The 263287-nt window shown below is 37.4% G+C and overlaps 2 protein-coding genes across 2 annotated transcripts; one reads left to right on the top strand and one right to left on the bottom strand.

The window, feature by feature from the left end:
- Positions 1 to 78169: 78169 nt before the first annotated feature.
- Positions 78170 to 204819, top strand: SLC9A2 (solute carrier family 9 member A2). The gene is made up of 12 exons (XM_043997537.1): positions 78170 to 78811; positions 103736 to 104199; positions 120696 to 120946; positions 143592 to 143809; positions 154140 to 154342; positions 172920 to 173009; positions 173535 to 173605; positions 183684 to 183845; positions 189597 to 189693; positions 192024 to 192155; positions 193560 to 193650; positions 196543 to 204819. Exons 1-12 carry the CDS (start codon positions 78487 to 78489, stop codon positions 196908 to 196910), a joined length of 2472 nt encoding a protein of 823 aa, XP_043853472.1. The 5' UTR covers positions 78170 to 78486; the 3' UTR covers positions 196911 to 204819.
- A 9491-nt stretch (positions 204820 to 214310) lies between these two features.
- MFSD9 (major facilitator superfamily domain containing 9) lies at positions 214311 to 240550 on the bottom strand. The gene is made up of 6 exons (XM_043994175.1): positions 240275 to 240550; positions 234722 to 234809; positions 232581 to 232624; positions 224350 to 224479; positions 219622 to 219831; positions 214311 to 217892 (listed from the first exon to the last, which is right to left on the bottom strand). The coding sequence occupies exons 1-6, from the start codon at positions 240404 to 240406 to the stop codon at positions 217096 to 217098; spliced, it is 1401 nt and encodes a 466-aa protein (XP_043850110.1). The 5' UTR covers positions 240407 to 240550; the 3' UTR covers positions 214311 to 217095.
- Positions 240551 to 263287: the final 22737 nt, after the last annotated feature.

Genomic DNA, 263287 nt, shown 5'->3' with positions numbered 1-263287 from the left:
TTTTTAATTAGCTAATCCTTGGTGAACAGATGAGGAAGAGGCAGGGAGTGTGACCCTACCTTTAAATTAAAGTATTATGAAAATAAATTGAATGAAAATTATATGGTTGTTTGGAAGTGAGTACACTTGCTCACTGGGAGCAGCATCTCAAATTATTGGGGTATCATTTAATAAATGAAAGAGGCATGGAAACTCAGAAAGGGAAAAATTCCCAGATGCCACCTAATTCAACCCTACAATAAACCCAACAAGTAGTCTCCCAGACTTTGCTTGAAGGCTCCAATGAGGTAGTATCTATGACTCCACATGGCTGCTTATTACATTTTTGGGTCATATCAATTGTTAGAAAGCTTTTATCTTTAGAAAGATGTTTGATATTAGCATCAAACCTAGGTTTTCTTCTTTTCAACTATCACCCTTTATTCCTAATGAGGCCTTTTGGGGTTACCTCTTGCAAATAAAAGCATTTCAAATGCTTGACAACAATCCTCCTCCTCACCTGTCCTCATGTGGATTGGGCTCAAAGCCCTTTACCATTCCAGTTGCCCTTGCTCTTAAACTGTATCATCCATCCAGAACTGGAAACAACATTCCTGCTGTGGAAATCATACCTCTCCACAGTAGAGTGGAAGATTTGATTATTTCTTTTAGATGCCATGGTTGTAGTCTAATAAACCCCCAAATATTTTTCCAACAATCTAATATCTTATTGTGTCATGGATTCATTCAACTGATAGACGATTTTACATGGATTTTGATTAAATGTCACATCATTGAAAATGTCAAAGAATGATAGTTTGAGAGCTAAAAGGGAAATAAGGAAAGGGAATAAGTATTTTTCTTATTAACATTTTTTATTTATTTAGAATTTCCCCAAGTGACATGTAAAAACAAATTTTCACATTGATTTTTTAAAAGTGGGTTCCAAATTCTCTTCTTCCCTCCCTCCCCAACCCTCCTTAAGAACTCAAGCAATTCAATAAAAGTTATAGATGTGTATTTGTGCAAAACATTTCTGCCTTAGAACTAACAAAAAAATTATACTTCAATCTGTATTCAGATACCATCAGTTCTTTTTCTGTAGATGGATTGTGTTTTTCCTAAATCCTGATAGCATCCTGCTCATCATCTATTACAGCACAATAGTGTTCCATCCTAATCTCATCCCACAAATTGTTCAGCCATTCCCCAATTGATGGGCATCACCCCAATTTCAAATTCAACTTTTTAAAAAAATCTCTTTTAGTGTACCAACCTAGTAGTGGTATTGCTAGGTCAAAGAACATGCATGATTTTATAGTCCTTTGGCCATAGTTCTAAATTGCTGACAGAATGTTTGAATCAGTTTACAACTTTACCAAGAGTATATTAATGTCTCATTTTCCCTTTTTCCCCCACAACATTTGTCATTTCCCTCGGCTGTCCTATTATCCAATCCAATAGGTGTGAGGTAGTACCCAGAATTGTTTTGATCTAAATCTCTCCAATCAATAATGATTTAGAACATTTTTCATATGGCTATAGGTGGCTTTGATTATTTCATCTGAAAACTTGATGTCTTTTGATCATCTATCATTCAGGTAATGGCTCTCTTTTTAATAAATTTGACTCAGTTCTCCATGTGTTTGAGAATTAAGACCTATCAGACAAACTTGCTTCAAACCTTTTTTTTCACAGCTACTATTGCTAACTATGTTACCTTCCATCCTACTCCTTCCCCTTGATATTTACTTTATTTTCTATCTTCTTTCACCTTATTTCTCCTCAAAAGTATTTTGCTTCTCACTGCCCCTCCCTCAATCTGCCCTCCCTTCTTTCACCCCTCCCCCCTTATCACCTTCCCCTTCCCCTTTCCCACAGGGCAAGATATATTACTATACCCATTGAGTGTGTATGTTATTCCCTTTTTGAGTCAATTCTGATGAGAGTAAGGTTCACTCACTCTCCAATTCCTCCCTCATCTTCCCCTCCACTCCATAAGCTTTTTCTTGTTTCTTTTATATAAGATATTTTACGCCATTCCATCTCTCCATTTCCCTTTCTCCAAATCCATTTCTCTCATCACGTAATTTTATTTTAAAGATGTCATCATGGGGCAGCTAGGTGACACAGTGGACAAAGCACCAGCCCTGAACCCAGGAGGACCTGAGCCCAAATCTGGCCTCAGACATAAGACACCCATCAGATGCCCAACCCTGGGCAAGTCACCCAACCCCAACTGCCCCTCAAAAACAAACATACAAAAAAATCCTGATCAACAAACAATAAATACTTTACATATATCATCCCTTCATATTCAATTCACACCTGTGCCTTCTGTCTAAATATATTCCATTCAACTGTTCTAATACTAAGAAAGTTCTTATGAGTTGGAAATATCATCTTCCCATGTAAGAATATAAACAGTTTAACCTTCTGACATCCCTCATGATTTCTTTTTTCCTGTTTACCTCTTCATGCTTCTCTATGGTCGTATATTTGAAAGTCAAATTTTCTATTCAGTTCAGGACTTTTCATCACAAATGCCTGAAAGTCCTCTTTTTCATTGAAGTCCCATTTTCCCCCGTGAAAGATTATATGCAGTTTTGCTGGGTAGCTTCCTTTGCCTTCTGGAATATCATATTCATGCCCTCTGGTCCCATTAATGTAACAGCTATTAGATCTTGTGTTATCATGACTGTGGCTCAACAGTACTTGAATTGTTTCTTCCTGGCTGCTTGCAATATTTTCTCCTTGACCTAGGTGCTCTGGAATTTGGCTATAATATTGCCGGAAGTTTTCATTTTGGGATCTCTTTCAGGAAGTGATTGGTAGATTCATTCAATTCTTCTTTTACCTTCTCCTTCTAGAATATCAGGGCAATTTCCCCTGACAATTTCTTGGAAGATGATGTCTACGTTCTTTTTTTGATCATGGTTTTCAGGTAGTCCAGTAATTTTCAAATCATCTCTTCTGGATCTATTTTCCAGGTCAGTTGTTTTTCTAAATTGATATTTCACATTGTTCTCTATTTTTTCATTCATTTGGATTTCCTTTTTGTGTCTTGATTTCTCATAGTCATTAGCTTCCATTTGCTCAATCCTAATTCTTAAGCAATTATTTTCTTCAGAGAGATTTTGTGTCTCCTTTTCCATTGTTGACTTTTTTTCATGACTTTCCTGCATCATTCTCATTTCTCTTTCCATTTTTTCCTCTACCTCTTTTATTTTATCTTCAAAGTCCTTTTTAAGCACTTCTATGGCCTGAGACCAATTCATATTTTTCTTGGAATCTTTGGATGTAGGAGCTTTGACTTTGTTATCTTCTTCTGAGGGTGTATTTTGATCTTCCTTGTCATGAAAGAAACTTTCTATGGTCTGCATTTTTTTTTCTGTCTGTTCATTTTCCTAGCCTATTTCTTGACTTTTAAGTCCTTCTTAAAGTGGGGAACTGCTTCCAGGATGCACTGTCCCAAGCTTTAGGTGGCTCAAGGGGGAGAAGCACATTCTGCACTTCCCTGGCTTGTGCTCTGGTCTGTAAGTTACCTCAGGCCTGCTTGCTCTTTAACAAGGAACAGAAATCTGGTTCACTGTGGCTGCAAGCTGAGGCATGCCTGGGCCTCTCCCACACCTGGGCCACTACCACTCAAGACTGCTTCCTGGTTCCAAGCACAGGGAACACAACAGAGTTCTGCTTCAGTGCCAGCAGAGACCCCTTCTATCTCCCCCCCCACCAACTGCTCAAGCACCTTACTGGTCCATGACCTGACTTCCAGAAGTAGCCACCACTGATTCTAGTGTGACCTGCCTGGGGCTGGATCTGCGAGCAGCCTGAGGCTGGATCTACATAGTGTGGCTGAGGGGCTGGTCTCCACTCTCACCCCAGAACAACAGACCTTTATGCCAACCTTCTAATCCATCTTTGCCTGGAAAATGATCTCACCCCATCCTTTTGTGGGTTCTACTGCTCTAGGAATGGTCTGTGGTATTATTTGGAACTATTTAGAAGGATCATATGGGGAGCTCAATGACATTACTGCCTTTCCTCCACCATCTTGGCTCTGTCCCAGGAATAAGCATTTTTCAAGCACCCAGTATTTGCCAGGTACACACTGTGTTAATCACTTTCGTGGATATCTCATTTGAAAGGACCATAAAGGCCACTGAGTAAAATCCTTCTACTTTGCAGAAGGAAACTGAGGCCCACAGAAGTAAAAATTACTTTACCAGGTCACACAGCTTCTAAGGATCTGAGATAAGATTGGAATTTACATTTTCCAGTGTCTGATTCCAGTTCTCTATAACAGGTTCTCTATGTATTCACCAAATCATTAATAGAAAATTCATATAGCATAGGTCCCTGGATCATTCCACTGAAGACCTCGTTCTGAGGTAACATCAAAACATTAATAATTACTTGTTGGATTTGGTCATTCTACCAGTTCCAAATCACCACAATTGGCCTGTCATTTAGCCTACATATTTCCATCTTTTCCAAAAGAATAACAAGAAATACTTTAACAAATGTCATTAAAATCTAAGCATATTACTTTTGCAATATTCCTCTGTTTTACCAGCCTTTTAAACCTGCCAAAAAAGAAAATGTAGTTAGTCTAGAATGACTTGTCCTTGATGGAGTAATGCTGGCTCTTTGTGTTCATCACTTCCTTGTCAAGATATTTACTATCTTTTAATAACATGTTCTAGAATTTTGCCAGGAATTGAAGTCAAACTTAATGGCTTATATTTAGCAGACTGCATTCACTTCCTTTTTGATACGCCTGCCTTTTTCCAATTCTTTCTTACCTTTCTCATTCTCAGTTCCTGTTCAGAGATCATTGACAGTGATTAAGGGTTCACATCTGCTAGCTCTTTTAGGGCTGTAGGATGTTGTTTACATGGGTCAAGTGACTTGGACTCAACAGTGGTAGTTAGGTGCTCTCTCACTCTCTCCTTAATGATCTTGGATATTAACTATTAGCCATTTTGTTTTATTTTTGTCCTTTCCTGTTCAAAGATCATTCTGAGTAGAAAAAATAAATGAAAGAAGAGTGTAGCAGCTAAGCATTCATTCTTTCCACCGCTCATTATTATTGTCCCACTCTCCTTATCTAGCAGTCAGAATCCTTTGTTGATCCACTTCTTTCCCCCAAAGTAGCCAGATTCAGCCCATCCTGAGTTTGAGCACCCCTGAAACCATGACTATGGTATTGTGTTTCACTTTCTATCCATTTCCCATTTTCTACACTTGCTTCTATTTCTTGTATATATGTATATCTCTGTTTATATTTATCTATATGGAAATATTATCCATCATATATTCAATATTATAGCCAAACATTGGATAACATTTAGTATTATTTATGTTTAGTGTAATGTATAATGTTTCTTTTACTATTAATAAAATATTTGTGTGTATACATATGTATGTGTGTATCACATATATCAGTATCCTATGCATTCCTTATCCTTCTTTTTAGAGAACACCCATTTTCTCTCCTCACCAAAAGTGTTTCTCTTTAGATCTTCAGAACCTAATTCTTCATAATTTCCTATCCACTTGTACTGATTTTCTCTGTAGAATTTTAGTTCATTAGATCCATTTTGTCTTCTCTTTGTGCCATTTGAAATTTTCTTTGCAAGAATCTAGAGTGCATTGTCAAACAACTTGAGCTTTTCTCTCATTTTCTATTGCAACTTTAAGATGTGTTGGTCAGTTTATCCCCATAGTTTCCATCATTTATACCAATTGCCCCCCATCCCTGAAATAATCAATGTTTCCTTGTCAGTGAATGTGACTCAAAATGCCCTTTGTGGATAAAGTCCTTGAAAAGGTCAGCTACAATAGGAATCTCTACTTCTTTTATTCTCTTCTGTGAGAAATAATTATTAATAATTGGTATCTTGGAGGACCCAATGATCTCCTCTCTTTCCAGTCCTTTCTCCTCCCCCACTTCAAGGTTGTTAGTTCATCTGGGTCAAACCCAACCCAAGTTTGCAAAAAATCTTGGGTGGAGACAGATCCTTTTGTCTAGATTGCAGAAAGACTGATGAGATTAAACCACAACTAGATGGTACTTATTTTGCCCTGATCAGCTTAAGTATGGGTATTACATTTTTCTTCTGATGTCATTTTACCAAGAGTTTAGTGATCTGAGTCATGTATCCTTCATTTTAATATAACCCATTTCCAATCATGTCAACCAATTATATCTGAATGATGTTAACCAATTAGATTTGATTTCTATGCGATGGACCTCCTACAGTTGGAAGGATATATGAACCAAAACCCCAACCACCATGGTCTGAGAGAGATGGCCAATTGACCTCCTTTTATTAATAACCACTGATATATTAATAACAGTATTAAGTAACTTAAAAACTACATCTCTCAAAATTGTAATTGTTACACAACCTTTTATGTTGCCAAAACCAATGGCCTTTTCTCAATTATCATTCTCCTTGATCTCTCTGTAGCCTTTCACACTGCTGATCACTCTCTCCTCTTTGATTCTTCTCTCTGAGGTTTTCAGGACACTACTCTCCTGAGTTGCTTCCTACTTAGCTGATTGCTCCTTCTCAGTGCCCTCTACTAGATTCTCATCCAGGTCACACCTACTTACCATGGCTGTCCCACAGGGTTCTGTTCCCTCCTCACTTCTCCCCAATACTACTTTACTAGATTATCTCATTGAATTATCATCTCTTTGTTTATGACTCTCAAATCTACATATCCTGTCCCACCCTCTCTACTGACCTTCAATCTCCCATCTCCAATTGCCTTTCAGAAGTCTCAGACTGGACTTCCAAAAGATATTTTAAAAACACAAGTCAAAAATGGAACTTATTATCTTTCCCCCATAATGCTCTGCCCCTACCTTTGTTATTTCTGTAAAGTGCAACCATCCTACCATTCCCTCAAGCTCAAAACCTAGGACTTAGACTCTTTACTGTCTCTAATCACTCCACCCCCCATATCCAATCTGTTGCAATATCTCTTGAATATTTTTTTTCATTCTTTCCATTCACACCACCACCACTTGGTCCACCATCATCACCTCATGCTTGGAATATTGCAATAACCTGCTGGTGAGTCTGTCTCAAGTGTCTCTCCCCTCCAATTCATCCTCCATTCAGCCACCAAAATGATTTTCCTAAAGCTCCAGGTTGATCATGTCATCTCCCCATTAAATAACCTCCAGTGGCTCCCTATCACCTCCAGGATCAAATTCAAATCCCTTCATACATAGCCCTCTCCTACTGGTCCAAACTTTTTTGTTTGTTTTTGGGCAGGGCAATGAGGGTTAAATGACTTGCCCAGGGCCACACAACTAGAAAGTGTCAAGTTCTGAGGCCGGATTTGAACTCAGGTCCTCCTGAATCCAGGGCTGTGCCACCCAGCTGCCCCTCCCCCCCCCAATCTTCTTATACCTTACCCCTTACTTTGTACCAGTGACACTGGCCTAGTTGATGTTCCATAAATAAGACACTCTATCTCTTGGCTCTAGGCCTTTCCTCTATTTATTTCCCATGCCTGGAAACTCTCCCTCCTCATTTCTATCTATTGGCTTCCCTGGCTTATTTTTTAAAAGCTCCAACTAAAAGACTTTCCCATCCTCTCTTAATTCTTGGCCTCCTTTCTCATTTTTTTCCTATCTATCCTGTAGATAGCCTGTTTGTACATATTTTCTTATTGTCACCCCATTAGATTATAAGCTCCTTGAGAACGGGGATCATCTTTATTCTCTTTTTGTATTCCCAGTCTTTAGCACAGTGTTTGGAACATAGTAGGTGCTTAATAAATATTTATTGGCTGACATAATATAAAATTTCTCCTTATGATTATTCTACCTTTTGGAGAATGAAATTATTAAGACATACAAAGAAATGATCAGCTTCTCTGCTCTGGGTATAGAGTTCTATCAGAAGACTATATTACTGGAATTTTCCACTACTAAATCATACTTCTGTGTTAAACTTGTCCCAGATTTATCATCTATTTCTTCTTTCTGTCCAGGTGTTCTGAGTGTATTCTAAAGACAGTATCTCCTTATTTTTTGCCTCCATTGATCTTTAGTTAGATATTCTTCATTGGGTTTTCCCCTTCTGATTTCTGGATTTCCTCATGTGAGTATAAGGAGATTTCCCCAAAGAAACCTGAGCAAAAGCTGCTGGTCTACAGAGATATTGAAAGGGAAAGGGAAAAGCAGTCAGATTGAAAATAGACAACTTTTCTGGAATTTGAAACAGGAATATGTTAATTCCATATGAAGAAGCCAAGAAAATGAGCATGCCTCCAGGACATAGACTATATTCATACCTTTGTTCTTAGCTACTTACTTACATAAGATTCCCAAAGGAGTATGGAAGATGAAAATGGCTGAACTAAAACTAACCACCCTAAGGCAACATGTAGTGTTTTTTTTTTCTGTTTTTTTTTTCTTTTTTTAGTGAGGCAATTGGGGTTAAGTGACTTGCCCAAGGTCACACAGCTAGTAAGTGTCAAGTGTCTGAGGCCAGATTTGAACTCAGGTACTCCTGAATCCAGGGCCGGTGCTCTATCCACTGCGCCACCTAGCTGCCCCAACATGTAGTGTTGAACATGTAGTGTAGGAACAGATGAAAAGTTTCATCATGTCAAAGGAGAGGCAAACCTCATGTCCTACCTAGAGTTAACAAACTCAGAGTTGGCCTTCTAGGAAGTCAAAGAGACTTAAATCAAAGAAGCTTAAGCTGATCCTAAGCTAAGGGCCATTGACATTGGGGGGAAAAAAGAGCTTTGCAGTCTACCTGACAGAGTGACCTGTTCAAACCCTACCCATCAGTAGTTTTTGAATGGCTGTCTGGCCCAATCCAGCAGTGGCAGAACCTCATGAGAAGTAAACATGGCCATGAAATGGACCGCTTAATGCAGTTCTGGCCAATAATATAAAAAGTCATCTAAAGCACCAGCCCTGGATTCAGGAGGACCTGAGTTCAAATCCAGCCTCAGACACTTGACACTTACTGGCTGTGTGACCTTGGGCAAGTCACTTAACCCTCATTGCCCCTCCAAAAAAAAAATTAAAAAAAAATAAAATCTGAAAAAGTCATCATAGGGGGCGGCTAGGTGGTGCAGTGGATAAAGCACCGGCCCTGGATTCAGGAGTACCTGAGTTCAAATCCGGCCTCAGACACTTGACACTTACTAGCTGTGTGACCCTGGGCAAGTCACTTAACCCCCATTGCCCCACAAAAAACAAAACAAAACAAAAAGTCATCACAGTGATTTATAGTGAACTTTGCCAGCACCCTCTGGAGAAAGAAAGGACTTCTCAGATCTGTTGTTCTGGACTTGTGAGTTGCCTTAGCCACTGTATTTCCTACTTGAATGCCCCACTATCATTCTACTTTATGTTCCTGCCCACTCTTTCCCCATCTTGGATTCTGAATGTATTTGTGTGAGAGTATGTCCCTATTGTTTAAGGAAAATGTTTTATAACAACTGTTCTTACAATGCCATTTGGTTAAATACCTTGTTGTTGCTGCTTATTAATTTTTTCAGTCATGTCTGACTTTCTGTGACCCCTTTTAAGGTTTTCTTGGCAAAGATAGTGGATTGGTTTGCCATTTCCTTCTCCAGCTCATTTTATAGATGAGAAAACTGAGGCAAACAGGGTTAAGTGACTTGCCCAGGGTCATATAGCAAATAAGTATCTGAGACTGGATTTGAACTTATATCTTCCTCACTCTGGACCCAACACTCTATTCACTGTACCACCGAGTAATTATAAAAGAACTAATTGAATTTATAGATTGATGAAGGAATAGTGCACCAGTGGGGGCTCATGAGTTTATGTTTATGAGGATAGCTACTCACAGGATTACTCCTAGAAATCTGAAATAAAGGTATTTCTCTGGAGATCCAAACTGCCAATATCAGTGTGAGCTGGGGGAGTGAACCCCAAGGAGGTATTACATGGTATAGCTTCTTAATATACAGTGTTACTATTCTTCTCCCTTCCCTTTCAACTTTCCTATTTCTTTTGAATAAAGTATAGTTTTCTGGAGTCATATCAAAAACAAATTATTATTTTTGATCTCACCAAGTCTCAGTGGTAGTTATGAGGTCAAATTGTCCTAGTTGTGTTAGAATGTTCTTGCTTGTTATTCATGGTAGCAGGCTTTCGAAGACAGACCTCTACAGAAAGAGGTTTTCAGAGAGTAGCAGTGTGAGCTTTTGGGAAATATAGCCCAAATGAACATTGTTCTTTTAATTCTCATCATAGGAGAAGCTGAGACTATGTTGACCTCTGAGTCAGGTAAGCCTGTAGTAGAACAAGAAACAGGACTTAGGAGTGGTTTGACTTGAAGTTTAAGAGAGAGAAAGAAGCTTGGTACTTCATTTAAATGGAGTCAAATGAATGGGAGTAAGGAGGGGAAATGGAAATGGAATCAAGATAAGAGAGACTGAATGTTGAAGGCAGGTTGGATACATGAGTCACTGCTTCCACCTTCCAAGACCCTGAAGGGAAGCTTGCTCAAATGTTTCTCTTCAGGAGATCTAAGAATGATGGTGACACATTTTAATTACCTTTCCTATTTCCTCTTCTGCCAAGATGACAGAGATTCATTCCAGAATTCTTTTCTTCTTTAGGACTGTTCATAATTTCTGATTAATTTTCTCTTTTTATATATATATATAAAATTATAAGTTCTTTTTGGTGTGTGTTTCCTTGTTTGCAAATGGAGGGCTTAAAAAGAGAGCCAGTGAATGTCTTGTAGGATACAAAAGTAAAAGAGAGTGCAGAGCCTTGAACCTGTGTCCAATGGACCAGGCTTTATTCTGGTTGGAGGCTTGAACTAAATAAATACTTTATGTTTGTGACCTTGGACACTAAAATTTGATAAAATCTGCAAAGCAGATAAAAGTTGAATGTGGAAAACTTCCTCCCCACCCCCACCCCCCTTGCCTTAGGGATAAAACTAATAAATCACCACTGCTGGCTGGAAGGATTCTGAGTGAATAAGTGGCAGGTACCTCACATAAGTTTACTCCTCCTATTGTTTTTCTCTGAAGACTGGACTGACTCTGAGTAGTGGCTCTGATTTTTTTTATCACCCCCCCTCCCCCTCCCCTGCAAAACTAATCTTCTAAATCCTGGAATATTAGGGAATTTTCATTGACTGTCACTCTCTCTCCTATCCTCCCTTCCCTCCTGGCCCCCACTATAGTGTGATATACATACACACACACACACACACACACACACACACACACACACACATATATATATATATATATATATATATATATATATATATATATATATATATATATATATATATATATATAACATGCACATAGAGATAGCTTTAAAAGCCAGGGTTATCTGATTAAGCACATTACTGAAATGCAAGGAAGCAAATTACAGCTACCTCTCCTGCGGTCCTAATGTTCAGATTCTAGGTTCTCTGAAATCAAAGCTATGTTACCTCACAGGGTTCTTCCCACCCCTAGATGAAAGGGGCCTTCACCTCAGACAGAGAAAAGTGAAGAAAAAGGAAAGAAGCAAGAGTGAGAGGCTTTGGTTTTTAATCTTCCTTGTTTTTCAAAAACTATGTTCAGTGTCCAAGGTCACAAACATAAAACCAAAGGTGTTTTTCCACTCCTCTAAGACCTGTACACATGGACTTGTTCTCCAGTTCCTCCTTAAATTTTGTTCATGTGTGTAAGGATGGGGGGGTGGGGAGGAGCATGGGGTTATATCATACTTCTCTACATCCCCTGCCAATGTGCCCATTAACATTCCAGTTGAGAAAATTATTACTGTACCTCAAGGACTAGAATTAACTGAGACTAGAGAAAGCCTGTTCTTAACCATGCAAAAAGACATCCAAATCACAATATAGAAATACCCCTTTTACTTGACCTTTTGCTCTGGATCAGGCTATTTCTCAGAGGTACAAAACACACATCTATATGTATATAGACATGTATGTATGTATGTATATGCTTGTTACCTATGTATGTATGTGCATATGTATATGTATATGTATATGTATATGTATATGTATATGTATATGTATATGTATATTTGTTGTTGTTCTCTGTTTCAGTAGTGTCTGACTCTTTGTGACCCCATTTGGAGTTTTCTTGTCAAAGATACTGGAGTGATTTGCCATTTTCTTTTTCAGCTCATTTTACAGATGAGGGAACAGAGGCAAACCAGGTAAAATGAGTTACCCATGGTCACGAGTAAATGTTTGAGTCTGGATTTGAATTCAGGTCTTTCTGACTCCAGGTCTGGCAAACTATCAATTGTACCAACAAGCTGCCCATTGATATATGCATACAGCTATATATATACACAAACACATCTGTACTATGTATAACTAGTCCTCACAAGAACACTAAGTTAATGTTACAAATATACTTTTTAAAATTTTATAGATAAAGTAATGGACATTCAGAAGTTAAGTGACTCACTTGAGATCATAGAGCTAGTAAGTGTCTGACACAAAATTCATACTCAGATTATTCTGCCTTCAAGTCCAGGACTTTCTCCACTACATCCACTGTTGTCTTTGTATCCCTAGCTCTTAGTAGACTGCCGTACACACAATAACTGTGCTTCATAATGTTTGTTGGATTGACTTAGATGGGTGCTTCTCTCCCACCTCCCTTAAATACCTGGGATGCCAATCAGGCATTAAAAGATAATCAAATGGGGGCAGCTAGGTGGCGCAGTGGATAAAGCACCACCCTGGATTCAGGAGGACCTGAGTTCAAATCCAAGTTCAGACACTTGACACTTACTAGCTGTGTGACCCTGGGCAAGTCACTTAACCCTTATTGCCCTGCCTCCCCCCACCCCCACCCCCAAATAATTAAATGATGGTTGCAGTAGCAGAGAAGCTTCTAACATCTCAGGGATTGTCATGGTTATTACCAAGTCAATCTCATAGTGAACTGCATCTGTTAAAATGGATATAATCATGTTTGGGTCTAGTCATTTTTCTTCATATACTGAATCTCATTTTTGCCTTGAGTTTTTTGCTTCGACTAAGGAGATACCAAAAATACCTGGCATTGCTTTACAAGCTTAGAAAAAGGACAGGTGTCCCTCATCAGTAAGGACCTGGACCAGCTAAAAGGAAGGAAGCACCACAGTGCTTCATTTATTTTGTTTCTTTACAAGAATCTTTCCTGAGTAATTAATAGCAAGTGAAACTCTGACTTGTGGTTTCACTGGTATACTGTTTCCAGAGTCAAGGTTGCCCTTGTGTTTAGTGTGTTTCTTCTACTGGAAATGTTTCAGGTTGCTCCCGTGTTATCTAACTGTACTATCTTCAAAAAGGGAGCTGAAAAAGTCTTTAAAAAATCAAGTCAAAGAGACTACCTCTCAGGCTAAGCTTTTACAGGAAAAGGGGAGAATGATATACAGTACCATGAAAAAGAGGTTAGTCACAAAAGAAAGGAATGAAAAGAGAGATCCAGAATCCAGGATACTCCCATAGGGTACAGCATGCAAAGTGGGGCAGTACAAAGCCTGGCAGTTTCAATGTACCTGGGGTTTAGCAATACAGTGTGCTATTCCAGCCTACTTCCCTAGAGATGACTTTCAACTTTTGAAGTCAGACAATACAGTTGGAATTTCTGAAGTTTCACTCTACAACCACAAGGAGTTTCTTGTGGCCAAGTGATAAAAATAGCAACACAGATTCAGAGACTTTAAGGAGGTATTACAGGAATGTGTTCATCAAAGGGTGAGGATTGAGGATGATCAAATAAAGGACAAAAAGAAAAGGTTTGGGGAACATCATGGATGGGCATGTCTACCAGAATTCAGGACAGGTGTGCATGTGTATGTGTGTGTGTGTGTGTGTGTGTGTGTGTGTTTCTGTCTGTGTGTCTGTATATTGTCCCTGTCCTTCCAGTGATGTCTTTGCAATGAATCTAGGTAGGTGAAGAAACAACACAACTTTATTAAACACTTTCAGTTTTATCAAGTATTTACCTTGCTGTGGCTGTGTGAGGGAACTATTTTCTTCATATTATATCTGAAGAAACAGATTCAGTGAGATTAAAATGACTTGCCTACAATCACACAACTAGTTAGTAATGGATCTGGGATTTGAACTCAGGTTTCGCCTAATTCCATGCTTTGCTTTCTTTGTATGATATCATGCTTCTTGCTTGAGGACAGGGAGAATTCCCAGGATTAAGATTTGCTTGCCACTTAGGGTAAGTTCACTCAGCTTTCAGAAGATCATTATGTGGACATAGTTCTAAATCCCATAAAGTGATTCTATCCTAGAAACTCATCCCAATCAATGGATATGGCAAAATCAAACATTTTCAAGATGGGAGTACAATAGAAAGAACACTGGATTTGGAATCAGAAGACCTGGGTTGGATCACCAGATGGATATATTCACTGCTTGTGTAATCATGGGCAAATAACCTCTGTGAACCTCAGTCTTTTTATGTCAAAATGGGGATTCATTCAAACAGTTATTAAGCAGATACCATTGTCAGGAACAGTTCTAGTTCCTAAAGATTCAAAGACAAAGCAAAACAAAATTTTTTCCTGTACTTAAGGAACTTATATTTTTCTTGGGTAACAATCGTTGAAAGATTTACAGTCACAGAATTGTGAGAAAAGTTTTCTGTAAACTATGTGTCAATAAGTCAAGAGTTGTGATTCCTAAGGAAGTAGGGACTAAAAATAATAAAATAGTCATTTTAGATTTAATAAAAATTATAAAGTAATAAGTAGCATCTGATTACTTATTATTTAAGTCAGGCTATCAAATTTTGACTAGTGGGATCCAGTCAGTCTTTTGAGTACTTTTGTACCTCCCTCATAAAAGTGCATGTGGTCTCTCAATCCCTACAGTAGTTTAGTTACCACAGGGCAATCCTGTGTCAAATTCTAAAAAAAAGAGAGAGAGAAATCCAATCTCTATTCAGGTATACATTCTATCTAATACCTTTTTTTGGGATATTGATAATGGAATTGAAAACATTCTTATAATATTTTACTTTTTACATTTCTAGGTTTTGTTTTAAAAGCTTTCTTTTTTTGTTAAAAGTTTTTAGAAATTTAATTCTTCCCCAAATGTCTGATTTGGCTGTATATAAAAAATTATGATATGTTGTCTCATTATTTTTCTCATAAAATCATTTGTTGTTTCTATGATTTGTTGGCACAGTGGATAAGGCACCAGTCTTGGATTCAGGAGGACCTGAGTTCAAACCCAGCCTCAGACACTTACTAGTTGTGTGACCCTGGGCAAGTCACTTAACCCCTGTTGCCCTGGGGGGGGGGAAAGATTATACTGTTTAGTCTCCATTTAAAATTGAATTCTGTCTCTAAATTCCCTTTATTGATTATGGTGCATTGTGATCAGTAATGGATGTATTATAATAGTTTTGCTTTCTTGAATTTATTTATGCAGATTTTTTTAAAAGCCCTAGTACATGTTGACTTTTTATAAAAGTGCCAAGCAAAGCTAAGGAATATGCATTCTCCTTTCGTTTCCCATTGTTATTTACAGAGATTCCTTACATCTACATTTTCTAAAATTCTATTTAGATCCTTAATTCCTTTCTGGTTTACCTTATTGATAGATTTCTCTAGGTCTGAGAAGATTATATTGAGTTCCCTGTTATAAATTTTGTTATCTATTTCTTTTAGTTAGCTTTTCCTTGAAGTACTTAGATGTTGCCTTATTTGGTACAGATAAATGGAGGAAATAGTAGCATCTAGCATACAAGAATATTGTGAGCATCAATTGAAATAATATATGTAAAGCAAAATGTTATGTGAATATTATTGTTGTTCATTATCTATAACAATATTAAACATAATGTCATTTTCCTGATAATCTCCTTCAGTCATGTCTATCTTATTGTTTTGCCAGAGATTATGGTTGCTACTCTTTTTTGAGGGGGCTCATTTAAGGAATAATATATTCTGCTCTAGTCCCTCATTTTAAATTTGTGTGAATCTTTTATGTTTCAAATACGTTTTTTGTTAACAACATATTGTATTGTGCTTTCCAATTCATTCTGCTACCCTTCTTTCTTTTATGGTTTAGTTAATCACATTTGCATTTATGCTTGTAATTGTCAATTTTTTTTCATCTATCATATTCTTTCATAATTTCCCCCTTTTTTTAGCTTTAATTCCACAGTTACAGATAAACAGAATATGGGGAGAGAAGTAAGAAAGAGGATGGAATCAATACTTGTAATATGTAATTGAAATGTTTTAATCCCTTCTTCTGCCTCTTCTGTCCAGTCACTACTTAGTATACTTTCTTTCTCTTCTTTAAGTCCTGACTTTGATGATATGCATTGGTAAAGTTTGTTTTGCTTGTAACTTGCCACCCCAATTATTTGCTTGTGTAATTATTTGCTTGTGACTATTCTTTTTTTGTTGTTTTTTGTTTTTGCAGGGCAGTGAGGGTTAAGTGACTTGCCCAGGGTCACACAGCTAGTAAGTGTTAAGTGTCTGAGGCCGGATTTGAACTCAGATCCTCCTGAATCTAGGAGGGCTGGTGCTTTATTCACTGCACCACCTAGCTGCCCCCTGCTTGTGACTATTCTCTCCTTTCTTTTAAAGATCCTCTCCCCCTCCATGTCCCTTTCTACTTTCCTGTTGAACTGATGTATTTTCATTCACTGTATTTCTATACCAAACTCTCTGTGTATATATGTATTTTCAACTGTTCTTTGCCTGGCTCAGAGTGAGATTGCTGAGATCCTTATTTCCTTTACCTCTACTTTCATGTTTGTAGATTCTTTTTCAGGGATGCACCAACTCTGAGACATCATAAGTTCTTCTTTCAAAATTTTAACCTTTGTACAAATAAAACTGATATAGGAAAAATTAGAAGGAAAACAGAAAACAGGGGCCAATTTTTATGGCAAATTTCTCTGATAAAGGCCTCGGTTTTCAACTATAAAGAATTGAGTTAAATTAATTTTTTTAAAGGAGCCAGTTTCCAATTGATAGTCAAAGGATGTCAGAAAACTGACAGTTTTCAGAAGAAAAAAATCAAAGCTGTCAATAGTCACATGAAAAATGCTCTAAATCATAATTGATTAGAGAATGCAAATTAAAGCACCTCTGAAGTACAACCTCATACTTATGATATTGACTAACATGAAAGAAAAGGAAAACTACAAATGTTGGAAGGGATGTGGAAAAATTGGGACACTGATACACTATTGGTGGAGTTATAAACTAGTCCAACCTTTCTGGAGAACAATTTGGAATTATGCCCAATGGACTATAAAACTGTGCATACCCTTTGACACAGCAATTCCACTACCATGTCTGTATCCCAAAGAGATTGAAGAAAAGGGAAAAGGACCTATTTAAACAAAAACATGTATAGCAGCTCTTTTTGTGGCAGCAATGAATTGGAAATCAAGGGGATTGCCATCAACTGGGCCATAGTTGAACAAGTTATGGTATATAATTGTGATGGAATGCTATTATGCTATAAGAAATAATGAGTAGGATGGTTGAAGAAAAACCTGGGAGATTTATATGAACTGACACAAAGTTAAGTGAGCAGAACCAAGAGAACATTATATGCAGTAACAGCAATGTAAAGATGATCAACTGTGAAAGAATTGGCTTCTATGATTAAGACAATTATGACAATTCCAAAGGACTTGTGATGAAAAATGCTCCCACTTCCAGAGGGAGAACTGATGAACTCTAAATGCAGATTGAAGCATACTTTTTTTGTACTTTTTATTGTTTTATTTTGTTTGTGTTTTCTTTCGCAATGTGGCCAATATGGGAATATGTTTTTCAAGACTCCATATGTATACTTGATATAAAATTGCTTGCTTTCTCAAGGAGGAAGGGAGGGAGAGAATTTGAAATGTAAGACAATAAAAAATGATTGCTAACTTTTTTTTACATGTAGTTGGGAAATATTTAATGAAATATTTTTTTTAATCCCTCCCTCTGCTTCCTCATTTCTTTTATACTACATTCTCTTTTCCTTTTCACTTCTTTCCTTACTTAATAACAACAAAATAGAATAAAACCAGCCTCAGGCCCTGTGTATATCTCACACCACACCCTCTATGACCAATAGAGAAAATGGGATTTCTTTGCTTTGCTTTGCTTTCTTTAATTTTTAAACAAAAATAATTTTTTTTCTTTTTTATACCTTGCTCTCACCATTGGAAATAAAAGAAAAACACAACCTCTGTTACAATATGCATCAAACAAAACAAGTTCCTGAATTGGTAATGTCTCATTTTATATAGGGCATATAACCTGTGAACCCACTGCCATGAGGGGTCTTTGGCATTTGAGAGTGCCACTGACCTCCTTTATTAATGAAATACTAGCCTTATTAATAAAATTATTAATTGCACAGAAATTATGTCTCTTGAACTTTTAAAATGGTACATGGTCCTACACATTATTCCATGTTCTTTCAGGGCAAGGTCTCTCAAATTTTCCAGGAGATTTTCTACAATTAAAATAATCTTTAAAACTACCCTAGCACAAGCAGCACTGGAGGAGGAGCTTAATACAAACTTAAAATGATAAAGCAATAAAACAACAAAGATCCTTCTTAAAATAGCAGGAGGGATAAGAGATAGTTTATAAAAGTTTTCAAAGATAAGAGATAAGAGCAGTAAGAGATAGTTTATAAAAGTTTTCTAAGATAAAAACAAGTCAGCCTCCTAGGAAAGTATAAAAGTAGTTTATTAATTTCCAACAATTTAAATTTATGTCAATGCAAGTGTTGTGGAAATGACACCTTTCTAATGTAGACTGGGCTGTATTTTTAAGATAGCAGCAAAGTCACATGCTCTCTTGCTGACTAAGGCATTAAAGGTCGAACTCAAGGGACATGGAGCTAGAAGAGGTCTTGCCTCTTGTTGTTCTTCTATGAATGCTCTGTAGGCTGTTAGCTATTCTGATTTTATAGGAAGGACTGAGAAATACTTTTCAAATAATTTATTTATTAAATTAAATTATATTTTCAGGTTCAAATTCTCTCCCTCCCACCTCCCCCACCTTAACAAAATCTATTACAAGCAAAGAGTAATCACATTAGCCAGTCCCCCCTCCACTACCCAAATATGCTTCAATCTGTACTTTGGGTCTATCACTGCTTTATTTGGAAGTGGATAGCATGTTTCACTATGTTCCATTATGTTGTTCAAGGTCTTTCAGAGTTATTTATCTTCACAGTATTGTCATTATGTAAATTGTTTTCCAAGTTCTGTTCACTTTGCATCAGTTCATATAAATTTTTCCAGGTTTTCCTAAAGTCACCCCCTTCATAATTTCTTATACCATTTCTAAGATTTTTTTATTCATTTGGATTTGCTTTATTGTGTCTTGATTTATCATAAAGTCATTAGCTTCTATTTACTCTATCCTAATTTTCAGAGAACTTCTGTACTTCCTTTTCCATTTGGCCAATTGGGCTTTTCAAGCTGTTGACTTTTTTTCATGACCCTCCTGCATCACTCTCATTTCTCTTTCCATTTTTCCCTCTACCTCTTTGTCTTCAATGTCCTTTTTGAGTGCTTCCATGGTCTTGGAAGCTTTGGATGTAGGAGCTTTGACTTTTGTTATTATCTTCTTCTGAGAGTGTATTTTGATCTACCTTGTCACCAAAGAAACTTTTGATGGTCTACCTGCTTATCTTGCCTGCCTGTTTCTTGGCTTTTAACTCCTTCTTAATGTGGAGCACTGCTTCCAGGAAGCACTGTCCTGCATTCAGGGGGTCCCAGGTGGTATGATTTAGGGATGGGCTCATTTTCAGCCCAACTGGCCTGTAAGTAACCACAGGTCTACTTGCTCTTTAACCCAGAAGCAGAAATCTGATTGAAATCTGATTCTCTGTAATCACAAGCTTGGTGTGCCTGTGCCCCTCCTGCACTGGGCCTCTGCCACTCAAGTCTACTTCCTGGGCAACATACTCCACCTCTGCTCCCTCAGAGACCCCCACTATTTTCTCCCAGGCAACCACTGGTCCCCCTCATTGGTCTGTGAGCTGAGATTCAGAAGAAGGCACTGACACTGAAGATTCCAAGGCTCTAGAGGTGTGGCCTGCCTGGGGCTGAATCTGCGCTATGTGCTGAGCTCCTCTCTCACTCCAGGTATTAACAGACACCTCCTGCCAAACTTCAAAGCCATCTTTGACTGGAAGATTATCTGACTCTGTTCTTTTGTGGGTTCTGCTGCTCCAGGAGCATTTTGGAGGTATGTTGATGGATCTGTTGGGAGCTCTGAGAGTCACAGCCTTTCCTCTGCCATCTTGGCTCTGCCCCGCAAAACAGATCTTTATACAAATTGATACAGTCTCTCAAATCCTACCCCTCCAATAAATAGCCCATATGGTAAAAAAAAAAAAACAACTACCTCAAACCTTATGGTTCTTACCTTATTATCAAAATCAAGGTCTCATAGTTTCCCCAAACCTTAACAAATTTTAACATGGCTGTTTATAGCTTTATCTAATTCTGTACCTGACAAACATTATTAACAGGCCAAAGAGTTACCACTACCTTGATACATGCAAACCATATAACCTAAATGTTTCAAAATACCACAAAAGGCAGAATTCTCAAATCTTTCCAAATTACATATATATCCATTTGGCCTTATTTCTCCAAAAACTTTTACTCAATTGTTTAAGATCTAATCTGCACATAAAACAGGTTACAGAATACCTTTGTAAGGAGATGACCACAAATGGACTTACAAAAAAGTTACCAACTTTAATTGTAGTAAAGGACTAAGGATGATACTTAAGTAATTAGTTTCAAAACAGTGCATGTCAAATAAGTTGTCCATAATAAACCATGTTTGTACTATAGGACACACTCTACAGACAGGTGTTATTTTAACATTACATAATAAACTTCTCATAGATGTAACAAAAATTTTTTAAGATACTCCCTCAGGGCAGTTAGAAAAAGCACTGGCCCTAGATTCAGGAGAACCTGAGTTCAAATCTGGCCTCAGATACTTGACACTTACTAGCTGTGTGACCCTGGGTAAGTCATTTAACCCTCATTGTCCTAAAAATAATTTAAAAAAAGATACTCCCTCTATGAAAACTGGTTCCATTAAAATTCTTCAAACCAAGCTTCAAATATTTCTGATTTAGCTTTAAATATATATATGTGTGTGTGTGCATGTGTGTGTATATATAAATATACAAATATATATGTATATATGTATGTATGTATATATGTATATCATAACTTATTGAGCCATTCAGCAACTGATAGGCAACTGTTTCTAATTCTTTGTCACCATGAAAAGAACTGCTATAAAAACTTTAAAAAATACATATAAGTCCCCTTCCTATTTCTTTTGGGCATATACCTAGTAGTGGTCTTACTGAGTCAAAGGGCATATAGAATTTTTTTTTTTTTTAGATAGGCGATTGTGGTTAAGTGACTTGCCCAAGGTCACACAACTAGTAAGTGTTAAGTGTCTGAGGCCGGATTTGAACTCAGGTACTCCTGACTCCAGGGCCAGTGCTCTATCCACTGCACCACCTAGCTGCCCCTATATAGAATTTAATAGGTTTTTGAGCCTAGTTCCAGATTGCTCTCAAGAATGGCTGGATCCAACACTTCATTTTCCCTTCTTGTCAACTTTATTAATCTAATGGGTATGAGGCAATACCTCAGAATTATTTTAATTTTCATTTCTCTAATTTTTAGTGCTTTAGAATCTTTTTATATGCTTAGTAATAACTTGAATTTCTTCCTCTGAAAACTACCTATTCATATCCTTTGACCTTTTATCAATTGGAGGACTGTACTTTATTTTAACTTTGATTCTTTGAAAAAAGGCATCATGACATTGTACACAGGGAATTGAATTTGAAGCTGGGAAGACCCAACTTCAAGTCCTGTTTCAGATATATGTTGGCCAAGTGACTCTAGACTTAGCCTCTCAGTGGTCTCAGCAATTCTTTAAGATTGTGAGTGCTAATGGACTTTGGAGCAATCTCCTCAATTGGGAGTTTACTATACCAACCCTGAGACAAGTTGTATTTAAGAGAGGTATGACCACATTTAGCTATTTTAAATAAAATGATCCAGACATGTGATGGGAAACAGTGACGGTGTCAGAAGTATCATTATCTATTTGGTGAAGTTGATATGCTCCTGACCATCAAAATAGTTTTATCCCCAAAGACTTTTATAAAACATCCTTGACATCATTCCCCTACTATTTTAATAAGTCTGTTGTTTTAATGCTTTATGTTTTTTTTTTATATTTGTATTAAGCTCCTCCTTCATTGCTGCTCTTGCTAGGGATGTTTTTAAGATTATTTTTTAAAACATTTTTATTTAAAGTTATGAATTCCAAATTCTATCCCTTACTTCCTCCCCCATACACATGTAATTACATAAAATATTTCTATATTAATCATTTTGTATAAGAAGATTCAAATAGAAGAGAAAAAAATGAAAGAGAAAAAGGGAAAAATAGCATGCTTCAGTCTGTATTTAAGAAGTATTAGTAGGGTAGCTAGGTGGCACAGTGAATAGAGCACCGGCCCTGGAGTCAGGAGTACCTGAGTTCAAATCCGGCCTCAGACACTTGACACTTACTAGCTGTGTGACCCTGGGCAAGTCACTTAACTCCAACTGCCTCACACACAAAAAAAAGACTAAGAAGAAGTATTAGTTCTCGTGAAAAAAAAGTATTAGTTCTTTCTCTGGAAGTGGATAGTATGCTTCATCACTAGTCCCTTAGTATTGTCTTGGATCATTCTATTGCTAAGAATAGCTAAATAGTTCACAATAATTCATCAAACAATATTGTTATTACTGTGTACAACATTCTCCTTGTTCTGCTCACTTCACTATGCATCAGTTCATGTAAATCTTTCCAGGTTTTTCTGATATCATCCTGCTGGTCATTTCTTATAGCACAATATTATTCCATTACAATCATATACCACAGTTTGTTTAGGCATTTCCCAATTGATGAGCATCCCTTTAATTTCCAATTTTAAGATGATCTTAATTGTAGAAAATCTTGAAATTTTTAGAAACTTGGTCCTGAAAGAGTGGGTTGTGATAGGAGTGATGTACATTTTATGTAGGCTGGGTTGGTCCTTTAGGGGGCAGTGAGGCCATTTTGTTCCTTTGCTGCCTAAATAGCACTAGGGGATTGGGGATTAGAAGCTTTATATTGTTTTCTGTTTTCCTCCTAAGAATGCTTTCCAGGCTGTTTGCAATGTTGATTCTTCAGGAAGAGCTGAATAGTATTTTTAATAGAATCTTTTAAAAATGCATCCTTTTAGCTCCTAAATATCGAACTGGTTTTTAATTGTATTTTATGGCTCATAAGTGTTTATTGCATAATAAAACCTCAAACTTGACTTGTTGGACTAAGCCTCATTTAGACTTGGCCTACAATAATAGCATGCTTGCACGAACCTTTTGTGTTTACCTTTCCTTTTGTGTTGAGGAAATAAATATCTGTCTTACAAAGGATTTACATTATAAATCAAGTACCCTTCTACCTGCTCCCTTCCCCCCCCCTTTCCCCCCCCTTTGGGGAGATGATAGACATGAGTCAAACCTAAATTTTAAGTACATAGTCCCTTGGAGTTATTTGTTGGTATATAATAAGTGTAAGAAAAGAGTTCTAACATCTCTCCTTAGGGGCCAAGTTTCCTCAGAACTATATGCTTGGGTCCAGAGCAGAGATTCCTGTTGGTGGCAGGGGAGAGGATACAGTGCCCCAGAGTGTTGGACCCAGCAGCAGGTTATGAATTATAAATTTTAGATATGCAAAGTTAAAGACTAAAGTGATAATTCCAAACAACTGAAAAAAAAGACCCATGATCATCTAAAATATCTAGCTAATTGGACAAAAAAAGCTTCAATGTTCAGCTCGCTTTGTACTTAGTTTCTGTGTTTTCTGATTTCTAAAAATATTCACATGTAGCACCAATTAATTACTCTTGTTCTTGTGATGGAGGGAGAGTTCTTCCCTCTCTGCCTGTCTTTTTTTCTCTACCTGTCTCTGTCTCTGTCTTTGTACCCAAGGAACTCAGTCTCATATAGAGCAAAGAGGTTAAAAATCAACACAATGGTCTAAAAATAGAATTTTACCTGTGGAATTTTCTTCACCACTTCCCACTTTTACCAGTGTCACAGGGTGACGCACTTGACAGTAATGAGTGAAAGAGCCTAAGGAAGTGTCATATCAAGGGTGCAGACCACACTTTATTTGGTATTCAAAATCTTGTCTTTAAGTAGAAGAAAAAGAGTATGTATGGGGATTTGGGGATCTTTGTTTTGAATAAAAGTTCTGTTCCCTATCACATGTGACCTTGAAAGTCAGTCACTCAATGAATATTTATCAAGCACCTACTATGTGATAGACACTGCCCTAAGATTGGGGATAAAAAGAAATGTAAAACATAATGCCTCCTCTCAAGGAGTTCACATTCTAATGGGGGAGAAGACATGGACACAACTATGTACAAACAAGATATGTTCAAATTAAATGGGAGATAAATCAAGGCATTAGAATTAAAGGGGTTGGAGAGAGGCTTCCTCTAGGAGGTGGAGTGTTAGCTAAGACAAGAAGGAAGACAGAAGGTAAAGATGAGGAGGGAAAGCATTCTAGGTATGAGGACGGCCAGTAAAAATGCCATGTATGAGTTGAGAGATGGAGAGGCTTAAGTGAAGAACAACAAGGGGCCTTATGTTACTGAATCATAAAGTATGTGGGGATGAATAAGGTGTAAGAAGACTGGAAAAGTAGGGGGAACAGGTTATCTTGTTAGATTGTTTCAGTTGTTCCCAACTCTTTTTGACCCCAATTTGGGGGCTTTCTTGGCAAAAATACTGGAATGATTTGCCATTGCCTTCTTTAGCTCATTTTTACAAATGAGAAACTGAGGCAAACAAGGCTAAGGAACTTGCCCAAGGTCACAGGGTTAGGAAGTGTCTGAGGCTGGATTTGAACTCATGAAAAGGAGATTTCCTGATTCTAAGCCTGGTTCTCTATCCACTGTGCCACCAAGCTCCCCTGCAACAGGTTACAGAGGATTTTAAAAGCCAAACAGGATTTTATATTTGATTGTGGAGACAATTGGGAGTCAAAAGAATTTTTTTAAGTAGAGGGATGAGGTTAACATAATCAGAACTGCAACTGCCGAAGACCACTTTGGCAAGTAAGTGGACTGGTGTGGGGAGAGACTTATGGCAATCAGAACAAAAAATCAGCTATTGAAATAGTCCAGGTTTGAGGTGATGACCAGGGTGGTGGCAGTATCATATTCAAAAGATGTAAAATCCACCAGACTTGACAAAAATTGAATATGGAGAGAGAGTGAGAATAAGGAATGGAAGATGACACCTAGGTGGTGAGCCTGGAGAACTGGGAACCGGGGTTCCTCAAGGACTTCAACTAGATCATCTCTGAGGCCCTTTCTAGGTCTACATGCTATGATACTGTGATTTCTTTAAATTATTATAATTTTTGTAGCTACATTATGGAAAATGGCATCATATGACTATTACTAGTAGCATATATAGTACCTAGGAATCAGGCACTGTGCTGAGCACTTTATGTCATCTTATTTGATCTCCACAAAAACCCTGGGAGATAGGTGCTATTATGACCCTCATTTTAATGTTTGGGAAACTGAGGGAGACAGAGGTTAAGTGATTCGCCCAAGGTCACATACCTATTAACTATTTGAGACCAGATTTGAACTCAAATTTTCCTGATTCCAGGTGCAATATTTTATTTACTGTGCCTCTATTAAGAGAAGCAGCATGGAGTAGGGAATAGAAGCCAGTCTTGGATTCTAGAAGACCAAGATTCAAATCGTGTCTCTGTGATATACTAGCTGTGGGAGCATAGGCAAGTCACTTTATACTCCTCAGTGCCCTCAATCGACTCTCTGAGACTATATAAATTAATTACTGATCTGCATCTGCATTGAAAATTAGAGTTAAGACAATGCCCCCTCCCCTAAAAAAGGCTATGAACTTGCTGTGTTACCTTGGAAAAGTAATTTCTCCTTAGGGATTAAGTTTACTCATTTATAAGTGAGGATGGAAGATGTTTAAAACACCTACCTCCTAGTGTTGTAAGTCTCAAAGGAGATGCACTGAAAACATTTTCCAAATCCAAAATCACATTATTAATGACAGCTCTTATTATAGAATCATATATTTAGAACTAGGAGTCATTTTAAAGGCCCTTGAGTCCAAACCCTTCATTATGCTGGTAAGCAACTGGGGCCAAGCAGCTTGGCCAGGATTACAAAGCTAATGAGTTTATGAGGTGGGATTTGAACCCAGGTTTTATTGACTCCAGGTCATTGTATCTACTACACAATATTCCTTCTCCTTAGATAATCAATAAAGATTTTTCTAGCTGGGTAGAGTGCTGGGCCTGGAATTAGTAAAATCTGAGTTTAAATCTGGCCTTAGCAAACAACTGTATAACCCTGGGCAAGTCATTTAATCTCAATCTGCCTCAGTTTCCTCATCTACAAAACTGAAGAATAATAACACCTACTTCCTAGGGTTGTTGTGACAATACAGCAAGATGATATTTATAAAGCTCTTTGGAAATCTTAAAGCACTACATAAATGCTAGTCATTATTGTTAACTAATAGTCATTTTATCTCACTATTCTTATAATAACATTGATGATAATAATAATAGTATATTTGATCTTTTCACATTTATTTCTTTATGTTATTCCTAAATCTGCCTTTGATAAAGACAGGGCAGGTATAATTGTCATTATGCCCTTTTTACAGTTGAAGAAACTGAGGCCCAGAGAAGTTTTTGCCTTGCCTAAGTAAGCTAGTTAGTCATACAGCCTGGATTAGAAAAAGTCTTCTGACTCAGCCTCCAACTCTTTCCACTAAACTATACTGATATTTTGAAACCTTAGAGCACATGAGGTTCCACTAACAGCTGCAGACTTAACTGGTATTGGACTACATTATTTATAGCTCCAACATGTGCCTTAGCTCTAATGTGTGATTAGTAAAAGGTGTCACACATACAGAATTTTCATGCCATCAAATTGGGCCCCAAACCAGAATATACCAAGGAAGAAGACTTTTACTTGGCATAAGATTGGACAGTGAACAGAAGCATTTTTTAAACTTGGCAGTAGGGATGAAGAAAACCAAGCATTTATTCAGAAAAGGCAGTAATAGATCTTATCATAGAATGCAGTACTAAACTGAAGTAGATTAAGCTGAATCCCTGTCTGGGAAGGTTTAGCTAAAGGAGAGAAGATCAATGATAATGATGCTCTCAACAAAGGTGAGAGCACTCATACACACTCCAGTAGACTTAGAAAAGTATTTATTGTACAAATATGGAGAGTATTGGCATACTATAAGTGGCAGGTTGATTTTGACAGGCTTGAACTACATTTCTCAGCATTCATATTTGTCGACTCACCAGTTTCACTTTGAATTTCCTGAGGGTAATCAATATTCCAGGGACAAAATGGGAGGGCCATATCAGCCAGATCAGTCTCATCAATTTCCTAAAATGCTCATTTCTGCATTTTCTTCTGATGACTTTTGGCATTACTTAATTACAAAAATATTATTTCAGAAGCTTTTATTTCTTCCAAGGCACAATGCTTGTTATTTGTTGTTGCCATACCAGGCTGTGATGAGAATAATATCTACTAGCATTTCCGTACAACATGGGAGATAGGGCTTTTCCTAGAAGGATACAAAGCTGTCCCTGGAGCCTGATTGGCTCTGGCTTCCCGATCACCTAAGGACATAAAAAGTCTCAGCCATGTGGAGTCAGAACTTTTCTGACATGGTGGATTTGGGAGGACTACAAGAGTCATTAATCATATTCTGGCCTTACTAACCATATATGAACAGACACATTTCCATGATGAAAAGAGGGGCCTTCTCCACAGAAGCCAAGCCCCACTGTGTCCTTGCTGCATGTCCTCATTGTGCTAAGGCAAAGTAAAGTACCTTTTGTTAACTCTTCAGTGTCATGACTATTCCTTTTGTCCCAATAGCAAATCTGAAATGAGAGAGTGCTGGTACTCCAAGACAAATCCAACACAGGTCACCTTGCTATACTTGCTTGGGACAACTCACTAGGATCTCCCCTGGGGTGAGTAATTGGGAAATGATACTGTATGAGCCAAATTCAGTATGGGGAGAGTTAATTGGGTGGCTCGCTGTAATATTGAGGTCCAGAAAATAATGGGAGACCTCTAGGTCCAGAGTATCCTCTCTTCCAAACTGCCTTTTCTTTAGTTATTTCTCTCAGACTGATAAGAAAGGAGATTAACAGCCTCTTTTCCACAAAAAAATCAGGTTTTATTAATGGGAACAAAATTTACAACACAAGTGAAGTTAATAGAGCCAGGGACAATGAAAAAGGGGATAGAGAAAGGGAAAAATATGACCCACTTCCCAGATGGTTAGAATCTAAATCTCTAGGGTAAAAAGGCCCCCAGGTACCTCGAATAAGCTCTGCTTCCTCAGCTACTCAGAAGAGCTTGGCTTGAACAAAAACTGACTCAAACTTGCTTCTAACTCAGCTGGCCTAAAGAGCCAGCCTTGCTTCAAGAACACAAACTCACCACCACCTGTAATCTGTAGTTCCAAGGAGAATCAGCTGTGCAGTGTCTACCAGTTCAGTCCAAAGGTCTCTCTCTTCCTTTCTTCCCCATCCCTCTTGGAGTTCTCTCTTCCCTTTCCTGCCTCTCGCACAGGAAGAGAGGTTCTTAGCCATCCTGAGTCTCCAATTGGTTCAACTTACCCCCTGGGCTGTCCCCATTATAATCTGGCCAGGCCCAAACTCCTAGGTGGGGCTTAGGTACTTTATGGGATACTTTGACTCAATAAATGTTCTTTGTGTCATTCAGTGCCACCTAATATACATGAAAAATCTGATCAGAGTTCCTTTTGTTTGTTCTAGTATCTCTTCAAGTACACGCCCATCTTAGGCTTTTCAAGATTACATCTTTTCAGTCGAACCATAATGAAGCAAAGATGGGGTCATGGAAACCCCAAATCACAATTAATTCCTTACAATACATTAGTATATGACCCACTTGGGGATGATTTATATTCACCTATATTTATATAGTTACCTTACATTTACATAGTATTTTAAGGTTTGCTAAATGCTTTACATAAATTATCTTATTTCATCCTCCTATTTTGTAAGGTAGATGCTATTTTTATGTTACAGATTTAGAAACTAAAGTTCTAGGAGGTGAAGTGACTTTCCCGTGATAACACACTAAATGTCTGAAGCAAGATTTGAACTCGGGTCTTAGCTGACTCCAGGTCCAGTGTGAAGGAGCTCTTCATGCCCTGGATTCTCTATAAAGGGAAGAGGCAACCAATTTTCCCTTTAGGTATGCATCTTACAATGTCTTTCTGTTTCTCTGACTCTCTATTCCACCATCCCCATACCACTTACCAGATGATCCCATTTCTTACTCTATTTGAGAGTAATGATTTTGTCTTATTTCACCTTTATGCCTTTAGAACCAGAACTTTGTTCAATGACCCTCTAATAAACAACAGGAGAGATATAAAAGATTTCCACAAGTATTTACCACTTAGTAAAGCATCTAGTAAATAGTAGCCATTTAATAAATGCTTGTTACTTTGATGTGGCTGTGATAGAAAAGATCCAAAAGAAAGTCCAGGTTAAGTAGTAATTCCCTGGGGATGCTGATGTCTTCCAGGTGTTTCTGTTCTTTGATGACATTGTATTAATTCCTTTGGGGCAGCTAGGTGGCACAGTGGATAGAAAGCTGGGCCTAGAGTCAGGTAGATTTATTTTTCTGAGTTCAGGTAGGCTTATTTTTCTGAGTTCAAATCTGGCCTCCGACACTTACAAGCTGTGGGATCTTAAAGCAAGTCACTTCACCCCGTTTGCTGCAGTTTACTCATATGTAAAGTGAGCTGGAGAAGGAAATAGCAAACCATTCTAGTATCTCTGCCAAGAAAACCTCAAATGGTGTCACAAAGAGTTGGACACAACTGAACAACAACAAAATTAATTGCTTCAAGCCCCAAACCATTGCAGAGTCTCCTGGAAGAGATATGAAGTCACTCAAAAAAGATTGGCTTTTCCATCCTTACAAGAAAAATCAAATGTATGACAGATTTATCCAGATTTCAACATGCATCTAATTGAATACATTATAGAGTTTATCTAAGAGTATGTATATCTGAAACAGACAATGAGTTGGGCCCTGAGTTAAAAAGGAGGAAAGTGATATGAATTACTTTCATAAAACTTCAAAGCACTCTTACTAATCCTGTGCTTTCTATAACAGCAAAGGTCTGTCTTTTTAGTCAAAATCATTTTTCCACTATTACTAATAGACAAATAATAAAGCAAAACCATTATGGTTTTGCGACCATATCTGAAAGTGTATGCAACAGTTCACATGTACAGTTCCTCATCTCCATCAAAAATGTTCACTCATCTTGATTCCATCCTTTTCCATTTCTTCTGAGACATTTCTCCATTGAGCATTTCCTTTCTTTTTCATATCTCCAGTTTCCCCTCTCTACATACATATTTTTGTGTCATTCTTTCTCTCATTCTCCCCTTTCATTTTCTCCCTCTCTCTTTTCCTTTTCTTTTTCTCTCTCCTCTTTTTTCTCTCACTTTCTCTCCTTTCTTCTCTCTTTCTCTCTTTTTCTATATTCTCTTTCTCTCCTTTTTTCTCTCCTCTGTCTTGTTTTTCCCTCTCATCTCTCTCTCCTCCCCCATTCTCCCTTCTCTTGAATGATCTCAGCTCTTTTGAAATCCTAACTCTCTCTCAATGACTGGAGCTATGACTTCACTGGTAAAAGGAACTTTCAAATGAAGAAACTCCATTTACCAATGCAGCATAAAGTTGTTTGGAGGAGGGGGAGGTCAAGTGACTTGAGCAAGATCACACAACCAGTATGAGTCTGAGGGGAGGCACGAGCCCAAGTCTTCTTGGGTCTGAGTTAGTCACCTATTTCTTTCCTCTGTACCAGGCTGCATTTCATTTCAAGATCTAGTTTATTAAGCCCCACCTATCTCCTCCATGAAGCCTTCCCAGATCACTCCAGCTTCTACTTATTTTCCCATTCTCTGAACTCCTATAACACTAGTGTGGGCATTCAATCACATACTTTGTATATTATGCAGTTATTGAACTGTTTCTAGCATTACTTGATATAAACTCCTTTAGAATTGGGACTGAATCTTAATAGTTCCTCTGTCTTCCTTTCAGGGCCCACGTAGCACAGCAGTGAGCACACAGTGTAGGTGTTGAAAACTTGTGGGCGCGTATGTAATTTGTGTGTGCCCACATAATCTGTGCACTTTCTTCCCACAAAACTTCTACACAATTCTTTTATTGCTTCCTTGGAGAATTATTTCTTAAATCTTTCATTTAAAAAAAAATCCAGCTCATCGAGGTCCCCTCCTCCAGAATTGTACAGCTAAGAAGGCAGTGAGCAAACAGCTACAATGAAAAAGCCGGCAAAGCATGAAAGGAAGACAAAGGAGGACCATTAGACATCTTTGCTGAGTGTCCCATTGATTCTGGGCACAGGGCTCTAGAACACAGCTCCCACTGAGCAGGACTTCCTAGAGATACATTGTAGCCTAGTGCTTTTAGGACCTAGTACCTGGTGTTTGATCTTGTTATCATTGAGGATAAGGAATAAAAAAAATGGTTTCTTACAATAATGAGTACAGTTTCACCCTCAAAAAGAACACATCTGATAGCTCTTTTCTCTTCCATTACTCCCTTTCTTGCTTCCTTCCCTCACTCCCTCCCTCCTTCTTTCCTTGAGTCCTTGGTTTGTTGAAGCTTTATGCTTACCTTAGATTAACTTTTGTATAATAATGGGCCACTCCCTGCCTTCCACTGATCCCTCTCTCTGATCTCAAAGTACTGTGGTTGAAACCTGAAAAGAATGTGTTGGGTGAGGTTCCTTTTTGCAGCAAGGCCTCACATGTTCTTTCCAGAGCCCACCAAACAAAGCACTAGGAATCCTTGAGTGACTGTAAATTAATTCAATTGGAAGCACCATGTTGATTTGACCTTTTTTTTTTTTTCTTAAAAAAAAAATCCCATCCCTAACATGGAAAATTCAGTTCTAGAATGGAGAGGCAAAGAGGCAGGGATTAAGTAAGATCTACTTCAGATTCCCTTTATACTCACTTTTACAATGGTTTATTCTCCTGTTAATCTGGGTTACACACACACACACAAATATATTGCAACATATATACATATATGCAATATAAAGAAATCCAATCTGTAGTCAAGTACTGACAATTTTACCTTTGGAGTAGACATTATATATGTTCCTTCTTTTCTCTAACACTGCCACTACCCTGGTGCAGGCCTTTATGAACTCCCTTTAAGTTTCAACAAAAGTCTCCCTTCTACAAGAATTTTTTAATACCATCATCAACTCTTCCTTCCCCATACCAGATAAACTTACTGTCTTTCTGTCTGTGTATTATCTACACACTATTATACACAAAATATGTGTGTATATGCATGTATATTTCATTCAATTTCATTTAAATTCATTCATTCAATTTAATTTCAATTCAATTTTATTCAATAAGTGTCAAGTCATTAAATATTCAATATATTTCATTCAATAAGTGTCAAACCAAGTCATTCAATAAGTGGCAAGCACCAGGGGCAGCTAGGTGGCAGTGGATAAAGCACCTGCCCTGGTTTCAGGAGGACCTGAGTTCAAATCTAGCTTCAGACACTTGACACTTACTAGCTGTGTGACCTGGGGCAAGTCACTTAACCCTCATTGCCCTGCAAAAAAAGAAAAAAAAAGGTGTCAAGCATCAGCTATTTTCTAGATACTAATCTAATCACTAAGAATATACAAAGAAAGGCAAAAACCCAGTCTCTTACTGATATTGGCTCAGTCATATAACTTCTTGGTGCCCCAGGCATCTCCGTAAGACTATACATTGGGAGAAAGTAATGACCTGAATTGGTAGAGAAAGTTGGCTATGCCAATGAAATTATAGGCCCAGTATATATACACACATGAACATATATATCTCACATATATAATATATACATGCAATTAAATATGGAGATGAGGCAGCATAGTGCAATCAATAGATACCTGGCCTTGAAACCAAGAAGTTCAAGCTCTAGCTCTGAGGCATACTGGCTATATGTGACCCTGGGCCAATTACTTATTCTTTCAGCAATCTGGGCAGCATTGCTAGACTTGCATTGAATTCCCTCACCTGTGAGGTATATATGTTTGTGTATAAATATATGCACATATATACATAAATGTGTATACACATATATTCACAAGATTGTAATACTTCCATTGAAGTTTCCTGTGGCTCATAATGGGAAAATTGGAAGAATGATTGTAGATAAAGCAAGTCCATTCTGAGATAAAACTAGGAAGGACTCAAAATTGTCTTTGGTGCTCTTAGACTTCCTCCATCTTCACCTAATCCCCTCCTTCTCCCCCACGACATGAACAGCTAAGAAGCAATCAGAGGCACCCCTTATATTCTACTTCTTTGGTTTTCTTTTTTCCTTTTTCAATTCATCTTTAAGGATCAAGAGGGTTTTTATTCTTTGTGACTATTCCCTCCATGGTATTATTCACCCTCTTCACCCCACCTTTCTGCTCTATTGAGTTTAATGTATTTCTCTACCAAATCTATTTGTGTGTTCAATCCTGATTTATCCATTTCAGATAAGAATGAAATTCATCTGATGTTCATGTTTCCCACCTTTGCATACTCTTCTCCCATACCTCAGTAATGTTAAATCAATATCAGGCACCAGCAAGCTAACAGGAGAGATAATGTAGTATAGCAGACTTTTCTCATCCCTCATACTCCCCTAAGGAGCAGGAAGGCAAGATGGAATAGAGGAAGTAGGGTGTGCTCAGAAGTCTACATTAAAATCCCAATCCAAACAGAGAAAATGCTTCAAACCAGTAATCTTAGTTGAACTTGAGCTGAACCTAAACTAGCCATTTCAGGCTCACCTATTAACATTAGAACTTGAAAATATTTCTGCATTATCAGTGAATATGAATGTTGATCCCAGTATTGGGCTATAATTTTTTAAAAGTCAAACAGAGAAAAATGTGAAAATATATTTCTCTGGGGTTATATTATCACAATTTTCTTTTGAATAGAAGCACATATATTGGAAAAATCATATAGGCTTACATGATTATTTGTACACACTAAATATTTTTTTCTTACTAGAAATAACTGATAAATCATACTGAATTGGTTAACAGCATCTTTATTACATTTGTTTCTTTTTTTTTTTTTGTGAGGCAATTGGGGTTAAGTGACTTGCCCAGGGTCACACAGCTAGTAAGTGTTTAGTGTCTGAGGTTGGATTTGAACTCAGGTCCTCCTGACTCCGGGGCTGGTGCTCTATTCACTGCGCCACCTAGCTGCCCACATTTGTTTCTTAATCTTTATTTAAACTTGAAGTGAACCAAATTAATGTCAGCCAAATCTTCATCACAATTGAGTCATGATCTCTCTCCCTTCCCCAAGTCTATCTTTGTCTCTCTTATTCAACAAACATATCCAATTCAACAAATATTTATTGAGAATCTATTATGTTCAAGCTCTTAATTCCTCAGTCCCCTGTAACCCTATGTCCTTTTTCTTCCCTTCACTTTGCCACACACATAAATTGTCACACCCTGGAACTCATCATTCTCCACAACTGTTGCACTTAAAAAAAAAAGCCTCTGAATATAATTTTATTTCTCCTTATGTCTCATTCCTCCTAAACCCATTCTTTGCTCTCATAGTGGCCTGAGTTCTTCCATTCACCCCTTTCTACTTTTTCAGGCTATTATGACTTCTCTAATTTAACTTTCCTCCCCTCCCCATCTTGACCCTAGAGTTAATCAATTCACTTCTATGCTGTCAACATGCTCTGTAATCTTATACCCCATTTGTCCTATGTATCATCATCCCTTTCCACAACTGAGTCTTGGATTGACACCACTGTTCCTCTCCATTCTGACTCCTGAGCTGCTGAATACATAGCGTAACTGTGCTGATGAGGCACACTACCTATTATGATATCGAATTTCAACTGGGCACTCTGTATCAAGGCATTTTTTTTATTGTACTCCAAGTGATTCTTTATTTTACTCCCCACAGAAGCTATTCCAAATCTTCTCTTCCCTCTTAAAACCTGCCACACTCCCATCTTAACTGAGGACCTCAACTCTTACTTTACTGATAAAAGAACTGAAGACCATTTCAATCAATCAATCTTTATTAAGTTCTTACTATGTGCCAAGCATTGTGTTTACCACTTTTAATCATTGGGAATTCTTGTCGTTTGTCCTTCATACTCAAAGAGAGCTAGCTATAACATCAAGGTGATGGCATGATGATGGCATGATTTGCACTGAATTGGATGTAAGTGAAGGAGGGCTGTGCAAAGTCACCAACCTCACTCTCTCCTCCAGGGCCATCTGCGTCCAGTGGCAAGATATGTATCAGGACAACTGGAGATGGCCCAGGATGTTTAAGGCAATTGGGGTTAAGTGACTTGCCCAGGGTCACACAGCTGGTAAGTGTCAAGTCTGAGGTCGAATCTGAACTCAGGTCCTCCTGAATCCAGGGCTGGTGCATTATCCACTGCCACCTGGCTGTCCCCCAAAGGGGCAGATATTTAAAACAATAATTATAAGTCATTTAGCAAATATTCTATGATATATGAGGCAGCTGGGTTGTACAGTGGATAAAATGCCAGGCCTAGAGTCAGGAAGACTTATAGTACTGAGTTCAGATCTAGCCTCACACATTTACTGTGTAACACTGGGCAAGTCATTTAATCCTGTTTGCCTCAGTTTCATCATATGTAAAATGAGCAGGAGAAAGAAATGGCAAACCACTCCACTATCTTTGCCAAGAAAACTCTAATTGGGATCACAGAAAGTTGGAAACAACTGAAACAATTCAACACCACCAACTGTGCCTATTATTCGCAAGACATTACTAGGCACTGGGGATTTGAAAACAAAAAACAAAATAGACCTTGCCTTCAAGGAGCTTACATTCTACTAGAAGGATAACACATATACTTACGTAAGTAGAAAGTAATTTCAAGAGGGAGATGGTGGTCATAAATCAATAAAACACAGTGCTGAGCTCTGGAATACAAATTCAATTGATTGACATTCTCTGTGTATTTCTGTCCACACCATCCTGCTACTCCTCCTCATTACAGTTCCAGAAATGTCAAATTTCTAACAAACACACTTTCAACAATGGCTGGATAACTTTGTTGGTGATATTGTAGAAGGGATTCTTGGCTTACAGGGTGGTTCATCTTTGGCCGGTATATTAAAATAATTTCCCCAAGAAAGGTAGGAACATGCCCATTGGCCCCCAGTTCAGAGAACAAAAACAACTCCTGATGAATGACCCAAGATAACTTCCTTGCTTTAGAGCCTCTCAGGAGATGAGTCAGGCATGGCTTGGACTAAATGTCCCTTAAGGTCCTTTTCAGTACTGAGCTTCCAAGTGTCTTGAGCACATTGAAGGTAAATACCTCTTTGTAGCACTAGAATGTGAAGGGGCCTCAGAGACCATCTGAGCTCAGCCCCTTCATTCTACAGGTGAGTAATGTTCAATATCAACAGTAGGACACCAACCAAGGTCTTCTGATCCTTAAATCCAGTAGTCTTTCTACTGTACCACACTGCCTGGCATCTTCATATGATCCCCTTGGCATTCAAAGCCTGTCACAATCTTGGGCCTTCCAAACTAACCAGTCTTCTTATACCAGCAGCTAGAGAAATAGAGTTCTGGGCCTGTAGTCAGGAAAATCTGAGTCCAAATCCAGCCTCAGACACTTAATAGCTGTGTGACTTAACCTCTGTCTACCTCAGTTTTCTTAACTATAAAATGGGAGTCAATAAAAAGTAGGCAATTTGGGGATCAAATGAGATAATATTTGTAAAACCATTTAGCACAGTGCCTAGACAAAGACAGATTCATTGAACTCAGAGACTCTCATTCAATCTTCAAAGGTGACCCTATAAAACATCTCTACTTTTTAAACTAAGAAGCTCTAAACCATAAGACAAAGAATAAATAAATTCCTCAGCTTCTAAATATCTTGAATTTTCTTAGTGATACCTATTCCTCTGTTACAGCCACATTCTCATGAATATAGAAAGCTCATCTATCTGTCCGAACCAGTCATTTTTCACAAAAGGAAAGAAGCCATAAAAAATTAGTTCATGATGTTATGCTTGGAAAACTGGTTTTAATGAGAACCAAAGAGTATGTGGTAGCTGAATCTCTCTAACAAGCAGCAGCTGCTATCACTTTCAAGGGGAGGAACAAGAAACAATTTGTGTTCTAGATCAAACAAGGACAGAAAGGGAGGCAGCTTATCTCAGGTGAGCACAACAATACCAGTCAAATCAAGCTGCCTTCCTTGTCCCACCTTTGTTTGGTTATTTAATCAGGCAAGGTAGTTAACCACTCAGAAAACAACTTTCAACTATATTGACATAAAAGTCATTTCACATGAGTCCTGACTCACTGATAATTTTTGGCAAGCTTTAAAAGGCTATGCAGGATGCAAACACACCTATTTCTTAGAGCTAAGTGAAAAAAAATACATTTCTGAAGAAAAATAAGAAAAGCATCTGTTCAAAAGCAAGTCTGTTAATTTTGAACAGCCAATCTGCTCATTTCAGTCCATTTCCATGGATTGAAATTTTTTAAAATATTAAGCATTACTTTATTACTCACATAATTATAAATAATAAGACTTAATGGGGGACACTTATGAAGTTATCTTGGTTTTGGGGCTAGAGACCTAGTCTCCCCATTAGGAAGATTAGAGTCCCATTTCTTAAGACAAATTGACTGTGATTCTTGACAAATTACTTATCTTCTCAGCTCTCTCAGGCAGTTTTTTTTAAGTCTAAGGAAAGGTGATTTGCTTTGGTAAATTTTCCTAACCTCTAGGTCATTATTGTGGTCATCATCATTAGGAATTCTAATTCCCTATACAAAAAAGATAAGAGGTTTTAACCCATCTGCACCACAAAAGAAATGGAAAACAGGGTCATGAGGAAAGATGTTTACCTATAATATATATGTGTTTGTATGTGTATATACACAGGCATATATACACATGCACATCTATATATAGAAATATATCATATACATATGTTGTATTTTTATATTTTGTACTTAAATATTATACACACATATGGGAAAATAGCAAAGTATTTTTTAAAATAGTATGGGGTAGGGGGCGGCTAGGTGGCGCAGTGGATAAAGCACCGGCCCTGGATTTAGGAGTTCCTGAGTTCAAATCCGGCCTCAGACACTTGACACTTACTAGCTGTGTGACCTTGGGCAAGTCACTTAACCCCCACTGCCCCGCAAAAACAAAAAAAACAAAAAAAACAAAAAAACAAAAAAAAGTAGTATGGGGTAATAGGCAGAGCACTGACCTTGGAATCAGGAAGACCTGAGTTTGAATCCTACCTCAGACATTTATTTGCTGCATGTTCCTGGACAAATCACCTAACTTCTTTTTTTCCCCTTCATATTTAATTTCCTATATGAATTTTAATGACATTAGGGTTCTTTTTTATGTCTAAGTAATAAACATTTTTATGTATAGTTTTGGGTTCCATTTTTATCCCTCCTTCCCTCCCTCTCCTCCCCACTCCCTGAGGTGGTAAGCAATCAGATATATGTTATACATGTGCAATTGTGTAAAACATTACTATATTAGTCATTTTGTATAAGAAAACTTGATTAAAAGAAAAAAATGCAAGTGAAGAATAGCATGCTTAAGTCTGTGTTCCATCGATATCAGTTCTTTCTTTGGAGGTGGATAGTTTGTTTCATTGATAGTCCTTTGAGATTTTCTTGGATCATTGTATTGTTGAGAATAGTTAAGTCTTTTTTTTTTTTTAGAGAATAGTTAAGTCTTGAAGGCTATGCTGGCAAAAGGAAAGCTCAGATAGGATCTACAAAGTCAGTAAGGCTTCTAATAATTATAATTGATATTTCTATAACACTTCCTTAAAACAACCCTTTGAACCAGGAATTCAAGTATTATTTTCCACATATTACCAATGAGGAAATTGAGAGATAAGTGACTTGTCCATGGTCATACAGTAAGTGGATGAAGGTCAAATCATTCATTGCTTCAAGCCTGGTGACAGATCATGTCTGTTGTCTAAGGACTAGCCTAGCTAAATTGGTAGTAATCATAGCCTAACAAAGACTTCCTACTTCGGTGTGGAAGGGTTATGACCTTCCTGGTATATACACACTCAAGGATGCCCAAAGATGAAATTATAAACCTTTTGAAGTAATGATAAAATGTTTGGGAAATATTTTTTAAGTGAAGAAAGGATTATATTAACACGAATTAAAGCTAGTAAGTAAATTATATATGTGGCTATAAATATAGTATTGTAATATAATATAACATTATATTATGTAGCACTATTATTATTGTTGTTGTTATTATTATTAATTACTGATTGCCCCTATCTTGACCAGGATGGAAATTCAACTGCCACTCACCATCCCCAATCACAACCCTAAACACAGAAGCATTTTCTCCACCTGGACCATTTTGCCCCCTCTGTAGGCAAACCACGCTACTTTCCTGGGGCTTATCATACTGATTCCATGTTTAGTGCAGCCATCCAATTGGCTTTTGTCAGTTCAGAACTCCTGAACTCAAGAGATACACCACCCTTAGTCTTTCCCAGTATTAGGAATTATTGGACTGCACCAATGCCACCTCACCCAGTCTCTCTATCTTTCAAATTCACCTTGTACCATGTACAAATAAAGGCCTTAAAATGCTTCTGAAGGTGATAGTACTTACGATTCATTTTTACAAAAGTTTAAGATCTTATCTCTTCAAAGTTGGGGGCATGTTTTTCCAAAGCTTTTCCAGTACAACCCACTTTTAAAAAATTATCACGATTACCATTTTATTTGCTATTTTTAAGCAAGGAACAGTAGTCAGTACTGCAGTGCCCTCTATTGATAAAACCCAGAATTTCATTTGAAATAAAAGACCTACAAGGCAAGGAGTTCTTGTACTACTCCACAATCGAGGTTGAAATGTGAGCTACTGCAAGTCTCAAAATAGGACTGAAGAGGAAACTGCATGAGGATTAAATGACCTTCAGTCTATGCAGAAGGAGCAATGACACTGCTTGTTTCAGTCTGAGTTCACAGCTTGACACAGTTTCTATTTGTAATTTTCTTTTTGGCTTACAAATATGTTTTGTGCTTCCTTGGGATTCTGTTAGCAGCATGCTTGTCTATAAGCAGTCACTGCCTTTACTGCCACATTTCAGGACCACATAAAAAAAGTTAAATGGAACTTTTAGGTCAAGTTGGAAGCTTAGAATGGTTCTAGAAATTGTATTCTATTATCAGAACCCAGTTTATCCTATAGCACTGAATTAATCTAAGTAAGATTTAATTTTCAGGCAAAGTCAGAATAGTTTACAGTAGAGATTTGTTGGTTTTATTGTTGATGCTGCTGTTGTGTTGTGTTTTGTTTTCTTTCACCCTGGCTGGAAGTACAGTCCTGACCCTTTTACTGATTGTTTTTTTTTTTAATTAATTAATTTATTTATTTTCCCGTTACATGAAAAGATAGTTCTCAACTTTTGTTTATACAAGCTTTCCAATTTCAGATTTTTCTCCCTTCCTCCCCTCCCTCTCCCCTCCCCTAGACAGCAGGTAATCTGATATAGGTTTTATACACACACACACACACACACACACACACACACACACACACACACACACACACATATATATATACATAATAACATTAATCCTATTTCTGCATTAGTCATGTTATAAGAGAAAAATCAGAGCAATGATGAAAAACCTCAAAATAGAAAAAACAACAGCACCAAAACCAAAAGAAATAGTATGGTTCATTCAGCATCTATACTCCACAGTTTGGTGTTTTTTTTTCTTGGATTTGGAGATCCTCTTCTATCATGAGTTCCCTGGAACTCTTCTGTACCATTGCATTGGTGAGAAGAATATAGTCCATCACAGTAGATCAACACTCAATGTTGATGATACTGTGTACAATGTTCTTCTGGTTCTGCTCATCTCACTCATCACCTTTTACTGATTGTTACAACAGCTTTAACTTGCTCCATTTTTCCTGCCTGGATTGATACACTCCTCCTTAGGCAACTTGATGACCTGCCACTCCTGGAAGTTGACCATGGTGAAGCCCGACTTGGTGTGGACACCTAATAGGCTATGTTTACTGATGCTCAGAACTCTTCAACTCAAATGCTGCCTGCCTCAGGAGCATTCCTAAGGCTGGTTTTTTGTTTTTGTTTTGTTTTTTCCCTCCAAGTGTTTTGGCCTTCAGACTATTATATAAAAGGAAAGGACTTTCCCTTTGCCCTAAACCTTCTTCCATGCATCACTTAGCCTACTTGTTTCTATTTGACACCAGAATCAGCCCACAGATCACACTTTGAAAATCAATTGTTTGTAGAGGTGTCAAATTCACAGGCCAAATGTGGCTTCCAATACTCCAGAGAGAAGCTGAGACAGATAAAAATGTTATTGGGAAATGTTTAATGAAACAAATAAAAATGCCATTATATATATAATTTGTGGTTTTTAAAGTCAATTTGCAGGCCAAAGATAATGCATTTTTAAAAAATGTTGACACCATTGGTAGAAGACCCATTTATTATTTCTAATTTTGAGTTTAGCCTTTCAAAGTTCACTTATACTCTCTGGGCTATGATTTCACAGACTCCTAGACAGATCTGATTCCAGATAGGAACAAGTGCAAAACATCCCAGAAAAATAATGGTCTTCCCTATTTTCCTCATAACAAGAAGTGAGTTTTCCCCTGTTATTCTCTAGGTCAGAGGTATTAAAGACACTACCCATGAGCTGCATTGTAGCCTGCAACACACCCAAGTATGGCCTGAAACCCAATTAAAATGTAATTAGGAAATATTTAATAACATACATAAAAATACAATAAGCCAATATGCGCTTATAGGGATCCTTATATAAGGTTTACAATAGTAGCATTCACAGTAGTGCCACTATTTCTATTTGTGCTTGACATCACTGTTATAGATATCCTATGTGCATTAATGTAGTAATGACAGCCATAATAACAGTTATCTATATAGTTCATGTCCATAATGATGTAATTTTAAATTCTCTTATTTCATACTCATAGATACCTGCTGAGAGTATGAAAATGTTAGTGTAGTTATGATTCCCCTTTGACAAATGACGTAATTGAGACTTAAGAGGTGACAGTTAAGTGACTGATGCCTAAGATTATATCAGTAATATATTATAGAATTATACTGAGACTGGTATACACTAGCTACTCTCATAAGAGGGCTTGCTAAGCCCTTTTCAGGACTGCTTTCAGGATACCTTTGTTGTCCAACCGCCACCCAACTCTTAACCCTGGCTCCAAGAAGCTGTAGCATGCTCAGTGGCCACACCTGGTAACCAGGTTGAGGGTAACCTACAGGCCTCAGACTGGTTGATGAATTGGGGGGGTGGTGTCTACCTGAAGCATGTGAAGACTTTGCCTGGCAGAATGGTTGGATGAAAACAATATGTTCCAACTGCCTTGAAGGCACTGCACCTGGGCCATTGCCAGTCCTCTTGACTTTTGTTTTGCCATTGGACTTGGATGACTCTGGAAGAGAGAGTGAGACTTTGTGTAGAGTTTGAGCAACTCTACCACACTTAAATCCAATTCACTTGTAAGTTAAGACATCATCCCGGGATTTCATTAGTCCTCTTTTTTGAAAACAAAGGGCAAACAACACAGATTTAGGCCCTCTGATTCTGACTCCAGATGCAATATAGCACATGAACTTTCCTTCATATAATAATATAAAGCTGTTGCACATAAAATAGTTGTTGGACTAAAAATACTATCTGAGCAAAAACATGTCAATAACAGCAGTAAATGTTGGGTGCCAAAAGCTACTAGGTGCCAAGGACCTAGTAAGATCATAGATTTGGGGTTGGAAGAGAGCTTAGAAGTAATCTTGTCCAATCCCCTTATTTTACAGTTGAGGAAATTAAGGTACAATGAAGTTAAGTGATTTACCCAGGGTTATATAGGCTGTAAAAAGCATAGCCAGGATGCCAACACAGGACCTTTGTGTAGAGGCAGCTAGGTAATATACAGTAGACAGAGCACTGGGCTTAGAAGTTCAAACCAACCCTCGCACATTTATTATGTGACTCTGGGCAAAGGACCTAACCTCTTCCTCTGCTTCCTCAAGTATATCATCCGGATAATAATACCATCTACCTACCAGAATTCCTGGGAAGATCAATGAGATGATATTTATAAAATGACTGACATATAGCATATAGCTAATAAATGCTTGATTCTTTCATTTCTCTCACTACAAACTTAGCATTCTTTTGACTGCACCATACCCAATAAATGTTTTTTTTTGTTTTTTTTTTTTTTGCAGGCAATGGGGGTTAAGTGACTTGCCCAGGGTCACACAGCTAGTAAGTGTCAAGTGTCTGAGGCCGGATCCGAACTCAGGTACTCCTGAATCCAAGGCCGGTGCTTTAACCACTGCGCCATCTAGCTGCCCCCCCCCATAAATGTTTTAAAATGAATGAATGAATGAAAGCTCCAGAGGCATTTTAAATAAGAGTACCTGATAAAGATTTTAAAAATTAAGAAAAAATTGGAGATCTTTTTATATTTCACATTGCAGCCTTGTGATATTTCTTTCTTTGGGTCTGTATCATGTGGTCACCTCCTAGGTAAAATCTAAGAATCTCAGCTTCAGAAGCACCACTGAAGCCATTCAGTTCAATCTAAACAAGAATTTCTTCTATGACATCCAGTCTTTGCTTGAAGATCTTTCTAGAGGGGGCACACAACTTGCCAAGGCAGCCCATTCCACTTTTGGATAGTTCTAACTATTAATAACTTTCCCCACCTTGTAGCAAGCCTAAATCTGTCTAGCTGAAATTTTCTTTGGGTACTTCAAAAACTAAATGTTGCTTAATGGATTTCCAAAACAGAAGCACTTTATGCTGAATTCAACTTTGTAGCAAATAGTGTCATAATGAAGCTATAATGGACATATCTTTACACACCTGGTATAATTATATCACAAACATTTATATGAGTGCCTACTGTTTGCAATTCACCACATAAAGTAACAGGGTAAGTGCAAGAATAAACATAGTATAGCTGTGTTGTATTCAGACTCAAACCCCAAACTTCTAACTATATAAAGTCTAAGACGGTTTACTATATTCCATAATGCCTCAAAAAAATCACACAGACATGGTCTCTTCCCCAGGAGATTATAAACTAAGAGAAAAAGAAGAAAAAAAAGCTTATATACCTATACAATGTAAGGGGGAAATGAATGGCTTTCAAATGCATTTTTAGACATTAATTATTGATAAAATGTTTTTAAGTGACAGTATATAATTTTCCTAAATTGTTAGTATATATGCTTCTAATCTTATCACATCATGACAGCTATTTCAAAATTCATTTGAGCAATACTCCAATAAAAGTTTTAAACCACTCAGTGCTCCATTTTAAAAATAAATGAAAAATACCCAAGAAGAAAGTGCAATCATGTTTATAATATGATTTCTCTTCCAATCCAAATTAATAAATTTTATCATGGTAAAAGTTTGCACACAAGAGATTAACAAATGTAGCAAGTGATATGTTGGCAATATATTCTATGAATATTCCACCAAGGGCTTCCTCTGTTACTTCTTCAAGGTCTAAGGGTGACCCTTGACTCTAAAAGCCTTCAAGCGTAGGCCCAACATTAATGAGTATGTCCAATATCTTAGAATTAGCCTCATAAAGCATGGGCATACTCATCACCAGAAGACTGACTCCAAAGTAATAATTTTTTTCAACCACAGCAACTTAGGAGTGTAGGGGCCAAATTTTAATTGGGGAGTGTTAGCTAGGCAGCTCGCCACAATATTGGGGCAAGGAAGGAGACCAACAGCGTCCCTCAAAAACAGAACAGGGTTTATTAACAAGAATGAACTTAAAATCACAAGCAAGATCAGTAGAATTAAGGGAAAGGAAAAAATGGGGGAAGGAAAACAATACGACCTGAATAACACCACCTCCCAGGGATCAGCTGAGAACACACAGCTTAGTCCTGTCATTTCCCAGTTTCAAGCTAGAATGGCAAAACTCCTCCCTTCTCCTTCCCAGCAAACCCCAGCCTAACTACACACAGCCCCAACCCTATTGGCTGGCAGCCCTGACTGACAGTCACATCACTGCCTTCACTGGGCTTCCAGTCATTATAATTTTGCCAGGCCCATGTAGGTGTCAGTGAGTGGTGATGACATGAGGTGCCAGTGCCATGGTGACGGCTACAACCAGTGGGTGGAGCACTGTGCCATTGTGGAGGCAAGGTGCTGTTTTTTTTTTTCTTAATTCTAGCCAAAAGATGGGGTCATAAAAACCTCAAATAACAATTAATTCTTTACAGGAGAAAATAGAAGAGTTGAGAACTACAGTGGTAGAAGACAGAGCACTCCCAATGAAATAATAAATCTGTGAGATTTGTGAAATCCTTTTTATTACTGTGAAAAAATTTGGGAGCAAAGTCCAACGTCAATTTAGTAAGATCTTGAACATCACAAAGATAAGAAGTTATTAAAATTTTCTATTTCCATTATGTTCAATTCAATAAAGACTATGAAAATAGCTATGATTTTAAAGATTTTATTCTTGTAAATATAACATGAAACCAAAATACTTTTTAATCCATTCTATTTTTTAAAAAATCAATTCCAACTTTAAATTATTTGACAGAATTTACAAAACAAAGACAATATAATTTAACTCCCCTTTTTAAATAGTATTTCAGGGATAGAGGTAAATAGAGAGACTTTTCTTTCAAGTAGGTTTTCAATGCCAAATTTCCTAATGAAGTTATGTTGAAATAAATAAGAAATGAACAGTGCAAATAAATAACTATTATTAAGATTCCTTGTACTTGCTTTATGATAAGAACAAATAGTGTGAAAACTTCTGTTCAGTAGTAATCGAGAATAGACTACAAAAAGGTATTGATGTGGGGAAAATAGGGTAGGGGTTTGGGTAGGGGTAGGGGTAGGGGTTAGGGATGCTTGTGAATTCCTCTTTAAAGAATAACAGCCTCTTGCACACAAAAGCAATTAGAATAAGATAGTTGTTTATTTAGGGGCAAGGGAAGGGAAGGGAAACCATGAGAGAAATCACTGGACTTCTTCTCATGGAGAGAAAGGCATGGCACAGAGAGTGGCTCTGAGATACTAATCTCCTCAAGCAGGAGACAGGCAGATACTTTTATAGAGGACTGATGGGGGTGATCATGTGACTGGAAAGTTCCCTTAGTGAGGGAACCCACTGGTGGTGGCTGGGGGAATTGGGTGAGGGGTGGCTGTGGATCTCTCAAGCCATCTCTACATAAAGGCAGCAGCCACACCCAAACTTATCTCCCCAGGAGTGAGGGGGACTGGAATGAAGGGTGGAGGTCCCAAAGCTAGCTCAGTACGATCTGGTTCCACTTATCTCTTTAGGTGTGTCTGTCCTTTGGTTTAGTTTCTCAAGGAGAAGATTCCTTGATGCACTCCAGAGAACTTCTGGGGTGCTCTGGGCCCATAACAGTATGATAATCCATCAAACTTTAAAAAGATGCCATATTCTGAAGATGAAAAGCCCATCATTAAGTATCAATGTGTATGATAACCTCTGACCCTTTGTTGTCTAGTTCTAAAGGTAAACCCTTACCTTTTCCAGGCCAGTGTCTAAAGCTCTGTGATGTTTATAAAGTTTCAGAGACATAGTTTCTGGGTAATTTAATCATTTTATTAATAATGACATCATGTTTATAAATAAAAGGATGGTCATTTGGTCCTCTTAGAGTAAAGACCCCTCATGGCCTTGGGCTCACAGTTTATATGCTCTTGGAAGAATAGGTGTTCCTGAGAGTGACAATCAATTCTGATTGGTTCACAATTAATAAGAAAGTGAATATTACAATGACCAAATCTTGGTCACCTGTCTGACAAAAAGGAGAATCCACATTCTTCCAGACCTGTCTGAGCAAACACAATGAGCAGGAATGCACCCATTAGCCCAAACTTAGAATTTCTTTTGCTATCTTTGTTTAGATCTTAGCCATCCTTGCTGGGTAAGACTTTGACAGAAATTTCTCACACTGGTTGATTTCTGGATAAGGAAGTGGAAAAGGTGAAAAACCTTGGTCCTGATTCAATAATTAGTTATTAATACAAGAAAGAAATAATCATTTCTCTCAGCTCAAAAAATGTCACAGGTCCCTTATTTATAATGCAAGTATGTTATCATGATTAATCAGATGATATAGCAGTCCTAACAGTATTTGCACTTCTTTGCAACGGATGACTAACAAATACAAATGATTTTCCTAGGTTCAAATCCAGCCTGTCACTCACTACCAGTGTGACTTTAGACAAGTCACTTAACCTCCCTGGGCCTCAGTTTCCTCAAATGCAAAAGTGCTTCTGAGGCCCTTTCTAGCCTTAGGTCTATGATACTATGATGCTATTTTCCCACTCAAGTCCAGTGCTGAAGTCTTTCTATGATATGTTCTCAAAGACAACACCAGCAGAACAAATCCTATTGAGCTAAGCTTCAAGTTTAACAACATCTGACAAATAGCTTCTCTTTTGTCCAAGGATCAGTTTAACCAAGTTCAGAGAGACTTGTACCTAAGTTGACCATGGGGTAATAATTTTTGGGGGGTCCAATTCTTTTTTTTGGGGGGGTGAGGCAATTGGGGTTAAGTGATTTGCCCAGGGTCACACAACTAGTAAGTATAAAGTGTCCGAGGTCAGATTTGAATTCAGGTCCTTCTGAATCCAGGGCCAGTGCTCTATCCACTGCACCACCTAGCTGCCCCCAGGGGTCCAATTCTTAAATTCTGTTTACTAAATTAGAGAGGGTTTGTAACCTGTTGGTGTACCACCTGATGTGGTACTTGTGCTAATGATATTACAATTCCTTGAAGTGTTAAAGTTTTCTTTTTTTTAATGCTAAATTGAATAATTTAATCCTGTAATTCTTCTATTACTGATGACTGTACATACGTATATATTTGCTTTAATCAAAATTGATATTACAGTCTAGATTTTTAAAAAAAGATATAATAGTGATTACTTATGTATTCACTTTACATGATAACATTATCATTATTAGGAAATGGTCCTAACCATTTCCATGTCATAGACCTCTGTGACAGTCCCCCCCTTATAAAGTAAACTTTCCAGAGTTTCTCCACCTTGCCTCAACAGCCTCCTCACCCTGGAATTTCACTGTACTCTAGGCCTTTTCACACTACTCCTGCAACTACTTCCACTGTTTGGTCAATTCCTCCCAGAACTTCCATTTTAAGGAAAGTGACCAGGTCAGCCATTTCTCCTTGCCATTCAGGGGTCCACTCCTGACTCTTCAAAATTTCTCCATCATGCCTTCACTGCATAGGTAACTTTCTTTCTACCTTTTCCAGCTTCCACCACTAGAATTTAAACTTCTGAAGGGCAGGGATTATTTTCTCCTTTTGTTTATACTTTTATTATGAGTTATTACTTGTCTGCCTGGTAGTTGATATTTTCTTGTTGACTTTTGACTTGAAGCCAATGATGTTAGAATTTCCCATCCAGTTCATACCACTACTACCCTCTGAAATTTAGATACATTTCCCCTTAAGGAGTTCAATCCATGGATCATATGTTAGGATTTCTTATTTTAAGGAGTGGAACCAAGATGGTGGAGTAGGAGCAGGAATTCATCTAAACTCTCCTAAGTTCTCCTCTAAAGAACTTTAAAATGATGCCTCAAATTGAATTCTGGAGAAGCAGGACCAACAAAAGTTCAGGTGAAATAATTCTCCAGCCCAAAACAACTTAGGATATTGGCAAGAAAGGTCTGCCTCATGGTGGTGGTGATTTATAGCATCAGGCCTTGGAGGTGACTATAGTAGCAGTAGCTTTGGGAGCCCACCAAGAGTAAAGGAGTTGGACAATTGGTCAGAAAATAATTATAGGGAACCTTTTGCTGGCCCTGGGTTTAGGACCCTGTTGTATTGTCAATACACAGTTCCTGATTACAATCCTAGGCAGCCATGGAGGAATAGAAGCTCTGATCACAGTTAAAGGGCAGAGAAGAGTGCTTGTGGACACTCACAGGAGATTAGAGGCCCTGGTCTCCATTCTAAGGCAGAAAGGAGCACTAGTGCTTGCAACTGAAAGAGAGCAGGGTCACAGTTCCAACACCAAGAGGAACATGCTAGTGGCTAGAGAGGAACAAGATCCTTTCCTGGGTAAAAACCAGAGCACAGGCCAAGAGAACAGTGACCAAACCTTAACTTAGATCATACCACCTTGAAAGCACTGAAAGCATACAGCCCTCTAGAGCTAGCTCTGACAACATTAGCACAAAAGCCTGAAGCTTTGGATAATACCTCCCTACCCTCAGGTAAGTAGAGCTCAACTTTAACATAAAATTCAAAGTCAAAGTCAGAAGAAGACAATGATGTCAAAACAGCTTACAAGCAAAGCCTCAGAAGAAAAAAAAAATGTGAATCAGACACAAGCCCAACAAGAATCCTTGGAGAGCTCAAAAAGTCTTTTAAAAATCAAATAAGAGAGGTAGAAGGAAAAAAGGGAAAAGAAATGAGAGAAATGCAAGAAAATTATGAAAAGAAAGTTACAGCTTAGCAAAAGAGGTACAAAAAATACTGACGAAAACAACACATTAAAAACAGAATTGTCTAAATGGTAAAAGAGGTAAAAAAATCCACTGAAAAAAAGAACTTCTTAAAAAGTAGAATTGGCCATATATGAAAAAGGTACAAAATCTCACTGAAGAAAATAATTCCTTAAAAACTAGAATTGGGGAAGTAGGACCTAATGACTTCATGAGACATCAAGAAACAATCAATTAAAATCAAAAGAATGAAAAAATAGTAGAAAATGTGAAATATTTCATCAAAAAAACAACTAACCTGAAAAAATGGATCATAGAGAGATAATTTAAGAATTATTGGACTACCTGAAAGCTATTATCAGAGAAGGAGCCCAGATATCATATTTCTAGAAATTATCAAGGAAACCTGCCCTGATGTCTTAGAACCAGAGGTAAAAGGGAAATTAAAAGAATACACTGATCACTTCTTGAAACAGATCCCAAAATGAAAACCCCTAGGAATATTATAGCCACGTGCCAGAGCCCCCAGGTCAAGGAGAAAGTATTGCAAGCAGCCAGAAAGAAACTATTAAAATACTGTGGAGCCATAGTCAGGATCACCCAAGATTTAGCAGTTTCCACATTAAAGGATCAAAGGGCTTATAATATGATATTCTGGAAGGCCAAGGATCTAGGATTACAACCAAGAATAATTTACCCAGCAAAACTGGGGTGTGGGGGAATGAACATTTAATGAAATAGAGGACTTTCAAGAATTCTTAATGAAAAGACAGGAGCTGAATGGAAAAATGGACTTTAAAATACAAGACTCAAGAGAAGCATAAAAAAGTAAACATGAAAGAGAAATAAGGGATTCAATAAGGTTAAACTGTTTCAGACTATATTGTAATCAAAGTTATATCCAATACAGAGCCATGGAAACACAAATTAAAATCAATTGGAAATGATTTAATTCTAAAGAATGAGTGGGTGAAATAACAAAATAGAAATTATTTCATTAAAGAGAATGATAACAAAGAGATGGCATACAAAAATTTATGGGATGCAGCCAAAGCAATAGTTACAGGGAAATTTATATCTTTAAACATTTACATCAACAAGATAGAGAAAGAACAAATCAATGAATTGGACATGAAACAAACAAACAAACAAACTAGAAAAAGAAAAAATCAAAACCCCCCAATTAAACACCAAATTGGAAATCCTAAAAATCAAAGGGGAGATTAATAAAATTGAAAAGCAAGAAAACCATTGAGTTAATAAATAAAACTAGGAGCTGGTTTTATGAAAAAAAAAAAGGTAAAAATCAGTGGTTAATTTGATTTTTTTTAAAAAAGATGAAAACCAAATTACCATTATTAAAAAGGATAAGGGTGAATTCACCACCAAATGAGGATAAAATTAAAGCAATTAGTAGGGACTATTTTGGCTAACTATATGCTAACAAAGTAACAATTTAAGTGAAATGGATGAATATTTGCAAAAATATACACTGCTCAGATCAACAGAAGAGGAAATAAAATAGTTAAATAGTCCTATTTTAGAAATTGAACAAACCATCAATGAGCTCCTTAAGAAAAAATCTCCAGGACCAGATATATTCACAAGTGAATTCTATCAAACATTTAAAAAAAACCCATCAATTGCAATGCTACCTAAACTATTTGGCAAAATAGGCAAACAAGAAGTCTTTCTAAATTCCTTTCACAACACAAATATGGTGCTGGTAAAAGCAAAAATAGAGAAAGAAAAATATAGACCAATTTTCTGCTGAATATTGATACAAAAATTTTAAATAAAACACTAACAAGGAGATTGTAGAAATATATCACGAATATAGCACAAATTATTGTGCTAAAAGAAATGACAAACAGGCCTGGAAATGACAGAAAGGCCTGGAAAGACGTGTATCAACTGATGTATAGTGAAGTGAGCAGAACTAAGAGAATGTTGTATACACAGTGACAGCAATATTGTTTGATGAAGAACTGTGAATGACAACTATTCTCTGCAATGCAATGTTACAAGACAATCCCAAAGGACTAATGATAAAGCATACTATCCACCTCCAAAGAAAGAATTGATATTGATTGAACAAGACTGAAGCATGCTATTTTTTTTTTAAGTGAGGCAACTGGGGTTAAGTGACTTGCCCAGGGTCACACAGCTAGTTAAGTGTTAAGTGTCTGAGGCCGGATTTGAACTCAGATACTCCTGACTCCAGGGCCGGTGCTCTATCCACTGCGCCACCTAGCTGCCCCTGAAGCATGCTATTTTTCACTTTCATTTTTTCTTTTATTCAAGTTTTCTTGTACAAAATGACAAATATGGCAGTATTTTACATAATTGCACATGTATAACATAGTTCTGATTCCTTACTGCCTCAGGGTGGGGGAGGGGAAAAGGGAAGGAGGGATAAAATTTAGAACTCAAAACTTTAAATAAAGGAGTATTTACTGAGAAAAAAAATAAATATATCCACAAAGATCATACACTGTGACAAGGTGGGATTTATAGCAGGAATGCAGGACTGGTTCAATAATAGAAAAATTATAAGCATAATTTGACCATATAAATAACAAAAATCATATGATTATCTCAAGAGACACAGAAAAGGGTATTTTTTTTTTGGTGAGGCAAATGGGGTTAAGTGACTTGCCCAGGGTCACACAGCTAGTAAGTATCAAGTGTCTGAGGTCATTTTTGAATTCAGGTCCTCCTGACTCCAGGGCCAGTGCTCTATCCACTGTGCCACCTTGCTACACCAGAAAAAGTTATTTTTAAAAATAAAATACAATACTCATTCCTATTAAACTATGAAAGTAAATTAAATTAAAATACTAGTAAGCATAGGAATAAATGGTGCTTTCCTTAAAATAAGTGGCATCTATCTAACACCATCAGCAAACATTATCTATAATGGGGATAAGCCTTCCCAATAAGATCAGTAGTGAAGCAAAGATATCCAATCAATATTGTACTATTGTACATTAAGAGAAGAAAAAGAAATCAAAGGAATTAGAATAAGCAATGAGGAAACAAAGCTATCACTCTTTGCAGATGATATGATGATGGTATAAAGAATCAATAACCAAAAAAGTAGTGGACATATTTTACAATTTTAGCAAAGTTGCAGGATACAAAATAAACCTACATACATCATATATGTGTGTATAAATATGTATATATGTATGTATATATATATACATACACACAGAGATATCTCCATCTCCATCTCCATCTCTATCTCCATCTCCATCTCCATGTCCGTGTGTATAACCACAATTTACTGAGAACAGACTGATTCCCACCTACTCGCCATTCCCAGACCAATGAATTGTCTGGGGCTAACCAATCTTTGTCAATTCCAAACTCTTGATTGTTTTATGAATCTCCCCCAAACAAACTATCCCCACCCAAAGATTCCCCACCTTACAGGGTCCATTTACTTTAAGTAGTTTCTATTTAGTAGCTTCTATACTTAACTCTAGGGCAGTCTTTTGGTTCCTTTTGTTCTGTTACCCCCATATAAACCCTGTTCTCAGTCCCCATCTTTGGATATTCCTAGCATCTTGCTTTGCCATACTCTGAGTTATAGCTCCTTTGCCTCGATTAAAGACCTTATTTCTCCTATATTGATGGTTTCATTAATTTTCAGGTTAACTATACACACACACACACACACATACATACATACATACATATTCAAAATCCAGCAGCAAGAGACAGAATGAGAAATTATTTTTAAAATAACTGCAGTCGGGGGGGCAGCTAGGTGACGCAGTGGGTAAAGCACTGGCCCTGGATTCAGTAGTACCTGAGTTCAAATCTGGCCTCAGACACTTGACACCTACTAGCTGTGTGACCCTGGGCAAGTCACTTAACCCCCATTGCCCCGCAAAAATAAATAAATAAATAAATAAATAGTTGCAGTCAAGATAAAAATACTTGGGATAAAAATACCTGTCAAGACAACCCCAGGAACTATATGAATGCAATTACAAAACACTTTTCTCACAAATAAGATTAGATTTAAACAATTGGAGATCAAAGAAAAAGGGAAAGGGCCCATATATACAAAACATATATATAGTAGCTTTTTCTGTGGTAGCAAAGAGTTGGAAATTGAGGAGATTTCCATCAAATGGGGAATGACTGAACAAGCTGTGGTATATGAATGTGATGGAATACTACTGTCTTATAAGAAATGATGAGCAGGCAGATTTCAGAACAACCTGTAAAAACTTAAGTGAACTCATGCTGAGTGAAATGAGCAGAACCAGGAGAACATTGTACATAGCAACAGCAACATTGTGCCATGATCAATTGTGAATTACTTTGCTATTCACAATCCAATGATCTAAGACAACTCTTAAAGAAATGATGAAAATGCTTTATGCCTCCAGAAAAAGAACTGATGGAGTCTGAATACAGATTGAAACATACTGGTTTTTTAACTATTTTTCTTGGGGTGTTTTTTTTTGTCCGCATTTTCTTTTGCAACATGGCTAATGTGGAAATATTTTGCAAGACTACACATGCATAATCTACATCAAATTGCTTGCCTTCTCAAGGAGGAGGTATGGGGAAGAGATGGATTCTAGAACTGAACATTTTTAAAAAGGATGTTTAAATATTTAAATGTAATTGAGAAAAAGTAAAATAAAAATAAATGAATAATTAAAGAAAAATCATTTGTTTTTAAAGAGTGAACTTTTCTAGTGTATTTAACATACAGGAATGAAGGAGCCTGGTTTGGTTCCTAGCTCTGTTCATTATTATCTCTGGCAACTTCTATCCCCTGGGATTCAGTTTCTTCAATCTAAATCAGGAAAGAGCCTAGCAATTGTCTAATCTAATCTTCTCTTTTTGCAGATGAGGAACCTGAGGTCCAAGGAAGTTAGGTGCCTTGCCAAATGTCACATGGGTAGTAAACATTAGTGGTAGGACTTGAACCCAGGTTCAAAGATGGCCCACCAGTGCTGGTGTTCTTTTCCAGTGTCATTTCCTTATCTATAGTTTGAAGCTTGGAGTAGTTTCCAAGGGTTCTATGCAGTTATAGGTCTCATATCTATGATTATATTTTCTTTATGTACAATGTCCCAGAAATGTACCTGCTATCAAAAGTGAAGTCAAACTGCATATATTACTGATGATTTTTTTTTACAATGAACACATTCACAAAAGATCAAAATGTAAATACTTCAGGGCAGCTAGGTGGTACAGTGGATAGAGCACTGGCCCTGGATTTAGGAGGACCTGAGTTCAAATCTGACCTCAGACACTTAACACTTACTAGCTGTGTGATTCTGGGCAAGACACTTAACTCCAATTGCCTCACCAAAAAAAAAAAAATGTAAATACTTCAAATACAGATTTGAACAGTCTTTTCCCACAATGGCATTTCACTTTTCCCATCAAATGATTTGGAAGAATTATTGCCACTGTTTGCATAGTGGGCCAGAGTGACCAAAATCATGGACCCAGTTCCTAGGTTTTAACCGCTTATTTAATCTATAACCTGAAGGAAGTCGAATGCTTTCTGTTCACTGTGTTGTTGTGAACCAAATGACATGCAACTATTCAATCAACCAACATTGGCTAGGCCTGGCTTTTTAGCTGAGCTGTCAGAGATGATTGTGCACTGTACAAGTAGGGAAGTTCTAAACTGGAAACAGGAGTGAAGGTCATAAAATGGCCATCTGAAAATGAAGTTGAGGTTTGAAATAGAAAGATATGGAATAGCCTTGAGTGGGAATCAGCAGGACAACTAAAAGAAGCAAACAGAAGAGGATCTGGGAAATTGAGGCCAGGTAAGGATAAAAAGAAATATAAATAGGGTCAAGTGGTTGAGATATTGGGAGAAGCTGGAATGGCCAGTGATTAAGTAAACTGAGATACCTGTGCTGGTTATCTCTTCCTGCTCCTCCTCCTCTTTCTTCTTTTTCTTCTCCTCCTCCCTCCTTTTTCTCCTCCTCCTCCTGTTCTTCTTCTCTCCTCCTCCTCCTCCTCTTACTCCTCACCTTCCTATTGTGTGTTGTGATCCCCCCCCATTAGTTTGTAAGCTCTCTGAGGGGAGGAAGTTTTTTTTAATATATATTTGTTTCCACAGTGCTTAGCACAATGCCTGAAACACAGTAAATGCTTAATAAATGTTTACTGACTATCATCAACAGAGTTTGCTGTGTTCAGTGTGAATACCACATTAATTAGTAGCTTATTCTCTGCTCTTTCTTAAAGGGACAGAACTGCCAAAAGCCAAGACCTTGAAGGGACATTATAAAAGTTGCTTTAAGAGCAATGACTGTTGTATTGTATAAACATGTTCAATGAGACAGGAATGATTATGTTCAGCAAAATAATAAGCAAATATAATAATAGAACTGTAACACCCTAAAGAGAAATGTGAATTTTTATGAAATTAAAAATCTCTTGTGAAATTGATGTATTTGCAAATCTTCCCTGTTTGTAACAATTTTGAGTCTAGCCCATCCAGCCTTTCCTTTTGAGCTTAAATGATTATGAAAAAGAAAAAAAAAGATTTTTTTTACTGAAAATTAACTCGATTAATTGGAATGGTTCTGGTTTCCTGAGGATTGATCATAGAATTAAGAACCCAGTTATATCAATGATGCTTACTTTAAAATCACTTTTTCTATTCAATGTATCCAGTTTAAAAAATAATAGAGTGCTGAACTTGGAATCAAGGCAATATAGCTATGAATCAAGCTGTGAACCTAGACAAGTCACTGAGATTTTGTTTCCCCATCTGTAAAATAAAGCTAATAATCTGTCTATGTCTATCTAACTCTAAATGTGGCCTATATTATCTGATCCTGGAAGACAAACTAGTTTGGGCCTGGTTAGTGCTTGGTGGCAGTGACCTAGGAACACCAGTTGCTATAGGCTTAAGTAAAGGCAGTATTGTGTAATGGTTGGCAAGCTAGATTCTTGTCAGGGAAGAGCCAGTTTTGAGTACTAAATTTGATGTATACTACCTGCTGTCTAGGGGAGGGGGGGAGGGAAGGGAGGGAGGGAGAAAAATTTGGAATTGGAAATCTTATATAAACAAATGTTGAAAACTATTTCTACATGTAACTGGAAAATAATAAAATACTTTTATTTTTAAAAATATAATTTTTTTTAATTTAAAAAAATTTGATGTATACTGACTGTGTGACCCTGGACAAATCATCTTTTAGTGCTTCAGGAAACTTTCTCTAACACTATAAATTATAATGACGTTTATGACCCTCATGTAAGTAGAAGGAATTTTCTCATTGGAGAGTTTCCTATTTCAAGGAAATCAAATGTCCACTCTGCCTAATAGTAGCTACCTCACATGGTTGTTGTATGGGACAAAGCAGATAACATATAAAACACTTTCCAAATCTTAAAATGCCATGCAGATTTTAGCTTATGTTTCAATAATCCATGTTCAGTTGTTTGACCCCATTTTCCTTAGTGCCACTAGAATAAAATATGGACATGGTTTGGTATTTAAAGAATGGTATTAAAACAATGTTCGAAGATGAGGAAACATTGTAAAACATAAGATAATTCTAGGTATTAAAGAATAGAACCCAGATCTTGACAGAGGGCCCTATGCTCCTGGCAATCCTGGCATAATCTTGTGAAAAGATTTCTAAAGGTAGGCACTTGTCCTCTTGCTAATATCCAATAGAGAAACAGGTTTTACAGCTTTATTTGATCTCTTCAAAGAGCTGGAGAGGACTTAGGAATGGGGTTGGAAGAACTGGTTCTCATAAAGCAAGAATTAGATTGAATCCTACTTATTTTTTTCAGTGGTGCAATGAAATCCCACTGATGGAGCTGTGCATAGAATAGGTCTATTTCTTCTGTCTTCAAAATCAATATCTATTCCTGAATCAATCATGCAGTGAGCCACAACTGCTGTCATTTTGGCCAAAATATATGAATCCATCTATTTTATATACATGGATATGGCCTGAGAACCGTGAGAGTTAAATGAACTCTTCCTCATTTTCTCATGATAGCCTGATCCTGGGGCAGCTATGTGGAACAGAGGATAGAGTTCCAGGCCGGTGTCAGGAAGACTCATCTTCATGAGTTCAAATCTGGCCCTAGACACTGGGACCCTGGGTAAGTCTTTTAACTCTGTGTGGCAAAGAGTTGGACGTGACTGAAAAATGACTAGAGACAAAGCCTGTTGCTAGGATCTTTAAGAGTCATTCTCATCGGCCTATATATCCAGATTCCTCTCCAGGAGAGTCAGTGGTGGTACAGTGGCTAGAGGGTTAGCTTTCCAGCCAAGAAGGCCTGGGTTCAAATGCTGTCTCTGACATATATTAACTGTATGACTTCAGGCCTAGTGCTCTAGGTAACTCTGTAAGTTGATGAGTTGCCAAAGAGGTCCTTACCTGCCCTGGTACATAGAATTTCCTCATTCAGACATTTATTGTCAATAATATCACAGATCCAGTCCTCATTCCTTTCCTTTTGTTCAAAATCAAAATCATCTGGGATAAGGACAGTAGTAAAGAACAGTTGGATAGGTCTATGACACTGCTTCTAGTTCCATAGGATCATAAGCTTAGAGCTTGAAGGGACCAAAGAGGTCAATGGATCTAACCTCCCTCATGTACAAATGTGGAATTGAGGTCTAGAGTGGTTGTGGCATATGCAACAAGATAGTAAGTGGCATGGCAAGAATTTAAATGTTAGTCCTCTGACCCTTGATCTAATATTTTTTCTTCCACTGAAAGCAATACATAAAATGGGATTATATTTAGGTTTGAATAGATTAAAAAGGGAGCATAGATTTACATGCTGAACATCGTTATTGAACTTTTGGTATGCATGTGATATACACTGAGCGTGTATGTAACTGGAGAAGGTGATGATGTGTGGGAGAAGTAATGGGACTGCATATAGAAAGCCAATTATAGAGAAAATGTAATCCTTCTCTTTCCTAAAAAATATAAAAGGGGAAGAAAATTCATATACATATTTTATTGACCAACTAAAAAGAAAATTCAAGAAAAAAACCGAATATATTCATAGAACATAAATAAGGAAACATTGCAAAAGTACAGAGATACTGAAATATGCAGTTGGAAGGGGATGAGTTGGTGTTCATGGTAGAGCGAGTTTCCACTGGAAAAGGAAAGTGGAGGATTGAAATTATTATCCTGATAATTCAGAAAATGTGGAATCCCTAAGGAGAAATTTTTTAATATTTGACTTGAATTATCTAAATAGTGCCTCCATCTTAATAGTCATTATTGCCTGTGCAAAGTCTGGGGGATGAGGAGAACATCATTAAATGAGTGGATGTACCTGAGGAAATAGAAAGTGTTGGGATCATTTCTCTACATTTATTAGCTAATACTCAGTTCCTTAAGCAAAGCCGAACTTTGTACTCAGGTTTTAACTCATAGGAACCATGCTTCATGCCCTTGAATCATCATAGGCCTTTTTGTCTGCAATTGCCTCCACTAAATGGGGTAAATAGGATTGTGGAAGTGATAAAGAAGGTAGCAAGAAAGGTAAGCTTGTGGGTGGCTCTGTCCGTAAAAGCATTGCTCAATTTTTCATACTGAAAATGCAAACTGCCTGAGCTAGGACAAAGGATGTTTTTATCTGTATGATGCATTATGATGCTTCTTGGACACTTAGACTGGTCTGCTTTCAATTGTTTGGTTGTTCTGCAATTTCCTAGAAAATGTATATAAATTATTTGCTAAATACCTCATATTTACAGGTCAGTCAAAGAGGCAGATTAGATTTTTTATCATAATTTTCCGGTAGTCTGATTATTCTTATAATATTTCTCCTCAATCTGTTCTCCAGATTGGTTGTTTTTCAGCTGAGTTGTTTCATTTTCTCTTCTATTTTTTCATTCTTTTGGTTTGGTCTTATGATTTTTTGTTGTTTTAGGATGTCATATCTTCCCTTTCCAGAATTCTAATTTTAAGGAATTATTTTCTTCCTTAAATTTTTGGTTCTTTAGTTTAAGTCAATTGACTTTCTTTTCATAATTTTCCTGATTTTTTTCGATTACTCATTTTTTTCTAACTTTTCCGTAGGACTTTACCTTTTTAAATTCTTTCAAGAACTCTTTTTTGTGCTCGGGACTATTTGACATTTCTCATTGGGAAAGGAGTGGCTTTTTTAGCTCCATTATCTTCCTTTGAATATGAACCCAGATCTTCTCTATCCTCATAGTAACTATCTATGGTTGTGTTCTTTCTTCTTTGTTGGCTCATTTTTATTGATTTATTTTGTTGCTATTATTGTTTTATGTTTTTAGCAGTTATTTTCTGAAGTTGGCCCAACCTTAGGCTCTCCTCTCCATTTCTAAGCTATGGCTGGGATCCCCAGTCACGTTGTACTGCAAATGATCTTGCTCCCTGTAGATCCTCTTGTGACTACAAACTACAGCTGTCCTCTGCCCTGGAGCTAAACCCAGGGACTCTGCACTCCTACAGCCCACAGAATCCTTACCCTTCACTAGACCTTTCTTCCAGCAACCACAGCCCAGGCTGCTCCTCAACCCAATTGCCTCCAGGGCTTGTTTGTTGATTCTGTGGTCAGCCTGGAGGTGTTTGCACTTCACTCAGGCCAAAGGTCATCCACCTCTGGAGGTCTGGTCTTTTTGGGAATCTTCTCAAATTGTTTTAGGAGGACAATTGCTTTACCCTATGTTTATTTCTGTCACTTTGAGTTGATGTCCTATCTATGCTTTTTCTGAAGGAAATCTGGAGAGCCAAAAGTTTTCTGACCTACTCTACCATCTTTTCAAAATCCTCTCATAGCATTGATTTTTAAAAAATGCTGAGTTCCAAATTCTCTCCCTCGCTTCCCCACATCCATTTTGAGAAGGCAAGCAATATAATAACAATTATATGTATGGAATCATGGAAAATGTATAGTGGACATTTTTTATGGTGAATTACTCTTTCATACCATCAGGGGAACTATTTGGTTATAAGTGGTGTGTCAAGAACACCAAGGTTCGTGTCATAGGTTCCTTTATGAAGTATGGTGAAACCTACAGACTCCTTCTCAGAATAAAGTTTTTAAAATGTACTAATAAAATAAATAAGATTGCTAGAAAAACAATTATATTACCATAATATTTTATAAATTATTTTTTAAAGTTGATGGATTAGCCTCAGGCTAAAACCCCTTGCTCTCAAGCTTCGGTTTTCTCATCTATGAAAAGAGGAGGTTGGGCTAGATTATTTACTTCATCTCTTTCTAATCTAATATTCTCTGATCGATCTACGTGAGAGCCCATTTCTCAACTTTGAATTCAGATACTGTTTAAGATATACCTAAAATTCGAAAAGGAAGAGGGGAAAAGGTATAGCTGCTTGATGTTCGGGATTAGGATCAGTCTGTTTTATCTTCACTATTCTTTGCCACTTAATGATTTGGAACTTAAGTTGTGGTTTCAGTGAGGGTTAGGTCAAAGCATCTCAAAGGCTTCATTCTATGGTGACTCATTTGAAACCAGTTTACAGGCATGGATTTTTTAGTTCACACCCCTGAGGTTTAGAATGATGACTGTAAATTTCATCCCTGCCCCCACCATTGAAATAATTGTGTGACAGGCCCCCTAAATCAGGTGAATGGCTCTTAGGGGATTGGCATGATGAATGTCTAACTAAAAAAAGTTTTGAAAACCCTTCCAGCTAACCTTTAACTTCAGGTCATGGACATAACTCCTTATTTACTGAATAGTTAACTCCCTAACCAGCTGATTGAGTCAGAGCAAACCTGAATTGGCTGGTCGAAATCCAACACTCTCTGAATCCCACACAATGTGGGACTCAGAATTTGATGCAAGTTAATCTTCTCATATATTCAAAGGGAAAAGGTGCCCAGTATATAAACTTTGTGTGAAATTTGTGTCGCAATCAATCCATTGGTTTTCTATATCCATTTCAATAGTTTCTACTGTAACCAATAAGAAATTACTTTACACAGTCTTTAACCAAAAAGATCAGATAATTTTTATAACTTTCACAAAGCCAGATCTCTACTGTGGAAGCTGACAATTCTCTCTGAGCAATGCTAAGGTTTTTTCAGAGAGTCAAATACTGATCAATACCAAAATAATTTACCTTTAGTAGACAAATAGTATCCTAGTCCAAATAATGCATTGTTGTAAATAATTCCATTCACCAAAAATGTATGAAGTCATGTGATTATGTGCAAAATACTATGCTCACATTGATGTGAGAGATGTTGCGAAGGCAGACTTGGCAATTGAAGATAGCAACTGGATATGGGGGTGAAGGAGAGAGAAGAACAAAAAATCATAGTAATTTAAAACTGGAAGGGATTTTAGAGATCTTCTAGTCCAATTCCTCTCGCTTTACAGCCAAGGAAATTGAGGCTCAGAATGGTTAAATGGCTTGTGCTGGTCACTCAAGTAGTGAAAGGATGCTATTTGCATGCCACAGTAATAGGAAATTGAAGAAGTGGTGGTGCTATTCACTATTCATATTCTCTATTTCTTTCAACAGATATAGAATCATGCTGCCTCTCCTAAACTAGGATGCCAACCTAATGTTCAACCTAGTGTTCTCACTCTAAGTCCCTTACTTCTACAATACCAAGCTCCATCTTTTAGGATATCAATAATCCATAGGTTCATTCCTATGTATGTATACATCATTGACAGATTTTTTTCCCTGACAATACTTTTGTATTCCTGATTTAATATGTCTTGATTTGTACTTAATTCCAACTGACTGTGTTGTTGTTCAGTCATTTCAGTTGTCTCTGACTCTTCGAGATTCCATTTGGGATTATCTTGGTAAAGATAGTGGAGTGGTTTGCAATTTCTTTTTCTGACTCATTTTACAGATGAGGCAGAGTTAAGTGACTAGCCCAGGGTCACCCAGCTGATAAGTGTCTGAGGTGATATTTGAATTTCAAGTCTCATACTCTATTTACTGTGCCACTGAGCTATCCTCAATTAACTAGATAGCTATATAATTTAGAAATAAAGTTTTTGTTTCCTAATATTTAAAAAATGAATTTTAACATTATTTTATTTTGTTAAAATGATTCTCATTATGGCTGGTTTGGGGGGTCTTCTGCAAAATAATAATTATCAAGTTTTCCTGGCTTTATAATTTTGGATTTACTTAATATTTGTTTGAGAAACTTGCAATAATTCTATTAGTAATGTCATAGTCCATGACAACTTTATTAAGGAATGAGACAAAAACAACAAGAAAGGATCCATACCTACAAATATTCAGGGCAGAACAAAATCCTCAAAACAAGGTATGTGTCTGACAGTTGGGGAAGAAATAAACAAGTTGTGGTATGTAGATGTAATAGAATATTATTTTACCATCAGTATATGAAGAATTTAGAGAAACATGAGATGACTTACAATGTTAAGCAAGCAATCAAAAGAATGAATATAATGACTGTAAATAAAATCAATGCTAAAGTCAACAAAACTCAAGCCCAGAACAACAGACAATGCTGGTACCAAAATTTTAAAGCTAAAGCACAAATCCTTTGTGTTAACAAATGGTAAATTACAAAAGTGGAAATTGAAATATATTATAGATTATAATCACCTAGAGGCAGCTAGGTGGTCCAGTGGATAGAATGCTGGGCCTAGAGTCAAGAAGACCTGAGTTCAAATCTAGCCTCAGACACTTACTAGCTGTGTGCTCCTAGGCAAGTCACTTAACCTCTCTTTGCTCCAATCCACTGGAGGAAGAAATGGCAAAGCATTCCAGTATCTTTGCCAAGAAAACTGTATGGACAGTACTGGCAAGCTATGGTCCATGATGTCACAAAAAACCAGAAATGACTGAACAACAAAAACAATCATACTATCAGGATAAGTTTGCTTTTGGAGTAGAGAAAGGCAAGCTGTTCTTTGTGGAGACTTTATTTGAGTGTTTGTTGGAATACCTCCACAGTGTCAAATCTAAATATTTCAGTTTTTAGGAAGATATCTGGTTAAATCATATATCAAAAGGAAATATAAATGGAAAGAGTATTTCTTAGCTTGGATTATTTAAACATAAATTCCAATTATTTTCAAACATTTCAGCAGATTTTCCCCACAAAGAATGCCTTTATTCAACTTTGATTTTTGTTTACTAATGTCTTAAATTGAACTTTTCCTAGTATTTGTCCAAAGAGGAAATGGGTGGTGGAAGAATACAGCCCTGACTGTGGATATGTAGGAACTGTCTTTGTATTCACCTCTCTGGTCCCGTGTTTCTAAGACTGCAGTCCTGCATGTGGGTAAAGCCTGGGGCAGAAAGGGGAAGCCTTGGAGGGAGCACAACTATGGTGATTCTGCCTGCTGAAAGCATTTTCTTTTCTTTCCCTACATGAACTGGCTCTGGCCAGTTGCCACACAGTAAGTGTTCCTGTTCCAGTGGTCAAGCAATTTTTTTTTTCAGCACAGAGAATTTCTTACAAGGCTGCTGTGCAGAAACCACTGTATAACTAATGGAAAACTGTATGTTATTTTCTTTCAGTGTATTTTAAAACGATGGGGTGGGAGGGGAAAGAAGTATCCCTCTAAGAATATAAACTCCATAACTGCTAGAAGCCGCTATGGTGATTTATATATGAGGAAACTGAGATCTGGAGAAGTTAAGTAACCTTAAAGGTCAAGAGGAATGAGGGAATCAGAGTGAATTCAGAAGGCCAGCTGCTAGGGCAGCTTGATGAAAGAAAAAAAGTAGTGATGTGCTACATAGTAATCTGTATTATAGCTTTGCTATAATCTTTCTCCTTTTGCTCTTTTTCTGATTTTCAAGGAGGAGAAGAATAAGGAGAGTGGAGTGGTAGTTGAAGATAAACTACATGGGACAGAGAACAGAAGCTCACATCTACATAGTGCTTAAAAATTCACAAAAGCAATTTCTTCATTATAACCCTATGAGGTAAGTTGTACAGTTACTATTATTGTTTAATTTGTAGTTCATAAGAGTTAGGAGATTTGCCCACAGTCATATTATCATAGATATAAAGCTAGAAGGACGTTAATGCCATCTAGGTCACCTTCTTCATCTCACAGAAGAAGAAACGGAGACCCAGGGAGCTTTAATACAAAGAAGACAGAGGAGAGATAGAATTAAAAAGGTGGCTTGTTAGAAATAAATGAGGAGAAATCAGAAAAAAAAGTTGAGAAAGCATACAAGTAAAAGTTAGAGTGAAGGTAACTGTGAGGGTTGTTTTTTTTTTTTATGCAAGCACCAAAGCCAGTATCAGAATGTTGAATAGGCATGCTCTGCATAATGCTGCTCTAATTAAAGTGATTTTTCAATGAAAACATTACATAGCATCTATACTATACTATAATATTAATCTATACTACAAAACTATACTACTATACTAATACTATCCTAATCTATACTATACTATTACTATACTATATGATACGATATGATACTATACGATACGATACTATACTATACTATAGCATTATCAAACTCCCTGTAATATCATTTGATTGATTTCCTCAGACACAGATCTGGTAATTATTTCTCACCAAGTGGAATGAACTTCCCTTAGAATCACCTTAGTCTTTTTAAAATACTTTCTAATAACATTATTTTTCTTAGAACTAATTGTATGTTCCTCCCAGCAGAATGTATGTTCCTTGAAGCTAGGGGCTCTTTTCCTATCATAGTGGATAGGGTGAAGGAATTGGCATCAGGAAGACAAGCAGTTGGATCTTGCTTTGGATACTTACTATTTGTGTGGCCTTAGTAAGCTACTTAGTCAATTAACAACCAACTACTCTAAAGCCCATGGTCACAAAGGAAGACAAGATTCCTTACCTGTAAAATGGGGATAATAATAATAATTCCTACCCCACTGGGTTCCTTTGAGGATCAAATGGGATCAAATGTATGTGTGTCTTTTTCTCTCTCTCACATACATACATACATACATACATACATTCACACATATATAGAAGATATAATACACACTATATATACACATATAGCATTTTGTAAATCTTAATGAGATATATAAATGCTATTTATACTATTCTTTATTAATAATATGTTATCATTTTCTTCAGCATCTAGTGTAACACAAGTTCATAATACAAAGTAGGCCCTTAACAAATATTTCTTGAATAAACCTGAATTGCTTAACATCCTCTGGAAGGATTTTTATTTAAGAGAAATTCTAGTCTGTGTTACTTAGGCCTGGGAGAACATCAGTGTTAAATTAAGCAGTCATTAATGACAATGAAGTTCATTCTATGCTAAATATTATCTTGGTCTTTTTGTTCTGTAACTCAAAAGCTAAACTACATCCTTCTTTAAATATAAAATGTGTTAGTAATTAGTTAACCTTTCTGTCTGTTATTTTAACAGAGTTATATTACTTTTTTCATGGAAAAAGTACAGCTGATTGGATCAAGTACTATATTTTCTCTCTGCTTTTCATATCTGTGAATAGCTTAATCAATTCATCCAGGAAACGATAACCAGGCAACTGTTTGAAGAATGCAACATAGAGGAGGAAACATAGTTTTTAAAGGGCTAACATTGATGCCTCTAACCTACAGAATGATGGCAAATGACACAATTGCAGAATGTGTTCTTTAAAAAAATATATTGTGTGTGGGCAGCCCATATAGTCAATGGGAATGAGGGTAGAAGGGACAATTTTATTATCCCATTTTAAAACAAGAGACAATAAAAATTGGGGATCAACAGTTTTTCTTTTGGCTAGATTACAACAAAATTGCAGGTGTCGTATCATGATGGGAGAACAGAATTTGTTCCTGACCTTCATGTCCCTGTGGATGTCTTTTAATCCAAGACAAACACTAAAAAAATCTTGTCTTAGAAAAACATCTTCAATACTTAAAATATTTGTTATTTTGTGTATAATGTGGGTCCTTCCTCCAATGATATAGATCAAAACCTTGTATATGGTCTTTCTTCAGTTATTCTGTCAAACATTTATTAAGTATTTACTTGTACCAGAGGTGCAAGAAAAGGCAAAAAACCAATCCCTTCCCTCTAGGAACTTACAATCTAATAGAAGTACAGAAGTTAAATTTCATCATTGTGCCACATTCATTTGCTGTTGAGCCTCTCTGATTCTATTTCTCAAATGAGAGACCCATCAGCAGCTCTATCCTCAAGGCCTTTTCAACTTGGTGGGGCTTGTACTATACTGGCACAGCCTTGGAGAACCTGAGGTCAACTTTATGCCACAATGAAGCAGAGGACTTAATTGGTAGATGAGAATCATCATATATAGAAATATAATTTATATAGTTTTTCCTTTTTGTGTCTCAAAGGCCTATACAGATGTCTTTAAATCTAGCTTCTTTTCCTGTGCGGAGAGACTGTGGAGTATGAAGTCCTGGACTTCATTTGGAAAACTTAGAAATCAGATCCTGCCTGTGACATTTACTGTGTGACCAAATCAATTAATTTCTCTGATGCTCAGACTTTAAGACTTAAAGATTAATATATGTATATATACATAAAATATATATACATATAGTTTATATATTATATAACACATGCTTGTGTGTGTGTGCCTGGATGAGATCACAGATCTGTTGGAAAAAGTATAACCTTACTTAGATTCCAAGCTCTTTAAGGGGAAGGACAATGCCTTATTTCATGTTTATAGCTAGTTAGCACCTATCTCAATGCTGTGTACATAATAGGAGTCTAACCAATGTTTGGAGGGTCTTATTATCAAATAATCTGGGAAGTGAGTTTGAAGTAGTATATGGAACCTGGACTTGGACTCAGGAAGACAGGAAGACCTGGATTCATATTTCACATCCAATCTCTCTCACATATACATATAAATATGAACATACACGTACATACATGCACAATGTGTGTGTACATGTGTACACAAAATACATGTGTATACATGCATGCATATATGCATGCATATGGGGAGGGGGGAGGGAGAGAGAGGTTAGTTGTATCATTAGAAAGATTTTCCACACTGATAAAATTCTAGCTCTTCAATGCATCAATGCTGACACATACCTCTGTGAGGTAAATAAGCATTCTTCTTTCCCTTATATTGATTTTCTAAGAACCCTGAGGTACAGAGATGTTGTTTTTCCCAAGTCACAAGGATTGGTAATGGGAAAGCCAGTAGTGTAAGTCAAATACCTGATTTCTTAGTTTCAAATGCTAACCAATGATTATTGATTTCTGATCTGTGGATTCTTTGTCATGTTGTTTGAATTTTGTCACTCCAGCCCCCACTATATTTGCAACAATATAGAAAATATCCCTTGTGACTTGAGAAAGTGAAATTTAAAAAATATTTTTCTCAATGCTTAGGTATATTATCTATATATCTATATCTATGTCTGTCTTTGTCTATGTCTATATATCTACCTATACATATATACATACATTGAAACACATACATACATACATAGGTCTTGGTACCCTTTCCATCTCCCATTTTGATTCAAATACATATGTGTGTATAATATACATATATTTTATATATAAATAATACACATATACTATACACACATATATGTGCAATACATATAAAAACATATACACATGCACATGCACAAACATGCCACACACACATACATATATACATACTCAAATGAAAATGGGAGATGGGGAGGGTACCAAAACCTATCAGGATAGCAACAGGGAGTAAATGTGGGATTTCCTTGGTACTGCGACTTCCCAGGGAGGAAACTTTCTCTACCTCAGAAATCTGCAATTTATAGTCTTACAGAGTTGATTGAGAGGTCATGTATTGTTCAGAATCAGAAGGCCAGGATGTCAGAGGGAGGACTTGAATCCAGGTCTTTCTATCTATGAGGATTGCTCTTCATTGAGACATGCTGCCAGGATCTACAGGTTTAATAAAAATGCCCATTGTTGTTGCTGTCTAGTTGTGTCCAATTCTTTGTGACCTCATTTGAGGTTTTCTTGCCAAAGATGTTAAAGTGGTTTGCCATTTCCTTCTCCAGATCATTTTACAGATGTGGAAGCTTAGGTAAACTGAGCTAAGTGAATTGCTAAATTTTTTTTTTGGCGGGACAATGGGGGTTAAGTGACTTGCCCAGGGTCGCCAGCTAGTGTCAAGTGTCTGAGGCTGGATTTGAACTCAGGTCCTCCTGAATCCAGGGCCAGTGCTTTATCCACTGCGCCACCTAGCTGCCTCGACACAGCGAAATTTGGACTCAGGTCTTCCTGACTCTAGAGCCAGTACTTTATCTACTGCAATACCTAGCTCCACTCCCCTTCCCCAAATGCCCAGTAATTAATGTTCTATTTACGAAGGATGTGCCTGTGAACTTTTCTATTATTTGGGGTCTATCTATGTTCACTGAAGGAAATCCTTTGGACTACATTTCCCAGAATGCTATGTTTGAACCCACAGTCATAAAAGACTGAGAATGATGGGAAAATCTTATAGTAGACGAAGTGGTCTCCATTTCTGATTTGCAGAATAACTGGTGGATGGGAGCAGCATCAAAAATGGAAAACTGCATATATTATGCAGTGGGGGAACTGGTCAATCATGGCTCAAACCTTAGATTCTGAGCATTATGACCCATCTGGTGCCAATACATAATGAGGCTTAGAGTTTCTGCTTGCTTTCTAGCTTCAAAGCACCCAAATTATTCTTGTTTGTTTGTATCAGAATTGTGATTTCATTGTTATAAAAAAACCCTCCAATGAGGAAACTCTTTTTACTTATCCTTATTGAAATATATAAATCACTGTGCCATTCCCTAGAATGGCAAAATATAAATAAAAAGAGTTCTTGATTCTTTCTGAGGACTTACTGTCTAGTAAACAAATTGGAGCCCAATCAATTTTGAGCATTTTGTCTTTGTTGAAAATGTAGTTTTATATATTAAACTAATCCATTCATAGAAGAGTAGAGCAGCAAGGGACCCTCAGGATCATTGTTTCAGGGAAGATACATAAATTGGCCACTGTCACAAAACACGTAAGTGTTAGAACTCAGCTGAAAAATGGTTCATTTATTGCATAGAAGTATGTTCCTTTGATTTTTTTATATTGCTGCTAAATATAGTGAGTGGCATCAACTGACAATTAAAATTTACTCTGGGGGCAGCTAGGTGGCGCAGTGGATAAAGCACCAGCCCTGGATTCAGGAATACCTGAGTTCAAATCCGGCCTTAGACACTTGACACTTACTAGCTGTGTGACCCTCGGCAAGTCACTTAACCCCCAGTGCCCCACAAAAACAAACAAAAATTTACTCTGCAGAGCTTTGCTGGTAAGGAAAGGATTGCCCCAAACCTCTTCCTTGTTCTAACCAATATTTGTGTTTCTCAGACTGAACACCTAGCTAGAAAGTAGTCTAAAACATTGCATCGACTGTCAGACTTGGTTGATATTGGTAAATTGGTTAGTTTTCCTTAAGTATTTTTCTCTTTCTTTTTTGAATCTTTGTTACAAGGGTTGGGTCACTAGATAGTGGGGGGGGGGTGATGGGAAGAGATATGTTCAGGAATAAAGGTGATGTAACAACATGATGAACCTTAATTTTAAAGATGGTCTTTTGAAATCCTTGAAGATACCTAAGGTATAGTCGAACTAATGTCAATGTAATTTAGCATTTGGATAGCAAGGTGGCACAGTGAATAGAGTATTAGACATAGAATCCACAAGACCTGAGCGAATTCTGCTGTAGACACATCATCTGCAGGATTCTTGGGTAAATTACTTTATCTTTTCTCAACCTCAATTTCTTCAACTACAAAACGGGATAATTATAACATCTACCTTGCAGAGTTGTTATGAGGGTCAAATGTGATAATTTCTGCAAAGTAGTGTACAAATTTTAATAGTGCTATGCAAATGCCAGCTATTATTAAATGTTGAATATATTATGTTATAGCATTTTTACTTGATTCTTATGGCATTTGGAAAAATATTATTTTTTGAATGGCTTTATCCTTTCTCTTCCTCTCATTTTACCCATTGCAATTCAATTCTTTCTTTTTCCTGAACCTTTTATTTTAGACATTTCTTTTGCAATTTCATATATTCTTCTAGGTACCATAGTTAATTGTGTGTTTGTATCATTGTTTTTCCTGCTAGAATGTAAATTCTTTGAAGGTAGGGACCTCACCTTTGTTTGTTTGCTTGTTGGTATCCACCGCAGCATCTTAGCGACAGTACCTTGAATGTAATGAGAGGCTCAATTAGTATCTACTATCTTGAATTATACCTACCACCATAAGCCATCATAGTCTTCAGATAAACAAGCAGACAAAAAGTACTTTTGGGTTTGTTTATAAACTTTTTGTAAACATGGCCATGCCACACTAAGATAAAACATAAGGATTTTTTCAAATTGTTTGATGTTTTTGGAAAGGGCTTTTCATTTTTCAGCAAATCTCTATTATATAAAAATTGCTTTTGATTTTAGATATATAAGATAAAGTCATAACTTTCAAACCTGCCCTTACATGGCTTTCTTTCTCCTCTTTGCAAGCTGTATAGAAATAGAGATAGAGATTTGCTGTTTTATTTATAATCCTCTTTATATATGTATGTATATATACATATACTATATTGAATATACTATGTATATTCAAATGCCCATTATACTTGGTATTTGTTAAGAATACAAATTTAGAAAAACACAAGATAATGATGACCATCCTGTAAAAAAGAAGCAAGACTTCTGTTTAGACCCTAAGGAAATGGAGCTCTTGATCCTAGTAGAATCCTGTCCTCTAGCCTTCAGTTATTCCAGTAGGTTAGGAGATAGGTAGTGTTATCTAAATTCAGTGGATGGTGGCTGACCTTGGTGTCACTGCTGAGTCAAAACACCTTTTGAAGCAGTATTCCATTAGAACTCATATGTGCTAAGGATGCATAGTTTAACAACTAGGGCTATTTGCTTCTTGGGAAAGATGAGAGACTTGTTTTCCCAATTAAATCCACCCACTTACAAGAATGAATAATAAAGTATTCTTTGACATGTAAGAAAAACTTGGCACCTCTTGGCTCCAATAACACAGGTCTATAAACCAGAGTATCACATACTGGCTTATACAGAACAGTTTATTACCATTAAGGGTAGTATAGCCACATTCTTAGATGAAGATCTGATATTCACTTTACCTCTATGTCAGAAATTAGTAAATGCTTTGTTAGAGGGAGGGAGGGAGGTAGGGAGGGAGGGAGGGAGAGAGAGAGAGAGAGAGAGAGAGAGAGAGAGAGAGAGAGAGAGAGAGAGAGAGAGAGAGAGAGAGAGAATGTAAATAAAAGGTACGGAAACATCCAGAAATTAGTGGCATACAGAAACCATCTGAATGCACCCTTATGTGCCATCAGTTTCCTAGACTTGCGTAACCTTTTTTATACTTAGTATAAATAAAACATGACTCTGCCAGAGTAGTTAGTAATAAATTACAGTCTTTGGACAACCTCAAATGTTTTCCATTGTAAGCACCTGAGGAATGTCTGACACTTCTGAGTAGCAAAATGAAGAAAGGGGTGGGTAGAGGAGGAATTAATTTTAATGTCTTTCTCCATCATTTCTTCCAGAGATATGTTGGGCACATGAGTTTAAAGATATCTGGTGAAAAAGCAAAATCTGTACTGGGACTGGAGTCAGGAGTCCTGAGTTCAGATCTGGTCTCAGACACTAGCTATGTGACCTTGGGCAAGTCATTTATCCCTATTTGCCTCAGTTTCCTCATCTGTAAAATGATCTGGAGAAGAGAATGGGAATCACTCCAATATCCTTGCCAAGAAAACCCCAAATAGGCTCACAAAGAGTTGGACATGACTGAAAAAATGACTGAACAAGATGATCTATCTCTAAGTCAATCTTTGACTTTTTTAATGACTTGCTCACATGGGTTAGTCCTCTCCATCTTAGCCCTTCTTGACATACTCGAAGATTTTAATGTTTAAATCAATGATCGTTCTAACACCCTGGCTTCTCAAATTCAATCCATCAGCAGAAATTACTTTAATGAAGAGGCTTTACCATCTTCCTTGTTGCTGGAATGCAAGGACCATAGGACCTTTCCATTTGATTTGCAGCTGAAACCTTCCTTATGTATTCTCTCTCTCTCTCTTATAATTTGATCTCCTTGTGGGTAGGGACTACCTTTTCTATTTGTATCCTTAGTATTTAGAATAGTGTTTTGTACATAGAATGTGCTTAATAAATTATTTATTCAATTCATCAATCTTTTCAACTCCTGTAACCTCCACTTTTGTTGGTGTACCTTACAGAATGCCCCTTACAGGAGTGACCATATCATAGTTCTCATCATCACCCCAAATTCCTTTAACTCTAAAATTCTGAAACTGAAATTTACATGTCTAATCACAATCTCCTATTCTTTCACTATACCCACTACTTTATACTTCCAGAACCTGCTATTCATCCTTGACACCTCGGATTCCTCATTTCCTCCTGATTTTCCCAGTCTAACTTCCCTATTCAAACTTCTCTTCCTTTACCATCTTGATCCTTTACTCAACCATTTTAACAGTGCACTTTGCCCTAATTTGGAATCCTTCCTTGACATATTCTATCATATCTAAACTTCAACCCTGGGTTATTGCCCCTTCATAGGCTTCTCTCTCTTCCCTGAACGCTTTTAAAAAAAATATTTAATTTAAATTTTATTTTTGTGGGTCAATGAGGGTTAAGTGACTTGCCCAGGGTCACACAGCTAGTAAGTGTCAAGTGTCTGAGGCTGGATTTGAATTCAGGTCCTCCTGAATCCAGGGCTGCACCACCTAGCTGCCCTTCCCCCCCAAATGCTTTTTGAGGAAGTCATAAAGTTGTGTTGATTTGGTCATATGCATTCATGCTAACCCAAACTCATTTGATCACTTACCTCTTCACAGCAATTTAAAAAAATATTCCTGCTTGATGGAGCTATTCTAAGCTTCCCCTTTCCTCAAGTGCCTAAGTCACTCCCAAAAGAGTTACTTCCCTCTTTCACACCTTTAGGCTTGTCTATATCTTTATCTATATTTCTCTCATTTCCTCTGATGTCAGAGGACAAGGAAGTTGTACTGGATCTAGAGAAGGCTATTCCTTGTTCCTATCTCCTCTCCTCCCTACCTCTCAATATTGATCATTCATTTCCTTTCTCATTTCCAGTATCTCCCTCAACTGACTCCTTCTCTGTGCAAAATGATAATCTCTTCCCTTTCCTAAAACCAGTTTTTTGGTTTTGTTGGGTTTTTTTTGTGAGGCAATTGAGGTTAAGTGACTTGCCCAGGGTCACACAGCTAGTATTAAGTGTCTGAGTCCAGATTTGAACTCAGGCCCTCCTGACTCCAGGGCTGGTGCTCTATCCACCTATCTGCCCTCAAACCAGTTTTTAGAAAATCACCTTCCCTTAATACTGACATCCCCTATTGTCTACTTCACTGCAAACTTTTTTAAAGCCTCTCCTTGCTAACCATTCACTCCTCAGTCCTCTGAAATATGACTCTCATCTATACCTTTGTAGTGGAATTACCCCCTCCAAGGATGCTCCAAATCCAATGACTTATCCTTCTTGACTTTTGCCATCATTGACCACTCTCCTCTTTATACTCTCTCTCCTCCATCAACTTTTGGGGCATTTTTCTCTCCTGATCCTCCTCTCCCATGTCAGGCTCTTTCCTTGTCTTCTTTACTGTTCCATCTTCCTTGTCCTTATTGGTTAGTGTAGTGTAGTGCTATGGACATTCTCGTTCTTCTCTTTCTCTATTTTGTGACCCCCATTGATTCTGACCATTACCACATTTTCAGTGATCACCTCTAAATTTATATGTACATCTCTTACAAAGAGTATGCCAGAATGAATAGAATGCTGGAATTAGTCATGTAGTTCTTGCTTTGAGTCCCATCTTCAACACTTAGTAGATGTGTAACCACAAGTAAGTCACATAAGCTCTTTATGGCTCAGTTTCATCATCCAGGAAAACTTTCATCATATTTAATAATAACTATAGTTCTTACTTCAAAGTGTCTTGATGAGGTCAAGATAAGATAATGCATGTAAAACATTTTATAAACCTTAAAGTGCATTATAAATGTCAATTATTATTATCTCCCTTTGAACTTGTCATTCATTTTCAACTTCCTATTGGAAATCTCTACTTGATTCACTGATACCCTGAATCAACACAGGCAAAACCAAACTCATCATATCCCCAAACTTTCCATTTATCCAAGTCTACCTATTTCTGTTACACTATCTCCCCAGTTACCCAGGTTTACTTCGTCCTGTAAGAGCAATGGACCTGGAGTTAGAGGAACTGGGTTCAAATCTTGCCTCTGATAATTACTATGTGACCTTGAACAAGTCACTTAACCTCTCTTGGGGTTCAGTTTCCCCATTTATAAAATCAGGAGACTGGACAAGGTAGCTTCTTGGGTTCCTCCCAAGTTCTTAATCTCTGGTACTATGATCTTTACTATTCACATCCAATCAGCTGTCAATTTTTGTTGATCCTTCCACTATAAGATCTCACTCCACTAAAACACCCTACTCAACACTGCCATAACCATCATTCATGTCCCCATTACCTTTTTCCTGGACTGTTGTAAAGGGATCCTGTGTTCTCCCCCCTCTCTCCATCATCTCTTTTCTTCCTCATAGTTGTCAAAATAATTTTTCTGATGCAAAGACAGTGGCTCTTTATTACCTTCTAGGACAAAATAACAATAGCTGATATTTAAAATAGTGCTTTATGATTTACAAACAACTTTACATATACATCTTGTTTGGTAAAAATTCCTTACCCTATTAATTAAGGAATCCATTTGAAGCTGATCTTTCCAGTATTATTTCACACTTTTCTTCATACCCTCTATTCATGCTAAACTGGAATATTAGTTACTCTCCCATGACATTGTGTCCTGTTTTTACCTCCTCTGTGCTTTTACATTATAAGAGGTTATTTCCATGTTTAAAACATATTCCCTCCATGTCTTCACCTATTAAAACTCCCTTTCTTCCTTGAAAGGCCCATTCAAGTACCACCTTTCCCATGTGGGTTCAGTTGTGTCTGACTCTTCATGATCCCATTTGGGGTTTTCTTGGCAAAGATATTGGAATGGTTTACCATTTTCTTCTCCAGCTCATTTTACACCTTAAGGAAACTGAGGCATCTTTCCCAAAAAACCTTTTGTTATATCCCAGCTGAATGTTCTTATTCAAATTGTCTTAGAGTACTTTGAGTGGAAAACTTCTTTGTCCTTGTTATATTTTAACCTTTTATGTGCCTAACTGGTGTATGTACCTGATCCTCCCTCAATTCCTATTAGACTGTAAGCTCCTTGAGGGAGGGCACATATATTTTTTATCTTTATGTTTACTTGGTCCAGTACAGTGCATTGTGTGTAGTAGGTACTTACTAAATATTTAGAGAATCAAATTAGTATGTTATTCCATTTTACCCTGCCATAAACTTATTTTTTACATACTAAAGACTAAATTACTTCACTGAACAATTGAACACAAATTTCTTTATATTTATTATATATCGACTTCAGTTTGGGATGACCAAAGAAAGTCATAAGATGGTCTACTTTTATTGAAGTGTATGAGGGTCTTTTTGCAATTTAATCTTGCAACATCTAGGTGCCATGGTAGAACTTGTGCTGGACTGGAGTCAGGAAGACCTGGATTTTAATCATATTTCAGACACTCAATGTGTCATTGAGAACATCACTTAATGTTTCTTGGTCTCAGTTTCCTTATCTGTGAAACAGTGTTATTAATGGCACCTAACAGAGTGGTTATGATTGTCCCCTTCTTCAATCTCCATTAATATTGTGGTTCATATTTCCCAAATAAGAAACTAACTCTGCAAGATATTTCTACTATCAATTCAGTTCTTCCCTTCCTTTCCTAACAAGGAATACTTTGTGTCAGCAGAATTTCTAACATTACTGTTGTCCAAGGACAAACTTAGATTTCAATGAAGCAAATCACCAGTTTTCCATGAATTGATTATAATGACACTTTCATATGAAAGTTAATTCTGAAATTAAAAACTCTGACATTTCTACTTTTGAATCCAAGTCCTTTATCTTAAGACTAAAGCAATTTTCTTTTCATGTCTATTGTAGTGGGGAAGGGGGGAATCTGGAAGAGAGATGCTGATGTATGGGGGAAGAAAAAAAAAGGTGAGATTGGTTTTAATATGCGAGGAGAGGAAGTAGAAGAGGAAAAAGGAGGATAAAAACAGTGGGAGACTGGAAAATACTGAGTTCAGTTTAGAGACTTGGTGTCCGGATTGAGAACATATGTTGTGGCTTCCTTTTAAAATTTCACAGCGAAGAAATGTTTTCCTAAAATACCCTGTAATTCTCAGTCAGTTTAGTGTATCACATTCAAGCCTGAATAGTTTGAAGATGGTTGTGTCCAGTCTCTCTTCTTAGAGCCTTATGTCACACATTTTCTCTTTTCACTGTATCTGAATTTACTAAACACAGACTTGGATTGTGGGCACACCAAGCCAAGGCTGCATTCTCCGTGTGTGTGTGTGTGTGTGTGTGTGTGTGTGTGTGTGTGTGTGTGTGTGTGTGTGTTTTGGGGTGACGGCAGGTGAGAGTGAATTTTCCTCAGGGAGGGAATAAAGGAGAGAAAGAGACAGAAAGACTACAGGCAGGCAGATAGGCAGAGAAAGGCAGATAAGGGAAGGAGAGAGAACAGAGGTAGTGACAGAGATACACCTGTAGTCTGACTCATAGCAGCAGAAATTACTTTAGCTAGGTTCTTCCTCAGCTTTTCCTGGAGGCGGAGACAGGTTACAGAGACAGATAAGCTCGATTCCTTCCACCTACAGACTGCTTTGCTAATGGTGTAGTGGTGGTGGTGGTGGTGGTGGTAGAGTGTGTGTGTGTGTGTGTGTGTGTGTGTGTGTGTGTGTGTGTGTGTGTGCGCGCCTATGTATTGTTGGAGGCATGGATTAGAAATGAGACAACTGCACACACACAGAGCACAGTATGCACAGAGGGTGTGAGCTTCCGAGGTTCAAGTCAATTAATTTCACTGAAGCCCGATACTCCAGAGTAAATCGCCGTGACCCTGCAGCAGCGGGGCGCGGGACAGCAGGTGCATGTTACGTGGGCCGGTGGGGGGGAGAGGGGTCTCCCCGCCCCCGCTCCGCCTCTGACCCGTCTAGGTTTTGGTGCGCTGCCCAGGCTCCTCTGCCTTGTGTGGAGGCGCAGCGCTGGCTCCCCGCCCCTTCTCTCTCTCCGCCGCTCCCTCCTCCCCCACCCCACCCCCCTTTCTGACCGCTGGAGATACTGGCACGGGTAGCGAGTGACTTGATCTGAATGTAGCCCAGAATCCGCTGAGTAGAAGGCATGGGTCGTGCACCGAGAGGGCGGCGACTGGAGGTAGAGGGCGGGTGAGAAATTTTCCCTCATCCCCTCAGTCAGTGCTCCCAGGTTACGCGGAGGCACGATCATCTCAATTACTCAGCCCCAAGCGGAGATTTGTTCTGGCACGGTGGGCTAAGGAAGAAGGGCTGGTGAAGGAAGCCACCCCTTCGGTGGCAGCAGCAGGTGGCTTCCCCGGGGGCCTCATGGGCACAGGCTGCCCGGGCGCGGTGCGCTAAAACGCACGGCTGAGAGAGAGAGAGCCGAAACTCCCTGGTGTCACACGGGCTGGACACTGATGGACCCCGGGGTCATCGGGCGGAGCCTCCGGGCGCCTCCGCCACGGGCACCGCCTCCGCTGAGGCTGCTGCTGCTGCTGCCGCTGCCCCTACTGCTGTTACTGCAGGTGGCCGGCCCAGCCTCTGCCTTTTCGGAAAACCTGCTGGCCGCCCCGGGGGTGATGGGGACCAGTCCAGTCCCCGCCAGCCCCGGGAGCGTGGTGGCTCCCGGAACGACCCCCTTCGAGGAGAGCCGGCTGCCGGTGTTTACCCTAGATTATCCCCATGTGCAGATTCCCTTCGAGATTACCCTCTGGATCCTGCTGGCTTCCTTGGCCAAGATCGGTGAGTGACTTGGTCCCCCTGGTGGGGATCCTTGGAGAGAGGCTGGATAGCCAGGTTGGGGACCGGAGGGGGAATGCGGAAGAGGGCTCTAATCGGGTGGCTGGAAGTCAGGGGTGCTGCGCAAATGCGTGTGGGTGGAGGAGCCTGCGCCTATCTCCCCCTAAAGTAACTGTAACAGATATGGGAGGCTCATTCTGTGAGAAAGGAACATGAAGCCAGAGCAGGTTTTTTTTAAACTTTGGTATTAAGTGCACATGGACAGGAGTGGAGGAGGATAAAGACAAAATCGTATAAAATATAGGTCATTCCTTAATTCTTCCCTGAAAACAAACAAAAACCAAAAACAAATAAAAAAAAAGATCTGAAAGTAAAGCTGATTCGAAAACATGGGGTTGTTTCTAGGACGATCTAGAAAGTGGACTGCATTTTATCAGTGTTACTTGAAGGAAAAGCACTTGAGTTAAATTTTTTAAACCTGATGGCCTGAGAAGATGTAACATGGTACCTGCTGTGAGCGACTAATGAAAGGCATGGAAAGATACCAGTGATGCAGGAACTGCACAAATGAAAATAAACTCTTACTCCCTATTTTCTGAAGCCAGAAAGAACTCCTTAGGGTGCTCTAAGAGAGGTAACCCAAGGAAGTTGCACTGAGTTGTACACTTACTTTTACCAAAAAGGTTTTTACTAACCCGGGGCAATAAACCTTTAAGCTTCCTTAGGAAAGAGTGACAGTACAGAATTTTGTCACATTCATTTAAAAAAATCCAATAATGTGTTAAATACATAACCTTTTTACTTTCAATTATGCCCTTCCTTTATTTTTGTTTTAGCTTTAAATATGAGATAAATTGGTAAATATTATTTCTAGTCCACTAAGTGGAAAGAATACTGATTTCAGAGGAGAGCTTTACAAACTCCAGTTCTGGCACATATTAGCAGTAAGACCCTGGGTAAATCATTCAACCTCAGTCATTAGTAATGTAAATAACACCTGCGCTTCCTACTTTATAGGGTTATTATGGGCACAGTGCATAAGGCACTGGATTTGGAGTTCAGGGAAACCTCTCTTCAAATCTCACCTCAGATAGTTATTAGTCAGTTGTGTGACCCTCCACAGGTCACTTAACCTCCTGGGGCCACAGTTTCCTCATCAGAAGAATAAGGGCCCTCAAGGTCTCTTAACAACTCTGATTCTAAGAGAAGTAAATCTTGGAGTACTAGAAAAATGAGATTGTTATAGTGTTATACCTAGAACCTTGGGTTCAGTTCTTGACTCTGACCTTATGTGTTTAGATGAGTTTACTTCTCTTGGCCTCGGTTTCCTCATTTGTAAAATGAGAAGGTTGGACTAGAAGGTCTCTGGACTCCTTTCTAGTTCTAGTTAGATGAATCTATAATTGGTTTCTACTAGGATAAGGGGAAACTGTAAGAGTTTTTCAAAAGAGTCCATTAATAGTAACCCAGAGAGAAATGTCCTTTGATAACTTAGTGTGTTATGTAGTAGCATTGTTATTAATTGACTACTTTTAGAGTCTTTGGAAAATGCTACATGATGGACTAAATACTCCCCCCATTTGCAAAACAAATATATACATCATTAGAAATGTGTATGTGTGTAGGCTTAAGGCCGTCATTTCTTTTTTGTCCCTGTGCCTGTGTAGGTTTGAGTTCTCCTCACTCCAGTGTTTCCATTACTTCCTGTTTATGTTTCCAACTTGCGGCCTTTCCCTATATTGTCTTTTTCTTTTTTAATGTAATAAACATTTTTATTTATATATGGTTTTGGGTTCCAAATTTTATCCCTCCTTCCCTCCCTTCCCGGTTCCCTCCTTGAGGTGGCAAGCAATCATATCTGGGTTATACATGTATGATTATGCAGAGTATTACCATATTTGTCATTTTGTACAAGAAAACTTGATTAAAAGAAAACAATGAAAGAAAGTGAAAAATAGCATGCTTCAGTCTGTTCCATCAGTATCAGTTCTTTCTTTGGAGGTGGATAGAATGCTTCATCAATAGTCCTTCCCTATATTTTCTGAGGTTTCTCTTAGTTCTCCATTTATCTCACCCTTCTTCAAACCTGTTTGCTCTGTGACCTAGCTTCTAGAAGCTGCTTGATTTCCCCCCCTCTTGGACTTTACTGTCACAGTATTTTCCCTTTTGTTTTGTTTTTTTGTTTTTTTGTTTTTTTTAGTGAGGCAATTGGGGTTAAGTGACTTGCCCAGGGTCACACAGCTAGTAAGTGTTAAGTGTCTGAGGCCAGACTTGAACTCAGGTACTCCTGACTCCAGGGCCGGTGCTCTATCCACTGCGCCATCTAGCTGCCCCTTCCCTTTTGTTTTGTATCTTGTTTATGAAAATAGGCAATACTAGTATTAGGTGGTGATTTCAAGTCCTGGTGTGGAAACTTCCTTCACTTATACAAATCAGCAACTCATCTTTAATATGCAGTCTTCGATAGTTGACTGAGGCAATGAGAGATTACTTTAGTAACATGCCCAAGGTCACCAAGGTAGTATGCCAGAAGCAAGAGTTCCAACCAGGTCACCCTGACATCCAGCTGCATTGGGATGCTTCTTGTTTGTTAAGTACTTTCCTAATATTAGTATTAGTACATGTCACTGTATCTTTGATCTTTTTTTTTTCTTTCCCAAGTTGTATATTTGTTGTCCCACCAGTTTCTCATACCTGACTAGCCCTAAATTCCTAACTCATTTCATTGCCATTGGTCCCTTTCTCATTCCCTGAATCTTAAAAGAAAATTGGCACCAGGGGCTATTCAGCTCTCTCAAGGGAAGACTTGGCAGCTGAGTAAGGACTTGTCGGGGGTGGAATTAGGGGTCTTGACCTCCAAGTATGGGGAATAGTTCTGAAGGCAGAAAAGCACATCTCCCAGTCCTAGCCAGGCCCACTTCTGCTGAAGTTTTGCTCTGAGCTGAGCCCCTCAATTCATGCAGTTACCCTCAGTGGAATACAGAATATTTCTGAACTTTCTGATTGGTTCGAAGCAGGACCACCCTAGTACTGTGGGATGTTTCTGCAACCCACTCAGATCATTCACCCAGTCATTTAGAGTCTATGTTTAGTTCTCATGATGACTGGACAAGCTGTTATTTCTGATGTTGAACTAGATACAACCTAATTCTCCTATATTTTGAAGGTTGTGTAAGTTCAGCTATTGAGAGTTGCTTGGTGCTAGGAGGGTACCATGACTTCAGATTCATACAATTCAATACTCTTCCCCATGATGTCATTGGTCCTCTTGTAGAATGAAGGCTGAACAAAACCATCAAATCACTAGTAGACTGTGGTCTTTTTTTTATGTTAAGTGGATTTAGGGGCAAAAGACCAGTTTCAAATTCCAATTCCATCTCCTACTAGAACGAAAAGTTGGACAAGTCAATTGACTTATCTTGGTGCTAGTTTCCTCACCTGTAAATAGGTGAATTGCCTTGAGGTACCTAGATGGCACAACAGCTAGAGTGTTGGCCCCATAATCAGGAAGACGTAAACCAGCCTCAGAACCTTACTAGCTGTGCAACCTTAGGCAAGTCACTTAACCTATGATTGCCCCAATTTTCCTAAGTGCAAAATGGGGTTAATAATAGCACCTACATCTCAGGGTTGTTGTGAAATTGAATGAGATAGTATTTGTAAAGCACTTAGAAGAACACAGTTGTATCAGTCGTGCCCAACTCTTCACACACCTGTTTGGCATTTTGTTGGCAAAGACACTGGAGTGGTTTGCTGTTTCCTTTTCCAGTTCATTTTACAGATGAGGTAACTGAGGCAAACAGGGTTAAGTAATTTACCCAGGATCAACACAGCCAATAAGTGTCTGAGGCCAGATTTGAGCTCACGATTAATCTTTCTGACTCCAGGCTGGGTGCTCTATTCACTGTGCCACCTTGCTGCTATATCTCAGGGTTGTTGTGAAAACTGAATGAGACCATATTTATAAAACACTTAGAACAGCATAATAGGTGCTTAATAAATGCTTGTTTCCTTCCTTCATTTATAAACTTGTGAAGAAAGTTTTGTAAAAGTTAAAAAATTTTTACAAATGCAAGCAATTGGGCAGCTAGGTGGTTCAATGGATAAAGCACCAGCCCTGGATTCAGGAGGACCTGAGTTCAAATTTGTCCTCAGACACTTGACACTTACTAGCTCTGTGACCCTGGGCAAGTCACTTAACCCCCATTACCCACCCCCAAAAAACAAAAACGACAACAACAACAACAAAAAACAAATGCAAGCAATTGCAGTATTTGTATACTTTTGTCTTATATGATATGATGTACTGGAACTTATGTGTCCTTTGAAAATATGAGAAAACTGAAGTATAAATAGGGAACATGTTGAAAACTCTATTATGCAACTAATTTATCCAAAGAAAGGCATGACGACATTACAGAAAGACCATTAGCTCTGGAGTAGAAGCCCTGAGTTCAAATTCCACATCTGATTTTTACTATCTTTGTGACATTAGACAAGGCATTCATTGAACCTTCTCAGGCCACATTTTCCTCATTTCTAAAATGAGGGGAGTATTCCCTTTTAGATATAGTTCAGCGATTCTATGATGAGAATGATTTAAAAGCCCAGACATGTTTTGTTAAGTTTGAATAATGCATGATATGTTCAAAGTACTTTTACTCAGCATACTCAGCATGAAAGATCAGGATCCAAGCCTTCCTAAGACAATAGAGTTTATTTCTGGGGGGAAAATGGGATCTTGCATCTTTATTTTGAGTTGTTTTATCTTCTGGCAAAATATACTTACCCTTTAGAAATATATGGAATAGTGGACAGAGTGCTAGACTTTGAGAACTAGATTAAAATGCTGCATCAGGCACTACCGGTGTGAACTCTGGTAGACTGTTAACCTATTTTGGACCTTAATTTCCTCCTTTGCAAAATAGGGGAATTGGGTTTCTTGACTTCTAAGGCTCCTTTCAGCTTTGCATCAATGATTGAAATGTGGATTGAAAAAACTTGAGTTTAAATATACTCTATAATTTTCATATAAAAGTGACATCATTTTTCCTTATAAAATCTATAAAAAACTAAACTTTAACATTATGAGGTCAATGACAATGGACTTAGAAATTTCTGAAAATTTTTAAAGCTTTTACCAGGAAAGAAAATCTCAGTGTGTTAATTTAATCTATTAACCCATCTTTCCTTCTAAATAAAAAGCACACACGTGTATTTGGGAAGGCTAAAGGAGCTATCCAAATAAGAGGTATCATTCATACAACCATAACTCACATTTATATAGCTGTTCATATACATTATCTCATATTTGATATTCAGAACCCTGTGAATGAAGAAGAGTAGGTATGACAATCTCCATTTTATTCATAAGGAAACTGAATCACAGAGGATTGTTACTCACTGTCTCACAGCTAAAAATGGCAGAGTTGAATCTAAGAAACAGATTTTGTGATTCCAAGTCTACTGCTATTTCTAGTACACCACCCTGCCTCTTTTATTCTTACCACCATTGTCATTGTCATCATCATTATCATCACCACTATCACTTTTCTTCTATTTCCCATAAGCTGTTCTGTGGCAATGGCCATGTCTTCTATGCTCTCTGCAACTCTCCAGACCTCAGTAAATGTTATTAACTAATTGATATACAGCCTGGATAGCAAAGATATCATCACTGTTCTTAATGATGTAAATAATAATAACACTTTTTCAGAAAGGTTCCCACCTATGATTTGTTTGCTATATGGAATCTCAGTGAGGGAGACTCCTCTTACCAATGCAGATCATCATAGGCTCTGCAACTTTCAGTGTTAAGAAAGTGGCTTGGAGCAAAGTTACATGATTTGCATGAAGTCGAACGGTCAGAAGAAGGACTTGACTCAGAGTTATCCTGATTCCAAGGCCTGCTCTCTATGTAGAAGGCTACCCTGCCTCTTAATTTTTGATCAGTGGGGTAAGTTTCCTTGTTGTATGCCTAGGTGTATTCTAGAATTCTGTTTTGGGTCACCTCTTCTTATCTCTTTATAGCACTCTCTCTTTTTTTGCAGGGCAAATGAGGGTTAAGTGACTTGCTCAGGGTCACACAGATAGTAAGTGTCAAGTGTCTGAGGCCAGATTTGAACTCAGGTGCTCCTGACTCCAGGGCCGGTGCTCTATCCACTGCGCCACCCTCTTTATAGTCTCTTGGTAGTCCCTTCACTTCCCATGGTCAGAACTTTCACCTCTATGCATAAGACTCTGAGATCTATGGATGAAACCATGACCTTTCTTCTGAGTTTCAAAATGACACCATCAACTATTTATCATAAATCTTCCACTGTATGTACCATAAGCATCTCTAACTCAACATGTCTAAAACAGAACTCATTGTCTTGCCCCCAAAACCTCTTCATGACTTATTTTTGTTGAAGGTACCACCATCCTTCTAATTGCATTGGTTTCCAGCTTCAGAGTTGGCTATTACCCTTCCATCTCCTTTATGCTTCGTCTCTAGTCATTTGCCATTGTTGATTATGCTTCCACGAAATATGTTTAATCAATGTACTTCTCTCCATTTATACAATCACAACCTTATTTCAGGCCTTCATCCCACCTTTCCTGGACTTTTGCAAGTCTCCTAATTGGCCTTTCTGCTTCCATGCTCTGCCCTTTCTTATCCCCTCTTTCTAGAGCTGCCACATTAATATTCCCAAAGCACAACTCTGAACATGGCGCACATCTGCTCAAGAAGCTCCATTGGCTTTCCATTGCTACAAATCCCTCCAGCTTTTAAAGCTCTGCATCTCTAGCCTATCTTTTCATACATATCACATATTGCATAAACTTTCCTACTTGCTATGTTTCATACATAGCATTGCTTATCTCATTTCCATCCCTTTGCACAAGTCTCACATGTATGAAATGAACTACTGCTTCATCTCCAACTCCTAGAATACCTAGCTCTCTCCAAAGCTTACCTTAATGTTGAGTAAGACAAGATTCTTGCCTTCAAGGAGATTATAGTCTGGTAGGAGAGATAAAACATGCAAATTGATAACCATATTAGAGGGTATAATTTTGAACAAAAGCTATACTGAGAGTTCATAGAGGGAGAACAGGGTCAGTCAAGAAACATTTATTAAGTTGTCCAAGTGGATAGATAAAGTGTTGGCTTAGAAAAGGTAGACCTGAGTTCAAATAAGTCCTTAGGGGCAGCTAGGTGGCACAGTGGATACAGCACCGGCCCTGGAGTCAGAAGGACGTGAGTTCAAATGTGACACTATCTGTGTGACCTTGGGCAAGCTACTTAACTCCAATTGCCTCACCAAAAAAACCCCCAACAAAACAAACAAACAAAAAACCCCACCAAATAAGGCCCTAAACACGTGTTAGCAGTGTGATTCTGGACAAGTCACTTAACCTCATCCACCTGAGTTTCCTTATTTCTATGAAAGAGGATAATAATACCTATCTCCCATAGTTGTTGTAAGGATAAAATGAGATTGTATTTGTAAAATGCTTTGTAAACTTTTAATGCCCATATAAAAGTTAGCTGTTATTAAGTACTTACCAAGTTGCTAGCACCAAACCAGGTGCTGGGGATACAAAGAAAATGGTAAATAACATTAAAAAAACAAACAGGGGGGGAGGGAGGGAGGAGAGAGGGAGAGAGTGCAAATTGGAGTTAATCTTAGAGGGAAGGCACACACATGAAGGGGGAGTGGGAAATACTTTTTGCAGAAATTCTAAGGAAGCGATGGAAGCCAAGAAATGGCAATGAAGATGAAGAACCATCCTGAATTAGGGAAAAGCCAGTGAAAATGAACAGTTAGGAGATGGATTATCTTGTGCAAGGAACAGCTGGGAGACCAGTGTCACCAGATCATAGCATATGTGGATATAAGGGGCTTTAAAAGCCAGAAAATTTTTGTATTTGATCCTGGAGGTAACAAGGAGCCCGTGGAATTTATTGACGGTGGGGGAGGGGGGATGGAGGTGAAAATGAAATGGTCACACCTGTGATATGGACTGAGTTTGGGAGAAACTTGAGGCAGAGACACCAACCAAAAGGCTATTGCAGCCAATTGGGTGTGAGGACATAAAAGTCTGAATCAAGTCAAGTTAACAAGCATTTATCAAGCACCTACTATGTGCCAGGCACTGTACTAAGTGCCAGGGTGGTAGCAATATCAGAGAAGGAGATAGATAGGAGAGATACTGTGAAGATAATATCGACTGGACTTGGCAAGGTTAGAGAGAGTCAGAGGCTGAGGATGAAACCTAGGTTGCAAAAGGAGAAATCAGGAAAGCTTTGTGGAGGCCACATTGAGACTTTGAAAGGTGGGTAGAGTCAGGAGAAGTATTGGGTGTAGGGAATGGGAACATTATAAGTAAGAGAAAGCAGGAGAATGTGGAGCTTGTTCAAACAATGAAAAATCTCCATTTTTAGTGGATCAGAGGGTAAATGAAGAGAAGCAATAGGAAATAAGGCTGGAAAGGCAAACTGAGTCCTAATTATGCCATTGCATGACTGACCTTAGTTTTCTTGGGTTGAATACTGGGTTTATGAGGAAACTCAAAGTTGACGAAACTGAGCTAGTGTCAGAGGCCTGATTTGAACTGAGAAAGAGGAATCTTTTTGACTCCAGGCCCAGCACTCTAAATTCTGTGCTACTGAGTTGTTCCCTGTATTCTGTGCCACTTAGTGATCCCGACAAATGCAAGCATTATCTCCTTTTTTACAAGTGAGGAGACTGAGGCTTTGAGAAATTAAATTACTTATCCCTGTTCATACAGCTAGTAAATGTCTGAGGAGCGATTAATAGACTCATTGGACCAGGATCATAAATGTAGAACAGGAAGGAGCCTCCAAAATCACCTACTCGAAGCTCTTCATTTTACAGAGAAGCAACAGGGTATAGGGTACAGAGATCTGCACTCTGATACTTCCTAGCTGTGTGACCCTGGGCAAGTCACTTCACCCTGCTTGCCTCAGTTTCCCCATCTGTAAAATGAGCTGGAGAAGGAAATGGTCAATCGCTTCAGTATCCCTGCCAAGAAAATTTTTTTTTTTTTAAGTGGGGCAATTGGGGTTAAGTGACTTGCCCAGGGTCACACAGCTAGTAAGTGTTAAGTGTCTGAGGCCGGATTTGAACTCAGGTACTCCTGACTCCAGGGCCGTTGCTCTATCCACTGCTCCACCTAGCTGCCCCAAGAAAATCTTAAATGGAGTCATGAAGAGTGGGGAGCCACTGAAATGACTGGAAAACAACAGGAGCAATAACAGCAACCTCATAGGGCCATTGGGCAGGCCAAAGGAAACCATATATATACATATCGCTATCTGATAGAATCCTGGATTTAGAAATGGAACGAATGGAATTCAGACCTTTCATTGTACATCTGTGGAAACTGACACACATGCGCCATACAGGTACTAAATGTCTGAGGCAGGATTCGAACCCAGGTTTTCTTGACTGCAAGTCTAGTATTTTATTTGCTCTGCCACATTGCCTTTCATATATAAATGTTAATTATATTTATTATTTTATTGTTATTCCAAGTAAGAAAATGTAAAAGCAAGTCTATAAAGCTTAAATGGCTTAAACAGGATCACACAGATAGTAGGAGAGATAATGGAGTGGAGATACAGTTCCTTCTCTAGCTCACTCTAGAGATGAGGAACTGGGGCAGTTAAGTGACTTACACAGGGTCACACAGCTAGAAAATGTCTGAGGTCAAATTTGAACTCCGGTCTTCTTGACTCCAAGGCCAGCACTCTATATCCACTATACCACCCAGCTTCCTCATTGTTGTTATATGTCCGTGAAACCTGGATAGTCTACCAGGGCCATGCCAGGTATAATGGAATGGAATCACTTCCATTTGAATTGTCCTTAGGAAGATTCTGAAGATCACCTGGCAAGATAAGGTGCTGGACACTGAGATCCTTTCTTAAGCTAAACAGCCGAGCATTCAAACTCTTCTGCAAAGAAAACAACTCTGATAGACTGGCCACGTTGTTTGTTTGTTTGATTTGGTTTTGGGGGGGTTTTGTGGTGGTTTGGGGGTTAAGTGACTTGCCCAGGGTCACACAGCTAGTAAGTTTTAAGTGTCTGAGGCCAGATTTGAACTCAGGTCCTCCTGACTCCAGGGCCGGTGCTCTATTTACTGTGCCACCTAGCTGCCCCCTGGCCTTGTTGTTTGAATGCCAAATACATGCTTGCTTAAAAGACTATTTTGTGGAGAACTCAAGTAAGGAAGGTGCTCACAATCGCAGTCAGAAGAAGCAATAAAAGGACACCCTTGATGTCTCTCTGAAGAACTTTGGAACTCATTGTATGACATGGGAGATGCTGGCAAGGGACTGCCCATTATGGTGTGCCTGCATCAAAGAAGACTCTGTGCTCTATGAGCAAAGGAGAATTGAAGTAGCTCAAAAGAAATGCAAAGATGCATAAATTTAGAGAATCCACCCCTAATGTTCACATGAACTATTTGTGTCTGACCTGTGGTAGAGCGTTCTGAGCTCATACTGGTCTGATTAGGCATAGTCAGACACATTGTAACTTGATTCTAACACAGTGATGTCCTTTTGGTCTTTTTTTTTTTGTAAATGAAGGACAAAAACCAATCAACGAAGCATTAGAGGCAAGATTTAAACCAAATACTTCTGGCTCCAAAGCCAATGTTCTTTCCACCAGGGCGAGCCTTCAGGCCCAAAACACTTTTTCCTGTACTGTACTATGTTGTAGTTATACCATTAAAGGATGACACTTTGGTTATTCTCAGTAGGAGATAATGAATGAGACCAAGGGTACCAAGCCTTTATACCAACCAATTCCTCATTCACACTTCTTTAGTACTGCTGTTTTTAAGATTTAAAAGTCTGAGACTTATAGTCTGCACCACATAAGAGCTCACATACTTGTAGCAAAGGGAATCCAAGAGAAACACAACCAATGCTTATTTGCCTATTTATAAATACATTTATATACCCCAGGATTGATAGACCTGTGATTTCTTAGATTTTTCCTCCAACAGTATATATCTTCACAACTTCTCTATGCCTTCCAAGTCCATGAGAGGCTTCTCCCTTATATCCTACTTTAAATATGTTATACATGCTCTAACCAGTGTGTTTGGAAGCCTTCTTTTAGTTTTCCTGATATTACAAAGCAATGTCACTGATGGAGCACACAATCTGTCAATCACTTTTCCCTTGCTCTTGCTAAGGTGACTCATGAAGAATTTATGTAGGCCATAGCAAATTTAGGAGTAACTTAAGGGCTGTTGTGAGTTCAGTGAAATGATGGATGTAAAATAACATAGAAAAATATAAAGCACTATGATTATTTAAAGTATGATTTTTTTAAATAGCTGAACAGAGAGAAAGATGGACATGCAGAATAATTGGACATGATTAGTGAAAGAAGTTTTCGGTTTTTGTTTTGATATTCATTCTCCTCTTACCCAGTGCAGCATCCACTCAGGAGTTTAATCTCACTGCAGATTAGCATGAAATCTTTGACCTCCTTAGGCCATCCAATCCCCTCTCACCCTAACTTCCAGGGGGTTTATCATATTGGTGTCAGATTTATTGTCAACACTTATCAACCTTAGTTTTACTCTAGTTCAGAACACCCAGGCTCAAGCAATCCACCACCTTCATCCTCTCCAGTAACAAGGAGTAATGGTGCATGCTAGGGAGAAATTTTCTTTTTTTTTTAAATTAAAAAATTAATGTAATAAACATTTTTATTTATAGTTTTAGGTTCCAATTTTTATCCCTCCTTCCCTCTCCTCCCCCTCCCTGAGGCAGCAAGCAATCAGATATTGGCTATACATGTCTGATTATGTAAAATGTTACCATATTTGTCATTTTGTACAAGAAAACTTGATTAAAAGAAAAAATGAAATAAAGTGAAAATAGCCATCAATATCAGTTCTTTCTTTGGAGGTGGATAGTATGTTTCATTAATAGTCCTTTGGGGTTGTCTTGGATCACTGTATTGTTGAGAATAATCAAGTCATTCACAGTTCTTCATCAAACAATATTTCTGTCACTGTGCACAACATTCTCCTGGTTCTGCCCATTTCACTAAATATCAATTCATACAAGTCTTTCCAGGCCTTTCTGAAGTCATCCTGCTCATCATTTCTTATGGCACAATAATATTCCATCACCATCACATAACACAGTTTGTTCAGCCATTCCCTAATCGATGGGCATTTCTTAAATGGTTTTCTTAAATGAGGTGAATCAAGCTAGATTTCAAAGAAGGAGAGTGATGTGAATGGCAGTTATATGACACAGGACATTATACATGCACATAAAGAATAGCATGAGTTCAAACTCAGATTTGGCTAAGTTGTGGGTTTTGATAATAAGTAGGTTTGCCTGGCCAGAACAGAGGAGCTACATTGAGTGATTAGTGCAGTTAAGTGCTGTTGGGAATGGTATTTGTTGGGAGCCCTAGAATGGGAGGCTTAATTCGATTTAACCATCATAGATTTCTGAGAAAAGGGAATTGATCACTTCTGAACTACTCTATTCAGTCCAAAAAATACTTTTAAAGTACCTACTTAGGGCAGCTAGGTGGCGCAGTGGATAGAGCACTGGCCCTGGAGTCAGGAGTACCTGAGTTCAAATCTGGCCTCAGACATTTAACACACACTTACTAGCTGTGTGACCCTGGGCAAGTCACTTAACCCCAATTGCTTCACTAAAAAAAAAAAAAAAAAATTAAAGTACCTACTTAGAGGATCTGCTAGGTGAGGGGAATTAATGCTGGAAAGAAGGAAGAAAGATAGTTCTGTTTATGGGTAGTTGATATTATAATAGGAGATATGGTGGCTAGGTCCCAGTTTCTTCCTTTTAGTAAATAATCCATTGTGGTTTGATGGGATATTGTAAAGGGAATTCCTGTTCAAATAAGGGTTAAACTGCATGATCTCCTGAAGTCCGATCTAATTTGGAGTTTCTGTAATTCTAAATGTTTAAATAGAAAGGCATCTTATTTAGTATTCACTGACTTTCCTTTCAAACATCAGAAACTTTTTTTTCCCCATGAAAATCCTTTCTTAGAAAATCAGATCTTAATAGCTGTGAAAGAAGAGCTTAGTCCTTTAAAATAATTAATTGGTTGATTTTCATTATGTAAATCAGTCATCATAACATTAATAGCTATCATTTTTATAGCACTTTAAGGTTTGCAAAGGGATTTACAAATACTTTCTCATCTTATTCTCACTCTAACTCTTCGAAGTAGGTGGTATTATTCCTGTTCTTACAGATGAGGAAACCGAGGCACATGGAGGTTAAGTGACTAGTCCAAGAACAATTCAAGTCTAGTGATTTTTCCTAATTCTTAGAGGATGACTAACAACTTAAACTGGCAACTTAATTGGAAATTAAAGAAATTTAACTGTTCCTCTTTCAAGTTTAACTAGCTGGCCAAGTAGGGATGAAGTTGGAATCAGGAATACCTGAGTCTTGGCAACTTACTGGCCTTTTGACTCTGAGGGTTTCATTTAAACTTTTTTCCCTTAGTTTTTGTTTTGTTTGTTTTGTTCAGTCTGTAAGGGAATAATAATAGCACCTACCTCACAGTGTTGTAAGGATTAAATGAGATAACATATGTAAACTGCTTTGCAAAACTTTAACCACTATATAATCAGTAGCATTAAGTTCCAGGACTCTGACTAGACCACAATACTTCTATGACACAGAAATAAGTCTGGTGATGATTTTGGTGACCTAACATAGGAATGGATACAAATCTCTTTTGGAGCAGTTGTCTCTTTTCACTGAAACTTCCTTGGTCATGCTGAATATTTTAGATAAATACAGAAAAAGTGGCCAAGCTTAATTCTAGTGGTTTCACGTGTGACACTGTGGCTAGAACACTGCACTTAGAATCAGAAGAGAGCTGGGCTTCAAATTCTATGGTGGCCAATAGAGAACTTCTAGGTTCATGTCAAATAAAGTTTGTAGTAGTCTGCTTGAGGAGTGTGCTGGTGGCCATCTACAGATGTCAGATCACCTCCCTCTTTCATCCTGCTTCCTCATCTCTAAAATGGGGGGGGGGGGAAGGTAAATAATACCTCTGCAGAACCGAACACAGTATGGTAGAGCAGATAGCATGTTGGACTTGGAATCAAGAAAACTTAGGTTTAGATCTTGCCCTGATAGTTTTAAACTGTGGGATCCTGAGCAACTTTATCTCTGTGTGCCTCAGGCATGTTCACAGGATTCCCTCACAGATAAGGAATGTTGGATCTGCATTGGTGAAGCGTGTTCTCATGCAAGGAGTTCCCCATGTTGCCCAAATCACATATTCCCCCAGAAATTCCACAGGGGTACCAACCTTATGGAGTTGTTGTGAGGCTCATTAGAGTTCTATGTGAATGTCAAATATTATTGTTAGTTATTGTTGCTATTAAATAATTAATAATAATTGCCATTAATTATCATTTTATTATTGAGGAACAACTACACTATTCTGGGAGTTAGGTACTGACCGTATGGTTTCATTGGTATAACAGACTCCTAGATTAAGAAAACTACCTTCACAGATGTAGATTAGGATATTAAGAAGTAATTGCAGGGGCAGGTAGGTGGCCCAGTGGATAGAGCACTGGCCCTGGATTCAGGAGGACCTGAGTTCAAATTCAGCCTCAGACACTTAACACTTACTAGCTGTGTGACCCTGGGCAAGTCACTTAACCCCAATTGCCTCACCAAAAAAAAAAAAAAAAAAGAAGAAGAAGAAGAAGAAGAAGAAGAAGAAGAAGAAGAAGTAATTGCACAGAGTCCCTTAGCTAAATAAAAGTCAGTCAGGACTTGAACCCAAGTTTTCTTGTTTCCAAGGTCAGCTCTGTATCCATTATGCCACCGTACCTCTATTATATGCTCTCATATTATCATATTACATTTAGAGAACAGCCAGGTGTCCTTTCAGTCATGTCCAACTCTGTGACTCCTGTTGGGGTTTTCTTTTTTTTTTTTTTTCAGAGCAATGGGGGTTAAGTGACTTGCCCAGGGTCACACTTGAACTCAGGTCCTCCTGAATTCAAGGCCAGTGCTTTATCCACTACACCACCTAGCTGCCCCCTGTTGGGGTTTTCTTAGCAAAGAGATTGGAGTGGTTTGGGCCACATAGCTAGTGAGTGTGTAAGTGTGTTATGTCAGATTTAAATTTAAATCTTCCTGACTCCAGGCCTGGCATTCTATCCACTGTACCAATTAGCTGCCCTAATCTGATGACTACTATAAAACAAAACACTGAAACGCATACCATTGAAAATATTAAATTAGGTAAGATTTATGGATCGTTGTGAGTGTTATTAACATGCTTTGTTCTATTTAAGTGAATGGTAAATTCTCTTTATAAATAGACTTTATCATACCCAATTAGTACATAATAGTGACTCATTCAAGTATCTGTATAATTTAAGGACAACTTTGGCAGAAAAGAGCAAACTTTAATTCACCAACTTGAAAGGGATGAAAGCATGCTGGTTTCAAGTGTTAAAAACCAGTTTAAGGGGCAGCTAGGTGGTGCAGTGGATAAAGCACTATCCCTGGATTCAGGAGGACCTGAGTTCAAATCTGGCCTCAAACACTTGACACTAGCTGTGTGACCCTGTGCAAGTCACTTAACCCTCATTGCCTTGAAAACAAAACAAAACAAAACAATTCAGTTTAAGAGAGTTGCCCATAGTTGTTTTCAATTATTGCCATGTTAAGTTAGTGTTTAATCTAGATCATTGTAGAGCAGAAACCTAATTGAAAGTCATTTAAGGTAATTGTCACAACCTGACTCAGCATGAGCATAGAGGTAGATTCATCAAAATTGAAGTACCCTCATTAGTCTGCCATCTCAGCCTTATTGGCAGTAAGGGGGAAGAGGGGCAGCCGGGGGAGGGGTATTGGTTGTGGGAATCATACCACCATAAAGACCGATCCTTTCCAGGTCAAATGTGTTTCATCAGCCACTGTCATGGCATGCTCCAAGAACCAGAAATCAGTACTATCAAATTATGGACCTTTAAATGAACTTAAATCAGTAAAAGCCACTTTTCTTTTGGTGGGGGACAGGAAGTATAGTGCAATGTCATAAAGCTCAGGATGAATTGCAAGCTCTATAAAACCACATGGGGACTGTTAAGCCTGCTTTTATAGGTGTGAGCTTTGGACCTGCTGTCAACAAATTACTCCAAACGAGTTTCATTTGTTATTGATGTGCTATACTTAACATGAAGCAGTAGGAGAAAGACTCCAATAATAGGATTGTAAAGAAAGAACAGTCAATCCAGACTGGATAATGGTAGTCAAGGGTGACTTTCAGTGTTTGAAAACGAGACACCTAAAGTTCCCCAGAGATAGCCTTGGACTGGGGGTGACATGATACAAAGGGAGAGCTTGAGAAATGGAACCTGAGTTAGAATCTTGACTTTGCCCATCTGTGCATCCTGTGTAACCTTCGACAGGGACCTTAACCTCTTTGTGTCTCAGTTTTCTCAAGTGTAAAAGAGGGCATTGTTCCTCTTTGGACCCTTCCAGCAATAGACTTATGGTCCTATGAAGGGTTATTGAAGTCAGAGGGAAATTATTTTGCACTTTGTACAATTGTTATAGTCATACAAAATAAGGAATACAGTGCCCATATATTATCTAAGAGACATCACCTGGGGCCGAATAGGGAAACATCTGCAGGCATAGATGAAAATCATTATAAACGCAATAGGGAATGTTGCAAAACTCCGTTGACCTGAACTTAGTGAATCTCTTCCATTGGCTGACACAGATTCCGAAAATATGGCTGGAGAGAACTGAAAAGAGAGGGAAGCAGACAGGAACTCTTCTACCTTTTACACATGTTTCTAGTTCTCTTCAGATGAAACTAACACATTGTAATAGCCTAGGAAGGAAGAAGCCACAATTTAGATAACTACGTTGGTGATGATTTTGGGGGAAATAGCTATGGTTTCTAAGCCAGCTGTGAGAACAGGGAGGGGGTGAAAAAAGCACTTCATTAATTAGGGACCTTTAATATTTTTTAACAGTACAAGAGTGGTGGAAGGTCTTATATAAAATTAAAACTGTGAATAATTCTAAATAAAAAGGTGGGAAACACTATGACAGATATTGCTGCAGTTTCCTCTGCCTATTTTTTTCAGTGGCTTGCCTCAGCTCCCAAGTACTGTTTCCATGCTATTTTTTGGTAAGGAAAACCATTGTGCCAGTTCCAATTAACCACACCATCTCATCTCACTTTTTCTTCAGCTTCCTTGAGAAGAAGTAAACTTATAAAATGATCAGATTGGCCAATTAGACATGATCTCACTGAATTTAGATTTTTTAATGGAGATTTTAGAAGCCAAAAGAAATGCTACAGGTGACAATGGAATGACTGAGACAATAGTCAGGACCTAAAACAGAAACAACAGTCTCTGGAACAATCACTTATTTTCTAATTCTACATGAGTATTGAGGAATAGCAGTAGCCATAGTAAGGTGTGTAAATAGCCCACTGCTAGATTTTCCTCTTGTTATTGAAAGTATAATTGTTCACTCAATATTCACAGATCTCCCAATTGTACCTGACCGAAACCTATTTAAGGGAAAGGGACAGTTCAGAAGACTTCTGTCTTACCCCTTAGACCATTGAGTACCTCACCTTGTCAGGGAGTTCAGCCTAATTGTAGCAAAATCTTTTGATATGACTATGGGGTGTGGATGGGAATTGTTTGCCATTCCAAAGGACTGGTATGCCTTGGATGCCCTGCCCCACCTAAGGATACTGTACTTGTGCCATAAAGTCCTTTTAAGTATTAGGTTCTCAGTGTCATCTGGGCTTGATGTGAGGAGACCAAGTTTCACCTGATATCCGAGTAGATTGTTGTTAGGACCATTGAAAATAAGGAAATTGTGAAGCAGACGTTGGGAAGTTAACTTTGTCCCCAGGTAGATTGACTTGAGACCAGACTGTGTACCCCCTGGAGAGTTTTTGATACTTTGGAAAGACTATGGGAACCAATTCTTTTACTGCTTTTTTCACCTTTTATTAATTTTTCTCCTTTTTTCTTCTCTGGCTTTCTTTTAAACCACCTTCAGAATTACCTCTACCAGAAGAAATTGAATATGACATGATTTTATATGATTTTTTTTGTTTGTTTTTAAGTGAGGCAATTGGGGTTAAGTGACTTGCCCAGGGTCACACAGCTAGTAAGTGTTAAGTGTCTGAGGCCGGATTTGAACCCAGGTACTCCTGACTCCAGGGCCGGTGCTCTATCCACTTCGCCACCTAGCCGCCCCATTTTCATATGATTTTAGTAAAAGGACCATTTGCTGAAACCCTCTGTTTCCATTGTATCAATTGTAGGATAACAACTGACTCTGACATTGTCAATAACTCTTGCCTTCAGTCCTGGTACCCTGACTCATTTAATGTGACAACCAAACATTCCATTAGTGTTGGATACACGGTCTTCCTTGTGAAGGAAAAATAAAAGAATATACAATTTAAAAAATATATGTAGAAGAAAAATATTACAAAAGCTGCCACCAGTAGAGCATTTTGTTATTAATTTGTTAAAATTAGTGTTAGATATTTTAAGAAATTATATACTAGTACATACAGGAAATATATAGTACTACATAGATGTATATATGTATATGTTTCTTAAAACCAAATTAGATATTGCAAATTTACATTTCCTTTTTTAATGTTCTTTCTTATTTCACTTGAATTATTTGAACTGGATGCCTAGATTATTCCAAATTGACTAGAAAAATTATATAGCTTTTAACTTCTTGACTTGTACCTGGTTCTATATTTGGAGAGTTTTATATGTTGTGCTGTGATTCCTATGTGCTCAGTATTAGTGATGACATACTGCTTGGCAGTTAGGTCAACAGTAATTAGATGCAACAGCTTTTGAGCATCATTCACAGAAAGTGAAAATAAATTTCTCTGTTAGTATTTTATAGTCTATTACAACGTGGCCCCAATCTACCTATCCAACCTTATTTATGCATTACTTTGCTACCTGTATGTTAAGGCCCAACAAAGATGAGTTTCTTCTTGTTCCTTACAAATGACAACATTATCCATCATCTCTGTTCCTTCTTTCCTGGAATATGCCTCTTAGAATCCCTTGACTCCTTCAAATCGGTTCCAACTCTACCTGTTCTTTTTTTTGGTCTCCCCAGCTGCTAATGCCCCACCCCCTAATTTACCATATATTTATTTTATTAATATATTATAATTTATGAATTTATTGTTATAGTGTATAAGATGTATTATCTTATATAAAATATATTACATGCCCTATTGTTTATTATGTAATATAATATATAAAATTTTATATATAATGTATTGCATTACATATTATTTTAATATATCCTTGTTGTATGATATATTCATATATTATACTTTGTGTTATTTAATAGATTATCTGCATATGATAGCATGATATATTACATATCACATCATAATATCATATCACAATGCTATATGTGATAATGTAATATATGCCATATCATACAAAATATAATACATGATCTATCACCACAGTATATTAATATATCATAATATATGATACATCAAATATGCTAATATATTTCTATATGTACATGTGTCCTTCAGAGAATGTTATGTCCTTGCAGCAAGAACTGTTTCCTTTCTGTCTCTACAGAACCCAAAACTGGCATAGGTTCCAGTAGGTAGCAGACTCTCGGTAACTGTTTGTTGGTTGGTTGATGGATTCAGAGAAAAGTAGGAAAAAGAAGTGGGGATACATTCTTCAGTGATTAGTGAGGTTGAAAGCTCTGTGTCTTTAGTAGCCATGAACAACCATTCTGGAGGTTGAGTCCCTAGTCTAACATTCACCCTAGAAGATTCAGCTCAAGTGTCATCTTCTGCAGAAAAGTACTAACGCCTCCCAGGAATGGCCTTCTTGCTACTTCATGTATGTTCTGCATGCATGTCTCTGTATGAGCATGTTGTTGCCTATTAGAGAATGCAAGATCCTTGAGGACATAGACTGTTTCCCTTTATTTTGGGTCTCTTTAGTGCCTGGCAAATAAGAGGCTCTTTTTTTGTTTGTTTGTTTGTTTTTGTGGGGCAATGGGGGTTAAGTGACTTGCCCAGGGTCACACAGCTAGTAAGTGTCAAATGTCTGAGGTCGGATTTGAACTCAGGTCCTCCTGAATCCAGGGCCAGTGCTCTATCCACTGCACCACCTAGCTGCCCCAAATAAGAGGCTCTTAATGAACATTTTGAACACATTGAAATAATGTGACTCTGGGCAATTGATCTAACCACATCTCTGTGAAGTGGTGTTTTCAACCTCTACCTCATAGTGATATAGGAAATTAAATAGCTGCAAAAGCGCTTTGAATTTCTTGAGAAGCAAAGCAAACAAAGACTTCTGGCCTTAATAATTATTGGCATCCACTATGTAGCACAGTGCCTGGCACATAATAGATACTTAATAAATATTGCTAATTGACCAATATGCTAAAAGAAAATAAAATTTTTACTGATAATGTGTAATATCAGGAGCTATTGTACAAACCACCATGGAGGCAATGTGGCATAATGGGAAAACTCCTGGATTTGGAGTTAAAGGAACTGGGTTTGAATTTCTCCTATTTAATATCTGTGAAACCTTGGACAAATCACTTGACCTCTCTCTTTCCTCATTTGTAAAATGAAAGGGTTGGACTCAATAATTTCTAAGGACCCTTGGTCTAAATCTATTCTGTGATCCTTTGGGGCAGCTAAATGGCACACTGAATAGAGCACTCTAGGCCTGGAGTCAGGAATACCTGAGATCAAATGTGGCCCCAGACACTTGCTAGCTCTGGGACCTTGAGCAAGTCACTTAACCCTATTTTCCTCAGTTTACTCATCTGGAGAGGAAAATGGCAAACCACTTCAATATCTTTGCCAAGGAAACCCCAAGTGGGATCATGCAGTCTGAAAAGACTGAGCAACAAACAACAACAAATGATCCTTTATCTCCAGACTCAGAAAGTCCATTAGAGCCTGAGACATGAGACAATAGGATAACAATAGAATTAAAAACAAGTGCTCAAACATCAGGCTCAATAAGCATGGTCTGAAAATCTGGTGAATGCTATGTTACCATAAACACAACTTATGGACAAAAATTTTAATGTGATTCAGTTACAAGAGAGGATAGTTCCTCTTATGAGAAAGTAGATTCATAGCCCTGTCTCTTTTCCGTCTTAATGAGTTTCTGCTGCAGTGGAAGTAAAATAGTAAATTATTTGTAAAGCACCTATATTCACAGAGTTTTATGTACCCATAATAAAAGTTGAACCAAACAGGGCTCAGTGCCTAAAATAGTCTAAATAGAAGTGAGCCAGAAATGTAAAGTAATGAACACCTGAACAAAGAAAATATACTATAATATAAATGATATAAAAAGGTTAGTAACGTGACCTTGGGCAAGTCATACAACTTCTGTGGACTTCAGGTTCTTTATCTGTTAGGTGAAGGGTTAGATTAGAACCAGATGATCTCTAGGTCCCTGGTAACTCTAAATCCCGTAATTCTCTGATATTTGAGTATAAGTACTAGCCAATACTTAGAAAATATGGCTAAAAAGAATTTCTTTAAGTAATTTCAGAAACTATTGTAATCAGTGCTCTATTTTTGAATCTGGACAAAAGTTGTCAGGAAGAATAGTAGTATTCTTTGCAAATTCAGTTTCCCTTTGCTCATAAAAACCTTTTTTGAGTCCAATTCAATTCTTCTGTTAGGTAGGGCAGTGAAATTTAAATACGTCATGAATTTTTGTTTGTTTTGTTGTTTTTTAAGCCACCAAATCTCAAAAAAAAATTGTGCTTTTAAATGCAACCCATGAATGAGATTCAAATTTATTTAACCCTTTATTAACTTATAGAGCAGCTTCATTCATTCTTATTAGTATTTCATTTTTTAAAAATTCAGTTATGAGTCCTAAACTGAATAATTAAAGCATTTGTATATGATGAAAGGAGAACCTATTTTAAAAAATGGATAGAAACAACTGCTATAGGGCTGCTGTTACCTTTAAATAAATGTTTATCAGTTTTCAGTAGTCTTTCTTTTCTTATTCATACCAATTCTATTCCTGTAATATCTAATCATTATCTTTTCTGATTATGCTTCCTAGATTCCCTTTATCTCTACTTTCATTTTCTTCCACTCCCTGTTTTCTGTTTCTGGGATTGTTCCTTTGTTTAACATCTCTTCTCAAGATAATCTGACCACTGCTGACTTTATGTACATCTAGAGATGGTATGCCATTTGACCTCTATAGTGTGATGTAAAAGGAACAATACTTGTCCTCATATAGATGGTCATAGTTTTGGATTTCTGTTATTAGATATTTGCTTTTCAAAATCCTTCTTTCTTTCTGCATGGTGAGCCTTTTAAAAATATATACAATATAGAAGAGATTAATGCACTAAAACTGCTAATGCCTTAGTGTAAATTACTTTATTAAGGATTTTCTGCCATGGAAGGAGAGGCTAGAGCAGTGTAGAAGCACCCCTGAGTCTGGGGTGCACTAAAAAGGGAGAAAAAGAGACAGAAAGGGGGGCAGCTAGGTGGCTCAGTGGATAAAGCACCGGCTCTGGATTCAGGAGGACCTGAGTTCAAATTCGGCCTCAGACACTTACTAGCTGTGTGACCCTGGGCAAGTCATTTAACTCCCATTGCCCCCCTGGGGGGAGATAATAATAAAAGACACAGAAAGTAGAAATGGGGGACAAATATATGGTTTTGCCTAGATCTATAGATAGATAAATTATGGATGGATGGACAGATGGGTGGGTAGATGGATGGATGGATAAATTGGTTGTTTGGTTGTTGTCCTTCATTTTCAAAGAGGACCAAAATGATGTTTGGGTCAAGGTACAGTCTGACTGTGACTGATCAGACCAGTATGAGCTGCGAATATTCTACCACAGTTCATGCACAAATAGTCCACATGAACATTTGGGGTGGAGATGTCTCTAAATTTGCACATCTCACGTTTCTTTTGAGCTACTGCAATTCTGCTTTGCTTATAGAGCATAGTACCTTCTTTGATGCAGGCATGCCATGTTGGGTGGTCCTTTGCTAGAATCTCTCATGTCATGTAATCAATTTCAAAGTTCTTCAGAGAAACTTGAGGGTGTTCTTGTATCCATTGGATGGATGGATGGATGGAGCATTTATTAAGGGCATAGTATATGACAGGTACCTTGTTAAGTATTGAGGCTATAAATACAAACAAACAAAATATTCATGTAAGTTCCCTCAAGGAGCTTACATTCTAGGCAGAAGAAGAGATATAAAGGAGATCTGGAAAGGGGCTGGAGGTATGCCTTGGCGAAGTCAGGGAAGTGAAGTGAAGGCTTAGATCCCAGGTTGATTTCCCCTATCCTCATCCCCATTAGTTGGTTCCCCACATTGGTTACAGAAGCAGAGAAGGTAAAGGTGAAGCCAGAGTGGAAGAGCCATAATATGGAAATTTCCAGGGAAAGTCCTTACTAATAAAGATTTCCTTTTTGCATTGCCTTCCTAGTTGCCTCTATGTCTTGGAGGGATGGTGTTATTAGATCTCAGCAGTTAAATAGACCTCATGGTGCTAAGCCTTTAGCTTAGACAGTGGGAAACCCTGGAGTTGTGTTTTTTAGCCTTATTCCACATTACACTCCAGCAAAGGTGGTTTCTTATTTTATCCTTGACAGAAGCCCTAGGGATTTGGTAAATAGGGAAGATTGAGGTCTGCTATTATGCTCTTCATCTCAATTACATAATGATAGCTGTGGGTAAATGGCATCACTTAGTTCAATATCCTGAAAGCCCACTGAGGCCTGGTTGTTAATGGATTTACTTTCCTTCTCTGTTGGTCAGTGAAGTCAGTAGACAGGGGGCCATAAGTACTGAGCAGCTGGAGCAATTGACTATTTTTATATACTACCTGCTATAACTTTATACAAAGCTGGGTTGTTTTTTGTTTTGTTTTAGAGAATAAAGTCTGCTCAAAACTCTTACTTAAAAATGCTAATTTCCTTTTCAGTTCATTACACTGTCTCAACCACACATAATATCATCAGTTATAGTTTGCAACAGATTTAGTGCAGAGCTTCAGAAAAATAAAATTTTGTATCCAAGATTTCTGAGATAATAATATAAATTCTTCCAGATCCTTGGTTCTTACATTTTAATAGAGCATATTTGAGTTTTTGTGTTTTATGTGACAGATTCTGAATAATAATGACTGATATTCATATAATGTTTTACGGTTAACCTCTTAAAACAACTCTGAGGTAGGTATAACCAATATTATTTTCTTTATTTTATAGATGAGAAAAAAGAGCCTCAGAAAAGATAAATGACTTGTTCATATTCAAGTAGTTAGTTAAGTGTCAGGAAGATTGTGAACCTAGTCACTCCTGACTTCAAGAACAGCATTCTGCCCACTATACTAAGCTCTTTCTCTACAGAAAATAGACTTTGCTCTTTGGAGTGTGCCTCATTCTTTTTTAAATGGGATGCTAAACATTATTCCATTTTAAGATTATTAAATGAAAAAAATTAAATATGTATCAAAGGAGGATGAATATCAGAATCTTATACAATTCTCTGAGTACAGTATTTATACAGTTCTTAAAGGGAGTAGTGTGCTAAAGAATAAAACCCAAACTGTGTAATTCTTTAACTATCAAATTTTACCTTCTAATTTTAACTCAGCATGAATGTACTCAATAAGGAGAGGGGGAGTTGAATTCCGCTTAATATCATGCATTAAAAGCTTTGACTATGCTACTTTTCTGATTTTGAAAACTCTTTTTTAAAAAGGACAAGTTAGGACTCTTCATGAGAATAATGTTTAGATAATCAAAATGTTTTTTGTTATCATTCTTCCTCACAGGCTTTCACCTCTATCACAAGTTGCCCACAATAGTGCCTGAAAGCTGCCTTCTAATCATGGTTGGACTTCTACTAGGTGGGATTATATTTGGAGTAGATGAAAAGTCTCCACCTGCAATGAAGACAGATGTATTTTTCTTATACCTCCTACCACCCATTGTTCTTGATGCAGGATATTTTATGCCAACCCGTCCTTTCTTTGAGAACATTGGCACCATATTCTGGTATGCTGTTGTAGGGACCCTTTGGAATTCTATTGGCATTGGGATCTCTCTGTTTGGCATCTGCCAGATTGAAGCATTTGGCTTGACTGACATTACTTTGCTACAGAGCCTGCTTTTTGGCAGCTTGATTTCAGCTGTGGATCCCGTGGCTGTGCTTGCTGTCTTTGAAAATATTCATGTCAATGAACAACTTTACATCTTGGTATTTGGAGAGTCACTGTTGAATGATGCTGTAACAGTGGTAAGTTATTTTTTCCAAATTGCATTCTTGCTATCGAGTGATAACAAATCCTACTTCCATCTTCTTTTGTATCAAAATTCCCATCTGGAAATGCTAGGAAGATGCATCTAGTGGTTGTGCTGCATTCAAATCCTAGATCATATAAACTAATTTTAATGTCAGAGGAGACTTCAAAGCGATGCTGATGTTTGAATCTTTAATGATTTACCATGCTGAGTTGTTTCTAAAACAGTACTCTTTAATCATTATTCAAGGGATTTTTCAGGTTCCCAAATTATTGATGAAAGCTCATGCTAACAATATATTGTATATGTGATATGATAACACTATATGACACATAAAATGGGTAAATAATGCCTAATAACAAGTAAACCTCATTGGGAGAGTCATTTTGAACTGTTCATGAAGAGTTTTGTTGATGATTTTGTTAATGATCTTAATATAGATTTATTATTCCAGACTGCCTTCCTCCTGTAATTCAGTAAATATATCTCTTTTTAAAATCAGTGGAAGCATTTTCTAGAATAAAAATTAATTTGTGGGATAGTCTTACTTTGGGGGCAATGGAGTTTACCCAGCATCAGCACTGAAAGTTTGAAGCCCCATCCTGAAACTCTAGGAGGGCAGTAGGGAGAGAAAGGACAAAGGAGGTTAACCCTCTTCTCACCTTTCTCCCCTGCCACACATCCTGCTGCCACACTCAGGCACTATTGCAAAGGAGCTGATTGAACTCCCACTAGCTAATAGGCTTTAAAACTGTCACTAATTAGGCATATCATTTGTTGCAGAAAAAGAAGAAAAGGTGCCCTCTAGTTAACCAAGTATCCATTATCTTTTGCATAATTTCTGGTTATTTATTATTCACCATTTCCCATCATTAATTCAGATACTCCAAAGTTGACTCCATACTTTCATCTATAAAGAACTATTTCCCTTTCTTTGCTAATCCACTCAATTTTGTCCCATTGAAATGGAAGAAGGTATAGTAAAAGGAAATAATATGTTAAAGAGGAAAGAATTGAGGCATTGGAAGTAACATAACCCATAGTACCAGGGTTATAACTCAACCCAGTGGCAGCCTCCTGGAATGTGTATGATCTGGGTTCAAATCCTGTCTCTGATTCTTAACAGCTTTTGTGACCTATGACAAATTATTATGTCCCTGGGCCTCATTTTTCTCATTTGTTAAATGAGTAGATTGGATTAGATGACATCTGAGGGTTCTTCCCACTTTAGATCTATGATCTTACAGTCATATATCCTATGTTGCTATTAAATGTTTTTCAAATGTTTTCTTTAATCATATCAATTTAATCTGTAGTTGAAAACTTTATTACAAAGAAGCTACATTCCATAAACCATAAATCCTACTTCTTTAATCCAGTGTTTCTTTTCTTTTTTTTTTTAAGTGAGGCAATTGGGGTTAAGTGACTTGCCCAGGGTCACACAGCTAGTAAGTGTTAAGTGTCTGAGGCCAGATTTGAACTCAGGTACTCCTGAATCCAGGGCCAGTGCTTTATCCACTGTGCCACCTAGCAGCCCCAATCCAGTGTTTCTTAATGGTGATTTGTTAATAACTCACCTGGACTGTATGTTAACTGAGAACATTTTCCACCCCATTAAGATTCCCAGAAAAATCCAGTTCTTTCATGTTGACTTGCATATGAATTTATGCACATTTTTCCCTTGACAAGGCATTTTGTTGTTATTGTTATTCAGTTGTGTCCAACTCTTGGTGACCTTGTTTGGGGTTTTTTTGGCAAAGAGATTGGAGCGGTTTGACATTTCCTTCATTTAATAGGTGAGGGAACTGAGGTGAACAGAGTTAAGGAACTTGCCCAGGATTACATGGTTAGTAAGCATCTGAGGCTGCATTTGAACTCACATCTTTTCAACTGGTATTCTATCCTTTTTGCTATCTCTGGTACTCTATCCCTTGTGCCACCTAGCTGCCCTTGACAAATTGTAGAAGAATATATAAATTATACAAAAGGAATAGAATGCCTCTATGAATCTTCATGGGTCTCATGTTGTAAGACTAGGATTCCTAGAAGGGTACTATTGAATATAAAAAAGGGGGATAAATAAAAGAGATGTAATAGCCACCTACACTGTACCTGATATTGCTGTGTAATAAAGGTTATAGGTGTTGGGAAGTCAGGTTAAACCGTTAATGTAAAATTTAGAATTAGATGTCATGTTTCCACACTACTCTGCCCCCTCTTTTTTTAAATGAGTCAAAAGTTCAATTATTTACTAATTTCTTTAAGAATTGGGATGTAGAAGAACTGCATGAATTAGAGGAAATCATAGTTCACAGGAAGATGGAGATGCCTATGTCTCCCCACTGTGGATCCTAACTATGTTGGTCTTATGTTGGTCTTACACAAAAGGACCTTTGGTAAAATAATACTTCATGTGTGGAGATATGGGGGAAACTCAGTGCAGACGTGCAGTTTGGTAATAAGATCCAGAGGCACATGCGGGGCCGTGATGGATGTTTCAGCATAGAACCATCAAGGAAAAGATGATTGTGGAGAGAGAGAGAGTGCTGACACAGGCTGGGGCAGTGGGCCAAGCCAAGGAGCTGCCATTCCAAGTCTGAAAGGAGGAACAAGGACAAAAAAAGAAGGAAGAGCTATCCAGGCCAAACAAAAAGGAGTGTAGTTATTCTTTAGATGTGGAAGCACTTGTCATATGGCCAATGGGTATAGGTCAAAAGTATGGTGTAGTAGTTCATAGCACAGTATACATCCTGTGGGGGAAAGAATACACCAAGGAATCCTATGGTTCTGACTACATGATGCCAAAATATCAGTCAATTCAGTTGAAAATTCAGTCCAACAAATGCATATTGTATTTCCCCAATGCAAAATAATCAGTTTGACTGACTTATTTTTCACTGAATTGTCTGGATTTTATCTTACTGACTTGTCCAGGTGTTTGGGATCATGGACATAAAACCTGAGATAGCTCATGTTCAATAGGTAGGTGCTATAAAACAGTATTAATGGAGCTATTTTATGAAATATTTTTGGATTAATTATTCCATTATTGTCATAGGGCATATTTAAACTCCTCTGTAAATGGTGAAAGAAGTAGGATTATGGCCTAAGCCAATATTTTAAAAATTGCAAGTTACTTGGATATAACAGAGTTAGGGATGGAGTTTTTTTTAAGACAAGAAACATTTGTTTATGCTTAAATCTCTTGGGAAAATGTAGAGATTAGTAGTTTATCCATTGTTGACCCAAACATTGTGGGTTTTATAGCTTCTTGATCGAAAAGAATATAGTGGGGCACATACTATTCTAGTTAGGTAAAATTCAATAGCCACTCAGTAAACATCTAAATACCTACTCTGGCAAAAAGACTGTCCCTGTTCTCAAGGAGTTCACAGTCTACGGGCAAGATACAATGTGCAAATAACTATGTAAAAACAAGTTATATATAGTATAAATTTGAAATAATCAGTGGAGGGAAAATATAGGAATTTGGAAGGCTTCCTATTGAAGGTAGATTTTAGCTGGGACTTGAAGTAAGCTAGGGAAGTCAAGAGGCAGAGATGATAATGGGAATCTCTATATGCATGGGGTTAATATGTGAAATGGCCAGGAGGAGGGAGATGGGAGATGAGGTATCTTGTTTGAAGAACAGTAAGGAGGCTATTGTCAATGGATCAAAGAGGAGGTGTCAGGCCAGTCCAGAGGAACCTCTTGGCTGCGGCTACTGATGCTTCTGGAACTCAGCCCATGGATGGTGAGAAGCTGGGGGCTGGGGTGGGGGGAGAAAATGCAGGGATCTCTGCTGGTGCTGAGGTGGGACTCTGTTGTTTTGCCCATGCTCAGACCCAGGAAGCAGTCAGGTGGCTGCCCAGGCCAGGGAGGGGTGTGGGCATGTTGGAACTTGGAGCCACAGTGAAATAGGATTGTGTTCCTCAGTTAAAGAACAAGCGGGCCTGTGGTTGCTTGCAGACCAGAGCATAGGCCCAGGGGTAGTGGGCAATGAGCCTCTCCTTAAATTGTACCACCTTGGACCCCCTGAAGTTTGGGACAGTACACCCTGAAAGCAGTGTTCCACTTTAAGAAGGAATTAAAAGTCAAGAAATAGGCTAGGAAAATGAGTAGACAGAAAAAATGTGGACCCTAGAAAGTTCTTTGGTGACAAGGACAAAATATACCCTCAGAAGAAGATAACAAAGTCAAAGCTCCTACATCCAGAGCTTCCAAGACAAATATGAATTGGGCTCAGACCATAGAAGTGCTCAAAAAGGACTCTGAAAATAAAGTAAGAGAGGTAGAGGGAAAAGTGGAAAGAGAAATGAGAGAGATGCAGGAAAGTCATGAAAAAATGTCAACAGCTTGAAAAGCCAAATGGAAAAGGAGGCACAAAAGCTCTCTGAAGAAAATAATTGCTTAAAAATTAGGATTGAGCAAATAGAAGCTAATGACTTTATTAAAAATCAAGACACAATAAAGCAAATCCAAATGAATGAAAAAAATAGAGGGCAATGTGAAATATTTCCTTGGAAAAACAGCTGACCTGGAAAATGGATCCAGGAGAGATAATTTGAAAATTATTGGACTACTTGAAAACCATGATCAATAAAGAGCTTAGACATCACCTCCCAAGAAATTGTCAGGGGAAATTGCCCTGATATTCTAGAAACAGAAGGTAAAATGGAAATTGAAATAATCTACTGATCACCTCCTAAAAGAGATCCCCAAATGAAAACTTCCAGGAATATTATACCCAAATTCCAGAAATTCCTGGTCAAGGAGAAAATATTGCAAGCAGCCAGAAAGAAAAAAATCAAGGGGCAGCTAGGTGGCAGAGTGGATAGAGCAACAGCCCTGGGGTCAGAAGGACCTGAGTTCAAATGTGGCCTCAGACACTTAACACTTACTGGCTGTGTGACCCTGGGCAAGTCACTTAACCCCAATTGCCTCAACAAAACAAAACAAAAAAAAAACAATTCAAGTACTTTGGAGCCACAGCCAGGATAACACAAAATCTAGCAGCTTCTCCATTAAAGGATTGGAGGGTATGGGATATGATATTCCAGAATATCCCATATGTCCATAAATGCACAAGCATTTATGTTTTTATCTTTTTTTGTGGGGCAGTTGGGGTTGGGTGGCTTGCCCAGAGTTGGATAGCTGGTGAGTGTTGAGTGTCTGACACCGAATTTGGGCTCGGGTCCTCCTGGGTCATGCCTCCTTTCTTCTCCCTCTATTCTATTTCATCTAGTAATCTCATCAGCTCCTATAGATTCAGCTATATCTCTTTGCTGATGATTTTTCTTCTTCTTCCTTTTTTTTGCAAGGCAATGAGGGTTAAGTGACTTACCCAGGGTCACACAACTAGTGTGTGTCAAGCATCTGAAGTTGGATTTGAACTCAGGTCCTCCTGAATCCAGGGCTGGTGCTCTATCTACTGCACCACCTAGCTGCCCCATGATGATATCTTTAAAAAAATAAAATTAAGCTCGGAAAGGAATGCACTGGGAGAAAGGAAAAGGGAGAGGTTTAATGGGGTAAAGTATCTCACATAAAAGAAGCAAGAAAAATCTTATGGAGTGGAGGGGAAGGTGGAGGAGGTGCAGGGGAGTGAGTGAGCCTTACTCTCATCAGAATTGGCTCAAAGAGGGAATAACATACAGACTCACTTGGTATAGTAATATATCTTGCCCTGTGGGAAAGGGGAAGGGGATAATGGGCGGAGGGGTGAAAGAAAGGAAGGCAGATTGAGGGAGGGGCAGTCAGAAGCAAAACACTTTTGAGGAGAGATAGGATGAAAGAAGATAGAAAATAGAGTAAATATCAAGGGGAGGAAATAGGATGGAGGAAAATCCAGTTAGCAAAAGTAACTGAAAAAATTTGGAGCAGAGATTAGGGTGGAACACTATTGTGCTGTAAGAAATGAGGAGCAGGGTGCTATCAGAAAGACTTAAGAAAAATGCATTCCATCTACAGAGAAAGAACTGATGGTGTCTGAATGCAGATTGAAGTATAATTTTTTTGTCTCTTTTGTTGGTTCCTCTTTCTAAAGGTTTTTTTTTTTTTTCTGGGTCCGTTATGGTTTTCATGACTGCACATATACAACTTATGTTGAATTGCTCAAGTGCTTAAGGGGCTGGGTGGGGAGGGAGGACAAGTATTTGGAACACAAAGTTTAAAAATCAATGTGGGGACAGCTAGGTGGCGCAGTGGATAGAGCACTGGCCCTGGATTCAGGAGGACCTGAGTTCAAATGTGGCCTTAGACACTTAACACTTACTAGCTGTGTGACTCTGGACAAATCACTTAACCACAATTGCCTCACCAAAAAAAAAAAAGAAAAAAAATCAATGTGAAAATTTGTTTTTATGTGTAACTTGGGGAAATAAAAATGTTAAAAAAAGAAAAAAAACAATATGATTAATGCAGATTGCTTTCTGTCTTGGGGAGGGGGTGGGAAGGGAGGGAGGGAGAAAAATTTGGAACTAAAAATCTTATGAGGGGCAGCAAGGTGGCGCAGTGGATAAACCACCGGCCCTGGATTCAGGAGGACGTGAGTTCAAATCCGACTTCAGATGCTTGACACTTACTAGCTGTGTGACCCTGGGCAAGTCACTTAAACCTCATTGCCTGCCAAAAAAAAAAAAAAAGAAGAAGAAATCTTATGAAAACAAATGTTTTCAACAAATGTTGAAAACTATTTTTACAAATAACTGGAAAATAATAAAATACTTTTATGATAAAAAAGAGAGAATGTGTCAGGGTATAAGATGGGGGAAGACTGGAAAAGTGGAGAAGACAGGTTATGGCAAACAGAAGATTTTATATTTTATCCTGGAGGTGTTAAGAAGCCATTGGATCTCTTGTAACAGGATTAATGCAGAAATAGGATTAATGTTATTATGTGTATATATATGTGTGTGTATATATATCTATATCTATATCTATATGTATAGAGATATATAGATATAACCTATATCAGATTACCTGCTGTCTAGGGGAGGGGGGAGGGAGGGGTGGGAGGGAGAAAAATCTGAAATTGTAAAGCATGTATAAACAAAAGTCGAGACCTATCTTTACATGTAATGGAAAAAATAAAATACCTCATACATTAAAAAAAAAAAAGAAACTATGGAATGGGGGGCAGCTAGGTGGCATAGTGGATAAAGCACTGGCCCTGGATTCGGGAGGACCTGAGTTCAAATCTGGCCTCACACACTTGACACTTACTGGCTGTGTGACCCTGGGCAAGTCACTTGACCCTCATTGTCCTGCAAAAAAAATTTTTTTTTAATTTTTTAATTAAAAAAAGAAAAAAAAGAAACTGTGGAATGTTAGCTTAAAGAAGGGAAGAAAAATTAGGTGAACAGTAACAGTTAAACCACCTAAAGGAGCTTCATGTCAAAGAATTAAATTTGTTCTGCTAATCCTATGGGTCCTGTGTTCTCATGCCTATAGGGAAGAATTAGGAACAGTAAGTTCAAGTTGCACAGAAGGAAATTAATGCTTGATATTAAGGAAAATTTCCTAACACTTAGAGGAATCCAAAAGTTTTATGGGCTGTCTCAGGAGGTCATGAGTTTCCTCTTTTACAGGGCCATATGTTACAGAACTGTTTCTTTTTTTCCATGTTGGTTGAAGCAGACTAGACTGTCTCTGAGGTCTGATTCTCAGAGGTCTAACTATCATTTTGTGATTCGTGTTTAAAGGAGATTGGGGCTGATTATAGTTATCATACTTTTGGTGATTTTTAAAAAATGAGGAAAGCTAGGAAAAACCTAGGATTGTTGTAGGAAATAACACATGGGGGCAGCTAGGTGGCACAGTGGACAGAGCACCGGCCCTGGATTCAGGAGGACATGAGTTCAAATCTGGCCTCAGACACTTGACACTTACTAGCTGTGTGACCCTGGGCAAGTCACTTAACCCCCATTGCCCCACAAAAAAAAAAATTTAAATAACACATGTACACACAGAGAAAGATGTACACACATGTATAAACAGAAAAAAAGACTATATAGCTAAAAAGGAATACACCACTTGCTTGTTAAAAAGGGAATGAAGACTGTCTAATGTCAAGAGGAATCATGGCTGTTCTGTTCAATTGTTTAATAGTTCCTAGTTTAAACACCTGTCAGGATAATGCCCGAGATTTCTTTTGTGCTTAGCAATAGCTAAGTTATTCATGATCAGAGTTTTAGAATGCTTTGACATAAACCAAGTTGTGTGGGTTAGCTGTTTTATTATTATTTTTGTTTGTTGTTTGTTTTTTGTGGGGCAATGATGGGTAAGTGACTTGCCCAGGGTCACACAGCTAATAGGTGTCAAGTGTCTGAGGCAGGATTTGAACTCAGGTCCTCCTGAATCCAGGGTCGGTGCTTTGTCTACTACACCACCTAGCTGCCCCAATGTGTGGGTTAGCTGTTTTGGTTAAATACTCTTACCAGTATTATATTTACTCTACTAGGATTGTATCTACTAGGATTATATAATCTACTAGGATTATATTTAAGAACTCCTTTCATTAAATTTTATGTACAACCATAAAAAAAAAAAAAGAAGCCATTGGAGTTTTTTGAGTACGGAGATGACATGATCAGACCTGTGCTTTAGGAAAATCATTTTCGTGGGTGAATGGAGGATGGACTGCAGTGGGAAGAGACTTGTGGTAGGCAGACCAACCAGCCTGCTATTACAAAGTTCACACTTGAAGTAATAAAGGACTGAACCAGGGTGGTTTGTGAAAGTGTTAGAGAAGAGAAGGGGGCACGTATGAAAGACACAATGAAGGCAAAATTTAACAGTCCTTGGCAACATATTGGATATGGGAGGTGAGAGAGAATAAGGAATTGAGCATGATACCTAGGTTGCAGGCCAGGGTGACAGGGAAAATGGTGGTGCCATCAACAGTAATAGAGAAGTTTGGATGGGGATAGGGTTTGTAGGGAAAGATATTGAGGTTGGATTAGGACATGTTGAGTTTCAGGTATTTACAAGACATCCAATAGATAGTTGGAGATGTGAGACTGAAGGTCAGCAGAGAGGTTGGGGCTGGATAAGTATGATGATTTAAAAATCATCAGCAAAGAACTCTATGAACACAACTACCAAACACTCTTCACACAAATCAAATCAGATCTAAATAATTGGAAAGATATCAATTGCTCATGGATAGGCAGAGCTAATATAGTAAAAATGACAATACTGCCTAAATTAATTTACTTATTCAGTGCCATACCAATCAGGCTACCTAAAAATTATTTTATACAGCTAGAAAAAATAATAACAAAATTCATCTGGAAAAACAAAAAATCAAGAATATCCAGGGAAATAATGAAAAAAAATTCACAGGAAGGTGGGTTAGCGGTACCAAACCTGGAGCTTTACTATAAAGCGGCAGTCATCAAAACTATCTGGTACTGGCTAAAAAATAGAGTGGTAGATCAATGGAATAGGCTAGGCTCAGGAAATGCAGTAGTAAATGACACTAGTAATGTAGTGTTTGATAAACCCAAAGACTCCAGCTTCTGGGATAGGAACTCAGTATTTGACAAAAACTGCTGGGAAAACTGGAAGATAGTATGGCAGAAATTAGGCTTAGACCAACATCTTACACCTTATACTAAAATAAGGTCAAAATGGATACATGATTTAGACATAAGAGGTGATACCATAGGTAAATTAGGAGAGAAAGGAATAGTGTACCTATCAGATCTTTGGAAAGGAGAACAGTTTTTGACCAAACATGAGATAGAGTATATTATAAAATGCAAAGTGGATGAGTTTGATTATATTAAATTAAAAAATTTTTGTACAAACAGAAGCAATGCATCCAAAATTGGAAGGGAGGCAGAAAGCTGGGAAACAATTTTTGAGGCCAGTGCTTCTGATAAAGGCCTCATCTCTAAAATATATAGGGAATTAAATCAAATTTATAAGAATCCAAGTCATTCCCCAATTGAGAAATGGTCAAAGGATATGAACAGGCAGTTTTCTGATGAAGAAACCAAAGCTATCTATTCCCATATGAAAAAATGCTCTAAATCTCTAATGATTAGAGAGATGCAAATTAAAACAACTCTGAGGTACCACCTGACACCTATCAGATTGGCTAAAATGACAAAAAAGGAAGATAATAAATGTTGGAGAGGCTGTGGGAAAATTGGAACACTAATGCATTGTTGGTGGAGCTGTGAGCTGATCCAACCATTCTGGAGAGCAATTTGGAATTATGCCCAAAGAGTGATAAAGCTGTGCATACCCTTTGACCCAGCAATCCCACTTTTAGGTCTTTTGCCCAAAGAAATCATGGAAGGGGGAAAGGGACCCACATGTACAAAAATATTTATAGCTGCTCTTTACGTGGTAGCAAGGAATTGGAAGTTGAGGGGATGCCCATCAATTGGGGAATGGCTGGACAAGTTGTGGTATATGAATACAATGGAATACTATTGTGCTGTAAGAAATGATGAGCAGGAAGAGTTCAGAGAAACCTGGAGGGTCTTGCGTGAGCTGATGATGAGTGAGATGAGCAGAACCAGAAGAACATTGTACACAGTATCATCAACATTGAGTGTTGACCTACTGTGATGGACTATATTCTTCTCACCAATGCAATGGTACAGAAGAGTTCCAGGGAACTCATGATAGAAGAGGATCTCCAAATCCAAGGAAAAAAAAAAAAGAAAGAAAGAACTGTGGAGTATAGATGCTGATTGAACCATATTATTTCTTTTGTTTTGGGTGCTGTTGTGTTTTTTTTTTCTATTTTGAGGTTTTGCATCACTGCTCTGATTCTTTCTCTTGTAACAGGATTAATGCAGAAATAGGATTAATGTTATTATGTGTATATATATGTGTGTGTGTATATATATATCTATATGTATATGTATAGAGATATATAGATATAACCTATATCAGATTACCTGCTGTCTAGGGGAGGGGGGAGGGAGGGGAGGGAGGGAGAAAAATCTGAAATTGTAAAGCATGTATAAACAAAAGTTGAGAACTATCTTTACATGTAACGGAAAAAATAAAATATCTCATAAGAAAAAAAAAATTAAAAAAAAAAATCATCAGCAAAGAGATATAGCTGAATCTATAGGACCTGATGAGATTCCTAGATGAAATAGAATAGAGGGAGAAGAAAAGAGCAGAGGAGTCATGACCTGGATGATGATCCAGCAAAGGAAACTAAGAAGGAGCAGTCAGGTAGGAGGAGATGAGAGAGAGAGAGAGAGAGAGAAAGAATACAGTATCACAAATACCTAGAGAAAAACAAAGAGAACTTGGTTTTATGTGATACCTACACTGAATCATCTCATATTTAGATTTCCAAAAAATACAGAGTATATATACTAATCATGTGTTTTTTCTATTCCCCATTTTTCCATTTCTGTTGGACTCCCTAAACACTAGGCCATGTTTTCAAGCATGCTTAGTTTCTCTACCAATAAATACAAATTCAGGTTTTTAATTTATACCATGAAATGGCACTTGATGTATTATTTTACCTCCAAACATAAAAATAAATAATTTATTAACTACCATTCAGTAAATGGGGGGGGGGGCAAATTCAACTTCCTTGGGTGATATCTTTACTCCCAGGGGGTAGTTTGTGAGTATAATTTTGCTTCAGTTGAGTGGGTGATGACATCATCATTCTTGAAAAAGTTAATCCAGGCCATTTGTTCACTAGGAAAGTACAATAGGAAGCAGGGGAAAGGTCAGAGAAAAGGAATTTCCTGTGTTGTTACTGTCTCTGGAATGAATAAATAAACCAGGTGAAAAATTCTTATACTCACTCATGTCTTCATTGGTATGCAGCACATAAAAATTGGAAGAGGCGTCTTGCCAGTGCTGGAGAGATATAAAAGGGGACCAGGCAGAAAATAGCTAAAGACTTAATTATAACTTCATTGACGTACAGCTTTATTAGATTTTAGAGGGATGGTTGCAGGGGGCGGGGGTGGGGGGTGGGGGGAATGTTTCTTATTTAACTAAAAGAAAACCCTTTCATAACATACAAAGTTAAGTAAAACATAGGTATAGTCTTATCTTACATATCTTTCTTGGATATCTTTTGGTATTATCTCTTAATAAAATCATTTATTGAAAGAGAAGGATCTTTATCCAACACAATTCCAAAGGACTCTGTGATGAAAAATGCTATCCACCTTTAGACAAAGAATTGGAGTCTGAATGCAGATTAAAGCATACTATTTTTTTACTTTACTTTTTTTGTGGGTTTTTTTGGTCTGTTTTCTTTCCCTACATGACTAATATGAAACTCTGTTTTCCATGTTTGCACATGTATAACCATGTCAAATTGCTTATTGTCTCGGGGAGGGCAAAGAAAAAGAAGGGAAAGAGGGAGAGAATTTGGAATTCAAATTTTCAAAAAACAAATGTTTAAAATTGTTTTTGTATGTAATTGGGAAAACAATAAAATATTATTAAAGAGAAAAAGAAAGAGAAAGGTCTTTGGAATAAGCAATTGTGAGTAAGGAAACACAATCACAGCTCAGTAGATTAGTCTCATGGAGGGGCATAGAATAGCTGAGCTATTCCAGAACCAGTATCTAAGCCCTGATTCCTGGCATAGCTCTCTATTCAAAATACATATATTCTCTCTTTTTCCCATGGTATTTTAGAGAAAAAAATAATTTTGTGGCCTAGGAAGTTGTTTGATTAGAATTCTCATGCTTTTTCCCCCCTAACTTTTCTACCACAGGAAAAAATATTTTATAATTTTTTTCTTGGTAGGAAAGTATTTCTTAGTTCCTCAGTTATCAGTCTACAAGATATGAAAAAAAAAAGATAAAAACAAAACCAAAAAACCAGTTCCTGCTCTCAAAGAGTCCATAGTTTCTGAGAAACGCTGTGATTTCACGGTATTCCAGATGAAACATTTTTATGAATTCATTCACTTACATGAACCTCACTGGCACATGTTTCAGTCTCATGACAAAGTTGGTTTTTTGTGTGGTCACTTTAATGTTTTATTTATTTACTTTTTTGCAGTCAGACCTCATGTTCTTTTGGTCTTGTAACTTGGATTCATTGAGGAAAGATTGGCAGTTGAAAGGAGTCCAGTGAAGTATCTTCAGACTGCAGTCATTTCCACTGGCCATAGTAATGAAATGTAATCTTATGGAATTGGGAAGTAATTAGTAACACTTCCAAATTATTTTTCTCCTTTAAACCTTCAGTGTGAATATTAAATTGTTTTGCCAAAAATGAAATACAATTATCTAAACTTATATTAATTCTTATTAAAAGAACATTAGCCATATCTTTGATTTTTAGATAACTCTGAACTCTAAAATTCACCTCATTACTGAACTTAGAACATAGATATATCTCCTAGTTTAATCTTGCTAAAATGTCATTATCAAATTTAGGTCACCCATTCATGACCTGAGAGAAATCTGTCACCCTGCTTCCCCTTTGAAATACAGTAATGCAATATATAAATAATCACAACCACAAGACACCATTTAAGCATAGCATTTGTGATAAGGTCAAAGACTCTTCTTGAACCAGCTCTGGGATTGTGGCCAGTTGAAACTGAAATAATTTTATCCTATGCTGATCATTAGGTGAGAGTTTCAAGGTAAATCAAATGAGAGGTTATGGAAAACTTCCTTGTCAGTGAGAAAACATTTCGTGGTCACAAGCGGAATTTGTCTAGCTAAGATTTTCCTTTCCAACTTTGCCGTGGTATCCACATTAACAGTAAGAAGATCAAAATGTATCTTCTGATCCATGGGCCTAAAATAAAAACTCTATGACTCATTGTTACCATTTTAAAAAATAAAAAGGGACCATATTGAAAACTAAGCACACCTTTAAATAATTAGATAATATATAATGCCAGGGAAAAAAAAGGATACAGACTTACTTTTGCCGCTAGTCACTTCTTGGAACATTATACCACTATCCTAATTCTATTGTATCGGACCCTGTAGGGTTAAAGGAGAAATAAAGCATGATTTTACCCTTGGGGAGTTTGAACTTTAATTGAAGACTTAAAGGTAATGAAATAATAAGAAACAATACAAAAGAATATAATTCAGGTCCAAATTGTGAAATATTATTGCTGTAAGGGAAGGAGATCAGTGATCCTCCATTGGACAGAGAAGCTTTTGAGTGAAGGTAGCACCTGGATATTAACAACTTTGAATAAATGGAATGGAGGAAGGAAGCCATCCTAGGCAAAGGACACAATATGAAGGAAGAAGGTCCAAAGTTGGGAATGAGCATGTTTTCTATTCGGCCTTATGGAGACTAGAGCAGAGTGTGTTAAGGAAGAATGAGAAACAAGTTTTGCTGAAGGTAGTGGGGCAAGATTAGGGAGACTCTAGATCCCTAAGCAGAAGACTGGCTTAAAACAGTGAGTAATAGGGGGTTTTGAAAGTTTTTCGAATAGGAGAGGGAGATGTTTGAGGAAGATTAAATTTACAGTTTTGGATTAGTGTCAGGAAGATGACAATGAGGGAAGTTAGCCAGGAGTCCTTTGCAGTAGTCTAAATCATTTAGTTGTGAAGTGATCCCTTCTGTGTAAGGAGCATTTAAAGTAGTGATTTACAGAGACAGCACTCTAGTCACCTAAAAGTGTCAGTGCACCTCTCAAACACACACACACACACACACACACACACACACACACACACACACACACACACACACACATGATTGACAGTATTCTTGAAATTCAACTGAGCAATTCAAATCAAGAAATATTTATTAATCTACTGTTTATTGTGATCTGTGCTGAGGACATAAAGACAAAATGGAAAAAAAGTTATTTCCCTCAATGAGCTTACATTGTATTTATATATTATTCATTTATATGGGAAATAAGTGCAAGTTGTTTTGAGAAGGATGAGAATGAAAATAACTAGGGAATCAGGAAAGGGTTCCTGTAGGAAGTAGTGTCAGAAATGAGCTTGGGATGAAGGTAAGGAGTCCAAAAAGTACTCGGTGGAAGGAATGAATTCTATGGACTAGCAATGACCAATGCACACAGAAAAGCCAGGAATGGAATGTCAAATCAGATGATAGCAAGTAGGCTGGTATGGCTGGAATGTATGAAGAGGGGCAATGTGAAATAAATATGGAAAGGTATGTTGGGACCAGGTTGTGAGGGGTCTTAAACCTTTTTCCTTGACTTAAAACCAAGGTGTTTTAATTTTATCCAAGAGGATACTAGAGAACTATGAAAAATTCTTGAGCATCAACATGGCCAGACTTATCTATTTTGCAGCTATGTGGAAGATCATTTGGAGAGGGAAGAGGCTAAAAGCAGAAGCATGGAGAACTATTAGGATGCTATTTCAATTAAATCAATTCTATATATATTTCATGTGAATATACTTGAGTAGAGTGGGGAGATAGTTCATGGGATCATATCTTGACTACTTTTTACAAACTACATAATGAATTCTGATAATTTTATAATTAGACTACATCCCTTGTTCAGTTGTCCAATTCTTCATGATTCCACTTGGGGTTTTTTTGATAAAGATACTGGATAGATTTGCCATTTTCTTCTCCAGCTCATTTTACAGATAAGGAAACTGAGGCAAACAGGATGAAGTGACTTGTCCAGGGTCAAACAACTAGTAAGTGTCTGGGGCCAGATTTGAACTCAGGAAGATGAGTCTTCCTGACTCCAGGCCTGACACTCTATCCACTCTGCTACCTAGCTGCCCATACCACATCCCTACAAATAGGCAAAAAGTAATTCACTTTCTTGCCTACATATTCACTTTACTTAAAACTAGTTTTTAATATTTTTTCATATATTTGTCATATATCTCTTGGACAATTTGGTGAAACCTGTGGGCCCCTTTAAAGTTTTAAAATGTATAAAGTATATAGCATTACAAAAGAAACCAATTATACTGAAATACAGATACCAGAACATTTTTAAAAAACAACCTTACAGAACCCCATGATAAGAACTCCTGCTTTAAGCAGCAGCAGTAGGAGATGGGATTCAGTCCACAGGGCTGGCATGAAGATCTTTACTCTGGTCCCCTGCTGAGTTCAGGAAGAACTTCTCTGGGAACAGGTTATGGGTGTTAAGAGTTTAAATAAGCTCCCATAAGTGCTGAGCAGCTTCCTATCTGTCATTCTCTTATTGAAGCAGAGGTAGTAACACAGAAGAGTGTGATGGGTGCCAACTATGTGTTAAAAGGAATACAGAATCTAATTTTAGATGCATTCTGACAAAGCAGTGTTTCTTAGTGTTTACCCTAAAAAGTATGCTACAGAACTTATTTAGATTAGATACTAATTTAGAAAAACAAAAACCCTATAGGTTTGAAATCTGAAATATTGACCTGTTTTGAACTAAAAAAAGGTTAAAGTTTCTCATTAGAAGGTCAAGGTAAGTTGTAGTTGTTTATTTTCTCTCCTGAACTTAGAGAAATAATGGGAAAAGTAGAAAGGATCATTGGTGATAACTGATACAATTTCTTTCTTTCACAGGTGCTGTACAATTTGTTCAAGTCCTTTTGCCAGATGAAAACAATTGAGACTATTGATGTGTTTGCTGGAATCGCTAACTTCTTTGTGGTGGGAATCGGGGGAATTGTGATTGGAATCTTGCTGGGCTTTATAGCAGCATTTACCACGCGTTTCACACACAATATCCGAGTGATTGAGCCACTCTTTGTCTTCCTATACAGCTACTTATCCTACATCACAGCAGAAATGTTTCACCTCTCAGGCATCATGGCGTAAGTATTGGAAGGGGGAATACTGCTAACTGGGGGAATGAAATAATGCAGACTAAACTTCACAGAATTGGTAAATTTTACACTAAATTTAAAAAAGTTATGCAATTGAAATAGATTTGTTTTTAGCACAACTTTTAAGAACATTCCTTTTATGACAAGTGAAAATATTTACAGGTTTAGTTAAACTAAAATATAACATTTTGAAAATAGCATAACAGTCATTTCCTTGTGCATATATGAGATGGGACTATAAGACAATGTGACAGTTTTTAAATAAACAAACCAGAACTTGTCTACTGAAATAAATGAGCCATCTCTTTTCAAGGAATGGTTGTGAAAGGCTCTACCCTTGTTCAAATGATGCTTCCACATTACTCAAATAATTGTGGAACTTCTAAAATTTCCATTAAAGGCTGTGTTACAATCTCTATATACTCATTTTTTGAGGATGGATAGGGGTTGAGGGTGGGCGTTGGAAGGAGTAGAAAGATAATAGTTATTTGGACCCAAATCTGTTAAATAAGGTTATCATGCTGAGATATTTTTATTGTTTGTTTTTTTGATTGATTGGTAAATAACTGACTTTTTGTGTGAATATAAAATAATGAGACTGATTTTCTTTTCTAGCTCATAGATTATTCCTGAAAATATTTCATTTTTCCTTTAAGAGGAATTGCTAAAATGTTTTGGAAAACTCCAGTATCTTCAGAACGAGTATCAAGATTCCAAGGGGGACTCTACTCTCATAGACATATAGGTTTTGGCAGTTATAATGTCAGTTTCAATATTTATAGTCACAAATTGTGTATCTCAAGTGATGACTAATCTCTCATGAAAACCAAGAAAGACTGCCAGTGTAGACATAACTGATTGTTAAGTTCCCTGCCCACATTTGTTATGAGAACTTGTTATCTCTCATATTTTGACCAAAGAATTTTGTTGCTGATAGTCTTTCCCCTTGACACTTCTATGATTATTGGAATATCATTTAATCAATATGTTTTTGGTACTATGGTTACAAAGCTCAAATGCACCACACAAATGAGAGTGAGGCCCATTATAATGAGCTCAAAGTTTTGCATGGTTTTTTGTTTCAGAGACAAATCTAAAAAAAGCAACATATTAATCCAGTTTGACCCAGTAATGAGATGTTCTGTCTCTTCCCCCTTGCTGCTATTCATATAATTTGTATGGCTTCCAGCTTCTTCCTTATTCTTTGACCTATGTCATTGAAAGCATGTGATCATGTAGCTGCAGTGTCTCTAAAGAGAGGAGAACCCAGCTTTCCTATTTTCTAAGGATTTTTTGGTGAGAACATTGAATTGCAGAAGGTGTATTCCTCTGTATTCCAGCCCAGGCAGTATTGGTGTGAAGATTCAGAGCAGCGAAACAGAGACTTCAATGCCCTTATCAGCATGTCTTGTCTGCCAATTTTCCCAGCCAGTGGAAGGAACTAGGGCCAGGGACTATCCAGATGAAATGTAGGGGAGGAGATTGATGGAGTTGGGTTGAGGCCTATTCACTGCCCAGAAACTCTGTGACAACTGGGGACACCGAGTGAGGAAGATATTTACTGCCTTGTATCACATGTTCCCTGGGAGTAGATCTTCTTGGTTTATGAGGTCTACAGGAATTTAGAAATTAGGCTGAGATAAGGACAAGTTTTTCTTCTTATGTTTTCTCAAATTGTTGTTATATAGTCTTAAGGCATCTTCCAACATTTCTAACTATGTGAAAGAGTGTATTGTAAAACATGATACTATTTTCAAATGAATATAATTGCTGTCCAGGGTACTTTAAAATAAATTGGCCCCTAAATCTGAATTTTGGGGAAGTTTGGAGGACTTTTATATGTGCAGTTACTATGAATGTTCAAGATAATGCTTTAACAAACTAAATACTTAAAAGGCTTATTTGCATCTAAATGTTCATGCCCTTAACTGAATGGCATTTTAGAGTCTAGGTATTTTTCCAGGTCCAGGTATATATGATACTTTCCTGTAATATAAGTCAGAGAGGTTTACTTTCAGCCTTTAGGTTGTGTTGGGCACCTACCCACATGTATAATTACTATTTAAAACTGGAAATTGGGAACTTAGTTTAGTGATAAAAATAAAAATTGTAGCTAATATGTATGAACTTCATGTAAGATGTAATAATATTTTCTAAATTTAAGTCCTACTGAGTTTCAAGATTTTTATATTTGTTTTTGAGGAAGGGGACAAGATGTCAATGGCATAAAGAATTACTAGTGAGGTGAGTTTCTCTACAAATGCAGATCAGGCCTGCCCTGAACTTTTTAGTCCCATACAATTGCCTGAGGGATTGAGAGGGCAAGTGACTTGCCCAGAGTGGATAAGGAGGGAGGGAGAAGTGTGCTTTTAAATGTTTAACAACTGCATTTTGGGGTGGGGCAAGGGAAAGCCCCTCCAGCTATGATATTCTCTTAAGTTTACTCTGCATTATTAACATTTTTTCATATTTATTCATTCTAAACATTCAAAAAACAAATCAAGCCCTGATTTGTAGTGTTTGCCAATTTCTAAAGTATAAATGTTCACAATGAAAATTTAACAATCAGCTCTTGCCAGCACAAACTGGTGCCAACATCCCTAGCTTTCACAGTGTCAGAGGCAAGATTTGGATTTAAGTTGTCTTGATTCACTATACCTTTAAAAACAAATATTAAGACTAGTGGAAATGAAGTGTTATATACATATATTACATACATGCATTCATAGATGTATACATACACGTATGTGTGTACGTATAAATGTGTGTGTATGTGTACATGCATGCACATGCACACATATACACACACACATATATATGTAATGTGTCCAATGTGTTTACAGATATCTCTTCCTTATGGTAGGCAGGGAGCAAGTATAAGAAGAGCCTTTGAAAAACATGAACAGGAATTTAAAAATCAAATCAAAATAAAAAATGTATATTTATTCTTCTTTCATTTCACTCTTTTCCCTTCCCCTCACTCCCTTTCTCCTCTCTCCATCTCCCTCATTTCCTCCATTCCTCTCTTCTTCCTTCCTTCCTTGCGTTTTTCCTCTCTTCCTTTCCACCTTCCCCTCTTTCCATTTTGTCCTTCCCTTCCCTTCCTTTCCCTCCCCTCCCCTCCCCTTCCCTTTCCTTCCCTTCCTTCTCCTTTTTGCAAGCCTTTCTGTGCGTATAATCTCTGGTTTGGATTTACTCAATGATGGTATATGGTATGCAGCATATACTGTTTTATTTCACCCAGTAAGAATGCAGTTCAGAAAGAAATTATTACAGTGAAGCCTATCTTGGTTTAAAAGCACAGAACCTAGCTTTTAGTTAAATCAGTGTCTCAGATAGGAAAGCACTGGACATGATTCCATAACATGGATTTTTTTTTTTTTGCATGGATGCCAAAAACAGGATATAACCCTGTATTTACAAAACTGTTTCTGCCTTAGCCACTTGTTTTTACCTTGTGAAACTAGGTTTCTATCTTATATGATACTTAGGAAGAGGTATTTGAAACCTATTTTCAACAGAAAACAAGACTGGTTATTTTCAAAATGATTCTTGGTGACCTTGTTTATTCCTTTTAAAAAATAGTTCAAATGTAAAATAATTCACATTTAATCTCTTGTCTGGGCTCAGGAAAGCTTTAACTATATATAGCCCTCAGGCCACATAAGGCAGATGAATGGCTGAATGAAAAAGTATCTACTAAGTTCTTACTCTGTGCCAAGCATGGTGCCAAGTGCTGAAGGTAATAATAGGAAAGTAAGAGTCCTTGATCTCAAGGAGCATTCATTCTAATAGTATGAGACAACTCATATAAGAGGGAAAGCTGAATGCAGATGGCAAGGCCCAGGATGAACTAACTTCCTTTCCTTTTTTGCACCACACTCTCCTTTCCCATTAAGACCATACTAGGATAGGTTGTTGCATCATGGATGTTTGTGTATGTGTATATATACATGCATACTGAGTATCCCCAAAGTCTCTCTCATACACAGAGATGTGTGTGCATATATGACTTTTTCATGTCCATATCTCTATAGGTATGGATAGAAATATGTAGATATAGATATATGCATGTGTATGTATGTTCATATGTTTGTGTGCACATAGTACATGTGTAACACATAGACTTGACATGATTTCCTATACGATACATGTTGGGTTAAATTAGAATTTCCCTTAAGAATGATCACTATACTACTGAGCAATGTAGAAAGAGTCATCTCTTTGAGGAGCTTGTACTGTCCAACCCATGCCTTCTGGGTTTTATGGTTTGAGGCAATAAATTAATAGTAATTCTTCATAGATCACATGTAACTTATCAACATTCCTAAGAATATTAATATAGAAAATCACTCCCATTCTCTCTTCTTTGCATAACAAGCATCTTTATGAATATGAAGAATCAGATCATCTGACACCTTCATCTAATATAAATATTCCCCAATTGGGTAGTATAATTAATATATACTGCCCAAAGGAGACCAGTACTTGGTGTTCATTGGTGTTTGAGGGCCATTGAAAAGATTTTTTCATTTTGAGGTGTACCAGGCATTGTTTATGTCTGTGATAGTTTCTTGCAACATTCTCCCTTTCATTCATTCCATACTACAGGAGAATTGAGTATCATGTAATTTTTTGTGATGTCACACACACACATATACACGTATGTATATATTTCTGTACATGCATATATGTAACATCACGAAAAGAATATATATAATGTATATGTATGTGAGTGTGTGTATGTATGCATGTACATTATGTTTGTATACATTTTGAGACTGTATTTCCCTATCTCGCCTAGGCCGGAAGTCCAGTGGCCAGTCTTAACTCTGATCCTTCTGCTAATTGGTACAGAAACTTTGCCCCTCCTTAGGCAGCCTAGTAGCCCTGTACTCCCAGGGGCTCACTATATTGGTGCTGGACTTTGTATAGAAACATGATCAGCTTTAGTCCTACAAAAACTCAGAACTCTAGAACTCAAGTAGTCAGCCAGCCTAAATCTCCTCAGTAGCAGGGACTACACATGTCCCACCATACCTGATATGATACATTATTATTAATAATTACTTTAAAATGACTCTTCTTTTTGATCAAGGTTTTTAGGCATTTCCCATGTTTTACCCAACATTCTCAAGGCATTGCTGTGAAGAAAGTAATATTAGGGAAATAAAAAAAAATTCTTCACCTGATGTCCAAACTTCCATTGAAAAGCCTCTCTCTCCATACTTAGCTAGGCTAAAAACATAACTACAGTATCACAGGTTGGAAGAGAACTTCATGGCTATCTTTCCAAATATTACCGGGTTTACCTGGGATCCCCCCAAAGCACATCTGACCAGTGACTACCCAGCATTTGCTTGAAGACTTCTAGTGGAAAAGGGAAGCCCCTCAATCCCAAGACAACAGAGTTGATTGCTAGGCTCTTACTTGAAGACTTACCAGCCTGGTTAGGATTTATTAGTAGTTAACATTTGGCATTGGTTTGGATAAAGATATCTCTGGTATGTTTATCAGATTTGTAGGTAAAACTGGCACAGCCTTTGGGAAATGAGGATCACTTCTATGCCATGATAAGAAAATGTCAGAAGAATTTAATAAGAGATAAAACATGTGAAAATAAAAATAGCATTCATGTTTAAGTTTATGCTACACTGGGGGGCAGCTGGGTGGTACAGTGGATAAAGCACCAGTCCTGGATTCAGGAGGACCTGAGTGCAAATGTGACCTCAGACACTTGACACTTTAACTGTGTGACCCTGGGCAAGTCACTTAACCCTCATTGCTCCGCAAAAAAAAAAAGAAAGAAAGAAAGAAAGAAAGAAAGAAAGAAAGAAAGAAAGGAAGGAAGAAAGAAAGAAAAAAGAAGAAAAAAGGAGTTTATGCTACACTTATACTTTTTTTCCCAGTCAATTAGGTGGTGCAATTGATAGAGTACTGGGCCTGGAGTCAGGAATACTCATCTTCCTGAGTTCAATTCTGATCTCAGACACTTACTAGCTATGTCACCCTGGACAAGTTACTTCACCCTCACCTATATGACTATGGAGGCATAAAATGATTTACAGGAGCTGTATGTTCATTTTGGCTAAATATACTCTTAAAATCTGAGCCCACTCTCCAGAGTTATTGGGTGTGTAAGGGGAGAATATTGCCCCCAGTTTGGGAATATATTGCCATAACCAATGGCTTTGTTATATTGCATAGTAAATATTCTTTCTAAAAGCTAATTAATTTGGCTGATGATATAGAGCAGTCTGGTAGAGTACTAGAAACCCCAGCCCTTCACCATTATGCCTAGAAACCTGTGAATATGAATTAGGAAAGAAAGTCCAAGAAAGCTGCTTTACTTATATAAATATATGAGCATATATTTGTAAGTTGGATTCCTTTTTTGTGTTTTGAAACAGTGCCAAATCCATTGTCATAAAAACAATATTAAGAAGTTGCTTAGCTGAGAGATTTGAACAGAAAGCCTTTATATTCTAAATCATACATGTGTGAATAATTTTAAACGACAGCCACAAGTGATTATCCAACATCAATTAAAGTAAGAGCTTCCAAATTGTCTTTACCCTTTACCCACAAGAAATGTTGCATTGCTCAGATCAGCATTATCCATTTCAAAGATGCTCTTTGAAATTTTTGGAAAGTTACTTACTGAAATTGCATGTTTTTAATCTGTGTAATCTAAAGATTTTGAAGGAGAGGTTCATGGCAGTGTTGAATTTCAGCATGCGATTTGTAGTCAGAGAAACTGAGGCTCTCTAATTAACTTTGTAACCTAATGCCACTGACAACCTTTCTGAGCCTTACAGAATCACCTAATTTCAGAACAAGAATTCATTATATGATATATATGAAAACTGGACTTCCAGTTTTCGCCTGATGTCTTTTTCATTAATTGTTGGGAAAATTTTACCTTACATGAAGCCTGTTGACCTTCGTGCAGCTTTCAGTCATTTCAGTCCTATTTGCTGGCTCCTTCTGAAGCCAAGCAAAACAAATCTAGTCCTTAATCCACGTGATAGACTTATAAATATTTAAAGACAATTATTATGTCCCAACTCACTAATTTTTTGCTTCTCCTCGTTAAATATTCCCCATTCCTTCAACTGATCCATAAAGGGCATGAATTCAGGATTCTCCTGATTACCCTCTTCTGGACAATCTCTAGCTCATCATTTTCTTTTCTAAAATACGACACTCAGAAGTGACAAGAAGACCCTTGTATGAGCAGGGTGGAGTACAGACAGGCTAAGCTTCTTTTAATTCAGGTTGACGTTTCTTCTCTGCTATATCACATTGTTGACTCATGAAATGTGCAGTACCCTGAAACTGTTCTATCTTTTTCAGACAATATGGTATCTAGCCAAGCTTCTCCCATCTTGCATTTGTGAAGTTGACTTTTTGAACCCAAATATAATACACTGTTAATCATGGTTAAATTTAATCTTGTTCAGCCCAACATTACAACCTTTAAAGATTACTTTGGATCCTACTGCCATCCTGTCATTTTCAAATGTCATAAGCATTCCATAGATATATTTTTCCATGTCATTGACAAATGATATTAAATTGCATGAGGACAAGTACAGACTACCCTGCCTCAGGTAGTTATATTGGGAAATATAAGACCATTGGTATCAATTCATTGAAATATACTGACTTCGGGGGCAGCTAGGTGGCACAGTGGATAAAGCATTGGCCCTGGACTCAGGAGGACCTGAGTTCAAATCCAGCCTCAGACACTTGACACTTACAAGCTGTGTGACCCTGGGCAAGTCATTTAACCCTCATTGCCCCACACAAAAAAGAAATATATTGACTTCTAGCCCATATCATTACATCTTTTCTACATGGATAGCTTAAGATATTTAGCAAGTATATTGCTGAAGTCTAAGTAAACTATATGTACCGAGTTTTTGAGTTTAGTAACCTTGTCAAAAAAGAAAATTAGATTAGCTTGGCTGGTCCTGTTCTTTATGAATCCATGCTTATTTTTGTTACTACGCTTTTCTTTTATAAGATATTCATTAACCATATCCCTTTAATAATACATTTTATAGTTTTGCCAGGAATCAAAGTCAAGCTCATTCATCTGTTTATTGTACAGACTCTCTAGACTCTTCCAATTAGTGAGAAACAAGACATTTGCCCATGTCATATTCTATGATAACTCTCTCATTCTAAGCTGTCTTTCAAAAGTTACTGACAGGTACTCAACTATCATATCTGATTCTTTTTTCATTATTCAAAGAGTGACCTTAATTCATTGAAGGTGGCTAGATGCTTTCTTACCCTTTCTTTATCTTGGTTATCAATTCCCTTTTGACCATCATTTCTCCTTCCTTTCTAATCTAAAGACCATTCTCCTTGCCATGGAAAGTGGAAGGAAAATTAAAACAGATTGGCCTTCTGTCTGTCATCAGTTAGCATTGTTCCACTCACTCTAAGCTGTAGTCCTATCTCTTCTTTGATCCTCTTTTTTTTTCAATATAGCACCCCCCAAAAAATCACATTTTCTCTTATGCTTTAGTTAACTCTGATCATTAGGACTCCTGACACTAATTTTATAGGACTTTTCTAAACTTTTTTCATTTTCCATCTATCTTTATGTCTATCTTCTATATATTTCTTTAAAAAAAAATTTGAGGTAGTTGAACTACCTGAACATCCAGATGCTTCTCTTTAGACAACTCTCCCTTTCCCTCTTCTCATCAGATTTTTTTAATGTCTTCAAAATTTCATTACTGAGACCTTCCGCTATCTCTTGGTCTGATTTCTCATATAGATTTTTTTCCTTGAAACCATATTTCTTTCTCCTGTTCTATAGGAATCTGCTCTTCCAAAGTCAGGGACCTATGTCGAACTATTCTCAGCTTCCCTCTCCTATTTCATCATAAATCCTACCATGGAGTATTCACTTCATTAGGGCACTTAGCTTGCACAGTGGACCAGAGTCAGGAAGACTCATATTCTTGAGTTCAAATCTGGTCTCATACAGTTACTAGCTGTGAGACCCAGAGCAAGTCACTTAACTCAGTTTGTCTTAGTTTCCTCATAAAATGAGCTGGCGAAAAAATTGTAAACCACTCTACTATATTTGTCAAGAAAACCCCAATTGGGGTCATGGAAAGTCATACATGACTGAAAAAAAAACTGAACAACACAGTTCACTTCATTCCACAGTTCCTACCATCTGTCTCTTTAAAAACAAACAAAAAGTTTGGGGCCAGCTAGGTGGCACAGTGGATAAAGCACTGGCCCTGGATTCAGGAGGACCTGAGTTCAAATCTGACCTCAGACATTTGGTACTTACTAGCTGTGTGACCAACCCTGGTCAAGTCATTTAACCCCCATTGCCTCACCAAAAAAAAAAAAAAGTTTGATACTTTTTTTTTATATCACTGTCATTTGCCAGTTTACTCTCCCATGCCATTGAAGTCTCCTTTGTGACAAAGAAAAATGTACAGCAAAACCAATCAACAAAATAACTTCATCTCCTAGCATATGCACCATTCTGCCCCCGTGATCTCACCTGCATTCTATTGAGTGGAAGAATGTGTTTCAGCATCTGACTTCTGGAACAAAGATTATTCATTGCAATTAATCTGAATTCAGCTGCTTTTTGGTGTTGTTTTTGTCTATGTTACTGTAGACATTATTTATATTGCTACCCTGTTTCTCCTTTTGTTTCTCTTTGTAATTAGTCATAGAAGTATTCCCATATTTTTCTACTGCCTTTTAGTAATTGTTCCTTTCAATACAATCATGTTGGATAGGCAGCACCAATGAGTTATTCCATATAGCCTTCAAGAACCCCAAATTATTTTCCTAACACAATGAGGCATCAGAGTAATACTTTTGTGGGGAAGGACTTTTTGTAGACCCTCAACAAATAATTACTTAATTGTTGAGCCTCTTGATGTGTGATATCCAATGACTAGGAGTTTATGTTTAGATCGAACATTAGAGGTTATCTAGTCTTCCCCTTTCATTTTACAGATGAATAAACTTAGGCACAGAGTGACTCACCCAAGGTCACTCATGTACTAAATGGCAGAGGCTCTTTTTGAACCAAGTGAGTAGATCCAACATTGCCACTCAAGTAAGAAAATATTATTGCTAGCAGAAACATTTGTGAGTGAATATGTTACTGAAGGAAGTGAATTTCATTTAACTGAAATTCTTGGCACAAATGAAACAGAAGATATTTTTTTCAAAAGAAAAAAAAACCTTACAGTTAAATAGAAAGGTGGTTCTCAGGTTCCCTTTGGAGAGGTAAATAAAGAAGTCATAGGAGTTGGTTTGATTGTGCACTTGAAGGAAACAAAAAACATCATTTCATGGAACACTTCATTGTCTTGCCTTGCAGTGCTCAGGAAGAACATAAACAAATAGAAACTGCAGTTTATATGCCAATTTCTGTTACAGACGATAAAAAAGTGAAGAAATTTTATGAAGTACATATAACTTGATATTCAGTGACTTTAATGCAAAGATATACAGAGAGGTCAATGAAATTGTGTTGGAAAATAAAATTTGCTACTAGAAATTAAATTAATCAAAATATTTGTAAACTGACTTGTAAATCACACAGAAGCTTCATACCACTTGCTCAACACTAAATATTTTTGTCAAAAAGAGGGTCAGGAGGCATCATATATGGTGATCACATAACAGCAGAAAATTAATGTTACTTAATAAATAGGAAAATTTTTCATGTTCATTTAAGAATTAGACTAGAGGATAGTAACCTTGTAGCATGCAAAGAGGAGATGCCTTTGATATGGTCCTCACAGTGTCATGACTACAGGACAGAGATGAAATCAGTAATAGTTGATGGTGCCATTATTCCCTTAAAATATTCTTGAAAGTGTTAAAGGAAGCCAAAATATGGGAAGATGGCTGTATTTTGGCCTGTGCTTGTTTCTGGTAGATAATTGAGCAAAGGTCAGTGGACTCAGAGTAAGAGCAAGTAGAATGTGTGCTAGGGAGAGAGTAGTTGAGTTTGGGAGTCAGGCTATAACTCTGGTACACACTGTTTTTCTTATCTCTCAATTTCTGTCTTTGTTGTGGTTTGTGACAATGTCCCTGGTGTCTGTTACTTGATAAAAAGTGACCTTAACTTGACAGACCTATGTTATGTTAAAAGCCTAAGGATTGCTATTGATTTTTTAAAATTTTGAAACAAATAATAAAAAATAATTTCCATAGCAGTTTCTAGTAGAACCTGAAAAAAATTGAAAAATGAAATTTACTGTCCATCACATTTGTGAGCTTAATTTTATTTTTAATTTGAGATAATGAAATAAAAATGCACTTTTGTGATGACTGTTCTTAAATTAGTGCTGCTTCACATTTATATCATTTTCTATTCCAATTTTAGACTATTGGAACAGCATCTTAGGAGTCCAGTAAACATGAAGAATTCTTTTTTCATGAAAAAAGTGAAACAGAGAAGCTAAATGGTTGCCCAAGGTCATACAGCAAATTAAAGCAGAGTTAGGAAAGAACACTGTGTTATAGAATTCTAACTCTGTGGCCAGACCATTCTGTCTCATTTTAAACTGATTTTCGCCCAATTGCCCTTAGGTAACAACACTACAACTGTCTAAAAAAGCCAAATGGGACATAGACAAATGAAAGATTTGTCCAGATAATTGAATTAAAGCATCCCATTTGCCCCCAATTCCCAGGATGGTATGTGCAAAAGAATTTAACTTTTGAGATATTTTGTTATTATTTTGTTTCTGTTATTTAGATCATGACTTTATTTCTCTTTGTTTCAAAACCTATTTCTGACACCCTGGCTACATGACCTTGGGCAAAACACTCAGCCTCAGGTTCCTCATGTATAAGATGAGGTGGTTGGACTAAATAACTTCTAAGATCTCTTTCAGCTCCAGATCTATCATTCTGTGTTATATTCTCTATTTTGTTTCATAAGGTTTGCCCTTAGGTTTGCCCAGCTACATCATGTTGAGTGGGAAAGAATTTATTTACATCTCATTCTACTTTAAATTTAATGATTCATGAAAGCAGTTGTAAATGATTACTGTGAAATTGGTTTGTCCTCAGGCAAATGTTGGGTCCAAGCTCTTTGATCAAATAATTCCAAAGTGAGCATCTGATTGATTAATGACTTGAGGCCTGGAGTGATGATATTTGAATTAAACTAGAAGATACCTCATTTTATTCTAGCTATCTTTCACTACTTGTTCATGCCCTGGATATTAAAAAACCTTCTGGAAAATATTTCCCTTCCTCTTTTTTACTACTTCAAATGAACTGTGGTTTTGCTTGTATGTGACCCCCTTTATATAGAATAAAACCATTCTGTGTCTTTGACTAATGAATTGGTTTGGAGGAAAAAAAGCTAGTCATAATTTATTGGCCAACAGTCTGGTGATGAGTCTCTTTGAATTTGGCTAGACCAATTCTCCAGTAACAATCCATCCCCTAAAAGCATGTGCTTGAACCATATTTTTTTCTATATTTTAAGACCTACCAGAGATTGCACTCTGTTGAAACAGCCTTTGAGAACAAGGGTGACCTCCATTCTGTGATGAGGCATCAGAAAAGAAATGTTGTGAAAGGTTTTTTCCCCTCTTTGTGACAAATTAAAAGAAATATCTGAATGCCAAAACTGATATGAAGTAGATAAAAAGGGAGAGGAAAAGAAAGGTTCCTTTAAAAATTACTTCTTATACAAAGGAATGAATATTGATTTGAAATGGAGGATTCATGTTTAAATTCTAGACCTGACACTGTCTCTTTGACCTTGGGCAAATCATTCAAACTCTGCTGGCCTCAGTTTCTTCACCTGTAAAATGAGGGGGTTTGACTACATGGCCTCTACATAACTTCAAATTTTGCTTCAGAGACTTACTAGTGATATAATTTTGGACAAGCCAAATAATCTCCATCTGCCTCAGTTTCCTCATTTTCATTGACTTTACTGGGTAAAGTTTCACAACTGTGAGACAGAGAACAAAGTGTTATTGTCCTATGCTCCATCTACCCACATATTTTCTAAAGATCTGGGGAAGATTAAAAAAGGTGATAGGCAACAGAAAGGAGGGTATCAGGTTGGCATATGCCAACTTGGAAGAAGGGTAGTGGAATTAAAGCTGCCCAAAAGAAACAGGAAAACCACTGCCTTTTATTTTCCCTGTCAAGTGCCCTTTGACATGTATTCTTATAAAACTTTGCGGAGCACTGGAAATCTGCCCAATGATGCCTTTGAATCCCAAAGGTCTACAGATTAGCAAAGTATTCAGATGTAAAGCATATGATATTTTTGCTGCCTTGAGATTTGCAAAGAACTACTTAATACAAATGAAGTATTTGTTCTTTAAATTGGGTATCATTTTTAAAGGGGAAGAACACCATTATATTGTTTTTTCCCTCCTCTCACTGTTTGGCTTTATAGTTATTTATTCCAAAAGTTTCACATTCCTAGTGCACAGTATATACTATATAATCCTGTCCTTATAGACAGCCTGATTTAGAATTGCACATAAGCTTTGGATTACAGAAATGATGTATGTTTCAAATTTACTGGGTATAATTAGGTATTTGGGGGGAATACTAAATGTGTCGATCCTTAGAAATAGTGTTTTAAAAACAAAAATAACTATTATAACAAATGCTCCCACAATTTGGGTTCATTTCATGGAACACACTTTTAAAGAAGCTTTAGAGCAGTCAGCAGTAAAGTTGTAATTATTATGCTTCCTGCCTCAATCATTGTGGTCGCTTCTTAGGTGTGTCATTCCCAAGGAACTTTATGCTAGGGGCTACCAGTAAATGCTCAAGTTTATACACACGTATATACATATTTGTGTGGACATATGTACATATATATACACATATTTATATGTGTGTATACCTTTAACATAAATTTTATGCAATTATATACCAATATAATTGTTACTTAATTACCTGAGTATAGATTATCTGCTTTTTAAGTTATCTAGAGCAATTTTTAAAAAACACCAAATACTGCTACCTAGCATGTTTCTGTGTAATCTCCCCTGCTCTTTACCCCCATAAGCTGGGGTCTGCTCAAGGAATGCCAATGCACTTTAATTTTAGCACAAGAAAAACATAATTAGGAAAATAAGTTTCTTGGGAGGAAAATTACAGGGAACACCAAAGCCCAAGATTTAGCTAAATGATGTGGCATTTAGTTGGTTCATCAAGGTCTATCAGTATAAGGTTGGGAGTGAAATTTTAGCTGAATTAGAATGAATATCAATTTTGGTTTGTCTGTTATATACGATTATCCATACCACTGTTTCTCTCAGTATGGATATTTTAGGACTGGCTTTAAAAAAAAAATCTGTAGTTTGACAGGGAAACATACTGAGAAACTTGTACTTACTCTTTTTTTCATTCTTCTTTTCTTTAATTTTCTTTATTTTTTGTTAAATTTTAAGTTCTGAACTGTCTCCCACTCTTCCTCCCTACTCTGCCCTAGAGAAGGCCACCATTTGGCAGATAAAGAGATAGAGAGATAGATTCATGGATCTATCAATCTATCTCTCTCTGTAAAACCATACTATGCATACTTCTATTTATTAGTTCTTTCTCTGTAGGTGTACGGCATCTTCCACCATAGGTCTTTTGTAGTTGATTTTGGTATTTATAATACTTAGAATAACGTAGTTGTTCAGTTATTCTTCAAACAATATTGCTGTGATAATATATAATGTTCTCTTGGTTCTGCTCATTTTCCTCATCATTATTTCATGTGAGTCTTTCCATGTTCTTCTAAAATTAGCCTGTTCATCATTTCTCACAGCACAGTAGTATTCTATTCTGTTTACTCCTCAAATTTCAATCATATGATCCTTTTAAAATTTAGCATTAATTTTTTCTTTTTTTTTTTTTTGCGGGGCTATGGGGGTTAAGTGACTTGCCCAGGGTCACACAGCTAGTCAAGTGTCTGAGGCCAAATTTGAACTCAGGTACTCCTGAATCCAGGGCCGGTGCTTTATCCACTGTGCTACCTAGCTGCCCCCTAGCATTAAATTTAATATTGGTTCTTAGTAGTTAATTAAAGTTTAGGAATTTATCAGGATAGGAAAATTAATTCTGTCCTTAATTTGCTAGTGTCTTCACCTCATTGCATCTCAATGTCCTGATGACTAGAAGAAGGGCTGGAATTTAATAATATCTTGAAGGACCAAGCTGTGTTAGTTGATGGAGTGTATATTTGTTTAGGCAATAAGGCAAAGAAAATAGAGGATGAAAAATTTAAAGAAAAATTGTAGTATTTTGTATAATATTATGAATTAAGTGATGACAGATCATTTGGGTCATGTGACTAATAACTCAAAAAAAAAACTTAACTAAAAGGAGAATTTTATGCCAGTTAGGGCAATTTCAAAGGAATCCAAAGGACAAGAAATTGAGGTAAATTAGGTAAAATTCATTCATTATGAATTAATGTTAGAAGTCAAGGAGCAGAACTGAGCAGAATAGATTAAGTTCCATAACCCCTTATAAGTGAATCACTGTATTTTGTGTGATAGAAAGAATAACAGAATGAGAGGTTAGTGAAAAGAAAGTGGAAGAGAGAGAAGAATGATTGATATAACCTTATCAAGTCCATGGGTGAAGTGTGAAGGGATAGAAATTCCTATTGTCTCTCAGCTAGAAGGACTACTGGAAAATAAGAGAGGTGGAAGAAGGGAGAGTTTGAAATTGGGATTATGGAGTGGGTAAAGATAGAAAAAACTAGGAAACAAAATTAGAGGAGAAGGGGGGGGAAGAATTTTGAAGTAACTAATTAACAGAGAGGGGGAGGGAGAAGAATTAGACATATAAGTTAAAGGAAGAAAGAAAAAATTCAACAATTTAAGTAAAACCCGGATCTGGAAACGGAAAAATGTTCAGATTTACACTGCTTATATGATGCTGAATTTCACAAATTTGATCATTTTAGTGAAGATTCACAAATAGTATTTTTATTTGCTCTACTGATATATGCATGCAGTACTACTAGTCTACAATGATTTTTACAAATTCTTTTTAGCTATTAGCTTTAATTCCTTCTAACAAAATGAGTTTGATGAATTTGAGTTTAACCTTCTAGTGCTTACCTATCCTCCATTGAATGAACTAAGGAGCCATGATATTGTCAAAAGAGTACATTGGATGAGGAGGAAGGTAAAAATGAAGGAGAAGCAAAATATGAGAATAAGTCACAAAATGAACAACCTATGAGCACTCTCTCTCTCTCTCTCTCTCTCTCTCTCTCTCTCTCTATATATATATATATATATATATATATATATATATATATATTTTTTTTTCCTTCTTAGGGTGTGTTTTGTTTTTGTTCTTGCTCCTTCACCTTTTTTAAAAAAGCATTTTCTGTGTCTTATTTATATTTTTCTAATGTGTCATAGGGAAACAATATAAAGAACTTTTAAATAATTTGATCTGTTTGGTAATGGCATGTACTGTTTTTGAGGTAATAAATTTACTATAACTGGCAATGGTGTTTAAGCTGGATAATCACCTGTGAGTCAGTCAGCGGGTATTTTATTAAGTGCTTAATATGTGCTGTGCATCAGAGACATAAGTAATAAACAAACAAAAATCCAAACATGTTCCCTGCCTTCAAGTGCTTCACATTTTAATGGGAGAGATAACTGTTAAAAATTTATATACAAGATATTTTGTTGTTCAAAGTTTATATCTGACTCTTTGTGACCCCATTTGGGGTTTTATTGGTAAAGATACTGGAGTGCTTTGTCATTTCCTTCTCCAGCTCATTTTTTAGATGAGGAGACTGAAGCAGATGGAGTTAAGTGACTTGCCCAGGTTCAAACAAATAGTAATTGTCTGAGGCTGGATTTGAACTTAGGAAAATGAGTTTTCCTGGCCCAGGCCTAGAACTCTATCTGCTGAGCCATCTAGCTGCCCCCAATACAAGGTATATACAGTTTAAATAGAAGGTAATGTCAGAAGAACAGCATTAATATTAGCGGTGGTAGGATTGGAGCTGAATATTGGGGGAAGCCAGAGAGTAGAGTTGGAGAGGGGGAACAGCTAGGGAAAAGGGAAATTGGAGTGTCACAGAGGAGGAGCAGCGAGTGCGGCAATGTTGCGAGGATGATAGAAGGGCTTTAAAAGCCATATGATTGTATTTGATTCTGAAAGTGATAGGCAGCTACTGGCATTTATTGAATAAAGAGGAGTGGTCAGACCTTCACTTTAGGAAAATAACTTTGGAAGCTGAGTGTAGTGGGAAGGGGCTTGAGTAACAGAGAACAACTAGGAGACCATTGCAATAGCCCAAGCATGAGCTTATGAGGACCTGTATGAGGTTGGAAGCCTGTTTGAATGGACAGAAGGGATATTTTCAAAGTAGAAATGAAAAGACTTGATAACAAATTAGATGTTTGAGATGAGTGCTTAGAGAGAGGGGGAGGAGTCAAGGATGACACTGGGGTTTTGATGGTGCTTCCCTTGACCATAATAGGAAAGCTCTGAAGAGGAGAGAGTTTGGGATGAAAGACTGTTTTGTTTTGAATATAATTAGTTTGAGATGTCAATGAGACATCCAGTTTGAGCTTTCCAATAGGAAGTTGGAGACGCCAGACTGGTATTCTGTTTAGAGGTTAGGGCTGCATATATAGATTCAGAAATCATCTCCATAGAGATAATTGAACCTATGGAAGCTGATATCACCAAGTGAGATAATATGAGGAGAAGAGGGCCTAGGACAGATCTCTGAAGGAAACCCACAGTTAGTGGGCATTAGCTGAAAGAAGATCTAGCAAAGGAAACTGAAAAGGAACATTTAGACAAGTAATAGGGGGGCAGCTAGGTGGCGCAGTGGATAGAGCACCGGCCCTGGAATCAGGAGTACCTGAGTTCAAATCCGGCCTTAGACACTTAACACTTACTAGGTGTGTGACCCTGGGCAAGTCACTTAACCCCAATTGCCTCACTAAAAAAAGAAAAAAAAAGACAAGTAATAGGAGAGCCAGGATAGAGCAATGTCATGAAAACCAAGGGAGGAGAGAATATCTAGGAGAGGAGGATGGTTAGAGATGTTGCAGAGGGAACTGCGAATGAAGGCATTTGATGTGAGGATGTACTTAAGGTATCTTTGGTATTTAAAATTCTATAGGTGCAGCTAGGTGGCTCAGTGGATAGAGCAACTGGCCCTGGAATAAGGAGTTCAAATCCAGCCTCACTTACTAGTTATGTAACCCTGAGCAAGTTACTTAACTCCATTTGCCTTAGTCTCCTCATCTATAAAATGAGCTGGAGAAGGAATGGCAAACCACTCCAGTATCTTTACCAAGAAACCCCAAATGGGGTCACAAAGGGTCAGATATGATTGAAACCTTTGAACAATAACAAAATATCCCCCCCCAAAAAAAAGATCCTATGCATATCTGAGTCAACTCACCATGTTTTATATTAATGCCTTGGAATCAATTGAGTTACCTTATATGAATGAATACTTATTCCATATAATATTCACAGTATATCCTGAGTCACCAGCTTGTTTTATAATGAACAGAGATAGAGCAAGATAATTATTCATTGTAAATGTTAATATGTGGCACCCATTTGCTCAGTAATGGATTATGTTTTTATATTTTGCCAACCTATTTATGGAGGGTATTCAACTGTTATTGTTGCTGGATTGTTATGTTTCCCTACAAGTTAATACATATTTTTTCCAGGCTATACAGACTCAAAATGGGGGCATATGTTGTTGCTGCTGCTGTTTCTTAAAGAATATTCTTATTCTATTCCCAATTCTGTGCAGCTCATGTTACACAAAACTCTCCTTGTATGGGTGTAGAAACTTGAGATTAAGCTTTTTTCTTTTTAACTTCTAAATAGTGAATGTAATCATGGGGTGGATTAACTGCCACATAGCCCCATAACTACAGGCACATAACTATGGAAAGCATACCTGCTTGAGAGTCATGGCCAAAAATCTTGCCTTGTGACATACAATCCCCCTTTTTCCTGTGCTCATGTCCATCTCTATGAAGGGTGCTGTATCATTTTACGCTTTGATTGACTTTCTGTTCAGGCATACATTTCAGAAGACCGGTTTACAGCTGTTTTCCCTTTAAAAAGTTGTTAATGAGCTACGTGTTTGTTAGATTGAAGTTTTTAACTATTTTGATTAAAGCAGTATATGCGATAGAATGTTGAATCACACCTTAGATTCAGTGGAGAGAGTATTGGGTCTAGTGTCAGAGAAAACAATTCAAATCTGCCCTCAGACCCCTACTCATTGTGTGACCTTAGGCAAGTCACTTAACTTGTTTGCTTTAGTTTGCTCAGCTATAAAATGAGTATAATAATAGCACTTACCTCTCAGGGTTGTTTTGAAGGTCAAATGAAATATTTGTCAAGTCCTTAGTACAGTGCCTGGCACATGGTAGATGCTATATAAAGCCCTGTCCCCTCTTACTTGCAGTGCCTTCCCTCTGTTAATTATCTCCCATTCATTCTCTATATAGCTTGCCTTGTAGATATTTGCTTGCATGTCGTCTCTCCCATTAGAGGACAGGAACTGTCTTTGACAACTTTTTGTACACCTAGTGCTAAGCACACTTCCTGCCACATAGAAGACATTTAATTAATATTGGTTGTTTGATTGATTGCTATCATCATATTAATATTTTACCTTGGAGAAGTCACTTAACCTATATGGCTTATTTGTTCTTTTGCAAAATAAGTTAATGATAGCACCTAATTCACAGGATTGTTATGAGCATTAAGTGAAATTCTGTTTGCTTTGCAAAACTTGAAGTGTTATACAAATATCCATGTTGTAGAATTGATAGTAATGGAAACTATTCCATAGATAGAGGAAAACATTTTTATGGAGGTTGAAAGTAATAAAAGTTAGAGAAGCTGTGCCTTACTTTCTACAGCTATATATTGAGAATATTAAGATTCATCCTTATCAGTCTGATCATTTTTTTTTTTTTTTACTAAATCTACATGGGGCAGGAGCTTGGTAGAGGAGGTGTGGAGTACAGTGTGGAGAGCCATGAGCCATAGGTGGTCTGGGTGTCCTCTCAAAACAGGAACAGGTCAGGAGGGGGCAACCCAATCACATGATAGGTGTAAAATCTTTGCTTATGTTGAGAACTTCAAATGCAGAAGCTCATCATAGGCCTGGTTTTGGTGAAGAGGTGGAATGAGGGTTTTTCGTTCTTCTTTTATCATTTCCTTTTTGCCCATGGCAGACTAAGTTGACAATATTATTATTAGCCTATCTCGGTTCTATCTCAGATAAGCCTTACTTTATCTCTTTACCATTCTGAGTTATAGTTTTCTCTTCTATAAAATGGGGATAGTAATACCAGGAGTGGCTGCCTTTACCATTGCAAACCTTAGCATGCCATATAAGGGTAAACTGCTATTGTTACTATATTCCAGTTGCCAAATTTTTTTTGTGATATTTGTTGGTGCTACTTTGCATGTTATTAATGACATTTGTTCTACATTGCACTATTGATATGTGTCCAAGTCTTTTAATCCGTCCCCAGATAAGGGATTTAATCCATCCCAACATCGATTGAAAATTTCTTTTAGAGTTTTTGATTTTTTCCCTTCTCTTTTTATGTTTTAGTTGATACCTTAATACATCCTTCCTCTTTTCTTCCCCCCCTCATAGTGAGCCATATCTTAAAACAAAGAATAAAAAAGGAAGGGAGGAAAGCTTTTCAGAAAAACTTACCAACACTTTGAAAAAGACTAACATTATATTCATTGTTACACATACACAGCCCTCTATCATTGAAAAGAAATAAAGGCAGTGCCTTCTATATTGTCTCTTCCTTAGGACCATGCTTAGTCATTGAAATTCCACAGTAGTTAAATGTGATTGTTTAGTGGCTGTTTCCATTGACACTGTTTTATCTTGTCTACTTCTTGTTTCTCTTCTACTTCTCCCTTGCATACCCTGCAAAACCCGGGGCAGTGCTTTAACCATTGATGGATACTCAGTACTGTTAAAAACAGAATATCAGGGGGCGGCTAGGTGGCTCAGTGGATAAAGCACCGGCCCTGGATTCAGTTCAAATCCGGCCTCAGACACTTGACACTTAACTGGCTGTGTGACCCTGGGAAAGTCACTTAACCCCCATTGCCCCACAAAACAAAAACGAAAACAAAAAGCCGGAATATCAGAGTTGAAAAAAAAACAACATCCAGACTGGCCTCTTCTTTTAAAAATGAGAAAACCAAGGCTCAGTGAGGTGAAATTATCTCTCCAAGATCATAGAACTTAAACATGAGTTTTTCCCCCTTAATGTCCCAAGCTCTTCTTGCTACAGTGAATTACTCTTTATTGAATTTAGTCAATTCATATTATCAAACAAAACTCATGAACTTTGTATTCATTACTGTAGTTCTTTCTGGATAGAAGCAATTGCTCATTGTGGATGAGTGGGTTGATGACTATTTGTTAGACTAAGTGTCTTTATATGGAGGATAAAAGCAATATGTATACATTTGCTAGATAAAGACACCACTTTCTGGGCAAAATTAAAAAAAAAACCATAAGAGTTCATGGCTTTGACCTTGGATCCCTTGTCAAAAAGTTATAAAATATGTTATATATTTAATGTGAAATGTTCCCCTACGCCCAGGATGGTAGAATCTTCTTCACTCTAATCCAGGGGTGAAAACTGTTAATAGAAGTCACCTCATCTGAATGTTACACAAAAATTTGGTCAGAAAGTCAATGGGGATTATGAAAAGAAAGAACATGGCCTATCTTAGCCTTCGAAATAAGCATAAACACATTATCCTTTACAAAATTTCTTTATTGTCATTTTGTTTATCTATGAATCATATGCTAATGTGTGGTTAATAGAATGAGAAAAATACATTGGAGTCTCACTATAATACCTTATAATGAAATCAATAATGGGGCTTTTTATAACTAAGTAACATAATCTCTTTTGAAAAGGATTTAAGATGGATTGTCTTATATCAAATTATGCTCTTTTGGAAGACTCCAGTGTGGTCATCTCATTGTATATTTGTAGGCTGACTTAGAATATAAGCACATTGAGATCAGGGACTGTTTCCTTTTTTTTTGTCTTTGTATCACTAATTCCTAACTCAATGTCTGGTGCATAAGTTTTTAATAAATGTTTGATTGCTTGTTTGCTTGATGATTTAAGTTCAAGACTCATTTGAATATATTGCTCTTGGAGTTTTAAAATAAAAGTACTAGCAGATAATAGGAGATAATTCCTATGAAAAATATAAAAGTGCTATGTAAATTCAAGAAGATTTGAATATGGGATTAGGGAACTCTGCTACATTCAGAATATGAATCCAGAATAAAGTTTTTTTAGGATAGCCCAGAAAACTTGATTATGAAGAAAACCAATCTAAAATTCATTTTGTTATGTCACTAAAAAAGCCTGTTAGGCGTTGATGGTGGAAAGGTAGAACTGGTTATCGGTTGAATAGATGCTTGAGTAATTAATTTCTTAATATTTTGAATCTGAACATATTAATCAGAAATAAATGGTTGGAGGATTTCACAACTATCATTATTATAATTATTATTATTGTTGTTTTTAAACTTCAGATTCATTTCCTCTTTCAGAATCACAGCTTGTGCTATGACCATGAATAAATATGTGGAAGAAAATGTATCTCAAAAATCCTATACAACCATCAAGTATTTCATGAAAATGCTGAGCAGTGTCAGTGAAACATTGATCTTTATCTTCATGGGAGTGTCAACAGTTGGAAAAAACCATGAGTGGAACTGGGCCTTTGTCTGCTTCACCCTGATCTTCTGCCTAATCTGGCGTGCCCTAGGTAATGAGCTCTTAATAGCCTAGATGATGCTACAGAATCATGTACCAGGAACATTTTTTTAAAGTTTCATTGTAAAAAAAGACGTTTGAAAAATATTTAGTGACTTAAAGAAATGAGAGCAGGAAGGTGATATCTTCTTGAGTCCCAGCTTAGAAGAAATTGAAATGTTCTATTAATTTACTCTAATGGTGGTGGTGCGGTAGATAGAATCCCAGTCCTGGAGTCAGGAAGGCTCATATTTCTAAATTCAAATCCAGCCTTGAATACTTCCTATAGCTGTGTGACCCTAGGCAAATTTGCCTCAGTTTCCTCATCTGTAAAATGAGCTGGAGAAGGAAAATGGAGCCAGAAAGAGTTGGGTGCCACTGGAAATGACTGAACAACAAATTAATTTATTAATGACCTTTAAAGCCTCTGCCAAAGTCCTGAATCCAGCATCTCATCATGGAGCGGAAGAGCTGCTAGTTTGACAAAGAAACTGTAGAGCATCTGAATGTGATCTCAGGAAGAACTGATATAGCAGTTATCTTAAAGGTTACCTCCTCTAAAGACAAAGGTAATCACTAATTGACAGATTTATTTTGACCTCAGAAATTCATGATAGCAACTAACTATGGTTTAACGATTTAGAACCAGAAGATCCCTCAAAGGTCATCTAGTCCAAGCTCCTCTCATTGTACAGAGAAGGAAACCGAGGCCCAGGGAGGTTATGATTTGCCCAAAGTCACATAGATAGTAAACATTAGAAGTGGGATTTGAATTCAGGCCATCTGATTTCAAACCCCTTAGGCTCTCCACTGTACCCCTTCTTGTCCAGGAGTTGCTTAATTTTATTGTTATAGGGAGCACCACAACAATGAATCAAAGATCCCTGAAGTACTAAAGAATTAAACTCTTTAAATTTAGGTATTTGGTCTTCACAAAGTATGCACACAAAGTGGATGCAGTGCATTGTTGATTGAACCAGAGATGAACACCCTAATATCATTTATCCAATTAATACTGATTAGCTTTTACAAAGGAATTCCTACAAAGGAATATTTATTGCAGGACAGCTAGATGGCACAGTGGATAGAGTTTTTCAAGTAAGGAACATTTATCATCCTGAGTTCAAATCTGGCCTCATACACTTACTGGCTGTGTGACCCTAGGCAAGTCACTTAACCCTGTTTACCTGAGTTTCCCATCTGTAAAACGAGCTGAAGAAGGAAATGGCAAATCGCTCCAATATCTTTGCTACGAAAACCACAAATGAGATCACGAGTCAGATACTACCGAAAAAACTGAACAATAAAAATTTACTGAAAAGATCTAGTAAGACTTGAAGTACAAAACACATATCTTCTCTCTAAAATGGGGCTGGGAAGAATATATTTTGCCCCACACCACCTTGATGCCTGAAGAGAATGGGCTAAAACTAAAAGTGGTTGCTACAAAGAATTCATCCCTACCATATTCATTTTCTAATGAATGCAGCAGAGAAGATGAATAAATTGGCCTGTGATTGCAGCAGGACACAGCTCTCAGTTTCAATCTGAGTTGAATCAAGCAGAACAGTCCTTAGGACTGTGTTGGACCTTCACCCAGTTTAGCTACTGGTGAACTTTGTAACAGACTCCAGTTTCTGGTCCTTTTGAGATCACATAAAGTTGTTCTGTTTCTAATTTACCTTTGTTATTGTTCAGTCATTCAGTCATGTCTGACACTTTGTGGACCATACAGCCATACAGTTTTCTTGGCAAAGATATTGGAGTGATTTGCCATTTCCTTCTGCAGTCGATTTAGGCAAATAGAGGTTAAGTGACTTACTCAAAGACATGCAACTAATAAGTGTGAACAGGAAAGAATAGTCACAGCAAGAACAGGAGGAATGGGCCACTGGTACTGATAGCATCTTTCTCAGCAGCAAAAGGGTTATGTGTTTTTTGTTTCATTAGAATTAGAGGTCCTTAAGAGCATGCACAGTCTTTCTTTTCTATTTGTATCTATAGTGGTTATCACAGTGCTTTGCCCTTAGTAAATGTTCTTTTCATTCATTCATACATTCATTCATTCATATCCTATAAGCCACCTATATATTGAGGAATGACTTTTGGTCTGATACATCCCTCTTAGTTGCTTATAAATGGTAAAGAGGAGACCCTTTTCAGAGATATTTGATGCAAAGATTGCTTTTTAGAAGGCCACCTCCCTTATTATCCTCTCTCCAGTAATTTTGTTCATACAAAAATATTTCAATTTAATGTAAACGAAATACTTTATTTGGTCCTTGGTAATCATCGCTATCTTTTGTTTCAGTAAGAATTCATGGGGCAGCTAGGTGGTGCAGTGAATAGAGCACCAGCCCTAGATTCAGATTCAAATTCGGCCTCAGACACTTAACAATTACTAGTTGTGTGACCCTAGGCAAGTCACTTAACCCCAAATGCCTCACCAAAAAAAAAAATTCATTCCCTTCTTAATAACTATGAAGAGTATATGATATATCATGCTTCTAATTTTTTAGGGTATGATCTTTAATAGTTGGGTAATGTATTTTAAATTTATTTTATTAAATACTATATGATTGTTTAATGTGATTATACATATGTAACCTATATCAGATTACTTGCTGCCTTGGGGAGGGGGGAGGGAGAAAAATTTGAAACTAGAAATCTTCTAAAAACCAATGTTGAAAACTATCTCTACATGCAACTGGTAAATAATAAAATACTTTTATAATTAAAAAAAACAACAAATAAAGATAGATCTAAACAATGGGAAAAATATTATTTGCTCATAAGTAGACCAAGCCAATACAATAAAAATGAAGATTTCATCTAAATTAATTTGCTTATTCTGTGTCATACTACTGGAAAAATCACCTAGAAGAACAAAATGTCATGACTATTGAAGAAATCAATGAAAAAAAATATGAAGGAAGGAGCCCTAGTAGTTTCAGATTTCAAACTCTACTACAAAATAGTGATAATCAAAACTATCTGGTATTTAAATACAGAAGTGGATCAGTGGAATAGATTAAGTACATAATACACAGTACTAAATAACCATACTAATCTAGAGTTTAACAAATGCAAAGATCCGAGTTTGGGGGTAAGAACTCACCTTTTGACAAAAATTTCTGGGAAAATTCAAAAGCTGTTTGGAAGAAACTAGGCATAGACCAATATCTCACACTATATACTAAAATAAAGTCAAAATGGATAAATGATTTAGATATAAAGGGTGATATGCTAAGTAAATGAGTAGACCATGGAAAAAATGCCTGTCACATCTGTGGATAAGAGGAAAATTTATGACAAAACAAGATATAAAGAGGGTCACTGGAAATAAAATGGATAATTTTGATTACATGAAAAAAAATACTATATGATGTTGTTCTAAACTTAGTTTCTACTAGAATACTTTCCAGATTTCCCATTTATTGTTGTCAAATACACTGTGCTTTCCCAGGTAATTTTCCCTTTTGAGTTTATTGAAAACTGAGTTATTGATTTCAGTCATTTCTGATTCTTCTATGTGTAATCTTCTCTAATGAACTACTTTCCTATTTTAACTGGTATACATTATTTTGATGATTCTTGCTTGATAATATAGTTTAAAGTAAAGCTATTTCCTGCCTTTTTTCCAATCATTTTCCATGATATTCTAGATACTTTGTTCTACCAGTGAATTTTATTATTTTGTATAGCTCTAAAAAGTATTCCTTTGATAGTCTGATATAGCATTGACAGTAACCTAATATCCATATTATTATACTAATTTAACTTTCTACCAGCCTTGGATTCAGGATTACCTGAGTTCAAATCCGGCCTCAGACACTTGACTTACTAGCAGTGTGACCCTGGGCAAGTCACTTCTTAACTCCCATTGCCCAGCAAAAAAAAAAAAAAAGTGATGTAATTTAACTTTCTTCTGTTTCTGTTATTTGCAAGATGACTACTCTGCTTATGTGTAGGGCTTGGGTTCTGGTTTCCTTTTTTTCTGTCATTGCATTGATCATAATTCTTGAGTCTTTTGAAATTGTTTTTTAATTACAGTATTGTTGACCTTGTATAAATTGTTTTCCTGCTTTTGGTCATTCAACTATGCATTAGTTCATATGTATCAGGATTCTCTGCAAGCACCTTTTATAGTTAATACACTGCAATAGTATTTTATTGCATTGATATGTCTCAGTTTATTCAGTCATTCTATAATTTTCAGAAGCTATATAAGCTACCCCCTAGATTCTAGTTCTTTGCTTTTACTTTTTCCATTTTTAATTCTTTCTAGGATCAAGAAGTTTGTTTTGCTTGTGATTATTACCTCCTCAGCATTATTTTTCCTATTGACCACTTCCCCCCATCTTCAATGTTTTTCTTGTTGATTTTGATGTATTCCTACACATAAGTGGTGTGTGTGTGTGTGTGTGTGTGTGTGTGTGTGTGTGTGTGTGAGAGAGAGAGAGAGAGAGAGAGAGAGAGAGAGAGAGAGAGAGAGAATGTGTGTGTTTCAGGTAAGACTGAAGATCATCTGGTGGCCACACCCCCACCCCATCCCTTGTATACTTTTATTCTTATATATCCCAATTAGAATAGAAAAATTAAAATTATATTCCCTTGTTCCTTGATTTTACAATCAGGTATTATTTTTACTGTACCTTCTTTTTAAAATTTTCAAACCCTCAGAGCAGAACCAATCTAAGCCTTAGAGTCTCTGTTTCTCTTTAAGTCCCTCAATACCTTTTGAAGACATGATTCTGAAGGAACAGGTCTTTCTTCTGCCTCTATTAAAATGTTAACACTAGATCATCATACTGTTTCTTTAATTTGCTCAAAAAATTGCGTTTATGTATTTTTCTCAGCTCTTCTGTTTCTATTTTAAAATTCCTAGTCATCTCTGTACTTTTCATCAGAAATGCTTAACAGTCCTCTGTTTCACCAATGGTCCATTTGTTCCCCAATAAAATGATATTCAGCTTTTCAGGGTAAGTTATTCATGGTTATAAGCTTCTTTTTTTTTTTTTTTTTTTTTTGCTTTTTAGAATATTGCAATCTGAAATCTCCTCTGGAGCTTCTTGGTATTTGAACTGCTACTTTTTCAACATGATTGCTTTGGTTTTGGCTATGCCATACCTGAATTTTTTCCATTTGGGGCTTCTTTTAGAAGGTGATTGTAAAATCTTTCTCTTTTTCCTTTGCTCTCTAACACTAAAAGGTCTAGAAGTTTTCATTTATGATATTTTGAACTATTGTGTTCAGGATTTTTAAAATAATTTTTTGTGGTGTCCAATGATTTTTTATATGATCTCTCCTTGACTTGTTTTCCAGGTCGTGAGTTGTTGATATCAGAGCTTAGATTTTCTACTTTAATTTAAATTCTTTTATTTTTGTCCTAATATTTCTTGCTGTTATATGTACAAGTCATTCAACTCTATTTGTTCTATTCTAGTTCTCAGGAATTCCATTCTTGGATAAGGCTTGTCACTTTATCTTCTAAGTTATATATTCCCTTTCCAATTCTTTCCTCCAAAGTTTTTCTAGGTATTTCTTCTAGATATAGTCTATGGAAAATCCATTTTTTCCTTTTGTGGTTTTTCTTCCAGTTATGATGTCTCTCTCTTCTTGTTTGCAATGGGTGTGTATGGGGATATTTCTAGATTTGCAGTAACGTTTTATATCAATTATTATACCAATGATTTATTCATCTACCCGGCTTTAGTTGCTAAAGTGGAGCATCATGCAAGGGCCAAACTCTGCCCCAGGCTTCACTTTTTGTCATTGTGATTGGCTCTCTCTCTCTGGCCAATCCTAGATCTCCTGGGTTCCTGTACTGACCTCTAGCTTCCAAGATTAATTCCTGCTAGAGTTTTGGACACTTCATAACTCTTCTCTAGCCAAACTGCATTGGCACCAGCTTTGCTTGTGGACTCCCTTTCCTTCCTATTGCCCTCAGGCTTCTGATTGATCTCTTATGCAGTTTTGGGGTGGAATAAACAACTTACTTTAGCTTCTCATTGGATTTTAAAATTATTATTTGGTTTAGTGTGAACTTCATAAATTTGCTGAAGTAATAAGCATGTGGGAACTGGGTGGTCTGTCTCCATTCAAGCAGCCATCTTGGCAGTGTCAGGTAGAGGCATTTCTAAAAGAATAATTTTCAACTTTTAATAGTAAACATATGACTAATTAAATATTCTTTTAACTCTATTTTAAAATTAATTCATTTCAATATATAAAATATAACTTTTCAGTGACTGTCCCTTTCTTTCTTTTTATTTATTTATTTATTTTTTTTAGTGAGGCAGTTGGGTTTAAGTGACTTGCCCAGGGTCACACAGCTAGTAAGTGTTAAGTGTCTGAGGTCGGATTTGAACTCAAGTACTCCTGATTTCAGGGCCAGTGCTCTATCCACTGTGCCACCTAGCTGCCCCTGTCCCTTTCTTTCAATAGTCTTAATACATTTATTTTCATTTACTTTTTTTCTTATATGGCAATAGTATGCTTTTTTTTGTATTATGTTTCTTTTGCTTTGCATTATTTCTTAAAGATCTTTCCATGTCTTTTTACATTTATCATAATTCAATCACAATAGTCCAGTATAGTTGTGCCATAATTTAACTACTTCCTTATTGTTGGATTCCTTTATTTAAAATACAGATATTATTGCTGTGAAAATGTGGGAACAGGTATAAGTTTGTATTTGTTTTTCTAACACTCAGGAGAGTATTACAAAATCTGGGTCTGAAAACATGACTATTTATGTAGCTTTTAATGAGCATTAAAAAACAATTATCTCATAAAATATTCTATACATTTGTGATTCCATCTTCAGTGAATAATAACCTTCTTTTGCCACAATTCCACTAAATTGTTTTATTTTTAAGATATATTTTGTCAATTTTATGGGTATAACCTTTTGTTTGAAATTATCCATGATCCCATATTGTTTAATTGATCTCTTATTATTTTTGAGATTGAGTATATTTTCATCTTGAGATTGAAACTGAGCATATTTTTAAGTGAATATTAACAATTTGAGTTACCTTTTTTGAAAACTGATTTTCATATACTTTGGTCATATATCCATCATGCACTTAGAATCATTTGTAAAATTTTAACAAGTCATATGTTTATATGGCTTTAATCTGTAATCAAAAGTTATCTTTAATAACAATTACAATTTTTTGTTGTAAGGAAATTTTTAAAAAATGTATTTAAGGACATCTCTTCTGTTTCCAATAGTTGTTTCCTTCCTTCCACAATTTAGATAAAGTCTTCTATTTTCTTCTATTTTTATAATTCTTTCATGTTTAGTTTAATTTAACAAACACTTTTTAAGTAACTGCTTTGTGCTAACACTTTCTGAGTGCTAGGGTTAGAAAGACAAACAAAATTGTTCCTATGCCAAAGGAGTTTACATTTTTAATATGAATTCCAGGGAAACATCTAATGGAAATTCACTTAGGTAGATGACATGAGAATTGAATTTAAATACATTTTCTGCTAAATTGGCAGCCTGTTTCCCAAGAGTATTTGTTAAATAATTTATCATTTTCTCACTTTTTTCTATAAGTTCATCAAAGATATTAGTGTATGTATTAAATTCTATTGACATGTTTCTTTATCCTTTGTGATAAGTTTGGTGGGATTTTCTAATACGTTTTAAAATGGGAGAGGAAGGCTACCTTCCATAATTATTTTGTTGTTTAGTTCACCCTTTAATATTTTTGCCTGTTTGTTTCCTCATCTGTAAAAATTAGGTTTTTAATCTATGATCTTATGATCAGTACAAATTTCATTATATTTTTATGCATTTACATAAAGAAACTTCTTAGTATTTTTATTGAATTTCCAAGAATTATATAAATTAATGTAGGAAATGTTGCCATTTTCACTACATTAATTTGGCTCATCCATGATTTTGGACAGCTACATGGAATAGTGGATCAAGCGCTGTGCATGGAGTTAGGGAAATCTGAATTCAAATCTGACCTCAGACACTTATTAGTGTGTGAACCTGAGCAAGTCACTTTAACCTTGTTTGCTTCAGTTTCCTCATCTGTAAAATGAGCTGGAGAAGTAAATGGCAAATCATTTCAGTGTCTTTGCCAAGAAAACCCAATGTGGTCAGTCATGACTGAACAACAACATTCATGACCAAGGAATGTTCTTCCAATTTTTCATGTCCTTTCTTTCAAGGATTATTAGTCATCCTTATTTCCTGTGTATTTCTAGGTAGGTTAATTTCTAAATATTTTATTTTTTTAACCAATTAGATTACTTACCTTTTACATTATGGATCTCTAAATAATGTAGGAAATTCTCTTTTACATTATTCCAATTGAAATGAAAACTAAAAGGAGAGATTGCTACAATCATATTTAGATTAATTTTATCCTTACTAAAATGAAAATGTGTCTGCTCTATGAGGAACAAACTTTTAACTAAGAACTCTGTGAAAGGAACATCTCATGGCTTTATCCTCAGCATTATTTTTGTTAGTAGTTCACACTACCTTTGTTGCAGGAATGGCATTTAGATGACTCATGTCAGTAGATGGTGTTGCACTTGCACCATTAGAACACTTCCAGTTAGTTGGAACAGTGAGACAGTGTAGTTGTAGGACTGACATTATAAATCATTATCAAGAGTTTTCCTTCAACTGACAGTTATTATCTCAAAATAATTGACCCTTTAGCTTGCTATACCATAAACTGACTTACTCTCAAAAATTCCCACTTCAATTGGGTACAGGCAGCCCTGGAACTTTTCTTCCCATTAATTGGCCCCTCCTTCCTAGAAATTTTGATGTCCAGCCTCTTTCTTCCTTTGTCTTCTCTCTGGGAATACTGGATACAGGATATGGGATACTGGATTTAGTTAGGGTTGTTATATTAGTGATATCTGGGGCCACATAGCTAGTAAGTTTCTGAGAAGGATTTGAATTCAGGTCTTCCTGACTCTAGGCCTTGCACTCTGTCCACTGTGATCATTGTTGTTCAGTCATTTCAGTCGTGTCCAACTCTCCATGACTCCATTTGGGGCTTTCTTGGCAAAGATACTGGAGTGGTTTTCCATTTCCTTCTCCAGCTCATTTTACAGATGAGGAAACTGAAGCGAACAGGTTTAAGTGACTTGCCCAGGGTCACAAAGTTGTAAGTGTCTGAGGACAGATTTTAACTCAGGAAGATGAACTTTCCTGCCTCCAGGCCTGGCACTCTATTCACTGAACCACCTAGCTGCCACTGTGAGAATAGTGAAATGGACAATTTCAGAGGTAACTCAGGAGAACTCTATGAACTGATACAGAATGAAGTGAGAAGAACTAGGAGAACAATTTATAAAATGATAATGTAAAGAAAAACAAGTTCAAGGGACTCTAGAACTCAACACAATGATAAAACACAAGTCAAGAAACATACCACTCACATCCTGACAGAGGTAATATATTTAGAATACAGAAAGAAATATATATTTTTGCCAGAGTATGCATCTATGTGTTGAGGCCTTTAATTTTCATTTTTTAAAATTTGTTCACTGCTGGGTTGTTGGAAGGGAGAGATTAATTTGAAAAATGAAAGTAAAATAATCTATTTTATGAATTGAGAGTAGTAGACTCGGAGTCAGAAGGATGTAGGTACAAATCCCATCTCTGACATTGTGTGACACAGGACAAGTGACTTAATCTTTCTAAATCCCAGTTTCCTCAGCTGTCAAATGGAGATAATAATAGCACCTCCTTCACAGTGTTGTGAGGAGAACGGAGTGAGATAATTCATGCAAAGCACTGTGCAACCTTTAAAGATCCACATAAATTCTAGCTGGTATTGTTTGAGAAGAGCAGGACACAGTGATTAGAATGCTAGATTTGGAGTCAGGAAGACCTTCACAGAAGCACAATACTCTATATAACATTGGGCAACTCAACACCATCATCCCCAGGCTCCAACTCCTCATTTGTAAAATGGGTATAAATTATAAGCATATTTCCCTTACAATGTCCTTTGAGGATCACATAAGATAATATATAAAGTGCTTTGGAAACAATCAAGCACCATGTAAATATGTTATTATTATTTTCCCACTTAGATGTTACCAGTGTTGGAATTTAGTAGGGAAATCTTAGAGAATTGCCTGAGGCATCTAGAGGTTAAGTGATTGACCTAGGTTTACATAGGTAGTAAATGTCAGAAGCTAAATTTGAACTTGGGTTTCCCGAATCCAACAAGGTACTCTAGCCACTGCATATCATCATCACTTTAGCAAATATACATATTAATTATTCCTGGTTACATGTCAAGATCTCAAGCAGTATGACTGATTTTTTATTTTATCATCTTCCTCAGGTGTCTTTGTTTTGACTCAGATCATTAACTGGTTCCGGACAATACCTCTGACTTTCAAAGATCAGTTCATCATTGCCTATGGAGGATTAAGAGGGGCCATCTGTTTTGCTTTGGTCTTCCTGCTTCCTGCTGCAGTGTTTCCTAGAAAGAAACTGTTTATTACAGCTGCCATTGTGGTCATATTCTTCACAGTCTTCATTCAGGTGAGCATAGTCCTTACACCTCTGAGATAACTGTGGTCCCCCTACTCCATTCTGAAGAAATAAGATATTTTGGTCCACCCAAGTAAACCCCTTTCATAGAATGTCAAAATAATTTATAATCTCAGCAAATTGAAAAAAAAATGAGGCAATAGTGTGTTGGCTCTTTGTGAAGTACTTAAAAGTATAAGGGAACGTGATATTTCTTGTTTGGATTTCCATCTTTCAGTTGATCATGGGTTTAGGAAGTCCAAAATGGTGTACTTGATAAGGTAATCACTTCAGTGACAGTAGGAAGAGAGGGGAACCTTTCAATGTATGACTGTTCTTACTATCCTTACTCCTTCTTTGGCTCTGTAACTCATTAAGTGTTTATGGAGTATTGTATAGACTTAAAAATATTGTTTTAAGAATGATGAAGCAAAGTAGTCAGTTTAACTATTACAGATACCCAAATTAACTACAAAGACATATGAAGAAAGATGCTATCTGCATCCAGAGAAAAGAGATATGTATAAAATAGTTTCTCTCTCTCTCTCTCTCTCTCTCTCTCTCTCTCTCTCTCTCTCTCTGTATGTGTGTCTAATGGTGGCCATCTCTAGGGTGGGAAGAGAGGGAAGAAAAAAAGGAAAAAAATACATGATAACTGTATTATGTATTTAAAAAGAATAGCAAGTTGTATATAATAGATTTGCAGTTTCATGTGCAATCATCTTTTTTATTGTACTATATTGGGAAAATGCCTGTTTTATTCAATAATTTAAAAATAAAATAAATTAATTTTTTTTTAAAAATGAAAAAGAAAAGTTATTTGACCTTAGGTAGCTGCTTAACAATCCCTCATCTAGAAAACTGTGATGGCTGAATATACTTTTTTTAAAAAAATTTTTTTTTAGTGAGGCAATTGGGGTTAAGTGACTTGCCCAGGGTCACACAGCTAGTAAGTGTTAAGTGTCTGAGGCCGGATTTGAACTCAGGTACTCTGACTCCAGGGCCGGTGCTCTATCCACTGCGCCACCTAGCTGCCCCTGAATATACTTTTAATATCAGGCTTCAAACACCACAAGGTAAACTTAATTTTTAAAATATTCTTCCTTCTTTTCACCTTCCCACACATGCTGGGGATAGTAGACTATTCTAAAATTGGACCCTGGAAGTTATGGTTTTATATAGGTGGGAACTATGTCCTTAATGATTGGCATTATTTCCTAGGGTATTTGGCAGTTTCTCAAACAGTTTCTCTACCTCCTGTGTCTGTGCCTGGAATGCTCTGCCTCCTTATCTCAGCCTTTTAGTTGCCCTGGCTTCCTTCAATACCCAGCTCAAATCCTACTTTCCCCAGGAGGACTTTCTCAGTTCTCTTAGGTGAGAATACCTTGCCCTTTGACACTGCCTTCAGCCATTTCATATATAGCTTTTGTGTGTCTAGTTATTTACATATTGCAAAGCCTATCAGAATGTGAGCTCCATGAGCTTGAGGATTTTTTTTTTTTTGCCTTTTTTTGATCCTTAGTTCTTAGCACAGTGCCAGGAAGTAGTCAATTTTTAATAAAAACATTCACTGACTGACTAATTAGTCTGACTAGTTAGCTTTTCTGTATGACTTTTATTCTCCTTTGGGACTCAGGAGTGTTTTTTATCTATGTTCTTTTTTGGATATGGAGGGGAAACAATTCTCCTCTGTGCCCATTGTTATTATGAGAATACCATAATGGGAAAGACTAGCCTTAGTGACTACTACCAGAAGATTATTGAATTCAGCAAACATTTACTGAATACCAATGATATCTTTGGCACCATGGTTTACACTGGGGATAGGAAGACAAAACTGAGGGCAATCCCTCCCCTCAAGGATCTTATATTCTACTGGAGGGAAACAACATGCACACAAGTATGTAAATATGAAATAAATAATTTTGGACAGCAGCATCAACAACTGAGGAGTCAGGAAAGACTTCTTACTAGCGTTGGAACTTGCGCTGAGTTATGAAGGGAATAAGAGGTTAAAAAAGGTAGAGATAAGGATAGAAAACATCCCAGACATTGAGATGGGACTGACTTCATGAAGACATGGACACAGGAAAGGGAATGTTATATACCAGTAATTTTTGGACATGCGAGGGGGAATAATATTGAATCAACCTGGAAAGATTAACTAGAGCTAAAATATGCAGTCTTTAAATACCAGGGAAATTAGTGTTTTATCCTGGAGTTAATAGGGAGCCACTGAAGCTTCTTAAGCAGGAGAGTGGCCTGTGCTTTAGGAATATCAATTTATCAGCTATGCAGAAAGTAAGAAAAGGTGCAGGTTAAATGAAGGGAGATTTAGGAGCTATCAAAATCATCCAAGAGAGAGGTAATAAGGGCCTGACCTAGACTTGTGAGTGGAAAGAAGAGGAAAGTTGCAATAGAAATTCTGGAAGTAGACAACTAGTTGGATATGTAAGGGCTAAGGATGTGGTACCTTCATCAGAAGCAGAGAAATTAGGAAGAAGAATAAGCTTAGGGGGGAAATAATGAGGGATTTTTCTTTTTGGTTTTATTTTGTTTGGGGTTTTGGTGTTGCTGGAGGGTTGGAGGAGACTGAGAAGGAATTGTTAGAGACAGGTAAGAGAACAAGACCAGAATCATAAAAACCCAGAGAGGATAGCCTATTAACATTGTCACAGAAGGAGGAAGAATAAGAAAAAGTAATTGGATTTAGCAAGATAGAGATTGTCTTTTGCCTTTTTTGTACTGGGGGTAAAAGTTGAGCAACATTCTGTCCTCTCCTAAGAACAAAGTCATGATCATGGGTCTGGTCCAAAGCAATGTTGTAAGGTACATGATCGTCTTTTCTGAGCCAGCCCCAAGAGCTTCATCACCCTAGGGCCTGCTCTTTTGGGATTCATGCTCATATGTTTCCTGTATCAATAATAAAAATTGCTCATTTTTATACTGCTTTACAGTTTACAAAGCACTTTCCTAATAACAACTCCGTAGAGCATATACTTACTATTGCCAAGCGCCTTCTCTGTTATATTTTGTTTGGTCTGGGTCTCATCCAACTCCTCCTTCCACCACAAATAGCTAATAGGATAAATGAACACTTTTCATTGTAGTCTACTGTATTAATGGGAGAGCCAGTTTTAAGTAAATGAGGTCCTTGGGAGATAAAAGTCACTGCTAACACATTAGAAACTCTGATAGTGGGGCAGCTAGGTGGCGCAGTGAATAGAGCACCGGCCCTGGAGTCAGGAGGACCTGAGTTCAAATTCGACCATAGACACTTAACACTTACTAGCTGTGTGACCCTGGGCAAGTCACTTAACCCCAATTGCCTCACTAAAAAAAAAAAAAAAAAGAAAAAAGAAAAAAAAAGAAACTCTAATAGTAAGAATGTCAAGGCAGTTAGAAGAGGAAGGCAGAACCAGGAAGGCCATTAAAGATGCCTTTCTATGTCCTTAAGTCATAAAAATGTTGCTAGGACAAACCAATAATTAGCAATTTGTACATACAGGGAAAGTAGCCAAAAAATGCACTTTGTGGGAGAATGACTGAATGGTGGAGGGGGCAGGCCTAGGAGGAATTCGCTCTGGGTATGGCTATGGGAAAGGAGTTCATGGCCACTGATAGTTTCATCTTTGTAACCAGTTATTCTTGTTTACCAGATGCTAAGCTGACCTGTTTCTAGTTGTTCATTTTTTTTAAAGACCTGGAAGAGTTTGAATTTCTCCTATCTATATTCCCAGCTTTATTGTTCTCGGTGCTCTGGACAAAACAACAAAAATGATTATAAAAATGTACAGGAAAAGATATCTATGTGTGTATTCCCAGGATTTGCAGTTAGGAGGGCATGAGTTCTTATCCCAACTCTGACATTAGCTGTGTGATCCTGAGTCAATTGCTTAACCTCTCAAGGCCTTGGTTACCTCATCTGTCCAATGAGGGAGATGGACTAAATAAGCTTTTAAGTCCTTTTCGGTTCTAAATTCCCGATATTATAAGTGCTGCCAGGAGCCTCTGAATCGCAGCAACTTGAGACAAAGCCTTGGTCACCCCACCCTGGTGACAGCCATTCAGCTGAACCTGCTTTGATATAAGGGTGTAGATGCTCTTTGCAGAGCAGGATTGCCTTAAATCCATGACAGCTGACTGCTCTGACTCATGATCTCCCTAGCTGCCTTTAAGTGCCAACTAAAATCCCATCTTCTAAAGGAAGCCTTTTCCAACCCCTCTTAATTCCAGTGCTTTACCTTTAAAAAATAATTTCCAGGCACAGTGGATAAAACACCTGCCCTGGATTCAGGAGAACCTGAGTTCAAATGCGGCCTCAGACACTTGACTCTTAGTAGCTGTGTGACCCTGGGCAAGTCACTTAACCCTCATTTCCCTGCCCCTAATAATAATAATAATAATAATGTCCTATTTGTCCTGTGTGTAGCTTTCTTTATATGTATCTGTTTGTAGGTTATCTCTCTCATTAGATTGCAAGTTCCTTGAGGTCAGGGACTGTCTTTGGATTCCATTTATATCTCCAACACTTAGCCCAGTGTCTGGTCGAGAGTAGGTGCTTAATAAATGTTTATTGGTTGATTGTTCTCTTTCTCCCCCAAGGTACTTCATCTTTGTGCGCTTGAGTGACACAGATACTCTTACTTATGTTGCTTACTTATAAAAGTTTTTATCATCTCCTTCTGCTCTTTCACCTTCCCTTCCTGCTTCTTCCCTACAACTTGGGTGGGGGGTGGGGTTTGGGGATAGGAGGGAGAAGCTTTGGGCCTTATATGTATATTCTTTGAAAGGAATCTCTTCCTGTCAGTATAAATAAATAATTGAGGGACAAAGAAAAAGCAGTCTGCCAGAAGGTACTTAATGGGTTACAAATATACCAGAAATTATGAATTATACATCTATGCATAAAATTCTGTCCTCTGTGCAAATAATGCTACTTATTCCTGTTTGAGTGGCCCCTTTTATCCTGATGAAACTTTTATCAACATTTCTTTTTTCCCCTCTTTCTCTTTGCTTCATTTCAGTGTTTTGAGTGAAGCAAATTGCTTCATCCCAAATACTGAGTTAGCAATGTTTTGTGAAAAGAACCCTATGTGAAACATGTGTTTATTCCTGATACCAGAAGTTCTAATGAGGAATTTCATATTGGATTGTGTTGAAGATGAAAGAAGGAAGTCTTTTCTTGAAGGGACATAAAGCCCATATCAAAATAGAATGATGCTTCTACAATATTTGATGACTAATCAACCCAGATTCCCTCTGACTTGTGCATTTCCTTTCTTTTAAAAAGTGCTGACTGGTAATCTAACTTAGTGTCTTAAATATTATATTGCTCACTGCATAAAATAGTCTTGACTGCATATTTTTATTTAAAGTTGTAGCTACTATTGGTTAAAGTCCAATAGCAAATAAAAGTACATTACAGAGAATAAAAAATTCAAATGGGTAATATTCAAACATGGTTTTCCAGGTGATTGGGGGAAGAGATGGAGAAACATAGGTTTCATTCATTCATTAGTCATTAAGTATTTGTAGTTAGGCAATTTGTACCAAGGAGGATACAAACTAAGAGTAGGAAATAAGAATGAAGAGAGCAAGAGGGTCCATTTCATAAAAACTTATTAAGATGGACCTTAGCGGTTATTCAGTCTACCCTTCAAACCAATGAAGAAATCTAATTAGAATAGAAATAGAAGCAATTCTGAATGTTAGAAAATTATTCCTTATTTTGAGCTAGAATCTGTTCTAGGTCCTTCCTCATTGGTCCTAGTTTGATCTACAGAATAAGCGTTTACTCTTTTCCCATGGCAAATTTTCAAGTATTGGAAGATTGTAATTATGCCTTTTCCTTCCCTATTCTCCATCCAAATCTTTTCTTCTTGGAGTTGAATAGCTCAAGTTTCTTCAGCCATTCTTCACAGGTCACATAGTTTTGATAATTTCTCAGCATCCTGTTTGCCCTCTTCTGGACACACTTCAGAGGATCTGTCAACATCCTTAAAATGTGGTGCCTAGAATTGAATGCAACACACTGAAAGGACAACCACGTTCATACTCAACAGGGTCCAAATCCTGGCTCAGCCATTTAAAAGCTATGTGAATATAGCTAAGCTATTTAACCTCTTTGAGCCTTAGCTTGCTCATCTGACAAATGAGGAGTTTGGATTGGATGACCTCTGAGGTCCCTTCTGTCTCTACATCTGTGATCCTAATATGGTCTAATGAGCAACATGTGATGATCACTGACCTTGAGCTGGGCATTATACAGAGCTTCTATTTATATGGTCTGAAAGCTTTTCCAATATTCATACCCATGTTATTGGCTTATATTGAGCTTGTAAGCAATGAACAATCAGTCAGTAAATCAATAAACGTTTATTAAGAGCCTACTACATGCAAGACGCTGTGCTAAGTGCTAAGGATACAAAAAGAGGCAAAGGGCAATCCCTGCCCTCAAGGAGCTTACCCTATAATAGAGAAACTTGTTATCTAACATGCCTGCATCTTGTTCTTCACGTATTTTGGTATTCATTTCATCAATTCACTTGTATTAAAATCTTGTTGCTAGCAGAAAGGATATCTTTTTATTTTAATTACTGTTTTGTTGTTTTTGTTAATAAACAGGATCATTTTATTTTATTTTTATTTCAACCACTTAATTTATTAAGCAACCTGGTTTTAAATGAACATAAAAGTTTTTGTTATTGTTGTTCAGTTGTGTCTGATTCTTTGTAACCCTTTTGGGGGCTTTCTTGGCAAAGATACTTGAGTGGTTTGCCATTTCCTTCTCCAGCTTATTTTCAATATGAGAAACTAAAGCATACAGGGCTAGGTGACCAGTAAGTAACCAGATTTGAATTCAGGAAGATGAGTCTTTCTGACTCTAGGCCCAGAACTCTATGCACTGTGCCACTTAGCTGCGAATAGATAGCTGTATCTTGCCATATTCTCACTATGATCCAGTATATGATATGAGACTCTTTGGAAAACTTATAAATGATAATCACATCCATTTCTTTTCATAGATGACCTTCCCTTTTCAGGTTCATCTGGCACAGTTACTGAGTTGTAAGTTTTTTTCCTTCCTTCCTTCCAAATTAGAACCTAAAACTTTTCTAATGTGTTAAGAAAAAGAAAAGAAAAACATCTTCCTTTTAGCTTTGCAGCAGATTTCTCCTTTTAGTCACATTATTGGAGGGGGGGCGGAGACATGAACATAATTCACCTGCAATAGAAACCTCTGCTTCCTGTTTCCTTAATTCTATTCAGTGGGGATTTATCACAAGGAGCTCCTTCCATGGTGCCAGTACACAATAATAGGTGGGAATTTAACTCACTCTTTGTAGAATGATGTTTCAGAGTATATGAGTAAAACCCAGAGAGTTTCTCATTCAGGATATTACAGATATTTCCAAGATATTACAAAGATATCAACCCTACTTTTTTTTTTTTTTGGTGGGGCAATGGGGGTTAAGTGACTTGCCCAGGGTCACACAGCTAGTAAGTGTCAAGCGTCTGAGGCTGGATTTGAACTCAGGTACTCCTGAATCTAGGGCCGGTGCTTTATCTACTGTGCCACCTAGCTGCCCCTATCAACCCTATTTTTAAAAGCCTTCATCTATAGCTATCTAAAAAGAAATTAAAAAGTTAGATCTTTCCTAATGTAAAAATCATATGGTGTGGGGGCAGCTAGATGGTGCAGTGCATAAAGCACCAGCCCTGGATTCAGGAGGACCTGAGTTCAAATTCAGCCTCAGACACTTGACACTTACTAGCTGTGAGACCCTGGGCAAGTCACTTAACCCCATTGCCCCGCAAAAAAAAAAAAAAATCATATGGTGGTAAGCAACATTTCATGTTAGGTTTCCCCAGATTTTGTCACTGAGCTCCTGAGCCTCTACATGAATCTCAGGGAAGCTTAACTGCCACAAAATATGCTGGCTTTAGAAATAGATAGCAAAAATATTTTGGAGAACTGTAGAAGGAGGATTTTTTAAAAAATATATTAAATACCCAATTTAAAGGATTATCTGCCAGCCACAAATACTTCAAAGGATGAAAATTTTAGACTAAATAATTTTTTTTAAGTAAATATCATTTTAAAATGGGTAATTTAGTAATACTAGCTAAATTTTGTCAAGAATTTTAAAGATTGGGGGGCGGAGCCAAGATGGCGGAGAGGAAGCAGCAAGCTGCCTGAGCTCTCCTTCTGTTCCCTCAAAACGAACATTAAATCAAGCCTCTGGACGGATTCTGAAACTACAGAACCTGCAAAGAGACAGAGAGACACAGTCCTCCAACCAGAGATAATTTAGAAGACTTCAGGAAAAGGTCGGTCTGACTCGGGCAAAAGGGAGGCCCAGCGCAGGGCAGCAACCCAGCGCCGAGGGGGTCGGGGCAAATCAGCAGGAGCTGCGGGCCACAGCCGAACAACTGAGGCTCCCGGAACCTGGTTCAAAAATCTGGTGGCCAAGAAGGACAGTGGAAAAACTTACCTGCACCGGCCGAGAGGGCCACGAACGGCAGGATCAGACGCCGGGGTCTGGCGCCTGGCTGGCCGAGCACAATCAGACAGGAAGTGCAGGACAGGGGATCTCCACACACCATAAAGGCCTCAGAGTAAAAGCCCGGTCACACAGCACCTATACACCTGCACAAGAAGCCCAAAACAGGGACCCTGGTGCCCCCAGAGCAGACCTCAACTTAAAGAATAAATAAATAAGCTGCAATAATGAGTAAGAAGCAAAAAAGAGCCCTCTCCATTGAGAGCTTCTGTATCAATAGGGAAGAAGCCAACACAAACTCAGATGAGGACAATAGCCTCAAATTGTCTACATCTGAAGCCTCACAAAGGAAGGTGAATTGGTCGCAAGAACAAAAAGCCTTCCTGGAAGAGCTCAAAAAGGATTTTAAAAATCAATTGCAAGAGGTAGAAGAAAAAATGGGGAGAGAAATGAAAGCAACACAAAAAAACTATGAAAAAAGAATCAGCAGCTTAGAAAAGGAAGTTGAAGAAAACAAAGCCTTAAAAAATTCATTTGGCCAAATGGAAAAAAAGCTGCATAATCTCACTGAAGAAAACAATACCTTAAAAAATTCACTTAGCCAAACGGAAAAAAAGGTACATAATCTCACTGAAGAAAACAATACCTTAAAAAATTCACTTAGCCAAATGGAAAAAAAGGTGCATAATCTCACTGAAGAAAACAATGCCTTAAAAATTAAAGTGGGACAGTTGGAAGAAAAGGAATCCATGAGACACCAAGAATCGGTCAAGCAGAATAAAAAAAATGAAAAAATAGAAGAAAATGTGAAATACCTCATTGGAAAGACAACTGATCTGGAAAACAGATCGAGGAGAGACAATTTGAGAATCATTGGACTGCCTGAAAGCCATGACCAGAAAAAGAATCTAGATACCATATTCCAGGAAATTATTAAGGAGAACTGCCCTGATATCATAGAATCAGAGGATAAAATCATCATTGAAAGAATCCATCGATCACCTCCTGAAAGAGACCCCAAAAGGAAAACTCCAAGGAATATTGTAGCCAAATTCCAGAATTATCAGGTGAAGGAGAAAATACTCCAAGCAGCCAGAAAGAAGCAATTTAAATATCATGGAGCCACAGTCAGGATTGCTCAGGACCTGGCAGCTTCAACATTAAAGGACCGCAAGGCTTGGAATATGATATTCCGGAAGGCAAAGGAGATTGGATTGCAGCCGAGAATCTATTACCCAGCAAAAATGTGCATTTTCTTTCAGGGGAAAAGATGGACATTTAATGACATTGGGGACTTTCAATCTTTCCTGGTGAAAAGACCAGAACTGAATAGAAAATTTGATCTCAACATACAAGACTCAAGAGAAGTTTAAAAAGGTAAACAGAGGGGGGAAAAAAAAAGTTACCCTATTAGGTTAAACTGTTTATATCCCTACACAGGAAGATAATACTCATAACTCTTAAGAACTGTAAATGTATTTGGGCAGAGAGAAGGACTTTATATAGAGGGTATAAATATAAATTGTCTTTGATGTGATGATACAAAAGAATTAAGGAGATAAAAAGGGAGTCTATGGGGAGGAGAGGAAAGGGGAGGTGGAATGGGATGAATTATATCATATGAAGAGGTGGAAAAAAACCTATTATAATAGAGGGAAAGAAAGGAGGGGGGAACATGGTTTCAACCCTATTCTCATTAGATTTGACTCAAAGAGGGAATAACATATACGTTCATTGGGATAAAGAAACTTAACTCACTCTTTAGGGAAACAAAAGGGGAAGGGAAAGGGGGGGACTGAGAAGGGAGGACAAAAGCAAGGGAGAAAAGGGTAAAGAAAAGAGAGGGGGGTGATAAAAAGGGAGGGCAGATTGGGGGAGGCAGGGGTAAGAAGTAAAACGTCGGTGAGGAGGAATAGGGTGAAAGAAGGGGGGAAAAGTACAAAGGGGGTAAATAGAATGGAGGGGAATAGACAGTCAGTAATAATAACTGTGAATGTGAATGGGATGAACTCTGCTATAAAACGGAAGCGAATTGCAGAGTGGATTAAAAACCAGAACCCTACAATATGCTGTTTACAAGAAACACATTTGAAGCAGAGAGATACACACAGAGTAAAGGTAAAAGGCTGGAGCAGAATATATTATGCCTCAGCTAAAGTAAAAAAGGCAGGGGTAGCAATCCTTATCTCAGACAAAGTGCAGGCAAAAATAGATCTCATTAAAAGAGATAAGGAAGGAAATTACATCTTACTTAAAGGTACTATAGATAATGAAGTAATATCAATATTGAATATGTATGCGCCAATTGGTATAGCATCCAAGTTCTTAGAGGAGAAGTTAAATGAGTTACAAGAGGAATTAGATAGTAATACTATACTAGTGGGGGATCTGAATCTCCCCCTCTCAGAATTAGATAAATCTAGCCAAAAAATAAATAAGAAAGAAGTGAAAGAGGTGAATAGATTACTAGAAAAGTTAGACATGATAGATGTCTGGAGAAAATTGAATGGGGATAGAAAGGAATATACCTTTTTCTCAGCAGTACATGGCACATTTTCAAAAATTGACCATGTATTAGGGCACAAAAACATCATAGTCAAATGTAGAAAGGCAGAAATAGTAAATGCATCCTTCTCAGATCATGATGCAATAAAAATTACATGTAAGAAAGAGCCAGGGAAAAGTAGAATGAAAATCAATTGGAAACTAAATAATTTCATTCTAAAGAATGAATGGGCCAAACAAGAAATCATAGAAACAATCAATAACTTTATCCAAGAGAATGACAATAATGAGACAACATACCAAAATCTATGGGATGCAGCCAAAGCAGTGCTTAGGGGAAAATTTATAGCTCTAAATGCTTACATGAATAAAAAAGAGAAAGAGGAGATTAATGAATTGGGCATGCAACTTAAAAAGCTAGAAAAAGAACAAATTAGAAATCCCCAATTAGACACTAAATTAGAGATCCTGAAAATTAAAGGAGAAATCAATAAGATTGAAAGCAAAAAAACTATAGAACTAATCAATAAAACTAAGAGCTGGTTTTATGAAAAAACCAATAAAATAGATAAAATACTGGTTAATTTGATTAAAAAAAAGAAAGAAGAAAACCAAATTACCAGTATCAAAAATGAAAAGGGTGATGTTACCACCAATGAAGTGGAAATTAAAGCAATAATTAGGAAATATTTTGCCCAACTGTATGCCAATAAATTTGACAATCTAAATGAAATGGATGAATATTTACAAAAATACAAACTGCCCAGGTTAACTGAAGAGGAAATAAAATCCTTAAATAAACCCATATTAGAAAAAGAAATTGAACAAGCTATTAATGAACTCCCTAAGAAAAAATCCCCAGGGCCAGATGGGTTTACGGGTGAATTTTACCAAACATTTAAAGAACAATTAATTCCAATATTATACAAATTATTTGGAAAAATAGGTGAAGAAGGAGTTCTACCAAATTCGTTTTATGACACAAATATGGTGGTGATACCAAAACCAGGCAAAGCAAAAACAGAGAAAGAAAATTATAGACCAATCTCCCTAATGAATATTGATGCTAAAATCTTAAATAAGATATTAGCAAGGAGATTACAGCAAGTGATCACCAGGATAATACACTATGACCAGGTGGGATTTATACCAGGAATGCAGGGCTGGTTCAACATTAGGAAAACTATTAACATAATCAACCACATCAATAAGAAAACCAACCAAAATCATATGATTATCTCAATAGATGCAGAGAAAGCCTTTGACAAAGTACAGCACCCATTCCTAATAAAAACACTAGAGAGTTTAGGAATAGGGGGAGCTTTCCTTAGAATAATAAACAGTATCTACCTAAAGCCATCAGCAAGTATTATATGCAATGGAGATAAATTAGAGGCCTTCCCAATAAGATCAGGGGTGAAACAGGGATGTCCATTATCACCCCTATTATTTAATATTGTCCTAGAAATGTTAGCTTTAGCAATCAGAGAAGAGAAAGGAATTAAAGGAATTAGAATAGGCAAGGAGGAAACAAAACTATCACTCTTTGCAGATGATATGATGGTATACTTAAGGAATCCTCGAGAATCAAGTCAAAAATTACTTGAAACAATTAACAACTTTAGCAAAGTAGCAGGATATAAAATAAATCCACATAAATCATCAGCATTTCTATACATGACCAACAAAGTCCAGCAGCAAGAGATAGAAAGAGAAATTCCATTTAAAGTAACGGTAGGTAATATAAAATACTTGGGAGTCTACTTGCCAAGACAAACCCAGGAACTCTATGAACACAACTACCAAACACTCTTCACACAAATCAAATCAGATCTAAATAATTGGAAAGATATCAATTGCTCATGGATAGGCAGAGCTAATATAGTAAAAATGACAATACTGCCTAAATTAATTTACTTATTCAGTGCCATACCAATCAGGCTACCTAAAAATTATTTTATACAGCTAGAAAAAATAATAACAAAATTCATCTGGAAAAACAAAAAATCAAGAATATCCAGGGAAATAATGAAAAAAAATTCACAGGAAGGTGGGTTAGCGGTACCAAACCTGGAGCTTTACTATAAAGCGGCAGTCATCAAAACTATCTGGTACTGGCTAAAAAATAGAGTGGTAGATCAATGGAATAGGCTAGGCTCAGGAAATGCAGTAGTAAATGACACTAGTAATGTAGTGTTTGATAAACCCAAAGACTCCAGCTTCTGGGATAGGAACTCAGTATTTGACAAAAACTGCTGGGAAAACTGGAAGATAGTATGGCAGAAATTAGGCTTAGACCAACATCTTACACCTTATACTAAAATAAGGTCAAAATGGATACATGATTTAGACATAAGAGGTGATACCATAGGTAAATTAGGAGAGAAAGGAATAGTGTACCTATCAGATCTTTGGAAAGGAGAACAGTTTTTGACCAAACATGAGATAGAGTATATTATAAAATGCAAAGTGGATGATTTTGATTATATTAAATTAAAAAATTTTTGTACAAACAGAAGCAATGCATCCAAAATTAGAAGGGAGGCAGAAAGCTGGGAAACAATTTTTGAGGCCAGTGCTTCTGATAAAGGCCTCATCTCTAAAATATATAGGGAATTAAATCAAATTTATAAGAATCCAAGTCAGTCCCCAATTGAGAAATGGTCAAAGGATATGAACAGGCAGTTTTCTGATGAAGAAACCAAAGCTATCTATTCCCATATGAAAAAATGCTCTAAATCTCTAATGATTAGAGAGATGCAAATTAAAACAACTCTGAGGTACCACCTGACACCTATCAGATTGGCTAAAATGACAAAAAAGGAAGATAATAAATGTTGGAGAGGCTGTGGGAAAATTGGAACACTAATGCATTGTTGGTGGAGCTGTGAGCTGATCCAACCATTCTGGAGAGCAATTTGGAATTATGCCCAAAGGGCGATAAAGCTGTGCATACCCTTTGACCCAGCAATCCCACTTTTAGGTCTTTTGCCCAAAGAAATCATGGAAGGGGGAAAGGGACCCACATGTACAAAAATATTTATAGCTGCTCTTTACGTGGTAGCAAGGAATTGGAAGTTGAGGGGGTGCCCATCAATTGGGGAATGGCTGGACAAGTTGTGGTATATGAATACAATGGAATACTATTGTGCTGTAAGAAATGATGAGCAGGAAGAGTTCAGAGAAACCTGGAGGGTCTTACGTGAGCTGATGATGAGTGAGATGAGCAGAACCAGAAGAACATTGTACACAGTATCATCAACATTGAGTGTTGACCTACTGTGATGGACTATATTCTTCTCACCAATGCAATGGTACAGAAGAGTTCCAGGGAACTCATGATAGAAGAGGATCTCCAAATCCAAGAAAAAAAAAGAAAGAAAGAACTGTGGAGTATAGATGCTGATTGAACCATATTATTTCTTTTGTTTTGGGTGCTGTTGTTTTTTTTTTCTATTTTGAGGTTTTGCATCACTGCTCTGATTCTTTCTCTTGTAACAGGATTAATGCAGAAATAGGATTAATGTTATTATGTGTATATATATGTGTGTGTGTATATATATATCTATATGTATATGTATAGAGATATATAGATATAACCTATATCAGATTACCTGCTGTCTAGGGGAGGGGGGAGGGAGGGGAGGGAGGGAGGGAGAAAAATCTGAAATTGTAAAGCATGTATAAACAAAAGTTGAGAACTATCTTTACATGTAACGGAAAAAATAAAATATCTCAAAAAAATAAAATAAAAAATAAATAGATGGTAAAAAAAAAAAAAAAAAAAAAAAAAAAAAAGAAAGAAACCTTGGAAAGAGTATAGGGGAGATCAGGATAGTTTTAATAGAAGAGATATTTGACAAGGTCTTTGAAAAACAGGTTGAAATTAAGCTGGTAGATTGGATGTTGTAGGGGTATAGATGCATATTAGTTCAATTGAAAATAAAAAAAAAATAAATAAAAAAAAAAAAAAAAAAAAGAATTTTAAAGATTGTAAAGTACTTTAAATATGTTATATCACTTGAGTCATACAGCAACCTTTTGAAATAGTTATTAATCTCTTATAAACATGGAAACTGAGCCTCAGGGAGGTTGTCCCTTGCTCATGGTCACACAGCTATGGGGACAGGTTCAAATGTGTGTCTTTCCCAACTCCAAACCCAGTTCTCTTTCCACACTTTCATATCACTTCTTCAGAAGATCATAAGATTTATTAGCAATAATACTGATTTCTTACATTACATCAATATCTATAAATGCACCAATGAATTGGAATTGTGTATGCATAGATATGGATCAGTTGTTGTCATTGTTGTTCAGTAGGTATGTCTGACTCTTTGTAACCCTGTGGATCATACATATATGATCCATGGAGTTTTCTTGGTAAAGACACTGGAGTGGTTTGCCATATCCTTCTCCAGTGGATTAAGGCAAACAGAGGTAAAGTGACTTGCTCAGAGTCACAGAACTAGTAATTACCTAAGACCTGATTTGTACGCAGGTCTTCCTGACTCCAGGCCTAGAATTCTATCCACTGAGCCAACTAGCTGTCTCTAAAACCTCCTTTCTTGCCAAAATCTGGGATTAAGCCAAGAATCTTAAGATCTTCAGTCTAACACTCTCCCAAATTAACTAAGCTTATCATAACTGTTTCCAGTAATTGGAATTAGATGTATTTTTAATCAATAGATATAGTCGTCCCTAGGTTAATCCCTGTCAACGGAGGAGAAGAATGTCATTGGTAATGTCTTTTATTAATCCAGATATTTCAAATTATACATTTATGTACATATATACATATATATGAATGCATTATTTGATTTTTAAGGAATCATATCTATTAATTTTGTATTCAATAAACTAATATTATGACTTCATTCTGTGAACTACTGTCTGACAAGACATTTACATTACATTTTCTATAACTTTCATGCACCAATTTTGATGGATATATTAAAAAATTAGAATATATATGCCTGTTGGAATCTTCATCATCTTCTGTTTTGTTTCCACTAAAATCCTGACCTTATAGCAGTAAGGGGGTTGTCAGTGGTATGTGGAGACTGAGCCAGTGGAGCAGAAATTCTGGGGTCACTGAAAAACCATGCTTGACATATGAAGGCCAGTTTAATTACATTAAAACAGAATTGTCACTAAAAGACTGGTCATTAAATGATGGAATTTTTCTTGCCACAGCATTAAGAACCAACAAGGGGATGGAATTACAAATATTTTGAAATATTAAAGAAGTGTCACACTGGAATAAATATTGAATAGAAGTTGCCTCATATCAGACTTGATCAAAATAAGTCAGCTCTTTTGAAAGGTCTTCTAAAACAGATTGGCAAATGCCAAAGGCTGAGTGGCTGAGTTCAAAGGGAGATGTTTATTTTCAATTTAATTACTTTGCATCCCAAGGGACATTTGTCTCCTATTGAGGAGAAGAGAGAAATAGCTCAGAACCTAGCAGAGAGGTAGGGGCAAACCAGTCTGGGATGAAAAGTTTGCCATGGATAACATACCAAGTAAAAAAAATAACCAACTATATTTGATTGTACATTGTTGGTCTTCTCTAATCCCCCAGTGGATCGTCTTCCCCCAACCAAAAATTAATTTGTATTTATTGTTTATACACGTGAGGTTGGCAGTATTCAAGGAAAACAGGCACCAGAAGAAGACTGCTTAAATTGAATTCACTTTAAAAAGGAATCAATGGAGGCAGCTAGGTGGCACAGTGGATAAGGCACTGGCCCTGTATTCAGGAAGACCTGAGTTCAAATCTGACCTCAGACACTTGACACTTACTAGCTATGCGGCCCTGGGCAAGTCACTTAACCCTCATTGCCCTGCAAAAAAAAAGGGGGGGGGATCACTAGTTCACAGTGGAAAAAGGCATGTTTGGGACTTGAAAAAATAAAATTAAAATGATTAAAATAGTTTTGATTTATCATATTTTTAAAAAAATTCTTTTAATTACAACCATGTGTTGATTCTTAGAATGGACAATTAAATGAATCGTGTTAACTTTTTGGAGGGTAATTTTAAAACAAAATTATATGGTAATACAACATGAAATCTTTCCCTTTAGATTCAATTTTTACAGCATAATCATAAAGACAATCCGTGTTGCAAAAGTATTTGATGGATTCATTAATTCTCTTAATCCATTGATATTAAAAAAATATTTTGTTTTGAAGCACCTACCAAAGGGATATGTTCTGACAAAGGGGAAAAGACATCAAAAGACTCTAAAATGTGATGTTTAGAGGCAGGTGTAGATAGTATTAAGCAAGCAGAAATGCTTGAGTAAGGACTAATTTTATAAATAGTTAATGCATTAGTGAATATTTCTGTCTTATGATGATTTGTACTCCTGCACACTACCTTACAGGGAAGCAGAATGGCCTAATGGATAGTTAGCCTTGAAGTCAGAAAGATCTTGATTAAGTCCTGCCTCTGACAAATTGTCATCAGGTTCCCCTCTTAAGTTGTTGTGGTTTTTGAGTCATTTCAGTCATGTTTGACTCTTCATGACTCCATTTAGAGTTTTCTTGGCAAAGATACTGGAGTGATTTGCCATTTCCTTCTCCAGCTCATTTTACAGATGAGGAACTGAGGTATACAGAGTTAAGTGACCTTACCTAGGGTCACTAAGGTCAGATTTGAACTCAGGAAGCTGAGTCTTCCTGACCCCAGGCCTGGAAGACTCATAGTGCCTACATGCAACTCAAGAAGATATTAATTTGAAGAAGAATTCTTGATTTGTACTTGGTAAATTGAATTTCCTCCACAGTGATTCCCTACACCAATGACGTCATAAGCCTGGACCAAAAAACAATTATGACCTTTACCAATAAACCTATAACCAATAAACATTTGTCAAGTGCCTACCATGTACCAGGCACTGTGCAAAGTGCACATGAGGGAGACTTAGATAGTGATAACAAGGACCCTCTGTATTTTGTATTTACTTGTCAATGTATATGTAGTACCCTCAACACTTCCTGGTAGAATGGGAATTCCTTGACAAGGGACTAGCACAGTGCTTTCCTCTAACTTTGTAACCTCATCAACTCCTATGGGTTTAATGATCATCTCTATGCAGCTGACTCAAACACTGATATATCCAGCCCCAACTTCCCTGCTGAGCTTCAGTCTTGCATTATCAATATCCCAGAGACATCTCAAACTCAACTTGTGAAAAACAGAACTCATTATATTTTCCTCCAAACCAACTCTTCCCCCAGCTTCTCTATTTCTATCAGTGGTACCACTGTTTTTGCAGTCTCCCATGTTTGCAATCTTGCCATGACCCTCCACTCCTCCATCTCCCTCACTCTACTTATCAGTATTGTTAGACTTTATTTTTCAATTATCTGTCTTTTATTTTGCATTTTCCCATATCCTCCTTGGGGAAAAATACAAATATACAAAACCCTTTTAATAAACTAGCAGAGTAAAGCAAAATAAGTGCCTCTGTTGACTATGCCTCAAAATATATCTCATTCTGTATATTAGTCCACTCATCACCTTTCTATCTTTTTCATGAGACAATTAATCCATTGCTTCCTATGCAGGGAATAACTATTCGGCCATTAGTGGAATTCCTTGATGTGAAGAGGTCAAATAAAAAGCAGCCAGCTGTTAGTGAAGAAATTCATTGCCGGGTATGTTTTTACATTAGAGTTACAATTTAAATAAGAAATGGAAAAAAATGAATTCTGTAGCCTAACTGGGCACCAATGTATCTGCCGTCCATGTTTTTCCTTTACTGATGAAAAATTAAATGGTCATGGGATTAAAAAAGAGTTAGTAATAGATATAAGAATGTTGTGAGGGGCAGAGTAATGGGTAATAGCTCAGCCTGTTAAGTTCCAAAATGAAAATAGAGCATATTTCTGGAATTTGTTACCATGACCTGCACATTCTTTACTGAGATGCTTATTAATATAATTATTTTTTCTACAGTGCTTTATATATTATAATAAATATCACATGCAATAACATCAGATGACAATTTGTAAAATATTTATTAGTAAAATCTGACAAATACTAATATTAATTATGGTCATTTAATTTTTTGATAAAATGTCAGAAAATTATATAGGGTTAAGAACTTGACATCATGAGTTAAGTGACTAAAGATACCTGTTATCTAGTGAGATATTATCATTGTGCTTTTTCTCTTTTAGTTTTTTGATCATGTGAAGACTGGGATTGAAGATGTATGTGGACATTGGGGTCACAATTTTTGGAGAGATAGGTAAGACTGCTTTTAAGAAACTGTCTTATTTAATTGGACCTGAACAACTCAGAAAACAACTTGGAACATTTTCATTGGATGACCTTTGAGGGCAGAGAACATCAGCAGTGATAAAGAATGGAACTGTCCTAATTGTGAGAATAGATAGATGTGGATAAAGAAAGCTATATAAATAGTAAAAAAAAAAAAAACAACAAAAAACAAACCCAACATGTCTAACTCTATATCCATATACACACATATAAAGAAATGTGTGCAAATATTTGCTAACACAGAAGTACAGGTATTCTATAGATTTGAAAACAGCTTTCACATTAAATATGTAGATATGTAGTTAGAGCTATAGATAGAGATATCTAGATAAATAAGATAGGATCTAGATTTCTACCTGTAATTCTGGCTAAATGTCTTTATATCTCCATAACCAAATATCTATATATGCTCATTTCACTCTTCATTACTTCATTTTGCTTCTGTTTGTTTTTTCTACTATCAAAAACAATCAGTATATTGAAAAGAATTAAATAGAAATGGTTGATAGGGAATTAGAACCCAACATATATGAGGAAAAAATGAGAGCAACATGCCTCCATCAAAGCTGCCAAACCATCAGGCGAGAAGAGCCCAGGGTTCTACAGGAACTATTGGAAAAAATTGCTAAGCTTCTGTCTGTGCTTTCTGAAAAATCTTTGAGAAAGAGAACAGGGCAACAGCACTGGAGAAGGGTGATAGAATAGAGTACATTGGAATAATCTTGATCTTTAAAAATAGGATCAAAATAGCTACCTGATCTCTTAAAACCTGAGTGTCCTTTTATGAAAAATGAGAGGATTGGAAAAGATAACCTCTAATGTCTTTGCCAGTTGTTGCATTACATGATTCTATGAGTTACTTTCTCTTTGTTACTCCTCTTACATGTTACCTTAAGGAGGATTTATCTGTAAGAACCAAAGGTCAGTAGATAGGGGGCAGAGACAAGATGGCAGATAAAAGGCTCCAGCTTAACTCTCTCAACATTCCACTCCAAACAACTTTAACTCCTTAAATAAAATTTTGGAGTGAGCCAACAAAAGGTTAGGGTGAGACATTTTTCTGGCCTAATAAAACTGGTCAGCAGGAGAAGTTTATGATAGTAGGGTTGAAGGCCTCCTGAACTCACACACAGTCACAGCAGCAGCAGCCTCAGCAGCAGCAGTTTTGGAAACCCTTAGCCCAGAGATGGTAAGGAGATCTGATAAGTTGTCAGGAAGAGATTGGTGACCCTTTGCTGACATTGATTAACAACTTTATTGCTTATATGCAGTTCTGGGTTGCTGTTTCAGAGTGGTAAGGAGTGCTGATCAGTCACAAGAGAGCAGGAGCCCTGGTCACAGTTCCAAGGCAAAGAGAGCACTAGTCCTTTTGGCTGTAGGAGACCAGGGCCCTTTCCTGGGTAAAGACCAAAAGTGCAGACCAGGAGAGCAGTCATAATATCTCTCCCAGGATCATACTACCTTGGAAGCACCAAAAATTTGCAGACCCTAAGAATTAGCTCTGAAAACAGCAATACAAAAAAGTCTGAAGCTTTGGTCAGTGCCACCTCACCCCCAGGCTGAGTGGAGTCCAAATTTAACATAAAGTTCAAAGTCAAGAAATAGATGTAAAATGAGCAAACAATAACAACAAAATTTGACTATAAAAAGCCACTACTGTAATAGGGAAGGCAAATATATAAACTAGAAGTCGACTTTTCAAAAGCTACAAACAAAGCCTCAAAGAAAAATGCTAATGGGCCCCATGCCAAAAATAATTCCTGGAAGAGTTAAAGAAAGGGATAGATGTTGTAGAGGGAAAATTGAGGAGTGGTAGAGGGAAAATTGGGAAAAGAAGTGAGAGTGATGCAAAAAAATTGATGAAAAGAGAATTTTGGGCTTGGTAAAAAAGGCACAAAAATACTGAAGACAATAACACCTTAAAAAAAGAATTGGCTTAACAGTAAAAGTGGCCCAAAAAATTCACTGAAAAAAGAACTCCTTAAAAAGAATGGGCCAAATGGAAAAGGAGGTATAAAAATCACTGAAGAAAAGAATTCCTTTAAAAACAGAATTGGCCAAGTGGAAAAAGAGGTACAAAATCTCCCTGAAGAAAATAATTCCTTAAAAAAATAGAATTGGGTGGGGCGACTAGGTGGTGCAGTGGATAAAGCACCGGCCCTGGATTCAGGAGTACATGAGTTCAAATCCGGCCTCAGACACTTGACACTTACTAACTGTGTGACCCTGGGCAAGTCACTTAACCCCCATTGCCCCGCAGGAAAAATAATATAAAAAAAAATAGAATTGGACAAGTGGAAGCTAATGATTCTATGAGATGTCAAGGAATAATAAAATAAAGTCAAAAGAATGAAAAAATAAAAGAAAATGTGAATATTTCATTATAAAAACACCCAACTTGAAAAATATGTTGAGGAGATACTTAAAAATTATTGGACCACTAGAAAGCTATGATCAAAGAAAGAGTTTAAACATCATATTTAAAGAAGTTATTGAGGAAAACTATAATGATATCTTAGATTTAGAAGGTGAAGTAAAAATTTAAAATTCTACCACTCACCTCATGAAAGAGACTCTAAAATGAAAACTCTCAAGAACATTATTGCCAAATTCCAGAACTCCTAGGTCAAGGAGAAAATACTTTAGTATATAAACAGGCAGTTTTCAGAAGAAGTAATCAAAGCTATCCATAGTCATGTGAAAAAATGTTATAAATCACTATTGTTTAGAGAAAGACAAATTTAAATAACTTTGACAAATTAAAATAAAATGACAAATGCTGGATGGGATGAGGGAAAAATAATTACACTAATGAACTGGTCCAACCATTCTGGAAAACAATTTGGAACTATGCCCAAAGAGCTAAAAATGTGCATACCCTTTGACACAGCAATGCCACTACTAGATCTGTATCCCAAAGAGATCAAAGAAAAAGAAAAAAGGATCTATTTATACAAAAATATTTATGGCAGTGCTTTCTGTGGTGGTAAAGAATTGGAAATTGAGAGGATGCTCATAAGTTGGGAAATAACTGAATAAAGTATGGCATATAATTGTGATAGAGTACTATTGTACTACAAGAAATGACAAGGGGATGGTTTCAGAAAAACATGGCAAGGCCTTTATGAACTGGTGCAAGGTGAAATGAGCAAAACTGGGAGATCGTTGTGCACAGTAACATCAATGTTGTAATGATGATAAACTGAAAGATTTGGCTATTCTGATCAATATAACGATCCAAGACAATTCCAAAGGACTCATAATGAAGAAATGCTATCCACCTCCAGAGAAAGAAATGATGAACTCTGAGTACAAATTGAGTATAATTTTCTCACTTTATTTTTCTTATTTCTTTTTCTTAAATGTGGTTAATATAGACATCTGTTTTTCATGATTTCACATGTTTAATTGATATATTGCTTTCTTTCTCAGTGGATGGGGAGGGTGTGTGAGAGAGGGGGACAATTTGAAATTCAAAATTTAAATTGAAAAGATTGTTCAAAATAAATAAATAATAAATATGTTTTAAAAAAGAATCACTGTAGGAAAAAAAGAACAAAGGGCCAATCTCAAGGGAAATAATAATAAAAATAGGAAGGATGGGTGGCACAGAGTACCAGGCTTGGAGTCACTAAGACCCATATTAAAATCCAGCCTCAGACACTTACTAGCCTTGTGACCCTGGGCAAGTCACTTGACTCTGTTTGCCTCAGTTTTCTTATTTGTAAAATGAGCTGGAGAAGAAAATGGCAAGCCACTCCACTATCTTTGCCAAGAAAACCCCAAATGGGATCACAAAGAGTCAGACATGCTGAGAAGGTTGAACAACAACAACAATGACAACAAAGGAAAGATGGGGCATTATCATTTTCTATCTTAATCTATGCTATAAGGCAGTAATTATCAAAACTATTTGGTATTGGTTTAAAAATATAAAAGTTTAATAAATAAAAAAATTTAAGTAATCAAAACCAAAAAAGCAATTTAACATAGTACTACTCCAATGGACAAGAAATGCTGTGGTAAAAATTCTCTATTCAACTAAAAAAATGTCTGGAAAACCAGAAAGCAGCTTGGCAAAAAAGTGAGTTTACATCAACATCTTATACAGTAAGCTCTAGATGGACATATGAGCTAGATATAAGCAGTGATATCATAAAAATAAATCGGAGGAAAATGGAATGAGGTACCTTTCATGGTTATGGGTAGAGGAAGAATCCTTAACTAGGCATACTATAGAGGGGATCATAGAAGACAAAGTGAACATTTTCAATTATGTAAAATCAAAAAGCTTTTGAATATACAAAGCCAATATAGCTAGAAATAGAAAAGAAACATTTAATTGGGAACAAATCTTTACAGCAAATAGCTACTCAAATATCTATTCGAGATGTATAGAGAATTAATACAAATACGTAAAAATAAGAGCCATTCCTTAATGGGTAAGTGGTCAGTGGATATGAACAAGGAGTTTTCAGAAGAATTGCAAACTATGTGTGGAAATTGAATATTTCAAATCACTAAAAAGAGAAATGCACATTAAAATAACTCAGCTTTTACAACTTCTTGATTACATAAATGTCAAAGCATGAAAATCATGAATATTATAGAAGTTTAGAGTTTGGGAGGACAGGTACATTCATACATTGTTGGATGAACTGCATTTTTCCCATCAATTCTGAGAAACAATTTTGAGTTATAATTAAAAAGTTACTAAACTTTATGTAGCTATTGACTCAGTTTTCCCACTACTAGCCATATTCTTGTAAGATGTCAAAGATAGAAGGAAAGGATGAACATGAACAAAACTATAGTGGTGCTTTCTTAGAGTAACAAAGTTGGGAAATGACTAAACAAATTGTGGTATATGAATAATAATGGACAAACATGAATTTCCCAAAAGAACTTGGAAAAACATCTATAAGCTAATGTAGAATGAAATAAGTAGAACAAGAACAGTTTAGACAATAAACACATTTAGGGAAAGCAACTTTAAAAGACTTCAAAATTCAAGTCAGTGCAGTGATCAATATTGATTTCATAGGATTGATGATAAAATGTTTCCAACCCCCTCAATGGAGAAGTGATAGACTAGATGATTGGAATGAGTTTTTCATTCTCCTATATTTGTTTGTTTTGCTCAACTTTGTTTACTTATAACATAGGGTTCTGTTGGGAGGGAGGAGTGAATTATTGGAAAATGAAAGAAATACAAAGAGAGAGAGGGGTGAAAGAGAAAGAGCAGAGGAAGAAAGTGAGAGAGAAGAACATCAGTGTAACAAAAACAAAAGAAAAAAGTCAATTATAGAAACTGGACAATTTTGTTAATAACTTGTTACATTTAATATGTAAAAATAACCTATGAAATAACCATATTTCAGCCATGGATCAGATCATATATTTGGAGCTTGAGAGAACCTTAGAATCTATTAAATCCAGTACCCTCATTTTACAGATGAGGAAACTGAGGCAGAGAGAGTCACTTCCTCAGAGTCACACATCTATTAAATATCTGAAGTGATATTTGAACCCATGTCTTTCTGTCTTTAAGTCTAGCATTCCATCCATTACCCCTCAATACCTTCTCTTTTTTGTTTTTCTTTGTATTTTAAATGTTTGTTATTGATTAAGAAAATGTTTAATATTTTAAATGATTTGCTAGAGCAAATTGCTATCTTACAACTTCTCTTTTATTCAAATTTTTCCAAACCATACATCAAAATTATTCAAGGTTCTTTGAAATATATGACGATTAGAGATACTTTGTTCAGTAACCCTATGATAATAAACATCAGGTAAGGCATCAAAGGGTAATATCTGTATTTGCCAGAAGTGTTTACTAAAGGTGTGGTGGGGGAGAAGTAGTGCAAAGTCCAAGTTCAATAGGGATTACCTGTGGTTGGTGAAGGCTTCCAGGTTCTCCTGTTTGCAGATATCATCTCAGATGCATCAAAGCCTCTTGGAAGAGATTCATGACCACTAAAAATTTTGGCCTAACTTCTCACACAGGAAAAACCAAATGGATGAAAAATATTGCCTAGCTCAAGGGTTCTTAACCTTTCTTTTTTGTCATGGACTCCTTTGACAATCTGGTGAAACCTAATACTACCATTGTTTGAAGGAAATGCTAAAGTTCACTTAGAGGTTAGTGGAAATAAAAATATATTTTTTTTCTCATCCAAGGTCAAGTACCGTCTGATATCTAATCATTGACCCGTTGTGGGTTTGTGTATCTCAAGTTAAAAACCTCTGTCCAAAATATGACATGCAACTGGGTAGACAATTAGGGAGTTTATCCAATAATTTAAGTTTCTGGAACAGATAATATGAATAGATAATGAGTTGAGCCTGAAATTAAACAGGAGGAGGAAGAGTGAAAACTATAGTTATCCCTTCCACATCATAGAGGTTAGGGACACGGTGCCTCTGCGATCTGAAAATCTGCGTAATTTTTTGGCCTTCTTTTCTTACCAGAGAAGAAAACTGAATTGCTCTTTTTCTTTTATTGAATTGTTACAATACCTTATTATAAAATTTGGGTTAATTTCTGATTCTCTAAGCTTTTTCTGTGTTGTCTGTTGGCTTTTACATGTTATCTGTGACTTCTGCAAAACTCCCCCAAAACTCCCATCTAATTTTTGTTGACTTGTGATATATTGAAACTGTGATGGGAAGAGTTGTGATGTGGAAGGAATAACTTTATTGCCTTCAGGAAATTACAAAGCTCCTTTACTCCCAGAAAGAAAAGCCCATATTTTTGATACCATTATTCTGTTGGTGTTATTATGAGGCTTTGAGACATAGAGCACAATAGTCTGAGAAGAACTGAAAATGAGCATCACATAGAATGCAAAGTGGAAATGTGCAAGGTGGGTATAAGGAGGATGCTACATATAAGGAACCTTAGAAAATAGTAAATAATGTCATAAGAAAAAATATTATTGAAAAAATAAGATGGACCAGTCACATGATGAATATGAGGGATGAGGAGAGAACAGATGTTGCACTTGTCTCCTTGAATCATCTGGAGCAAGTGAGGAAGTTTTTCAGGATGTTAGGTAAACTTGATATGGCAAACTAATGGGAGGACATGGACAGGAGTTATACAACATGGGCAGCTGTGACTCAGCTGTGATATATGCTGTGATATATGGAGGGAATATTTAAATTGATGACATAAGAAATTAATGTGGGCATTGAGATTTTAAAATAATGTTGTGGGTTGTAACATTGTCCACAGAGCATAAACAAAAAACCAAAAAAGGGATATGGATTCATCAAGAACAGGTCATGTCAAAATGACTTCATATTCTTTTTTAGACAGTGTTACTAGTTTATCAGGTAGAACAAGAAAAAGTCTTAGATATTATTACCTGGATTTCAACAGTGCATTCATTTAGTGAAGTGTTTCCCAGTATCCTCAGGGACAGGATTGAGATGTGGACAATATGATATTGCAATAAAGTAGATGGAAAACCAGTTGCATTACAAAACCCAAAGTATAAAAATTGTCTAGAGTGTAAATTCATTGAAAGTGAGGATGGTTTTATTGTTTGTATCTGTATCTCTTGCCATCAGTACAGAACATAGTAGGTGCTTAATAAATGCTTGTTGACTGATTAATTGATGAATGATTGTATCATCCTGGATGGTGTTCTGTCATAGAAGATCTAGATTGGCTCTACTGTTCGACAACTTTATCAATGACTTAGATATAGGAATAGGTAGAATGCTTATCAAACTTGCACATAACAAAAAACTGGGAAGACTTGCTGATTGGATGATAGTTAGAAGCTAAAACATAGTGAGCCAAATCTAATAAAATAAAAGTTGAGACTTTTTTTTAGTAAAAAAGTAAACTAACTCATTAATTATTTCAAAAAGGCCTTGAATAAAAGTCTAAAAGCAATTATTTACTTTATTCCTTTTAAATTTAATTTTTTCAATTAACAAAAATCTATTTTTCTCCCTCTCACCTCTTCCCCTCCCCCAGTGCAGCAAACAAAAAAACAACAAACAACCCCCCTTATTTTTAACAAACTTACATAGTTTTCAGGCAAAACAGATTCCTACATCACCCATGTCAATACATACATAGACATATTACATGCATGCATATGCACAGACGTATATATATCTTTCACACTGCATCCTGAATCCATCACTTCTTTGTCAGCAGGTGGGTAGTATATTTCATAGGTCCCCTGGAATTGTGGTTGGTCAATGCATTGATCAAAATCTTTCATAGTTGTTTCACTTTTTATGTCTTTCATAGTTGTTTGTCTTTATAATTTTGTAGTTATGTATAATTTTTCTTCTTGTTCTATTCACTTCATTCTGCCTTAGTTCATAATATCTTCACAGGTTTCTGCCTTCCTTTTTATTATTTCTTATAGCAAAATAATATTTCACTATATTCTCATAGCATAGTTTGATCTTCTGTTCTCCATTAATGGGCACTGACAAGGATAAATGTAAAGTCACATTCAGGTTAAAAAAAATACATTGTACAATATTGTATTGGGTACAGAGGCATGGCCAAGAAACAGTTCTTGTGAAAGAGGCCTGAAAGTTTGGGTAGACTAGAAACTTATTATGTGTCTATAATGTGACATGGCAGTAAAAAAATTTGATGCAACTTAAGGCTTCATTAATAGAAAGTGTTCAAAACATACGAGATTATAGTTCCATTGTGCTCTGACATGGTCAGGCCAAACTAGAATATTTTCTCCCGTTATTGGCACATTTTCTGAAGGATACTGACAAAGTAGAGCAGAACCAACCAGGATGGTGAGATCACAAACCAAAGAATATGAGGATCAGCTAAATACATGAGAAAAGAAAAGAGAAAAGACTCAGGAAAAGAGAAGACTCAGAAGTGGGACTAGGGGTGTTTCAGGAATGATAGATATCTTCAAATGTTTGAATGGCCGTGTAATCAAAGAGGGGCTATGTAGTCTTTTTCTTTGCCTTTATGGCTAAACTAGCTCAATATAATGAAAAACTTTCTAACAATTAGCTGTCCAAAAGTGCATGAGAGTGATCTCACTGTCACTAGAGATCTTCAAAAGATTGGACAGCTACTTGTAATGAGTGCTCAGGAGGGGATTCCTGTGTTTGGCTAAATAACTTCTGAAGTCCCTTCCAACTCTGAGCTTCACTCATACTATGTATATATACTTAGTGCAGACATCCATTATTCTGCCATATGACCTAGATCAGTTGTCTGCTACATGCATGTATAACCTTTGTTGTTTTTAGAAGATGAACTGGGAGAAGAATAATTGCTTTAGGTGTGGTAGGGTTCTATTCACTCTAGCTGAAGTTCTTAGTATTGTTTTTTCTGGTAGGCCACGCCTTGCTAATATGATTTGGTCTCTAGAGGATGATATGAAAGGGAATATGGCAGGCATGCTGTAGCCTTTTCAAGTACTTACAGATTCTGTTGTTGAGAATAAGAAACTAGTGTCTATGTAGTTTGGCAAATAAATGGAAGGTGTGGCCAAAAAAAAGCAAATAAATAAAACCCAAGAGTCCATTTTAAGATCAGATGTCATTGTTTTATTGATATCAATATGGGTTTAACTTTTTGTTTATCTTTTATAAAAAAGTAAGTTAAAATGGATAATGCATTATTGCCAAGAAATCTGATTCAGCAAATTAGAATACAAGTCAGAACAAATGTAAAACAAGAAAAAAAAATTACATGAATTCTTTTCTTTAGTGCCCAAACCCAGTTGTACATCTGCTGTGCAGTTGTATGATCTCTTGAGAAATGGTTCTTTTTCTGTAAATATTCTCAGCACTTACTATAAGGAAAGACAGTGGTCTATCTTTTTAAAACCAGAGGCCATCATCAGGAATTTTCAGTTTCATTCTATAAACATATAGTATGCATATAAACATACGTATGTGTGTATGTGTATATATGTATATGTGTGTGGTATATATTGGGAATTGCCTGTGATTTCAATTTTACTGCTCTCTTTATTTTTTCCTAGCCAGTAACAATGGCTGACTAGAAGGTTTGTTTTCTTTACTTCCAGGTTCAAAAAATTTGATGATAAATACCTGAGGAAGCTTCTAATTAGGGAAAACCAACCCAAGTCAAGCATTGTTTCATTGTATAAGAAGTTGGAAATAAAGCATGCCATAGAGATGGCAGAAACTGGGATGATAAGCACAGTGCCATCTATTGCTTCACTAAAGTAAGTATAATTTGGTAGAGATAAATTGGTCAATGCTGGATGTGTGTTTTTGTAACAATCTTTAAAACCCAGGGATAAGTGACCCCAAGGGATCTAATCTTGGAAAACAAAGCAATGAGAACTCATTGCAGAGGGTGAGTTCTTGAGAGATTTTCTGGTTTAAATATTAATGTACTGATTTTTAGAGGTCAATTTGGGGAGGGGTCTGATAACACCCATTTTTCCATTACAGTATTTGCTTTTAGAAATTCAGTGCTTGAAAGTGAATTAAAATCTCCTTATCTCATGCTTTGTAATTGAATATTTTGAAAGTGTGTTATATTTGCTAGTATAAACTAGCACATAAATTATGTGGCTGTTTTACCACAGATTATTGACATAAGGGACCTCATTACTTTCCTGGGTCATGCTCTGATATCTCACCTTAAGGCCAATGCAAAGAATTCTAAATTCATAGGCCATTGAATTAATCACAGACATAAGAGCTTTTTTCTTTTTTGTATGATTCACTTTGAATGAAGAAATGGGATTTCTTCATGCTAAGAAAAAGTATACTTGAAATAAAGCACCTAGAGAGATAGATGGGGAGAGAAAGATGCCTGCTGATTTTATATAGAAATTCAGAGCACTTTGGTCACCATAAAATTGTGAGTTCTTTGTTCTAGGATGAGACACAGCATGGTGTAGTGGATAGAGAACAAGCCTCTCACCTAGGAAAACCTGATAACCCTTGTTTCACACATATTGGCTCTGTGATCTTAGGCAAGTCACTTAATCTTGTAGTGCACATGGCAGCTCTAAGACTATAAGTTATAGAGAAGGTGCTAAACTGCACTGATAGAGTTAATTTCTCATCAGGAAGTTCCCAATAACAAATAAATTTTTTAAAAATCACATTTCCAATCTTTGTCCCTTTCTATTTCTAGAGCCAACTGCTGCCTACACTAACTACTTAGTGGCAGAATTTAGTCAGAATTTGTAGAATCTTGACTTGGAAGGAGTCAGAAACGTAGTCCAATTACTTTATCATAAAAATGGGGAAACTGAGGCTCAAGTACTTTAAATGGCTTTCCCAGGATCACACAGATAATAAGCACCAGAAGCAAGATTTGAACCAGTCCTCTGACTCAAGAGAGGGATAGCTAGGTGGGACAGTGGATAGAGTGCCTGGCCTGGAGTCAAGAAGATCTGAGCTCAAATCTAGCCTCAGATACTTACTAGATGTGTGACCCTGGGCAAATCACTTAACCCTATTTACTTCAGTTTCTTCATCTGTAAAATGGGCTGAAGAAGGAAATGGCAAACCACTTCAGTATCTTTGTCAAGAAAACCCCAAAAGGGGATCACGAAGAATCAAACATGACTGAAAAATGACTAAATAGCACCACCAACCACCAACTGAAACACATTGCCTCCAGTTATAGCTCCTATATGTGTGATGCATTGAGTTGATCCATTCCTCCAATTTCTGCACTTTGGGTAACCTATTGTTTTGAGAAGAAACAACTAGAACTTTGCTGACTCAAGGGTGAGGTGGAAAGGAATGAAGTTAATACGATTGAAGTGCAAGTAAGTCAGCTTGTAGGGCCTGAGGTTCCTTTTCATCCCACACTCTGCCTTCTAATCCACCAAGCCAGTTCCCCTGCCCTGCTCCACTCTTCTACATAAAGCCACATTCTTCTATTATTTCTCCCACTAATCCTTGCCCTAACATCTATTTTAATCATAATTTACTTGTATAAAATGTTAGGAAAAGGAGAGAAAGTAGATAACTCTTTAGTGTTAATTATTCTGGGATTCTATATCATCCCAAAGGTATCCCTGAGTAGAAGTCCTAAAGTATGGTGTTTGGTAAGGTAGAGAATAAAAGGTCAATAATCAGGCTGATTGATTAAACACATTTTTCACTTTTAATAAACTCATGTATTAAAGTTTACAAAATACTTTTCTTTTGACAACTCTGTAAGGTAGGTTGTGCAAGTTTTTATTATCCCCATTTTATTGACAGGGTAAATAAAGCTTAGAGAAGTTAAACAAATTGAGATTTTATAGCTCATAAATGCAGAAGCTGGGATTTGTACCCATTCATGTATTCTGACTCTAATTAGAGCCCAACACTAGAGTATAATGCCTCTCCTACGTCCCGACTTTCTTTCTGTCTCTAAAGCATTTGGCACCATTAGCCACCCTTTCCTTTGGTACTGGCCTTCTCTGCTGGATTTAAGGACACCACCCATGCCTTTTAACAAACCACCATTAGTGCATTGGTAAAGTTTTTCCATTAAAAAAAAAAGTTTTATACCAAATTTTATTTTTATTTAAAAAAAATGACATTCAAAACAAAACACTTAACTTGATGTAACCAGATCATTTTGAAAACATTTCTCTTACAACTTTGTTTTAATGTTTTGTATGATGAGAAAATAATACTGCAACTACATAAAGGGGTGTTTTCCAAAAAGTTTTTGTGGCTGTTACGACTTTTTGGAATGAATTTAATGTTATTTCTTTCTTCAAAGTATCATAATAATTTCTAAAAGGAAATAATATTAGCAGTTTCTGCAATAGGATTATAGCTTATAGTTCCTCTCCTCTCCTCACTTACCCTCTCCTCTCGGTCATCGTCGTTGTCATTGTTGTTGTTGTTGTTGTTGTTGTTCTCCTCCTCTTTCTTCTTCTTCTTCCTCTTCTCCTCCTCCTCCTATTTCTTCTTCTTCTTCTTCTTCTTCTTCTTCTTCTTCTTCTTCTTCTTCTTCTTCTTCTTCTTCTTCTCCTCCTCCTCCTCCTCCTCCTCCTCCTCCTCCTCCTCCTCCTCCTCCTCCTCCTCTTCCTCCTTCTAATTCTCCTCCTTCTCCTCCTCCTCCTCCTTCTCTCATCTCATTCCATGCCTTCAGCTCTACATAGATAAATCTGAAATATCTATCTACAGTTCTAACTTTTCTTCTTTCTGTATACCTGGATCTCAAAGCCCTACCAGCTCCTTGATCTCCATGTTTTCAAAGTGAAAACTAATACTTTCTTTCTAAAATGGTATTTCCTCTGACTTCACGATTTCTGTCAGTGGCATCACTATTCACTTAGTCTCCCTTGTTCAGATCTTTGGTAATCTTGCTTTTCCTCAACTCTAGTATATAATTAGTCACCGAGGCCTTTCCTCTCTATCATTGGGGTCTCTTCACTCTTTTCCACTCTCACTGTCAGCCCCCACCCCTATAGGCTCTCATTACCATAAGCCTGGTCCTACAATTGCCTCTTCTTTGTCCTTTTTCACCATTTCACCTCTTCAAAACATCCTTCACATTGCTCCCAGACTTGTGTTCCTTTTGTATAGATTTTATGTCACTACTCTGCTCCAAAACTTTAGTTGTTCCTAATTTTTACTGGAGCAAGTTCAAACTCTTTTACAAGCAATTTGGCAATGCCCTACATTTCTTCCTCTCCCTTCTGTTTTCATTCTTTTCTTTTTTTCTTTTAGAGAAAGAGTGAAATGTTTGTTATTTCTTTTTGCCTCCCCACATGACATTTGTACAGTTTGGATTTACCTATATGTTCCTACATCAGTTTTTATAGTACTTAAGAGGGAAAAGGTAAAAATGACACTGACTTCTGTAGTCCTTGGATATTTGGAAAAAGAGAGATGGGAGAAAATCAATTCTCAGACTAAACTAGTCTTTCTTTCATCATCAGCAGGGCCTTTGGATTCTTTGTGCCTTTGTACTTTTGAAATATGCTTGTATTTCTCTGGCAGGCACTCGTGCCTAGCAGCTATTTGTGTCTTTCGAGTCTCTGTTCGCTTCCATTTTGTTGATCAGTTTTTCTTCTGCCATTTTACTGGTTACTTTTTTCTTATTCTCTCATTTGTCAGCTAATTGTTTCAAGACCTCAGCTTTCTGAGACTTGGGTTTTTCTTCTTCAGCTTCTAGTTGCATCCAAATTTCTTCTATGGAAAGATTTTTCTTCTTTTGAGGTGAGAGGAGACCTCTGGGACTGCTTCTCTTGGCCCAAGGCATACTTGTCTGGGCCTTTCACCTGGATATCAGAAGCTGCATCGACATGATGAGGAAAACTCTACTTAGACTGAGCAATACTCTGTAGCACCCTACCTTTCTAAGGTTATTTCATATTTGCCATTTATAATTATAGTGAAACTTTAGATCATGATGCTGTAAACTCTAATTCTGTGTGCATTTTTTGTCCTTTTAGCTTTTCAGTAAAATATTCTTTGAAAAATACCATCCCTTAAAGGCCTCATTTATAAACTACATAGGGAACTAAATCAAATTTATGAGAATGTAAGTCATTCCCCAATTGAGAAAAATGCTTAAATCACTATTGATTAGAGAAATGCAAATTAAAACAACTCTGAGGTACCACCTCACACCTATCAGATTTGCTAATATGACCAAAAAAAGGAAAATAACAAATATTGGAGAAGCTGTGGAAAAATTGGAACACTAATGCATTGTTGGTGGAGCTGTGAACTGATCCAACCATTCTAGAGAGCAAGGGGTTACCCTTTCCATCTGGCCTGTTGAATTGCTATTGATATAAATACCACTATGAAGTCAATCCTATGATCTTTATGGCCTCTTTCAGAGCTAGAATCAATAAAACAATCAAAACAAAAACCTTAAAGAAAGAAAATGTAGAACAGGAAGAACACTTGGCCAGGAGACCTAGTCCTAGCTCTGACACTTTGCTAAATCATATAGCTTCTCTGAACCTCACTTTCCCCAAAATAAGGATACTAATAATATAACACACTCCTCACAGAGATGTTTTGATAAAGGTACATTAGAAAACTTGAATTCTTATAGAAATATGTTTATTATTATTAATTATTTTTTATTATTAACTCAGTCATTAATAACTTTTCTTTCTTGGACCGCACATAAGCTTTGTTTGTACTTCAGTTATGTACTTTGTTTATTATTTTATATTATTTGCACATGCATTAGATTGTAAGATCTCCAAGGGCAGAAATAATCTTTCTAAACTTTGTCCATGTACTAAGCACACCTTGGCACACACAAAAGGTGCTTACTAAATGTTCGAGGAATTGAAATACCTTCTTCCTTGGATAATATTGCATAAATTCTTACTCTTCAGACTTTCTTGTTCTGAGCTATACAGACCATTCATTACCCTTCCTTTATATTAATATTACCTCAAATGTGTTAAAATACAATTGAATATGTTACAATTTTTTAAATATTAGGTTTTTAAAAAATGTAATGGCTCCTTGATGAATTTGGGATGATAGGACAGCCAACTTGATTGCATCTGAAAGACTGAAGTTTCATCAATCTTGCTTTAATAGGTCTTCTCACAGAGTGGGTTACTTCTGGATCTGACCCATCCTGTTCATTGGCTCCTTTTTCCAGAAGTCCATACCTATGGACCTTGTCTCCAAATTCTACAGGTTTAACTAATTTGATTAGATAAACAACAGGGTGGTTTAGGATATCTAATTCAGTTTCTTCATTTTACCAATGATGAGGCTAAGGTGTAGAGAGGTGAAGTAATTTGACCAAATTCACACAGTAAGTATCAAGAAAAGATTTAAACCCAAGTCTTATGACTCCAAATTTAGTGCTTTTTATAAACTCTAATGCAATTTTTGAACTTTTAATTAAATAGTTCTTGAAGGACTCTCTTTTCATAGGATTATTTTCTTTGCGAAAGATGAGAATCTATCATTCCAATATTTATAAAATGTTAAAAATATTCTTTTTTTCCAAACCTTTACAGTGATTATCGTGAGGAAAAAATAAGAAAGCTGACCCCTGGTGAAATGGATGAGATACGACAAATATTGTCAAGGAATCTCTATCAAATACGACAGCGTGTAAGAATTTTAATATGTTTACCAAAATATCTCATGTCTTCCAATGAAACAAAAAAAAAAACCAATATCATTGGGCTCTACCTGAATATTCTGCCATCACCTCAAATTCAGCACATCCAATGTAAAGTTCATCAGTATACCCCTCAGCCAGGTTTCCCCTGGAACATTCCTCTTTTCTGCCATTGATACCATGATTTTCTCAGGCCTGGAGTCTCAGAACTTTGAAATCATATTTCACTTATTTTCCTGTATATCTTATATTTATTTAGTCTCAAAATTGCATCAGCTCTCCCTTCAAAATAGCTCCCACACCCAATCTTTCTTCAAAAAGCTCACTGCCTTGATCTCGTAGTAGTTTGTTGGCATTCATGCCTTAGGCATTTAAATAGCCTCTTATCAGTTAGTAAGTGTAAACTTACAAGGATCACTAGGATAACTTCTTAGCTATATTTCCTTGGGGAAATAATTCACTCACCCTAAGCCTCAGTTTCCTCCTCTGTAAAATAGTTAATTATACTTTATATATATATATATAAATATAAAATATATATATAAAAATATAAAATACATACATATATATACACACATACATACATACATGCATGCATACATACAAATATAGACACAAATATATCTCACATTTTAAACCCCCAAATCAATTAACAAAAATTTGTTAAGTGTATTCTGTAATGAGGAAGGGGATGATAGATAAATAGTAGGCTGTCCTGTCTTCTCTGTCTAACCTAAAGACCACTGAGCCTGTACTCTGGCAGCTTCCCAGTAATGTGGCTCAGCTCTCAAAAAAAAAAAAAAAAGACTTGGTGCTTTTGTATAAAATAGTAAACCCTGGATGGGCTCATGGTCATTTCCCCACCCTTTTCAACAACATGATATTGGGCAAACCAAAGCATAAAAGGGAGCTGTTGTTTATCAGCCCACTCCTTAACCCTTCCATTACGTTGTGCTAGACATCAGTGTTACAGTTACAGAACTGACATATTCTAATGCATGAAATCCTCAAGAATGGTACACTTATTATTTCTGTTTTTAGTTTTATTATTATCACCTCCAATAAGATTGTACCACTTTCTTCATGCTGTTTAAAATCTACAGTGGTTTACTATATGAAGTCTACAATTCCTTTGCCTGGCTTTTTAGAGCTCCCTGCAATCTATTCTCATATTATCGATGAATTCCATGTAATTCAAGTAACATTTATCTATTCATTGCTTCTTACAATGTGAAAAATATCATACTAGGCATTAGTGATAAAAAGAGCTTACAAATTAGAAGAAAGGACAAGATATGTACATAGAAAATCAATCAGTAAATCAACAAATTAATAAATAGTAAGCACTTACTATGTGCTAGACACTATGCTAAATGCTGGGGATAAAAAAGAGGCAAGAGGCAGTCTCTGCTTAATAAATAGGAGTAGAGTGGTGTGAGCCCACCACACTTTGCATGTCCATTTAGGCTTTGGTGCATCTTCTCACTCTTTCCTGTGGCACAGTAGAAAGGATACTGAATTTGGAGTGAGAAAAGCTGAGGGCGGATCCTGGCTATTTAATGACTTGTGTGACCTAGGGCCTCAGTTTCCTCTGCTGCAAAATAAGGGACTAGATGGTTTCAACGATCCCTTCAAACTCTCAATCAGTGACCCTATTAAATCCTTTATAATGGAAGAAATGAAAATCATCAGAAATTTTAATTCATTTTAGGAAATTCTTATCTTCATATAGTTGACAGCTTTTAATTACAAGCATTATACATATATTGAAAAATAAAAAGGACCCATTTTTAGTTTTTTTTTTTTTATCTTGATTGGAGGTGGATATGGCAGGAATATCTTCTATAGAATTTGACAACAGGACCTGAAACAGCTGAGTAGGGAATTGAATCAAAAGACCATGGCACCCTCCTGTGGCTAAAGTGGTACAGTCTATCATATATTCAAAAATGCATTTGACTTCCTGGAAATAAAAATATTTTTCCTATCTCAGCCCACTGTCAATAACACTTTGTGACACATATTCATTGTTTCTTGAATAGAACACGTTAAGGTAAGATAGACTGACAAGCCTTTATTTAACCAGTTTCTTCTTTCCTTTGCAAAAGTAATTGGTTTATCAAAAAGAAGACCAAGTTATAGAAAAATTAAGTGTAAACTTTTACATGGATATTTAAAAAGTATTCTTTGTTTCATTGAGGCTTCAAATATTCAATATTCAATTGATTTTAAAAGCCAAGGATCTTTGTGACATAATTTTAACTTTTCTCAGGCCTGATCAGTGTTTTGGTTAAAGATTCCCAATGTGTTTCCCTTTCAGACTCTGTCCTACAATAGACACAACCTCACCACAGATACAAGTGAAAGGCAAGCGAAAGAGATTTTGATCCGACGTCGGCATAGTTTGAGAGAAAGCATAAGGAAAGACAACAGCTTGAACCGGGATAGACGGGTAACTTAACTCAATCCTCCCTGACTCAGGAACAAAGTCCTACTGTATATCATGAACATAAAAAGACTTGGGCATTTTCACTTTAGCTTTTCAATGTATTTCTGGCAAAGAAAGCCTCTTTAAAATTATGGGAATTATTTATCATTTTTCTTATTCTTTACAGTGTCCTTTATGAAGCAAACAGTAGAGTCGTTGTGAAGATAACCTTTTTTTTTTGAAATGAAAAAAAAATTTTCTTTCACAACATGACTTATATGGAAATGTGTTTTGCATAATTGAATATATGTACATACATAAATACATACATATGTACAACATATCAAATTGCTTACCATCTTAGAGAGGGGGTGAGGTGACAGAGGGAGAAAATGTGGAACTCAATTTTTTTTAAAAAAATGAATGTTAAGATTTACGTGTAATTGGAAAAAATACTGTTTTAAAAAGTAAATAGAATGAAACCAATGTATGCAAATAGGAGCCAGTAAAATAAATATTTTAATATTTAATGACAGGAATAAAACATTTTTTTAAGTGAGGCAATTGGGGTTATGTGACTTTCCCAGGGTCACAACAACCAGTAAGTGTTAAGTGTCTGAGGCCGGATTTGAACTCAGGTACTCCTGACTCCAGGGCCGGTGCTCTAACCACTGTGCCACCTAGCTACCCCTGGAATAAAACATTTTTAAAAATAAAAATGAGAAAAATTGTAGCTGTATTTTTATTAGTTAAGCTGCAAGACAGTTCTTGATTGGTATTAGTAGAGGGAGTTCCCTCACTGGGAATACTGACAACAACAAAAACATAATTCCATCACTCTCATGAAATCATAAAAGCTGAGCTTTTATAGAACTAAAGCATGATTTCTTTTTTTTAAACTTTCCTTCCATGTGTATAATACGTTCTTTTTTTAACATCCATTTAAAAATTTTGAGTTACAGTTTCTCTCCTTCCATTCCTCCCCCACTTGTTGAGAAGGAAAACAATATGATACCTATTATGCATTTTATATACATTCTTAAAAATCAAAACAATTGTATTTGTAATTTTTGTGAATCATATGTTTCAATTGCTTTTTTAAGAAGATGCAGAGCATTTACTCTTTAGACAAACATGCACACAAATACATACATGAACAGACTCACAGATTTTTTTGAATTGTCTCATGATTTCACAACTTTGTTTTAGTGTTTCCATTCTATCTTGGGTGATGGTCAAATATTTCAAATATAAGTTATTCTTAGTTCATTAAAGAAATTTGTGATTGTAGGTTTAAAAACTATAATTTAAATTTTGAATACTGATTCAACTTTTGGGGTAGAATTATACATTCTTTATCTCTGAAAAATGCAATTACATATAAAATGAGGTGGGGCTTTAATTTTTTTTTAATATATATATATACAGGCATCTACTTCAACATCCCGGTATTTGTCACTACCTAAGAACACTAAACTTCCAGAGATGTTAAAAAGGAGACATAATGTGTCTAATGCAGGTAATGAATATGTATAGAAATTGATTAATTCAATTACTACTGCCATTAAACAACCAAACTTTTCATTTTTTGTTAAGATTCACAGGATCGTGGAATTCTTGAGTTGGAAGGGACATCAGTGGCCCTCTCATTTATCCCATACCTGGGAAAAAAAAGTTCTTTCCTCTTTTTTGCTTCAACAAGTATTTACTAAGCTCCTACTTTGTGTGAAGCACCATAGATGCTGGAGATAGAGAAAATAATTTAAATAATCTTGGAACTCAAGGTCTTACATTCTACTGGGAGAGATACATCTGTACCCAGATAAAGCAATCCAACATACACACACACACACACACACATGTATATATGTGTGTATATGTATATATACACACGTGTGTGTGCATTAATATGTATGTGTGTGCACATATGTATGTGTATATGTAAAGTCATGGGTCAAGAAGACCTCATACCCAGAAGCAGCAAGAAAAAGTCTCATTACCTATCATCTCCCAACTCCTTGTCTTTACACAGTTTGCCTCTATACTTGGAATTCCTGTCATAAGAAATCTGACCCCTGGCTGCCTAGTTGTTTTCAAGGCCTGAAATTTTAGAAAGTAACAGATATTTGGTGGTCCAAACTTTGTTTGGAGAGAGGGAACCCCACTACCTCCAAAGGCATTCTTTTCTACTTTTGGATATTGTTAGGAAGTTTGGGGTTTTTTTCCTTCTTATATCAAGCCTAAATTAATCCACCTATTGGTTCATAAGTCAAACATTTAATAAATCCACAATCACTGACATTTATTAATAATGTGATTATCACAATACAGTCTACAAATAATTAACTAAGTTAATCTCTACAAAGATCCCATTAATAAGATGGTGGAAAACATTGTTATCTTTTAGTTAATGAAAAGATAATGAATGTGGAAAATTTGAAAAAGTGTAAATATTTATCATCTTAACAATTATTCTGAAAAACCAATATAGTTTTAAGGAAGCCAATGGTGTATCTTACAGCTTGGGGTATTTGTTCAATCTGAACCAATAGGTTTCTCTCACTTTGTAGATTCATGATATTCTTAGTAGATTCAGCTCTCTCAAAGACATCCCTTCCCACTCCAAAGAGAAGTAGGACAGGATCCTCATGCTGTTGAAAAGTGGAGAGGGTTAGTAACCCAATCGTTTTGTTTATCTGAAAACTGGAATGACCAAAAGAGATGATCCAAAAATAAATCCTGATTACAAGAGTTACAGGAAAATAACAATAGTCAACATTTACGTAACAGTTTGAGGTTTGTATCATTTGTTCCTTACAACAACCCTGTGACATAGACGATATCCCCTTTTTAAAGATGCCTTCCCTCTGTTGATTATCTCCAGTTTGTCTTGTGTATATCTTGTTTGCAATGGTTTGTTTGTGTTTTTTTCCCGTTATTAAACTGTGAGCTCCTTGAGAGAAGGGATTTGTTTTTTTTTTGTTTGTTTGTTTTTTGTATTCTCAGCCCTTAATACAGTGCCTGGTGAATATTGGCATATTTTAAATGATGAGGGAACTGAACTGCCCAAGGTCATACAGCTAGTAAGCACCTGAGGCAGGAGAACTCAGTTTTTCCTGATTCCAAATATAGTATTATCTTCTATGCCACCATCCAGGAAAATGAACAAATCAACACTATGAAAGTTTGTGACCAGACACTGAGATACAGAGACCACCATCTAGTGGTCGTTTGGAACTTCACAGGCTGTCTTTGAATTCCCCATACAATTCTCCCCATACCTTCAGTTTAAGAAAAATTTATCAACATCACCCTATTAATTTTGCAAATGAAAATATTATGATGTGTTATTCCCTGCAGAAATCTTGACTCACAGCTTGAGATGTTGACTTGCTATCCCCATAGCAAATGTATTTATAATTCAATTTTGTTTGCATTTCTTCACCATTGTTTGTGTCTAGCCTATTGGCACTTGGTGTTCTGTTTCCTAAGATGCCCCATACTCAAATTCTGAGATACATGTGATTGTTAGGTAGTTGTGTGTGTGGACACACAAATACATATACTTATATATGAATATATATACTTATATAATACATATAATATATAATATGAATATGTATTCATATGTGTATTCATGTATTTATTTTTCTATGCACACACAAACTACCCAGCAATAAAGTTGATATCAGAATTTGAGTTTGGGGCTTCTTGGGAAACATAATACGAATACATATACACACACATATGTGTGTGCCTGTATATATACATGTGTTCTTGTATATGTATATATGCATATGCATATGTATATAGAGATGTATGTGTTTACACATATGCATCAGTAGATTTATATATGCTGACACATGCGTGTGCATGTGTGTATATATGGATATATCTGTGTTATGTATGGAAGAGCCGATAAAACCACATGAACTTAAGAATGCTGAGTAAGCTAGGTGATACAGCAGACTGAACTATGAATTAGGAAAATTTGAATTCAAACCCTGTTCCAGATCCTTATTAGCTATGTGACGCCAGACAAATCACATAACTCTTATCCTCTATATGCAAAATAGTGATAATAATAGCACCTGACTCATAGGGTTCTTCTGTGGATCAAATAAGATCATTCATATATATATGTGTGTGTGTATATGTGTGTATGTGTGTATATATATATATATACACACATACATATACGTGTATATACACACATACATATATACATATGCACATACATATACATACATGTGAATATGTATATATGTTTATAAAGCACTTTGCAAACTTGAAAAGGTTTTCTAAATGAAAGTCCAGGTATCAGCAGGAATCTTGTCCTATGGTACGCTAATCAAGTTCTGTGTGTGTCTTCTATCCAAGTCTGACTTTCCTTCTTTTGCTCCCATGATAGATGGCAATAGCAGTGACTCTGATCCAGATACCGGGACCACAGTGCTCAATTTACAACCAAGGGCAAGGCGTTTTTTGATGGACCAACATCAGAAGGCCCAGCAGCAATACCGCATGGAGTGGAGAAATGAAGTGCATGGAGATGCCGGCAGAGGGCAGCCCTCCATCACCTCAGCTCCCCCCAGCTCAGCAGTCCAAGCACAGATGCCAGGTGTGCTCCGACAGCCTTTGCTCTCTAAAGCCAGATTTGGCACTGTGAGAGAAGAAGGTTTGACTGAAGGCAAAAGACCAGTCCCTCCCCCCAGGCTAGTCAGGAGGGCCTCAGAGCCTGGAAACCAGAAAAACAGATATGGAAGTGATAACCCTTAGTGGAAACAGCCAAAACAGGACTGTGGTGACTCGCCTAGCACATCTGCAGCTTATTATCCTGAAACCTGACAGAATGATTGAATCCATTTTAAACTCACTACAGATCTAAATATTTTCTGTGGGAGGCAGGGCCAAGCCATCGATTTAATGGGATGAAATGAAAAGCCCAGAAGGAGAAAAACAAACAAAACAAAGGAAAAAAAAAACCTACAGCATCTTTTATGATTATCTTTTAGCAATTGCATTCTTTCCAGGCTTGAAAAAATAAAAGTGTGCCTTTCATGGTTCTGAAATTGAATACCAGAACTAAAATATTTTTAGCAAACACCTTTGACGGTGAAAATGCCTCATTCGAGCTTTTATTTATTAAACTTTCTTTTCATCCATAAGCAATGTCTAAATGAACAGCACCCCCAATTAAAAATAAATACATAAAACATTTTTCTTGAAAAAGAAGGAAGAACAACATGGGGCTGTTTTTGGAGGATGATACGTCCATCAGCAGAGGTTGGGGGTGTTTCTCATAAGGCAATGGGGCAGCAAAGACCATTTTTCAGAACAGAGTATTCAACTACAGCATTCATATGTCCCAATCAGGAAAATCTTCAGATAAGCTATATGGACAAAGTGATGCTGTTATCAGATAGCCTTAGGGCTGTGTGACCCCACCCCCACCTATTAATGAGGAGCAACAGTTTTCCAATTTGTTCTTCTATCCTTTTTGGTGGTGATGTGAAAATTGAATCTCTACTTCTTGTTTACCTGGTGCAAACAGACTTACTGGGCAGTGTAAGTGAGAATTGGCACATGGTGGGTTGCAGACTTACTTACCTGACTGCAATTCTGTAAGAAGTTCCATCCACACCATTTGTAATCAGTGTGGGGGGGGCAATAGGACATCTCAGAAATCCATGTGTTTACATTGTATCAGTTGATAACTTATACTGTGCAATATTAGGGAGGATACAGGCAGTCCTGGATCCATGCCCACCTATTACCACCTCTTCTGGTAGAATTTTCCTTTGGGAGACTTTAGAACAGTGAATCCAGGTCATTAGCTTCAAGTTGAGAAGATGACAGGTGGTATACTATGCTCCAAAATTTTACAACAATGAGAGAATTCTCCTTGTTTGTAGATTTTTACCCAGGAGACATTTTCCACATGAGAATTCAAAATAATCTGTTATACCTACTTAAAAAACAAACAAACAAAAAAAAAAACTACTAGACTAGAGATGTAAAGCAAACACAATTAAACAACATTTTTCCATCTTAAATCAAACCCTGGATATATGAGTAATCAAAGGTGTAGCATAAATTTAAGTATATGTGGAAATTTAAGTTTATCTAATTGCTATTTGATTATTACCTGAAACATAACTTTGTCTTGGCCTTCCCTTTTTGCTAAATACCCTTTTTAAACTTGATTGGTACTAAGATTTAGACTAATTATGTCCACATATAAGATTTCAGTTCTGACAGAGACTCCCCAGATTTCACATAGGTAAAAACTGAAAGGACTGCAAAGATGTGAATGGTTTAATCAAGTAATTAGGAGGTTCAAGCAGATCAAACAAGCAATCATTGTTAATTTGCTCATGGAAACCTTTTTCGTTGTTTCTCAGTCCCTGGATCCTGAACCAATGGAACATGGTTGGGTATAGGACAGGAAGCAGTGTGACCAACACAGGACAACCATGTCTGTCAGGACCACACTTTTTTTTCGGAACCTCTAGAGATGCCTTGTAGATATTCAGCTTGTGTGAAAATGAACTTTGGGCTTGGTGCCAAAAACAAAAAAACCCTACCAAAAACCAACATGAAAAAAAATCCCACCAGAACTTTAAACATAGAATAGATATTTATAGATTTGTGGGTAAAGAGAAAAAATAGAAGTGGTTTATAGATTTTTGATGAAGGCATATAACTGAATGTAAGAGATGTGTGATGTATTTTTAAAAAAGCCAAGAATAAGTCATGGTTTTCAGATTAGCACTGATGAAGCCATAATTTAAAATGTATAGAAAATGAAGGAGAAAGGGAAAATGACCTTACCAGTTTCCCAAGTTTTTTACTTCACTATTTTTATGTAAGATTACAAGAAGGGAACAGGGAAATCTTTATAACTCATTGGTTACTTCTTAAGAAAGTGGACAAAATTCAGCTTTCACTTATGAATATTAGCATTATAAACTTGCATATCATTTGTAAATTTATTTTTACAAAGAAAGGACAAGCATCAAGTGTTTTAATTTAATTGGAAAAAAAAGTGCCTTGCACACAGTAAATATGTTTAATTGAATTGAATTAATATAGATGGTTATTTTTCCCCCTTTGAAACAAAGCAAGTAAAAATTGTTATCTAAACTTGCCTCTATTTTTTCCCCTTTCATCAGCTATTATGATAGTAGTTGTTGTCTTTGGTGATGATACGGGAATTCTAAGTAATATAGAAGGCCAAAAGTGTGCAAGTTTTACTACAACATCTACTTACTAAAAACACTTACCAAGAACTATCATTATAACAGAATATCTGCATAATGAAAAGACTGCCAAACCTCAGCTCACTTATTTCAAGCATTATTTGACAACAAAATTCTAGTAAAACTACAATAAAATTTGACTGTCCTATAGAGGTTGTTGTAACAGAAGTTGACCTGTATTGCATTCAGCCTCTCCCTACATCATGCTGAGGGCTCATTCTGAGGCATTCTCTAACTGAAAACAGGTATAAATTAGGTTTTTGTTCTTTTGGAACGATTCATTCAAAGATGCCACATTGAGATGGCTTTCTTTAGATCTTGCAGATTTGTGTATTTTGTATTGGGTCAGCCTTTGATAATTGCAGGATTCCACCCAGCTATCTGGGATGGTGTTTTATAGCTTAGTAGTTTTATAGCTTTGTAGTGAGATTGGATAATAATAGTACCTGGGTGAGGGAGGGGGATTGTTAATTTATATTTTTTAAATCTTGAATTAAAATGTATAGAATCACATTAATTTATTAAATACTTAAGCACATTTTGCATTTGTTGCACTACCCAAGTTATGTTTATATTGAAATTGGCAGTTGAGTATCAAATGTAAAAATTGCAATGTTTTTGTTGATTGGTAAATGAAATTTGTCTATAAGGAATGATTAAAGATTTTGCTTTATTCAGTAAGTGGAAATGAAAGTGACATTGCTAGCCAAGGTTTGGATGAAACTAACATGACCTCCACTTATCACTGTAGGCAAGGATGAATCACAGATCACATAAGATTTCCTAATCCGTTGGATCTTTTTGTTTTATTTCTATAACATGTATTTTTTTTCCTTCTAACTCAGTTTCAAACCTCTTGTTATTCTTCATATCATTACCAAGGAAAGCTGGATATTCACTATGATGTTAGTTCACTTTCCTTAGGATTGAAATTTAGGTACCAAATTACTTTAGACTTTGCAAGATACCTAGGCAGTTCATTCATTCAAAATGATTATTTAACATCATGGAACTAAACATCCATAAGATTTATTGAATTTTTTCATTAGTTGTTTGATATCATTCATTTTTCTTCATTCACTCCTAGAGGTTTTTTAATCAAAAGAGTTCTGTTTTACTTAACTATGTATATACATCAAATTGTAGGTCAACATTCTTATTTTGATGGTGAGTGAATGGAGTGTTCTAGTTGGTTACCAGGTTGTTACCATATCTTTCTGAAAGGAAGCATAGCGTAGTGGATAGAGAGTGGAACTTAGCCTTAGTCTGGGTTCCAGTTCTTGCCTCTGATACATTCTGGTGATACATAGTGGTTAACCCTTCCTTGGCCCAGGAAACTCTCTATAATACTATAAATTTTGTTTGCTAATGTGCATTTTTGAGTTGCTAGGTGATTCAGTGGCCAGAGCATTGGGCCTGAAGTTAGGAACAGTCAGTTCTTGTGAGCTCACATCTGGCGCCAGACATATACTAGTTGTGTGCCCCTGGAAAAGTCATTTAACCCTGTTTGCCTTGGTTCTTCATCTATAAAATGAGCTGGAGAAGGAAATGGCAAACTACTTCATTTATCTTTGCCAAGAAAACTCCAAATAGGGTCACAAAGAGTTGGACACAACTGAATCAACTGAACAATAACAACAAATATGCATTATATAGAGGGAGTTTCATACCTGAAATTCCTTGCACTAATGAAATCACAGATATTGGCCAAAATAACAAGCAAAAAATACCATATCCACCACACAAACGTGCTCAAACAAGTATATAACAATAAAATAAATTTTGCATTAAAACTATATAGATCATAATTTCATCTTTTCTTGATGATTCAGAAGATACTTCAGGATCTTATCTGGCTTGAGTTCCTTGTTATGAATATGTTATTGTTCTGTAGATATATGGATATTCTAAATAATAGATTTTTGTAATTGATAGAAACTTCAATAGATTTGCTCTTGTTTCACTGATTTTTTTCATGGATTTTTCATTTCTACAGCAAAATATTTTAAATGTTAAACTTAATTGTACCAAATTCTGGGCACAATGAGGTGGTGACTGTAATCGTTACTGATTTCTCATTTTGACAAGGCACTTATATATAATAAATCCACACTAGAGGATCAAGCAGTCTCAATTCATGAAAAATCTAAAGAATATTTTTAAATGATAGAGCTTTGTTACTTTAAAGTACACAAAGAAATTTAAACTAGAGCAATAAAATATTGTTAGAGTAGAGTATTAGGGGGTCTACTTTAATGAATAAAATATTTCTAATGCACCAATTGTTTGTCTTAAATGAATACTTAGCAAATACTTAGAAACAGTTTGTACTATAAAGTGATTTAAACATTCCTCCTAAAATTGTGTTTACAATATCAGTTTACTTTAAAAAAATTGGCCAAAGGTCAGTTTGGTCCAAATCTTATTTTAATATGGGTATTTAAAATGTTTTCAATAGAAGGATTCAACAGCAGAGCCATGACTAGAGTAGAGTGAATGGGGTTTTGCTCAGGTTGCCAACATTTAGAGAACATTAATTGCACTCCTTCAACTAATGTAAAAACAACTAAGCTTTGCAAGATGGTAGCAAGAATAATTAGTTGAAATAAGAAGGTACCGAATGATCTTTTCACTTCTTCCAGCAGCTTGCTCTTTCTTGGACCAGCTCTGCACTGCTCTTTCCTGCTAGTGGCCTCCAAAGCAGTGGCCTCCTAGTGTCCTGAGGTCTCTTGTCTCTCTCCCCTTTTCTCTCCTGCCACCAGTAGGCATTTATAGCATATGGTCCAAGCTCTCTACTATAGATTTCTCCATAAATGTTATTTGGGGGTATGTTGCCTGCTGTTTGTCCTAGATATCCTAGATACTTATGGTTCTGTGGCATACAGGCATTTCTTGATATATTTTATATACATGATCATCCCAGAATGGCTGCCTCAGCATGGAGGCCTCGAGGTTCTTCTTACCGCCACTAGGATTCCTATTCTCTTCTTCCCTGTGTCCTATGCACAATGATCCCTGGGATTGTTCACCCCACCACCCCTGTCTAATATTCCATTATAGGATCATAGCACAACAGCTGGAAGGGGCTTATGGGCCATTTTGTCCAATTTTCAAGATGAAATTAAGATCCAGCGTGGTTAAGTGGCTAAGGTCCTACAGGTAGTTAATCTCAGATGGGATTTGAGCCTCTGTATCCAGCATCCCAGCTTCTTGTCTTGCCACTTTGACCCCAGGGACTGTTCAGAGTGGAAAGAAGTGAGGATAAAACTGCTAAGGCTTCCTTCCTTATTAACCTCCTCCATTTTGGCTCCTAATGGTTTCCCAACCCTCTCTTTACCCCAGAGTGCCTAGGCTCCTTTTATAAGATTCTCAAGTCTATCTGAGTTGATTTTTCCTGTGAAAAAAGGGTGAATCTTATCTGATTCCTTTGTCTAGTCAAAGACTCCTTTAGTACTTACAATCTAAGTGAAACTTTTCCTAGAGAGTGGTTGTGTGAGGAAGAGAGAAGCATTGGGAACCCTTTCATGGTTTGTTTCCCATTGTTATTAGAAATAATACTTACTAGCTGTGTGACCCTAGGCAAGTCACTTAACCCCAATTGCCTCACTAAAAAATAAATAAATAAATAATCACCTTCAGCAAACCTCTAGAATCATGTGGGCATGTTTCAGAGACAGAAGGATAGCAAAGAAATTGGGGTTATTTATCCCAAGGAAGTGCAAGGAGGAAAGCAAAACACTAGTCAAAACAATAGGTAGCTGCAGTTCAAAGGCAAGTAAGAAAGAAGTCCAGTCAATGAGTTCAGTGAGAAGGAAAAAAAATAGAGATGCTTAAACATTACAGCCTGGGACCAAAAAGTGTTCCTGAGTGTTACAGTCTAGAATTCCTTACTCCTGAGCTCCTGGATACCACACCCCACCATTCCCATGCCTTACCCAGAGCCTTCATTTCCACCCATCAAGCTCCTTCTCAGTCACAGAAGTTGTGGAAGTTCCAAGTTATAAGAGAACCCAAAAGTCAGCTAATCTGATCCAATCCCAAAGGAATCCCTGCTGTATATCCAAATGGTTACTTATGAAAAACTTCCAAGAAACCACCAGAGGCAGATCATCCTACTTGGAGACAGACAGCTCTAATTGTTAGGGAGAGAATTCTTACTTAGAGCAAGCATGGAGGGGCAGCTAGGTGGCGCAGTGGATAAAGTACCCGCCCTGGATTCAGGAGGACCTGAATTCAAATTCGACCTCAGACACTTGACGCTTACTAGCTCTGTGACCCTGGGAAAGTCACTTAACCCTCATTGACCTGCCCCCCCCCCAAAAAAAGGAACAAGCATGGATTAGCTTCTTTGCCTATGACCTATTGTCCCTGGCTCAGCTTCCTCTTTGGGCTAAATAGAACAAATCTAATTCAAATACTTGAAGACAGCTATTAATGTCCCTCCAGACTCTTCTCTTGGCTAAATATGTCCATTTCCTTCAACTAATCCTCTTATAATGTGGACTCCAGGCCTTTCATCATCCTGATTGAGTTTCTCTGAACACTGTCCAGCTTGTCAGTGCCCTTTTTAAATGGTGGCACCCCAAACTGATGGCAATACTCTAGGTGAGGTCTGAGGAAGGTACTATCATCTTGTTTCTGGAAGCTAGATTTGCTTCAGGGATGAAGACTTCTGCCTCAAGACACAAAACCTGCATCTATAGCTAGGAGCTAGTGGAATCCTTTTCTTGCTTGTTGGCCGGTCAGGAGAATCTGAAGGAAGGAATGTTTGAACTTCCACTGTAGGAGTCAGGGGAGATGTATTCCTGCCCTCCCTATTTAGAATTCTGAATTCAGTTGTACAAAGAAACATCACCCTTGGTGGTTAGCTGTGGCTTATTGGAAAGACTGTTCTAAACTATGAACCTGGAGACCTGAGTTCTAACTCTGTGTTTACCATTAACTTAGCAGGTAACCTTGGACATAACCTCTAAGGTCTGCAAATGGCTATCCGTTGGCATTTTTGGTCCCACCTATCTCTAAATGCATGATCAAATCTAACTCTAACCCTATGATCTGATATACCTTGAGTTCCCTGTGGGTCACATGGGCTTTTGTGAGCTACCTTAGGAACCTGACCACTATATATATATATATATACCATTGTTTCTGTGGAAGCATGCAGTCTGCATTATAAGAAAACAGCTTTTAAACACAAACTCACTAGAACCTGTGGACTTCCTATATTTGTTTTCATAATTAATTCACCACCTTCTTTTAATATTAGACATCTAATTGAAGTGTTTTACTTTACTCAGAAAATTAATCTTAAAACATAGTAAACAGGGGCAGCTAGGTGGCGCAGTGGATAAAGCACCGGCCCTGGGTTCAGGAGGACCTGAGTTCAAATCCGGCTTTAGACACTTGACACTTACTAGCTGTGTGACCCTGGGAAAGTCACTTAACCCCAATTGCCTCACCCCAAAAAATAAAATGCTTGGGGCAGCTAGATGGCACAGTGGATAGAGCACCAGCCCTGGAGTCAGGAGTACCAGAATTCAAATCCAGCCTCAGACACTTAACACTTACTAGCTGTGTGATCCTGGGAAAGTCACTTAACCCCAATTGCCTCACTAAAAAAACAAACAAAAAACCCATAGTAAACAAATAATATTTGATTGTATATAAACCTCTCATGTTCAGGTCACTCTCTAATATTGCTAAAATGAATACGAATCCCAAAGAGATAGGAAAATAACATCACCTTAGTTTTAGTGATAAATAGACCAAAAGCTTAGATTTGCTGAAGGTGCCACGGTAAGATTGTTAGAGGTAGTATAAAAAGCAAAAATGATAGAATTCAAGACCTGTGCAATATCTGTATTATGTGTTGTGGAAGGCTCAAAACTATACAAATCACACATGCATGCAGGTACACAAACACCCACATAGTTCAAGATCCCATGTCAGGAATAGATGTATTTGGGGGGTTTTCTTACAATTTAAATCTCACTAAGCAAATTCAGAATTGTTATAGCATAGGTCAAAAAGGGGGCTTGAGCTGATGAATTCCCAAGTGCATGACTTAATTAAGCTTCTATGAGTCCCATTCTTTAAGAAGGGAGTTGAGATTTTGGGGGAAAATGTGGTCTGAAAAAGATCACTTTCCATCTAGCCAGGTTTTCTAACTTTAATTGTAATTGTTAACTTTCTGAATCACCCTTCTCTCTGGTGTAGATTGCTTTGGAAAGAAGCATTTCTATTGATTGACAGAGCATATATGTATCAATCAGTTCAAGACTGATTAAAATAAAATTCCTTTTGTTGTAACACGTTTCCCCCATTCATTTTGTTGTGCATTATACTATATATCTAGCATTAATAAATAACAACACTCTCTACCTAATGTTTATAAGTGCTGTTTTTCCCTGTGAGGGGTAACATATCTTAAATTTCCTCCTTCTAAAGGACAAATCAACAATCAATACCCCAAAATACCTGTATGGATACATTATGTCATCCATATGGTTATTTCCTCCAACATGGCAGATCATACATAAGCTTTCTCATCCTCTGCAACTCTTGTCCAAGTTTTCCCATACATTCTCTACATCCTAGGATCTGGGCCTTTTTCTAGATCGCTTAAAATTGGGAGAATACCAATGAGGCAATTTATCCATACATTGTTCTTGATAAATTATCAACCTACCTCTTCCTCTGTTCATATACTTCTCTTACATACTGACTGCTAGTAGCCACAGCTACTGAAGACACAGAAAAACAATCAACGTCCTTGGCACTAACAAATGGTTCAATATCAGAAACTAATATGGTGTTATTAGTAGAAATAATATTAAAGATGCATTACCATCTCATCTGTTGCACCCTAAGGACCATGGGGCCTTTTAGATTTGTGTCTGAAACTCCCTTTATGTCATGTCAAGAATGTGAGCTTCTTGAAGGCAGGAACTGTATACCTAACTATGTACTTTGTACATAGTAAACTCTTAATATTTTTTTCATTTATTCATTCATATGGTGGGTATGGGTAGGCTACAACACATTGTCAATGAGAATTATGTAAGAGAAGTGGCATTAAGAAAGTATATGAGCAGAGGAAGAGGTAGATTGATAATTTATCAAGAACAATGTATGGATAACTTACCTCATTGGTATTCTCCCAATTTTAAGCAATCTAGAAAAAGGCCCAGATCCTAGTATGTAGAGAATGTATGGGAAAACTTAGAAAGAGTCAAAGAGGATGAGAAAGCTTATGTAAGGTATGATCTTCCATGTTGGAGGAAATACCCATGACATGTGGGATGATATCTATGTGGGCTGGGCTGGAAGCAGTGCTAGTGGTCTGAGGGATACTGATATTTTGGGGCTTTTGAACTTATGATCATGGGTTATCTCCATCTGGGTTTGAGAAGATATGGTGGTCAAGGCGGTGGTGATGATTTGACTTGCCAGGCATATGTATGCTACCTTGTACAGTGTCATCTAGGTTTGTTTGCCTGTACTGTTGTTCACAATTGGTTAATTGTGAGAATTTCCTGCCCTCCTCCATGGGGTTTCTCCTCTGGATGATGGACAGGGGTGTTGAGTTGGAATTAGGGTCAGTGGCATGATAGATGTTATTTCCACAGATTTTGAGCTTGGGATCCTGGTCAGTTTCCATTGGTTCCTGAGGGAAAGTGGCACTAGCAGTGGTTTGACTCACTTGGCTCATGCCACTTCTTGTCTGTCCCTCAGGGTTTCTTGTTGCTTTGGCAATAGACCTTGCCATTACCCTTTGGTCTACCCTTAGGTTTAATTCTTCAGAGATGGTAGTGTTGAAGGACTTGATGCCATACAGCATTGTTGAAAAAATATGTATGTTAATTAGATGGATGTTTGTTTCTGGGGATAGTATAGGGACATTGAAAACAGTGCCCAATTTCCCAGAGGTAATCCAGCCTACTCTATTATTGCTCAGTTATGGGCCCAGCTTATTGTCCATCTGTCTAGGATACATATACTAATTGACTAAGTCTATGGGCTCTAAGCTATGGTCTGGACAATATGCATTCTTCACTTACCTGGTATTTTACTGAGTGGATAGTTGGGCCAAATATTTTTAGTCATTATGGGTCTTACTTGAGAGGCTTTGAAATATGTTGGGGTTTCATGTAATCTGGACATGCTGCCTGCAAATAGAAACATCTAAAGGTTCTCTTGGAAGAGAACTAGATTAGTTTTCCATTTCCTTCTCCTGCTCATTTTATAGATGAGGAAACTGAAGAAAACTGGGTTGAGTGACTTGCCCAGGATCACACAGCTAGTAAGTATCTCAGGCTGGGTTTGAACTCCAGAAGAGGAATCTTCCTGATTCCAGGCCTGGCACTCTTATCCACTGTGCTACCTAGCTGCTCTTCCTACCTTCCTAATCACAGTACAGAGTAACACCATTCTCCCAGTTCCTCAGGCTTACAACCTAGGAGTCATCCTTGATTCCTCAGTATTCCTCATTCCCTCCCTTCCATTCATATCCAAGCTGTTGCCAAGTTCTGCTGGTTTTATCTTTGTAACATCTCTAGAATATGCCCTCTTCTCTCCTCTGACATTCCCAGCAGGCCCCCATCACCTCACACCTTGATTATTACAATACCCTGTTGGTGGATCTGCCTGTCTCAAGTCTTGATCCATTCTAGTCCACTCTCCACTTAGCCACTAACATGATTTTCCTAAAACTAAAGTACATGGGCAAGTCACTTAACCCTCATTGCCCTGCAAAAACCAAAAACTGAACTAAAGCACAGGTCCGATCATGTCATACCTCTAACTCAGTAAACACCAATGGCTGCCTACTGCCTCCAGGAGCAAGTACAAAATGCTCTATTTGGCCTTCCAAGCCCTTCATAATCTAGTCCCACTCCCACTTTCCCAGTATTCTTATACCTTATTCCCTGCCATGTACTCTTCAATCCAATGATAATGTCCTCCTGGCTGTTTTAGGAACATGGTGCTCTATCTCTCAACTCCAGGCATTTTCTCTGGCTGTTCCCCATGCCTGGAACACATTCCCTCCTCTTCTTCAATTATTGACCTCTCTGTCTTCCTTTAAGTCCTAACTAAAATCCTACCTGCTTCCCCACCCCTTCTTAATCTCAGTGCTTTTCTGCTTTGAATTAGTTCCTATTCATCCTGTACAAAGCTTGTTATTTCTATATTTGTTTGTATCTTGTCTCCCCAGTTAGATTGTAAGCTCCTTGAGGACAGGGACTGTCTTTTTCTTCTTTATATATCCCCAGTACTTAGCACAGTGCCTGGCACAGAGTAGGTACTTAACAAATGTCTTGATTTCTCTACCTCCTCAACTTTAGCAATAGAAGTTTGTTCCTAAGATTCAATTATTTTCATGTTGGTTTTTTGTAAATGAGCACAGCAATATGAGATGAGTGAGCATCCTCCTGTGATACTCTCAGCAGGCTGGTTACCATTTGTCTCTACCTGCTTTGTGAAAGGTCTTGCTTTTCTTTTACTAATATAAGGCTTGGTATGTTTTCAAATCAGATCATGTCATCCCCATCCCATTTTAAAAGAAAGCCACTCCTTTATCTTGTTTCTACTGCATTTCTTCATGTCAGTTACAAAGAAATGCTTATACAAAGCTTAACCATATTTCTTTAGTTAGATTATCTGGATTAGATTTGTGGTTTCATTGTTATTGGGAACTCCCAGTGTGGAAACTTCTTCATATAGTGCAGATTGCTACCTGCTCAGTAACTACATGAGGTGCAGAGAAGTTGTAATTTGCCCTGGGTTAATAGAAAGGCCCGGGGGCTCTTTGGGTGCAGCTGGAGATGCTAGGCCCAGAGTGGGTCACTGTAGGGTAGATGAAAAGATCCTTGTGGTGCAGCAGCAGGTCAGAAGATAAGGTCCAGAGGTCAGGAGGGTGCAGAGGCACCGAAAAAAAGTGGAAGATTATTCTTTTGCCCCTCAATCAGCACCTTCACCATAGAAGAGGAAGGTGAAATTCTCTCTCTTAGTAGGCTTCTTCTCCTGCCAGCTCTACAGGTAGCTTGCGGGACATAAAAGTGGATGAGTTTAACACATTAATTGTGTGAATTCCTCTGTGTGTTTCTTCTCATCAGTCGGCAGCCTTTATTCACTAACTAAACCTGTAGCACTGGCTCAGCTCCCTGTGGATCTGAGCTCTCTGCTGGCCTCTCCACAGGGCCCCATGGTCCTACATCTGGTTCTAGGTGTGTGCCTTTAATTTTCTCTTTTTCTCTACTGGGTAGGTGTCATTGGGGAGGACACAATGCTGTCTAGGTAGCCAGAGAGGATGAAATGAAAGTTCCATCAGGTGGGTGCCATTTTCTCTAAAATTCTTTTCACCTTCACAACTCCCAGCTGTCTTCCCTCTGACACCACTCCACTTCCTCTCTGACCCTCCAAGCATAATATATTCTGTTATACAAACGAGGTGAATGAAGCTAGGACACAGTGTTCATGAACTGTACTAGCAGGAGCTAAACAGCTACACATATCTCCTGTTGTCTTTAGGTAAAAGATTACTTTTTTTTTGGATTAAGGACCCTTTTGGCAGGCTGGTGAAGCCTATAGCCTCCTCAGAATAATATCCTTTTTAAAAATTCATGATCAAATTTGTTAGAGCATGGGCCAAGGTGACCTCTATGCCAGGATAAGGCACCAAAGTAGAACTCCGTGGCCGTACATATTGAGTATTACTTAGAGTCAAGAAACATCATATGATTTTTTGAAAATCCCATTTAGTAAATGTTGCTACTTTCATTTATGTGGTTGATTTATGTAGTTAACCTAAAAATTAAGTTAAAAATAACAAATCTAGGCAAACAGGAATATATGCATCTCCATACTCTTGTAAATAAAAGAAATATGAGTAGAAACATCTCTATAAAGAAAAGCTATTAAAGGAGAGCATCTTTCCTTTCTTGGAAGCTAAAATCCTTGCCTTATTTCTTCAGTGCTAAAGCAATGCCTGTTGCATTCAAATGGCCAATTTGCTCTTTTGGAATTTTTTTTTTTTTTAGTGAGGCAATTGGGGTTAAGTGACTTGCCCAGGGTCACACAGCTAGTAAGTGTTAAGTGTCTGAAGTCGGATTTGAACTCAGGTAGTCCTGAATCCAGGGCCGCTGCTCTATCCACTGCGCCACCTAGCTGCCCCACCCTTTTGGAATTTTTAAAATGCAAAAGGTACATTTTTTTAATGTGTAAGAAAAAAATCCCCTCAAATAAAATATATTCATGCTGATCACTTAAATCCAAAGAAAAATTGAGAAATCATGAGGTGATTTTGCTCTTTCATTTAGAGGCATTTTTTCCAGCTTATTACTTGACTTTATTTTATCTTTGGTCCCACCTCTAAGCTGTCACAAAGTTCAGTAGATAGGACAATAGCAAATATCTGTTGTTTGGTGGGAACTGCTATTTGTGTGGTAGTTGATTAGCTGATAATTCATTAGCACAAAATGGTCAGTCTCTAGGATATAGGAGAAGTTCCTCATGGGAAAGGAGGAGGGAGAATTTTAAAAATCTGTCTATGAAACACCAGTGGACTAGAAATAAGCATTTTTCTTTTACACGGGGGTCAGTGGCGACAGGGCTTTAAAATAAGAAATTCATTTTTATGCCTCTTATCTAAAATTAAACCATCCAAAGCATGTGGTGGTGGCCTCTAAAACAACTTCCTATCTACAATTAAAATAATGAGTATTTTAAGTTTATTTTTTCAGTTGGTTTTGGTTTTAAAATCCAAGGTTTTAGCTTGTTTTAAAAATACCTTATTAATGAGTTACATTAGTACCTTGCTCCCTCCCTTGTTCAGGAAAAAAAAAGTCATATGCCACTCTAGATAATTAGACCTCTACTATATTCTCAAAGTGTCTTAGAAGGATATGCCAGGTCTTAGAAAATCAGATTTATGCACTTACATGTGTTTTAAATGAAAATTATGAGGAAACTGATGAATACCCAGATTTCAGCTTTGTTTAAATGATTGACATATCCTGTAATCACATCTGAAGGTTTTTTTTTAACTGAGAACTAGAATATACATATATATATATATACATATTCATATATATATACATATATACATATATATATATATACATATACATACATACATACACATACACACACAATTATCCACAGGAGAAAATTCCAAGACATTATTCAATGGCATGAAACAGACCAATTTCCCTTGGTAAAGGCTATCATAAACTCCCAGTGCAGTGTTAACATGGTGTGTTGTTTAAAATCTAAATTGTTGTTCTAATATGCCCCCCCAGACTTGGGGGGAAGCTGGCTAAAATCACTGATAAATTCAACAAGGCTTTTAAAGATATATATTATAGGGGGCAGCTAGGTGGCACAGTGGATAAAGCACTGGCCCTGGATTCAGGAGGACCTGAGTTCAAATCCGGCTTTAGACACTTGACACTTACTAGCTGTGTGACCCTGGGCAAGTCAATTAACCTCCATTGCCCTACCAAAAAAAAATTGGGTTATTTATAAAATATATATTATAAGTTAGTGAGGAGAGAGATTGAGAACAGATTCCTTACGGCATGGAAATCCGACCTCAGATCTAATTCGATACAGCCAGAGAGAAAGAAAGCAATTTTCTTTCCTAGCAGCCCATGTGAAATCTCTCACCACCATGCCAATGTCCGAACGACTAAGAGCCCCACCACCCTTCTCCACCTGCCAACATGCAAGTTTCTTGGACAAAAAAAGACCGATCCTCAACGGCTTCTCCCAGAAGCCGTCTGTGAAACAGGAAGCAGGGTTGTCCACACACACAGCTCCAAGCTAATTGGCTGGTAGCTCTGATTGACAAGTCCCACAGGTGGTTCTATAGATGTAACTTCTGAACGCTAAAGTAACATGGTCTTTAAATCACAAGCTTTCTCCTCATGGCGGAGCTTCCCTACAGCAGGGGTACCATTCCAATTCTCACAATGGTGTGATTGTAAGTATGGATAATATGTCACATACTTCACCCCTGAACCTGTCCTCCTCCACACACTCCCCCATCCCTGTTAATCTGCCTCCCCTCAATTATCCATACATTTCTTAACTTCAACCAGCATCAGCTCAATCCTAGGAAAAATTTTAAGTTAAATGAAGTTTGGCAGCAAGCAACTAGGTGGCATAGTTTTTAAGCCTAGAGTCAGGAAGACCCAAATTCAAATCCAGCCCCAGACACTAGTTGTGCAATCCTGGCAAGTCACTTAACCTGACACTGTTTCCTTATTTGTAAAATGGGGATAAAATAACATTTATCTCACATGGGTTGTTGTGAAGAGCAAATAATTGGCATATATAAAGTGCTTTGTAAACATTAAAGTGCTATATAAATAGGTTTTATTTCTTGCATGTAATCATTATTGTTATTTTTGCCATCTTTGGGTTTCCTAATTCCCAATTCTGCCCCCTTTCCTCTCTTTTTTGGTGTCCCCAACCAACTCCCTTCAGACAGTCATTATTTTCATATCCTTTCTTTGTTAAATTTGAAATACAGAAAAGGACAGAAAATTTTTTCTCACTAAAATATGTGATTAGTGAAGATTTAGGGTTATTTGTGTTGGGACAGCAATGAAAACTTAACACAACTTCATATGGTGAGGTTTTAGCCATCAGTGAGCAGGAAGATTGATCCATGGAACCTAGAACCTTAGAACAAGTCATTCACTCCTCACTTAAAAATAAGCCTCTTATTGTCCATAGGTCCGAAGGGGAGATGCATGCTCATAAGCCCAGAGTGATAATGCCTATGGATCTGTTTTCTGAAAAACACACACACACACACACACACACACACACACACACAGTCTTTGATTTCTTCTAGGCCTACAACTTGGTAATCCTCTGCATATAGTTTTCTTCTTTCATCATTTCATCATTCCTCTGATCAAAAACATCTGATGGCATTTTCCATTGCTCATAACCAACTAAGAAAGACATCACAATTTGTCCACAACCTGTTATCCCCAATTTTATCACTCATTGGTCCTCTATGAAAACTTCCACTCATGTTATATGGACTGATTAGCTAAATTGGCTGCTTGTTGTCCTGTCCAACCAGCCCTCAAACATCCCTCACTGTTCTTTTGAAAATTGCCCTTCATACCAACTTCTTTCCATTAGTCTGAATTTCCCTATACTTCAGTCAGGTTCAAATTGCACCTTCTCCATAAAACCTTTTACTATCCCCATTCCAAGGTTCTCTCTTGAGTTCTAGGGGTATTATTTATGCGATTATTTTGGAACTAATTTTACACTGCCTTGTATTGTTTTTTATTTGCATATATTGTTCACCTATAAAAAAATTTATTTGTAGTATAGTGGATACAACACTGGACATGAAGTCGATAAGGCCTAATGCCTGAGATTCTAACTGGGTAAGCCGCTTCTTTCTCAGACTCATCTGAAACTTATCTCACAGGGATGTTGCAGTGACCAAATGAGATACTATAAAGTACATTGTAAACCTTATATAAATGTTAGTTCGCTCCATGGTAGCAAGGTGTTACAGTGAATAGAGCCTAGAGTCAGGAACACCTGAGTTCAAATCTGGCCTCAGACACTCACGGGTTGCAAGTGACTTAACCCTGTTTACTTTAGTTTCATCTGTAAAATCAACCAGAGAAGGAAATGGCAAACCACTCACAACTTAACATACAATTATCACCTGTGGTGCTAGGTACTATTCTGTAAGCATTAAGTGGGTCCTTAAAAATATGTAGATCATGCTTTGGTTATAGTGGAAAGTTGTCATGAGAGTAAAGGGCTTGTTCTGGATTGAAGGGAAGGTTATTGAAAGTATAAGAGACTAAAGTAAGAAAATAAAACTGTGAAGAAAGGAAGACACTTTCTTTAGAATTTTTTTCACATTAATAGTTTATTTTGTTTGTCAGTATTAACTTATTTTGGAAAAAAAACCTACAAAAGTCATTCAAGACAAAAAAAATCCCCAAATAAACACTTTAATAGTAGGTGGCATCAGTTGGTATCTCCCTGAGAACATATACCATAAACCCTCCAAATCCTTAACGGATTACCTTGTAAAAAACACCTTAAGAAAACATCCATCTAAAACCAAGTAAAATCCATCTTAATTAAAGAGTAAAAATATTACAGTGGTGTACAGAAAGAACATTTCATTTTATCTGCAGAACAAAGAATAACAGTCTTGGAGCCAGGAAAACATGAGTTTGAATCCTGCTGAATTTAATAAGCTGTATGAACCTGGGCAAGTCATTAAATCTATTTCCTTATCTGTAAAATGGGTCTAATAACAGCATCTACCTCACAGGATTGATGTGAGGATGAAGTGAGAGAACACAGAAAGTGCTTTGCAAACCTTAAAGTGCTATCTAAATGCTAGCTATTTTTATCCAGAAACAAAACATCAAAACTCTGTATCTCTCTGCTCAGACACTTATTTATTATATAATTTTACCTTATGCATGGTAACAGCCTCAGATATTATAGGGTACTGACTTCAGATAGAGCTAAAATGAATTGCTATGTATAACAATATGCCTCAATTTGAAATCCCCTTTTATGTGTGGGGAAAGAAGATAACCACACATAGCTCCCTCCCCTTAACCTTTCTATTACACATCCCAGCTCTCCAACCTTCACTGTTAACTGCCCTCTTGCTCATGGATCTTAGAATTGGAAAGGATACATTTTATCTAGTTTCCTCATTTTACAGATGAGAAGGGTTGAGACCCAGAGAGAATAAGTCATGGAGAGCACAAATTGGCAGCGCTGGGATTTTAAATTAGGCCCAGTGATTCTAAACTGTGCATTTTCTGCACTGTACCACACTGAATCCCATTGGGCCTCTGTTTTCTCATCTGTAAAATGATGGGGTTGGACTACCGACACCTGAGGTCTTCTCCAGCTCTAAATCCATGATGTTGTGCTTGCTTCTCCTAATAAGACTAAAAGTAACTGAAAAGACAGTCTTTATCTTTCCCATAGAGCCACAGTCTATGTATCCAGAAGGTGCTTCATAAATACTTATGGAATTTAATTATTACAGGTTGACTTGTTCAGTTTAATCACAAATGACTGAGTCAACTGCATCCTTACAGTAGGAGGAAATGGAAAAACTGCCACACTAGAAACTATTATCTTTTCATCTTCATCATGAATACTTCAGTCTCCTTTCTGAAAAGGAATTCTGTACTGAAACAAATTGTTTTGGGGAAATGTGCTTTTTGGGGAAGTATGTTAAGATATTTGTTGGGAAGTACCTATTGTAGAAAAAAATGTGTGTATAAATACTAGGATTTCATCAGTGTGAGAAGCTCCACCTACCAATGAAAATAGGTACCTTGATTATAATTTACAATCTTAGAGAGTTGTCAGACACCAATGGGGTTAAGGGCTTGTCCCAGGTCACAGTATCTCTTGAACTTTGCAAACCATGAATTTGAACACATATTTTAGTAAGTGTGGATGAGTGCCTGCTACAATTTGCATCAATCTTTCCGCATACCTCAGTATTCAGCTCACTCCTTGGCTCCTAAGTAGTAGTACATAAACAAGTGTAAATTAAGTTAGCAATACAGACATTAGGGTTAGGAAAGGTTATGTTATTTTCCCTTGACAAATACTGAAAATCTCTCTTGGTCCCACATGCTCATGCGTAACATGTTTTCAAAACCATCTTAAGGTTCCTTTAGGCCACTAACATATGTCAGATGGGACATCTCACCTGATGACACTACTCTGTTATCAATAAGACTTACTTAACTTATTTTAGGCAATGTTCTATTCCCCAAATAATGTTTCAACACAGGAACATAGAATTTCTAGTAAGATTCACCTTGGCTGACCTGAACCCTTAGTCATCCTGAGGGAACCCTCTGGAAGTAATGATGTAGATAAAACCTAACACATATGGAACAGGATCAAACAATCTATAAAACCCTCCACAGTTGAACAGTAGGAGCTTATAAAACTCTAAATACCATTTAGGGCAAACACAATTTTAAAACAATCTCCCAAATTAATCAAGGATAAGGTCAATCAGTCTACTTTAAAAGATGACGAATTGGTTTAATGGAAGATGTCTCTCCAAGTTCTATAAAATTTCCAGGGAGGGGACAACCTGTATAAATACCCCACTGATAAAAGGAAATCATAGCTACCCATCCATTTTTGGATGTTTTTTCTTAAAGTGCATTTTTTTTTTCATTTAGTGGGCAAATCTGAGTAGCTACTTCCATTTTTCTGAGTTTTCTGCTTTGGCAATCCACAAAGAGACTGCTTGTATGTATTCTACCAAAATCCTCCCAAGCTCAACAGCTGCTATCTTATTTCCTTTGAAAATATTAATCCCATTAGCATTACCAGCAGATAAAACTTCTTGGTACACATTTCACACCTATCCTCCTTCTGGTGAATGTTTTTTCTGAATCATGAGTATCACCATTCCTGTTTTGACTTCTTATTTTGGAGCAGTTTTGTCTGTAGAAACCCAGGGGTTTCATCAGGAACCCAACAGTAAGGCTTCTGATACACCTGAAGATCCTCTTCCCTTATCTTTATACCATATTTTTCTTCAAAGGCATGTTATTCTTCTATGATATACCATAAAGTGCCTTTAATCATTATTGCATTTGCCCCTGGCTCATTCACCACTTACTTCATTTCTGTTCATGGAAATAGTCCTATTGGCTTTTCAGCTTAGCACTTGGATCATTACTGTAACGAGGCTTGTTTAAAACCATTATGAGGATTGCCACTACAGCTAGTGCTGCTCCCAGACTTGGGGGGCCACAGGGACTGAACTCTTGGACCACTCCTGAGAGGAGAGGGGCGATGATACGACCCACAGCTGTCACAGACTGCCCCAGGCCTATAAGAGTTCCACTAGCCTGAGTTCCGCCTACAGTTAGCTGAAGATCTGTGATACAAATCCTGCCTATAGCAGTAGAAAAGGATAAAAAAGTGGAGCAGAAAATGACCACCCATATACTGAGTGTTGTAGAGTAAAGTAGCAACAAGACACAGGTGAGGACATTCGAGTGCAACAGAATGGCGTAGGTGTTGTGTTTATAGAGTTTCATTATTGGTCCTAGGACAAAACCTGCCAACGCTCCCAGGGCACTGCTATAGCTGATAACATACCCAGTCAGCCTGGGTTTCATCCCAAAGCGCTCCTCGATCGCCAGAACAAAGTTACTGTGGTACAGCATGACAGCCAGAGCCATCAGGAAGCGCACTGAAAAGATGTCCCACATTTCAGAGAATATCACGTTCTTGATCTCTCTTAGCACAGACACACTCTGCACCCACAGCTGCCAAGTCACTGCCTGAGGCGTGATGGGACCATTAGTTGCTGGAGTCACTGGCACCTTGTTTTTTGCATTTTTCAGGAGGTCTGAAGGAAATCTGTTGCTAGTTTGCTGGCTCTTCTTCATCCTGCTCAGTTTTGTATCATTCCATGGAAATATCCAGACAAGACCTGTTAATGCAGGGCAAGAGCATAAGTGTACTTTATATGATGTCCTCATATGCTAAATAGCTACTTCTTCTAACACTGTTCAATTGCATGTAAAAATGGTTGAAGTAATTTCACCCAGCCCTCTTTCTATTCTATCCCATATCTAAGTCTATGTCAAGAACCCCAAGTTGATCTTGCTTCATTCCATATCCTACACAGTTTCTAGAATGATCTCCTCGAACAAAATGCTCACCATTCATTCCCCTGCTTGAGAGCTTTCAATGACTCCCTATTTCCCATTATTCTCAAATTTAAATTGTGCTTTTTGTTCAAGGCTTTTCATTAACTGATCTCATTTCTCTTCGGCTCCCTTCCTGTACTCCCAACAAGCTACTTTCTTTTCCTCTTCAATTCAATTCAACAGGTTACTTCATACTGACTTTGGTTAGTTATTCATTCCATTCCCATCACCTGAACTAACCTTTCCCCTCCTCTTCTACCATTAATGTTCATATATTATACCTTCTTCAAAACCCAATCCACAACAAACCTACTGTGGTAATCTTTCCTTGACTAATCTGATTCAACAACTTAAAATGGAGTTCTTACCTACATATTTTGCCTTTGCAGGTATTTGGTATTGCTTTATATTCCCCTCATATAATTTCACACACACACACACACACACACACACACACACACACACACACACACACACACACACACACACAATTTTTCCAGCTATGTCATATGCTACTCAAGGGCAGGGATATCATCTGTTTTTATATCATTCCCCTGCTATGCAAACAGTAGGTGTGAAATAAAATATATGAAATGATCAGAGTTTGGGAAAAGCTTTATGATCCAATGTCATGTGGAGGCAGTATAGGAAATATAAATATGTGGTGGCCACAGCTTAGACATTTATTGCATAATTCCAACAGAAAACTCACCATATAAGAAAGTGGTAAGAGGCCCTCTTGAGTTTTCCCCTTATTTATATTTTAAGAGGTTCTCCAAGACTTTCATGGAATGAAGATTTCAGTAGGAATGTGAAGGACTCAGCATGATCACTGATGGACTAAAAGGAAAAGACCATTCCTGGCACTGGGGCCACGGTAAAAGACACAGGCATAGATATAAGTGACAGGAAAAAAATCTAAAGAGGATGCTCAATCAATAAGGCTGCTTACTGCAAAGGGTATTGTTAGTAGAGCTACAAGAAGTGGATGAGAGCATAGATGTGGTAGCTGGGTCAGAGAACTGTAGTGCTTCATGTAAGATAGTAGTAGTAATATGCTTTACTTAAAAAAATAGCAGGCAGGCAAAAAGACATAGAGAAGAACTTAGTTTGGAATAAGACAAAATGCATGGCACACAACTTAATGAAAAAATTAAAACTAGGGCCCCCAGATCACCCTTTTCTATCAAACTGCTCCAATGTTATTCCTTCTCTATATCATGAATATGTGACATTCTATACATGAGAAAACACACTAAGATTTCATATGCTTGAGGTCATTTTTCTGGCCATGGTGTTGGATTTGTCCTGATGCTTCTACACTCTCTTTCTTGGTTTCCCATGTGACATGCATTTGCAGGGGAGTTAAGGGTTAAGCTTTTGGCTATGCCCATGCAGGGATCAAATTCATAATCTTGGCCTTATGGGAGCTAAAATTCTCACAATGCATGGTGGATTAACATTAATTGCAAATAAATGGATTTATCTTGTGATCAAATCCCAACTTACCAGCATTCAGAATGAAGATAGAGGAACAGATGAAGGATGTTATATAAAATCCACCTTCTAACTCAGTAAGATATCCACCGACCATAGGACCCAAGATAAAACCCACATTCGATGCTGTATTAAATTTCCCTATTACCAGTGGGCGCTCTCTCTCTAAAACCAGATCCGAAAGAAGAGCTCTTGAGATTGAGAGCGTGTGCTTGAATATACCTACAGGTTGAGATGGAGAACAGTTTAGTAACATTTCCCAAAACGAAAGCATTTCATTTCCTGTCCTGTATTTAATCTCAATTACCACAAAATATTCTACTTTCAAATAGCAAACATATATATAGTTAAGAATGTCTGGCTAGGTTTCATTTCTATGAATACAATATCTGTATTTAATTAGAAAAAAATGAAATATTCATGAAAAAGGATAGAAAACCTTCTACCATATGAGTGAAGTATGCTAATTGAACAATACATAATAAAATACAGGTGTGCTTTTAACACTAATGTTTACCAGAACAATTTCTGGCAAGCTTTTAAAGCATTTGGAATGTACAAACTTAAAAACTACAACAAACTTCTGAAAAGTTCCTTACATGGAAAAGGCCAGGGTATGTAAGATTTGCAGCTTCCCCTTCAAAAGAGAATGTGGTTTTTGGAAGGGTCTTTGGTAATTTTAGCTGCCCTGCCTTGGCCCTAACTAGGATTGAAGTGAACCCACAATCCTCTTTATCTCCCCCATTTTTGAAATCACTTCCCTGAATGCACTGGTGGGTGCAGTGTTGCTCATTCCTTGTCATGATGGATTTGGAAATAAATGACCTGGATTTGAAACCTGGTTCTGCTGCTTCCTACTTACATTACACTTTGGTCAGTTTCCCTTTTTCATCTATCTTTCAGTTTTCCTCATCTGCAGAATGAGGGTGTTGGCCCTCATTTCTATATCCTATGACCCATGGCTAGTTTCTGCTCCCTACAAGAAATATGAAAGGACCTTTGGAGAAAACACTTTTTGGTCTTTACTCAGAGTTCTAACTTCTGGCGCTTTCTTGGACTCATAGCTGTAGAGCAGGAAGGCACCCCAGGGGCCATCTAATCCAAAGCCATTATTTTGAGGAAACTGAGGCTCAGGTTCAGGGACTTGCCCCAAGGCCACAGAGCTAGTAAATGTCAGAGGTAGGCTATGAACGCAGATCCTCTGAAAGTAGGGCCAGTGTTCTTTCCTTTGTATCACATTGCCTCCATAAAAGTGCATGACTGGGGTGGCTAGGTGGTGCAGTGGATAAAGCACCGGTCCTGGATTCAGGAGGACCTGAGTTCAAATCTGGCCTCAGACACTTGACACTAGCTGTGTGACCCTGGGCAAGTCACTTAACCCCCATTGCCTCGCCAAAAAAAAAAAAAAAATCAAAAACAAAAACAAATTCCACCGCAAGTGAAAAACTGCAGACTCTCTGACCCCTGTTTGAATCTCTGCCTTGTGCCAGACCTTTCCTGATCTCTGGCAATAGGGGTGCCATCAATCCTTTCTGGTCTTGAGGTACGATATTTGTTTCAAGCACATTATTTATGTGAAAAAAGCAAACGGCTCTGGAAATGGGCTGGGTTGGTGATTTCGACTGCACCAACTGATTTTCTACCTATAATGGGAGGGGAGCATGAAGCAAGTTCCGTAGCTTAACTGAGATTCTGAAAACTTTTAAAAGGAAAAGCAAAACATATACTTTCACCTTTATATCTGTCTATTCTACATGCTGGTCTAGCATAGCCAACTGTTATTACTACTCTGAAGAGGCACAACCTAAAGTATAAAGAATGACTACGTTACTCAAGATTATTATCTGCATGTGGTAGGAGTTTAATGAAAGCTGGTGACTGAGCTATATTGCCACGGAAACACAGACATAAAAGTTGTAGACCATTTATATAAAAATTTAAATTCAATGCTCAGCAAATAATTATGTCCATAGATGCTTAATTAGATCAAAAAATGGTGGCATCCACTTCTTACTACAGTATCAATATAGTTAGAAGATGAGGTATGACCATGTTACATACTGCTCAAGAAAACTTCAAAGATTCCCTATTTTAGGCTAAAACACAGAGCCTTCTGTTTGGTATGTAAAGCCCAAACTGAACTACTTCTCTGCTTCTCCACTCCCAACCCAAACCCTCCTCTCTTCTGAACTTCCCTATTCAGGGCACCATCATTCTCTCAGTCACCCAGGCTGGCAACCTAGCTGTCATACTAAACTTCTGCCTCTCTTTCATCAGCCATTTCTGATCTGTCTCCCAAGTCCTGTTGATTTTACCTTTCAGATGCCTCTAATATAGACATGTACACACATGTATATGTATGTGTGTGTGTGTGTGTGTGCAAACACACGTGCCCTCTCACTCTGCCACCACCTAGTGTAGGCCCTCATCACCCGATACCTGGACTATTGCCAAGTCCCCTGCGGGGTCGTCTCCCTGCCTTAAGCCACTCACCACTCTACTACTTCACCCTTCTCTCTTCTGCCAAACTGATTTTCCTAAAATACAGGTCATGTTACCTCCCTACTTAATAAACTCAATAAATAGGCCAGGATCAAGTAGAAAATCCTCTGATGGGCTTTTAAAGTCCTTCACAACCTGACCCCAAATATTTTCGTCTTCTTTACTGTCCTCCACGTACTCTATGATTCACTGATACTGGTCTCCCTGTTGTTCCTTGAACACACTACATTTCCTGACTTCAGGCATTTTCCCTGGTTGCCCCACATGCCTAGAATGCTATTCCTCTTCCTCCCTACCTCCTGTCCTACCTGGCCTTCCTTCAACTCTCAGCTAAAATCCTACTTTCTGTAACAACCCTTTCCCCTATTAACTACTACCTTCTCTTTGGAAATAACTCCTATGTACCCTGTATAAATCCTATATGTATATAGCTGTTTGCATGTGGTGTCCCCCCATTAGAATGTGAGCTAATTAAGGCAGGGACAGTTTTTAGCTTTCTTTATATTCCCAGCCAGAAGATGCTATGCTAAAATTATCTTTCCAGATAAAGTGCACATTAATCCCTCTTCATTCTAGACAAACAGGCCTATTTTCTGTTTCCTGAATACAACACTCCATGTCCTGACTTCTGTCTATGAACAGACAGTCCTCATGCTTGGAATATTCTCCCTCTTACCTCAGTCTCAGCCCTTTTATCTGCTCAGCCCTAGTGCCTCCTACAAAAGATCTTTCCTGATTCCCTCAAAGGGCAGCTAGGTCAAAGCCTCATAAACTGTGTGGGTGGTGACACCATGTGGGGTTGCAAAGCTGAATGTGGGGATTGCACAAAATTTGGCAGTAAATGTTTGATTTGTACACCTATATTATATACCCATATACTTGGGGTTGTTGTTCTTGGGCAAAAAGGGGTAGCAAGTGAACACAGTTTAAGAAGCTCTGAGCCAGGTGGTACAATGGATAGTGCCAGGAAGATTCTTCTTTCTGAGTTCAAACCTTACCTCAGACACTTAGTAGCTGTGTGACCTTGGGCAAGTCACTACACCCTGTTTGCCTCAGTTTCCTCACCTGTCAAATGAGCTGGAGAAGGAAATGGCAATCCACTTCAGTATCTTTGCCAAGAAAACCCCAAATGGAGTCATGAAGAGTCAGACCCAACTGAAAAATTCTAAAACAATAATAACAACCATTCCCACAAATAATTTTCTGGGAATTTATATTTACCTATTTATATTTTCTAATATTTACCTATTTTGTATATATTGTTTTCTCCCTCATACTCTCTTCAACCCCTGCTCATGCAAAGAATTTAATTTTTTCAAGACAGGGATTGGTTTTTTTGCCTGGCATCCCTAGAAACCAGACCAGTGTCTAGAACTAGCCACCCTCAGGCAAAGTGTGGTCTAAGATAGGGGCTATAAATATTTGTGTATTTGTGTCACGGCCCCCTTTTCTAGTATGGTAATGCCCATGGATCCCTTCTTAGAGTAAAGGTTATTTTGTTTGTTTGTTTGTTTTTGTTTTTGTTTTTTGGTGAGGCAATTGGGGTTAAGTGACTTGCCCAGGGTCACACAGCCAGTAAGTGTTAAGTGTCTGAGGCTGGATTTGAACTCAGGTCCTCCTGACTCCAGGGCTGGTGCTTTAACCACTGCGCCATCCAGCTGCCCCAGAGTAAAGTTTTTAATGAACAAAATTAAATATATAGGATTATAAAGAAAATGCGATTATCAAAATACTTTAAAACAAAGTTCATGGACCCCCAGGTTAAGAACCTCTGGTTTAAGGGACTAAAAGGAACTAAGTACTGGCATGGAAGACTAATCTTTGATCTTCTATATCTATGTGCAATAATAGCAACTAATAATAGCTGAGTCTGCACAAAGGGATTCAACACTGAAGATAAGCCATAGCAGTAGACCTGTGCTTGAAGCTACATGGCCCAGCTGGGAACCTGGAAACTCCTGCAGGGGAGGGGTATTTTCTACAATTGCCTTAGGATAGGCTGGCACATACCAGATGTTGAGCCAATACAGGTTCACTGAAAGCACTGGCACCAGTAATCTGAGATTGAATTGGCTCTCTTCAAACAGAAGTATGTGGATTATGTGGCAGAAACAAAGATAACAACAGGTAAAATTCGGACCTATGGGCATACAAATTATATAGATAAAAGAAAACTTTCAGCAACAGCACCTGGAAGAGGAGAAGGAAGAGACAATATGGAATATACAAGAAACTCACCAACAGGGATTCTAGCAATGGCAACTAAGAGGAGGCTGGTGGATATGCCCAGGAGGAGGTAACCTAGAGCACTGAGCAGAATACACACAAGCAGAGAATACTGTCTTCCTACTACATCACTCCAGCAGCCCTGCAAAAAGTAAACATACACACATATGTATTTGTACACATATTAAAAGGAATGAAGATTTTTTTTTGTAAAAGTAATTTTTTCCAGTTACATGTAAAGTTAGTTTTCAACATTTGTTTTCATAGGATTTTTAGTTCCAAATTTTCTCCCATCCTCCTTTCCCTCCCCGCTCCCCAAGACAGAAAGCAATCTGATATAGGTTATATATGTATAGTCACATTAAACATATTTCTGCATTAGTCATATTGTGAAAGAAGAATCAGAACAAAAAGAAAAAAACCTCAAAAAAAAAAGTAAAAACAGTATGGTTTAATCTGCATTCAGAATCCAAAGTCCTTTTTTCTGGATGTGGAAAACATTTTCTGTCATGAGTTCTTTGAAATTGTTTTGGATGATTGCACTGCTAAAAAGAGCCAAGTCCATTACAGTTGATCATCACACAATGCTGCTGTTACTGTGTACAATGTTCTCTTGGTTCTGCTCCTCTTAGTCAGCATCAGTTCATGTAAGTCCTTCCAGGTTTCTCTGCAATACTCCTGCTCATTGTTTTGTTTTGTTTTGTTTTGTTTTTTAGTGAGGCAATTGGGGTTAAGTGACTTGCCCAGAGTCAAAGAGCTAGTAAGTATTAAGTGTCTGAGGCCAGATTTGAACTCAGGTACTCCTGACTCCATGACCGGTGTTCTATGCACTGCACCACCTAGCTGCCCCTTCACTGTTTCTTACAGCACAATAGCATTTCATTTCATTCGTATACCACAACTTGTTTAGCCATTTCCCAATTGTTGGGCATTCCCTTGATTTCCAATTCTTTGTCATCACAAAGAGAGCTGCTATAAATATTTTTGTATGAGTGGGTTCCCTTCCCTCTTCCATGATATACTTGAGATACAGACTAATACAGTGGTATTAGTGGGTCAAAGGGTATGAAGAATCCCATAAGAACCCTTTAGGCCTACTTCCAAATTGCTCTCCAGAATGGCTGGATCAGTTCACAACTCCACCAACATTGCATTAGTGTTCCAATTTTTCCACAGCTTCTCCAATATTTATTATTTTCCTTTTTTGTCATATTAACCAATCTGATAGGTATCAGGTGTGATTTTAATTTGCATTTCTCTAATCAATAGTGATTTTGAGCATTTTTTCATATGGCAATAGTATAGCTTTGATTTCATCTGAAAACTGCCTGTTCATATCCTTTGACCATTTCTCAATTGGGGAATGACTTGCATTTTTATAAATTTGATTTAGTTCCCAATATATTTTGGAAATGAGGCCTTTATCAGAAATACTGGCTGTAAAAATGGTTTCCCAGCTTTCTGCCTCCCTTCTAATTTTGGCTGCAATGTTTCTGTCTATACAAAACCTTTTAAATTTAATGTAATAAAAATAATCCATTTTGCATTTCATAATATTCTCTCTCTCTTGTTTGGACATAAATTCTTTTCCTCTCCATAGATCTGAGAGGTAAACTACTCCTTCCTCTCATAATTTACCTATGGTATCACCCTTTATGTCTAAATCATGTACCCATTTTGACCTTATTTTGGTATATGGTGGAAAATGTTGGTCTATGCCTAATTTCTGCCATACTATCTTCCAGTTTTCCCAGCAGTTTTTGTCAAATACTGATTTCTTATCCCAGAAGCTGGAGTCTTTGAGTTTATCAAAGAGTAGATTACTATAGTCATTTACTACTGTGTCTCCTGTGCCTAACCTATTTTGATGACTGCCCCTTTGTAGTATAGTTTCAGATTTGGTATGGCTAGCCCGAATGTAGATATGTTTTTAAGGGCAGTTATTATCTCTCCCCCTACCCCCAGGCCCCAATAAACAACTAAAATAAAAAAGCAGCCAACCAACCCTCTTCGATACATCCCACCCCTGTGCAAAAAACAAACCAAAAAAACCTCTCATAATAAATAGGCATAGTCCAGCCTAACAAACTGCCCCATCCAAAAATTTGTCTTTTAGTATCTTAAGTTCATTGCCTCTCTTTGTAAGAGGTGGTCGGTATGATTAAACTTTATTCTTCTGGATGTATTAATTATTAATCAGAGTTTCAAAGTTGTTTTTCTCTATAATGTTATTGTTATTGTATAAATTGTTCTTACTTCTGGTCACTCTGCATCAGTTAATAGACGTATTTCCAGTTTCCTTTGAAACGATCTATTTTGTCATTTCTTACAATTCACAAAGTAACATCTCACAGCATTCATATAACATTATTTACTTAGCCATTCCCCAATAGGTTACCACATCCTTAGCTTCTCTTAGTCTGTGGCTACTATGAAATGAGCTGCTGTCAATATTTCTGTACATATATGTCCTTTTTATTTTTATTTTATCTCTTTGGAATATAAATTTAATGGCATAGATGAGTTAAAAAGTATGGACCATTTAATAACTTTGGAAGCATAGTTCCAAATTGCTTTCTTGAATGGCTGAACCAATTCACAACTCCACAGTGCACATGAGTGAGGCATGCACACTTTACTCAATCTAAATGATAATGTAGACATATTTTGCTCCTGAAAACTGTGTTGGTATTATTTTTTTGTGATAAAATAATGGGACTTTGCAGATGACCAGAAGCCCCACCTGAAGACTGATTTGGAATTGACTGAATTGGGTGAGACTGAGAACCTACTTAATGATGATTAAATCAAGACCAAACCTAGCGGCCCAGAGTAGGGTGTTGTTCTCAGAAGTTGAACCTAGTTAAGGTTGATTAAATTGAGACCACACGTGGCCAACCCTGAGTAGAGTGTATTCTCAGAGGCTGTGGACTACGACATCAACAGGAGACCACTCTCAACCAATCAACTTGAAGAACCTCCCATTTTGGGTAGGAGGACAGGAAGTAGGAAGCTGAGGCTGGAGGATTGGACCTTCCTCTTTTGGTTTGGCGGCAGAACTTCACATGGGCTATTAGGAAAGCTAGGATTTCCATCCTATAAGGAATCTGTTCTCAATCTTTCTCTCTCTTCACTATCTTATAATATATCTTTAATAAATCCTTAAAAGCCTAAACTCTTGCTGAATTAATCAGTGATTTTAGCAAGTTTCCCCCCAAAACGGGGGGGGGGGGCAGATTAGAACCCACATTTGGAATTTTGAACAACACACTTTCTATATAAAGAAAAGCACATGTCTTTTGTGCACAATGTTCTTTCTGTATAAAGAGGCATATGTCTTTTGTGGCTGGATGATCTGAGAGAAAATTTAGGAAAACTTAAATTCAAGATTCTAAGACTCTCAATTCATCTGTGGGAGAAGCTTAATGTTCCCTATACCATGGCTTCTATATTTGTTCATAGGTCACAGAATCCATGGAAAATATAAAACATCAGTCTTTAATTTTAAAAAATGGGCAGAAACACTTATTACGGGAAAAAATTAAGAGAAATATGGAAGAAGCAGCTTCTAGATAAAAAGAGTAATGTAGAGAGTCGGGACTGAATGACTCATGAGGCCTGTTCTGATGGATGGTACAGAGGCATATGCCACCTAACATCCTTAACTGGTTCTATGAAAACATATCTTAATATGGGGCAATTAGTTAATACCTTAGGAAAAGATGATACCTATTTTCAGAACCCTGAGGAACTCCTTAATCAAATTAATTCTTACATGAGTACACTTCATTTAAATTCTATAATATATAGAAATACACATTTATTCACCAGAAAAATTAAGTTGGGGGTTACCAAATTTGTTTTATAAAATGATTAATAAGGATTCTTTCAATATCAAGCCTTCTTGGTGCCTTTAAAATAGGATTAGATTTTTAAAAATTTATATATATATGTTAAGGCTAAAATTCTAGCTATTCTGTCTAAAATATCTAATGAGCGGTCACCAATAAATTATAAGCTTTAGCAAGAGTTAGACTTTTAAGCATTTATTAAGGAGAATAAGAATTTGGTAAAGAGAGAGAGAAAGGCCTACATTCATCTATCTATTAAAGGGAGAGCACATTTCTACCTCTGCTCTCCACCAGAGTCCACAGGAAAGAGCCAGTCAGAGCACCTGGCTCCCCCTTTTTCCTCCCACCAGCAAACATCACTTCCTGACACCAAAGAAAAGGCGCATGGTCTTGCCCTCAGAGATGTTCACCTCATGGCACAGCTTTTCTACAGTAAGTTTCCAGCAGGTGGTGTCATTCCAATACTTACATATATATATAATTTTAGGAACACATCTATTATAATAAAAGCCACCTATAGCCGTATGAAAAAAATGCTCTAACTCACTATTGATTGGAGAGATTCAGGTCAAAACAATTCTGGGTATTACTTCACACCTATTGGATTGGATAATAGGACAGCAGAGGAAAATGACAAATGTTGTGGGGCATATGGGGAAAATTAGACATTAATACACTCTTGGTAAAGTTGTAAACTGATTCAAACATTCTGTAGAGGAATTTGGAACTATGGCCAAGGGGCTATAAAAACCATGCATACTCTTCGACCTAGCAATACCACTACCAGCATGGTATCCTAAAAGAGATTTTTTAAAAAGCTGAATTCAAAACTGGGGTGATGTCTATCACTTGGGGAAAGGCTGAAAAAATTATGGGATGAGATTATGATGGAACACTATTGTGCTGTAAGTAATGATAAGCAGGATGCTATCAGAAGGACTTAGGAAAAATGCAATCCATCTACAGAGAAAGAAATGATGGTAACTGAATACAAATTGAAGTACAATTTGTTTTTGTTTGTTTTTGCAGGGCAATGAGGGTTAAGTGACTTGCCCAGGGTCACATAGCTAGTAAGTGTCAAGTGTCTGAGGTAGGATTTGAACTCAGGTCCTCCTGAATCCAGGGCCGGTGCTTTATCCACTGCACCATCTAGCTGCCCCAAAGTATAATTTTTTTGCTGTTCCTCTTTCTAAAGTTTTTTGGTCTGTTTTCTTTCACAACTTGACTAATGTGGAAATGTTTTACATGACTGCACATGTATAACTTATATTGAATTGCTTGAATTCTTTTTTTGTTTTGTTTTTAGGCAATGGGGGTTAAGTGACTTGCCCACGGTCACACAGCTAGTAAGTGTCAAGTGTCTGAGGCTGGATTTGAACTCAGGCACTCCTAAATCCAGGGCTGGTGCTTTAACCACTGCGCCATCTAGCTGCCCCCTGAATTGCTCGAATTCTTAAGGGAGGTGGGGAGGGAGGGAGGAAGAGAATTTGGAACACAAAGTTTAAAAAATCTATGTGAAAATTTCTTTACATATGTAATTTCATGAAAAATTCTAAATAAATAAATTTAAAATTAAAAAAAGGAACACATCTATTGTTTATAGATATTCAAGAAATATTTGTCTACCAGACTGACCACTTTAATTGAAATCAATAATAAAGAAACTAGTCAGAATGACTTTCTTATTGAAAATGACCATCCACATAACTAAACTGACTAGTTATTTGGGCAGTATGTATGCAGAGTTCAAAAGAATAACTAAAAAGTGAATCTTACACAGACCTTTATATCAGAAAAAGTTCCTATAAAGTGAGAATGTTAGAAGTTTAATAGTAGGTGGTGAAATAGTAGCTCTACAGATTTTGGGGGGTGGGGGGGTGGGGCAGGGCAATGAGAGTTAAGTGACTTGCCCAGGGTCACACAGCTAATAACTGTCAAGTGTTTGAGGCCAGATTTGAACTCAGGTCCTCCTAAATCCAGGGCCAGTGATTTATCCACTGCGCCACCTAGTTGCCCCAGCTCCACAGATTAAAAAAACAAACAAAAAAACTTGGTTCCAAATCCTCAAAAGTAAGGTTTGCGTTAAATGAGAGAGCTGTCTTCAGACCATATTCCACAACCAGATGTTTAGAAATTCACCTAGGGGCAGCTAGGTGGCGCAGTGGATAGAGCACCAGCCCTGGATTCAGGAGGACCTGAGTTCAAATCTGACCTCAGACACTTACTAGCTGTGTGACCCTGGGCAAGTCACTTAACCCCAACTGCTTCAAAAAAAAAATTTTAAAAATTAAAAAAAAAAAAAAAGAAATTCACCTAGACTTTCTTTAGGGAGAGACTGTCCTGATTTTGGAAAAACAATAATCCTTGCTAGTGTTTTAGGATTCTGGAGTTTAAGATGCCATTAGAGGCAGGCATGATTATTTTATCATTTTACCACATCTACTGGATTGTCAAACTCAGAATGTACTTCATGTATGAATATTTTAAAAAACCTAAGATTTCATCCCCACAGATACTTCCTCCAACATGCAGAATGTCTTTTTAGATGATCTTCATCAGCTTCACCTGGTAGCCAATCAAAATTAGTGTGTCTTTTTTAGCTAGGCTGGTTCTCAGCTCACTGATACAAAGTCTGTCACTTGGCCATTATCTGAAGCTTTTCCAACTTGGTATGGTCTGACAGAGCTTATGTACTTTGCTGGGTTAGCCTTCAACAATCTCCATCATCAAGTTTATTTTCTAAAGTTGTAAAATTATACTAGAAACCCAAAGGTCACCTCTATGCTATAATGAGACAGAAAAAAAAGGCTTTAGCTATGTATATTTTAGGCATGTCTAATTTTTCTTTTCAAATTAATCTAAATTTCCTTTCTTAAAATACTAATTCTTACCCTTTCTCCAATTCCTATGGAAAAGTACAAATTACATTTCTCTGTAAGTTGACCATCAAAAAAATTTCTTAAAATCTTTCACTTTCCTTTTACATGTTCATATTTCCTTTGACAGTTTTTGTCTATTTCCCCAGTTCATGAAAAACTTAATAGGGGATGTTAAAATGCAAATCTCTAGTGGAAAAGGTAAACATATCTAAAGCAGGTTGGAGTGCTAATTTCTAAAATAATGAAGATAGCTAGGGGTTATGAGACTAGGAGATTTGAAAAGTACCCTTCTAATAATGTGTCCAATATGCTATAGAGCTATATATGTGTCCATGAACACTAATATCTCCATGGGACTTGGAGATCATAATACACATCTGAATGAACTGGGGTGTGAGGTCAAAGGAGAGTGAGAGATCCTGCTCTGCTCCGCTCCAAGTATTTCTTTAACTGGTTCAACACTTATCATGGTCAATAAAATCCCAGATACCATAACATCAGAGAGTTGATTTATGAGCAAAGGTCCTTTACAAACAGAACAGCCTATATCTAAGCAGAGAGTCACTAGCATAAAAATGTGTGTCTATATGTAATATATGTATATCTCTCTATATATATCTATATCTATATATCTATATATATATATACACACACTTATGTGTATGTGGATACATATATGAATATCACAGAAGTCTGGTTGATACTTCAACTGTCATAAGCATAAAGATACAGTTCAGAGTATTCAATTTTAACCTGAGTCCTTAAGTACCAGGAAGACCTGATGATTTATTAATTAAAATTTTAAAAAATAACATTAACCATTTACATTATATGCTGTAAGAAATGATGAGCAGGCAGATTTCAGAAAAACCTGGACTTAAGTGGAATGATGCTGAATGAAGAGAGCAGAACTAGGAGAACAATGAACACAGTAAGAGCAACATTGTGTGATGTTCAACTGTGATAGACTTAGCTCTTCTCAGCAGTGCAATGATCCAAGACAATTCCAAAGAACTCATGATGTAAACTGTTCCCCACATCCAGAAAAAAGAACTGTGGATTCTGAATGCAGATTGAACCATACTGTTTCTACTTTGTGGTTTTTTTTTTGAGGTTTTCCCCTTGTGTTCTGATTCTTCTTTCACAATATGACTAATGCAGAAATATGTTTAATATGATTATACATATATAACATATATCAGACTGCTTTCTATCTTGGGGAGGAGGGAGGGAAGGGAGAGAGGGAGGGAGAACAATTTGGAACTAAAAATCTTATGAAAACAAATGTTGAAAACTATCTTCATATGTAACTGGAAAATAATAAAATACTTTTATGATAAAAAACAATTTATATTACATATTAAACTAATTACCTGTGTCTTTTTGTGAATAAGATTTTTAAAAAAATTTCATAGTTATTAATGTTACTCTACCAATGGATAGTTGTCCTCAACTTTTCAACAGGCACACCAATGTTTTGAAGATGCATTGATACAAATGAAGGTAAACTTACCACTACTGTGCTAGAAAAGAGCTGTAGAACACCATAGAGGGATCCTGAAATAAAATATAATGATAGTATAAATCAAGGACCAGATTCATCATAGAGCTGACTTAACTAATGCCAGAAATCAATAGGAAGTGTACCAACAAAGGGGCATGATTACTAAATATAATTTAGGATAAGCAGAAAGGAGAAATAAGGGGGTGGGGGACTCAGATTATGAGAATGGAAGAATCATGTTGCTCGAACAGTGAAAGAAATTTTGATTTATATATAGAAGAAATGCAGTAAAGAATAAAATTCCTGAATCCGAAAGAGGCTTTAGTATGATGGGCAATAGGAAGAGTCTTCTACAGGTATATTTATTTTAAAGCTTCTAGGCTTTCTATAAAAATCTCTACCTGAGTGATCAACTTGAGCAAGACTTCTTTTTACAGGTTTTTTTTTTCTATTGTGATTTCAAATCATGGCACTGTATGAGGTTTGAAATTTTTAAAAATATTTTCTATACCATTACAGTAGCCATTAGTGACACCATAATCTCTTATTCCTATCTATAGGTGTATCCCCCTTAGTAAGATTATTGTGATATTAACCAATTTTATTATTCTGAAATGACTGATTTCTCTGTTTTTTTTGCAGGGATTGAGGAGTGTCCATATTTCCCTTATGTGTAGAGGTTTTCCTCTTCAAACCCAACATCCCCTCATTAAAGATGACTGGTTGGATAAAGAGAGATGGACACTCCCAACACTTTACATAAAGAGCTATAAATGTGTAAAATAGTAGAAAATGAAGTCAGAAGTCCTGATAGGGATCTGGCAAGGGAAGAGCTAAGAAAGACTTTCTGGGCATATTGAAGAAACTGATAACCATATCTGACATATTTTAATCATTTTCCACCCTTCTACCCCACTACTATAATTTGATACCTCAAGGTACACATTTCTGAGATAACATCTATATCTTATCTCCCATATTAGATTGTAAGGCCCTACGGTATCTACTCTTTAAATCTCTTCTGAGTATCATGAGCCACTGGAAGTCAATATTGATGTTATATTCAATGTTCTACAACCTGTGGACCCTTACCTCTGCAAAGGAGTGGGGAAAGTATTCAGACAACTTCTGTTATTCCTTTTTAGATGTGTTATACTCCACCCAAACTGGAGTAATCTCTGTTTCCCAAATATGTCATTTGGTTCCCAGTATGTAAAATCTACTCCTTCCTTCCTTTTTAGCTGTGAAAATGACACTCTTTAAAGTCCAACTCAAATGCCACCTCTTTCAAGACTTCCTTAACCCTCTGCTCAGATCTCAGGGAGCTCAGACCACATATAGCACTTATATTTTGCAACTCTAATAAATTTAGCATATAATACTGTGCATCAAATATATCCACGTCAGTGCAGTACAGAAAACAAAAGAAAAAGCTTCTGACTCAGGACCAGAGTCAAGTCTTGAGTCTGACAGATACTGACTATATGACCCTAAGCAACTCTGTAAAACCAGATATTGCAGAGAAGGTGTTAGTTAACCTGAACTGGTAGAGGGAATTTCCTCATCTGGGAAGAAGCTAGGTGGCAAGAGTGGGCCTAGAATCAGTAAGACCTGAGTAGAAATTAAGTAACTTAACCTCTGTCTCCCTCAGTTTCTTTAACTATAAAATGGGTTGTGAAGATTAAATGAAACATTTGTGAATCACAGTGCCTGGCACATAGCAGGAATTTAATAAATGCTTATTCCTGTTGATTACCCAGCCCCCAAGAGAATTCTCTGTATCAGTGAAATAATAGGTATAATCCTTATCCTTATCCATATATGTGCCTGAACCCTCTCCTGAACTCAAAACCCTAGGAGGACAGGGATCATGTCTTATCTAAACTTTGGACCATCCCCAGGGTCTAACACAATGCTTTATCCACATTTTGATGTCTGTTGGGCTGAATTGTTAAATTGCAAGCACAGAAGTTCTATAAATTGTACATACTCAACAAGCACTTGCTGAATAGCTTAGCCACCAAATTAGAGAAATATAGGCCAAACTTACTTTAAAATCCCTGGGAAATGATCTTTTTACCATTTAACTGTTGAATAGCAATGATTCATAATCAACACTTGTTTTTAGTTTATTAACCTACATCACTTACCTACTACTCCTGCGGTAGTTGGGCTTGCTCCGAGGGATTTGATATGAACACTTAATAAAGGAACTACCATGCTTACACCAAAAAAATCCTAAAAGAAAACAGACCAGACTTCCATTAATTAGATGAATGTTGGCATCTGATAGGCTTTGGAATTGTGGATCCCATAATAGGCAAAATCCCTTCCCTTTTTATTCTATAAACAAACAACATCTGGAGTTTCTAACAAAATGCCAATTTTTCGCTCTCTTTTGAGATGCCCCTAAAATTATTCATCCTATTTGTAATTGGTAAATGACAGACTTAACATGTTTTATAATTTACTTTACCTTTAGCTCCTTCTAGCTTTCTTACTTCACAAAGAGAACACCATTATCATTCACTGGGAATGTCTTTTAAAAGTATCCCAGGGGCAGCCAGGTGGCGCAGTGGATAGAGCACCAGTCCTGGAGTCAGGAGGACCTGAGTTCAAATCCAGCCTCAGACACTTGACACTTACTAGCTGTGTGACCCTGGGCAAGTCACTTAACCCCAATTGCCTCACCCCCCCCCCCAAAATAAAGTATCTCAAAAAGAGAATACAGTGCTTACAACAAAAAGGGAGATGGGGTGCAAGCAGAGTCTCCTTGTCCCCTTTATGTCTTTTTCTCACAAAAGGAAGAGTATAGAATAAATGAGGGGATACAATGTTGAACTAGAGTAGTTAAACTAAGATGGTGGTGCTATAGGAATAACCAAATAACCAAGGCTTGCAATTCTCTAAATAAGGCATGGTCTTAATTTGGGTATTTTAGGTACAAAGTATCCACTTCAGAACCGTCACCCCATGAGGGGACTGTGCCAGCCTACCATTAGATAAGGACTCTTACCACCAAGCACTCCTTCCTTAGAAAAGATACTCCACATTTTAATGTAAGGTCTGTCTACCTGCCTCTTGATGGTATGCCATGGTACCCTCTTGTCATTCCATACTGATTGTTTTCTTTGTGGCTAAGTGCAGCACTTGAATAATAAATCCTCTCTACTTTCTAGTTAAAAAAAAAAACACAAAGTTTTCTTATTTCATAAGAAATAATTCCCACTTCATTTTGAACTCCAAATAATAATAATATTACATAGCACTTTAAACTTTGCAAAGCATACCTTCTTTCTTTGTTCTTCACAACTAAAATAGTGAAGACAGTTATTGTTATCATTTCTATTTAATAGGTGAGGAAATTGGGCCTTGAATGATAAATCTGTTACTTGGGGTTAAAGAGCTAATAAGTGTCAGACACAGGAAACCATATTCCAAGTCTAGCACTTTATCCTTACACTACACATTACAGGTAGGACACTAGCTCTCTCCAACACTCTGCCCAGGGCAATGAAAGGACCCTGACTAATTATTTGGGTTGAGAAAGAAGCTTCAAGAATGTGATCTTAGATAAGTGACATCTCAGACTATAGAACACTGTTTCCGTCTGGATACAGATTGGTAATTTCATCTTTAAATATTCAGAAAATGAATTTATGTGCTGACACATCCCAACACTTTAAGTCCACAGTAGGAATACTATAAATTCCATTAGAAATTTAAGAGTTTTGCTAGTCACCTATTAGCAGACTAAATCTGCATCGCTCTCCATTATTCTTAATTCTTCTAAGAGGGAGTCAAACAAAACCAATTTTGTGGTCCTTTAAAACATTCAAGATCATCTTGACAACAAATACAGTACTTTCTTCACCATAGAACCCTATCTAGGGGGCAGCTAGGTGGAGAAGTAGATAAAGCACCAGCCCTGGATTCAGGAGGACCTGAGTTCAAATCCAGCCTCAGACACTTGATACTTAATAGCTGTGTGATCCTGGGCAAGTCACTTAATCCTCATTGCCCTGAAGGAAAAAAAAAAAAAAAGAACCCATTAACAGTAGATTCCAAACTAGTTCTTCATCCTAAAACTCTTAAATTCCCAAAATTTTATATAAAGTTCCCAGAGTAGACTTAAAATGCTGTTTGGATGTGTCAGCAAATAAAGTAATTTTCTGAATATTCAGTGATGAAGTATCAATTTATGGATAATCTTTATTTCTTGCTTGGTGGAAAGAGAACTCAATTTATATTTGGAAACCTTAGTTCGAAGGCCTGACAGAATTACTTACTCTGAGATTTTGGGCAAATCATTTAATTTTTGAGCTTCTATTTTGTCATCTGTAGAATGGAGATAACTTTTGTATTACCTATCACATAGGGTTTGTTTCAAATACAATATTTTTCATAAATCAAAAATTATTATATAAACATGAGCTAGTACTATTGTGGCCTTTTTGTTCTTTCACTACTCATCAAAACTCAAATTTAAAAAAGCAATTTATCATTTTCAATTCAAACTCAAGATTAATTCATCCTAGGGATGCTTCTGAATCATGCCAGCTCCAGCTACCCAATGCTAATGGAACACTATAATATATTGCTTATTACTAACATATTGCGCATGACCAAAATACTTTTCTGAAGCTGAACAAAGTCAACCCCCAATATTTTCAACATCAAAAAAAAGCTGAATCATAGCTACTCCCCGTTTTGACCAGCCTAATAGAGAAAAAAGCAAATGATCTTATCACAAATCAATTATTCTTGGGCTGATGGAAGGGAATAAGGAAGTTAAATGAGGGCACTACTGTGAGGAAAGGGAGAAGAATGGCGTCATAATAGGAAGACAACAGATGGAAAAAGGAAGAGGCCCTAAGCAGCAAATTTTCAAAGCAGATATGGGATTATCTTCTGGCTACGGCATCCTCCTGCAGGGAGATCAAAAGCTACTTCTTAACGGTAAGTAGAGAGACAATAATAAGCTTTTTCCTAACCCTCTTCCACCACTGTTTACAGCAATTTCAATGCATTAAAAAGTAGAGAAAACCAGAATCAGAGATGGCAAAGGGCATCCTGAGGGAGATCGTTATCAGCCTCCAAAGCTAATCTGCAAACTACCTAACAGAATAATTAAATCCTGGAACCCTGACAAGTTTCCCCAATATTTAGGCTTTGTTGGTTAGTCAATTTTTTCAATCATGTCTGACTCTTTGTGACATTGGATACTGGATATAGTGGAATGATTTGTCATTTCCTTCTCTAGATCATTTTACATATGAGGAAACTGAGGCAAACAGGGTTAGGTGACTTGTACACTTTGCTACCCGGCAATGGCTACTAAATACCAAATAACAACTTCCCATTTTCAATCCAGTTTCCAAGGAAATTATTGACTCTATTGTGTATAAGAACAAAAAGAAATCCTGTTGTTCTGTTGGGAAATTACATCCAGGTCTCCACAATTTATGGATTAATTTAAGGACATGTGGGTTTTCTTTTAACTGATGAAAATGTTTTGAATTGAGGGATATTAAAGTTATAAAGCATGTAAATATTAAAAATTATCTTGCAGCAGGAAGACCACTGACTGTGGAGTCAAAAGACATGGATTTAAATATGGCTTCTGATGATTACTAATTGTATGACCTATGATAAGTCAAGCAATTAATTAACAAATAAGTAATACCTAGTATATACTAGGTACTGGGAATAACAAGTACAAAAAAAGAAATAATCTCTACTTTAAATGAACTTACATTCTAATGAGGGTGACAAGAATGCATAAAAATTAAGTATAAATAGAAAAGGAATAAATATAATTCTATATAAAGTACTTCAGGAGGGAAGGTACTAGGCAGTGGGGCAGATTAGGAGAGGTTTTAGCAGGAGATGATGCTTGAGTATTGTCTTAAAGGAGAAGAGTGATTTTATGGGGAAAATTAAGGAAGCAGTATATTCCACATGCAGAAAGGCCAGTTGCAAAGGTCTGGAAGAAGGTGGGAGTGTCCTATATAAAGAACAAAGAGAACTGTTTGGCTGGATTGAATAGTGAAGGAGGAAGAGTTATGTCTAATAAAGTTAAGATATGTTCAGGCCAGGTTGTGTTGGACTTTAAAAACTAAACAAAGAAATTTATGTTTTATCTTGGGACAAAAGTTTTTAATTAACTTTTTTGGGGATAACTTTCTTTATTTTTTTGGTGAGGCAATTGGGGTTAAGTGACTTGCCCAGGGTCACACAGCTAGTTAAGTGTCAAGTGTCCAAGGCTGGATTTGAACTCAGGTCCTCCTGAATCCAAGGCCTGTGCTCTATCCACTGTGCCACCTACCTGCCCCTGGGATAACTTTCAACATTACTAGTTTCCTTCATAATTCTATTTTATGCATCTAAAAACATTCTTCTGAGAAGGGGTTCAAAGTTTTACCAGACTGCACAAGTAAGGTTAAGATCCCATCTTAAAGGTCACAGGAAGTCACTAGAGTTTATTGAGTTGGGAAGTCACATAGTTATAACTGTGTTTAAGGAAAAGGACTGTGGTGGCAGTATGGAGGATGCATTGGAGGGAGAGACTTGAGGACATTTTTACAATAATCTAGACTTGACAGAGACTTGATTGGGACAAGGGCCGAAGTTGTTCACTAGCACAATTTAGAGACAAGGAAACAGGACAAGGGGGGCACTTCTTGCATGGTTTTCTGCACCCTGATTTCCTCCAGGGACACTGGGGGTGGGGGGTGATGATGATGCCCTGCCTAAGGAGACAGCAGGCAGGAGTGGGAAAGACTCAAGATGAGGTTATGCATGGAGACAGTAATGAAGGATGCAAACCAAGAAGTGGGCCTCTTTCTGGACCTCAGGTAGGAAATTAAGACTGGGGGCAGTGAGAACAAAGAGGGAAGCAACTGTGAACTTTAGTTTAGTTAGGAGAATTCCACTGTGTCAAACTCAAATAGAAAGGGATCCTTGCCAGTGCTCCACCAATTGACACTACCCATGCTGTAATGTATTTTTTATCTATTTTGGTAAACATTTCCCAATTACATTTTAATCTGGTTTGGTTCTCATTTAGTAGGAGTGTTCCTGTCTGCTTGGAGTTTGGCACCACTGAATAAACCTCAAAGTATCTACGAGCTTTTGAACTATGATCCTATGGCCAGTCCTAAAGGCCTGGTGGCGTTTCCACACCAGGAACCACCTCTGCAGGTTTTTGTTGTTGTTGTTCAGCCGTGTCCTACTCTTGGTGACCCCATCTGGGGTTTTCTTGGCAGAGACATTGGGGTGGTTTGCCATTTCCTCCTTCAGCTTATTTGACAGAGGAGACCGAGGCCAACAGGGTTGAGTGACTTGCAGCTAGTCAGTGTCTGAGGCCAGATTCGAACTCTGGTCTTTATTATGCCTGCAGGCCCAGCGTTCTGTCCGCTGTGCCACCTGGCTAACAGCTGTGGCCGCAACCCCGCAAAGTGTATATTGGCAGGGTTCACCGCGTCACTCCGAGGGCACCCCCGGGACTGCCACCATTCCTCAATCGTTAAGTGCCGGGACTTGCGAACGTTAAATGCAGGTGGGAAGGGAGGCCCTGGAGGGGGCGAGGTGAAATGAAAGGATGTTAGGAGCCTGCAGTCTCCCCCAGGCCCAGCAGCAGCGGCGGCTCTGTTTGTTTGTGCGCCCCCTCCCCCCACTTCCCTGCCCTCCCCGGGACTCACCAGGAAGCCCACCAGGTAGAGGTAAAGCAAGAATCTGCTGAGCCGGTGACAAGGCCGAGCCGAGGTCCCCGCCTCCTCCCTCTCCCGGTCCTTTGCGGGCCGGGGCTCGGCTCTGGGAGCAGTCTCCCCCATCCTCCATGCAGAGAGGACCCCAGCCCCAGTCCGGGGCCAGTAGGGAGGCGGGGTGGACGCGGCGTAGCTGAGAAGCGAGGCCAGCTGATCCGCTCGGGCCCTCCACCCAGCCACGCCTCTCGCGGAAGACGACTGGAGGGAGGCGCCTGCGCACTGGGCGCCCTCGAGGCTTGCCGCCCCGCTTGCCCAGGGGCTGAGGGCCGTGAGCCCCAGATTCCGGCCCCGGGGCGGCGGCGGCGGCTCCGCACACGCGCTGGGCTTGGCTTCATCCCCAGGATTCTTCCCTGCTCTTTGCACCGCCTTGCCTGCCCTGGAAAGCAAGGAAGTGGGAGGCAGCAAGCATTTATTGAGCACTTCGTGTATGTACTTCATAGAGCTACACGATCCTTTACAAATAGTAACTTATTTCATCTTTATAACCACCCTGGGAGGTAGGTCCTATTATTATCCCCGTTTTACAGTTGTGGAAGGTGAGACGGAGTGACCTTGTTGTGGGAAATTCCGACGGAGAAACCCAAACTGCACTCAGGAATAAGGAAGAGCAGTTTATTGACGCAAAGTCACCTCTGATACTCTGGCAGCCACCAAGTGTCCAAGCTGCAGTTTTTATATCTCTTAAGTGCGAAAATGCATGCAGGTTTTCACAGGTACATTGTGGTAAGCTTAATTGGCATACAGGAAGGCATATTTCAGTAAACAGAGGCATATGTCAGGAAGTTGGTACTAAACCACAGACTTAAGGGGAACAAACAGTATGTTCTACTTTCATTTTGGGGGGTCTCAGCTCGAGCCTCAGTTTCATCCCCTGTATTTTCCCATATCAACCTCAGTTTTTTACCCCTGATTTTATTTGTATTTTCAGTTCTAAATACTCTCCCTCCACCACCCATTAAGGAGACAGGAATTACAATACCTACATGTGAAGTCAAGCAAAACATGTTACAACTCACCTACCTCCCTTCTAAAAAATCGAGATAAAGAAAGAGTAAAACAATATGCTTCAATCTGCTCGGAATACCATCAGTTCTCTCTCTCCAAAGGTGGATGGCATTTTTGATTCATATTGTTTTCTGGGGTCTACTCACTTCACTTTTGCATCAGTTCATAGAAGTCTTCCCAGATCTTTCTGAATTGACCCCTTCACTGATCAATGTATTGATAAGAGTTACTATGTCTTTCATAGTTTATTATCTATACAGTATTATTACTGTGTAAATTGTTCTCCTGGTTTGCTCACTTCACATTGCATCAGTTTATATAGGTCTTCCCAAGTTTTCCTGAAACCATCCCTTTCAACATTTCTTATATCACAATAGTATTCCATCACATTCATGTATCATAACTTGTTCATTTAATCCCCAATTGATGGACATTCTCTTGGTTTCTATTTTTTTACTACCACAAAAAGAACTGTTAGAGATATTTCTATATGTATAGGTCCTTTTACATTTTTCTTTGATATTTTTGAGGTATCAATGGAGTAGTGGTATTGCCGGGCCAAAGAATGTGTATGGGTATGGTTTCAAATTGTTCTCCAGAAGAGTTGGACTACTTCGCAGCTCCAGCAAAGCTGCTAAATAGTACAGGATATAGGATAATAGTACAGGAATCCTCTTGGATCTCTTTTTGACCAGGTGTTTAATTCTCTTACTGTTCCTGGTCTTTGGGCTGCTTCCCACATCTCCTGCTGACACTATTATCCCTGTGCTGCTTCAGTCCTGTCCAGTTGTCTATCTTCCTAAGCTTCCCTGGGCTGGAAAAATGACTCACTGTAATTTTATTTTATTCTTGGCTTTTTCTCTCAGAATTTAGTTTGGTATCTTTTTAGGTTATTGTGGAAGGGATGTGTTGGGAGAGCTCAGAAAAAATGCTGGCTTTCACTCTGCTTATTTTGGCTATATGCCCAGGGACACAATGCAAATACATTTTTGAGGACAGATTTTCACTCAGGTTTTCCTAATTCTAGACCAAGCACTGTCTCAACTATACCACCTGGGAGGGAAAGACATCAGTTGGAGTTATTAATGGGGGCTATAGGGAGGGCTGCAAACCATAGAACTTTAACAGGGATATTGACCAGAACTGGGATTTTATTGATACAATTATCATTTGTATTATCTCAGAGATTAAGCAATGTTTTATGAGTATAGAGGGCAGCTAGGTGGTAGAGCACTGGGCCTGGAGTTAGGAAGGTTAGGAACTCATCTTCCTGAGTTCAAATGAACACAGAGCCTTAGCTCTGTGACCTTGAGCAAGTTACCCAACCTTATTTGCTTCGGTTTCTTTATCAGTAAAATGAGCTGGAGAAGGAAATGGCACACCACTCCAGTGTCTCTGCCAAGAAAATCCCATATGGGGTCATAAAGAGTTGGACATGACTGAAGATGACTGAACAAAATTAGCAGTGTGTTCAATGAAATATGCGTTCACCTGGTCTTAAGTACTAGCTGGACTCCTGACACACAGGATGATGAATTTCAAAGTACCTCAGCTATCAGAAGAAAGAGATAGAAAGAGAAATTCCACTTAAAGTAATTGTAGACAATATAAAATACTTGGGAGTCTACCTGCCAAGACAGACCCAGGAACTCTATGAACACAATTACAAAACATTTTTCACACAAATAAAATCACACCTAAATAATTGGAAAAACATCAATTGCTCATGGAGAGGCCGAGCTAATATAATCAAAATGACCATTCTACTTAAATTAATTTACTTATTCAGTGTCATACCAATCAGACTACCTAAAAATTATTTGATAGAGTTAGAAAAAATAATAATTCATCTGGAAGAACAAAAGGTCAAGAATATCAAGGGAACTAATAGAAAAAAAAATGCACAGGAAGGTGTGCTAGCCATACCAAATCTAAGGCCATACTATAAAGCACCAGTCATCAAAACTATTTGGTATTGGCTAAGAAATAGAGTAGTGGATCAATGGATAGGTTAGGCACAGGAGACACAGTAGTAAATGACTTTAGTAATCTATTCTTTGATGAACTCAGAGACTCCAGCTTCTGGGATAGGAAATCAGTATTTGACAAAAAAAAATGCTGAGAAAACTGGAAGACAGTATGGCAGAATCTAGGCATAGACCATCATCTTACACAGTATACCAAAATAAGGTCAAAATGGGTACATGATTTAGACATAAAGGGTGATACCATAGATAAATTAGGAGAGGAAGGAGTAGTTTAACTTTCAGATCTATGGAGAAGGAAACAATTTATGTCCAGACAAAAGATAGAGAAAATTTTGAAATGCAAGATGGATGATTTTGTTTACATTAAATTTAAAAGGTTTTGTACAGGCAATGCAGCCAAAATTAGAAGGGAGGCAGAAAGCTGGGAAACAATTTTTACAGCCAGTATGTCTGATAAAGGCCTCATTTCTAAAATATGTAGGGAACTAAATCAAATTTATAAGAATGCAAGTCATTCCCCAATTGAGAAATGGTCAAAGGATATGAATAGGCAATTTTCAGATGAAAAAATCAAAGCCGTATGAAAAAATGCTTAAATCACTATTGATTAGAGAAATTCAAATTAAAACAACTCTGAGGTATCACCTCACACCTATCAGATTGGCTAACATGACAAAAAAGGAAAATAATAAATATTGGAGAAGCTGTGGAAAAATTGGAACACTGATGCATTGTTGGTGGAGCTGTGAACTGATCCAACCATTCTAGAGAGCAATTTGGAAGTAGGCCCAAAAGGTTATGGGACTGTTCATACCCTTTGACCAACTAGTACCACAACTGGGTCAGTATCCCAAGGAGATCATGGAAGAGGGAAGGGAACCCACATGTAGAAAAATATTTATAGCAGCTCTCTTTGTGGTGGCAAAGAATTGGAAATCAAGGGAATGCCCATCAGTTGGGGAATGGCTAAACAAGTTGTGGTATATGAATGGAATGGAATACGATTGTGCTGTAAGAAATGATGAGCAGGAGGATTTCAGAGAAACCTGGATGGACTTACATGAACTGATGCTGACTGAGAGGAGCAGAACCAGGAGAACATTGTACACAGTAACAGCAACATTGTGTGATGATCAACTGTGATGGACTTGGCTCTTCTTAGCAGTGCAATGATCCAAAACAATTTCAAAGAATTCATGATTGAAAATGTTCTCCACATCCAGAAAAAGGGACTTTGGATTCTGAATGCAGATTAAACCATATTGTTTCTACTTTCTGGCTATTTTTTTTTCTTTTTTGAGGTTTTTCCCTTGTGTTCTGATTCTTCTTTCACAATATGACTAATGTAGAAATATGTTTAATGTGACTATACATATATAACCTATATCAGATTGCTTTCTGTCTTGGGGAGGGGGAGGGAAGGGAGGGTGGGAGAAAAATTTGGAACTATGAAAACAAATGTTGAAACTATCCTTACATGTAACTGGAATATAATAAAATACTTTTATGATAGAAAAAGGAAAGGAAAACTAACAAGGGAGTCAGGAAGCTAACAAACTTAATCTGATTAATAATCATGTGATAGACAGTTCCTGGCCACAACAACAAAGATCATCCCATGTGTCCCCTACAAGCCATAGGCTGAGAGACAATGTGGTCCAATAACTACAATGCTGGTCTTAGCATTGCTAAGTGTTCAGTTCCTGTCTCTAGCACTACTACTGTAGCCATGTGACCATGGGCAAGTTGCTTAACTTCCTTGACATTCAATTCCCTCTTCAATAAAAATGGGGATAACATTGTTTTCCTTCTCTAGCTCACACTGTTTTTACGAGTTTATAGATATAAATAAATCTCATAGTTGTGGTTAAAAAAACAACCAAACTAGGCCCAACACTAGGCCTTTAGGAAGAGAAGACAGGGGAAGCTAGGTGGTGCAGTGGATAGAGCAGTGGCTGTGGAGTCAGAAGGATGTGAGTTCAAATACAGCCTCAGTCACTTGACGCTAGCTGTGTGACCCTGGGCAAGTCACTTAACCCCAATTGCCTCACCAAAAAAAAAAAAAAAAGAAAGAGAAGACAAACATGGAGAAAACTAGGACTGATACAGCCAGAAATACACAAAGACTGTGGGTTTTGGGAAGGAAATACATATGGTACCCTGACACCACAGCCCTATGACTTCTCCAAAACTGCATGTATCATGAAACCGCCAAACCCTGAATTGATAACCCAGCAGTATCCTGGGTCTAGCTAGGAGCTGTTGAAACTCAAGCTGTCAGGAGTGGAAGTCTGGTAAGGAAGTGACAGAAGAATTACTGAACCTGAGGAGGCTGTGGATGAGGAACATGTGCTCAGTGATCCCAAGTCAAGCAGTTTATTTCTCATAGACATGGAAATGTGTAGGTCCCTAGCTCTTCAGTAACATGGGAAAGTACTGGTGCTGGGGAGGATTCACAGTGGGTTGCATACCCTTGTTGACAGTTCAGAACTCTGGGTCTGCCTCACTTATTGCTGCATTTGGGCAGATTCACAGGGACCAAGAAGGAAGGGGACTTAGGGCAGTCAGACTGCTGGAAGCCCTCCTCATACCTCACCCCTTATCAACTGTAAGGGCATCATGGTAACAGAAGTTTGCTAAACTGATTATGATTAGAGGAGCCTTGTATACCTTTCATACCTGGATTATGATTAGAAGAGCCCTGAAAACATTGCCTAAATAAAGCCAGTATAAACAGGTTTCTGGGTACATAGAAACTTCTCAGTATATTGGTGGTTCAATCAGTAATCAGATATGGAGTCACTTCTTTCAGCTTGGGCCTATTGCAGCAGGCCTGTCTTCAGGGTTCCCTGGACAATGCTGAGCTCCCAGAACTACGGAGAAACAAAGGATGAAATCATAAAGGGGAGCAGCAAACCTTGCTTTGGCCTTACTCTTTGCTTTTGAGTATTTTGAGTTATGGGAATATAGGACAGATCTCTCAGTATTCCCCAGTCTTTTCACCTACTGGTGAAACACCTCCAACTGGTAGTTCTAGAATTTTGGAATCACTGTGGCATGTAGGATTAACCAGAAGAAGCATGTTGTTTGACTCTCTAGTGATTCCATTTCTTATCACCTTGAGGGAGTGCATCAAGGACAGCATATGTGCCTGGTGGAGGTTAGGCTCACCAGAAAGGGAAGGAGGCTTGTCTTGATTGTTTAAGGGATTATATGTGTATGTATTAGGGTATACAATTTGGAATGCTAAAAAGCATTGCAAAATTTCCCAAACACAATTCATTCTGCTTTCTTCCTCCTCTTCCATTCCAGAGCCATAATCTAGTACTTGTTCTCTCTCTCCCTCCCTTTTCTCTCTTTCTCTGATATCTAAGTATCTATACATATATGTATACATATACAATGCTGATACATATGTTGTTGTTTTAGTCATGTCCAATTCTTTGTGACACCATTTGGGGTTTTCTTGGTGGAGATAGAGTAGTTTGCCATTTCCTTCTCCAGCTCCTTTTACATGTGAGGAAACTGAGGCAAAGGGGGTTAAGTGACTTGGCCCCTGGGCACAATAAGTTTCTGAAACCAGATTTGAACTCAGGAAGATGAGACTTCCTGACTCCAGGTCTGGTATTCTATTCACTTCATCACCTAACTGCCCCGATTACTCTCACACTTACTCTCTCTCTTTCTCTCTCTCTGTCTCTCTGTCTCTGTCTCTCTCTCTCACACACACACGTATGCCTATATACATATGTATACAAATACATATATCTATGTGTATGTGTATATGTATACATACAAATATATATATACATATACATATATGCACATACACATACTCACACACCAATTCAATGGGAAATTAAAAGTACTCATTCAGTACCTTACATATTAGACCTTTTTTAAAAAACTTTTGGTTTTTCCAACATTAATTTTTAGGTAATTCTTTTTAAAAAAAATAATAATATGCCTCACAGAAGAAACCCCTGTAGTGTTCTGGAACTTGATGCAATCAACACAATGCCATTGAGAGGCAATGTGGTGTGGTGGTTAAAGTATTGGGCCAGGATTAAGAAACCCCGGGTTTACTTCCCTTTTCTAATACAACTAAGATGTGTGATTATGGGCAAGTAAATCACTTAACATTTCTAAGCCTATGTTTCTTTATCTGTAAAATGAGAATAATAATACCTCTAATACTTTCATCACAGGGTTGTTATGATGATCAGATGAGATAATCTATGTAAACTTTGCGAACTTGAAGGTACCATATAAATGCTTCCTATAATAGACATCCTCCTAGACAGAAATTAATACCTTTGTCAGCCACATATTTACTTATTTTGAGCCTCATTAGTCATTAAACTGTTGTATATCAAAGGCCTCTTCCAATCACTGGGAAGTTGTGGTTACTCACAGTCTTAGATACTGTCTTAAGTCATTCTTTACCCACACCCACTGGTAGCTCTATCTAGATCAAATTTTAATAGCAAATAACTTTTAGTTCATGTTGTAATCAAAATAAAACAAAATGGTTTAATTAGTAAAAGCACGATCATATCAGTAGTAGCAGCCCACTAAGCAGAAAATGCAGCTAATTTCAATTGCCACCCCTAGGGTAAAGACTTACTAGCTGTGGACTTTACTTCTACTCTCAAGTAACAGGAGTTGCATTTTAGCCATGATGAATGATAGGGAGGTGGGTGACCAGATAGAAGCACAAGGGATGATCATAGGCATTCTGGCAGTAGAGTACTACCAGATTGCTGGCTAATACACGTCAGAAACATTGACTGATGAGGCCAAGCATTGATGAATGTAACTACTCCCTCAACAGAACAGGAAGGATCACTTAACAATCCACAGGGTAATAATGATAATGATAGTAATGATGATGATGATGATGAAGCTAGTAATTTTATAAATCAGTTACCATGTATTAGGCACTGTGCTAAGGGCTTTACAAATATTATGACACATTATCTCATAAGTACCCTAGGAGATTTGTTGCTGAGTCATTTCAGTTGTGTTGGACTCCAAGCCCATTTGGGGTTTTCTTGGCAAAGAGACTGAAGTGGGTTGCCCTTTCCTTCTCCTGGTCATTTTACTGATGAGGAAACTGAGGCAAACAGGGTAAAGTGACTTGCATATGGTCATACAACTAGTAAGTCTGAGGTCATATTTGAATTCAGATCCTTCTGACTCCAGGGCCAGTGTTCTAGCCATTGTGGCACCTAGCTAGCTACCCTGGGAGGTAGGCACTATTATTATTTCCATTTGTAAAATTTTATCTGAAAACTCCTGGCTGGCTCACCAATCTGAAAAATTCTATATCTGGCTCTTTATCTCTCCAGCCAATCTGTAAGGGGGGCTTCTAAAGATCTAAAGATGTGGGTCAATCTGTAGGGGCCAGCCCCCTTCCCAACTGCTTATCCCAGACTGATAAGAAACAAGATTAAAAAGCCTCCTTTCAATTTAACAACAAAAAACAGGCTTTATTTATAAGAATAAACTTAGAGATAAGGATAAAGAAAGATATATGATCTGAAAGGTACTCTGCTGCTTCCTATCCCCCTTTGCTTCCTCTCGCCTCTCCTTTTCTTCTCCATTTCCTGTGTCTCCTTCTCTGTAGTGTCCCCCCTTGCATCTCATACCGACCGCGCCCACTTTGGTTCTCTCCTCCTTTTTGTTCTGCATCTCCTTGTCTCCCTGACTAACATAAAGCTTCTGCCCTGCCTGCTTGCAAAAAACCCTTTCTTTCATGGGAAATTCAGGCTGACCGCCCACTCTCCCAAAGCTAATTTGTTGGCACCCCTGAGGCTGCCCCAAGGCTGGCAGGGGCTCAGAGCCTCTCTGCAGCTGGGCAGAGGGAGCCTGGGTGCAAGGTTTTCTGTGCTTATCCTTGCTGGGCAGAGGGAGCCCTTCAGGGTGAGTGCCAGAGGCTTTTCTAAATTTAGCCAAAGACTGGGTCTTGACTCACAATTGATTCTTATGTATTTTACAGTTGAAGAAATTGAAACAAACAGAAGTTAGGTGACTTGTCCAGAGTCACATAGCTAGTAAGTATCTGAGGAGGGATTTGTGTTATTTAAAATATTGTGGGACTAGACTGGGGTTTCTAAAATATTGCTACTTACAAATTAATCGCTATTGCACCAGTTTTGGCAGTAAGCATTGATTATTCATTAATTCATCCCTGACTTCCCCATTGGTCACAGTTTTACAGGCCTAAGCAATTACATACCCAGTAAGAGTCCCAAGAAGGAGGCCAGAGAGAGCAAGCAAAAGATAGGGAGATAGACCCTTGACCCTGGTGTCCCCAGGGATTTTTATCCTCTTCTTTGATAGAGGCCATTCACCACACATTGATCTAAGATAATTGGTTAGCATCATTCATCTCCATTGATTGACATCATTTGCAGGGTGGTCTAGAGATCAAATTCCAACCATCTAGGTGTGGTTCTTCCACTAGCTAATCAGAAGGATCAATCTGCATTACTTTTGTTAAACTGAAGGCTCATCCCAGGTTGGTTTCTGAGGAAAGGGGAGAGAGCAGTTGACACTAATACATCTGGGTTTCTCCTAGAAATTCATTATTAATGATTATTTTCTCACAGATTTGACCTCAGGTCTTCCTGACTCCACACCCAGTGCTCTAGCTATTTCACCACCTTGCTACCCCATACACAGGATTACTTTCTTTTAGTCCCAGAATTTTGAATGAGACTATGCACATAGATGTAGCCATGGTTGTTTCCCTCCATTTCTGTCTGTCCTTCTCTTTACTTTCTTAAGTTTGTCCCAGCATTCTCTGTCATTCCCTATTCTTTTTTTCTGGCCAACCAATTTTGGTTGTGCTGGCTGAATAGAGTATTTCCTCTCCTCTCATTCTCTTCTAAACTCTCTGTAGTCTGGTTTCTGAAATCACCACTGAACTAAAACTGCTCTCTCTAAAATTTTAAATGATCTCTTAATGACAAGATCGAATAGCTTTTTCTTTATGCTCATCATTCTTGACCTTTCAACAACATTTGACACTATTGACCACTTCCTCCTCCCTGGGTTTTAATGATACTTCTTTTGGTTCTTTTTTTACCTTTTTCTCAGAGTCCTTTGCTGTATCTTCCTCCTCAATATCATGCCTACTGACTGTGGGTGTACCCTAATACTCTATCCTGAGCCCATTTTTCTCTCTAAAACCCTGACTTGGTGATCTCATCAGCTCTCTATGCAGGTGATTCTCAGATCTATATATCCAACTTTCATCTTGATTCTGAATTTCATTACTACATTACTAACTCCTTTTTAGAAATTTCCAGCTGGATGTCTCATAGGCATCTCAAATCCCAACATGTCCAAAACAGAACTTCTCATCTTTCACCTCAAACTCTCTCCTCCTCTGAACTTTATTATTACTACTGCAGGTACAGTCATCTTTCCACTTGCCCCAGTGAGTGTGCAACTTTGATGGCATTCTTGACTCCTCACTCTCCCTCACTCTACATGTTGAATCAGTTGCCACATTTTGCTGTTTCTGTTTCCTCTATGTCTGTTGAAGATATCCAAGATATCCCCTTCTTAGCTCCCAAAGACACTATCTCAGCTCAGACTCTCATCACTTCTTATTTGGATTATTGTAATAGCCTCCTAATTGGTCTCCTGGCTTATCCATCCCCATTCAAATTCATCCTCCTCAAGCTGCCAAGTGATTTTCCTAAAGCACAGGTCTGACCACATCACATCACTACCCATTCAATCAATAAACTCCAGTGGATCTCTAGAAGCTTTAGGATTAAATATAAGCTCCCCTGTTTGTTACTTAGAGCTTTTTATGACCTAGCCCTTTCTCATCTAGTCATTCTGTCCATTATTCACCTTCATTCACTCAGTGGTCCAGACATGTTGGCCTATCTGCTATTCTTCCCATATGACTCTGCCTCTGTGCTTTTAAACTGGCTGTTCCCCATGCTTGGCATTTTCTCTCTCCTCAGAACACCATGGCTTCCTTCAAGATTCAGCTCAAACACATTGGGCAAGAGATCTTTCTTGGTTTTCTCAACTACTAGTGATTTACCTTTCATTTACACTATAGGTACCTTGTTTATACCTAATTATATATACACACACACACATATATATACATATATACATATATATGTATATATATACACACACACACACACATATATATACATATATATATTTTCCCCCACCCCCACCCTCATTAAAATATAACTTTCTTGAGAGCAGTGGCTATTTTTGCCTAGCACAGGGCCTGGAACACTTAATAAACGCTTGTCGATTGAATGAATGTTATATGTTGATTAGAAAGATTTTGTCACATTATTAGGAGAATTCTTTTACCTCTTAATCCTTTTCAACAAATGGCACCTAAATTGGAGATCTTGTCATGGCAGTCTTTTTTTTTTTTAATTCATCAAGAGCAATGTAACAGAAGATGACCAAATGTTCCATGAAATGATGTTTCTTATTGTCTTTGAACACATTATGAAATGAACTTGGCCAACACCTTTGTTTTCCATTATGCCTTCTTCCATGGAGTTGCAACTTCATTATTGTCTTCTTGTTTCATTTATTGTTAAAATGTCCATTTCCAAAGGTGGGACATGATCTCCCATTTAGAATCCCAGCAATTACATTAATGCTTATAGATCATCCAAAAAGTGTGGTATTCTTAATATCATCTACCCCCTTTTCAAATGCCATTCCACTGTTGTTAATGTGGAAAGGAAAGGAGGCCATAAAGAAATAGGGTGGTTTTTCCATGTTTTGTTTTGTTTAGTTGTCATGGATTGGTTGCACAACTAAAGGATTCCCTATTGATCCACTTACCTGTTATACACTGTTATAGGGCCTAGCACCCCAGAAGTTCTCTGCGGTACATCAAAGAACCTTCTCCTTGAGAAACTAAACCAAAAGATAGACACACCTAAAGAGATAAGTGGAACGTGATCAGGACTGAGCTAGCTCCTAGACCACCACCCTTCACTCCAGTCTCTCTCACCTCTGGGGAGGTAAGATTAGGTGTGGCTGCTGCCTTTGTGGCCAGAGGAGCAGAGAGATGGCTTGAGAGATCCGCAGCCACCCCTCACCATTTTCCCTAGCCACCACCTGTGGGGGATGGTCCTCCCTCAATAGGGGTGAACTTTCCACAGTCAGACGATAACCTCATTGGACCACCATTGGACCTCAATAAAAGTATCTGCCTGTCTCCTACTGGAGGAGATTGGTATCTCAGAGCCATGCTCTGTGCCATGCCTTCTCCTCTTGAGAAGTCCAAGGATTTCTCTCTTGGTTTCCCTTCCCCAGCCCCTAAATAAACTATTATCTTATTCTATGGGATTTGTGTGCAAGAAGATGTAATTCTTTAAAGAGGAATTCCTAAGAACTCCAACTCCTACCCCAAATCCCTTTCCCAAACCCCTACCCTATTTCCCCATAACACACTCATTAATCATATCTTCTACACATTCAGTATTGTAGAATATCTGAACTTGATTTAAAATTAAGTGTTTCTAGATGTTTCTAGATATTCTCATACCTTTTGAACATTAAATTTTTCTTTACTGCAGTGATTTTTGCTTCCTCTGCTCAGCTTGAAATCCCCTTAGTGCCTGGGGCTTTCTCCCCCTTCTATGTCCTTTTGCAACTGCCAACCTCCTCCTCCCATTGGTGAGTTCCTTTTAGGACCTCCATTGTGGTGACAGACCCAGGATAGCCATACTTCATTCCCCTCCTGTCTGTGCTTCTGACTCTATGGACTTTGCTACCATACCCTGCACTATGAGAGTACCCATCACCCCCCTCCCTTTCATCTCCCCCATTAAAATGGAAGCTGACAGAGAGCAGAGACTGTCTTTTTGCTTGTATTTGTGTATCTAGCACTTAGCACAGTACCTGGCACATAGTAAATGTTTATTATATGCTGACCTCTTGAAGAGCCATCTTTTCAGTGATTTCTTTTGTTTCTCATAAGTTCTCTAGGAAATGGTGATAAAAATGAAAATGATAATATAAACTATTTGCATAATCCTTATGTCAGAAATACATGACAAAAAAGGATCAAGGTATATTTGGAGGAGTTTTCTCACTCTCTTGGTTTATAATTCCTACCCTGGAAACCTGGGAAAACATATTTTTTGGTGTCCCACCTCTGACATACTGAGACTACTCCTTTTGAAAGCACACAATGATGTTAAGGAAAGGATAGATTTATTGAAAAGTCCAAGGAAACAATAGCACCTACAAAAGAGCTCTTAGAAAAAACACCATTCCATGAACAATGCATTCCCAAAATTCTTTCTTCCCTTGTCAAGCACAACTAAGTAGGGCTTTTGACAGTCTTTGTTGTTTGCCATGCTGGCTCCTGCAGCCCCATGCAATTCCCAGCAGGTGGCACCAGGTGTCAGTCTCAGATACTACCAAGTCTTTTTGAGCACATCTTTGCCTTCCATTGCTTTGAATATTCCCTGCCTTTGGATGATAGAAGTCTCCTTGTATTCTGGTGATCCACTGGCTGACTAGGTTCTTATCTTCCTAACCCTTTGTTACTTCTGCCAGAGACAGTCCCAGTCACCAACATCATTTGTATGGAGACACTACAAATAGAAATATTTTCTCCTTCAGAGAACCCTAATTTCTTCTTAACTAGGTCTAATATGAGGATATTAGGATGGATTATTGAAATCATGTAGAATATTATTTTAATTTCCTAGGGTAGAGAGAAGGGGAAGGGAGAAACAGTAGTCAGAGTCCATGATGTTTACAAAATAACTATGTGAAAGGTATTTTGTAAATGCATTGGGCTTTCTAGATGCAGTTCACCAGTAAAGAAATTTCCTTTGCCTATTTGATTCTTGTTTCTTTTAGCCCTTTTTTTTTCTCCCACAAGTAAAGCTAATTTAAGTAAAAATCAGTTTCCCTGAACACTTTTATTATAGCTTAGTCCTCAAGAGGACTCCCTTTAGGTCTTTTATTTAAGTGAATCTTAAATTACCTCCTCAGTTACGAGACTTTGGCCCTCAAACACTCAGGGCTTTTAACAATGAGAAAAGGTTTTTAAACAATATAAATTTTCAATATATTTTACAGATCTCAGACAATTACTGAAATTTATTACAGTAAATGGAGTCTTTGAATTCTACATTTCAAAGGGCAAATTTCAGTTCACTAAAATTAAACAATTATCCTGAATTTTAGGACATTTTATTCTGATTTTTTTTTCCATTTTGGCTTACAATGTAAGACTGAGAAGCAGGACTCTGCTTAAAACCTCAAACAATTTGTAAAAATTGGTCATGTGATGATTCATATAACTAATCCACTGCTGTTGGATTTATATCCCCTTCTGATAATGGATTAATTTTCAGAATTCTATCCTGGTTTCTAAAAATTTAAGAGGAACCAGTAGCATTATGCTGAGTATAAAAGCAGAATATACTAGCAACAGAAGAATAAATCCTCTGTTTCATTCCTACTCATTAAATTCTAATTTTAAATAAACTATTATAATGGACGGTCTTTACTAATATAATACTTTGCCCACAAAGTTCAACAGAACATTTTATATGTATTTGCTATAGTTTCATTTGGAGCCATCATCCCATTCCCTTTTCCCTTCCTTCTTTTATTCTTCCCCCCACCCGTAGTCCCAATTCCACCTGTGATTTCATAAGCATTAGGAGCTCCCTAGGTGAAAACCCCTTCTAATCTATAGTCTGGTTTAGGGTGTTGCCGGGGGGGGGGGGGGGGGGGGGGGGGGGGGGACAAAGAGTTTAAATGATTTGCCTAAAGTCTCTCATCTAGTATGTGTCTTTTTGTCAAGTCTTTCTGACTTCAAGGTCAGCCCTCAATACAGGAATATCTCTGACAGATTACAAGGTTTGGTTCCAGTGCACTGCAGAAAAGTGAATATCACAATAAAGCAATGGTTTTCCATTGCATATAAAAGTTATATTTATTTTGCCTTGTAGTTTATTAAGCATGCAATAGTGTTAGGTAATAAAAAAAACAAGAAGTCATAATCATTTTGCTGGTGATATGTCTTGCCTTATTATGGATGACTGCTGACTGATCAGGGTGGTGGTTGCTGAAGGTTGGGGAAGATATGGCAGTTTAAAAAAATAAGACATTCATTGAAGTTCCATTCATTGACATTTCCTTTCACTTGAATGCCATGAGGCCATGGTGGGGTTATGATTCACCTAGTTTCCATATTGTTGCGTTTCAGGGAATAGGGAGGCCAGAGAAAGGGGAGAGAGACCTGGAAATTGCTTGTCAGTCCGTGAAGTAGTCAGAATATACACATTTATCAAATTAATTCGCCAGGGGGCTGCTAGGTGGTACAGTGGATAAAGCACCAACCCTGGATTCAGGAGGACCTGAGTTCAAATATGGCTTCAGACACTTGACACTTAACTAGCTGTGTGACCCTAGGTGAGTCACTTGACCCTCATTGTCCCACCCCCCAAAAATTAATTTGCCATTTCATATGCATGCAAATTATGGCCTCCCCAAACTAGTAATAACAAAGATCAAAAATCACCAAAACACATATGATAATAATAAAAAAGTTTAAAACATTGCAGGAATTACCAAAATGTGACACAGAGACATGATGTGAGCAAATGCTGTTGGAAAAACGGTGCCAGTAGACTTGCTTGATGTGGAGTTGCCACAAGCCTTTAATTTGTAAAAAAACGCAATATCTGCCGAGTGCTATAATATGAGGTATGCCCTTACACTGTTTCTTTTTAGTAACTCTCCCAGTAAGTCTCCAGCAGGTGGTGTCATTCCAGTCGTTACACACATCATCTTGAATATAGTAAGGCCTCAGTAAATATTTGTTGACCTGACAAGGAAATTTTACTTGACTAGATGGTCTTCCTTGAAAAGTAAGTGAAACATTCCTGGGATACATACATCACACTTATTTTTTTTTTTAATGTTTTGTTTCAATCAGTAAGAATCTACCTTTTTACCTCTCTGACCTCCAATGGAGAAACTATTACAAACATGTACAGTCAACCAAAACAAATTTCACATTGGTCATGTCTGAAAAAATGGTCTCATTCTGTATTCTGAGTTTTGTACTTCTCTATCAGCAGGTAGGTAGCATGTCTAATCGTTGGGTCTCTGCAATCCTGGCTAGTCGGTCAGAGACAGGAATTCCTTGTCATACCTCTTTCTCCTTTCACTGATATGTTCAAATAATCTCTAAACTCTTCTCACTTTATGCTTTAAATGATCTACATTTAATGTTGTTTTGGATTTGTGTGTGTGTGTGTGCGCATGTGCGCAGGTCTGTGTTGAAAAGAGTGGGAATCCATGATGTAGCCTCTCTGCTTTGTGAGGACTGTGTGTTGACTGAAGAAACTTATGAAAGATTAAACCCATTAGGTTTATAAAGATTGTGGTGTGAGAGGAGGAGGAAGTTTCCACTGAATCCTATTCTCTTATACCCATGGCAAGTTGACTGTTGTCAGGGTTCATTAACAAGTGCTCTAATTTTAAGGGGGTTAATCCTTCAAGTATATACTTAAGTTTAAGTAGACCTGCAGGGAATGTGACTGAGGACAAAGTGGAGCAGAACTGACGGGATTGCCAGTCAAGCTACAGTGACTGGTTAATCCAGCAGCTGTGCGGTGAATGGCTCCCCCACAGTGGAACAGTTGGGTACAGTCTCACTTGGAAAGGATCACATTTATTTCCTTTTCATAGATGCCTGGTCTATATATGGTAATCACAGAAAGAGCACTGGGTTTAGGATCAGAAGACCTGGGTTCATATCATCAAAAGTATGAGCTTGAAGGGATTTTATAGCTCATTGAGTCCAACTCCTTTCTACAGATGAGAATAGTGAAACCCAGAAAGATGAAGTTTTGGACCCAGTGACGTATAGCTATTACTTATCTGGTTTGGCCTTCAAATCTAGCTCTTCCTGACTTTAACTCCAGCACTCTATCCACTAAGAGGTGCCATATTGCTTCTCTTTTTGCATAATTCTTTGCTGTAATTTTTAAATAGACACATCTTAGCAAGCCACTTTTTTTTCCAAGAAAATCCCAAATGGAGTCAGAAAGAGTCATAAACGACTGAAGAAATGACTAAAGATCTGCCAACATTTTTAAACAAAGAAATGTTACTTGATCAGGTGACCTTGGAAGGTCTGAGAAATATTCAAATCCTGCTTTGGTTCTCTACTACACTTTCCTCATCTATAAAATGAGGGATTTGAATTAGACAGACTTCTAAATTCCTTTCCAGTTCATAATCTCTGGTTCTAATGAACACAAACTGGTTTGTCTCCCCTTTAGGGATGCTTAATACTTAATGCATCTGTTGCACAGATGCATAGGATGAACTGGACTGGAAAGGAATGGATTGAATCAGGATAGACCAGAGGTGGTTAGGAATGGGGGAGGGAAGAGATGGTTATATTATAGAGAAACTGACATTTTCAACCCAGATGCAGAGGGAACCAATACTAAAGTTGCTTAATACTGCAGAAATAATTATCAGTTAGATTAAATTACATGCCCAAATTAAATTACATGCAGGCTTCATTAAAAAATAAACTTATTTATAACTTAGAAGCCTAAGTACAGAATCTTCTTATTCACCAATTTTTAAACATGAATCATTTGACTTTTCTATTCAGGAAGGAACCCTTGTTGATCCATTTAGGGTAAACACATCCTTGCATTATGTGGAAGCTTAAAAGTAAATAAAATCAAAATACATTTGCAATGTATTAATATATAGGTGTGCTTCCCTTAATTCAGTTGCTAAGTGATTTACCATGTAGTTTGTTTATTTCCTAAATTAAATTATTTTTCTCTTGGACCTCCCTATCACAATCTCTGTAATGCTTTATCTTTTGATTGTCTTAACTGGAAGTGACCAAAGGCATTAGGTTTAAGGTTTTTTTTGTTTTTTTTTTTTGTTCTTTTGGGGTTTTTTTTTGTCCTCGTACTTTCAGGTAATGATGATCAGTAAAAACCAACAAACAGTAGGATTGGGGTGGGGCAGGTTACATCAGATCTTGGCAGGGTTGTGCTGGTAAATGTTTAACAAATGGCTCTCTGAAAAGCATGAAACACTTTGAAGCTTCATCTTCATTTTTAACATTTTCTTCTTTACTTTATTAAGTCTAGACAAACACCATAACAATAAATCAAGCCCTGCTGGATCCTAGTGCTAGACTTGTAGCTAAGATTAAGTTCAAAACTCACTTTAGACACTAGCTGTGTGACCCTGAGCAAATCATTGAACCTCTCTGTGTCTCTGATGGATTGTTCCATCTATAAAATGAGGGGATTGTACTTGATGGATTTTAAGGTCTCTTCTGGCTCTAAATCTGTTATCCTTGATTTTTCTTGTAATGTCATTTTTTTTCTTCTTTTGTGTGTGGATAATGTCAATTTTTTGGTAATGCAACTAGTTGCTTTTTATGCCTTGCATGGACATTTTCAGACCTTCTAGATAAATTATATTATTTTTGAACCTAAAGTTTACTGTGATGCTATAATGAGGGCAGTGTAAGGGGTATGTATGGGCAGCTAGGTGGTGCAGTGGGCCCAGGATCAAAAAGACTCAGTACAAATGCAGCCTCCGATACGTACTAGCTGTGTGACCCTGGATAAGTCACTTAACCCTGTTTGCCTGTTTCTTCATCTGTAAAATGAACTGGAGAAGGAAATGGCAAACACTCCAGTATTTTTGCCAAGAAAACCCCAAATGGGGCCAAACAGAAAGTGGTGTATTTATTTATTTATTTGATTCATTCGATTTATTTATTTCATTTCATTTCATTTATTTATTTCATTTCACTTAGGGCCTAGTTTGCATGTGTATACATTTAAATTCACCTGGTATCTAGTTACTTGGACATTTAATTTATGCAAAGTCATTAATTCAAACAAAGCGATCTCATTTATAGCTATTTTACATTACATGTAGCTTTTAAGAAATGTAGAATTTCTATAGTACTTTTACTTTTTAAAATAAGGCCCAAGGTAACAATACTTTTAAATCCCGCCTGTGGCCACCAGATGTCACTGTTATGGAGAGTATTTCTTGTCCTATTTGAATGACAGAATATTTAAAGCTGTGAGGTCCTTAGGTAAGTTTCAGAAGGGCCAGGAACCTGAAAGGGGGGGCGGGGGAGAATTACATCTCCATTTCAGTATGATTGGCTTCCTTTGTAACACCATAGATTTTATTTTACACATTTTATGACAGTATTCTGAGAAGTGGTTGAGAGACTTGACCAGATTGTCAAATATGTCCCTGGTTTAAGAAAAAAAAGTTAAGAACCCTTACGTTTAAAGGGATCTGGAAGCAACCCCTCTCCTTTCTTCCTTAAGCACCCACTCATGAACATAGTACTGTGCTACAATTTGAAAGCTACTTTTATTTCTCGGCAAGATAGTTGTAGATACTCCCCACCGCCCGCCCCCCCCCCCCCACCCATTAACATCTTTATTGAATCAGTTTTTAAAAGTTCACTGTGGAAAAGTTAACATCAAGGGTTTTGAAGAAACAATTATGTCACATTTATCCAGATTTTTACAGTTTACAAAATCGTTTTCTCATAATATTGTGAATTAGGTAGCATGAGTATTATTCCTATTTTACAGAGGGCAAAACTGAGGTTTTTGAGAACTGCAGAATCAAAAGCAGCAGAACTACAGCTTAAGCCCAGGTCCTTCAGTACTCTTTCCATTCACTACACAATGCTGCTCCTGAATAACCTCCAGAGGAGACCTCTTCATAATCATTCTACTCAGAAGGGTGATCCCCAACTTTTCCAGAGTTGTGACTCTCTAGTGTTGTGGTTTTTCACTTCCCAGCTCTTTTTTCTTCTTTCTTCCTCTGAGGAGACTAGATGGAGACCCAATACTCTATGACACATCTTTTTCTAATAAACATAAAATAAAATCAACTTTGTCCTGAAAGCTCCATGCCATAGCAATAATATACTTAGTTATACTGTAGAAATGATCAAAACCAGAAAATTTTTTAAAATTTTATTTATTTTATTCTGAATGTAAGAAATAAAACAAGCATCTTCATAACAGAATAGAAAAAAATGATTGTACATGAAATCACACATGTATTGTGTGCTATTTACTATTCCTTTTAAATATATAATAAAATTATCATGAAACTTTCTTTTTTTTTTCCCCCTTTTTCTCTCCCCGTCCCCTCCCACTCTCCTGGAGATGGTTATTAGACACACACACATATGTAAATCCATTCTATACATCTATTTATCAGTTATTTCTCTGGATGCAGATAGTATCTTGGTTCATATGTCCCTTGTAGTTAATTTTAATTGTCTTATTTTGGCTCTATAACCCCATAAGCTAAGATTTTTAAGACTTGTGCAAAGTTTCAGCTTCTGTTGTTGAATCATTTCAGCTGTGTCTGACTTTCCCTGACTCCACTGGGGGTTTCTTGGCAAAGATACTGGAGAGGTTTGTCATTTCCTTTTCCAGCTCATTTTACAAATGAGGAAACTGAGGTAAAGAAGGTTGAATGATTTGCCCAAGATCACACAGCTATAGCTGTGTAAAAGAGAATTCACTCAATGACTGAATGTATATCCACTACATTCTGAGTAAAACAAAATTACCTAGGTTACTTCCTCTGACTTCTTAGTTTTGATTCTCACACACTGGTTGACATCATGTTTTTGGATCAGTAATCTTTTAGGTGTGGGTATCCCTTTCATCACAGAAGATCCCAATTTCTCTCTGCCTTCCCACCCCACATGATAATTATCTGTGTGTTTGCATAAATCCTCTGTAGAGCATCTGCCCAATATCCTGGAGGCCTTCCTTTGGTTCCTTTATTTTATTAGACATTCCAGTTTTTCACTCAGAAAGGCTATCTTTCTGCCTCTCATGGATGGTCTGTTTACCTTCTTTCTATACACGTCTTTGATATGGAGAGGGAAGCTTTGACAATTCCTTAATCTGAAGTTTTGGGGTTTTTTTGACTGTTTTCTCTCACAACTTAGCTAATGTGGGAATGTTTTCCATGACTACTCATGTATAACTTATTTTGAATTGCTTAAGTTCTTGTGGGTGGGGGATGGGAAGGGAGGGAGGAAGAGAAGTTGGAACACAAAGTTTTAAAAAATTGATGTTAAAATTTGTTTCTACATATATTTTGAAAAATAAAATTCTATTAAAAAAAAAGCAGATGAGAGCCTGGAATGTTATTTTTGTATTTGTATTTGTATTGTCACCAGACTCTTCTATGAGTGCTGGTGACAATAAACATGGAGGAAAGATTCTACTGGGTAGGAAGAATTAATAGGACTTGACTACTGGTTAGATGCAGAGAGAGAAGCAAAAGCCAAAGATGACTCTTAGGCTTTAAGTCTGGGTGATGCTAGAGAGTTGGTGGCTCTAAAAATAAAAATAGGAAAGTTTGAAGAAGTAGAAGGTTTAAGGTAAAGATTATGAGCTCAATTTTGTACGTGTTGAATTTGAGGTGACAATAATACCTTTGAGTCTCCACTCAGAGGAGCAAACAATTGGAGATTTGGGGCTGGAACTCAAAGGAGAGATTGGGTTGGGAGTCACCTTCAGGAAGATGATAACTGAATCTATATATAAATGGTTCTTACAGAATTTATAATTTAATGACCAATTCAAAAGGGTTAAGCCATGTCCCAGGGCCCCATTTTCACCTTTGTTGAAGCCCATATCAGGTCAAAGAATAGTGGAGTACCACTTTCATGTTGTTGTTCAGTCATGTCCAACTCTTCGTGACCTCATTTGGCTTTTTCTTGTCAAAGATACTGGTGTAGTTTAGCATTTTCTTCTCCAGTTCATTTTATAGATGAGGAAACTGAGGCAAACAGTGTTATGTGTCTTTCCTAGGGTCACAGAGCTAATAAATATTTGAGGTTGGATTTGAACACAGAAAGATGAGTCTTCCTGACTCCAAGGCCTGGCACTCTATCCACCTTACCACCAAGCTGCCCATTACTTTCTCTACATTCCAACAATTAGATATCTAGTGAGGGTTTAATAGTGTGGTTCTGACAGTCACACATGTGGCCAACAGAAGTGATTACACATCAGGAGTCAAGTAACAGCCATTGATCTGGTCTTTTAAAAACACCTTCGGTAGCCTCCCCCCAACCCGTAAGGCAGTGATATGGGCAATGAGGCCCCTTTGTCCTTCCTGCTTTATGTTTGCCCTAGTAATTGTTCTATAGCTATAATAGACATGGAGCTTACTCAGACAACCCTAGAAAAAGCCACAACTAAAAAAAGAAAGACTGGGTCTTCAGCTTGTGTTCCAAGAGATGGGCTGCACTTCCCAGTCGATAGGGATTCCATGCATCCTTCGTGATTGAGACACCTGGGGCACAGGGTGAATGTGTGACTGGCAGCTTGAATCCCTGTCTGTCTTTTCTCTACTATTACAATTCTTTTTCTTTTTCTTTTTTTTTAGTGAGGTAATTGGGGTTAAGTGACTTGCCCAGGGGTCACACAGCTAGTAAGTGTTAAGTGTCTGAGGCCGGATTTGAACTCAGGTACTCGTGACTCCAGGGCCGGGTGCTCTATCCCACTGCGCCACCTAGCCGCCCCTACAATTCTTTTTCAACAAACAATGAATCAACTCATCTAGACACAATAAGAGAGGATGAAGTCATTAAGGAAGAGAGGATAAAGAGATAATGTGAGGAGAGAAGAGGGTAGAGGAAGGAAAGAGAAAGGGAAAGAAAAGGGAGGACATGGTCTTGGAAGATATCTACACTTAGTATTTGGAGGCAGCAAAGTCTTGTCACAACAAGCTTTAAATTCTAGGAATGCAAAAGCTGTTAGTGGCCTTACTTGTTCTATATCCTGGGACAAATTTTAATCTCTTCAGGTACAGAGGAGGTCATGCCACCTTACTTAAGCCTCTATTC

This window comes from Dromiciops gliroides, chromosome 3, assembly GCF_019393635.1.
Source record: "Dromiciops gliroides isolate mDroGli1 chromosome 3, mDroGli1.pri, whole genome shotgun sequence".
NCBI classification, from domain to species: Eukaryota; Metazoa; Chordata; class Mammalia; order Microbiotheria; family Microbiotheriidae; genus Dromiciops; species Dromiciops gliroides.
Note: the sequence above shows the minus strand (reverse complement) of the source record. Positions and strands in the feature narration are given on the sequence as shown.

Coding starts and splice junctions, on each gene's coding strand:
- SLC9A2 (XM_043997537.1), top strand. CDS start 78,487: ATGGACCCCGGGGTCATCGGGCGGAGCCTCCGGGCGCCTCCGCCACGG. Junction 173,010..173,534: donor GTGAAGAAATTCATTGCCGG/GTATGTTTTTAC, acceptor TTTCTCTTTTAG/TTTTTTGATCATGTGAAGAC. Junction 192,156..193,559: donor GCTTGAACCGGGATAGACGG/GTAACTTAACTC, acceptor ATATATATACAG/GCATCTACTTCAACATCCCG.
- MFSD9 (XM_043994175.1), bottom strand. CDS start 240,406: ATGGGGGAGACTGCTCCCAGAGCCGAGCCCCGGCCCGCAAAGGACCGG. Junction 232,625..234,721: donor AACTACCGCAGGAGTAGTAG/GTAAGTGATGTA, acceptor ATTTTATTTCAG/GATCCCTCTATGGTGTTCTA. Junction 217,893..219,621: donor TATCTTCATTCTGAATGCTG/GTAAGTTGGGAT, acceptor CTGCATTAACAG/GTCTTGTCTGGATATTTCCA.